Source organism: Diceros bicornis, chromosome 27 (assembly GCF_020826845.1).
Source record: "Diceros bicornis minor isolate mBicDic1 chromosome 27, mDicBic1.mat.cur, whole genome shotgun sequence".
NCBI lineage: Eukaryota > Metazoa > Chordata > Mammalia > Perissodactyla > Rhinocerotidae > Diceros > Diceros bicornis.
The window spans coordinates 42,950,603-43,235,682 of record NC_080766.1 but is presented as its reverse complement, the minus strand read 5'-3'; the positions used below and the strand labels follow the sequence as shown (position 1 = coordinate 43,235,682).

The window sequence follows — 285,080 nt, the reverse complement described above, 5'->3', positions numbered from 1 at the left end:
GCTGGAGCTCTTCCATCTTCTCCAGGTCCAGCCTCTGTCCTCTGCCCTCCCTGGGCCCTGGGTGCTGACCCGTGGGGACCCCTCACCCTATAGCTGCCAGGAACACCTCGGGGGCTCCTCTGGGCTCTCCCTCCTACAGGACTTTTCTCCCATTTCTGGCAACTTGCCCGCCAGGTAGCCCTTCCCAGCAGGCTGGTGAGTGCTCCCCTCCGTGGCCACCGCGGGGCCCTGCACCACCCCGTCCTTTCCTGCCCCTTTACTGAGCTCACCTCAGATAACCTGTCGGAGCACCATCAGTTTCAGCAGGGAGCAGGACTGATGTAAATGCATGGAAGACACTGATACAGGGCCCCGCCCCTCCCCTGAGAGTCACAGACCCTCATTCTCAAGCTCTCCAGGCAGGGATAAGCCCCTCAGGGTGGGTAGGCTCCTTCCCCCAGCCCGCCCCATCCTTCCTCAGCCGCCCTCAGGGGACTCTCCTACCCTCACCTGGAATTCTCCAAGAAAGCCACTTCTCCCAAAGCCTGAGGGCTCTGCCAGCCTGCTCCCAGTCTGGCTGAGCAGGCCCACCCCTCCGAGCAATGCTCAGGTGTGTCCATACCAGATGCTGACCCACGGGGACGCCCTCACCCTCTGGCCCCCAGCCCCTCGCTGTGGGGACCACCTCGGGGGCTCCTGTCGGTGCCCTCTCTTCTGCAGGACTTTTCTCCCAATTCTGGTGACTCCCCAGAGGGGCCCATCCCTGCATCCTCACCAGCTGGGAGAGGAGCTCGCCTGACACCCTCCGTTCTCCACTTGCCCTCAGAACTCAGTGCGGCCAGAAATCAGAGTCCGGTAGTCCAGGTGAGATCAGATGACCATTAGACTAGATACCGGAACACGTCACTGATGCAACTTGTGGCTTGGGGACAACTGCGGACGCGGTGGTCTGTCTCATCACCAGGTGGAGCGCCTGGGAGACCCCAACTGAGATGCCCGGAAACGGCGATAGCTCATGTTTCTATCCTCAAAATAGCAGGGACACAGCTCCGGCATGCAAGGGCTAGAAGAAAAGCCTAGAATTCCAGAGGAAAGGATGAATTCGTCTAGAACCTGGGTGTGGGGTGGCTTTTTATCTGTGACTCAGAATCCAGTTACAATAGAGGAGCAATGAATTCACCTGTAGAAAAGGGGGAAAGAACGAACTTCTGCGTGGCAAAGACCACCAAAGTCAATGGACAAATGACAAACGTGGAAAAAACACTGCAACTTATAGATAAAGGGTTAACACCACTAATGTGTAAAGAACTCTTCAAAAGAGGGAAGAAAAGGATGAAAAGTCCTACAGCAAATGGATAAAGACCTGATCAGACAATCCACAAAAACTATCCAGATGCCCACTGACCTCGCTCAATGAGAGAAGGGCTGATAAGCCACGCTGAGACCTCTTCTGTCCTGTTCCACTGGAAACACCTGGAAGCTCACTGACCATCCTGCGGGATGGGCTGTGGGGACACCGCCTCAGAGGGAGAGGGGGGCTCCCTTTCCAGGCCCCTCCCTCTCAGATTCTGAGAACCAGCTTCGGTCATTGATCAAGTGTCTCTGTTCCTTCTGGTTCCAGTTCTTTCAGGCCTGGGAGGTGACAGTGCTGGTCCCACTAGCCCGGCAGGTACCACACAGTCCCTGTGGCTCACCCACACCTTTGTAACTGAGTCCTCGGGTCATCTCCAGGCCACGCTCATCCAGAAAGGCAAGGGGAAGGGTGGGAGCAGACGAGAAATGCAAAATGGTGCTGCCTCTGTGCAGGGGACCAGGGTGACCCCTCTCAAGGCCACGCATGCACGTGCCATTCGGGCAGGGTTCCCTGCACATTGGTTTGTTAGCCTGGATTATTGTAACCCTGGATCATTTGCCTCCCCCACCTGATCAGGGCCTGGTGTCCACAGTGCCTGGCACTTGGTAGGTAGTGGACAAATGACCGAATAACAGGACGAGGATGGATCCCTCATCTGATTCAGGGCTCTGCTGTAGTAACGTGTTCCCAGCTCACATCTGTAGGCCCTGAGTCCGTGCTTCCCTAGCTCGTCCCACCAGATCTGCCCTCGGAGCTTTCCCCCATGGCGACACCCAGTGGGACACACAGTGGCTCGAGGCCAGGCAGCACACCTCAAAAACCCAGGGCTGCCCAGCCCTGTGGGTGAACTTTGACCAGTTAGAGGAGATGGGAGGGAACAGTCCAGACAGTGGTCCCCACTGCCCCTCCAGAGATGACCCTGTGTGACCCAGCAGCCCAGCGGGTGTCCTGGCCAGCCAGGTCAGCACTTCTCTCCCTCTCCCTGCCTCATTCCCCTCCTCTGTCCTCACCCTGCATCCCTGGATGGCACCCTCCCCACCATAACACTGGAGCTGGCAGCTTGGGACAGGCTCTTCTCCAGTAATCCCAACTGTGAACGCCCTAAGCCAATGTGGTCTCAAGGGTGGGGCTGCACTTGAAGCCAGTCTTCCCTGCCCCCTGGGGAAGCCTGCACCCCAGTCCTCTCCATGGTTGAGGTGGGAGGGCTGCACATGATCCTCCTGCTGGACATTTGGCTCAGAGCCTCCGAGAGGGAAAGGTGACCGGGTCAGGACTAGCCCCACCCTACCCCATCCCCATCACAGGATGTGGTGGGTAGAATAACAGCCCACCCAGGATGCCCACTCCCAGTGCCTGTGAATGTTCCCTTACAGGGCAAAAGGGATTTTGCAGATGTGATTAAGGACCCTGAGATGGGGGATGATCCTGGATCATCTGAGTGGGCCCAGTGTCATCACAGGGTCCTTACACGAGGGAGGCAGGAGGTTCAGTGTCAGAGAGACTGAAGGGGCTACACTGCAGTCTTTGAAGATGGAGGAGGGGCAATGAGCCAAGGATGCAGGTGCCTGTAGAAGCTGGAACAGGCCGGGAACAGACTCTCTCTTGAGTCTCCAGAAGGAACCAGCCCTGTCCACCCATTTTCAGGCTTCTGGCCTCCAGAACTGTAAGACAGGAGATTTCTGTGGCTTCAAGCCACTAAATTTATGGAAATGTGTTACAGCAACTTCAGGAAACTCACCACCAGGATCAGGCCTCCAGGCCAGAGGGGGCCTTGCTGGGAAGCTGATCCCAGGCCAGAATGGGTTTGAGAGGTGGAGTTAGAGGGGCTTCAGACACGAAGAGAGCAGGAAGAGACTGACACTTGCAACTTCGACAGGAAGTACAACAGCTTTACTACTGAAGGAAGATTTCTCTCCCACCTGGCAACAGCCCAGCCAATGAGTAATCCCACAGCTCAGACAATGAGAAGCCGAACCGTTGCCTCCCAGTAGGGCCTTTAGAACAGCCCGCTCTCCCACTTTTCTCTATAAAAGCAGCCCCCTCCTTTGTTCTCTGGATTTGCCTGTGGTTCACCACAGCACACACATCCCGAATTGCAATTCTCTGGGCTATTCTGGAATAAACTCATTTTGAGAGTAAAATAGCTGGTAAATTTGCTCTTAAGTTGACGATAGACTACATGTTGGATTGTAGTGCAGGACAATTGTTGATTTTCTGAGGTGTGACGATATTTATGTAGAATGGGGCTAGCAGACTTTTTTTGTAAAGGGCTATGTGGCAGGGGCCCCCAAGACCACCTCCAGCTTCACTGATTTCCTAGGAGGACTCGCAGCTGTGATTCATTATGAATACAAAGATACAAAGCAAAATCAGCACAGAGAGAAGAGTGAAGTCCAGGGGAAACCAGGAGGAAGCTTCCAGAATCCTCTCCTGGTGAAGGTACACAGGACTTGCTTAATTCCCCAGCAAGGAGCTGTGACAACACGTGTGAGAAGCCATCTACCAGGGAGCTTGTCTAAGATCAGCACCCAGGGTTTTTACTGGGGGCTGCTCCCGTGGGCAGCAAAATTCAAGACTCCTAGAGGGACAGCGGGGTCAGCACAAGCCATAGTGCTTACACCAATGGTTTACACCCAGTGAGGCACTCTTATCACAGTTAGGGTGATGGGAACCCTCCTGAAATCCACGTTCCCAGACACCAGCCAAGGACCAGCCTCGTGAGCAGGACTTTCCAAGGATGCAGTCAGGGCTTATGTTCACTCTTTTCTGCACAGGTAAGATAGTGAATATTCTCAGCTTTGTGGGCCAAACAACTGCTATATAGTGCAGAAGCAGCTTTGGGCAACATGTAAATGAATGGGCGTGGCTGTGTTCCAATAAAACTTTATTTTCAACAACAGATCGTGGGCCGGATTCGGCCCATGGACTACAGTTTACCAACACCTGATGCAGAAGAATGTCCTCACTTTAGGAAATGACCGTGAAGTACATGGTGGGGGAGAGGTGTCATGATGTCAATAAATAGATAAATAATCACACACACGTAGCTCATATGCAAATACGGCAAAATGTTAACAAAGGTGGAATCTAGTAGCAGGAATACAGGGGTTCATTGCCCTATTCTCCCAACTTTTTCTATGTTGGAAAATGTTCATGACAAAAAGTTGGGAAATAGTGTAGAAACTGGTTTTGGAATCAGATTAGTTCTTTCACCGACTACTTAAGTCCCATCCATACGCCAGGCTCCACTCTAGGCAACGCTGATGCTCTGAACAAGACAAGGTCCCGCCTCGCGGAGCTCACGTTTCAGCGTGTGATGCTGGGCAATATAATAACAGATCCACGTGATACAGAGAGGACGGTGCTCCATGTGAAAAAGCCGAGAGCAAGGAAAGACAGCCAAGCTTAAAGAAAATAGTGATTTTCATAGACATAGTGAATTTCTGACACAAAACTTCACCAAAATAACTCAGTGAAATGCACCAACATGTACTTTAAAAATATACTTTACGGTATCTACAGCTGTTAGATGCTGACAGCTAATGAAAGATTGGTAGAATATTCATTGTAACTAAAAAATAAATGTGCTTTGTTCTAAATGCAAAATCATCCATCTTTAGGAAAGTTTTCAAAGTGGGCTCTGCGCTGCAGGCAAGAACTATCAATGGATATGAAAATGAGTGGCAAAAGTATGATAAGAAATATATTTGCATAGTCTCAAAGGTACTTACTTGTTACAATGAGAAAAACAGCAAGATAACAATGGAGAAACCTGGCAGGCACCACTTTACTCAAGATCAAGATCAACAAAACCAGTGATAAGACTCATGGGCATCACGTGCCCTCGATATGATGCACTGAAAGGACACAGCATTGCTTTGGTGGAATTCCTGCCCAAAACACATAACCTCAACCTGATCAGGAGGATACATCAGACAAGCCCAAACTGAGGGTCTTTCCTCAAAATAAGGGATCGACACTCTTTAAGAGCATCAAGGTCATGAAAGACAAAGACTGAGAAACTGTCCCAGATTGGAGCTGCCTAAGGAGACGTGGTCACGGAATGCAAGTGGAGGGAGCCAGGCTCAGAAAGAGGACTTTAGTGGGACAAGGGAGAAACTGAGTCAACTCCGTAGATGTGCTTATTGTATTGCATCTCAATGCTCACTTCCTGCCCTTGATAACTATGCTACGCCCATCCTTATGTACGAGGTTGACATTGGGGAAACTGGGTGAAGAGTCTACAGAGACTCTATTCTATTTTTGGAACCTAAAATGGGGTCAACATCAACAGTTTTAAAAATTAGAAAAGCAAAAAAAGAAATTCTGATGGGAATTTGGGAATGGACGTACTTTTCAACTTTATACATATCACCCTCCACTCCCCGGGACACTCACACCACGAGGGCAGGGGTTTGTCTGTCTCACTCGCCCTGCACCCAGGACAGCGCCTAGGAGTTGACAGTGTGTAGGAACACCACTGAATAGCTCACTATGCACAAATCAGCAATAGAAAGGTGCTCATTTATCCCACAAATAATAACGCCCAGCATCTCTCATTTCATACACTATCACGTGGACCCACTTATCCTGAGGTGTCCTGTTTGCGCTTTGTTTTCCAGAATGTAGAAAAATCTGTGTTCATGGATCCTGTGTGTTTCCCGAAGTCTTGGTCTTTCAATTCTAGACTCAGCTTGATGAAAACAGGTGGGTCCAAGAGTGTGAGTGTGACATCTTAGAGGCATAATTCTGTATCTGAGCCAGGAGGTGTGTGTGTGAGCTGCAGAGGAGGTAACAGTTTCCTGGGGCTCCACAACCTGGGGGCCTTACAACAGGAGACATTCATCATCTCACAGGTCTAGAGGCCGGAAGTCTGAGGTCCAGAGGTCAGCAGGGCCACCCTCCCTCTGAAGGCTCTGGGGGAGGGTCCTTCCTGCCTCCTCCAGCTTCTGGGGCCCCTGGCGTTCCTAGGCTTCTGGCAGCATCGCTCCAGCCTCTGCCTCCATCCTCACGTGGCCTCCTCCACTGTGCAGCTCTGTCTTCACGTGCTGTTCTTCCTGACTCTCTGTGCCCTCGTTTTCTCATAAGGACACCAGTCACTGGACTTAGGGCCCACCCTAACTCACTGTGAACCTCATTTTAACTAATTACCCCTGCAAAGACCCTATTTCCAAATTAGGGTCACATTCTGAGGTTCCAGGTGGACATGACTTTTGGGGGGACACTACTGAACCCACTACAGAGGTGTAAAGAAGATAAACAATAGTCACTACACATAAAGAGTGCCTATTGCATGCCTGGGACTCAGGCACCCCTTTTGTAAACCTCCAACAACCCTGCAAGGGAGGGATGATGTCCAGGGGCGGCCTGCTGGATGGAAGTTTGCACCAGATACTGCGGGTGGGGAGGGCGTTGCTTATACAGGCAGGAGGCACAAAAGTTATGTACTTGCCAAGATGGGCTTCCCTTGGCACGTCCAGCATTCCCAGGAACAGTAGCTCACGTGGAGGGGCTCTGTATTCCTTCGTGATGTCCTTTGAGTGAGCTAAGGAAAGATCTGGGCTGGCCAGGCCCTGCATTGTTACAAATCCCAGCAACTGGGGTCCCGCCCAGAAGGGGGCAGAGGGACCCATGGCTGTTAAAGGGCACCCAGGCTAGTGCCTCTACAATGGTCCTCCTTGCTATGGATGGAGGCTGGCACTGAGGTGGCTTCTAACTTCTGGGATGGACGTTTTTATACATAAATCTTCTGTCCATCCATTAATTTTAAGAAAAGTTCCTGGCATCAACTGCTTTATTTGTGAGTTTTATTTGTGATTTACAAAGTGTGTTAGGAGTCAAATATTTATTTAGTGCTTCCTATGCAACAGGGAACAGGCCCAATGCCACCTGTCGCCTGCTGGGGTCCCCCACAAGGACACAGGTCATCAGGAGACATGGAGAGGACAGCGGGAAGGCCCAGGACAGATGCAACAGGTGCCCCCAGAGAGTGCGCTGCCCCATGTAGGTCCCAGGCTCTCCCTCTGACTCTTCTGACGCTTCCAAGCTCAGAAAATCCTTTGCCGACATTAGTTTACAGCAACGGCCTTGTAAGATTGTACATCTGTCCCCTCCCTTGACTCGCCCCAATTTCTGTGCCTCCCTCCCCTTTCTAGAGGGGGCTCAGGGCTCCCTCTGCTCAGGCTCCTTCACTTCGAGGGGCCCCAGCTCAGAGGTGAAGCCACCGTCCCCTCTGTTGTCTGCTCCATTCCCGGCAGCCAGGCCTGTGAGGATCCTGATGCAGAGGCAGGGCGGTGCTGAGCCCACGTGGGGTACCTACTCTCAGGTTTACTGCCACTAATATTTCACTGGTTACTGGAGACCAATTGGTAAATTTGATAAATGCTTAGCTGTGTAAATGTTTCAGCCTTTTCTTTCTTTCTTTTTTTGTCCTCCAAAAGGTTTCTTGGGCCAGAATTTAATTAGCAACAAATTCCGACGATGACATTTTTGCATGATGAAACACTGCAACAGATCAGAACCGGGAGCCGATGTGTGACTCTCCTGCCCGAGAGTGTGAACAGTGGAGCAAGACAGCTGGATGGGCCTGCTGGGGAAGAAGGGATCACGAGACACAGAAAAAAACAAAACCCTGGCTTCTACTTGCGCTGGGAAAATCACAGATTTCACAAGTGAGATTTCAGAAGTGCTTGAATTTCACATTTGATCCTTCTGAACACACACTTCAAACTGAAGGGATGTTCAAGGCCCTGGAGGAGACCCCAGGACTCCGGGTGGGGAGACAGGATACTCTCCCCCGGCTCCAGGAAAATGAGACACTGTGGCATCAAGGAATGAGAGATAAGTGTCAGCATCTCCCAAGGCCTTCAGATAGAAAAAGCAATACTAATTACAGGTAAGACGTATGTTAGTAAACTAATTATAGACAGTAACAGTAATAACTCTATCAACTCACCCCGGGGACCAGATACTGTCCCAAACATTTTTCACTTATTAACTTGTCTAATGCTTTAAAAAAACCCCTTGAGCTTGGTTATGAGCATTATCCCCTCAGAGAGGGAGAGGTTCAGCGGTTAGTCCTATGCCACACAGGAGGTACAAGGGCTGGATCCCCACTCAAGCCTTTGGCCTCCAGAGCCTGCCCTCCATGGCAGCTTGAAAACATCTGTCGGGACCGGACCTGCAGCAATACAGCAACACCGATTTCATTAGTACCCTGAGAGACTGACTCTCCATGCGGATGATGGTCAGACCACATACAGGTGACGAGAGAGCTCTACCCACAACCCCTGTAACCATCATCCAGAAGCCGAACCACAGGCTCTGCAGCCATCGGCCCAGAAGGGGCAGGACTCGGCCATGACTGACTGCCTCCCTCAATTCTGTCCCTCCCCCTCTGACTCAGGAGAAGCAGAGAAAGCCAGATATGCCCCTGAGGTCAGTCACACAGGACGCCCAGCTTGTGTGAGCCCACAGGCTCCCCAGGCCCCAGCCTCCACCAGGGCACCGCCGAGCCTTCCTTTCTTCCACCCTAAGCGGTCCCCTCCCCTGCTCCTCTGAGTCTCTGCCAAACCCGAGTGATAGCGGTGGACCCCTGCTCCCGCCGCTCTGAATAAACGGCCTCTGCTGCTTCTCATCTGGTGGTTTGTGTACTCCCACAGGTGTCCCCCCTATTTGTAAGGTGTGAGCACCCACAGACCCAGGTCCAGCAGGGAGACAGGGTCAGATACCAGGAGGCATCTCAAGATAGGTCAAACCTTGGGCAGGACAGTGGCGGGTTGAGCCCAAGGAGCTGCAGGAGGAGAAACGGCAACAGGACCACCTTCCTTTCCCTCCTGAGCATTATTTTCTGAGGCTTGGTTTTCTACATGGAGGAGTTTTCCGTTATGTGGTCAGATCTGTCTCTCCTTCATTCATCCAATTATGAATGAATTAATGCAGTCTTTCTACCCCACCACCCAGGGCTCAACTGCACCTGACCTCTCACCCTTCTAGAAGTTTCAGAGCAGGCTGTGCCCAGGGACGTAGGGGAAAGGTACCTCCCCATACACCTGCTCTCAGCCACTCCCCCTGGGGCTCAGTGCAGGGCCCACATGCAGAAGAGGCTGGGCCTGCTCCTGCAGAGTCAGCACCCAGGGACGGGAGAGGCCCGTGTCCACTGAGGTGCAGCCCTGGGGAGTGGTGGGGGCTGGATCTTTCTGAAAGGCCAGTCCTGTCCAGACAGCTCCTGGCACAGGCCCCACCCTGCCCCCAGAAACACAGGGACGCTTCCCTGCCCAGGTGGTTGAATCTATTCTAAATCCTAGACCAAATCCCGCCAGAACCAAGTCCTTTACTGATGTCCTGATCTCACCCCCACCCCAGCCTGAGGCCCTGAGAGCCATCTCCTCCCCACCACTGGACGCCTTTGTGCCTCTTCTGTCCACCACGTCAGCCCTTCACTGTGTCCCGGGTCACACGGTCGTGATGTCCACAGCAGCCCACACAACAGGCCGGTACAAGTGGGGCGCTGGGCCAGGCCTTGCAGATGAAGGGCACAAGGCGGGCAGGGCGTGACCCTGGACTCCGGGACGCGCTGGCAGCGCCCTGCCCCTCCCCCAGCACGGGCTTCCCTCCCTCGCGCTCTCCGCACTTCTCGGGTCCAGCTCCCACTCCTCCCACTCGTCTTCGGGCCCTAAATGTCTCGGCCATTTCAGAGCACACCGCTGTGCATCGCACGCACCGGGCACTGGGTCAGGCTGCGGGGACACGGAGACCAGGGAAGGACAGTGGGGGCTGGGGGGACAGGACCACCCCTAGTCTGTGTCCTGCCCGCAAGAACCAAGTTCCCTAGACATCCTCCCCAAGGCCCAGGCCGAGGCCCACGCCGGGCGGGGCCCGCCCCCCCCTCCCCCCCGGCCCCACCGCGGGCCCACACCCTCACCTCCACCTCCATCCCCCGGGGCTCCCGCAGGGCCGCGCCCACCCCGCGCCCTCGTGCCTCGCCGCCCGGGGAGGACGACACCAAACCCCGGATGGGGCGACCCCACAGCACGAGAGCCTTGGTCCCGAGACGGTGCCCGCGGAGGCGGAGGACACCCAGGCTGCGGCCATGCGCCCGCCCCGCGCCCATCCCCACGGGGACGCCGACCTCGCGCCCACCCAGACCCAGACGAGACACCCCCTCCGCGCCCCGATCGCCGTGGACCCGCCGGCGCGTCAAGTGACGCCGCGCCCGCTCGGGGTGGGAGGGGCCCCGTCCGCACGTATTTTCGCCCCTCCCAGTCCGCAGTGGCTGTCCGCACTCGGTGTCCCAACTCACTCTCTGCTCCAGCACCCGCCGCCCACCGCCAGGATGATGTGCGGCGGGCTCTCGGACCCTGAGCCCGCCACGGCCGAGACCCAGGCCATCGCCGACCAGGTAGGCACGGCCCGCGGGCGAGGCTGCCGCGTGGGGATGGGGGTCAGGGCCCTTCCCGGGTCCTGGGGACCGGCAGGCCCAGGTCGCTGAGATCGCGGCTGGAAGGCAGGCGGTGCGCTGGGTTCATGGACCGCCCGGGGGCTGGGTCCAGGGAGAATGCCCTCCAGCCCTGGGGATGTGCGTGGAGGGGCTCAGCGGTGAAGGACCCTGATGTAAATACCCTCAGGTAGTTCTAGAAAATCCTGTATAGAGAGAGAGCAGAGGATGGAGCAGGTGGGGTAGAAGGGAGACGGTGAGTAACTCTGGGGAGAGTGTGTCCAGGTGTCCTGACTTGAGCTGTGATTCTAGCACTGTCTGTCCAGGTGTGAAATCATCTCCTAATCAAAAGTTTTCAAAGCATAAAGCAAGGACACAGACCAGGCTGGGTGGCAGAGGCAAAGCCTGGTCAGACACTAGGCAGCTGCTGGACTCCCTGCACCTCCGTTTCCTCATCTGTAAACTGGGCATCAGGAAGGCACCCCCACTGAAGGTTCTGGTGAGAGTGGGTGAGGGGGCCTGCCCCACCTGTTCTCATGTGTCAGTGACGTGGAGTCTTTACAAGGAAAACAAGGTGCAGGCCACGGAAGGCTCGAGTCCTGAGTCCAGAAAGGAAAAGTGAAACAAACTTCTCCTGTGACTTTCCTCCCCTACTGCTCCCTACATGCCATGGCTGGCAGTCAGCCCGGGGTTCTGGCTCTGGGTGTGACCACCTGACGGCAGGAAAGGGGGATGAGTCAGCCACATGAGACCTTTGAAAATGAGGAATTTGTGGGGACTCCGAGGGTGAGCCTCCCTGGGCGCTGGTTCCTGCTCTCCCCCCGCAGCCGCTCCAGGGCCCGGCCCTTCCTCACGGTTCCCGGTTTTCCAGGCCCGGACATTCCTCACTGTCCCCTGGACTTTGAGGTGTGTGAGCTCATTCAGGAGAAGAGTGGCCGTCTCAGAGGGCTCCCTGACTTGCTGTTGGTCACTTGAGAGTGTCGTGTCAGTGGCAGTGTGACTGCTACCTGGAGAGACTGGGGCAGCCGTGGGGGAGCCGGCTGCTTGCTGGGCGGCCCTAGGAGGAGAGGGGCCGGGCAGCGTCATGGAGCCTCTGGCTGCAGAGGAGGACAGAGGTAGAAGCTGACCCGGGTCACAGGTCGTCAGAGTCGGGCATTCTGTCCCAGCCTCCTCAAGAAATGCCCACCAGCCGGGTTCTTGAGCCTTCCCTGGCCTTCTGCCCCACCTTGGTCCCTGAGGGCCAGGAACTGGCAGCTTCCTGACTGACCTGGGGCCTTCTGTGCCCCCTTGGTGCAGCCCAGCCCCTCTCTCTGCTGGTCCACAAGGGAGTCAGTGAACTGTGGTCCGCAGGCAGTGGCCTGGGCTGGTGTTCAGGCCTCCGTGTCCCCTGTTCCACCCCCTCCATCTGGGTTTTCTCACCGGTCCTTGCTCTCAGCCGGGGCTTTCCTGCCTCGGCTCCTGAAACAGGCAAAGAGAGAGGCCATTCTTGCCCAGACCCCGGGGCTGGTCCGTGGGTGTCACTCACCCCCTTGGGTTTATAACCGTTTGCAGGGTCAGTTCTTTGCGGACGCAGCACAGTGCCCCGCAGGCAGCAGCACCGTTAAGTATTCAGACCCAGGTGGGCGCTGGCCCCAGGGAGACGCACACACCACACTGAGAACCTTCCAGCCGCGTGCAGAGAGCAGAGGATCCTCAGGATGGGGCCTGCCTTCTCCCCTGCTGAACACCCTCTGGCCTTCACTGCCCAGACCCCAGTCTTCTCCCCATCCTCACCCCCAGGGGGCCCCTCCCTGAAGGCGCTGGAGGCCAGGCTCCTGGGATTCACCTGCAGGTGGTGATGGAGATCCCCCTTGTCTCCCAGCACCTGGCCTGCTTCCTGCAGCTGGTTTAACTAAACCCTGGAACCCTCTAGAACTGTCTGGTCACTCCAGCACCAAGTCAGTGTACACCAGTGCCGACCAGTTCATCCAGAGAGCAGCCAGAGCACTTCCACACTAGATTCCACTTTAAATTAAAAAAAGACACCTGGTCTCTCCTTACTCCATAAAGATGCTCAGTTACTAAAAGGCCAAGACCCTGGAAACAGGATTGAAGCAAAAGAACGGTGACTGTGACACTGAAGATGAGGAGCAGCCTCTGCCCAAAGGCCCTGCATCCCAAAGAAATCACCTACAAATGCAGCAAAGCCCTCAACCTGCTGCATTATCTGTTAAGGAGAAATGAGTCTCCCGGAGTGCCGGCAGTGGGGGACAGTTAAGAGAATTAAGGCACGTCTGTACGATGGAAGATTACATTTAGTTTAAAATTTTAAAAGTGTTTAGTTTTCAACTTTAAAAGAGTAATTTAAAAAGTATATACAGTCTTTCAAATGAACTGTTTGCTTGTCAAATAAAAGAAAAAGAGGGCATTGACTTGTATATAGAGTTGCTATGATGAAAACAGAAAAATACCCCAGGCCTGGAAAAGGAAAGGCAAAGGATACAGTGAAGTGCTATCAGTGAGCTTTGGGAGAATTAAGGAATCACTTCCTGAGCTTCGTCGATAGAGCTGAGAGTTTCCGGATCCCCTCGGTGATGAAGAACAGTCGTGGACAGAAGAGCTGTGAAGAGCTGCGTTAGAATTCAGTTTGTAACATTTATCCTGAGAAATGAGCTCCTGTGTAAGTTACTCTTGCAGGAGGGAAGCCCCCATGATGTTTCCATTCTCTGCCCTTCCCCAGGTGAAGTCCCAGCTGGAAGAGAAGGAAAATAAGAAGTTCCCTCTTTTTAAGGCTGTGGAGTTCAGGAGCCAAGTAGTCGCGGGGATGAACCACTTCATCAAGGTGGGGTGTCAGTCCCCTCAAACAGAGGGGTCTGGCCTGAAGTGGGAGCTCATGCAGACGTGGCTGCCCTGGCCTTGTAGGTCCCAGGGCAGGGGTGCTTAAGGCGGGTCGTGTGGCAGCCCCAGCTTCTGGGGGTTCATGGCCCTCTACAACGAGTGTGTCTGCACGCACGTGTGTGTGTGCACGTGTGTGTGCGTAAGCACACCAGCCTCCATGGAGGAGAGGACCGAGCCTTTCAGAACTAAGAACTAAGGGCTCTGATGGAGTGAGTGTGGGGCGCGGGCTGGGGTGACGAGGGTGTCCACTGCCCTTGGAGGAGGGAGATGGGAGTGTCATCAGCCCTGTCACTGATGACCTGAAGGGACACAGCTTCCTCGCATCCAGGCCTTTCTCTCACAGTCCAGTCCCACAGGGAAACTTGGGTCAGAGGCTGCCCCTGCCCCCCTCACTCGACTCTCTCTTTCCAGGTTCAAGTTGGCGATGATGACTACGTACACATTCGAGTATATGAAAGACTCCCCCACGAAAAGAAGCCCCCGGCCCTGACCAGCTATCAGACCAACAAAGCCAGGCATGACGAGCTGTCGTATTTCTAGCCCCTGATTTTAAATAGGGCCCATCGTCCACATGGGTCTCTGTCCTCTGAGGCTGTGTGTTGGGATCATAAACTAATGTCATCTCTACGCTGTGCCACATGGGGTGGAGGGTGCTCTGCACCTTTCTGTGCCTCTGTTCCTAACTTTCATTGTGTTGACTTTTTTCCTCCCCATCAATGATCCTTCAAAGAGGGCTTATTATCTTTATATAAATTTTTAAAGTTTACAGATTTCCTGTTTTGGGTTGTTTCTTCATCTAAAACCATGATCACAATATAGAAGTGTCAGGAGGTGAGGCTGACATCTGTATAAAGGGCTTTGGCAGCCACATGACTGCTGTCCCACGTGAGCCCCTCCTGGGCCACGAGCTGACCTGAGCTGGCCAGACACACCTTCCACCTGAGGAGCTGAGCCCAGGGTGGTTGCCCAAGGTCACCGCAAGTGGGCGGTAGACCCAGGGTTCCAGCAGCCTGTATTGTGACCACGGCTCTGCAGGTTGTCCATTTGGCTCTGCGTCCTATCTCCAGACACAGTTTCCCCCCATAAGATAAAAGGATTTGAGTAAATCTGATTCTAGAGAATTAGCTTTGATGGATGCAGACACATTCACACACTTTACACTCCGGTAGAGATACGCAGATGTGTGCGGAAGAAGCAGGAACATTGCAGGTCACAAAGGTGTTCCTGCAACATAGTCGTGCGCTTCCCTGGGCGCCGTCTGCCTGGAAGGCTCTCTGAGCTTATCCACCGACCTGCGTGGGCTCAAAACCTGGAGCACTTGGGCAGGAGCATGTCTGCTTTAGTGATGCTTCTGGATTTCAACAGGGTTACTGCCCATTAGTGAAAGTAATGAAAAAGAGTGCCCCGCACGTTGTGCCAGTAAAGGCCAATCCGTGAAAAATCTGTGTGGTTCAGGCTTGTGGTAGAAATGTGTTCCTGAGGGTTAAAGTCCATCTGACATTCCTGAACTCCACTTGCCTCTGCGAGTGGCGTGTAGCATTTTGTGCCAGGTCTGCAGCTGAAGGATCGGGCTCTCCAGATCATGAGGGCATGAAGAGCAGACAAGGGTGGGATGGTGAGCAAACAGAGCTTTGAAAGTGGTGATAAGAAGAGTCTAGAGAATGAACTGTGTGTGTCCTGTTCTCTTTCTGGAAACTATGAGAATAAACACTTCATAACCTGCTCGTAGTCCTGGCAAAGAGTCAGACAATCTTGCATTGAAATGAAGACCCAACATACGTCCCACCTGGGACCTTACAGGAAAGGCAGGTGGGGGAGGTGCCATTTGGGGTGCTAAGAGGGGCCCAGCGGCCCGAGCCCTACAGGCAGGGAGCAGGAATCAGCAGGGGCGGTGGCCAGGGAGCCCCCACGGAGGCAGGTCTCACCACCAGGTCCAGAGTGACCACTTCATGGGCACGGGGTGTGTTCCTGGGGTGATGAGAGACTTTTGAGACCAGAGAGGTGGGGGTCGCACAACATTGTGAATGCACCACATGTCACTGCACTGCGCACTTCCAAGTGGTTGAGTGTGTGTTGTGTGAATTTCACCTCAATAAAACCCAGCATCAGAGAGTAAACCAGAGCCAGGTTTGGGGCCACCTTGGCAGAGATTTTGGGGGACAAACGCTGGGCTGGAGCTCTTCCATCTGCCCCGGGCCCAGCCCTGGATGCTGACCCGTGTGGACGCCCTCGCCTTCTGGCCCCTAGCCCCTCGTTGCTGGGACCACCTCGGGGGCTCCTGTCAGTGCCCTCTCTTCTGCAGGACTCTCCTCCCAGTTCTGATAAACACCAGAGGGTCTCGCTGGGGGCGGTCAGGCAAAGCTCCCGGCATCCTTACCAGCTGGGAAAGGAGCTCACCCTCGGCCCTCCATTCTCTAATTGCCCTCAGAACTTGGTGCCACCAGAAATCAGGGTCCACTGGTCCAGGTGAGATCAGATGTGCGTTAAACGAGATAGAGGAACACGTCACTGATGCAACTCGTGGCCTGGGGACAACTGCCGACATGGTGGTCTGTCTCAGTGCCAGGTGGAGCGCCAGGAGGCCCCAACTGAGCTGCCTGAAAGCGGTGTTACCTCACGTTTCTATCCTAGAAGTAGCAGGGACACAGCTCCAGCATGCAAGGACTAGAAGAAAAGTCTAGAATTCCAGAGGAAATGGTGAATTCCTCTAGAACCTGAGTGTGGGGCAGGCTTTTTATCTGTGACTCAGAATCCAGTTACGATAGAGGAGCCATGAATTCACCTGTAGAAAGGGGGAAAGAAAGAACTTCTGTGTGGCAAAGACCACCATAGTCAACGGACAAATGACAAACTCGGAGAAAATACTACAACTTATAGATAAAGGGTTAACACCGCTAATGTGTAAAGGACTCTTCAAAGAGGGGAGAAAAGGATGAAAAATCCTACAGCAAATGGGCAAAGACCTGAACAGACAATCCCCCAAAACTATCCAGATGCCCACTGACCTCTCTCGATGAGAGAAGGGCTGATAGCCACGCTGAGATCCTCTTCTGTCCTGTTCCACTGGAAAACCTCAGACGCTGCTGACCACTCTGGGGGCTGGGCTGTGGGGACACGGCCTCAGAGGGAGAGGGGGCTCCCTTTCCCAGCCCCTCCCCGCCAGATCCTGAGAACCAGCTTCGGTCATTGATCAAGTGTCACTGCTCCTCCTGGTTCCAATTCCTCCAGGCCTGGGAGGTGACAGCGCTGGTCCCACTAGCCCGGCAGGTACCACGCCATCCCTGTGACTCACCCACAGCTTTGTAACTGAGTCCTCGGGTCATCTCCAGGCCAGGCCAGGTCATTGCTCTGCCAGGAAGACAACGAGAAGGGGTGGGAGCAGATGTGAAATGCAAAATGGTGCCACCCCTGTGCAGGGGACCTGGATGACCTCTCTCGAGACCACACACGCACGTGCCCTTCTAGCCCGCAGTCCCTGAACATTAGTTTGTAACCCTGGATCATTTGCTTCCCCCACCTGACCAGAGCCTGGTGTCCACAGTGCCTGGCACCTGGTAGGAGGGTGACAAATGACTGAATGGCAGGACAAGGATGGATCCCTCATCTGATTCAGGGCTCTGCTGTAGTAACGTATTCCCAGCTCACCTCCATAGGGCCTGAGTCTGCACCTCCCTTGCCCGTCCCTCTCGATCCGCCCCTGGGGCTTTGTACCAACACCCCACCCAGTGGGACCTACAGTGCCCCGAGGCGGGGCAGCACACCTCAAAAGCCCAAGGCTGCCCACCCCCGTGGGTGACCATTAACGAATTAGAGGAGATGGGAGAGAGCAGCTGAGCCAGTGGTCCCCATGTTCCCTCCAGAGATGCCCCTGTGTGACCCAGCAGCCCAGCGGGTGTCCTGGCCAGCCAGGTCAGCACTTCTCTCCCTCTCCCTGCCTCACTCCCCTCCTCTGTCCTCACCCTGCATCCCTGGATGGCACCCTCCCCTCCATAACACTGGAGCTGGAAGCTCGGGCCAGGCTCTTCTCCAGGAATCCCGACTGTGAACGCCCTAAGCCAATGTGGTCTCAGGGGTGGGGCTGCACTTGAGGCCAGTCTTCCCGTCCCCTGGGGAAGCCTGCACCCCAGTCCTCTTGATGGTTGAGGTGGGAGGGCTGTGCATGATCCTCCTGCTGGACACTTGGCTCAGAGCCTCCGAGAGGGAAAGGTGACCGGGTCAGGACTAGCCCCACCCTACCCCATCCCCATCACAGAGTGTGGTGGGTAGAATAACAGCCCCCCAGGATGCCCACTCCCAGTGCTGGGAACCTGTGAATGTTACCTTACAGGGCAAAAGGAACTTTGCAGATGTGATTAAGATGAGGACTCTGAGATGGGGTATGATCCTGGATCATCTGAGTAGGCCCAGTGTCATCACAGGGTCCTTACACGAGGGAGGCAGGAGGTTCAGTGTCAGAGAGACTGAAGGGGCTACACTGCAGGCTTTGAAGGTGGAGGCGGGGCCACGAGCCAAGGATGCAGGTGCCTCTACAAGCTGGAACAGGCAGGGAACAGACTCTCCCTGGAGCCTCCAGAAGGAACCAGCCCTGCCCACCCACTTTTAGCCTTCTGGCCTCCAAAACTGTAAGAGTGTACATTTGTGTGGCTTTAAGTCACTAAATTTGTGGAAATGTGTTAGAGCAGCCTCAGAAAACTCATCCACCAGGATTGGGCCTCCGGGCCACGGGGGCTTTGCTGGGGAGCTAGGCAGCATCGGGTGAGTCAGTTAGAGGTGCTTCAGACACGAAGAGAGCCCATGTCTGCTCCCACCCTTCTCGTTGTCTTTCTGGCAGAGCAATGACCTGGCCTGGCCTGGAGATGACCCGAGGACTCAGTTACAAAGGTGTGGGTGAGCCAGAGGGACAGGGTGGTACCTGCCAGTCTAGTGGGACCAGGGCTCTCACCTCCCAGGCCTGAAGGAATTTGAACCAGGAGGAGCAGTGACACTTGATCAATGAGCAAAGCGGGCAGAATCTGGCAGGGAGGGTCCGGGAAAGGGAGCCCCCTCTCCTTCTGAGGCCGTGTCCCCACAGCCTGTTCCCGGGGGTGGTTAGGAAGTTTCTGGGGTTTCCAGTGGAACAGGACAGAAGAGGTCTCAGCGTGGCTTACCAGTCCTTCTCTCATTGAGAGAGGTTAGTGGACATCTGGATGGTTTTTGTGAATTGTCTGTTCAGGTCTTTGCCCATTTGCTATAGGAGTTTTCACTCTTTTCTCCCCTCTTTTAAGAGTTTAAACATTATCGGTGTTAACTCTTTATCTATAAGTTGCAGTATTTTCTGAGTTTATTTGTCCGTTGACTTTGGTGGTCTTTGCCACACAGAAGTTCTTTGTTTCCCCCTTTTCTACAGGTGAATTCATGGCTCCTCTATTGTAACTGGATTCTGAGTCACAGATAAAAAGCCTCCCCACACCCAGGTTCTAGAGGAATTCACCTTTTCCTCTGGAATTCTAGACTTTTCTTCTAGCCCTTGCATGCTGGAGCTGCGTCCCTGCTATTTCCAGGACAGAAACGTGAGGTAACACCGCTTCCAGGCAGCTCAGTTGGGGCCTCCTATGTGCTCCACCTGGTGATGAGACAGACCACCACGTCGGCAGTTGTCCCCAGGCCAAAAGTTGCATAAGTGACGTGTTCCTCTATCTCGTCTAACGCGCATCTGATCTCACCTGGACCAGTGGACCCTGATTTCTGGCGGCACCAAGTTCTGAGGGCAATTAGAGAACGGAGGGCCGAGGGTGAGCTCCTCTTCAGCTGGTAAGGATGCCGGGCGCTTCTCCCGGCTGCTCCCAGCGGTCCCCTCTCTGTGTGGACAGAACCTGGGCTTAGCACGGAGCGGCGGGCCTGTTCAGCCAGAATGGGGGGCGGAGGGGCTGGCAGAGCCCTTAGGCTTTGGGAGAAATGACATTCTTGGAGAATTGGTGAGGGTAGGAGAGTCCCCTGAGGGCGGCTGAGGATGGATGGGGCGGGCTTGGAAATGGAGCCTACCCACCCTGAGGGGCCTGTCCCTGCCTGGAGAGCTTGAGAATGAGGGTCTGTGACTCTCAGGGGAGGGGCGGGGCCCTGTATCAGTGTCTTCTGTTTACATCAGTCCTGGTCCCTGGGGAAACAGATGGCACTGACAGGGTGATCTGAGAAGTGCTCATTAAAGGGACCACTTACAAGGGGCAGAAACGGCCGGGGTGGTGCAGCACCCCTGGGATGGCCACAGAGGGGAGCATTTACCAGCCTGGCACTAAAAGGGCTACCCGGCGGGCAGCTTACCAGAACCAAGAGAAAAGTCCTGAAGGAGGGAGGGCACCAGCAGGAGCCCCCGAGGTGGTCCCGGCAGCTATAGGGTGAGGTGTCCCCACGGGTCAGTGCCCAGGGCCCAGGAAGAGCAGAGGACAGAGGCTGGACCTGGGGCAGATAAAAGAGCTCCAGTGCAGTGTTGTCCCCCAGACCCCATGCCAAGGTGGCCCCAAACCTGACTCTGGTTTACAGTCCTGATGCCGGGTTTTTATTGAGGTGAAATTCACACAACACACACTCAACCACTTGGAAGTGCGCAGTGCAGTGACATGTGGTGCAATCACAAAATTGTGCAACCCCCACCTTTGTAGTCTCAAAAGTCTCTCATCACCCCAGAAACACACCCCGTGCCCATGAAGCGGTCACTCTGGACCTGGTGGTGAGACCTGCCTCCGTGGGGGCTCCCTGGCCACCGCCCCTGCTGATTCCTGCTCCCTGCCTGTAGGGCTCGGGCCGCTGGGCCCCTCTTAGCACCCCAAATGGCACCTCCCCCACCTGCCTTTCCTGTAAGGTCCCGGGTGGGACGTATGTTGGGTCTTCCTCTCAACGCAAGATTGTCTGACTCTCTGCCAGGACTACGAGCAGGTTATGAAGTGTTTATTCTCATAGTTTCCAGAAAGAGAACAGGACACACAGCTCATTCTCCAGTCTTATGGCCGCTTTCAAAGCTCTGTTTGCTCACCATCCCACCCTTGTCTGCTCTTCATGCCCTCATGACCTGGAGAGCCCGATCCTTCAGCTGCAGACCTGGCACAAAACACCACACGACACACACACGGGCACAGTGGACTTCGGGAATGTCAGACTGACTTGAACCCTCAGGAACACACTTTCTACCCTGAGCCTGAACCACACAGAAATTTCACCGAACTGTCTTTACTCTCACAACGTGTGGGGCACTCTTTTTCATTCCATTCAATACAAATACAAACACAAACACACAGGGCTAACCAACCACTGGGTTGCCTTCAAGAACGGGCAGTAACCCTGTTGAAAACCAGAAGCATCACTAAAGCAGACGTGCTCCTGCCCAGGTGCTCTGGGTTGTGAGCCACGCAGGTCAGTGGACAAGCTGAGAGCCTTCCAGGCTGACGGTGCTCAGGGAAGTGCACGATTACTTTGCAGGAACACCTTGGCAACCTCAATGTGGAGGTCTGGACGCAGGGTGCAGAGTCAAGGCCACAGCGTGGGGGAGCCGTGGTTAGAACACAGGCTCCGGGAATCCTGGGTCTACCACCCTCTTGCTGTGGCCTTGGGGACCCCCCTGGGCTCTGTTCCTCGGGTGGAAGGGGTCTCTGGCCAGCCAGGTCAGCAGGTGGCCCAGGAGGGGCTCCACGTGGGACAGCTGTCACGTGGCCGTGCAAGCCCTTTATAAAGATGTCACGCTCATCTCTTGACACTTCTATATTGTGACTATGGTTTAGATGAAGAAAAAACCCAAGACAGGAAATTTGTCAAAACCATAAAATATGCGTAATGAAACATATTAAGTCTTCTTTGAAAGTAATTTAAGATAATTGATTGGGAGGAAAAAAAATCAACACAATGAAAGTTAGGAACAGAGACACACAGATGTGCGGAGCACCCTCCACCCCATGTGGCACAGCGTAGAGACGACATTCCTTTATGATCCCAACACATGTCCTCAGAGGACAGAGACCCACATGGCCAACGGGCCCTGTTCAGAATCAGGAACTAGAAATACGACAGCTCGTCGTGCCTGGCTTTGTTGGTCTGATAGCTGGTCAAGGCCGGGGGCTTGTTTTCATGCGGGAGACTTTCAAACACTCGAATGTGTACGTAGTCATCATCGCCAACTTGAACCTGGAAAGAGAGTGGAGTGAGGGGGGCAGGGACAGCCTCTGACCCAAGTTCCCCTGCGGGACTGGACTGAGCGAGAAAGGCCCGGATGCATAGAAGCCACATCCCTTCAGGTCATCAGTGACGGGGCTGATGACACGCCCATCTCCCTCCTCCAACGGCAGTGGTCACCCCAGCCCGCACCCTCGGCACTCCACACTCACTCCATCAGAGCCCTTAGTTGTCTGAAAGGTTCGGTCCTCTCCTCCAAGGAGGCTGGCAGGCTCACACACGTGCGCACACCCACACCCACACACAGTTTTAGAGGGCCATGAACCTCTGAAGCTGGGGCTGCCACAGGACCCCCCTTTGGGCACCGACGAGCCCATACCAACCACATCTGCTCGAGCACCCACTTCAGGCTAGACCCCCACGTGGCCAACACCCCACCTTGATGAAGTGGTTCGTCCCCGCGACCACCTGGCGCCTGAACTCCACAGCCTTAAAAAGAGGGAACTTCTTATTCTCCTTCTCTTCCAGCTGGGACTTTACCTGCGGAAGGAGAGAGAATGGAAACATCATGGGGGCTTCCCTCCTGCAAGAGTAACTTACACAGGAGCTCATTTCTCAGGATAAATGTTACAAACTGAATTCTAACAACGCTCTTCACAGCTCTTCTGTCCACGACTGTTCTTCATCACCGAGGGGACCCGGGAAACTCTCAGCTCTATCGACGAAGTTCAGGAAGCGATTCCTTAATTCTCCCCAAGTACAGTGATAGCACTTCACTGTATCCTTTACCTTTCCTTTTCCAGGCCTGGGAGATTTTTCTGTTTTCATCATAGCAATACCATATACAAGATAATGCCCTGTTTTTCTTTTTACTTGACATGCAAATAGTTCATTAGAAAGACTGTATATAATTTTTAAATTACTCTTTTAAAATTGAAAACTAAACACTTTTAAAATTTTAAACTAAATGTAATCTTCCACCTTACAGATGTGCCTTAATTCTCTTAACTGTCCCCTACTGCCAGCACTCCGGGGGACTCATTTCTCCTTAACACATGATGCCACAGATGAAGAGCTTTGTCCCCTTTGTAGATGATTTCTTTAGGGTGCAGGGACCTTGGGCAGAGGCTGCTCCTCATCTTCAGTGTCACACAGTCACCGTTCTTTTGCTTCAATCCTGTTTCCAGGGTCTTGGCCTTTTAGTAACTGAGCATCTTTATGGAGGAAGCAGAGAGCAGGTGTCTTTTTTTTTTTGTGTGTGAGGAAGATCAGCCCTGAGCTAAAATTCATGCCAATCCTCCACTTTTTGCTGAGGAAGACTGGCTCTGAGCTAACATCTATTGCTAATCCTCCTCCTTTTTTTTTCCCCCCCCCAAAGCCCCAGTAGATAGCTGTATGTCATAGCTGCACATCCTTCCAGTTGCTGTACGTGGGACGCGGCCTCAGCATGGCCGGAGAAGCGGTGCATTGGTGCGCTCCCGGGATCCGAACCCGGGCAGCCAGTAGCGGAGCGTGGGCACTTAACCGCTAAGCCACGGGGCCAGCCCAGCAGGTGTCTTTTTTAAATTTAAAGTGGAATCTAGTGTGGAAGTGCTCTGGCTGCTCTCTGGATGAACTGGTTGGCACTGGTGTACACTGACTTGGTGCTGGAGTGACCAGGTGGTTCTAGAGGGTTCCAGGGTTTAGTTAAACCAGCTGCAGGAAGCAGGCCAGGTGCTGGGAGACAAGGGGGATCTCCATCACCACCTGCAGGTGAGTCCCAGGAGCCTGGCCTCCAGCACCTTCAGGGAGGGGGCCCCTGGGGGTGAGGATGGGGAGAAGACTGGGGTCCGGGCAGCGAAGGCCAGAGGGTGTTCAGCAGGAAAGAAGGCAGGCCCCCTCCTGAGGCTCCTCTGCTCTCTGCAAGTGGCTGGAAGGTTCTCAGTGTGGTGCGAGTGTCTCCCTGGGGCCCACCTGGGTCTGAATACTTAACGGTGCTGCTGCCTGCGGGGCACTGTGCTGCGTCCGCAGGGAACTGATCCTGCAGACGGTTACAAGCCCAGGGGAGTGAGTGACACCCACAAACCAACCTGGGGTCTGGGCAGGAATAGCATCTCTCTTTGCCTGTTTCAGGAGCTGAGGCAGTAAAGCCCCGGCTGTGAGCAAGGACTGGTGAGAAAACCCAGATGGAGGGGGTGGAACACGGGACACGGAGGCCTGGACACCAGCCCAGGCCACTGCCTGCGGACCACAGAAGGCCCCAGGACAGTCAGGAAGCTGTCCGTTCCTGGCCCTCAGGGACCAGGGTGGGGCAGAGGACCAGGGAAGGGTCAAGAACCCCCCTGGTGGGCACTTCTCGAGGAGGCTGGGACAGTCTCTGACGACCTGTGACCCAGGTCAGCCTCTACCTCTGTCCTCCTCTGCAGCCAGAGGCTCCATGACGCTGCCCGGCCCCTCTCCTCCTAGGGCCGCCCAGCAAGCAGCCGGCTCCCCCACGGCTGCCCCAGTCTCTCCAGGTAGCAGTCACGCTGCCACTGACACGACACTCTCAAGTGACCAACACCAACTCAGGGAGCCCTCTGAGACGGCCACTCTTCTCCTGAATGAGCTCACACACCTCAAAGTCCAGGGGACAGTGAGCAATGTCTGGGCCTGGAAAACCGGGAACCGTGAGGAAGGGCTGGGCCCTGGAGCGGGTGCCGGGGGAGAGCAGGAACCAGCACCCGTCGAGGCTCACCCGCGGAGTCCCTGCAAATTCCTCATTTTCAAAGGTCTCGTGGGGCTGACTCACCCCCCTTTTCTGCCATCATGTGGTCACACCCAGAGCCAGGACCCGGGCTGACCGCCCGCCATCGGGTGTAGGGGCAGCAGGGGAGGAAAGTCACAGGAGAGAAGGTTGTTTCCCTTTTCCTCTCCAGACTCAGGACTCGAGCCTTCCATGCCTTGCACCTTGTCTTGCCTGTAAAGAGTCCACTTTGGTGACACATGAGGACGAGAGGGTCAGGCCCCCTCACCAGAACCTTCTGCAGGTGCCTTCCTGACACCCAGGTTACAGATGAGGAAACCGAGGCACAGGGAGTCACGCAGCGGCCCAGGGTCTGACCAGGCTCTGCCTCTGCCACCCAGCCTGGTCTGTGTCTTTGCTTTATGGTTTGAAAACTTTTTATTAGGAGACAGTTTCACACCTGGGCAAACAGTGCTAGAATCACAGCTTAGGTGAGGACACCTGACACACTCTCCCCAGATTCACTGACGGTCTATTTTCCACCCCACCTGCTCCATCCTCTGCTCTGTCTTGTACAGAATTTTTCCGAACTAACCTGAGGGTATTTACATCAGGGCCCTTCACCTCTGAGCCCCGCCGAGCGCACCCCCAGGGCTGGAGGGCATTCTCCCGTGACCCAGGCCGGGGGCGGTCCCTGAACCCAGCGCACCGACTGCCTTCCAGCCGCGATCTCAGCGTCCTGGGCCGGTCGGTCCCCAGGACCCGGAAAAGGCCTCGACCCCCATCCCCGAGCGGCAGCCCCGCCCGCGGGCCCGGCCTACCTGGTCAGCGATGGCCTGGGTCCCGGCAGTGGCGGGCTGCGTGGCGGAGGGCGCGCCGCACATCATCCTGGCGGTGGGCGGCGGCGGAGCGGCGGACGGTGGGGTGGAAACCGAGCGCGAAGGGTGAGTGTCCACCGGCAGCGCGAACCGGCAGAGGCGACGAGTGCAGACCGGGACCCTCCCCCCGGAAGGGGCGCGGCGTCACGTGACGAGCAGGCGGGTCCACGGCGACCGGCGCGGAGGGGGTGTCTCGTCGGTGTCGGGGTGGGCGCGAGGTCTGCGTCCCCGTCGGGATGGGCGCGGGGCGGGCGCACGGCCGCAGCCTGGGTGCTTCCCGCCTCCGCGGGCACCGCGGGCACCCCAGGGGCCCAAGGCTCTTGTGCTGCGGGCCCCCCCATCCGGTGTTTGGTGTCGTCCTCCCGGGGGCGCCGAGTCACGAGGGCGCGGGGCAGGCGCGGCCCTGCAGAAACCTCGCGAGGTGGAGCTGGAGGTGAGAGTGTGGACCGCACCGGGAGGGCGAGGTGGGGGGTCGGGGGCCGGGCCTCGCGGGGCATGTGGAGAATACATGGTCCTCGCGGGCAGGACGCAGAATGGAGGTGGTGCTGTTCGCCCAGCCCCCACTGTCCTCCCCTGGTCTCCGTGTCCCCGCAGCCTGACCCAGTGCCCGGTGCGTGCGATGCACAGCGGTGTGCTCTGAAATGGCCGAGACATTTAGGGCCCGAAGACGAGTGGGAGGAGTGGGAGCTGGACCCGAGAAGTGCCGAGGGCGCGGGGGAGGGAAGCCCGCGGCCAGCCCCGGACCCGGAGGAGCTGGGGGAGGGGCAGGGGGCTGCCAGCGCGTCCCGGAGTCCAGGATCAAGCCCTGCCCGCCTTGCGCCCTTCATCTGCAAGGCCTGGCCCAGCGCCCCGCTTCTACTGGCCTGTTGTGTGGGCTGCTGTGGACATCACGAGCGTGTGACCCGGGACACAGTGAAGGGCTGACGTGGTGGACAGAAGACGCACAAAGGGGTCCAGTGGTGGGGAGGAGATGGCTCTCAGGGCCTCAGGCTGGGTTAGGGGTGAGATCAAAGACATCAGTAAAGGACTTGGTTCTGGCGGGATTTGGTCTAGGATTTAGAATAGATTCAACCACCTGGGCAGGGAAGCGTCCCTGTGTTTCTGGGGGCAGGGTGGGGCCTGTGCCAGGAGCTGTCTGGACAGGACTGGCCTTTCAGAAAGATCCAGCCCCCACCACTGCCCAGGGCTGCACCTCACTGGATGCCGGCCTCTCCCGTCCCTGGGTGCTGACTCTGCAGGAGCAGGCCCAGCCTCTTCTGCATGTGGGCCCTGCGCTGAGCCCCAGGGGGAGTGGCTGAGAGCAGGTGTGTGGGGCAGTACCTTTCCTCTACCTGTCGGGGCACAGCCTGGTCTGAAACTTCAGAGGAGGATGAGAGGTCGGGTGTGGTTGAGCCCTGGGGAGTGGGGAAGGAGAGGCTATGTAATTCATGAATGAATGAATGAATGAATGAAGGAGAGACAGATCTGACCACATAGCGGAAAACTCCTCCATGTAGAAAACCAAGCCTCAGAAAATCATGGTCAGGAGGGAAAGGAAGGTGGTCCTGTTGCCTTTTCTCCTCCTGCAGCTCCTGGGGCTCAGCCCCCTGCTGTCCTGCCCAAGGTTTCCACCTGTCTTGAGATGCCTCCTGGTGTCTGACTCTGTCTCCCTGCTGGACCTGGGTCTGGGAGGGCTCACCTTACAAATAGGAGGGGACACCTGTGGGAGTCCAGGAAGGGTTGTTTGAGGTTTACAGAAGGTGTGCATGATGGCCCAAGCACACAGTAGGCACTCTTTACATGTAGTGACTATTATTTATTTATCTTCTTTACACCTCTGTAGTGGGTTCAGTAGTGTCCCCTCAAAAGTCATGTCCACTTGGAACCTCAGAGTGTGACCCTAGGGGTCGGCCCCGTGGCTTAGCGGTTAAGTGCGCGCGCTCTGCTGTTGGCGGCCTGGGTTCCGATCCCGGGCGCGCACCGACGCACCGCTTGTCCTGCCATGCTGAGGCCGCGTCCCACATACAGCAACTAGAAGGATGTGCAGCTATGACATACAACTATCTACTGGGGCTTTGGGGAAAAAATTAATTAAATTAAAAAAAAAAAAAAAGAATGTGACCCTAATTTGGAAATAGGGTCTTTGCAGATGTAATTAGTTAAGATGAGGTTCATAGTGAATTAGGGTGGGCCCTAAGTCCAATGACTGGTGTCCTTATGTGAAAACGAGGGCACAGAGAGGCAGGAAGAACAGCACGTGAAGACAGAGCTTTACAGGGGAGGAGGCCATGTGAGGATGGAGGCAGAGGCTGGAGCGATGCTGCCAGAAGCCTAGGAACACTAGGGGCCCCAGAAGCTGGAGGAGGCAGGAAGGACCCTCCCCGAGAGCCTTCAGAGGGAGCACGGCCCTGCTGACCTCTGGACTTCAGACTTCCGGCCTCTAGACCTGTGAGACGATGAATGTCTCCTGTTGTAAGGCCCCCAGGTTGTGGAGCCCCAGGAAACTGGCACACCTTCTCTGCAGCTCACGCACACACCTCCTGGCTCAGATGCAGAATTATGCCTCAAAGATGTCACACCCACACCCTTGGACCCACCTGTTTTCATCAAGTTGAGTCTAGAGTTGAAAGACCAAGACTTAGGGAAATACACAGGATCCATGGACACAGATGTATCTACATTCTAGAAAACAAAACACAAACAGGACAACCTTAGGTTGAGAAGAGGATCCACGTGATAGTGTATAGAAATGAGAGATGCTGGTCTTTATTATTTGTGGGATAAATGAGCACCCTTCTGTTGCTGATTTGTGCCTAGTGAGCTATTCAGTGGTGTTCCTACACACTGTCACCTCCTAGTTGCTGTCCTGGGTGCAGAGCATGTAAGACAGACAAAACCCTGCCCTCATGGGGTGAGTGCTCCCAGGGAGTGGGGGGTGATGTGTATAAAGTTGGAAAGTACGTCCATTCCCAAATTCCCATCAGAATTTCTTTTTTTGCTTTTCTAACTTTTAAAACTTTTTATATTGACACAATTTTAGGTTCCAAAAATAGTATAGAGTCTCTGTAAACTCTTCACCCAGGTTCCCCAGTGTCAACCTCGTACATAAGGATGGGCGTAGCATAGTTATCAAGGGCAGGAAGTGAGCATTGAGATGCAATACCATGAGCTAATCTACGGAATGGACTCAGTTTCTCCATTGTCCCACTAAAGTCCTCTTCTGGTCCAGGCTCCCTCCACTTTCATTCCCTGACCATGTCTCCTTAAGGCAGCTCCAATCTGGGACAGCCTCTCAGTCTTTGTCTTTCATGGCCTTGATGCTCTTAAAGAGTGTCGATCCCTTATTTTGAGGAATGACCCTCAGTTTGGGCTTGTCTGGTGTTTCCTCGGGATCAGGTTGAGGTTTTGCATTTTGGGCAGGAATTCCACCAAAGTGATGCCGTGTCCTTTCAGTGCATCATATCGAGGGCACGTGATGCCCACTTGTCTAATCTGGTGATGTGGATCCTGAGTAGAGTGTCGTCTGCCAGGTTTCTCCATGGTGAAGCTTTCCCCTTGTAACGAATAAATACATTTGAGACTGCAAATATCATATTTCTCAGCATACTTTTGCCGCTAATTTTCGTATGCATTGATGCTTCTTGCTTCCCATGCACAGCAGACTTCGAATAGTTTCCTAAAGAGGGATAATTTTGATTTAGAACAAGGCACATTTAATTTTTAGTCACAGTGAGTATTCTATAAATCTTTCATTAGCTATCAGCATCTAACAGCTGTGGGTACTATAAAGTATTATTTAAAGTATATTTTGGTGCATTTCATTCAGTTATTTTGGTGAAATTTCATGTCAGAAATTCACTATATGTCTATTAAAAATGCTCTTAGGCCTGGTTGTCTTCTTTCCTTGCTCTCGGCTTTTTCACAACAGGGACACTGTCCTCTCTGTAGCGTGGATCTGTTATTTTATTGCTCAGCATCACCACTCAAACCTGAGCTTATGAGGTGGGACCTTGTCTTTTTTTTTGGTGTGGAAGATTGGCCTGAAGCTACCATCCGTTGCCAATCTTCCTCTGTTTTATTAGGAAGATTAGCCTTGAGCTAACATCTGTGCCCATCTTCCTCTATTTTGAATATGGGACGCCACCACAGCATGCCTTGATGAGCAGCGTGTAGGTCCACACCCGGGATCCGAACCTGCGAACCCCCAGGCCACCAAAGTGGAGCGCACGAACTTAACCACTACACCACTGGGCCGGCCCCGTGGGACCTTGTCTTGTTCAGAGCTTCAGTGTTGCCTAGAGTGGAGCCTGGCGTATAGATGGGACTTAAATAGTTGGTGAAAGAACTAATCTGATTCCAAAACCAGTTTCTACACTATTTCCCAACTTTTTGTCATGAACATTTCCAAACACAGAAAAAGTTGGAAGAATAGGGCAATGAACCCCTGTATTCTTGCCCTCAGATTCAACCATTGTTAACATTTTGCCGTATTTGCTTATGAACCACGTGTGTGTGATTATTTATCTATTTGACATCATGACACTTCTCCCCCACCATGTACTTCACGGTCATTTCCTAAAGTGAGGACGTTCTTCTGCATCAGGTGTTGGTAAACTGTAGTCCATGGGCCGAATCCGGCCAACGATCTGTTGTTGAAAATAAAGTTTTATCGGAACACAGCCACGCCCATTCATTTACATGTTGTCCAAAGCTGCTTTTGCACTATATAGCAGTTGTTTGGCCCACAAAGCTGAGAATATTCACTATCTTACCTGTGCAGAAAAGAGTGAACATAAACCCTGACTGCGTCCTTGGAAAGTCCTGCTCATGAGGTTGGCCCTTGGCTGGTGTCTGGGAACGTGGATTTTGGGAGGGTTCCCATCACCCTGTGATAAGAGTGCCTCACTGGGTGTAAACCACTTGTACAAACACTATGGATGTGCTGACCCTGGCTCTCCCTCTGGGAGTCTGGATTTTGCTGCCCACGTGACCCGGCCCCAATAAAAACCCCAGGTGCTGATCTCACATAAGCTCCCTGGCAGATGGCTTCTCACACGTGTTGTCACAGCTCCTTGCTGGGGAATTAAGCAAGTCCTGTGTACCTTCACCAGGAGAGGATTCTGGAAGCTTCCTCCTGGTTTCCCCTGGACTTCACTCTTCTCTCTGTGCTGATTTTGCTTTGTATCTTTGTATTCATAATGAATCACAGCTGCGAGTCCTCCTAGGAAATCAGTGAAGCTGGAGGTGGTCTTGGGGGCCCCTGCCACATAGCCCTTTACAAAAAAAGTCTGCTAGCCCCATTCTACATAAATATTGTCACACCTCAGAAAATCAACAATTGTCCTGCACTACAATCCAACATGTAGTCTAGTGTACACTTAAGAGTAAAGTCACCAGTTATCTTACTCTCAAAATGAGTTTATTCTATTTGGGACGTGCATGCTGTGGTGAATCACAGGTAAATCCAGGGAACAAAGAAGGGAGCTGCTTTTATAGAGAAAAGGGGGAGACGGCGGCGCTTTTCTAAAGGAAAGTCCATTGGGGGCAAAGTAACAGTTCAAGGCGGCAACGGCTTCTCATTGGCTGAGCTGTGGCGCTTCTCAGTGGCTGGCCTGTTGTGGGGCCGGGGACCGGGGGTGAAATCTTCCTATGGTAGAAAAGTAGTTGTACTTCCTGTCGAAGATGCAAGTGTCAGTCTCTTCCTGCTCTCTTCCTGTCTGAAGCCCCTCTAACTCCACCTCTCAAACCAACTCTGACCCTCCCGACGCTGCCTAGCTCCCCAGCAAGACCCCCTAGCCTGGAGGCCTGATTCTGGTGGTGAATTTCCTGCGGCTGCTCTAACACATTTCCACAAATTTAGTGACATAAAGCCACACAAATGTCCTCTCTTACAGTTTTGGAGGCCAGAAGGCTAAAAGTGGGTGGGCAGGGCTGGTTCCTTCTGGAGGCTCCAGGGAGAGTCTGTTCCCTGCCTGTTCCAGCTTGTAGAGGCACCTGCATCCTTGGCTTGTGGCCCCGCCTCCACCTTCAAAGCCTGCAGTGTAGCCCCTTCAGTCTCTCTGACACTGACCCTCCTGCCTCCCTCGTGTAAGGACCCTGTGATGACACTGGGCCCACCCAGATGATCCAGGATCATCCCCCATCTCAGGGTCCTTATCTTCATCACATCAGCAAAGTCCCTTTTGCCCTGTAAGGTAACATTCACAGGTTCCGGGCACTGGGAGTGGACATCCTGGGGGGCTGTTATTCTACCCACCACATCCTGTGATGGGGATGTGGTGGGGTGGGGTGGGGCTAGTCCTGACCTGGTCACCTTTCCCTCTCAGATGCTCTGAGCCAAATGTCCAGCAGGAGGATCACACACGGCCCTCCCACCTCAACCATCGAGAGGACTCAGGTGCAGGCTTCCCCTGGGTGGTGGGAAGACTGGCCTCAAGTGCAGCCCCACCCTTGAGACCACATTGGCTTAGGGCCTTCACAGTCGGGGTTCCTGAGGAGAGCCTGGCCCGAGCTTCCAGCTCCAGTGTTGTGGAGGGGAGGGTGCCGTCCCAGGGTTGCAGGGTGAGGACAGAGGAGGGGAGTGAGGCAGGGAGAGGGAGAGAAGTGCTGACCTGGCTGGCCAGGACACCCGCTGGGCTGCTGGGTCACACAGGGGCATCTTTGGAGGGGCCACAGTCTCAGCTGTTCCCTCCCATCTCTTCTAATTGGTCAATGGTCACCTACAGGGCTGGGCAGCCCTGGGCTTTTGAGGTGTGCTGCCCCGCCTCGGACCACTGTGGGTCCCGCTGGGTGGACTGTTGGTACAAAGCCCTGGGGGCGGATCCGGAGGGTCTGTCTAGGGAGGTGCAGACTCAGGCCCTACAGAGGTGAGCTGGGAACACGTTACTACAGCAGAGCCCTGAATCAGACGAGGGATCCATCCTCGTCCTGTTATTCGGTCATTTGTCCACTACCTACCAGGTGCCAGGCACTGTGGACACCAGGCTCTGGTCAGGTGGGGGAGGCAAATGATCCAGGGTTACAAACCAATGTGCAGGGACCCCCAGCTGGAAGGGCACGTGCATGTATAGTCTTGAGAGAGGTCACCCAGGTCCCCTGCACAGAGGCAGCACCATTTTGCATTTCACGTCTGCTCCCACCCTTCCCCTTGCCTTTCTGGCAGAGCAATGACCTGGCCTGGCCTGGAGATGACCCGAGGACTCAGTTACAAAGGTGTGGGTGAGCCACAGGGATGGCGTGGTACCTGCCGGGCTAGTGGGACCAGCGCTGTCACCTCCCAGGCCTACAGGAACTGGAACCAGGAGGAGCAGTGACACTTGATCAGTGACCGAAGCTGGTTCTCAGGATCTGGCAGGGAGGGGCTGGGAAAGGGAGCCCCCTCTCCCTCTGATCTCTGGGCGAATCCTGCAGGAAGTCTGAGGGCCCGGAGTCCACTGCCCGAGCATACGGGCCAGCTCCCCAGGGCAGAGCAGAGTGGATGGGACCTGGGCCACAGTGGGCAGGACAGGGCAGGACATTTCCTTTAAGAGGGAGAAGTTTAGGGATCGGCTCCCATCCATTTCCAGCAATAACCACTGCTTGGGTGGCTGGATAACACGGCTTTAGGTAATACACAGATCATTTAAAAAAGGGAGTTCCCAAGGGGAAACGAAATCATCACACTTCAACACAATCGCCATGAAAATATTTATTTGTGGATAATCATAAGTCAATAGGACCAGCACAGACAGACACGCCTCTACATGCCAACAGGGAATTTATGTTATAAACACACCCAGAGGACGCAGGCCTGGGAGACCACAGGGCTGATGAACCCACAGAGACCATTCCTCCCTCACAGCTGGGACTGAGGGGTGACGTGCTTTGTTCTGAGATTGCATCACCCCCCAAGACACCGCCCGAATCTGAGCTCCTTTCCAGGAAGGACAGGTCAGCATCCGCCGGGCCCTGCATCAGCACCTCAGTCCTGGCAGTCCAGGTTTGCCATCCTTGGCTAAAATTCCAACTACAACTCTAAATTAGAACGTATGCGGCCAGACAGGCAAAAGCATTCAAAACACCACCCACATACTTCTCATCCTCGGGGGGCCACACGGGGTAAATGAAGAATTCACTTCCACTTCCCCAAACATTAACACCCACACTTCCCACCGTCAAGACAACAGTCCCAGGTATTTGCAGGAATGCACCAGGGCTGGAGGTCTGCTGCAGGTTGGCGTCCGCCCCCCTCCCTCTTCAGGACACACTGAAAACATGTTCCCGGGCTGGCAATTCCCCTTTTCCATCACCCCAGCACTTGCCCTCCTCGGGCCAGGGTCCTCCGGGAGAAAGTAACTCTAGTGGCTTCAAACCGGCTGACCCAGCTCCGCACTCAGAAGAGCGTGCGGGAGGGTGGCTGGCTCTGCAGAGCAGGCGGGTGAGCAGGCTGGCCCGATTCGTTAGGACCAGTTTCCCTGTCAGGACCAAGGCTCCTGTTTGGGGGCTTCCCAAGGACAAGGGCTCAGGGTGGCGCACTGTCCTCTCTGTTCCAGTCTGCCCAATTCTGCCTGATGAAGGGCTGGCCCTCGTTCTCTGGCTTCAGAGCCAACTTGCAGGACAGCGATGGCCCAGGCCAGGGAGAGTGGCCAGTGAGCTCATGAAGGCATTTCCTACCAGAATGGGCTCCCTGCTGCAGGAGATCAGAAGAACTTGCCCCCTAATAGTGTGGGCGTGGGAGCTTCGTTCACCATGACCACCCCGAAGCTTGCAGGTGCCCCAAATTGATCCACAGCCGGGGGTCAGATGGATGTAGAGCCTCCAGCTCTGAACACAGGGCTCTGCTTGGCTCCGACAGTGGGAAAGCTTTTAAAACATGTTTATTCCACCAGAATTTAAAAAGAAAATTCTAGGAAGAATTTTCCATTAATATAAAGTTTTAAAAATTCTTAAGTCAGACCTAAATTTTCTCATTAAATTCCGTCTTAAACAAAGGAACATATTGTGTTGTTGGTGAGCACAAATCTCTAACGAAAGGCAGGAATGTGGTAAGACATCTTTTAAATCAGTCTCCCCGCACATTAAGAACAGAAAACATTTTCCACAGGAAATCCACAGGAACACATATGTACTATGAAAAGCCCACGATTTTAGGAACTATGAGGCCCAGCTGCATGGCAGCATGCCCAGGCAGAGGCTTCCAGACAGCGGTGATGCTAGGACAAGCCTCTGGAGCTCTGCTGGGAGGCAGGACACACCCAGGGCCCCCAACCCCTGTGCAGTGCAGCACAGACTACAAAGCCTGGTTCTCATCACGGGACAGAGACTTATACACCCGAAGAAATGCCTCCTAGAAGGGCGGCTGGTGTCTGCAATCTACCAGGTGGGGGCTGGCGTCCCCTGCCCACCACTGCCCGCCTTCTGCCCTCGCTGACCCCTGCTGGCAGAAGCTGAGGAAGACCCTCCAGCCCCCTGATTCTGCACCTGTCACAAAGCGACCACAGCACAGACACACACATGCCAGCTCTGCACACAGCTCCGCATGTGTGGGGGCTCAATCACTGTGCTTCGAGGGACGGGCCTCACCAGCGCCTGTGGGCAGAACTGGAGAGAGTAGGAGGGTCTCCTGGAGGAATGAGGTCCATCCAGACCAACTGGGCCCAAGTTCAAGGCTTCCTGGCCTCCTAGAGCTGCCCTCCCCAGGGATTGGGGTCCTTCTAAGTGCCCCCTCCAGGGACACAGGAGCTGGCTCTCCAGGGAAGTCTTAATGCAAAGAGCCACACGGAGTGATGAGAAGGGAAGCCCCCTGCAGCCTGGCAGCGGGAGGTGGCACAGAATGAGAAGGGGTAGGCTCAGCAGCCGTGCCCCTCAGACAGGCAGAGTTGAGTCTGGAGGCCATGTGGCTCCTGCCCAGACTCAGAGAGCCAAGACCATGCTCACAGCGTCCCTGCCTGTACATGATCCACTCTGCTCACTCACAAACTCCACTCCCCTCCTTCGGCCCAGGCAGGTGCTGAGCGGACCCCACCCCACAGGGACATGGACATGAGAGAGACTCACAAGACCAGCTGGGTGGCAGAGGACATGGATTTCTGGCTACTCTGGCACCAGAATACAGTCACGTGGTCACAGGGCACCTCAGATTCACACTGATACGGTCCCTGATGCCCCAGGCAGGTGGCCCCATCAAAGGGGGAAAGACAAGGCGAGGGCGTGTGTGCCATGGAGGCCCAGCGGCCACAATACTCTCACCTCCACTTTTGTACATTTCAACTGAGGAGTGGACATGAGGTTCAAGCAATGAGCTGGACTCAGGGCTGGGGACATCCCTTCATCCCAGGGCCCTGTCCGCCTGGCTCCTCCCTAGAGCAGAAGACTCACCCTGCTTTATCTCCACAGGAGCCTGCGGCTCCAACACACAGCATGACGGTGCAGACAGCGCGCTCTCAGCACTGAACACCTCCTCCACTGACTCACCAGTGCAGTCACGCCAAGCCAGGCTCGGTCCATTGTGACACTGATCAACATTCTACAAATTGGTTCCAACATGTTTAAGAACAAACAACAAACAAGGCTTCCTTTTTACCATCACTGACATGTATTGCAAAAGAACGCAGAAGAACATGACGACCTTCGCAGCTGAGGCAATGATTTAAGACTGGTTAAAAGAAAAGGATCATATGCTGTAATTCATCTTTAAGGTCTATGGGAAAAGGTTTGAGAAACTAGAAAGTACTGAAATCTGTACTCTGGTCATCAGCAGGTGATTCAGGACCGAGACATCTCTCATCTTAAAATAAATATTATTATTTTGCATGTTACTCGACTATGGGAAGGAAGAACAAAGATGAATTCTAATTTGGACCCAACCTGTATCAAGAACCAAGCCAATGACCCTGCTTAATTTCTGGATGGGAAACTCTACACATAGACAACGCAGGGCCTCTGCTGTTGTGACAGTCGAAATACGTTCACCCAGAAATGACCTAAGACAGCACAGGATCTGCACCAGCAGGATGAAAGGGACACTTTGCCCCTACACAGTTTCCCGCAGAAGCTCATGTTATTTCTACATGCATCCCACTCTCTGCAACAGCTCTCAGGACCCCCCATTTTCTATGCTCAGTATGGAGGGCTCAAGCCTCAACTTCTCCTCGTGGTCCGTCCAGCCCTTACAGCCAAAGGAGACAGGAGAATGTCTCGGGTCACGCCAGAGTTCACGATTTTACAGGAAGCTCTACAGGTGGAACAATTCTCATCACTCTATGTGTAATATAGGGAAGTAAAGGAATTAAACCTAGTGTGGGGGCTAAGCCTCTGAAATAAAACTTAAAGAACCAAGAAGAAAATAGTGTTTTCAGAGTGCACTTCCCTTCAAGGTCACTGTATACACAGAATAAGCCCCTACGCCCAGTACCATATTCTCAGGGTGGGTCTTCACCATCTCATAGAAGAGAGATACATTTAGGTTCTTTCCCCAGTCTTATACTTGCTCTTGATATTAAAAGAGAAAAGCTTTTCCCGTTGGTTGGCAGTGTGGCCGTCTCCCCAGCTCTGCTTAGCAGTGACGAGATTTTCCGTGGAAGGTGCCGCAGAGGCCCAGGGCCCTGGGTGACTGTGGCTGTCCCCACACTCCCTGTGTTGGAAAGGCCGCCCCCAACAGGCTGCCGGACACAGCCTTCCTCCTCCTGCTGGTCCAGGGGGCCGTGCCCCAGGGCTCAGAGGAGCCTGGTCCTCGGAACCAGGAAACAGGACAGGGACACCGATGCCTGGGCCTGCTGGCCACCGTGGGGAGCCGGGAACCCCTGACCCATGCACAGGCCCCAGGGAACATGGATGCCTGAGAGTGAGGACATTTAGAACATGAGCAGAGCAGGGAGGAGAGGAAAGTGGAAGGGTGCAGCAAGTCCACAGAGACGGGCATCTCTTCTCTTTAGGGCATTTCCAACAGTGAAGAGTACACTAGCATAGAGGTGAGAGTCCTCTGGAAAACACTGGAACTGCCCCAGAAGAGGGTGCAGGCTCCAAGAGACGGCCTGCCTGTAGGCACAGAGCCGTGGGTGGGGGACAAAGGCCGTCCTTGGAGTGTGTTTTCCCAGGGGCCCACATCCGGGCCCCCCACATCCTGCAGTCTCCCCACTTCTCTCCAGGCTGTGGGCTCCCGGGAGATGCAAACCTCTGCACCCGCCAGAGCGGGGAACGGGGATGGGGGGGTGGGTGCTGAGATCAAGGCAGGCCGCGTCTTCAGGAGGGGCACCCTGGCAATGGACGACTGGACTAGAGTCAGGGCCTAGCTGCGGCCTTCGCTAGAGGCACCTGAGAGCTGCTCCTCTGAAGCTCTGCCCGCTCCTGCTCCCCGCTTTAGAGAGGGGCAGAGAGCTTGCTTGGGCAAGCCTCTCGCTTCCTGGAATCTGGCTGGCACAGAATGCAGAACGGGGTGGGTCACTGGCCACTGGGGTGAAACATGCGGGGGCAGGAGCCCCCTGTACCTGTCTGTACATGAACACTGTGGCACAATCCATTTTTCACCAGCAGCAGGTGGCAAACACACAGTACTTAACCTGTCGTACCACAAGCTAGGTAAGTTCCACAAGGAACCTGACACGGCCATCTCCCCCCAAGCACCAGACCTTCCTTTATCTCTGTTACATCTCCCAGCAGGTCCCTAGAGACACTTGTGAGTCATAAGGTGGTCCCCCTGATACACGTGAGATTTGCAGACCCACTTGAATTTTTGGGGTCCCGGAAAGGTCCCCATCAAAGTGACAGTGCAGGGCCTGTGCGTGTCTGAGCCAGCTAACACTGACCTGTCCATAAGGTGGAACAGAGGACGGAAAATCTGAAATTCCCAGGGATCTAATGGGTGGCAAAGTCAGAAACAAAAATTCTGATGCAGGAACAAAGAAGATAAGGGCAGAAGACAATAAAGATATTTGGCATAATTCCTCCAATGTGGACCGTTAAAACCCGACTTGGTCTCAGAGACGCACAGACACGGGGGCTTCCCCAGGCCCAGCCCACATGGGGCGGGGATCCCACGGACCCCTGAACCAGCCGGGGAGGCCCAAGGAGGACACCCCCGAAACAGTCAACACGGAGCTGGTTTTCTAGGGAGGCCCAGGGGCCTTCGGGGGGAGGGGAGCTGGGTTTCCAAACTAGACATTTCAGTGATCGCTTTGTTATTTTTAAAAAGCATGACTGGCACACTTTCACAATTAAGACCAGTTGATGCTGGACACTCATGAGAGAAAAAAATATCAAGTTTCGATCACAGCTCTAAGGCAGACGTTACATTTTTCACAGGAATGAAATGGAGACACCAACAGGCCGTGCGTCGGGAGGCGGAGGCATGCCGCCTCACAGCACCGTGGCCTGGACCACGATCTCCGGGTTCTCGATGTCCTTTTTGCTCTGGACCATCCTCAGCTCCAGCTGGGCCATGCTGGGCTTCTGTCCTTCCCCAGCCTGGCCTACAGAACAAACAGAGCGTTAACGAAGCGGGCAGAGCAGGCAGAAGCGACGTTCAGTTTCTCTCCTCCTTCCATGGCCTTTGTCCCACGCCCCAGCCGTCAGGATTACCTCCGGAGTTCCCCTCTCAGACGGGGGCTCCGGGCGGCTGCCCACAGCCCCAGGTCCTGACGGCCAAGGCCAGGGAGCCAGCGGGAGCCGGGGACTCCATTCACAGCAGGAGAAAGTGGTCACACCAGAGTCAAGCAGGTGACTCCCTCCCTCCCAGCTCTGACTCAGGCTCCCAAACACAGCGCCAGCCAATGAGACCGGCTCATGGGAAGGCAGAGGTGCACCCCCCACCCCTGCGGGCCCAGCTAGGCAGTACCTTTAGCATATTTGATGGTGCGCTGCAGAACATGGTGCATGGCCGACACAGTCTTCTCACAGGCCACCTGCAGGGGGGAGAGAAACACTGGGCCCCGCTCGACTCGAGGCTTTCTGCTCCCCACTGCTGCCTGCAGCTGCCTGGATGGGATTTTCCATTAACACAAGTACTGTCTCCACCCTCTGAGTTACCAGGGCCCTGACTCCGCCATCACACGCTCCCCAAACCACCATGGGACAGCCCACCGCAAAGACCCCAGAACTGAGCAGATACCTACGCACTAAATTAACTGCCTCCCTCTGGACCACAAACAACTCTGGGGAGGGCCTGCGTCTCATGATCTGTCAATGTTGTCCAGTATGTAGTAGGTGCTTAATAAGTGTTTCTAGAACGAATTCATTATAAAGAAGCTACATGGGAAAGAGCTCCTGCCTCAAAGTTGGCCCAAGTCATCGCTTGCCGGTATCTCAAAGTCGAAGACTCAGGGCTTGGCAGGTGCTGGGGAAGCAAGCGGAACTCCCTCCCAACCCCGCGCCGCCCCCCAACTCCAAGACCCGGGGCTGCGCTGAACCCAGACTCAGCCTTAGGCGGCCCAGCAGCGAGGCCTCCTCCGGTCACCAGCTGGCCAAGATGCCGCTGCCTGGACCAGACGGAGCCCCCGAAGCTGCTAATTAAACACGGCAGGTCTGGCTCACTCTCGGCCCAGGAGGGAGGCAGGAGCGGGGGGACCGGGGAGGAGATGGCACATTTCAGCTTTGTGTCACAGCACTCACCCCTGAGCCCTGCACTTCACAACCACGAGCTGACGCCCAGCCGTAACTGTGCTGGGGAGGGTGCGCGCCTGCCCCAGGGGAAATGGGGCCCTTCCAGGTGCCCAGCAAAGACAGCTTTAGGGGAATCCACTTCCAGATTCCAATCTCCAAATTATTCTTTCCTCAAGTGGACCCAACGGAGACGGAGGCCTGGTTCTTTTCTCTGACCTCTCCCCTCATGACCGCCCTTCCCACGTTCTCAGGGGATGCCTAGAGACAGCTCTCCAGGCAAGTCTGACTTCAGAGCCCGCCCCTCATCCCCCAAGGGGGCCCAGCCTCCAGGCTACCAAGTCACTGTAGCAGCTACATTGCAGGACAAACTTTCACTGTACTGCTCTCCTGGAAGATGCTCCTAGTTACCGAGTTACCGAGGCTGCAACACCACCTCTCAGTCCTCAGCTCCAGCCCTCCAATTCCACCAGGCTCAGGACTCCCCCACGGGCGGGACCTGGCTGACTCCAGCACGTTTTAAACATGCTCTTCCGTTTAAGCCCCCACAGTACCCTGATCACCCCTGCTCACAAATGAGAGAGAGGGTGAGGAGTGGGGCTGGAACTCAACCCAGACGGGGACTCTGGAGCCCGGCCTGACCGCCCTCCCTGTCCTCCGCTCACGGTAAGCCTGGTCGTCCCTCCCCATCTTCGAACCACGGTACCCAGCTCCCCACAGAGGCGCATGGGTGGGGAGGGGTGCGTCCTGCTGACCTTGAGATCATTGGGGTGCTTGTGTGTCCACGCCAGGAGCATGGCGGCGAAGAGGTCCCCAGTGCCCACGAAGACTGCGTCCACCTTGTGCATCTCCATGCGGATGTGCTCCATCACCACGGCACCGTCGGGCTTCCCTGGGGGAGAAGAGCAGGGCTGGCTGAGCCCTGAGCCCCCTGGCAGCAGAGGGCCAGCCTTGTGGCCTGGGAACTGGCCTTTCCGCCTCCTCCCCGTTCCTTCCTCTGCACGCGACAGGGAGGGCTAGCGTTGCCCGCCAGAGGACTCACACAGACAGAACCCAGGGCTCAGGGCCTCCCAGGGCCCCCCGTGCCCTCCAGCGGCTGCCCCTGTCCCAAGGGAGAAGGTGAAAGACTGGAGGGCCAGTAAGGCAGGGCAGGGGTTGGGGGGAGACACTGTGCAGCTCGACAAGAGGCCAGCGGACATGATGTGACGTGACAACGACGGAGCCCGTGGCCCACGGGAGTAACAAGGGCACCTAGAGCTGTAGGGACTATGTGAACTTAATGAAGTGGGGGTCTGTGAGTGTATGTGAGTGTGTGTGTGTGTGTTTGAGTGTTCTTTCACAGACACAGAAGGGTCGTGAGCAGGCCACCCGCAGGACTGGGTGTTAGCCCAGCCCTCCGTGTCATTTTAACGCTGTGCAGAGAACATCAATCCAGCTGGCATTTGCGTGAGTAAACTATCAACACAGTGGAGCATGAAACGCCCTCCCGGTGAGGCTGGCACTGGACCCCCCTTCACCTATGCGGTCGTGGACACCGAGAGCTGTTCCGTGACCACGGGGGAGCCTGTCAGCACCTCCTGCTCCACCGCACCCCGTGTCACAGAAACCTGTCTCAATTCTGTCTTCAGTGTCATCTTTCTCGGGGTGATAGGAGTTCAGGAAACTGACTATCCACTGAGTAAAGCATGACTTTCTTTCTATTTCTTTCTAACCCAAAACATTCTCAGAAGCCTTGAGGGACACGGGGCGGAAAGGCGGAAGGGAGCCGAGCGCCGTGGCGAGAGCGGGCGTGGGACTTACGCATCCTCTGGCTCCCCAGCGCGATCAGGTAGTCGGGGCCCCGAGGGGAGGGCAGGTCGGAGCTGGTGATGACCACCGTGTCGGGGCCCATTGAGTGCAGCATGTCCATGACCTGCCGGAGCATGGGGAGCACGTCAGCCGCCACCCCCGACCCACGAGCCCAAACAACAGGCACGACTGGAACTCGCGCCTCGGACGTGCTCTCACATGGTTTGGCCTAATGGGATGCAGACAGAGGCCGAGAACCTGGGGCACCGCACCCTGGTCCCGGCCTGCCCCGACCAGCGCATGCCCACCATGTGACAGCTTTGCTGGTTAGTGCCGCCATCCCCATCCCCTCCAGCTTCAGGTCCGAGGGTGCGTGCCTGCCGGTCCCCTTCCGTGCCCTCCCTATGCCCACATAGGGACAGGCCCAGGCCCAGGCTGGCTGTCCTTCCTCATCCGGGCTCCAGGGTGACAAAACCACGCACACCACCAAGCAACAACGGCTCCCATCTGTTCTGGCAGCCACTTACTCGCTCATTCATTCATTCAACAAACATCTACAACACACCAGGGTCTGGAGGCTCCCTGCCCTCCGAGGGCACAATGCCTTGTGACAAAATACCCACTGGGGTAAACCAGGGCTCGGGAAAGTGCTGGCTAAGCCAGAGTGGGAGGCCAGGTGTGGAGAGGTGGAGGAGAAAGGCAGGGGGCCTCGTCTCAGGCGGGAGGCAGCCTCACCCCACCTCCACAGGGCCAGCACTCACAGAGCCGCTCAGGACTCCTATTCTCTTGTGGGGTCACTCTGAGAACCTGAGAAGCTCTGTGCTGACCCTGAATCATCCACACACACTAGGAGTTTCTGGTGCCCCAGGGCCCGTGTGGACTCCACGGCACATTCCCCGGGCCTAGGAGAGGCTGGCCCCTGACTCACAGCACGGCGGCCGCTCCCCTCCCCTCGTGAGCCCAGGTCACACAGCAATGAGGAACTGACATGTCTTCCTTGTGCAACTGTCTCAGAGAAATGCTTGTGATCGCGTGGCCGGGTGGCCGCCCTTTGCTCCAAAGCCCAGCGCAGGCTGTGGGAGATGTGCCCCCTGCCGTGCACATACGCATGCACGCACACACATACACTCACGGGGCAGGCCACCCACCTAGCACCCACCTTGCACCGGGCACCACATGCTATGCCAGCTCAGAGCAAGGCTCTCAGAACGGGAGGAGGGTTCCCCTCCCACCCTGCTCTCCTACCCCAGCGTCCCTCCTGCACATCGGGGAAAGAGGCACTGCAGCCCCACGGGCCTGGGTGTGGCCACATCTGGCCACCTCCAGCTCTGACCCGGGGACTTGGCTCCTTGGAGAGTATTTCCTGGACGGTGAGAGAGCTCACACCTCTGATGAGCTCACGGACGGCATGAGGTCCATAGCGGCCCTTGGCACGCCAGACCCAGGTCTGTTGCTTGGGCACACAGCCCAGGGGGTGGTAAACCTCACCTAAGGCTACGGACTGGCAGGAGGCCGACCTTCATGAGTCCTGGGGTTGGGGGGGGTCAAAAAGAACTTTGGGGCCGGCCCCATGGCTTAGCGGTTAAGTGCACGCGCTCCGCTGCTGGCAGCCCGGGTTCGGATCCCCGGAGCCCACTGCTTCTCTGGCCATGCTGGGGCCGCGTCCCACATACAGCAACTGGAAGGATGTGCAGCTATGACATACAACTATCTACTGGGGCTTTGGGGGGAAAATAAATAAATAAAATCTTAAAAAAAAAAAAAAAGAACTTTGAAGAAGAAATCTCTCCTTGGGCTGCAGCTCCTGCCTCACACTTCCAGCCCGCCCCTCCTGATGACTGTCTCTGCAGGTTCCAGACATGCCCAGCAAGCCCCCAAAAGGTGCAAGACAATTCCTTGCAATCAATCTCTTCATACACATACACACATGTGCACGCAGCACACATGCATACCACACACACTGCACACTCTCACACACATGCACACACACCACATATATACACAGACACCCCCCACGTGGGCACGGGCACGGACACACACGCACCCACCCCTCCTACTGGTCCCTGGTGGACCGTGACAGGTACAGAGAGTTTTTGGTTGACCAGGGAGAAACAACTGGATGGTACCAGCGTGCGCTTGGTGCACACTCAGTGTGTTCACTTCTCTGACCGTCCACCAGGGGGCAGAACCTCGGCACGAGCAGCGGGCCTGTCCCACGGGCAGGCGGTGGCGCTCTCATGGGGAGGGCAAGCCCGCTCCCGTGGAGGCAGGCCCCTGCTGCAGACTGAGGCCACCAGGGAGGCAAGCTGCGCCTGGGAGTGCTAGAGGACTCAGACAGCTAGACTCACAGGCGCCGGCACAGAGCGAACGCTCAGTAACTGCTGTGACAGTCACGGGGTGAACTGTGTCCCCCCAAAAGAGACAATGAAGCCCTAGGCGCCGTACCTCAGAAGGGTTCCTACTTCCTTATTTGGAAATCCGGTCTGTGCAGCTCTAACCAAGTTAAGATGAGGTCTTTAGGGTGGGCCCTAACCCAATATGACTAGTGTCCTGATACGAAAAGGAGATCAGGACACACACACACACACACACACACACACACACACACACACACACGCCAGGGAAGACGGAGGCAAGGACTGGAGCGACGCCCACCAGCCCAGGATCGCCAAGGCCTGCCAGCAACCACTGGAAGCTGGGAGAGAGGCACGGAACAGATTCTTCCCCGCAGGTTTCAGACAGAGCACAGCCCCCCAGCACCTTGATTCTAGACTTCCAGCCTCCAGAGCCATGAGAACATGCTTCTGTTGCTCTGAGCCGGGGGTGTGGGGTACCGTTAGGGCCGCCCCCGGAAGCTCACACAGGGACTGCTGTTATAAGCAGAGCAGCCTCCGACAGGCACTAAGCAGCAGGGGACCAAGCAAGTGGCCAAAACAGATTTACATCGCGTCCCCCGGCCCTGCTGGCTGGCTGACTGGAAGCTGGGATGCTGGCCAGTTGGGGTGTCCACCTCCCATCCCCGAGAGCGTGTGGCTGCCCCCTCGCCACAGTGAGCAGCGCTGCCTGTCCCACACCCCCTGGAAGGTCTCCTTACCGCTAACGCCTCCTCCTGGCTGTGGATCTTTCTGCCACTCAGTAACCTGGAAGATAGGTAGGGACAGGTGGGACGTCACTTCTCTGCGTTCCACCTGTGACGTCCCCAAAGCTGCAGCAGCACCGGGAACACCCCTCCATCCCCACAGGGGACTAACCCAGCACCTGCTGGCCATCACCGACCAGGTGGCCACCGTGACGTGTCTGGGGGCGGGTCGAAGGTAAAATTTAGTTTTAAAAGGGGACTCTCACACACCACAGGGGTGTGGTGAAGTTCCCGATTGTGGCTAACGTTTACATGTAACAAGAACAAGGGACAGCAGCCACGTCGGCCCTGGCACTCAGGCGGCAGGCGGCTGCCCGACTCAGGGATGGCCTGCCCCCTACCCCGGTGCCCGATTTCTGCTCCCCCCAAGGTAGGACCTTCGGAGGAGCCCCTGGGTGGCCTGAACGGGGAAGCCCGGAGCGGACGTGGGGACGCTCCCGGCACGACTCTGTCCCTCTCCCCATCGGGAGATCTGAAAGCGTTAGCCGTTTCAAATTACTTACTCGGCCTCAAACTGGTTGGGGGTTATAATGTCCGCCACCGGCACAACCTTTTCTCTGTAAACTGGAAGGAGATCCTCTGGAACGTACTGAGGAAAAGAGGAGACAAGGAGCACAGGCTGACGCACACAGAGGAGGAGGAAACGAAACCCGGGAACGTTCGAGTCCAAGCTCAACCCGGGCACCCCGACTGTGCACACGAGACATGCACACCATAGGGGCAGAGTGTGGGGACCCAAGGGCTCCAGGGGCCTGAGGGCAGGCCAGGGCATGGTCCTTCCAGCCCTAACATCCCAGGCTTCCAGGAAGGCCATGGTGTGACTTTCCACCTTCTCCACTTTATGCCGTCACCCACTCTGTCCCACAGCAGGGACGGCGAGCTGGGCCCGCTGCCTGTCTGTGTACGGCTTGCGGGCTGAGAGCAATTTTTACATTTTTACACAGGTGGGGGAAACAAGTCAAAAGAAGAATAACATTTTGTGACATAGGGAAACTACAGGAAATTCAAATTTCAGTGTCCATACATGAAAGCTTATTAGAAAACAGCCATGTCTGTTCATCTGTAGACGGTCTGTGGCTGCTTTTGGCTACAACAGGGACACACAGCCCGAAAATGTCTACTCTCTCACTCTTTACAGAAAACTTTTTTTTTTTAATAATTTTTATTTATTTTTTTTTTCCCCCAAAGCCCCAGTAGATAGTTGTATGTCATAGTTGCACATCCTTCTAGTTGCTGTATGTGGGACGCGGCCTCAGCATGGCTGGAGAAGCGGTGCGTCGGTGCGCACCCGGGATCTGAACCCGGGCCGCCAGCAGCGGAGCGTGCGCACTTAACCGCTAAGCCACGGGGCCAGCCCAGAAAACCTCTTCTGCCTACGGCTGCTTCTCCTCCTAATGAGGGTTATGTCTTCACCCCCGAGCGCAGGGTCTCCCCAGTCAGGCGTTTAGACAACCAGTGTCCTGTGTTAGGATTAACAGCAATGGGTCCACTCACCACCTTAAATACGCATGAAATTACTAACCATGGAGCCTTCACCATCCCGCTTGTCACCCATCACTGGATCGCACACTGCGGAGACACAAGGGGCATCTTATCAGCAAGAGCTGCAGCAGGTGAGAAAAACCCTTATCGTTTACTTTTATTGTTAAATTTCATGTACGCAACTAAAAGCTTGGGAAAAGCGTGGTCTCCTGTTCTCATTTATCTTGTTACCTGGCATTTTGCATTTTGTTGTCCTGGCCCTGCCCAGGGTGTGCACCCCCACCCTCTCTAGGGTCAGGGGTGGTCCCGTGCACCCCACTGCATTGCCTGGCCGCCCGGCCTTTGCACGCTGACACCGATTACAGCACACTTATAACCTGCTTCTCTCACACAGACGCCAGGTTCACCGTGAAGACGTTTCTAAGCCCCCTGAGCTCTGAAGGCTCACATCCCCAGAGGCCCGGCAGACGCAGAGCTTTACAGGCTGGGAGAGGAGGAACGTGAAGGAGGGGCCCAAAGGAAGGAGGCTGAGCCGCCATTCGCGGGGCCCCAGGTCGACCCCACCCAAGAAGGGGCCAGCCACCTGTGCCTGCGATGTGATCCCAGCACCTACCATACACGAGCCTGGGGTTCTGGTGCTTCAGCTCCCGCACGATGTCCACCACCATGGCCAGGAAGGACTTGTCCCTCATGTAACCTTTGGGAGGGAAATCCAGGCCACCCGTGTAAAACAGAAGGCTCGCGCCAACCGACCGCGGCAAAAGGAGAAAAGAGCGCCATCGAAAGCGTTCTGCCCTGGAGAACGGCGGGTGGTCCTCAGATCCTGGGGCCATGGTTAAGACGGAGTGTCCCCCAACAAGCAGAGTCACTGAGGGGACACCAGGCATTTCCCAAAGAAATGTCAAGTTTTAAACGAAAGGAAGAGGCCACGGTAACAGTGTATGAGGAATGTTCTCCTTCTGTCTTTTCACTTTCAAGAATAAGTGTATTCCCTTTTAACTGTGTATATAAATACAAATGGGTACTTCTTCTTTTTACCATGGGGGTCTGTCAATGTACCCAACGCACCAGGTGGCAGCATGTTGCTCACCTGGGCGTTTTCACCCCCCGACACCCTCCCAACACCCCACCTGTCCCCCACCGTGGGCTCCGGAACCCCAGCATGGTGACTTGGCACGGCCAGGACAGTCATCATGCGAGCAAGCACGGCCTGGCCAGGACCCCAAGGTCACGCTACGGGGTCATGGCGGTCACTAGAGCCCCACCGAGTTCTTGGTGGCATGCGCCACCCTCCTTGAAGGAGGCAGGGACCACAGAAGCGCAGTGTCACGGGTGGTCCGGGCCTTCCCCAGCCCACCCCCTGCTAGAGCGAGGCCCACCAGCTCCAGTGCCTGGCTCCCTCTGGGCCTTACCCGTGAGCACGTAGTCATATTTGTTCACGTCGTTCAGCTTCAGACCATCGTACAGCTCCTGGAGTTCATCTGAGTTCAGCACCTGACCCTTCCAGTGTGCATAGCCTGTGGGGAGAGCCGGACACTCAGGGCACTGACGTATGGGGACACAGACGAGACACAGTTCACCTGATGGCCTGCTGCGGCCCACACAATTGCTCAGTTGCCCTCGACGCCAGTAGACGGTCCTTTCCCCGTGGACTGCTGCAAGGACTAAGTGAGGTCACCCAGGCACGGTGCCTCGGGAGGTCCTCCTGGACCATCAGCCTCAAAGCACCCCCTGAAAGCTCATCTGGCTCTGACACTGTCTGGGGTTGTTGTTAGTGACACTGGGGTCCCACCCTCCCACGGCCAGTTCCCTCTGGAATTCATCCAGTGCAGTGAGGGCAGTCAGCTCTCTAGGCCGGCTAAGGATGCCTGTTGAACCCGTCACGTTGACAGATGGGACGCAGGGAGGGACACATCAGGCCCACACAGCTGTGTAACTTCTCCTCGTCTGTAGCAGGGGTGCCTGGGGTGACCCCCACACGTCACAGTCACTTGCTCTGCCAGCCTTTACTGCGCACGTTTCCCCATCCAGGACGAGTTGCTTCATCACTGCCACCCGGGCACCTGGCAGCTGGGGGCTCGTCCCGTCTCCGCCCTGCACCCCTCTACCCCACACCCTTCTCCCACAAAGGTGAGTTGCAACAGAGCAAGTCTTGGATTAAATCCCGACCAAGAGCCAGACGTGAATTAGAAACAGGCCCAGGAGCAGCTCCTGCTCTCAGCCCCGACAGGTACCCAGGTGAAAAGTTCCTCCAAGCAGGCAGACACGTGAGCATCCCTGGGGGGACCCTCTGGCTGTGCGGGACCCCTGCCCACACAGGCTTAGGGAGAAGGTCAGCAGCTCCCCCGTTCACCCGGGGCAGGGCCGCACCATGGACACCCCGCGTTTCACCAACGAGGGCTTCCCTTAGGCCACGAGGAGGCCCTCTGATGGATGTGTTTCTAAGCATATAAGTCAAAACCTTGGAGGGTTGATTCCTGCAACAGCCAAGTCCAAGTCCCGACCACGGGGTGGTGGACCCCAGCGGACAGACCGCCCCCTCACCCGCTACAAGCTTCCTCCAGGCAAAGCCCACAGAGCGGGCCGTGTGGGCCTAGAGGAGAAGGGCGACGGCTCCCTCTACCGGCCAGCCTGTGCGCATGGAGGGCTGGCTCCCGCCGGAGAGGGGGCCGTCGTGCAGAAGAGTCTGGAACAAACGCCCAAGAACACCTGTCAAAGCGATTCTCCAGGGACTGGAGTGGCCCCTGAGACATCCAGCAGAGGCAAACGCCCACCCTGTATGTTCCATCAGAAGCCACTGGTGTATCCGTCAGACTGAGAAATTGACTGACCCCTGTTAACCGGGTAACCTCAGGGTCAGGAGGGCAGAGGCAGGGGAGTCCACCAAGGGCCAAGATCAGCTCCTCACAGGGGCTGCCCCCTCGGGCTCAGGTGTCAAGAGCTGGCACGCTTCTGGCCATGTCCTAGGCAGGTGTTTGCTCCACAAAGACCTGGGCTACCATAAAGGTCCTGCCAGCCGAGGGTTGGGGGAACAAGGGTCCTTCCTGCCCCTTGGTTGTCCAAACATCCTTCCAGACAGGGTGGGGCTTAACGCGACTGCACACGTAGCATATCTGTATCCTAGGGCAGCCGTAGGAGGCCAGGCGGCTCCAACAATTCTGGAGGCCAGAGTCCAAGATCAAAGTGTGGGCGGGGCTGCTTCCTCTGAGGCCTCTCTCACTGATGTGTAGCTGGCGTCTTCCCCCTCTGTCCTCAGATGGCCTCTGTGTGTGTGTGTCCTAATCTCCTCTCCTAATAAGGACAGCAGTCAGATTGGACCAGGGCCCACCCTAGTAACCTCATTTTACCTTCATCACCATCTCCAAATACAGCCACATTCTGAGGTGCTGGGAGTTTCAACACACAAATCTGGGGGGACACAATTCGGCCCATAACACACAGTGACGAAGGTGAGTCACACAGCCCCCCGGCAGGTCTCAAACACAGGGTGCCACGGCAGAACACGCGGCCCCTCCGTGAGGCCAGCTTCCTGACTAGACGAGGAGGCTTGGCCCGCACCTTCCTGTACCCTCCTGCCCAGTCGCACCTTCTCCATGACTCAGGATGGGTCCAGAGCCCACGAGACCCTTCTGAAACAGGGGAGGGGCACTCGGACCCTCTCTCCAATTCATCAGTTTATAGATGAAAAACAAACTCCGAAGAGGCCGAGTGAGGTCATGACCCCAAGGGACACAGCTCCTCGGGCAGACAGAGTGGGCCCAGCGGGCCCATCCCACCCAGCCCACCGGGAAGGCCCCTCACTGTCGCAAGCCTGTCCCCAGCCCTCAGGCTCCCTGTGTCCACACCAGCCACCCCTCCCCCAGGGGTTTCACCACCAGGCCTGGCAGCTGGTCACCCTCCAAACTCTAAGTGCCAGGCCAGCGGGGCCTGCCCTGCCCACCAATCTCCGGTACCGCCAGTTTCTTCCAGCTGCCCCTGGGGCCAGGGTCCTGGGTCACAGGGAGCTCAAGGAAACCCACACTGGAGGAGCAACGTGATAGGCTGGGTGGGCAGGGGCTGCTTCAAAGCCTGGCGCTGCCCGGAGGGGAGGCCATGGGGAGCCTCCCCACTTTCCAGAGGGCAGAAAATGAATGGAGGGGGTGGCCTTGCCTGCTGGAGAAGGGCCTGTAAGAATGGGGGCCAGGGGAAACTGTGCAGAAAGCTATCCTGAGACAGCTGTCCCCAGAAAGGCCAGCTTGCCAGGCCGCCCCTGCGGGCGCCGGGCAACTTGGATTCCCCTCATTTGCAGGACTGAGAAGAGAGGCTCACTGTCTGCGCAAACAATGCACTTTGTGCTGACACCTGCTCTCCCCCCAGGAGTCTGGAGTTTGGTACGTGCCAGGCAGAGGCTGCCCACAGGGACCAGCCCCCCGTAAAATCCCCAGGCATGGATCTCTGACGAGCTCCCTGGTAGACGACATCTCACACGTGTTGTCACGGCTCCATGTGGGGGAGTTAAGCGTGTCCTGCGTGACTCGGTGGGAGGGGCTCTGGAAGCCTGTGCCTGGTGTCCCCCAACCTCCCCCCACACACCTTCTCCCTGCACTGAGGTAGCTCTGTGGCCCTTCGTTGTCATACAGCACAGCTGTGAGTCCTCCTAGCCAATCAACGGACCTGGGGGTGGTCCTGGGGACAAGTGGCCCAGTGGGGGTCTGCCCCAGGAACACCAGGGCTATCTGCCCCCCTGAAAATGTTCCCCCAACCTCTCAGCTCCCAAAGCCTCCCTACCCCAACCTACCCATCTTTCGTGATTAATCTAGACCCTCCCCATCCACAGCGGGGTCTCCGAGATTGATCGGCAGCATCTGAAATGCATATTCTCAGGCCCTGCCTAGACCTGCTGTGTCAGAATCCCTGGGGGTGGAGCCCCGCACTCAGTTTTAACAAGGCCCCAGGCGATTCTCAGACACACAGAAATTTCAGAAACCCTGATTCAGATCAGGAGTCAGCAAACTATGGCCTCGGGGCCAAATCCGGCCGGCCGCAGGTGTTTTGTACAGTCTCCAACCCAAGAACGAGTTTTTACATTTTCAAACAGTTGGGAAAACAAGAATATTTTATGACTTGTGAAAATGACATGAAATTCCATTTTCAGTGTCCACAAATAAAGTTCAAACTTCACTTGAACACAGCCTCACCCGCTCCTTTACATACTGTCTCTGGATGCTTCGTGCTCCACAGCACACAAGTCGCAAAGCCTCAATTATTTAGTATCTGGCTCTTGACAGGGAAGGCTTGCCAGTCCAGCTCTGGACACCTGTTCCCCCAGGAAGCAGGCTCTCTGGCCTCAATCTTAAGAGTGACTTCTGACTCAAACCACAATGACATCTGATGAATAAATGACAAGCAATAGCATATATACTGGATTATATGAGGACGCCATTTGGTTTAAAATTAATTTCAGCCTGACCTTGTTTTTCCAAAAGGCCTGATGTGGCCTGTTAAGCATGCATTGTACATCTGCTTTAAGCATTTACTATGTCCCAAAGACAAGAATGATGCTCTTAAAGATAGGGATGTAATGTCCCCCCATATCAGCATTTCCTTAAGGATAAGCATCTCTTTCTAGAAACTAAAGATTAATTACCGACCTGCTGTGCTCACCTTGTGACCACTGACCTGCTGTGCCAGCAAAGCAATCTTGTGACTATTGTAAAGGGGACATTTTTATCATACATGATGTAGGCTCTTTGTTCCAAGACAGGATATAACCACTCTGTACACCCCATTTCTTCGGTGCCCTTCCTTCCTTGGGGAAGGAAGACCCTGGGCTATAGTCCTCAAACCTGGCTCATAATAAACTAACCCCAATTTTGATTTATAGATTGATTATGGATTATTTGCATTGACACATCTCACTTTAAATCCACTATGATGGTTAGAATAAAAAAGACAAATAATAACAGGTGCTAGTGAGGATGCAGAGAAACCGGAGCCCTCACACATCAGTGGTGGGAACGTCAGATAACGCGGCCACTTCGGAAAACAGTCTGGCAGTTCTTCAAACAATTACACATCGAGTGACTATCTGATCCAACAATTCTACACCTAGGTAAAAACGGGAGAACACTGAAAACACATCCACAAAAACATTTGCAGACAAATGTTCATAGCAGCATGATTCATAATAGCCATGATCCATAACCCTAAATTTCCATCAGTGAACAAATGGATAAACAAAATGTGGTAGACACATGCAGTAGAATATTATTCAGCCTTAAAAAGGAAGTACTGATACATGTTACAACATGGATGAACCCTGAAGACATTAGGCTGTGCTAAAGAAGCCAGTCACTAATGGCCATATATTGTATGACTCCATTTACATGAAATGTCCAGAATGGGCAATTCCACAGACAGAAAGTAGATTGGTGGTTGCCAGAGGCTGGGAGGAGGAAGAATGAGGAGGGAGCACTAATGGGTACAGTTATTTTGGTATGGTCTCCATTGGAGCAATGAAAGTGTTCTGGAAACATAGTGGTGACGGTTGCACAACTCTGTGAATATACTAAAAACTGCTGAATTGTACACTTAAATGGGTGAATTAATTCTATGGTATGTAAATATATTAATAAAGATGTTAGTTTTAAAAAAAAGGCAGGATCTCTGACCTAGAGGAGGAGGCAAATCTTGGCTAGCAGGACTGCGTACTTGGGACCAGAGCTGATGGAAGTGCCCTCGCGCTGGGCGACCCCGACCCCAGGAGACAAGCAACACGGGTGGAAGTGTTCAGAGCCTCTGAGTAATCTGGCACTGCTAGGTGTCCCAGCGCAGGATCTGCAGGGCGGCTTGTGGAGCAGGGTGTAGAAGTTTGTGGTTGAACTCTCGAGGCCGGTCACACATGGCCTGAGCTGAGCACTCAGCGCACAGTAGGACCACATCATGGAACTAACACAACAGTGAAGCCTCCACCAGACAGCTTGAGAAGCACAGCGTCAGACGAGGACGTTCACGAGTGGGGACAGCCTCTAACCGGACGGTTCACACATGGCCCTGCAGTAAATCTTTCTCCCTGTATAGACAGGCCTTAATAGACGCTCGCTGGAGGCGAGTGCAGTAAAAAAAATTAAGTGCTTCCAGTTCTTTAAAAAAAAAAAACAGGTAAAAATAGCAAGTACTTTTGGGTCCAAAGCCCAGGACAGAACAGACAGGTCATCGTGGGCGTCATATACACACGGTGAGCGATTCAGCTCTGCTCCCGAGAGCGGGGGCCGTGTGGGTGCATGGGGGCAGCTGAGTTCCGTGTCCTAACCACCAGCCCCGATGGCTCCCCAGGTGTCACGTGCCACACTGCCACGGGGGCTGCTATAAGAGAAACACCAGCCTCACGTCTCAGCAGCAGAGTCTGGGCAGGGGTGAGGGGAACAGAAAGGGGCACACAGGCTCAGAGGCACAGTGAGGCCTCACCTGGCTACTCCAGGCTGGGGTGGTGGCACCTGAGCCACAGAGGTGGCCCTGGGGAGGCCTCCCCCTGGAAGCCCCGATTAGGCTGCACAGACAGCCTCATGGGCCCAAGTGCAGGATGCTCGGAGTCGCCCACAGACTGTAGCTGCCTGAGGGGTACCCTCGGCCAGGCAGGCCCTAAATGGCACCTAAGAGGCTGGGCTGGGGGCAGCAGGCTCTTCTCTACCCCGGGGGCTCCCAGGAACCACGGGGTGGGCCCCTCTGGAACGGAAGCCCTCATCCTCCTTTTGGCCCTAACCAGCCCTGCGCCTGCGTGGGCTCCCAGGCACGGGGTGGGCGGGCAGTCTGTCTTCATCCACTCCCCCAGCAGCAGGCCAAAGGCCCCTTTCTGTCCAGGACCCCTCAGGATGGCCAGTCCACCACCAACTGAGAAGGCACCACAGGAGCCCAGAAGACAGCCAATCACTACTGAAGCCCCCAGGAGCCCCGACCCCTCACCCTGGGATCTGGTGCAAAGGGCACAGGAGTTTCTGGGCCAGGTCTTTGCTTTTGTTGAACTAATGCTGGAATAATTATGGAATAATATGATACTCAGCAATAAATTTAATTCCATCATTTAATGCCCACGCCAGTTTGGCTCATTTACTTAAAAAAAAAAAAGGAGGGTGGTTAAAACAGCCAATAAAACGTGGGATTCGGGGAAGTTTGCTGGATCGACTTAAACTTTTTGTTTGTTTCGACTTAAACTTTTTGGGACTTCTCCAAGCTTCAGAGCACCCTGCATACTTGGCAGAGCAAAAGTAGGAAAGGACTTTTAGAACTGTAGCCTTTTCATTCAAGCCCGGCACGTAATTCTTCCCGCTCGATTTATGGCTTACAACACCCCCGCCTTTCCAAGAAAAATCACACGCAAGAGATTACAGAAAATCTTCCCTATGTGGGCTGAGGCCAAGGCACCAGCCCGCATCTCCTGTTGGCGCAACACCAGGCTGTTCCCGGGACATTCTGTGCTCCCCAGGTTCCACCTGGGTTCAGAGTAATTTCAGAAGAGGCGACGTGGCAACGCTTCCAAGAACTGAGCAGCGTCATTCTCCTGCAGCGCATAGTGTGGGGATCAGGGGGCAGGGCAGCCCTGAGCTCGGGAGCTCGCCCCAACAACTCGAGGGCTTTCCAAGGGCAGTGACGCTCACATACCCTGAGCCAGTAATTCCACTTCAAGGCTTCTGTGCACAGAAATCCTTGGGGTCCCCGTGTGCTGAGAGACATACACACAGGCTCCCCCAGGTGCTGGTTTTTATTTTTATTTTTTTGCTGAGGAAGATTCACCCTGAGCTAACATCTGTTGCCAATCTTTCTCTTTTTGTACATGAGCCACCGCCACAGCACGGCCACAGATGAATGGCGTACGTCTGCGCCCAGGAACCAAACCCAGGCTGCTGAAGCGGAACACGCTGAACTTAACCACTAGGCCAGCAGGGCTGGCCTGCACTGGTTTTTAATAGAGAAATCAGGATCCACCCACACGTCCACCAGAAGCACACACACACGTGGGGCCCTCCTCACAGCCCACAGCGTCACCCCGGTAGACAACGGGGGTGTGAGCAGATGCGTCACTCAGAGGATGGCATGGCCCTAGAGCAGGAGCTGGGATCGCTGTCGTTGCTTTACGGAGAAGGAAACTGAGGCACTGAGAGGTTACGCCACATGCCCCTGGTCACCCAGCTCCAATGCGGCCGAGCTGAGGTTCAGAGGCAGCAGGCCACGCTCCAAGACAGGCAGACCCCAGCCCCTCTGGCCTTAAGGGGGTCACCTCCGGCTCCATTTCTCCATCCGTCACATGAGGGCTAGGACCCCTGATTTTTAAAGGGCCACTTCTCACGCCCACACAGCCCCATGATGACGCTGAGGCCAAGGCCTTACCTGTGTGGTTTGAAAACTGGACAGAGTTCACTGCGTCGATCTCAAACCCCAATACCTGCAAGACACACAGAAGGAGAAGGTGTGAGAGAGTCAGGCGGGCTCGCTGACCCACCGCACAGGCCCGACAACGGCCCAGGGGCCAGCCCACAGGAGGGGGCTGACCGAGGCTGGCCGAGTGCAGGCCCCCAGGTGCAGGCTGGACAGTCCCCGAGGTGGGGAACAGGAGGGTCTCCCCGAGTTGGGCTCGGTATTTGCACTCTCGGTGCCGTACGTGTCTGGTGATGGGCTTCATTCACTCCTTTACTTAGGAAATATGTTGAGGAGCGACCAGCCCAAAGGGCGGAGACTTGGAAGCCACTGCCCACCTGCTGGAACTCAATGGAGAAGCACTTTCGGATCCTTCTGGAAATCCCACCAAGTGAAAGTGCTCAAGGAAACCAAAGAGACGTCCATCAGTTCCGACACTGAAGGAGGGTGTGAGGTTTCAAGCCGCCACCCCTATGAGGAGGCAAGGCCAAGGCCTCCCCACTCGGGGACACAGCTGACCACTCCCTCTCCGGCAGCCTGGCCGGCAGCCCTCCATCATCACATGGCAGCCGGGGAAAAGGCAGGCGCCCAGCCTGGGGCCGAACGTCCCCCAAGAACAATCACAAACCTGCGCACTGACAAGGGAGGGACCTCACGACGCTGGGCCAGCCTCCCACCAGCCCTGGCGTGGGGTCACCAGCCTTGTCAGGGGCTCTGGGCACGAGGAGTGGTTCTGAAGGGAGAAGGGGGAGAGTGGGCGCTCTGGCCAAGGGAGCCACAACACGACTTCTAGCCGGTTCATCTACAGCACACGAAGCAGGCGACGGAGAAAAGCTAAAGCTATCGCTGGGCTAAAAGCTGATTCACAAAAAGCAGGAGCTCCCCTTTTAATGAAAGGGGAGAAAGGGTTCTGTCTCAAATGGCCCGGACGGCTCACGAGCCAACGCTGACGGGCGCTCGTGGTGACAGGGTGAGAACCAGAGCCATCCGTCCTCACACTTACCTTGACTCTCCTCATTTTCCACACTCATTCAGTACTGATTCACTCAGGCACAATGACGTACGGGACACTGCAGATCCCTGGGCAGCGATGAACCACATTCTCTGTGGGTCCCCCTGCGCCCCTCGGCTGTCAGAGGGGGTGGGCACCAGGACACTTCCCAGCCCATCTCCCTGCCTCTGTGTACTACCCTCACCCTGGGTCCCTGCCAGGCCCCAGGGGCTTCTTCCACCCGCCTCTTCCAAGCTGGCCCGCGCTGCCACCATCGCAGGTGGACCCAGGACAATGGCCCTGCTGTGTGGTCCCCACTCCCCCGCCTCTCAGAGTGTCCACTGCATCACTCCGCAGAACTGGCCATCTCAGCTGCCTGAGGAAGCTGCCCAGCGCTGCACAAAGGCCGCTGGCGCAGGGTCCTGTACTCCAGAATGAAGCCGCGAACCACCACCCACCACGAGGCGAGGCGAAACCCCCAGGAGCAAATCAATCCCACGTGAGCAGTGTATCAGGGCCTGGCCAGTCCTCCAGACCCGCGGGCGCCAGGCAGTCACCCCTCGAGAGCAAAGGGAGGGGCCTCGGGGCTGTCAGCACAGGAGTGACACCTAGGCCTTCCTTTCGTATCCACACCCCCATATGAACGATGCGACCTGGGGAGGTCGGGGCTCATACGTGGACCCATCCACCATTTGTCCTTCAGACACTCGAGTCCAAACAAGCTCTCGGCCGGCGCTGACTTCGGAGCCACGTGAAACCACGTCATGACGATAGGTGTTTAAATTGGATTCCACGCACACTGAGAGCTGGGCTGTCCTGCTGGCTCCATCAGTGGGAGAAGGTCATCATCTCTCCATTCAGAGGCTCTGGCTTTGCCCACGTCTAGGACGTGGGACTGAACTGAGAGCACTGTCCTCACACAAGGCCGGACCACAAAAACCATGTCATCTGCTAGGATCGGCGTGAACAGAACCAGTCATGCCTGGAAATCCAGGGACACAGGCTCACGGAGTCCTGGGACCTGCCTCCCCGTCTCCGTCTGCTCCATGCCACCCAGGCCACCAGCACAGCCTCTCAGTCTCCCACATTACCCCACCACTTCCCACTACCCTTCCTGAGGGAAGTGCACCCCTCGCCGGCCCCTCCACGCCTGCAACTCCCTCTGGGGCTGCGCTGGGCCCACACTGCCGCCCACCCGGCACCTGCCTACACGAGGCTGCAGAGGGGCCAGCTGGCCAGCCAGGAAGAGTCCTCCACCCTCTCCTCAACTCTCTCAGCTCCATCACACCCCATTCCGCCTCCACGGCCCCCGGGCTTCTCCACCACAGCTGTCCCCAGCCCACTGTACCAGCGCTGCAGTGCATGGCGGGTCAGTCGCTGCTGTCCTCTGTGACAGTCGGGGCCCCAGGAGGGCAGGACCCCACTCTTTAGGACACGCGGGGACAGAGCAGGGCTTAAAGAGCGTTTACTGATCGGACACATAGACCACACATGTTTCCTCGTGTCCGTCTCCCTCGCGCCCTGCTCGAGACCCCAGCCCCGGCCCCAGCTCACCCCAAGGGGCGCTGAGTCTCCCCTCCATTCCCTCCTCACTCCTGGGTCGCAGCCAGGTGTCCCCTGGGAAGTCCACTTCCGCAGCTGAGGCCACCCAAGGGCCAGCACGAGAGACCCCACCCAAACGAGCCACACACAAGCAGTGGGACGCCAGGCCCACCAACAGAAGTGCGAAGACAGAGGCCCTGCCTGGGGTGTGGGGAGTCGGGGACAAGGCCATGAACTCAACTGCTGACAAGGGGAAGGGGACCGACCAGGGGAATGAGGAGAAAGGCCAAGGGGTGTTCAAGTCCTCGAAAACCTACTGCCAGGACTTCTAGTTAAACGTGGCCACTGACCTTCAGACCCTCTCCCTCCCCCAAATCCCAGGAAAATGAGAACAAAGGACCTTTGTATAACACTGATCCACAAGGACAAAGAGAGGGACAAAGACAGGGTAGGTGAGAGATTCCAACAAACTCCGGAGTAGACAAACAGATCCTTCACGGAGCACAGTTACCTAAAACCGCAGTACTACAGAGGGGGACGTGGAGAAGGGTGGGCCTCTTCACCTGCAGAACGTCCCAAAGAGAGGGCGAGAGAGAGACAGCGCGTGAGAGAGACAGAGAGAGTGTGAGAGAGAGAGAAAGTGAGAGAGACAGAGCATGAGAGACAGAGAGAGTGTGAGAGAGACAGAGCGTAAAGACAGAGAGAGTGTGAGAGAGACGGAGTGTGAGAGACAGAGAGAGTGTGAGAGAGACTGTATGAGAGAGAGAGAGTGAGAGAGAGACAGAGAGTGTGAAAGAGAGAGAAAGTGTGAGAGACAGAGAGAGTGTGAGAGACAGAGAGAGTGTGTGTGTGTATATGAGAGAGAGAGAGACAGGGAGGTCGGAAACCAAGGGGAGAGGCTGGCCCCAGAGGCCCCCATCCCTCCGCCATTTTGCTCTGGCTGTCCTTGCCTTCTCCTGTGCACCAACAACTTCCCAAACTCCTTTTCCCTCTTCACCCGAACACCACCAACCAACCTTCAAGTCTCCCTTTAATGTTCAAAAATAGGCCAAACTCTCCGGTGTGGGCAATCAGGAGAGCGGCTGCCCCTGGGAAGGCAGGGGTGGCGCCTGGGAGCGGGCTTCTGGGTGCTGCTCACATTCCCTTCTTCACGTGGGTGGCGGTGACGGGGGTGCATTCGCTTTGTGAACTCACTGAGCTATACATTTATGATTTGTATTTAACAAGTCTTCCTAAACATTTTAAGCCAGTATTACCAGGACTTAAAGTAATAAAACAAAAATCAACCATCTTATTAAACTAAAAAGTTAAAATTGGCACTTTGCAAGTTGACTTTTCAGATCTCACGGCCTCCTAGACAGGGATATAGCAGTACTTCAAATGCTTTAAAATTCTAATCAATTCTGAGGAAACAGATTTGAAGCAATGATGACACAAATCCTGAAAACCCTGCCAAAATATCTTGCTGCATTGCTTCTGGATGTGCAGATAATTAATCCTTTGGAGCTGGCAAATTGGAAGTCGCTATTTTCTGCTTTGAAATGACAGAGAGAGCTAAGCCCCTGGGCTGGCATCTCCATTTCAAATACCGCCAGGGAAATGGGCTTATTAGTCAGTATGACACGTTAGTTTGAGTGCACCTATCAAACCACACGTGTGGGGCCGAGCGAGACTCAGGAAAAGACCACACAGAGGGGCCGAGCTCCAACACGGAGCCCTTGGCCCCCAGAGGAAGGAGGCTCCTGTGGTTAAAATCTAGTCTTCAGCTCAAACTCGCCCTTTGTACTCGGCCCTGTGATGCTGGGGCTTTGACCTGGAAATCACATCCCTGTGAGAGAGAGAGAAACTGGGAGAAGAGGAGGGTCCTGCGTCTTCCAGGTGGCCGTTATCCCAGCATTCTTCCTCTCCCAGGCAGTGACAGGCCTTCCCCTAGCAGCAACTAACTCCACTTTGTGGATTTTCCGTCACAGGCAGAGTGCCTCATCACACCCCCCACAGCCCCCCCTCCCCCCGAACTCCTTAAGTTCTAACGACCACAACCTCTTCTCTCTGATCCCACAGTGTCAGCTGCTGGCTGGTGCCGCCTCCACCAAATCTTCATGTTCCCTTTTCCCTTTTCTGTTCTCCCAATACCTGCTTTAACAACTGTCTCTATTAAATTCTCTGTGAAAATAATTGCTCTGGTTTCTGTTTCTGGACTGGCCCCGGCCTGACACATTCTGTCTTCTCCCACCCCCAGGGGAGGCAGAGAGAGACTGACTCTTGTCCAGGGGTCAGTCCTGTGTCCCGGACACCCGCACAGGGTGAGCAGCTGGGCTCCCCCTATGTTCGCCTCCTGCCCTGTGTGCAGGGCAGATCAAGTTCCTATAACCTTGGCAGCCTTCACATGAATCACATTACATGGGAGCAGACCAGGGGAGCCCACGGACCCTACTGACTATCAAGACCACGCGATATGGGCCAATTTACAGGACAGCACGGCTGGTCTATGTATTCTCGTGGGTGAGAATCACATGGTTTTACAGTAAATGTAAAACATTTCCTCAATGGCCTGTGGGCTCCTGTGGATTCTCAGAATTCTAAGAATGGCCCCAGTGGCCCTCGCTCGCCCTTGCACAACCCCATGTGAGCGCGGCCGGAACCTGTAACTGTGATCTCTCTCCTCTGATTATGTTCTGTGGCAAAGGGGAGATTATCTAGGCGAGGCTAGTCTAATAACACAAACCCTTTAGAAGCAGAGAGTTTTCTCTGGCTGATGGGCAGAAGAAATCCGAGCAATGTGAATGAGAGGATTGGATGCACTGTTGCTGGCTTCAAAGATAGAGGTCACGTGTTGAGCAATGCAGTTGTGCAAGTCAGTTTTATATACAGCCATTATTAAAAACTGAGTCATAAAACTACACACCTAAATTATGTCTAAAGCAAATATAAGAAATATTCTAGCCTCACCACCCCCTAACTAGTTTGCTGTACTTTTCCATTAGCCAGGATCTCGAGCTTTCTGCGCTGGTTGGATCGGCATGGCAGAATTCTGCACAATGGAGGCCACCGTGCATCTCTTCCAACTCACGCCAGCAGCTTACCGTCAGCCGGCTGGAAGTACTGACACCATGGAAATTGGCACACACACTATCAATCAGCCCTCCCCGACCCCCCAGCCAGTTTTGTAACATTTACCAGCACACCACCAACACACAGTAAAAAGATATAAATAAGACTTGTTTTAAGAAAAAAGAGGAAGAACTGACTAGTTCAGCCCAGGGAGAATGAGGGGAGGAAGGCCTTGAAGAGAGAGGGGAGAAACACCACCTCCACCAACTCCTGCTGCCGCAGACAAGCAGGATCCCCCCTCCCAGCACTGCCCTCTGTCAGCCAGCCGACTGAGGCCGTGCCTCCCCTTCTGCCTCCAGCTTCCCCATCCCACCGCCAGCCAGGCGCCAGGTGCTCGGGGAACTCTCTCCAGTGCCCCATCTCTGCTGTGACAGCCTGCGAGCCTGCTTCATGGCCCCTTACTCCCCTTCCTGTGAGTCTTAACTGGCCTCCCTGCCACCATTCTCCTCGTCCCCTCCCCTCACTCCTAGATGTACCCCGCCAAACCCCAAACTTTGAGGGCTTGCCACTGCCCGTGGGAGGAAGCCCAGACCCCCGTTCTGTGATTTCCACGCTGTGGCTGCAGAGCTGCTGGCCACTTTCTGAACCCTAGGAAGCTGTGAAACCTCTGTGAGCTCCTCTCTTCAATCTAAATGTCCTCCTTCCAGCCTCCAAGCCCTGTTCCAACCTCGCCCTCTCAGCCTCTGCTGCTGCACCTGGACTTGGCGGGGTTTTCAGGACTTTGGGGCTCCCCACCACCTGTGGCCCCCCCAGGATGAGCCCACCATCCCATGCACCTCTGAACAAAGAAGGCTGGTGGTGGTCAAAGCCCCGGCCTCAGGCTCTACTAGCAAACCCACTCTCACTTCAGAAAAAGCCAGAAGCCTTGGCCGAGAAGTCCCACAACACAGCAAGCCCCCGCTCCCCACCAACTACAACCCAACCCCGCTCGGGCTGCGAAGGGAAATCTGGCTACACACGACCACAATTGATGCTGAGCAGGCAGGGGTCTCAGATTGAAAGGGGCCACTGAGATTCACAGCCAGCCAAACTCGGAGGCACTTCTGGCGGGGTCCTGACATCAGACACGCTGCCTGTCACCTGGTAGGGCCTGTCAACCTACTGACAGAAGAGCAATGTGGACGTGCACATGGTGTGTGGGGAGAACCCAGTCTCCTGCCAATAGAGGAGGCCACTCAGACTCCTCACTCCCAGGCTGAGCCCAGGCTGGCGGGATGGCTCAGAAACGACTCCAGCTTCCTATCCCTGCCAATGTGCAGGGGAAACACGGCAACAATCAGTGCACAGGTGCACGTGGGTAGAGCGCTTTCAAATGCTCCGTAGTCATCCAAACACACAGAGCAATGACGGCCAGGACGCAATCAACTTCTCCAGTCTAACCCCCCACAGCAGCCGGATGCCGTCAAAACAGGCTCCCATCCTCTGTCCCCATGCAGGCCTCAGGCTGCCTTTCCAGGCAGTGTCCCTCCTCAAGGGCAGCTACATGTGCCAGGGGGGCCTGAAGCCACGCTCTGGTCCCTCGGCCTTGGGCGGGTGACGCATGCTCCCAGCAGCCAGATGCCCGCCTTGATGCTGCATCGCCAGCCCACTTGGCTGACAGTGAGGCAGACACAGTGACACGGTCGTTAACTCGGCAGCTCGGCAATCCGCCCTCATTGGGGAGGCAGAGCGCTCAGAAGAGCAGGAGTGGGGAAGCTCTGGAATATTCCAGGGCAGGTCCCAACCCACCCAGACCACCCTGGTTCCTCTTGGGGGAGAGGTTAGTGTTGGGCAGGGACAAGAGTCACTGTCTTCAAGAATCCCCACTGTGGCTTGTTTTGCAAGACTTTAGCCACTTTCAGAGGAAATTAGAATTAGAAGAGAGGGGACACGAGGGTGTCATGTGACTGTTGTCATCTTCATCAGCCTCAGGGGCCCAGCTCCGTGTCCCTTCTACCAGCCCTATAATTCAGCTCAACCCTCATCCAGCGTCCTCTGATCTCCAATGGGAACTTCTACTGGAAACAGTCCCCAGCCCTGCACGGACAGGCCATACGGCAGACACGTCATATGGCCTGTCTGCCCTTGACCTGCAGCCCCCTCTCCACACAGGGGCGGGGGAGGAGGGGACGGGGTCACAGGCTTGCCCTGACTCTCCCCACCCTCTGCAAATACCGGATCATCCTGCCTGACGCTCTATCTCCTCTGTCGCTGGTCAGGTTAACACATTCCCCTCCGCCACTAAAATGTACTTTAGACTCAAGCCCGGAAAGAAATTGAAAAACAGGGTCAAGGTTCTGCTCTTTTCTCTACTGTACAACGTTTTTCTCTACGTGACACCATAAGCAGTGTGCTTTGGGGACCTGGCCAAAAGCAGTTTGGGAACCACAGCCCCGAAGGCCAGACCCACAGGCGTCCAGCAGGCACAAATCCGTGCCAGGCTCACCGTGCAGCAGCTGTGCTGGCAACACGGGCAGAGCTCCGTCCAGACAGCGCCCTGGACGCCCAGCACCTTCTGATTGCCAAGAGGACTGCTCTTACTCTGCAGACGAGGCTTAAAAAGGCTCAGAAGGCAGGGCCAGGTCCCTGAGCCAGAACTCCAAGATGAGGGGACATGGGGACAGTCCCCACAGATGGCCTCTCCACCACCCCTCCCACACATTTTCCAGTCTGTCTCTGAGTAGCATGAGGGCAGATCTGTGGGGCCCAGGCAGAGCCACCTCTCCCGCCATTTCTAAGTTTCCTTCCTACACTCAGCCGTGTGAACAGACGTACCTCTAGAGTCTCCAGCTGTACGATGCCAATCAAAACTCCGAATATACCCCTCACCAAGCACAGCTCTGGGAGTTCGGGGACGCCTCCCCTCCGAACTCCAGCTGGAATTGCCAAGTATGAGACTCTAAGGCCATTTCCCCAGCGCATCCTGTGCGCGCTAAGGCTGGGGCAAGCCCAGTCGGCGGGCCATCCCCACCTGTCCCCCTGCTCCTCCCTGCTCCAGCGGTGCTCAGACGTGGGGGTGGGGGGGCAAAATGCCCACACGGGACTCTGTGTAGCATCCTGCAGTGCCAACAGATTGATTCGACAAGAGCCAAGCAGCCTGGGCCAAAGGAAGCACACGCAGACCAACAAGGAATCCAGACTCAGGAAGCGCTAAGCGGTTAAGGGCAGAAAGCGTCCTGGGAACTAAGAAGCTTCTGGAAATTGCTCTTGTGATGGGCTGAACTGTGTCCCACCCAAATGCCTATGCTCAAGTCCCAACCCCCAGCACCCTGGAATGTGACTGTATTTGGAGACGGGGTCTTTAAAGAGAGGAAGAGGTTAAATGAGGTCACTAGGGTGGGCTGTAACCCAATCTGAATGGTGTCCTTATGAGAAGAGGAGATCAGGACACAGACACACACAGAGGGACGGCCATGTGAGGACACAGGGAGAAGACGCCGTCTACAAGGAGAGAGGCCTCAGGAGGAACCAACTCTGCTGACACTGTGATTGTGGACTCCCAGCCTCCAGACCGTGAGACAATCAACTGCTGTTGTTTAAGCCGCCTGGTCTGTGGTGCTCTGTCACAGCCGCCGGAACATAACAACACAGCCCTGTTTGAGGTCCAGCTGCGGGGGAGCACATTTTGAACACCACCATCCCTGGCTTTCCCCCTCTCCTCTGCTCACTCCATCCCCCAAAACTACATCTTATTACTGTAATTAGGAGGAGGAGGTAATTGGGGCAAAGGATGCAGGGAAGGAAGGGAGGACCCAACCCACATCCACTCCTGACAGGGGTCCTGGCCTCCACGAGATGCCCCGGCACACGTGGGTACCACCCACCCCACCCTCCTGCCTGGTCCTTCTGCACAGTGGGAGGTGAGTAAGGCACCCCTGGGCACTGCAGGCCCACCTCATTCAGCAGTCGGCATCCCCAAGACCCTGCTGTACTCCCCATCTCCCCCGGTCCTAAAACAACCTATTAAACAGGCCTCACATCTATCTACAGAAGAGGCAACTGAGCACCAGAGGGCTCCATGTAGAAGGTGGCCTCTTCAAGGTCACAACCCTAAAGAAGAGGCCCTGCCTTCCATGACACTCGCCCGCCATGCTCCTCCTGGACCTCACAAACCTCACAAACCTCGAGGGGAGGAAGTGCAGGGATAAATTAAATCAGAGAGCGGTGTCACCCCTGCCCCAGGGATGACAGGAGGGAGGAGATGACACAACGCTCCCCCCACCAGCCTCTGTCCCTCAAGCCCACAGGTAAGGATGCAGGGCACTGGGGAGGCCCCAGGTAAGAACAGCAGCTCTGTCCTTAAGAGGCACTTACTTCCCCAGGTGGGCAGTCTGGAGGAGCCCCCTCCCTCAAGTGAGTGTGGAAGTTGAGGGTATGTGCCTGGAAGTTCAGGAACTGGGGACACTGCTGCAGCACCGGGGTGAGCTGAGGAAGGGAACAGTTTGCCCAGCGGAAAGAGAAAGAAGGGCATGGCAGCAGGGGCACGGGGAGGAGGACGGGGCAGAGGGCACAGGGAAGCCAGCGGGGGCCCACACACCTCTGCCAAGGGCGGTTCCCAGGGCGCCCTGGCCAACGCTGGGCTGGGGATGCCCCTGTTGCTGGGCAGCGAGCTGAAGCTGTTCTCGGAGCCCTGCCCGGCTCCACCCTCCCAGGCTACCCAGCTTTGGGGTCCTGCACCCTTCCCCCCAAGCACAGTCCCAGTGGCTCTGCCCAACAACCCACCTAACCTGCCTCCCCTCCCCAAGGAGCTGGGGGGGGCAGTCCGTCCAGAGCAGTGGCCAAGAGCGGGGGCTGTGGGACAATCCCAGGCCTGCACCCTGACCACTCCAGGGGGTCTGCCCCCCACTGGCCAGAATGAGAGGGGACAGGACTGTGCGCGAAGCACCAGACACTTCTCAACAGGTGCTCTCAGATGAGCGGCGGCCGCCCCACTTCAGACGGAACCCTGGTACCTTTCCACCTTCAAGCCTTTGCTCCACTATTTCCTCCTCAGCGCCAGGCCCCCCAGCCTCAGGTTAGCCCTTAAACTCTACTGGGAGGCATTTCCAACCCTTCCTACGGTCCTTCCAGCCAGTCTGCAGCCCGCAGGCAGGGCCCAGCACAGGACAGAGCATGCACAGCAGGGGCCCCAGGACCTGGCAGACCTGCTCCTCGATCGGGCATCGGGCCCAGGACAACAGGCCAAAGGTGAACGGTACAGGAGAGCCACCACCTTGCCCAAAGCGTCCAGCGCTCCTGCTGGGCCAACAAGGCAATGAAGTGCCGGTTACCCCGGTGTTGCCTCTGGCCCAGAATGCCACTCCACCGCACCCAGGCCTCCTCTTGCCCCTCCAAGGGCCGCCTAGCCATAACCACGGGGCTGCAATAGGAATCAGTGGGTGCCTGCCAGTGAGCCGCAGTGGGATGATGTGAGCCCCCCACCAGCACAGGCGGGGATGGTCAGTAGGGAAAGGTTAACACATTTAGAAGGTGGCTTCTAAAGCCAAACCCTGCACGGGCATGCACTGGTCTCCGGGCTTTTCTTCCTCAGGGGCCACACCTGCAGACAGGCCTTCTCTGCCCTATCCCCCGGCCCGGCGACCATCTCCCAGAATGGTCAGCCGCAGCGGGAGTGGTGAGACCCACCCTCGTCGGCCCGGGGGCCTCACTACCCATGAGCTTACTCCTCCTCCTCCTCCCTCCCAGCATCCTGGCCCACTGTGGGCAGAGACAAAACCCGGGGCGCCCAGCAGGTGAGCACTGCAGGCACCTGCCTATCGCCCCTCCTCCTCCGCTCCGGGGGCAGGGTCCCGGCTCGCGTGACTCCCCGGCCGCTGCGCCGCATTTTCTCGCCTCCAGGCAGCCCCCGCCCGCAGCTGGCCGGACCGGCGGGAAGGGGCGGAGGCTGGCGAGTGCGCACAGCTCGTGCGCCGGGGCTCCATCGTAACTAATCGCCCCCGACCCCCGCCCCATCCCACCCGCAGGGGCCGCCCCCGCGCCCCCAGCCCCCGCAAAGCGCCCGCCTCCCGGGCCCGCATCGGGCACCCTGGGCTCCAGACGGGGACCTGCGGCTACCTCGGTGGCCCGGCCAAGGTCACGCGGCCCGCCTGCGGCCACCCCGCCGCGGGCCCGCACGGCCGGGCGCGGGGACAGTGGCCGGGTTACGGAAGGCCGACCGGGCCGGGGCGGAGCGTACCTGCAGCGGGAACGTGGCCGCCCGGTTGCCCACGTAGCCGCGGACGACGTGGCTCTGGATGGAGAGCACCCGGCACTCCTCCATGCCGGGCCTGCCGCGGCGGCGCGGGGCCGGGCGGGCGTCAGCGTCTCCGCGCTCGCGGGGACTCCGGCTCCGCTCCGCTCCAGCCGCCCCGCTCCGGCCCCGCTCGGCGCAGGCGCTCGGCTCGGACGCCAGGCCGCCTCCCTCTGACCTCAGCGCGGCTGGGAACTCGCGGGTCCCGCGCTGCGCGGGGGGCGGGCCGGGGGCGGGCCTGGGCGGGACACCGCGCGGGCCCGCCCACCCCGCCCCTCCCGGGGGACGGAGAAAATCGAAACCGCGCTCCCCTGGGCCCCCGCGACCACGTCACTCTGTGCTCCCGGCACATGGGCGGGGGCAGCCAGCCTCCAACAGCTGGATTTGCACTTTTAATTTTTCCCACTAAGGGCACTGTTGCGTCGTTCATTCATTCATTGTCATTGATCCATTCATTCATTCCACGAGGTCTGCGCGCCCTGGCCCTGCGCCTCCCCTCCGACTTCCGGGCCCCACGCGCCCGGGCGCAGCGCGACCGTGAGCCGGTCCGACTGGGACAGCCGCGGAGGAAACGCGCCGGCGCGGCGCCGCGGGAGTGGGCGCGGGCCGGGGTGACCGCGGAGGCGCGGCGGGGCTGGAAGTGACCGGGACCGCCCTTCCCACCCCCCCGTGGCGCCTGCAGTGCCCGTTCCCCCTCCAGGAGCGGCAGGGCCCCCGAGCGCCCTGCAGGGTCCGGATCCCGCGTCCGATCCACACTCGCCCCTCTGGCCATCGCGCGGACCGGCGCAGGGACGCAAGAGCCCCGCTCACGCCGGCAGGACCAAAGAAGACCCAGGCCGGGCCTGCCCACCGGGGGGACGAGGAGCTGATGGCTGGGAGGCCACGAGGGGACCCGCCCTCCCCCAACGGGCGTGGGCGGCGGACATCTCCGCGGCACCATGAAACCCTTGGGGACCCCAGCCCCCCAACCCCAGCCACATGGCCGGCCCTCCCTTCTCAGGGTGCCTTGGGCTGCACCACGTGGCCGGTGCCCACTCCACCACATCCGCCCTGTGCCCACATTCAGCACCTGCCTGCGAGGACGAATCCAATGCCCCACAGTCACGACTCCCTCCCTTCCCTCCCACCCCCCCCACCCCCACACCCAGGCTTCCCCTGGCTACCCCTGGGGTTTCAGACCTCCAGAGATGGTGATTTGGGTCCCTTCTGGTGACCCGAGACAGCGTGTTTAAACCCCTCTAGCCTGATGAGAAGGTGGATGCAGTGACAGGCAGGTGCTGGGATAGTGAGGAAGGAGGGCTGGTCCTTAGCTGTCCAGACTTGAAAGAGGAAGAACATCCTAATGAATAATGATTAATTGTTGGTTAATCACAGCTAACATTTATTGAGTGCTTACTATGTGCTGAGCACCTTTCCTGAGTTAACATGTTTAATCTTCACCACCACTCTATACCGCCCGGGGTTCATCCCATTTTACAGATGAGGAAACTGAGCAGGAGAAACCAGAGGTTACAGAGTGAGTGACAAGCCTTGCTGGGTAAGAGCCCGGGAATCTGCAGGCGCCCGCAGCTCTGTTCACTGCCGTCACTGCCCTTTTCTCGTTCCTGCTCTGTGAGGTCAACCGCCCGTGGCTCTTAGGAGGGCCTGCTGAATCCATCTTCCTCTGCAGCTGACCTCACCCCCTCCTCACCTGATCTGTCACCTGCTGTCCCTCCCTCTCCCCGGGCAAACCTCATAAGCTGCCCCCCCATTCTCAGTCCCACCCCCTCAGACCTTTGGCCCCAGTGAATCCAAAGCACCAGGAGGGAAAGCGGCTCTGGACCCTCCTCCTTGACAGAGGGTCAAGGTAGCTAGAGGTCAAAACCCTGGGAATTATGTTTTGGTGAATTCACTTTCCTTGGGCTTTTGAAAGAGCTAGGTTCCTCATTCCCAATGGCCCATGGTTCCCAAACTGGTCACCTGGGGCCCTTGGTAAACTAGCCAAGACCCAGCCCTGTCCTGCCTCCCTGAGGCTGGCCCCCTGTGCACTCTTTCAGCTCTCTAGGCGCTTCTGAGACCACTCAAGTGTGAGGCACTGTTGAGGCAGATGAGTTAATCTGGTGTTTTTATGAGCACTGTCAGTTGTCACTAGTTATCAGCCTACAAACAAACCTCTTTCCTTGATGACTCAGATAGTGATGACCTTCCAGAAACTCCCAGTCTATTGAAGACACTCCCCGTCCAGGCCAGCCAAGTGATGGGTGGGCTGCCTCACCTCTGCATCGGGGTAGGGGGCAGAGCCCCTGGAGACCCCTCCCACCCAGTCCCATGTGCCCCTAGGCCTGCGGAGCAGCCTTTCCTGGGAGATGGCACTGTCCCTAATGTGCAGTGCATGCCCTGCAGCGGGCGCCCTCAGCTGGTTAGGAAGAGGCAACAACTGAAGGATCCCTTGGGGAGAGGGTGGCTGGAGAGGCAAGTGGGTGGGGTCCAGGAGGGGGTTCGGAGAAAGTCTTTCACCAAGAGAGAACACAGGCAACTGAGAAAATTCTCTGTGCTCTGAGCTCATCTTCCACAAGAACGCGTGGGTTACCGCTCTCTGAGCTGCTGGTGGTAACGCGGTGTGTCTGTGAGGACATCAGGTCTTGGAAAACGGCCGTGATTTGGGTGACCTTATGTCAGTGATCAGTAATTTTTTTTAAAAAGCTTTCCATTTGGACACAGTGATGTATAGGACTGTGTGTGCGCTCCACTGCAGCGGCCCCGGGTTCGGCGGTTCGGATCCCAGGCACACACCGATGCACCGCTTGGCAAGCCATGCTGTGGCAGCATCCCATATAAAGTGGAGGAAGATGGGCACGGATGTTAGCCCAGGGCCAGTCTTCCTCAGCAAAAAAAGAGGAGGATTGGCAGATGTTAGCACAGGGCTAATCTCCTCACAAAATATATATATATATATATATATATATATATATATATATAGGGCTGGCCCGGTGGCTTAGCAGTTAGGGCTGGCCCGGTGGCTTAGCAGTTAAGTGCACGCGCTCCGCTGCTGGCAGCCCGGGATCGGATCCCGGGCGCGCACCAACGTACCGCTTCTCCGGCCATGCTGAGGCCGCATCCCACAGACAGCAACTAGAAGGATGTGCAACTATGACATGCAACTATCTGCTGGGGCTTTGGGGGGGGAAAATAAATAAATAAATAAAATTATAAGCTACTATATATATATATATAAACGCTGGCAGCATTTGAAATGCTCTCATCAGGAGACCACGCCCAGAGAGAGTTTGGACAACAGCTTCTGAGCTCCAGAGGTTCACACACGAGGGGTGTTAGAGGTCCTTTTTCTCTAATGAAATGAGTGGTGTGCAGGACTTGTGGTTGGTCAGAAATTTGGACGGGCACCTCTGCCCTGCCATGCTGGAGAGCCCGGCAGCCTAACACCTTCAGAGCAGCACCCCGGGTCCAAAAGCCCACTTGGGCCTGTGTACCCACACTTCACGGGGGTGCCTCAACCTGGCCTGGGAAAAGCCTGGCTGATCCTGCCCTCAGAGCAGTGTCACCTTTGACTCAGGGTGAACCTGGCATAGAAGCTGCCTCTTATGAGTTGAATCGGGTTCCCCAAAATTAATATGTTGGAGTCCTAAGCCCCAGTAGTTCAGAATGTGATCTTATTTGGAGATAGGGCCTTCCAGATGTAATCAAGTTAAAGTGAGGTCATTAGGATGGGCCCTAATCCAACATGACTGGTGTCCTTATAAAGAGGGGAAGACCGCTATCTATGAGCCAAGGTCAGAGGCCTAGAACAGATGCCCCCTCCTCAGAAGGAACCAGCTCTGCCAACACCTTGATTTTGGGCTTCTGCCTCCAGAACTGAGAGAGAATAAACTCCTGTTGGTTAAGCCGCCCTGTCTGTCACTCTATTATGGCTGCCCCAGCTGACTGATACACCGCCTGTCCGAATGCCTAACGGGACAGCAGGCATGGTCATTTTGGGGTCTGCTTGCTGACGCGCTGCATGCGTGTCAGAGTTCTGGTTTCACTCTCCTGCACCACTTGATAGGTATCAAGCTTGCTACTAATGGTCCAAGGCCCCTCGCATTGACCCCAAAGAACCTGACAACTGTGACAGGACAAGCTGGCTCAGCTCAGCTCACCACGTCGTGTGCCCAGATTTTCCGAGGCCTTCCCAGTTTCAAATATTGTGTCCCGTTAGCAGATCGTGAACACTGATTTTAGGCCCAGAAAAAGCAATCACCGTCCCAGGCTTCTCCTGGCCAGAGTGCTGTCTCTGACCTTGACAATGAAGGACATGGGGCTGTGACTTAGCCACTGTTATGGACTGAATGCTTCTGTCCCCTCAAAATTCACATGTTGAAGCCCTAACCCTCAAAGTCATGGCATTTGGAGGTGGGGCCTTTGGGAGGTGATCAAGGTTAAATGAGGTCATAAGAGTGGGGCCCTGATCTGATAGGATGAGTGTCTGTATGAGAAGAAACATCAGAGAGCTCGCTCTCTCTCTGTGTGTGCAAGCACTGAGGGAAGGCCCTGTGAGCACACAGCGAGAAGCCAGCCGTCTACATGCCAGGAAGAGACTTCTCACCAGGAACTGAATCAATGGCACCTTGATCTTGGACTTCCAGCTTCCAGAACTGTGAGAAAATGTTTGTTGTTTAAACCGCCCAGCCTGTGGTATTTTGTTATGGCAGCCACAGCAGACTAAGACAATCCCTAAAAACATCCTTTGCCTTATGGATCATGCATTTCTTTGATGCCCTGCCACGATTTTCAGACCACACGTCCTCGTAGATTAGAACACATTCCACAAGGCCACTCCCTGACCTGCTGGGTGGGTTTTATTTTATTTGGCTGAGAAGTGGGAGCTGAATGTTTTAAAACATAGATTTGGTTATTATTCTGGGATGATGAGGTCAACAGATCGGAGACAACTGCCAGTGAAAACACAGTATGTCACGCACAGTTCCCAAGAGGTGGGGGCACGCCACGCCACGCAGGGCCACGTGGGGAAGCAGTAGCGTGGGTCAGGAAGCAGAGGGAGCGAGGGGAAAGCACGGGCAGGAGCCTTTACTGTGGTTTCCATGAGAAAGGCAAGGCTATGTAGGTAAGCAGGCTGAATATTGACTAGTCTGAACAATTTTGCGGGGTGCAGGGGCCGTCTCCAGTTGCCCGGTCCCCGGCCCTGGGGTGACTGTGGCAGAGGGATAGTGCCTCCTGCAGTGTAGGAGCTGATTGAGGAGTGATTTGGAGTGTGGGCTCTGGATTGGTTAGTTTGCATGTGGAAAGCATGTTTGGTATGTCTAAGAAGAGGCGAGCCTGAGCCTTGGGAGAGGCCCAGTTGCCAGAGCATCAAGAATACAGAAAATAAGAAAATGTAGTTAATACACCCAGTGAGCTCTGCACTCTGGAGCCACACTGCCCAGGTTGGATTCCAGCTCCTCCGATGGCTGGGTCACCTTGGAGTAACCAGTTAGGTCAACTCTTAGACTCAGTTTCCCCATTTCCTCAAATGCAGAAGTAATAATAATATCTACATCAAAGTGATGTTGAGAGGGTCCAGCAGATTGCCCCACGTGGAGACTGAGAACTGGGCCTGCCTGAGTGAGTGCTCAGTAAGTTTTCCTTGTCATTATTTATCTAGGATTCTGCTGGCACTGGTGGAACAGAAGCTGGTAGAAAATTTCACTTTCTTTCATGTAACTGATGGACTCCAAGCCGCCATTTTTATGTGATGTAGGATCTAGTTTGAAATCCTTCCATGCTTAAGTGGCTCCATCCTTTCAGGAATAGGCTTTTGGACATTTCTCAGTTCCAGAACGTCTTCCTTAAGAGGCGACAACTGAACCTGAAGCTGGATTACAGGTTGTTTTTGTTTTTATTAGACTAGATTATCTTTTTTGCTTTCCCCTTGGGAATAGACAAGAATTTTTTTCTTTTGTTTCCTGCTGGGAAGATTCGTCCTGAGCTAACATCTGTTGCTAATCATCCTCTTTTTTTTTTTCCTCCCCAAAGCCCCAGTACATAGTTATATATTCTAGCCGTTAAGTCCTTCTAGTTCTTCTGTGTGAGCTGCCGCCACAGCATGGCTGCTGACAGACAAGTGGTGTGGTTCCGTGCCCGGGAACTGAACCCTGGCCGCCAAAGCAGTGAGAGCTCCAGACTTTAACCACTAGGCCATCAGGGTTGGCTCAGGAATAGCCAAGATGTTTTGAACCTTGAAAGCAGTTTGGGCCAGTGTCTTCAGGAACACTAGAGAATCCCTGGATTCTTTCCTGACCTGTCTGGGTGAGGTTTGACTTTTTAATTCTCAAACATTCTCGTCTCGTTGAAGCTTACCCTGCAGTCTTCGGGTCAGTGAGCTGACCCGTATGACAATGTTTCGGGATCCCCGTGATCCACGGGCTCCACCTGAAACAGCTCCATGCCATCTGGAGGGTTTTCTCCCCGGAGTTCATACAAATGTGTAATCAGTTTCCGCTTAAGCACATGGGGGTTCCCACCAAAGAAATAACCTCAGCCCCACCCTCTGATCCTAAGCAGCCTTTATTGGAAGTGTCTTCTCTTTCTGTTGATACTTTACTTCACAAAAGATTCAAAATCTGGGCCAACAGCCAAGAATTTTAGACCCTCTAAGAGCCTGTTAGGGCAAATTACTCACCGAGAATTCTCTTGTTTCCTGTGAATTCATCTTCTATGGGAGCGTTTAGATTTTCCTCCCAACTAACCGGAAGCCAAGTTTTCTCACCTAGATGGTTTGGGATTACTTTTGCTGCAACTTCTGCTTTTCTTACCCTCCACTGTATCCCACAGAGATTCTTAAAGGCCATTCCCCGTTTCTCTAGTTGTAAGAGAAACTCATGTTGTAGAAAACTTGGAAAGATTGCAAACATTACAAAGAAAAAAACCAAAACCCCTCGTAGTCCCATTGTTTTGAGGGTGTACAGCTGTCTGCTCTTCTTTCTATGCACATCTGTCTACTTTTACACGATACACGGTAAGAGCTCAAGAAACATATTGATGTTAGATTTTTTTTTGAAAATTGGGATTGTGATGTACTGTGTATATACATAATATTATATTTTTATACGTTCCACATGTCCTCCAATATTTCTCAGTGGTCTTTCATGGCTGCATCATTTCCATCATAAGAAGTCATAAGAATTTCTTTCTTTTTTTTAGTGAGGAAGATCGGCCCTGAGCTACCATCTGGCAATCCTCCTCTTTTTTTGCTGAGGAAGACTGGCCCTGGGCTAACATCCGTGCCCATCTTCCTCCACTTTATATGGGACGCCGCCATAGCATGGCTTGCCAAGCAGTGCGTCAGTGCGCACCTGGGGTCCGAACCCAGGCCGCCAGCAGCAGAGCGCACGCACTTAACCACTTGTGCCACCCGGCTGGCCCCCATAAGAATTTCTTTAACTAATCCTCTCTCATTCGGATAGTCAGGTTGTCTCCAGTTTTTCACTGTTATAAATATTTCGTTGGACTTACTTGTAAGTACATCTTTGTGTGCATTGCTGAGTACTTTCTTAGTATAAATTCCTTGAAGTGGAGTGATAGGTAAAAGGGTAGTGTACAGCTCTAGATTCTTGCCAATATATGTTGCCAAATTATTTTCCAGGAAAGTGTATAATTGACACTCCTGTCAGCAGCTGAAGATAATTTTAGCGCAGCCTCATCAGGACTAGGTATCTGTATTTTTAAAGAATCCTTGGAAATTGGCAAATAAAAAACACACGAGACATTTTTAGATGTGAACTTGTGTAACTTCTCCCCAGAGTTTTATAGAAGTTATATTTGCAAAGAAAAGGGATGAATCTAATTATAGAAGTTGGCGTTTTAGAGGTCTTCCGTTTGCTTCTAAAACCACGCCAAATAGCCCGTCCTCAGCCCACTGCTGACCTGGATCTGCTCACGCAGCATTCAAGACGAGGAGAACCGCGGGCTCACACACTGCCAGCACCTGTGGTCCTTACTAAGGACTGCGCATGTCCAAGGTGCGCCCTCAGCTCACCAGCGCCTCATCTGGAAAACAGGGGTAACAACAGCGTCCCTCACAGTTCTTGCGGGAATCTCATGAGATGATACGCGTGGAGCACACAATGAATGCTGGCGTGATAAAATCAGCTTTTCCAACCAGAATGCAACTCCATTAGTGCCAGGACTAGGGCTCTCCTTCACCCCAGCATCTACACTGTGCTAGCTGATGGTAGTCAATAAATGTTGGATGGAGCGATGGATAGAGGGAGGGTAGGGGTGGGTGTGTGGATGGATAAATTAATCAACTGGATAAAAAAAAAAGGCAATTTCTCAAAAAATTAAACATAGAATTACCATGTGACCTGGCAATTCCACTTCTGGGTGTACACCCCAAAGAATTGAAAGCAGGGGCTCAAGCAGATGTTTGTACCCCATGTTCCATAACAGCATTACTCACAATAGACAAATGGTGGAAACAACCCACATATCCATCAAAGCATGATTGGATAGGCAAAATGTAGTGTATGCATAACAAGGAATATTATTCAGCCCTAAAAAGGAAGGAAATCCTGACACGCTACCACATGGAGTCACCTTCAGGACATCATGCTTAGTGAAATAAGCCAGGCACAAAAGGACAAACATTGTATGATTCCACTTATGTGAGGTACTCAGATTAGTCAAAATCATAGACACAGAAAGTGGACTGGTGGGTGCCGGGGCCTGGGGGAGGGGGCTGAGGAGTTAATGTTTAATGGGGGCAGGGTTTCGGTTTTATAAGATAAAAAGAGTTCTGGAGATGGATGATGATGATGGTTGCACAACATTATGAATGTATTTAATACCACTGAACTGTACCTAAAAATGGTTAAAATGGTAAATTTATGTTTTGTGTATTTTACTGCAATAAAAAAAAAGCAAGCAAGCTTGATGTGATATCAAATGAATGAAAGAAAATCCCCTACACTCCAGGAGCTTACATTTCAGATTTAAGCAAAATAAACACAAGAGACCAGCCGAGGGTGGTAAAACATAACATTCAGTTAGAACAAAACACAGAACTCGAGGTGTGGCTGGTGTTCTGGTTCATTCCAGATGCTGGTGGAGTGCTGTGCTGGCAGAATCAGAGGAGACGGGGCCTACGCGAGGGGGGCTAGAGTAGGGATGGAAAGGCAGAGCCTTCCTGCTTGTGAGGGGCCTGGACACCTCACCCAAACAGGAGTGTCTGAGCTCACTGTCCCTGAAGGTCCCCAGTGGCTGGGGTGGCAGACCCGTGCAAAGTTGTGTCTGATCCTCTTGGGCAGCCAGTCCCCAGAGAGGTCTCCTTAGCTGTGAGGTCTCACCGGGGAAGTAACCGATGCCTGCCCCTTTTGCTCCCCTGGGATGTGGATGGAGCAGGTGGGAGAGACTCAGGATGCTGTCACTGGTGCTGTGTCCATCAAGCCTGCACCCAGAGCCCTCCTCCCCTCTGTTTCTTCCCCATCCTCTTCCAAGCAATGCCCTCCTTTCTCGAATGCTCCAGTCTGGCCCTCCACCTGCCTTTTTGCTTTCTTCCTCCGACATGTCCTGCCTTCTCCTGCTGTCTGGCCCTGTGGGACACTGGACACAGGGCACCTGTGGGACAGGAGGCAAGGATGGCATCCTGGGCAGGGCGTCCTCACCGGCAGGTGGGCTCCTCGACGGTAGATGTAATTAAACACAAATGAGAAGCACTGAGAGGGGCCAGCCTGGTGGCACAAGCAGTTAAGCGTGCACACTCCACTGCAGTGGCCTGGGGTTCGCCGGTTCGGATCCCGTGCAGACACCGACGCACCGCTTCGCAAGCCATGCTGTGGCTTATAAAGTGGAGGAAGATGGGCATGAATGTTAGCACAGGGCCAGTCTTCCTCAGCAAAAAAAAAAAAAAAAAGAGGAGGATTGGCAGATGTTAGCTCAGGGCTGGTCTTCCTCAAAAAAAAAAGAAAAAAAAAGAAGCACTGAGAGGTGCCTCCGTGACTGACATACCTGTGACCAGGACTCTCGGGGTCTGCTGGACGCTGCCTGGGGTGAGCTGGGAGCTTGGCTGCAGCAGGGAGAGGGAGTGTGGCAGCAGGGAGAGGGAGTGTGGCAGCAGGGAGAGGGAGCGAGGGTGCCTCCTTGCCTTCAGTGAGGGTCAGGCTGGGAAGGCACTGGGCCAATGAGGACCTGGACTTCACGACAGACTGAGAACAGGCAGGAGGCAGAGGGTTTTTCTTCCCCAAAGAACACTGATGCCAGTCACCAAAGGTCACCTATTGTAGGATTCCATTTGTGTGAAATGTCCAAAATAGGCAAATCCATAGAGACAGAAAGCAGATTGGCGGTTGCCAATGGCTGGGGTTGGGGCGATGATGGCTAACATGGACGTGATTTTTGGGGGGTATACCGAAAATGTTCTAAAATTAGATTATTGTTATGGATGCACAATTCTGTGAATATACTAAAAACCATTGAAATGTACATTTTAAATGGGTGAACTCTGTGGTATGTGAATTATATTTCGATAAACCTGTTTTTAAAATTAAAAAAAAAAAAGGAAAGCAAAACAAAACAAAGAAAAAAGAAAACTGAATTCTTCAAAGAAAAATCCAGACTTAGAAAAGAGATGCACAGGGGAGGTGATTCTTTTAAACGTACGTATTCTTTCTCTCCCTTTTTGTATGCAGAATAACGCAAGTTGAGATTTCCAATTTCAGCTCTGACATGCACAGAGCTTGGGAGTCATCGCTCTTGTCCTCACAACAAGAAAAATGATGAACAAACTGAAAATCAGGGACTTTTCTTAGATCTGTCAGAGAAGTGACGTCATGTGACAGACCGCCAACCCCTAATCTGGAGAGATAGGACTACAGAGTCACAGCCAAGATCTGCTTACCTGGGGCGGAAGCTTCCAGAACCAGTGACCAGAGGAACGGTTATACTGTTCCCGTATACCTATAATTGACGAATTGCTGGAGGCTGAATGTGGACTAACTGGAGAGTTAAAAACTCTTAGGGGGGAGGGCACACTTGGTGATTTTACCTCAGGTAGCCCTTCCAGGATCTACCTGTACAAATTAGAGAAACCACCCCTGTGTGGGGGGCAGGAGAAAGGGAAAAGTAACCATTTTGAAACATACCCAGAGCAGCCTCCCTGACAAGCCTGCCCTGGACGTAAGTTACTTTACCATAGCCTGTCTGACCCGTGGGAGTGTAGCCCCTCTAGCTTCCCGTCTCAAGCGAGGGGAGAAAAAAAGACTAAGAAATGCTTCTAAGGGTCACAGCCCAGGGAACGTCTTTAACATTTCTTACAAGGCAGGTCTACTGGCAACAAACGCCCGCAGGCTTTGTTTGTCAGAGAAAGCCTGTATTTCTCCTTCACTTTTGAAGGAAAATTGCACTGGATGTGGAATTCTAGTTGGTGGCTTTTTCTTTCAATACTTTTAATATTTCACTCCACTCTCTTCTTGCTTGCATGGTTTCTGAGGAGACAGCAGATGTAATGCCTATCCCTGTTCCTCTAGAGAGGAGGTGGTCTTATCTTCTGGCTTCTTCCAAGATTTTCTCTTTGTCTTGGTTTTCTACAGTTTGCATATGATATGCCTGGGTGTAGATTTTTTTGTATTTATCCTACTTGCTTTTTTCTTAGCTCCCTGGATGTGTGGTTTGGTGTCTGTCATTAATTTTTGAAGATTATTGGCTATTATTACTTCAAATATCTTCTCTGTTCCTTTCTCTCATTCTTCTCCTTCTGGTCTCCCCATCATGTGTCTGTCGCACCTTTTGTGATTGTCTCATAGTTCTTGCCTCTTCTGTTCAATTTTTCTTCTTTCTTTTTTCTCTGCATTTCAGCTGGGAGGTTTCTATTGACATAACTTCAGGCTCATTGAGTCTTTCCTTAGTCGTGTCCAGTCTACGGATGTCTCCAGGTCAGCCTCTGTGCGGCCCTCTCTGGCAGCCTTCTCTCATTTGGATGTCTAAGTAAGGAAGAGCTGCCTTTTATCTATCTGAATGTCCATGTGTTATGTCCCACATTTATAAGAGAAAATCTTGAACTCTTATAAAACACTGATAAAGAACTATGTCCAAAATATACATAGATTCTTAAAACTCAATAATAAGAACACAAACACCCCAATTAAAAAAATGGGCAAAAGATCTGAACCTCACCAAGTAAGACATACAGGTAACAAATAAGCATGTGAAAAGTTCTCAACATCAGATGTCAGCGGAAAAATGCAAATTAAAACAATGAGATACCACTACACATCTATTAGAATGGCTAACGTCCCAAACACTGACAGCACCAAATGCTGGTGAGGATGTGGAACAATAGGAACTCGCATTCATCGCTGGTGGGAATGAAAATGGTGTACTCCTTCAGAAGACAGTTTGGCGTTTCTTACAAAACTAAACACACTCTTACCATGTGATTCAGGAATCACTTTCCTTGGTTTTCACCCAATGAGTTGAAAACATGTCCACACAAAAACCTGCACATGGATGTTTATAGCAGCTCTACTTACACTTGCCGAAAATGGCAGCAACAAAGACGTCCTTCAATAAATGAATTGATAAACAAACTGTGGTACATCTATACAATGGAATATTATTCAGCAATTGAATAAAAGCTATTAAAACATGAAAAGACATGGAGGAAACTTAAATGCATATTGCTAAGTGAAAAAAGCCAATCTGAATAGGCTACATACTGTATGATTCTAACTATGTAACATTCTGGACAGGGTAAAACTACAGAAATAGTTGAAAAAAAATCAGTGGTTCCTTGGGTAAGAGGGGAGGGAGGAAGGGATGAACAGGGGAGCAAAGAGGATATTCAGGGCTGTGAAACTACTCTATATGAGACTGTAATGGTGGATACACATCATTATGCGTTTGTCAAAATTCATAGAATGTACAACACTCAGAATAATAATAGGGGAGACTGTGTGTGTAAGAGAGGTTTATGGGAACTCTCTGTATGATCTGCTCAACTTGAAACTGTTATAAAAAATAAGATCTATGAATTTAAAAAAATAAAACAAATCTATCAATAAAATCATATGTAAATCTATGACCCATTGCTAACATTTCTATGTAAATCTAGAATTTTTATTTTTGTTTAAGAGCAAAGGAATCATATCACTCATGCTATTTTATAACCTGCCATTTCCAGTAACATATGATGGAGCACATCTTGCCATGTCAATGAAAATTATTCTCCATCGCCATTTTTCATGACTGCATTTTACTCCAATATTTGGATATTTAGTTTTTTTCTTCTGCAAATCCTAGTCTCGGTTAATGGATATTTGGGTTGTTGCTACTTTTTCACAACAGTGAAGTCTCATTTAGCCTGCATGAATTCAACTATAAGTGTTCCGCCAAAAAGAAAAAAAAGGAGCAAAACTAGCGAGTGGGCGTGCCCATCACTGGCCCGGGGCGGGGGGCTCAGGGTCCCTCTGTGAAGGGAGCTGACTCGCTCCTCCCCTTGGCTCGTCTCACTTTCTGTGCTTGTCGCAGCAGGAGCGCTGACAAGCTGAGCCAGCCTCTAAGGTTTAAAGACATATTTTTTGAACAACCTGGCCTGTGAACACAAGTCAGATATTTCTTCTGGCGCTGGACCAGAGAGACAGTGCTCTGTTCCGACATTAGAGGAAACACTATCTCTGGATTCGACAGAATGCCTTCAAGGAGCTCCAGAGAGCAACTGTGGTTCCTCCCACGTCTCGCCTACCCAGGTGTAGACTTAACTCCTGCGATATGAACAGCTCTGGGAGCACATACTTGCACAGTCTTTACATGCACTCATAATTATCTCCTAATGTCCGATTTCTAACAGTGCAATTTTTGGGTTAAATGGCATGAGCATGTCTGAGAATTTGGATGCATATTGCCCAAGTGCACTGGTATAAATTTGCGCCAAGGAGATGCCCACCAGCTGTGTGCAAGAACTATGTAGAAAAAGCATCTGAAACTAACGATTCAATGATGGATTTGACAGGAGATTGGACACAGGATGAATAGACTGGAAGACAGATTAATGGGAAATCTCAAACCAAAGCACGCTGAGAAAATAGGATTTTTAAAAATCATAGCAAGAGCTTAAAGGACACGTGGAGGGCCAGCCCCGTGGCTTAGCGGTTAAGTGCACGCGCTCCGCTGCTGGAAGCCCGGGTTCGGATCCCGGGCACTCACCAACGCACTGCTTCTCCGGCCACGCTGAGGCCACGTCCCACATACAGCAACTAGAAGGATGTGCAGCAATGACATACAACTATCTACTGGGGCTTTGGGGGGAAAAAATAAATAAATAAAATTAAAGGACAGGTGGAACATAGTGGGAAGGCCTAGTGTGTGTGTAGTTAGAGTCCCAGGTGGAAAGGGGACAGAATGGGTTGAAACAATGTTTGAAGAGACAGTAGCTGAGAATCTTCCAAGGACATCAATCCACCAGTTGTAGAAATGCACCGATCCCCAAGCAGGACAAATACAGAGAGAACTGTCGCTAGGTACATCCTAGAAAAACTGCTGAAATCCTCTCCCAGACACACCATCCCAACACAAGGGTCCTCAGTGACTTCCTGGAGACATGGTGCTCGGCTGGGCGACCCCAGCTCGGGGTGCTTTGGGGCTGTGCCCACTTTTGATTGGCCAAGCATTAGGGCACTCTAGTGACTTGTGTTTGGGGGGAGAGAGGCTTCCCACCTGTACAGGATGGTCCCACACAAATAGAACTCTCCTGGCACACTTTCAAGTGGGTGAAATTCTGTTAACAATGACCCCACCCTAGAACCTAAGAGTGTTTTACATCCAAACACTGCTATGCACTGAATTGTGTAGCCCCAAATCCATATGTTGAAGCCCTAACCCCCAGTGTGCTGTATTTGGACCAAGTAAGTATAAGGTTAAAAGAGGTTGTAAGGGTGGGGCCCTGATCCCATGGGATTAGTGTCTTTATAAGTGGAGATACCAGAGTGGCTCTCTCTCCCTCCACTGCATGAGGACACAGCAAGAAGGTGGCCACCTATAAACCAGGAAGAGAGCACTCACCAAGAACCCAACCGTGCTGGCACCCAGATCTTGGATTCCAGCCTCCAGAACTGTGAGAGATAAATGGCTGTGGTTTAAGCCACTCAGTTCGTGGCATTTTGTTATGGTAGTGTAAGTGATCATAAGTGAGGCCATCTTGTTACGCTAAGTGGCCCCAGCCCCTCCTCTGTGTGACTATTCACTGCTCTGCACGTGTTCCAAAAAAATTGACATGCTCTCCTGATTTATGGCCTCCACTTACGTATGTACTTCCCTATAGCTTGATAAATTAAAACCTTGTTCTATGAGTTTCTCTCCAGGAACAGGCTGACCACAGGAGGGAAACATACCTACAAGGTATCCATCACAGCTAACAGAAGAACAGAACAAGGTGATGCCTGGAGCCCATCATGCCTGGAGACCAACATCCCTGCACCCCCTCCTCACTGCCCATTTTCCCTATATCACTACCTCAAGATTCTGTAATCCTTGAAGATGTTTTTTTGAGACATTAGTCGGCTGTCTTCCTGATTATGCCAGCTAATCAAATTAAAACTTCCTTTCTCAATCCCTAACTCGTTGTGATTAATTGGCTCAGATCACAGCAAGCAGAGCAAGCCCATTGCTTGGTAACAGTAGCCCAAGCTGACTGATACAAGCACAAAGGAATTTTTTTTTTGCATGGTTTTACTATAATTTTCCAGGAGTGCATATGCCATGCAAATTGACAGAAGATTATAGGTTGTTTTGTTCTGACCTTTACCTAGAGCTGTTCACCATTTCATAAAATCCTATTTCCAACGCAATGCCTGATGGGGTCTGAGCGTCCATTCTATATCTGCGTTGCTGGCTTTTATAATTGTTTCTCGGGATGACTCTGCATGTCAGCCGAAGCACAGCTCCTCGCCCAGGCGTTTACATGTTGGAATCAGCTGATCTAATTATGAATGTATTTCTCCTTTATATTATAGTCGGGGCCTTATATTGATAAATTTTACATGTGAATGTAGCAGGTTGTTGTATCCATTCCATTTCAGGAAGGAGGTGTTCTGTTTTTGTTATTAAGGGGGCCTGGGTCTGACAGGAGGAAATATTTTATTCAGGAATAACATCCTACCCATCAGACATAGGCATTGAAGATTTGGCTCCTAAGAAGCTCACCTCCCAAATTCGACTCCATCCCAAATGCAGTCCAATCTGGCTTGATGCGTTTCAGCAAACTTTGTTAAGAGAGAGCGTAGACTGACAGTTTTATGCCCGCAGCCTGGGTTCAAAACCAGCCCCACCACTTACTAACTTAAAAGACCTTTCTCTGCGTTGGTTTCTTCATTTGTAAAAGTGGGGTGTCTTAGTTTTCTAGGGATGCCATAACAAAGTACCACAAACTGGGGGGCTTAAACAACAGAGATTTGATCTCTCTCAATCTGGAGGCCAGAAGATGAGAGTGCCAGCAGGGCTGGTTCCTTCTGAGGCTCTGAGGGAGAGTTTGCCCCAGCCCTCTCCTGGCTTCTGGTGGTTGCTGGCCATCTTTGGGGCTCCTTGTCTTATAGATGCATCACTCTAATCTCTGCCTTCATCTTCACATGGCATTTTCCCCGTGTGCATTGTCTGTGTCCATATTTCCCCTTTTTGTAAGAACACCAGTCATATTGAATTAGGGCCCACCCTAATGGACCTCATCTTAATTTGATCATCTGCAAAGACTCTCTTTCCAAATAAGGTCACATCCACAGGTACTGGGGCTTAGGGCTGCAGCATATTTCGGGGACACAATTCAATGCGTACCATGGGGTTAATAATATGGGGGATTAAATGGGATGCATACCCACGTTAATTTCATAGACTCCCCGGGCACACAGAGGTCAACACCAATGCACCTATACAAATGCAGTTCATGATGTCCATGCTCAGCTATGAGGCGCCCGTTGAGTGCATGACATATTCCACAAACTCCCTGAGGGCCTCCCATGTGGTTCTGGGGATTCAGAGCTGGCTGGGAAGGGCGGGAGGGGTTTTCCAAAGGATCCACACAAACAAGGTGGGTAAACAGCAGGGCGTGTTTGGGAAACAGATGAGTTGAGTGGTTACAATAGGGTAGGTGAGGTTGCTCTTGAGGTGGAGAGGCCAGCGGTTCCAAAGACAAGGAAGGGGAACTTTGTCCAGCACCTTAGAAAGAATTGTCACATAAACACACACCCGATCCCATATGCCATTCTTTCTTTGCATGTTTTTTTCCGGCAGATTTCAGCACGTAATCACGCGTCCATCATTTAAGATAAAGTTGCCACCTCAACTGTGTTAAAAATAAATAGCATGGCCAGAATTGCTTGTGGGGAGGAAAAAGCAGTGTCTCCTTTCACTAGCAGAAAGTCAATTATTGGGGAAAAATATGTTTCAGAACCTGCTGCCTTTTCAAAGAGTCATTACGGTCAACGTGAATTATTTGCCAGGACATTGTGAGCCGTGGTGACAATCGATGGTGCTCGATAGAAGGTGCGTATGAAATAGGACTCACATCCGGGAACTGCCAGCTGAGTATATTTTCAACCTGTATTCTTAAAAACCTAGGTGCAGAAATAATTACAGGATTTACAGATTGACGGACTAGAGCCTTAGTCACCAGGCAGTGACTAACGCCGGGAAGAATTGCAGCCATTTTTAGACGGGTTCAGAAAGCCAGTGAGTCCTGGGAACAGAAGGCGTGTTCAGAGCCCCCGATCCACACGGGGGCGGAATGGCAGTCCAGAGGCAGGCGCCCCGAGCTCACTGCATTCGCTTCTACTGGCTGAATTCGGGAACTCAGCATGATCTGCTTCCTAAAAGGGAAATGGATCATCACAACCCACTGAGGAGGGGGTACGGCTGGCCTTCTTGGGGGCAGTTCTGGAATAAACGAGAGTCTCACGCCCCCTCTGGCCCCCACTCTTGCTGTCCCCCAGGCCCGGCCAGTCCTCGGGAGCCAACCACCCGCTGGGCAGCAGTCTCCCCATGGCCCCTGGAGATACTCCTCTTCCGGGAATGTTCCCAGAGGAAGGTCAGAGGGTGCAGCCATGTGATAACCCCCAAGATCCTGGCCCTTGAAGGGGCCCCTACTGGACGCCCTCACCGGTCCCTTGCCCTCAGCCCCACAGAGAGCAGCCTCCGGTCTCTTCCTGCAGGCATGGGAGCTGGATCCCAGGCTGCTTTTAAGTGGAGTGAGGACCAGGCCTGCTGCGGGCTCCCAGCTTCTCTTAAGGAAGGAAGGAAAGGAGGGCCCAGGAGATGGTGGCAGAGAGAGGCGGTCACCCCCAGGGAGTCGCCTGTTTCCCTTCCCCCTTCTCCTGGACCTCCTTGCCCTCCTTCCGTTAGGCCAGTCTTCCAGCCTCTGCCTTCATCCTGCCCGTCGTCTGCTGCTGCTGGGTCACCATGAACCTCTCTGGCCAGCCTGAAGCTCTTCAGTGGTCCCCGAAGTGTCCCCCAGGACAAGTCCAAGCCCCTTGCATGACCTGGCCCCACCTCTGCGCCACTGGCAATGAGGTGCCCCCCACTTGTCCTCTAGGCGAACTTCCTGGCATCTTGGGTGAGAGCCACCATGGCCAATATTGCAGCCTTGAGCCATGCATGGTCACAGAGTCCCGGGACAGGGCTGGTCCCAAGTGACACGTGCCGTCAGCGTAAAATACACTCCGGTCTTGCAGAGTCACCACGAAGGAAACGCTGCAAAATATCCCCTTAATAATTTTTCAGATTGATTACATGTTGAAATGATAATATTTTGGGTATATTGGGGTAAATACAAGGTATTATTAAAATTGATTTCATCTCTTTTTCCTTTTTTGAAGTGGCTACTGGACAATTGCAAGTGACAGCTGTGACTCGCATCTGTGGTCCGGTTTGCATTTCTGCTGGACAGCGCTGGTTACTCCCCTTACTTCTCGTGCTGCCTCTGGTCCCCAGCCCTGGCAGCCACTGTTGCCTTTCATCCCGTACGCTGGTGCCCGGCACTTCTCGGGCGAGCGTGTCCCAGGGGAGAGCCCCGAGGGTCCCTCTCTGCGGTGAGTGAGTGTGGGGGCGTCGGGAGGCCTGGGCTTCTCTTGATCTGGCCGAAGCTGTTGCACATGGCTCAGGGTGGGAGCTGGGCCTTCTCTCACCTTCCTGAATCCCCCAGTAGGGTCACCGAAGAATGTTCAGACCCCAGTGCTCAGACCTAGTTGTGGCAGGCTTTGCAGGCTCAGAACACAGATTGAAGCCCAGTCGCTTTTCTGCATTCAGTGCTGTGTTTTTAAACAAAACTTTGACCTGGCTTCTGTTTCATTTACGGAAAAGTGATATTTGGTTGGGGTGTTGGTAAAATAATAAAGTTTATTCCCGGGTTCTGTCCGCTCGCTGTGTAATCAGCCACGTGTCCGCTCCTGATGCGCTGACCCTGGAATGTTTCAACCTCTGAGGTCCTAGGTAGATATACAGCTGAGACACGTTAGGAGAAGACGCACGATCTCTGGGGAGATGATGCCCTGTCAGTGTTGGCCGTGTCCCCCTGGCCCTGGCTCAGTGCCTGGCCAGGGGAGAGCTGGCCTCCTCGGGTTATTTCCCTGGAGACACAGGACTGGGCTCGCCTGTGTGCTGGGCCTGGGCCGCCCCCAGATCCAGGTCTTAGGGAGAACCAGCCTGCGTTCTAGGGAGTTCAGTCCTGACGCTGGGTTGGGGGGAATCATCCTGGAGTTGAAGATAAAGGCCCCCCTGCACCAGCTTCCTGACAAAGCCAGAAAGCGGAGGCTGGAGCTGTCATGGCAACCAGCCCGGGGCTCTGAGACACCACCTGGCTCAGCATGGCCAGGGGTGTCAGATGGGCAGGGCTTCCCACGCTGGGGTCCCCGAGATGCAGTGGAAAGGTCACGACCCCTGTCAGACCATCCAGGGAGATCACAGCCCACCGGGGGCTGCAGGATCAGGAAAGACACACTCTTCAAAGATGCAATGTCCGGAGAAAAAAATAAGAGAAACTCGGACACAGTAAGCAATGCAACACGTGATCTTGGTTATTTCTTGGTTAGAAGAAAGCGTGTTTGGGGACGACTGGGGGAAATGTGAACATGAACTTGTGTGAGGGGACGTCAGAGATCTAAGTTGGCTTGGCGTGACTATAGTGATGTGGTTAGACAACTTTGGCAACGCAGGCTGGAGCGTTAGGGGATAAATGTCATGTTGTCCATAGTTCACTCTGAGAGGGTTCGGTGAAAAGGACATCTAACCCAAGCCCACAGCAGAGGTCGACATCAACTCACTCCAGGTGTCGGGTCTATTTGTTCTGCTCTCAAGGCTGGAAGGGAGGCTGAGCTGAGGGCCCTAGAAGGGAAGGTCTCCAGCTTGGACCTTGAGGATGCAGAGCTGAGGAAACCCCTTTGCTTTTATGGTTTTTCAACTGGGATTCGGTTTAGTTCAGCAAATATTTGCTGAGGGCCGTTCTGTGTTGAGGGCCCGGTGCTAAATGCCGCAGTCTGTGGACCAGTGCTTCTCCCGCCTGTGTGTGCTGGAGAAATGCAGGTGCCGATTCCGTGGGTCTGGGGGCGAGAGACTCTGTGTTCCTAATCAGCTCCGGGTGGTGCCCTGCTGCTGGCGGGGTCCACGCTGTGGGGAGCAAATCCCCAGCCCCGTGGAGCCAGGGCTTGGTGGGGTGGGAAGACAGGTTGGAACCTGGGCTCCACAGACTGGCAGAGCTGGGATCAGAGCCCCACTGCTTGGCATGTACCAGCTGTGAGGTCTGGGCAAGCACCCGACCCCTCCAAGCCTCATTTCCTTGTCTGTGAGCGGGGACTCATCACAGAATTTACCTTCCAGGAAGCTGGGAGGACTAGACGCAGGGACATCTGTGAAGCACACAGCCTGGCAGAAGAGCAGGCTCCCCTGGGAGAAGCTCCTACACCTCCCAGAATCACAGAGACCCCTCTGTCCAAGCTTTAGAAGGTGCATCCCCCATAGCACCTACACCAGCCCTTCCCGGACTCTGGCCCCTCCCCACACTCCCTCCGTAGCTGTGGACGTAGTGAAGAGGAGCATTACCCTTCAGCTGCTGAGTCTCCGTGGAACAGCTCTTCCAGCGCAGGGAGACGGGGCCAATGGGAACTGCCCTCCAAAGCTGTCCTCTGCAAGGCAGATCTGTGGGCGCGTGGACGTGGCCCCTGGCTCAAATGTCACAGCCTCCCCTTATTCTTACCAAGCTTCTGTAGATTTTATTGAACAAATGCTTCTTAATTTCTTGTAAGCCCTTTCACCAATCTCCAGAGACCCTGCATGGCCGTCTTTGCTGATTCTGACCAGCACATCAGACGTCTCTCCTGGGGAGAGGTTTCCCTGACTCCTCCTCACTGCCACTCTCCCTGCTGTTCTCTGAATTCACTAAACATGTACCTGCCTCAGGGCCTTTGTACGTGCTGTTTCTGCTCCTTGCAACACTTTCTCCAGATACCCACATGCTCACTTTTCAATCTCTTTCGGTCTCTGTTCAAATGTTACCTCCTTGTGAACAGCCCTTGCCAGCATGGTCAGGTAAATTTAAAAAAACATATAAAAATTAAAAAATGGATTCAATTTACTATTCTTTCCACCACTTAAAAAACCAGCAACCGCTTCCAGATTGTCTTTACACTTCTTTGTGCTTTAAGTTCAGTGGAAACGTAGAAGGATAACACATTTGTAAAGTATACAAACCTGTACAGAATTGGCCAGACCTACGGGTGGGGGCCTACTCTTCACGAGAGCCCCAGAGCCTGATGGCTTTGTCTTCTCCCACCCGGTGCCCTGCCCCAGCTGACGTGGCAGCCTCACCTGTGTGTCTCCCCGCTCGGACGGCTCCACCAGGCACGGGGCTCGTCCGTGCTGACTGCTGTCTCTGCAGCACGCGGCAGAGGACAGGGCCCGGCAGGCAGGGGCGCTCAGCAAGCGTCTGCTGAATGAACGAGTGGTGTAGAGGATACACTCGAAGTATCTGGAGGGAAAAATAGCCTTTCTGCGACCTGTCTTCTAAAGAGGTGTCTCCTGTTGCAGGCAACGCCTTCTGCCGAGCACCACGTGAGGCCAGAGCTACTGCGATGAGGGCTGGGAGGAGCTGATCAGCTGTGCACACAGAGATGAGGACGTGGGAGGACGCTTGTGGAGACGGGAGCACGGGAGCCAGCTGATGGCCGAAGGCTCAGCTGCAGGCCTGGAAATGGTGAGAAATCCCTAGTGACAGATCACTCTGAAAAATGATGTGTTTCAGGCGTGATCTTAGGTTTGTGGTGGGCGAGTGATGGAACCGCTCCCCTAACCCCCAAACCTTCAGGAACAGGTTTGCTCCCCTTCACCTGCAGTATCTGGGGGGGGCGGGGTCTGGGATGAGACCCCATGCCCCACATTTGGGGTGAAGGAATAGAGAACAAGAACTGGGCAGAGGAAGACAATCAGGCGTGGGTGTCCAGGAGAACATGACCCTCCTGGGATTTTGCATGCCCCTGGGGGAGCATTCTGAACTTCTGCAAGGTGTAGACTGGGAACCTGGACCACATTTATAATAGCTGGAGACTGAAACCTAAATGCCCACTGTTAGTGGACAGGGTGAATGAAGGACGTTCACCCGCCGAGATACCACGTGTCCTACTGCTGAGACCTGGGGTAAGGTCAGAACGTATGAATGGTGGGGGGCCTTACTGGTATTTTAGTCACTATTTTAGGGTTAAATGACCCTCTGTGCACTTGTCTGGACTTCCAACCACCACTGAGGAGAAACTCTGTTCAGGTAACACGTGTGTATTAAGGTAAAGAGCATAAGGCCTGTATTCTCTGTGCCCGACAACCAAGCCCGTGCTGACACCCAGCAGGACAGCAGGCGGTCTGCCCGGCCCGACGGTGCCCTCTACACGCTAGGGGCGGCCATTTCTCTGGGAGGGAGCTGGGCAGTCTCCACCCAGGACACAGGCGCCTCTCCGCTCATCTTCACAGGCTGAGGCCGGGGAGCGAACGCTGCAGGCCTGGCAGCGAGCATTTCTGCGAGCAGTCACGGGCTGCTCCCACCATCCAGAGGAGACTCCCGAAACGACCCCCTTGGCTGGCTCTGGGCAGTGGATGCACCAGAGAAGACAGGTGCCTGAAGAGCCTTGTTCTCAATTACAAGTGACGCCAACATCTCCCACCCCTGCTGCGCTGTAACAGTTCCCAAAGAGGCGTATTTCTACGCACACAGATGGTTGATACCAACACAACTCTGAGGGCTAAGACAGGTTATTTTATTGGCCTTGGCACTGACCAGTATTGACGAACCCTGCAGACACTGATACAAAGCGACTGTGAACAAACAGCCCTTGCCGGCGGTCAGGTGAATGCAGAGAAAACACACACGCAAATCAAAAGACGGATTCAATTTTTATATTCTTTCCAACACTAACAACCACTTTCAGATTTTCTTTATAGTCGTCTCTGTGCTTTCAGTTCAGTAAAAGTTAGAAAGAATAATACATTTGTAAAGTGTGATAGCAAATTGTACAAAACTGACCAGACCTGTGGGGTAGGCAGGTAGATGACCGTTTTACAAAATACTGTAAGATCATCGGCATTAATTTAAATTATTTCCTTTTTTGGTCTTCCAAGTCCTCTTGGCAGTTTTACCTAGGAAAATAACATGCATCAAATAGAAAATTGGTATTCTAAATACATTTTCTTTATGTGACACATTCTTGTTGTGTGTATATGCCATGAGAAATTTAAAAAATTGTTTTTCTTTTGTTGCCAAAATTTAGGCATTAAAAATAAGTCACAGTAAACCTATTGAACTTACCCACAAAATGGAGTAAGTTAGGACAGACTGAATCCAAGACACATTGTCTCTCCTGGACCCGAGGCCACAGGCATGACGTCACAGGAGGTGCATTTAGGACAGCCCACTGTGCCGAGGAATGGACAGAGGATGTACTGCTCTGCACTCATTTGGGGAACAAATGTGCCATTTTGCCCTTGAATGTCGTGCTAAGACATCTTAACATCATTGGATTATATGGCCCAGTTGGCTATACGACGCATCTGTAAAGCTAAAATAAAAATTGTTAGAAAAATAATTTGACCAAGGAAATGAAACTTTTTTTTTTTTAAACAAAAATTAAAAAATATTGTACTCTAATCTTTCCACACTATCAGTTTTGGTCTTGGATGTGACTTAAAGTACTATGTCAAATGCACACACTAAACCATGCAAGCACCACCACGAGGTTATCGTGCATGTAAGACTTCTCATGACAACGACTACTGAACAGCACAATCTTAACGGTTTCTTTTTTCATGGCCTACTGATGACAAAACTGTCTTACAGAGCGACAGAACAAAGTCCACACTTCCTTCTCACCAGGGCCTCCACCAGCAAGTCGGCCCACCTGACACCCCAGTCAGTCAATCACAGTATCTGCAGATGAAGCCCCACTCCAATTACGTGCTCAAGGAAACCAGTCAAGGCAAGGCAGCCCTACAATCCCAGGGGGCCTCCCTGTCATCTGAAGCTGAGGCCGGGACCACCGAGGGGACCCTGGGGTCCTCTGCTGGGGAGCAGCGAAGTGGGCTTGCCTGGGTTTTGCTGAGAAATTGGACTGAAAGGGGAGGCAGCGTTCACTCCCGGAAGGCCCGGGGTCCCCTGAGCAGAGTGCAGGCCGGGGATGCACTGAGCACCCGTGAGCCAAAACTACGTACCCTCAAATTACATACCCCTTCTTTAGGTCTGTAATCTGCTGTTGTATAAACTCCAGAAAGAGCCAGGGGCCCCACTGGCTTTCCTGAGGTGACCACTTGACTCGATTTCTGAATCTGCATCTTCTCCATCACTCAGGCTCAAGGGACAGACGCAGCTTCCCAAAACAAGATCATCGTCCAGCAAGTACTGCTCTAAGCTGCACTGCTGTTTCTCCAACTAAAGTCTCAGCGCCTTCCACCCCCAGTTTGTAATTAATTGAAATTAGAACTTTATAAAAATCTGTAAGTGCAAGCTTCAATATTTCAGATAAAAGATAGCTATGAACAAATAAATATGCACAAATAATACTTAAAGACTGCTTATTCTGCCTTCCAGCAGGAACTCGGGTTGCCAGACACTGTTGCCACGCTTCTGAAGACACAAGTTTTAATCTAAATTGGGAAAGCTGCTTTTGGAGACACCAGCCATTTAGGTGGCTGGCTCAAACATCTATCTGTAAAGAGCGTCCAGAGCACAATGACCTGGAAGGAGTGTGCTTGGTGCTCGGGGCCAGAGTCCTGGGTGAGAGCCAAGGAGGGCGCTGGCTCTCCCCAGTGAGGACACTTTGGGCTGGCCTGAGAGGTAGGAAAACGGGGAAGGAAACAAGGCAAAGGCAAGGGAGATGCCCACATGGCAGAGGCCCTTCTCCCAGCCCCCATCCGCAGGTTCACCCCCAGCTGCGTACACGTAGAAAAACTACCATATTGCTGATTTGGTTACAGGAAACATCCCTATCACAAATGCCAAACACCCACAGAACATGGGAATGAAGCCCCACATGCTTTTTTTTTCTTTTTTTTTTGTGAGGAAGATCAGCTCTGAGCTAACATCCATGCCAATCCTCCTCTTTTTGCTGAGGAAGACTGGCCCTGGGCTAACATCCGTGCCCATCTTCCTCTACTTTATATGGGACGCCACCACAGCATGGGCTGGCAAGCGGCGTGTCGGTGCACGCCTGGGATCCGAACCCGGACCGCCAGCAGCGGAGTGCACACATTTAACCGCTAAGCCATGGGGCCGGCCCCCCCACATGCTTTTTAAAAGAAAAAGATAGACCCTTGGACTGAAAACAACCAGAAAACCAGCCTAGCATGGCACACACATTAAGGAGTACCAAGTTCTGGGTACTGAATGGGTGGCGAGGAGCCAACTCCCAGCTCTGACTGTGCTGCCGGCATCAGTGATCCAGAGTGATGGGCAGTGTGCTCTCAGCTCATACAGGTCTCAGGTCCCACCAGGGGGAATCAAATGTGAAATCTGGAGAGCTCAGGCACAAACACTGTTTGTAGCAAAAGCTTCAACCAAGATGCCCACAGCCCCCAACGGAAGGACAGAGCAGCAGCAGTGTTGCAGCTCATACTCAGAATCTTGTACATACAATTTATGGGAATTTATAAAACAATAAAAAAGGCCCCACCTTTTTAAAGTTATAATTTATAGAATATTCTGTACAAAAGCAGTCTTTAAAAGGATTCTGTCACTACCCTAGAAGAAGTCCATAGCTGTCGGCCTTCTCTTTGGCGTGGCAGTCAGCAGCTTCCTGGTCCCCAGTGGGGCGCTGGCGGGCGAGCTCGTGGGGGTCTTCAGCACTCCGTGGAGGGGCCTCTGCTCAGGGTTGAAGGCCACTCGGGAGGGGCCTGTGGGACTGACCAGGATACTCTTGTCTGTCTTCTTGAACTCTGCCCCAAATGAAAGGAAGGACACCTTAACAGGGACGATTTCTCTGTCCTGCCCACCCGCCCAGATGGTGTCACAGCTCATGCTCCTGGCAGGCTCCAAGGGAACCACGACGCCCACTCCCAGGAAGGCCTGTAGAGAGCGGGCCTTGAGGGTCTTCTGAGGAAATGGAAGTCACTGGGGAGGCTACTGCACACAAATCAATTTCCTCTTCCAAGGAAAATGCCCCGAGGGCCACCTGGACAGGCTCTGAGGGAGTGCCAGGTGGGTCAGGTCCTGAAAGGAGGAACCTTGGGAGCCGGGGGGTGTTTGTGGAACACGGAGAATCAGTGAACCCCGAGTCTGGGTCTGGGATGAATCCGAGGTATAAAGATGAGGAGCTTTTCCTTCCAGACAGATTTGTTCCTCCCACTGTCTCTAGCTCTAACGAAGAGGCCTCAGGAGGGAGTTGCATGAGCTTCTCAGGTCCTCCCCAGACCATCTCTCCTCTCCCTGCATGCGTCTGCACATGTGTGCCCACACCCACACACGTTTACTTGTGGTCCCCAAAAAGAGTCAGGTCTTAAACTCATTATATACTTAAGAGTTTGGTTTCCTTTGGAAAAACAAAACAAATGGATCGCACCAATATTAAAAGCAGTAAGGCGAGAGAATGTCCCTCTCCTCTTGGGGGTGGTTCTGAATTTTAGCAGAAGCAGCTGCAGCTGACAGACCATTAGATCTCAGGCCGAGTTGGCTTCAAGTCTTCTAGGAAGGCAGGCTTGGGAAGATGGCTTTGCACACTGTCTTCTACCAGGCAACCTCCTTTCAGAGGTCCCCAGAAAGTCACCCCCTGACTTCTGACTCAGGAATGGGTCAAGGCCCTCCTTCCCCAGAGGGCGGACCCCGACGGCCTTTGTGGAATGAAAGCAAACCCCGCACTCACCTGCAGTCATGTTTCTGTTCAACCCGAAGGTTACCTTCTTGGAGCTGGAGGGCATCTTGTTTAGCTGCAGAAGGAGAACAGTAACACAAGGAGTAAAACAACAGTGCCTGAGGTGCTTTGTCTCCCCGTCTGACTGAGATGTCCTTGAGAACCCACAGGTGCCCACTAGCCCACGGGGGAGCCCATGGCGCAAAGGCCCCAGTGCCGCAGCATCTGCCTCCCTGGCCTCAGTCCGGCCCGCCTGCACACTCCTGGGCCCGCAGCCTCTGTGCAGTGCCTTCACGGCGGGCAGTGTGCAGCCTTATCGCTGGCCACGTGCTTGTGTCCCGGGGAAGAAAGCAGAGTGAAATTATCATGTTTGAAACCTCCTAAGTAATAAGAAAAAGCTTACCACTGAAAAATCATGAGGAACTCTCACTCATTTTGTCCCAGAATTCTGAAGTTTTAACTTGTAAATGAAATTGATTAGACCACACCTGTAATGGAATCTAACTTCAATGGGCGATGGGTACGCATTTCCCAACTTTTTGTGCACGAGGACTCCAAATTGATTTGGATATTCTAACAATTCATCAAAATTAACGTTGTTTCCTATTTGAAAATTCCTACAAGTGGACCCATTCTGCATTACGAAGCACTTTCTCAAACTCCTCCCTGCAATCCCACATTTCTGTGTGAATCTCACAATTCTGCCTCATATCGTTTTTGCTTTAACACTGTAAACATTTTATGAGAGGAATTTGGCTTCTATGAGCCCTGAGTCATTTAGCCAACATCTCTAAGATATCTTATGTATAAACATTAACACAGACAGTGGTCATCCTGCTGGTTCAAGGCTATATAAATGGCACTGACTTCTCTCTCAAAACGTCCACCTGCTTGTGGGTCTCCGCAGCAGGCCTCTGCCCCACACAGCTCCACCCGGACATCTACCTCCTGGAGGCAAACCCAGATTTGCCTCCTCATCTGCCTTGGTCTGCAACATGCTCCACCTTCTATGGGCATTTGGCAGACCCAAGCCTTTCCTTCATGAACCCCCACCCCCGGCCGGCCTCCCAGGAACAGTGATCGCCCACACCCCACCGCCACCATGACCACCCTGATGCCCCTGTGTCTTTAGCAGGGCCCCTCCTTCTCCATTTGATTTATAAACCCAGGGCTCTTCAGGGCTTCCTTCCTTCCCCCTCCCACTACCCTTTCCTCAAAGAGATCTCACCAATTCCCATGAATGTGCATCATGAACTGCAGCTGAAATTCCCCCTCACTAATCCCTTGGGGGCAGGCCCTGACCGTGATGATCCCTAGGTCAGTCCTTGACTACCCAGAAACAAGCACACGCTATCAGGGCTGAGACTACAGCCCCAGAGCCAACTCAGGCCCCTGGGACCCCAGCACAGCCTGAACAGCAGACCTGGTCTCCCTGAACAGGAACCTGGACGCTGTGGACAGAAGCAGAGGCCAAGCAGCCTGCAGAGAGCACAGCCGGGGTCAGGGGGCAGCAGTGGGGCCCTTTCTGTGCCCTTTAGGCAGGAATGCGCTGCGCTGCCATGGGGACGGGGAGTAGAGGGAGGGCCCAGTGTGGCTGGAGTGTGAGTACCTGCACGGCAGGGTTCGGAGAGGAGGCGGCAGTGCCGCTCTTAGCTTTCCTGAAGAACAGGGGCTTTGGTAAGAAGGGGGTGTCAAACTTCACAAAGTTGTTCTCTGTCCTCAGCTGCTGCTTCTTTGAAGGGCTGAAAGCTCCAGGTGAGCCCTATGTGAGCAAGGGGCAAGAGAAGAGGGAAAGGTCACACCCAGAGCCACCTGTGCCACACCCACAGGAAGCTAAAGTAGGATGGGGGTGCAGACAAAATCAGGTGGGGGTGCCCACAGGACGCAGAGCGTCTCAGGCGAGCCCATTTACCAGCTCAGACACCCCACACCCCCGTTTCCTGTCCCAGGTTTGCAAACACCTCGTTTACTTAGTAGAGTGCAGACTTCATGCACAAACCACCACTTCTCTACCGTGGCACCACGCCAGCAGGGCCCGAGGTTTCCTACCTCTTCAGCCACAACAACCCTTTTTTAGTCATCTTCAAACTCGGGCCCCATGTTTTGAAGATTTCTGCCTTTCAAAGACCATCTATTAAATAATAATGCATTTTCTCACTTCTGATCAAAGACATCACTGACCATCACAAGTTTGCTGTGAAAGAGTGAGTGTGATGTCCTGGTTAGGTTCTGTGGTCCATCACAGGCAGGTAAAGAATGTTCACCGGGTGTTTCATGACTGACGACCACCCACAGCAAAGACCCTGCTCTAGTTCTGGACCCCAGGGACCTGGGAAACTCCATGCCGCCGATGTCACACTGGTGGTTTTGGCAAGTTCTTGGTGTTCCCTTAGCAGGACCCATGGTGCCACGGTGAGGGGCAGACCCAGGAGCCCTCTCTCTGTGCCTTCCCCCACTGGCAGAGACCTATGAGGCACATTGCCCCTTCTGGGAGGAAAAACCTCCCTCGACCCTGTGACTTATTTAGTAACTGTTCTCTTCCTCTCCAAGAGGTTGCAAGGGGCCTGAGAATTGAGACACGAAGATTTCTCTGATATTCCTGGTGAAGAGCGAGCATCATAGGAACAGTGAGTGAGGGCAGAGGCTGCAGAGCCAAGGGTAGGTTCTACAGGTGACACAGCTGGTCAGAGAAGGTCTGGGATTGAGCAGACTTCCCGAATTCCAGCTGAGTGTTCTGCTTTCCGAGCTGACACTTTATACTGACCACTGTTAGACCTGCCACCAGCATTTAACCAAGTCTACACAAGTTCCCCTAAACAAAGGCCTCAACGTCATAACCACTGCAAAGCAGTACGTGCCAACACAAGTACTGGACGGGTCAGCACACTTGTTCTGGAAAGGGCCAGGAGTATTTTCGGCATCTTGGGCCATAAGGTCTCTGTCACAACCACTCAACTCTGCCAATGAGGAGTGAAAGCAGCCATGGATAGTGGCTAGTATGTACAGGAGTGGGCGTGGCCCTGTGCCAATGAAACTACGTTTGCCAACCACTGGGATAGACACAGGGTGTGAAAAGCAGATCCAGAGCCTGTTTCCTCATTTATATCTGGCTCTAGGGATCCAAACGGAAAGGAAGTCTTTTCATTAAAAGCAAGACAAGAAAATTCTGGGCTTCCTCTTTTGCCAAAGGGGCCCAGCATTGGCCATGAGTTGGAGAAAAATGAGACCAGCATTTGAGGGAGACACACACCTGCCTGTTCACACTGCAGGGCACCAGTGCCTGCCTTGCCACGAGGACAATTCTTCCAGCTTGATGCAGGCCCTGCTGGGGGTGGCAGTGGGGATGGAGGTGGGGAGGAGGAGGTCGTCAGTGACTGTCTTGGCCACCGAGACGAGTCATTTATCTACTCATTGGTAAAGGGTGTTATAAACCATGACTGCTCTTTAGTCCAGAGGTCGGACCCGTCCCCTTGCCCCCATAAATTGGGGCCCGAGGAGGCAGGGAGCCCCTGATACTTCTGCATGGGAACCTCAGCCACCCCTGCCTTGGGCCCAGCTGCCTTACCAGAGCCCGGATGAGCTTGACTTCAGATTCCAACACTCCACTGTGTCCCACCAAGCTGGACATCTCTTTCATTTTCTTCCTCTTTTTCAAGATGGCGGTTTTCTGACTGGATGGGTCACAAGTGTGAAGGCTGCTAGGCTCCCCCTTCTTCTTCTTCAGTCTCCTGCCCTGGGGCAGGGCTGCTGGACAAGCCCCTCCATCCGCTGGGCCCACTGGAGGGCCCTCCTTCTGGGGCGGGGGCCAGGCCATCGCAGGCGGGCCACTGCCATTGACTGGGAGAGCGCCAAGCTTCCGCTTCTTCTTCAGGACTGGGGAGGCTCGGGGGACAGGTCCCTGAGCACGACCACTGCAGGGGCCACTTTGAGACACATCCTCCAGAGGTGACACCGCTGACTCTGAGCTGTCTCTCTGAACCCCTGGACTCCTCTTCCTCGGCCGTTTCCTCCTACTGTGCGTCAGGGGGTGCTCTGAGCCGCCCTGCTCCAGGGGACTGGGCACAGCTGCTGCCCCCAGCTCAACCACACTGGCTTTCTGGGCTCTTCTCGGACCTGCCTCTGGCGCACTGTCCCCATTCTGTTCTGGGGACGTGGCTTCACCCTCTGACCCTAAATGTGCAGGCTGGAGGTGGTTCTTCTTCTTCTTTTTCCTTTTTTTCTTCTTAACACTGCCTTCACCCTTCTCTTCCTCAGCAGGAAAGAATCTGTTTCCTAGGAAGACACATAAACCAATCAACAAGCACCCCAACGCCAAGGTGACAGGAAGGTCTTGCTGGGGATTCTTGGGCAGCACAAGGGGCAGACTGAACTTCCCCACACTTTCCACCAGAAAGGCCTTGGTCCTCCTTGATGCGCTTTAACTCCACTAGTTTTCTCATCCAGTCCCATTTCTTCCCTTTCTCAGCTGTGATAAGAAACCTTCCTAATGCTTATTTTGATATAAACAGAACTAAAATAATATTCAGATTCCTATTAATTTTCAAGGCAAAAGGCAAAAAGATCCAGGGTGGTAACAAAACAAATGCTCCAAAGAGCAGAGCCTGCCTAGCATCCTCCACCTCCCCCAGATGGCACTGGGGGTCAACCAACACTTTAGTTTACGTATGATTTCCCTCATTAAGTAGTAGATAATAACAACAATAAACAAACACATAGAAACAGAGATTGGATTGGTGGTTACCAGAGGGGAAGGGGGGAGGGGGGAGGGCGAAAGGATTAATTCGGCACATGTGTGTGGTGATGGGTTGTAATTAGTATTTGGGTGGTGAACATGATGTAATCTATGCAGAAATAGAAGTATAATGATGTACACCTGAAATTTATACAATGTTATAAACGAATGTTACTACAATAAACAACAAAAAAAGACAATGTAAAAAAAAAACAAAACACTTTAGTTTAGGGAGGTGGAATGTGGTTCCACAAAAAAACAACAAAACTCTCAGAAAGGACCTTTACTCTTCAGCCACTGAAAGCTCAAGATTTTGCTCTGTAATGATTTATGGAGACACTGGCTCAGTTTCCCACGACTACAATGATGCCTACTGCTCCCTGAGGGCTGCCTGTGCCCCTTCCTTCCAACCCTTGCTGACTTCAGGCTTGTGGCTCACCTTTCTCTTTCTCCATGCTGGTTTTCTCTAAAAGCGTACTTCCTTTTTTCTTATGCCTTCCTTGACTGAGGGTCTGGTGATCTTCATCAGCGGAAATGTCCTCGGCAAAACTGAGTTGAGGTATACTGCCTGCTGGACACCAAAGCCACATCTGCTCAGCTTTCTGAGACCCTTACAACTCTGCCCCAGGGGCCTAAGAGCCATGCCCCCGGCCTCCTGCCTCCAGCAGGTAGACTTTTAACCCCGATTTCTGTTCTCATTCATCACTGTTCCTCACGACTACTCCAACCCAAACCCCAAAGCTACTGACACAGGAATTGCAGACTTAAAAATCTTTGTGGATTTCTTGACTTTGGTGAGGTAAGGGATCACAAACCCTGAGTGACACCCTCTACAGCTCAACCCCGGGGGCTCAGCCACGCTGTCTCCACCTTCCAACTAGTCTGTGGTGCTTTCCCCATTCCGAGCACCTGGGGCGTATGAGGAGCAGGGGCAGGAGAACCAGTGCGTTGCTCAAACGTACCCAAGCTGACACACAGTAGCTTTTCCCCAGGGGACACCTGACCAGAACAGCAAACGAAAGGGACTCTGAGAGATCAAACTTTTCTTCTTCATAAAGGATCCAGACCAGCAGAAATTCATCTTGTTAAGACAACAATAAACACTGTCCCCCCCTCGCCCCCTGCAAGGGTCCACCCTTTGCCCTGACACTGACAGGGAGCCTCCCGTCGGGCTCCGCTTTGGTCGCTGGGATGGGAAAGTGGGGGTGCTGGAAAAGGCCCCACACTAGGGTTCTTTCAAGGGCTTCTGCTCAGCTCAGCAGCCAGCAGTGTAACTGACGACCTTTCACAGGTAAAGGCTACTATTTTTTATGATTTCAATCCTGGTTTTCAATATTTGGCGTAAACGCTCTTGGTGGGATCCACACTCATGTCAGATCATCATCAATTCTAATCCTCTGAGTTTCCTCACCTTCAGAGAGACCTTGAAATCTGAAAAAGAAAACAACAACAAAAGTTCATAAAGAAACTCCTTCTTTCTGTCTTCTATAAACACACGCACTAAACTCAAATGTAAGTGATATTTGTTAATTCACTTTCTTTTTCCCCTAGAAGGCGAGGCTAAAGAGGTGGTGGGATGCAAAGGCCAGAAACGAAGGACAACACTGCCCTCAGTTATCAGCAGCATCATCAAGGACATGGTGATCTCAAGATTCTGTCTTGGCTCATCCAAATAAAACCGAAGAAATTAAACTTTTCTTCTTCTTTCTTGGTTTCTTCAGGCTGAAACAGCTTAGATCTCTGCTTCTATGCAGTCCTCCTCTTTGTTTATCAAGTAGAGAAATGCCAAGCAGTGTTTTGCTCTCCACAGTTTTGGTGCATTAGAACAAGGAAGTGTGGAGTGCCGTGTGCTGTGGGGGGGCACGTGGACTCCAGGAGCACTGGGGGAGTGGCAGTTCTGAGTCCAACTCTGCCAGCTGGCAGCTGCGACCTTGGGCAAGCCAGTTACCCCATGCTCCAGTTAACCCATCTGTAAAATGGGGATATTACAGAAGCCATCTTATAGGGCTTCTCTCAGCATGAAATAATTTATGTAAAGTGCTCAGAACAGTGTCTGCTCATGGAGAGTGTGATCAAACTTAGTTGTCATTTGTCATCCATCAGTAAGCCACGGGCTCTGCAGCGAATGACTGGTACAGACATAGTGATGCGGATGACTACACTTCCAGCATAACAATACTGGGAGTGAGGGAGGGGCAGATAACTAAACTCCTGCCTATCTCAACAGCACGTCACAGATAACGGAGTCATAGATAACTTGGAAGAAGTATATTTACATTGCAATTTCTTGATCTCTTAATTTTAGATATCACTGATAGACTTCTTTTACAGCACTAGGGAACAGCTATTCTTCAAATGCAGCCGTTCTCATCTCTTTTAGCTGTTGATGAGAAGGGCTGAATTGATGAAAGAGATGAGAATGGTTGCATTTGAAGGACGGAACTTGAGGGGCAAGGGGCGGCTGTTTTCATGAAACCTTGCAGTTTATACCACATTGCTATGAATAAAAACATGGCAGGATCAAAAAAAGAAGAAACAAGGTAAGCATAGTGACAGTTCGTCTACACCACGAGACAAGACAGGGCTGGATTGAGCACGAATGATGAAAATCAAGTGAAGCCCTCTCACCCAGTTGCTTACTTTTTGATTAGTCTGGAGAGACGTTTCCTGTTGAAGGGAGGGATGTTTTTCCTGTTGGTTATTTCCAGGAGTCGGTCAGCAACAGCCTTATAGTCAAACTGTGTGAGAAGAAACACTAAACATAAACCCACAGCCAAACACCACTGCCAGACCTGGGAATTCCCATCTACTATAACAGACTCCCCGTAGCGTGCATCTGGGAGCACTCAGCAACGGACTGTCTCAACAAGCACGTACTAGGACGTGGTAACCAAAAGCTTAAGCAACGTCTTCCAAAAATTCGTTCTATTTCTTCTTGGGAAAAGCGGGGTGTAATTCTTCCTTTAAAAAAAATTGTGGTAAAATACACCACATGAAATTGACCCGGGCGTGTTTCTTTGTAAATCTAATCTACATGTCAATTTGCACTTGGTAACATAGTAAACTTACTTTATTTGAAAAGCACCATTGAGCTGGCTTTGTTGTAGGGAACAGATCTTAGCAATTCAAGCCAAAGTGAAGACTGACACCTGTCAAAATCCCTTCGTATTTAAATTTGTCTCCAGTAAGCTCATTAGGAGGAAGGTGACATTAGTGACTGAAGGGATTAAAAAGGACTTTATACATTAGGCCTTAGGGTTTAATTAGCTCTGACCCTAATTCCCAATCAGCCCGACCACTCCACAGTAAATCTGTATTCCATAAAAAGCAACAACTGCTACCAACCTGGAGAAGCGGCCCAGCATCCTCCAAGCTTCCGCCCCCGCCTCTTTCACTGTCATCACCGACTCCATCTTTTCTGGAGTGATACCTGCCCAGGGCTATCAAAACACATCCAGAGACAAAATTCTTCAAATACACAGCAATGACTACTTCCACAGGAGCCATTATCTAATTAGGTGTCTCTTAGTAAAAAAGAAAATTTCTTTACAGAGAAAAACTCTTGCAAATACATTTATAATTTCCCAAAGATGTTTTGGTTTTTCAGCCCATGGACGTAAGAAAAGCCTGGGCGAAACCACACATTTTGCATTTTAATTACATCACAGACACAACCTCCGCTGCATTCAGTGTTCTCGAGTGCACACGGTCTTCCCGTCCAGACTGCGGCGGCAGTGGACGGGAGCTTTTGGGGTAGGGGCTCAGGCAAGTAGGAGGAGAGTGGACTCAGGAGTCTGGCCCTTGTTTCAGGGCAGCTGAGCCGTGGTAAAAATGTATGCAGCAGTACACTAACTTTACATGGGGTCGCCTCAGGAAATACAAGTCAATACTTACACAACTTTTAGCATTTAAAGAATAATTCAAAGAGCGTTAAATCCCATGAAGAAGCAGATAAAAATTACTAATGAAATCTCACAACTTTTCAAACTTATACCATTTTTGGAATCCTGTAAGCTCATTAGTGGTGTGGCCTCACGGCACAGCCCAGAGAAGACAAAACAGGGTCTGACACTGTGCTGGTGCTTGTGATAAGCATTTGACAAATAAACTAGGAGGGAATTTTTGGAAGTGCTCATGAAAGAGAGTGAGAATTCTCTAGCTTACACAGAAACATGGTGAGGACAGAAACATGGCAGGCAGGAGGGATCCAGAGACAGTTCTCATGACTACACAAAATTTGATCAAGGTCATTTAGTTAACTCTGTTAGCCATATCAAATTCACAACTAAAATGTTTCTTCTTTTCTTTTTAAAAATTTTTGTTTTCTAACTAAAAAATAATATATGATCATTGTAGAAAATTTAGAAAAACAGACAAAAGTACAAAGAAAACAGTAATCACCCATAATTTTGCCCCCTAGGGCTATTAACATTTTGGTGTATATCCTTCCAGGTTTTTAAAGGTGCATATAAATGTTTGAAACTAATCAGGCTCCTTCACAGTTTTATGTCCTGCTTTAGAAGAATTTTTAAATTAAATGTCTTCTGATCAGTAGTTTTTGAAAACTTTGCTTTTAATAGCTATGTAACATTTTAAAAGCATGGGTATACCCTGACCATTTACTCAGTGCTGCGCCCTGAGATGCAGTAAACCACTGTGAGAGTTCTGATGGGCCTGCAGCTTGAAATGCACGCTCTACACGCAATTGCACGGGTATATAAGGGTGACGGTAAGAATGACGGCAGTCCACAGTGGGTGTTTAAACCCCCAAAGAGAAAGAACCCCGAAAGGACTCGGAGGTCAGAAAGGAGAGCTGGAGAAACAAGTGTGCATTCGCAATGTAACTGCAAACGATGTCTCCCATCGAGAACCTTCTTACAGATCCGAGTCCACATTAGGATGTTTCAATACATCAAAACACTCAAACCAACAAAAACAAACAAAACCCAAAGCAACAGCAACGACAATGATAAACCCTTGGAGAAAGTCCTGGGAGCTACGGAAGCGGGTGCAAGGCAGTGCACTGACGCAGAGGACCCTGGACGGCACGGTGCTTTAACACTCCTGTGCTTCCCTGACTCGGGGGAGTCTGAGGCAGAGCTGTCTTGGATGAATTCTAGGTTGCAGTCAGTGAGATTCCAACAATGTATTAAAAAGTGTTTGTAGATGAGGACTTTACCTAAAAAAAAGACTATTCAAGGAACTCCTCTTACCTGTCTTCCTCTTACTGTTTGTTTTTCTCCATGTCATCTCATTTTCAGATACGTCGCCCTCAGAGAGGTCACTGTCACTCACTTTAGTTTTCTGTTCCTCTGCTGTCTCTTCAGGTACAAAAGGAGACTGATCTACAATGACTTCAAAAACACCCCTAGCTATAGTCTGTACCAGTGTATGGCTGAGGGTGGAAGCACAGCAGAGAGAGCGTGATTAAAACAAACAGCCGGGACTCCGTCACTTACAGGTGTGTGGGGATGAGGAGGAGAGAATCACTGCACATCCAGTTTCAGCCCGCCTGGTCCCTGCTGCGACCATCACCTGGCCAGCAAGCATTTGTACCCTAACTACACTCCCGTGCTAATCACCTGCGGCTGTCAGGAGCCAGCTCAGTGCTATGTGATGGGAGCAGGGGGACCAACAGCAGACGGAACTTCGGGTGTGGGAGGGCACAATCCCTGAACTGACTGGGGTCAAATCACAAAGCTGAAGGAGCCCAATTATCACTCAAAGCTCCAAACGTCTTGCTAATGGGGATTAAGAATCGGCTGCTCTCAGCTTTGGATCACCGTCCTGGGCACCCTGCATCATGCTTCACGACCCCCCCAGGATGAAGTACCAATTGAAGCAGTAAAAACAAACGTGAATCACTTACTCCTTAGTCTTGGCAGCAATTTTGCAGAATGGATCAATAAACTTGAGATTCTGATCTGCCAAAAGCTGTAATTTAGGAATAAAACAGGAAAAAAAATGAGGAAAAAGAAGAGATTGTTCTCTTTCTGATGCGTCCTTGAAAAAAGGACCCATTTGCATTTTCCACATAGGTTGAGTCAGACTGAGCAACACTTGTCTCACAATGCCCCGAATGCACTCTGCATGGATCACCCAGACGCCTGGAGCCAGGCTCAAGGTCACGGCCATCCTCCAGCTGCTCGGGTGTCTCAGTGCAGAGACGAAAGAAAACTATCCAATCCAACCAGCGCTGTTCTACTTTCCCAGCGCACACAGTCCCTCCTTTACGGAGGAGTTCTATATGGATACTCTCTTTTCACTAAAAAAACACCACGTTCACCATAGAAAATTTGTGAAAGAAAAAAGTAAAAATTACTCATACTCCCAAATTTGGATAATCACTTGCATGTAAAAAATGTGTTTCCTTTCCAGCGTTTTGTCTATTCATATATGACTTTAAAAAAGACAAAGCTGCCTTTGTCTACTGCCTTTTCTTCCTACTGCTTTTTAAAAACCCATATGATGAGCATTTCCCCATGTTATCGATTTCTTTATTGGACTGTGTAGGTTGCTTTCAAGTCCGTTTTATAAGTAAGACTGCCATGTACACCTTCAGTGCAGAATCTCAGTATACATGTCCCCTTCTGCTTAGGACACATTCCTAGATGGGGAAGGACCGCCAAAAGACAGTTTGAACCAATTCATGCTGCTGTCGTCACTGGTAACAAGAAGTGCCAACAAACAGCATTTCATTCCAGCTTACAGGAACATCTGAAGAAGAGCCAAAGCCCTATGCAGGTTAGCTGTGGTCTCGTTACGCTGCTGGCAGGATGCCTGACTACTTCTTACCTCTTTCCCTCCCACTTTGGACAGTTCATCCAGATAAATATCGATGAAGTGGAATTTCACTCCATTAGGAGACTGACTCTCAGGATGCAGGATTTCCTTCATGAAGACATCTAGAAAAAGCTTGATTCGGCTGAAGAAAACAACACATAGGGTTCTATTAACTACAGCAGGCCAACATTTCTCTCTTTTCCAAGAGAAAACAGTGACATTCAGTCTTGTGCTACACTGCATAATAAGTAACACAAGGCAGAAGAAGTTTTACAAAGAAAAAAAGCAATCACTGAAATCAGCATAAATTGCTAACTGTGATGTGCGCTCAGCTCTTTTACAACCCTCTCCTGGATTTTAAGTTCTTTACGTGTAAGGATGTTTTGCTCTTCATAGTACTAAACAGAGTGGAAGGCACAGATCAGGTAATTCATAGTTGCTGATTAATTGAAAGGTTTGAAGAAACACAATTATCTTAAAAGCGTTAAGGCCACTGAATGCTACCTCAAATAGTTACCAACCTTTCTTCCCAGCCATTTCGCTTCAGAACTTCAAAGGACTGCCTCAGGACCAGACGGATCAGCTAAAGACAGACAACTTTCATTAACAAAAGGGCAAGAAAGAAATCTTGATCAGCTTAGCAGAATGAGGACACCAATGAAACTGGTGTAGTGTGGATCCCAAGAGTGAAAAAATATCTGCGATTGTCGTACTTAACTTCTAGATCAAAAAATGTTAACTGAAGATCCCCAAACTCATCCCCAATAGCTGAAAGAGACAAAACAGACGCCTTCGAGTCCCTATTCAAATGCTGTCTGACGAGCATGCTGCCTCTCCTCATGCCAAGCCTGGAACTTCTCCACAAATAAACCTTCTCATTGTTTGTAAGCTACGGAACCTTCTTTTTTCTTCACACGAGCTTCTGAAGAAAACTGGGATGAAGGCGCCCTGATCTTACCATGTAGTACTTGTCCAGGTGCAGCGTGTCTATCCCCTTCCACTCTCGATTCACGGTTTGCCAGAAGGTCTGAATGAAGAGATATTCTGCAGGGAACAAAAGGCTTTGAATGCTTGGTTTTCGGGTTAACATACAGCAAGAACGCAAAGAAGAGAAACAGACTAGAATTGTTTATTATTTACTTCTCTCAAGAATTCTTGGGCAGCTAGAAAATTTGGTCAATAATTAAATATGCTCAATAATTTATTTTACATTTAAGTAAAAGCATATTATAATAACAGGAAGGCTAGTAATATCTTAGTGTTCAACTAGAATGTTCTCTGGAGCATTTTTCTTTTTCCACTGCAAAGCCACGTTTCTATTAAAATCAAAAGATTTTCTGAGCCACGTCTACCAGCCATTTCCACCCCTTTCCCTAACAATCAATCCAAAGCCATTCAGTTTGATAACACTTGGATGATCCATGTAGAAACTCAGCTTTTTGTTTTGTGTTTAGTGTCAGCTTGGTAAGCTATAATAAAACATTTTATTTTTCTCTTCTGAGCCACGAAACTATCACTTTCATCCAAAAATAATTTGTTCGTTGAATTTTTTTTGCTTTACTTCTTTTTGCACAATTCTTTCTTGATATATGAAAATCCTCACTATTTCCATGTGTAGAATTTTGTTCATTACAAGTCAGCCGGGATACTGCTAAAATTCAGAGACCACTGAGGTTATTGGGGCCATTAGGATGGTTTTGTTCTAAGGAGTGCTACGCAGAACAAACATTGTGCTTTTTCTTCCTTGGTAAGTAATCAAAGCCTGAATGTCTCAAAAATAATTAATTTCTCCCTTTTTTTATTCTTTTAGTTAAAGAGGGGTTACTTTATAGTTTATTACCAGTGATGACCTTAAATGGCTCTAGTCTTGAGGAGGCATCCAGAGGTTTCTGCAAACACTGGCCTATGCATGAACAGCCTCTAAGAGTGTTCAAGTAACTTCAGAATTTGGAGATTCTGGAGGATTGTTATTTCTTAAAACATTTTTTTGAAATTTTTGAGATGTCAAATGTGATATTCCACAAGACACCTTTTTAACCCTCTTACAGAGTCAGTACCTAAGTTTATCATAGTTTTTTCCACAGGAACGGTTTGTTGCCTGAAATCTATACACCAGTAGCCCCAGGTTCATGTTGAACTAGCCTACTGGAAAACTGAAATTTTAAAGGAAGGAGAAGAAACAATACTGAGTAGATTTCCCAGGCAAGTTACCAAAGTCGATGAACAAGAAGTTTTGAAAGTCATGAAAATATTGGGACTTACGAGCCTCTGAGTTGTTAACAACATGGATGAGTTGGGAAATAGTGTTCGCTAGCTCCTCCTGCAAAGGTGGGGTTAGGAAAAACATCGGGGTTATTACGTGGTAACACTGAGATGACAGCATCACGGCCTGCACCTCTGCCCATCTGCTCGGGGCTCTGTATCTCGTTTTCAATGTCACTTCCACTAAGATTTTGTACATCAACATTTGAATTTTATCAAACGTGAAATTCCCAATTTCAATGGACTACTGTGCCAACTTTATATGCCTCTGAGAATTGTTTAAGCTGCATGTTTAAAAAAGTAAGTCTGGTTATCAGTTCAAAGGACCTACAGAAGAAATAAATTAGCTGTCAATTTCTGGCCTTAAAAATATATAACTTAAATTGAGATTCTATTCTAATCCTCCAAATAAGGGAAACAGATGCCAGCAGGGAGAAATTGCTGGCGGTTAGACATAGGACCCTCATTCCACGAGGCTCAGTGCGTGGAACCAGAACATCCTCTCCTTGGCTTGCTGAGACAGGCTGCAACAGCAGGGCACTGGGAAGCAGAGGTTAGCGGCCCCTTCTACGCTCTGACCTGGGCAAAAGTGCCATCCAAAGACCTCGCCCTGCTAAGATGCAGCAAACTCATTTGTGGGGAGAATTTGGTGGTCTGGGTCAATGAAGAAACCTGCCTTGGGGAGTGCCAACAAAAGAATTCTGTTTGTGAGCTACCTAAGAAAAGAACCATCCTTGTGGGCACCACTACACTTCGCTGGGCCTCCAGTTTTCCTTACCCATTTTAGACGAACTCCCAGACTTGACAATGATGTTCCTGTTCATCTGTTTTCTTCCTCCACTAAAGCTGTTGGTTGTTACTTTTAAATGTAATTTAAAAATATTTTGCCTTGCTATCCTACTCAAAATATGGTTAGTGGAATAAAAGCAATAAATCAAGCAAGTTATTATATGGCTTGGGGCAAGTGGCAAAGTTGCACATTCAAACCCAGACAAGTAAAATCTACCCATGACGTCTTATACGTCAGAGGGTTTCAAACGGCATTTCAAGGCTCGCCCCTCTCCTTCTACAAAGGCAGACCTGCTTTTACACATCAGAACAAAGCTCTTTAAACAGTGAAATCATTTTTCTTAAATAGCTTTGGTGGTGAGGCCCAGTATGCTCAGCAGACAGGGGTCCAGATGCAGCACATACATCTGTGCTGAGTCCCCACCGACTTTAAGGGTGGGGACATCAGATGTGGAGCTGCTGCCTGCTCTATGAAGACCCTGACCCCAGAAAGGTGGCTGCCAGTCTCAGGCACTCACTTAACTATGGCAGAGGTGGGCCAGGAGCCTGGGTGGCTCACAGGATCTTAGACTAGTGCCACGACATTTTTGACTACAAATAATAAAAGAAGATGAAACAGAAACTTTAAAATAAGTAATGTAAATTCTACCACGAAACCTATGAAATAAATCTTTAATTTATGTGTAGTTGAAAAGATAACTAACCTCAATGCTTGGACACTGCATCCCTTTCCATATGGACGAGAAGTGAGAAAGTAAATCCTTGAAGCCATGATTTTCAGTTTGTTAGGGACATTAGGGGACTGACAGCATAAAATGAGCAAGTCTCTTTTATCCATCTGGGCCAAAAATCCAGTAGTATGACAAAGGGAACTGTGTGTTACCTGCAGAAGGGGTTCGTCCTGCACCCACATGCAATAGAAGAGCCCTTTCCATATTTTTAGAAGTTCTTCTTGAGTGAAACCTCCTAGAGGACAAAACAGCACAAAAATCTTAGTTCTCATCTTTCCTTTCTTAAAGTTTAGCACTGCCACATAAGCAGTGAAAGTAATACCACGTGCATTTTCATTCTTTCATCTCCAAATGTCTTTTTTTATTTGAAGCACACATTTTCTTGTTGTTACAAAAGAGACACATATAAATTACGCAGTTTTATCAGCTATGGGGCAGGGTGGTAGTGGTGGCACGTCCCTGTTATCTGAGTAATGTAAAAAAGCAAATGTCATTACAACAAAAAATTAACTAACCAAGTGGTCATTTATACAACGAGTTCCTCCTTAGTGTCCCTCTCTACTTAAAACTAGCATTTCACCCTGCACACCAACACTTTCATTGGTCTTGCAAAGTAAAATGTCAAATCCTACAAAAGATGCAGGATTTGCTCAAGTCCCATACAACTGGCCCAAGAGAAACTGACAAGGCGTTGGGATATCTTTGCAAAGATGACCCTTTCAAGGACCCTGCTATTAGGTCACACTGGGCTATATCCTGATCTCCCTCCCTCCGTCCCTCCTGGTTAGGGTTTTCATTTACTGGGCAATTTTAGTCTTATTTTAAGTGGCATCACCTTGGTTACCCTTGTTCTGACTCATTATTCAAGCCCTCTACTTCTTTCTGTACTATCTACGACCAAGCCACAAGTCACATACAGCCTTCTATCACCTGGGTTGACCAGGCGCCCTGGAATAATTGCTGAGTGACATAAGGAATCACAAAATCAGGTAAGTATATACTCTCAGAGTTTCTAAGCCTATGGAGAACAAACAGAATCCTCAAGTCTTGATGCAGGTTACAAATGGTCCTTATTAATATCTCACTAAGAGGCACTAGGAAAAATCTTCAGGAGCAGCAAAGTAGGATAAACTAGGTGAATGTAAACAAGTATACATTTGGAATCAATGTGGTCTCAATACTCCAGAAGATCATTAGAAAGTGATACACAGGTCCTTTTTGATGGACTGAGGTTTATTTAGTGGATTCAGAGTGAGCTTTATACCTTTACACGTATTGATTTCCAAGTTACTAAAGATCCTTCTTATATCAACTATTACATTGTCTTTTGATTCTTTTTGATAGCTTCTCACTTAAATCCAAATATATAAGAAACTATAGTAAAATTAGTTTATGAAAGTGCATTTCCTTTAGGGGTTGGGCAAATGACATGCCAACTGGTTTTCCTCCCCTCTCGTTATGAATAAACCACACCTGGGGATCATCCTATTGAGAACACAACTATGGTGTGAGTAATAAATTCCACCAGAGCTGAGCCAACTGCAGTCATAATCGTAGTAACTTTCTTTGCCCCAGTGACCTGTGCTTATACTCAGCCATGTTAACACTATATATATACCTAACGAATTGGCACATCTGGGTAAGGATCATCAATGGCTGCTAAAACATTAGATGAAAAAATACCGAGCAACTTGAAAATGGATACATCAGACCAACAACACCCAAACCCACTGATCCATCTTAACTCAAAAAGACAGACAACTACTCCTTAGGTGCCGGATGTGACATAATAGGAACAACACAGCACCACCTGCTAAATATTCGTATGAAAACAAAAAGCTAACCTATATCACATCCAATCTAACTATTAATACTTGTTTGCAGGAAATACAGGGGACAGAAGAACACGTCAAATGAGACCATGGGATGCAGTAAGCAAAACCCCGAATGACCCACTTCCTCCAACAAATAAACTGCAAGGAAAAAAAAAAGATGGATAAGAACAGTTAGAAATTAAGTCTTAGCAGACGTATCAACCAGATGTGATGGGTCGGTTTTGCAACCGACTTGTCATTAAAACTGACTTGTCATTAAAAAAATTTATGGGAAGACAGGAAAAACTCAACAGATTGGATATTTCATATTAAGGAATTTTTTTTTTAAAAAGTGTGATAATGGTACTGTAGGGCCGGCCCCGTGGCTTAGCAGTTAAGTGCGCGCGCTCTGCTGCTGGTGGCCCGGGTTCGGAACCCGGGCGCGCACCAATGCACCGCTTCTCTGGCCATGCTGAGGCTGTGTCCCACATACAGCAACTAGAAGCATGTACAACTATGACATACAACTATCTACTGGGGCTTTGGGGGAAAAAAAAAATAATGGTACTGTAGTTATGCTAAAGAGTCCTTATCTTTTAGAGATAAGGACCAACGTTATCTGGAGATGAAATGAGATGTCTGGGATCTGCTTCCAAAGAATTTAGTGGGAAGGAGCAAGTGGGCAGATTAGACAAACTAGCCAGGTACGTACATGCAGAAGCAGAGTAATGAGTACATTTTTTATATATTTGAAATATTCCTTAATAAAAAGAAGAAAAAAAAAACTGCATGAGATTACCAAAGTGTTATCATGCACTGTTTTCTTTCCTCTTTTTGTTGTTTAGAAAACTCTTCACAAGGAAACTAGAAAAGCATGAACACGATGAACTTAAAAGCAAATGCGATTTAAATGACACTGGTCCTGCATGAGGGTCTGCACTGGGCATTCTTTGTTTTTGCCAAGCAGCTAGTATAAGGTTACCCCCTCCAGGGCTGTCTACCTTCAAGGCAGGGCCTGTGGAGGGAGGCAGTGGTCTAGGTGGGGCTCACCCCGCATGGAGGAGAGGCCACAAGCTGGGTTGAGGCCCAATCAGCACAAATTCCCTTGGCCACAGGGCTGGTGCAAGAAGGAGCAACAAGCTCGCTGCAGACAGAGATCCTCCTGCTCAGGCCTTAGGAAAGTCTCTAGTCCCAGTACACCTGAAGAAAAGACACAGCCAGACACCTTGCAACATGCGGGGGAGTCTGTCTGAGAATGGAACCAATCTGGGGTAGCAGAGTTTGCTATGGAGAAAAACAGGGTCCTGGTGTCATTGGTTGAGCTCCTGCATGAAGCTGTGCTTCGGTTTTTCCCCTTAAAACTAGTGTGGCTTGGATGTTCTTTCAAGTTGCAACTGAAAGAGTCCTAACCAATGAAAATACATTTTTTTTTTTTTTTTTTTGTGAGGAGATCAGCCCTGAGCTAACATCCGCCAATCCTCCTCCTTTTTTGCTGAGGAAGACGGCCCTGGGCTAACATCGGTGCCCATCTTCCTCCACTTTATATGGGACACCGCCACAGCATGGCTTACCAAGCAGTGCGTCGGTGCGCGCCCGGGATCCGAACCAGCGAACCCCGGGCCGCCGCAGCGGAGCGCGTGCACTTAACCGCTTGCGCCACCGGGCCGGCCCCTGAAAATACATTTTTATTGCAAAAAATTCATATACTACATCAAAAGTCATACAATCAAGTGTCTTGTTCACTGCCTCCTGATTCCCAGTCCCCTCCCCAGAAGGACCACTGTTATCTGCCTGATGTGCATCTTTCCAATGCATTTACATAACACTTAAATGTAATACAGAAATGCATAGTTGTGTGTGTAACCTGTATTCTGTATGTCTGTATCTGGCCTTTTTCACTTAAAAATAGCAGGGTGTGTGGCCAGCCCGGTGGCGTAGTGGTTAAGTTCGTGTGCTGCGTGGACTTAATTTTTGGTGGCCCAGGGTTCACAGGTTCGGATCCCAGGCGCGGACCGATGCACCGCTTGTCAAGCCATGCTGTGGCAGTGTCCCATATAAAGTTGAGGAAGATGGGCATGGATGTTAGCCCAGGGCCAACCTTCCTTAGCAAAAAGGGGAGGATTGGCATTGGATGTTAGCTCAGGGCTAATCTTCCTCACCAAAAAAAAAAAAAAAAAAAGCATGGTGTATATTTATCTCTAGATGGTTCTTCTAAGTGTACCAGTATGTCAAGCCAACTCTATGTGATAATTTGATATACTCAAATATCTCTGGATAATCCACAGCTGTAATAGGCAGAGGTACAATATAATGCGCTACACAAGCTTTTGTAATGGAAAACAATAGATTTCGACAAAGCAACAGGGTGACAGTAGGTCCCAGACAGTGGGCAGGAAAGGGAGCTGGACGTGAAAACACATTCTGACTGCTTCACTCTATGCGAGGCACAAGCAGAGTGGGAGCAAACCCTTTGTTAGGCCCCAGCCTGCTACTCACTTGCTGTGCAGTATTAGAAAACAGCAGCTACCCCTTTGACCCTCAGTTTCCTATAATATATGTAAGGTTTATGGTTAGGATCAAAATTAAGACATGTATGAGGGCCGGCCCGTGGCTTGGCGGTTAAGTGCGCGTGCTCCGCTGCTGGTGGCCCGGGGTTCGGATCCCCGGGGCGCACCGAGGCACTGCTTCTCCCGCCATGCTGAGGCTGAGTCCCACATACAGCAACTAGAAGGATGTGCAGCTATGACATACAACTATCTACTGGGGCTTTGGGGGGAAAAATAAATAAGTAAAATCTTTAAAAAAAAAAAAAAAGATGTATGAGAGGCACTTGTAAGACCAAAGCCATTTAGTTGGTGGCTATTATTATGACTGTCTCATGTTCTCTACCCATAGGCTACTGAAGCTCGTTTCCCTTTTAAAACATCTGTTTTCAATATATGCATAAAAATCACCTGTTTTCACCCAGGAATAGCTGGTTAAAACAAGGTACCAATTTTTGAAGGATTTAAAACAAAACAGAGAAACTCTCACAATTTAATTTCTTTCAAAACTGAAGGTGAAGTACGTATCTGAAGCAGTTTCATTGCACAACTGCTTCTTGATCTGTCTTTCCTTCTTGGGGTTGAGTTTCTTAAACTTAATACAACTAAGTTTCTGACGACAATACAGGTTTAGTTATTTCAAAACGAACGAGGTGAGCATGCAAGTCAGACGTGGATACAGTAAACACCCATAAGCCGTGAGACAAGAAAACCCAACAGCTACTTTCATCACGAAAGGAGCACAGCAGCCATTGTAGGTGGGGGTGAAGGAGCACGCGCCAACTCACACCAGTGTCAAAACACACACAGCTCTTAGCTCTAACTACTGGGTCGAGAGACCTCTAATCCTATTGTAAGAAAAACACTTATTTCCCCTATTACTGGCACTGAATCTAAGACACCACCAACTGTAAGATGTACTATTTCACGTGCCCCCAAAAGAAAGCAAGAATGCAAATGAAACTGTCACAGGTTGACTTTAACGTATATCCCAATTCTAGTAGATGTTAAATGTTTAAAGTTGCAGAATTGCTCAAACAGGCAGGGATTTTTCTCTGTGTTTTCACTGCCAAAGACATGAATGCATGAATAAACAGGGACCAATGAGCCCTAATGAGTAAAACCATGCACAGTGACCGTTCTATGACCGTGGAGGCCCCACACGAGCAGTTAAAGCGCCAGAGCAACACTGAGCTGCTTTAAGCACTACGAAGATCTCCAATTTGTTTTCAAAATCACAAAGCTACCTACGATGGACGGCTACATGTATCAGTAAGTAAAATTTCAGATTGCCTTTACTATGCCTAGACAAGATGCAAAAAAATTTCAGCCTACCAATGAGATTCAAATGTCAGGCCAAGTTATTTCCAAACTCGTGTTTCTAATTTGACAGAGCACAGCTGTGGCAGAGACCTTGTTCATCTGTCCCACCATCACCGTCTATAACACTCACTTTGCAGATCCTTTTTTGAAGGCCCACTATATTCTGTGCAATGTGGATCTAGTGGTGAACAAGAGTTACAAGACAAGTAACTCTAGGTGTGATGGGCGCTAACCAGGCAGGACTCTGGGGCATTGGTGTAAGCACACTGGCCTCACGCTCCCGCGTCGCCTCAACATACATTTCATATCCTGGGCTTGCTCTGCAAAGGGGTTTGAGCAACAGGCCTGTCTGGCTGTCTCAGCTCCATATGTACTGCATCTGGTCTTTCTTCTGCTCTTGTATACAGTCAGGCCCTCGTATGCCTGGATATGCTCCCACTTTCAGCTAAGAAAACAGACGGAAGCTTACAGTGTTTTGGGGGAAGAATGACACATTAACACATAATTAAGAATCAATGTAGCTAAGTGCTACAATAGAGACATACTGTATCTTTCAGAATCCTAGAGGAGTGGGGGTGAGATGATAGGGAAGGCATTTTGGAGGAAGTGATACTGAACTGAATGCTGGGAGTGGATCAAGGGTGGGAATCTTTTTGGAGTGAAGAGAAGCAAAGGCAGAGAGGTGAGAAATGGTGTACTGTACACCAGGAACCAAGAGTGGCTTCCTGTTGATGGAGCGAGAAGCAGTCACATAGGCGCTGAGGTGGAAAGAGAAAAGGAAGACAGATCATGATCTGCAGGCCTGGGATTCCAGGAAGGTGGTGTTTTAGGAAGAAGACTCTTGGCTTGCTTGTGGAGGACAAGTTCAAGGGGGGACAAATGGAGGTAAGGAGATCAGTGGGGAAGCGGGAAAGTGCAGGAGTCTAGATGAGATAAAGAGAGCCTTTGGTCAGGACAGAGTAATTCAGGAGACAAAAGAGGTAGGACCAAGGGATGCTGGACGTGGAGCAGGGGGAGAGGATGAGGGAGAGCAGAGTCCAGGACAATACTGTGTCCAGCTAGAGTCTGAGGGGATGGTGGGAACTAGCAACCAACATAAGAGAGCACAGGTGGCAGGGCAGCAGCAGAAGAGAATAGGTTTTGGGGTGAAGAAAATGAGTCACTTTTGGGCATTCTGCATCTGAGGTGCCTGTGGGACATCCAGGTGGAGATGTCAGGTTAGTAGGGAATAGCTGAGCTGAAAGTAGCAAAGGTCTGGGCTAGAAATTTAGGTTTAGGAACTTTCAGCATATATGTGATACCTGAAACCATCAAAGTAAACTAAATCTCTCAAGGAGATTCCTAATAGAACTGAAGTCAAGAATTCTGGTCTTCATTCCTCTTTCTAGCAGACTTCGCATAAAATTGCATTTTCTTTTTCCTGGGTAGTCTTTCGTGATTTCGCTTCATAAGTAAAACAAGGAGATATCTATTTTTTCAAGTATACTCTAAATGTATTCCTGTTAGCAGTAAGTGAATCAAACTTTTTCCTAGCGCAACATAAAACCTCTATCCACAGTGCAGTTCATACCTCATGTGCTCACCCAAGGGTTTACAGAATGTATTTTGGATCAGGTAAATGAAATCCTTCAAGGCACCCCACTGAACTAAAAACGCAAACTACAAAGCTCGGTGTGACCTGGCCACTGCCTACTTTTCCGACTCCATGTCAAAGTACCATCGCCCTCCCTGACTCACTGGTCTTCCAGCCATTCCTAGGGCATGCTCCGCTCTTCCCTCCTGCCTCTGTTCAGATCTGCTGACCACCACCCCGGAGAGGCTCTCCTGGAACTGCCTATGCAGCGGAGCTCCCTCCTGCCCTGACTTCCATTTCCGCCCCTGCACTCATACGAGCTCGGTTTTAGTTATCTACGCCCCCTAGCTTTACTAGCAGAAGTTCCTCGAGGGTAGGGATTCTGTCTGCTCTCCTGGAACCCCAGCATCTAAAGGCGTCGGTCACACGAAGGCGCGAATCAATGAAGAGCACACCAGAAAAAAATCGGGCTGAGTCTAGCGATTCAAGGCGCAGGCTCCGAGCCAGGCAGACTGGGTCTATTCTCGGCTTCTCCCCTCGCTGTGACTTTCAGCAGGCTACCTGACCCCTGCGGCCGCAGCCCCTCGACCGTAAGACCGGACTAGACCCAGCAGGCAGCGGTGCCCACGGTGCGGACACACCGGGGCGAATGGCAGGCGTGCGAGCCGGTGCCCGACCCTCTCCCTGCTCCCCCGGCCCCGGCCCGGCCGCCATGTGGCGCGGCTAACCGCCGGGCGCCCACCTGTCTCCCTCTGCGTCTTCACGCTGAGGTACTGGCGCAGCTTCTTCACCGCCCGGTCCCTGATGCCCTTCTCGTGGGACGCCAGCCGCTGAGCGAACTGGATCTCGGCCGGCTGCATGGCGGGGGCCATCGCGTGCGCTGGAGCATCCCCGGCCGCAGCCCGCCGCGCCTCCACCTCCCGCTGCCGCCGCCGAACCCCAGCCGCCGTGCCGTCCGGGCCGCGACTGCGCAGAAAGCGGCGCGGGCGGCGGCGCGCGCGCTGATGGCGTCATGGAGGCCCCGGCTCGCAGCGCGACCTGGGAGCCGGCGGAGCGGCCCGGCGTGGGTTCGCGTGGTGCCGTCGCCCTTCCGCGGGCTTTAGGTCGTCAAAGCTCGGGGCCGTTGACGGCGAGCTAAGCCAGCGTTGAGTCTTGGCCAGGAAGAGACGGATGGCCAATTTTAAGTGGTCTAGAATCTTTAAGCTCTCTCCACAAAAACCCCATCCGATAGGCAGCTGTCCTACGAAATACACGGGTTTTTAGTTGCATTGGAGTCCTTGGCCCGCCTCGGTCGGGTGGAGACTGGGAAGAAGGGCCGTCCTTGGGATTTTTGGCGTGATATTGAGGGCAGCTCCATCGATGGGCCGCCCTGGGCCTCTACTGCCGGCAGAGGCAGCACCCTCCAGCATCTGGGTCCCGGGGCAGGTGCAGGGAAGGTCCCGGTACGGGGGCAGAGGCAGGTACGGGGGCAGGTCCCGGTGCAGGGTCAGGATATGGCAGGTGCAGGGCAGGGCCGGTGCGGGGGCAGGATATGGCAGGTGCAGGGCAGGTCCGGTGCTGGGGCAGGTCCTGGTGCAGCGTCAGGTGATGGCAGGTGCAGGGCAGGTCCCGGTGCATGGTCAGGATATGGCAGGTGCAGGGCAGGTCCTGATGCGGGGGCAGGTCTTAGGGCAGGGGCAAGGACAAGGACGAGTTCCTGGACAGGGGCAGGGCGGGGATCTGCAGCGTGTGCTTGCGAGTCTGCCCTCAGGCCTGGAGAGCACGCACTCCGGGAGCTCGGGCAGTGTCGGCTTCCTGCGGGTTTCCGAGACGGATGGTCTTAGTTGTGCGGTAACTGGGTACGCCTGAACCCACAGGCTGCATGCACCATGTTTCGCGAACTCAGCGGGCGTATTGGGGCAAGAGAATGGACCCGGTGACGTCTCCAAGTTCAGGTGGTCATCTCAGTTACTTAGCCAGCCGACTGGACTAAAGCTCCCTGGGGGGGCGGACTCCCCAAGGAGCTGTCGTCGGAAAGCTTCGACCTTTGCTAATGGGGCTCAGAGACAAGCGGGTGAGAGTGGTCACCAGCCGCGTGGGTGGTGGTTCCCTTGACCGCATCGCCCCTTAGTCTAGCATCCCTAGACACACAAGAAAGGCCAATTCGATTTATCTCATTTGACACTTAATCCTGGGTCTCACTGTCCTGCTTTGCAGTTAACAAGTTTAAAGCCCCGGCTGAGCCAGAAGAGCGATGCGGGATCTCGCCGAGCCCACCCCCAGTCCCCGAGACTGAGAGCGCTGCGCAAACTCTATGAAGTTTGAGCCTCGTGGCTCTCTGTACTCGACCCCTCGGCGTGGACGCATTCCCGCGCTTTCTTGCGTGTGAGGTCAGAGGGCGCGTTGCCGCGCAGGCGCAGGGAGCCGAGGCCGTGGCGGCCATGGGCGAGGCCGGGGAGACTGTGGAGGCCTGCCGGGTCAGTCAGGGGGCCCGGCGCCGCAGCTGCTGCGGTTGTCTACCCCGCGCCTCAGTGGACGCTCGGGAAGGGCCTGGGCCTCGTGGGTGGACAGCGTGGCCTGGACGGGGGTGGGGGCGGCGCGGCGGGCCGGTGGGCACCGAGCGGGAGGCGACGGCGCCGGAGCCAGCGCGCCCCGTAGGGCCCCTCGCTGTGCTGGGGCTCGGGTGTGCTCCGGGAGAATGCGGCTTCACGGGTGACCAGTGTCCCCTGAGTGCTCGTAGTGGCGTCACTGCAGTGACTTAGGAGGAGCTCGGACCCCAGAGGCAGATCCGTGTTCCCATCCTGCTTCGGCCCCCTGCTAATGGCGTTTCTTTGAGAAGGCCACCCATCCTCCCCAGGCCTTGGTTTCCAACCTGGACAACCTCGGAGGGCTGAGGTGAACACCACGAAATGAGATGACCAGCAAAGGGCTGGGCGCCCAGTGGGAACCCAGGAAACGTCCTTCCCTCCTGATTAGCCTGGCGCTGGAACGTTCAGGAAGATGCTGGCATTCTCTTTGGTTTTCAGGATTAGAGCTTCTCTCATGTGCCTGTGAGAAAAGGGAACTGGTTCCCATCTTGAAGGCTGGGGCTCGGCTCTCAAGATATGACGTGTATAGCAGAGGGCACTTTAGGTGAAGACGTGCTTTTGAAACAATTATGAACTCAAGAGGCCCTGAAGAAAAGGAAGCAAGCTGGCCTGGGCTGCGGGTTCTAGTGATCTGAAGGAAATGTAATCTTAAAATCTGCTTGCTTTTTTAGCACGTGGGAACTAAGGAAGAATTCGTTAAAGTCAGAAAGAAGGATCTGGAACGGCTGACCACTGAGGTGATGCAAATCCAGGACTTCTTACCCAGGATACTGAATGGGGAGGTACTGGAAAGCTTCCAGAAATTAAAGATTATGGAAAAAAGTGAGTTTTATTTCATTTTTAGCAGTCATTGATGGTGACAGACATCTGTTTCAGCAGATTTACCTTATGTAAATTGCTATAAAGTAATTGTAAGTAAATTCTAAGTACTGTTATAATCCTTGTAATTATTTTTGGGAGAGTCAGATAAGGCATAAGAAAGGGAGGGACCCTCAAATGGATAACTTTTTTGGACAGGTGTAAGTTTGTGTTGGAGGAAGAGTTGCCAGCTTTTAGGAATATCTGTTACCAGTTTCTCTTTCTCTCCACCTTTTTTCCTTGGCAGAAGAATTTTATTCAGTCATGCACTGAATAACGGCCTTTTGGTCAATGACGAACCACATGGACGACAGTGGTCCCATAAGATTAGTACCATGGAGCCTAGGTGTGTGGTAGGCTATACCGTCTAGGTTTGTGTAAGTGCACTCTCTAACGGTCACACAATGACGAAATCGCCTGAAGGTGTTTTTCTCAGAACGTACTCCTGTCGTTAAGCAACATGTAACGGTACTTTTATAATTGAAAAGCTCTACTCCAAAAACGTATAAGTTAAGGATCTGGGCATGGGGAAACTTGCGTGGAGTTGAATGTGTCTGTAGAGGTAGTTAGATGTGTTTCCTTGTCTCTAGGTTGATGGACGGGTCAGCTTCTAGCACTGATTCAAGTTCAGGCTTGCTGGTTCTTGTCCATTAAGATTTTGAGATTTGAGCTGAGCCGTTATGTCAGATGTCAGTCTGGGAGCCTGTTGAAGTTCTGGGAGATGTTCAGGGATTGATGGAGCACTTGCCAGTTAAATCAGCCTTTGGTGGTTAAGGCTGATTCACCACACTGCATTTAACTATTCGCCATTAACTACCGCGGGACCTCTAGAACAGGTGCATCTGGGGGGCTCAGGTCGGGTCTCTAGCACTAGTCCAGACAAAAAGGTGTCTGGAATCAGCAGTAAGATTTCTGCTTTGTGTAGATGTGTCTGGTCAAGGGGGCAGCCATACACAGTTAGAAGGGAGAGTGCTTGTGGTTATCATAGCTCCCTGCCCTGTTCATTCTCTCTTTGGAATCCTCAGATGCTCTGTCCTCTGGTGTGCTCTGGGAGGTGGATTCCTGCAGACCGTGCCTCTGGCTTCCTTGCTGGCTGCCAGTACTCACCAATGGAAGGCCTCAGTGGGCGGAGAGAGAGGTTGGGATGTTTCCTCCTGCTCCCTCCACAGCGGTGTCTCCCACCAAGGGGCCTCCTCCACAGTCCCAGCTCTCACTGGGCTCTAGTAATGCTGTGTTCTCCCTTTGTAACTTCAGCTGGAGGGCTGTTGCCAGTGCCTGGGTGCCTCACCATACCTTGTTGGGTCTCTTGTCCCTGCTCTCCCCTCTGTAAGTAGTCCTTCCCATGAAGTCTCAACATCTGGAGACTCGATGTTCGATATGCTCCATGTCATATTTGGAGACTGGAACCTTGCTGGGTATGCTCCATGTCACTGGTTACCATAGTTCCAGGTCATTGTCTTAACCTCCCTAGTTTGGATCCCGTGCTCATCCAGCAACCTTCTGAGAGCAATTGGTCATCCGCATTCGTTTATCTTCAGGGAGGGAAAGTGCTGACCAGTAGCAGAGTCAGCCTGCAAGGTGCTTATATTTCTCACTGCAAATTAATAAACTGGCATTCTGAAAAATTCATCAGGGTCTCATAAGTTGGTTAGCACAAGTCAGTCTTTGGAGCTCAATCGTCTGCCAAAATCAACTTATGAAGCTTCCAAAAGAGGGCCACAAATGAATCTATGGTGACTTGATCAACGTTAGACCGTAGGAGATCTTGCCTCGCCGTCCCTGGCCTTCCTCAGGCCGTGGAGTCCCCTCTTTTCCCACTGGTCTCTGGCCACTTCTCAGTCAGCTTTGCTGATTCTTCCTTCTCTGCAGCAGCCTTTCAGCCAGCGGTGTTGATTGAGGCTCATGCCCAGGCCTCCTCTCCTCACTCCACGGCCTCTCTGTGGGCAGTCTGTGCACACACATAGCTTCAGTTACCATCTTGATGCCAGCGGCTCCTAGATTTATCTCTAGCCCAGACCTCTCCTCCAGGCTTGGGGCCCTGTATCTAACTCGTAGTTGGCATTTCTTCTCGCTGTTTCACAGTCTTTTCAAAATCTAAATGTTTGTCCTAGCCTAATCAACCTACAGCCATCAGGAAGGACGAGGTCAAGTTTACTGGCTCGTTGCAATGAGGAGATCACACATGAGAACGACTGTGGGCATCTTGCCAACAAAGGACAGGACGGAGTTGCTGTAGGATTTGGTGCAGGGTGCAGTTGAAGTAAAGTGCAGACGAAGCCATGTTTTGATGGGCTCCAAGCAAAGTTGGCCTTTGTGTGCAGGAGTCACCATCTCACTGCAGTGGACCCAGGTCCTGTTTCCTTGAAAACTACAAAATTTAGATAGATGTGGAACATCACGTCTAGAAATCCCTGATAGGGAGCTCTGCAGCTAGCAGGGAATTGAGGCTGCTGCTCTTTGTCACAGTGACTTCAATCCTGCAGGCAGAGTGGGGTATAATTCCTGGTATAATTCCAAACAGCAAAATGTCTGATAGTGTGGGAATTTACAGAATAAGCTTTCTCTGAATAAGAAATCAGCATTCCCTGAAAGGAAGGGGTCATTATGACACTTTACAGTTGCAGTGTGTCCTTGGGAGAAATACTGTTTCCTGTTAACTTGGCTTTATATGTGTCTGTTATCTCAGCCTAACAAATTGCAGAATAGCTTTTCACTTTCTCAGAGCAAGCGAATCTGTACTTTTTCATGACTGATTGATGATATCCATCCCTCCACCTCAGCCCAAACTCGGCTGCCTCAGTCTCCCCCAGACACCACCATCCAGACTTGAGACCTAGGATCCTCCTTGTTGCCCACCTCTCTCCTCACTGTTCACTTCCTGCCGCCCCTCACCCCCCATCTGTCTGCCGGTAAATCCAGTACATTTCCCCTCGTGGATCCAGCCTTAACTCATCAGCCTGCCTCCTTTGCCACTGCACCACCTGAGTCCCGGCCCCTGTCATTTTGCTTGAATCTCTGCCTCCTGGCAGCATCCACTCATTGCCACTCTCCAGTACATTCTGTACCCTGTAGACTGAGTAATTTTGAACAATTCAGTCTTTATGTCATTCCCCTGCTTAAGTCTTCAATGGCTTGCTTCTCCTTGCTCTTAGGATGAAGACTGGGAAACAACAAACTAAACCCCACTGTCACCCAAAAACCTAAACAAAACTGTACCGTGGCTTGAAAGGCTTTATGTTATTGGACTTAGCCTCACTTTCTTATATGACTGCCTGGACAAGATCTGTCTTCCTGTTAGGTGTTGTCATAGCATCCTGTGCTTTTTCTTCAGACAAAATGGTTTTACTCCCATCTTACGGTATAAGTTGGTGGGAGGGCAGGGCCCCTGTTGATGTTCTCTGTGCCTGGCTGAATATTTGGTCCTGAGGGACCACACACCCTCCTGTCTCTGCATGCTCTTATTTCTAAATTGCAGCAGTATCTCATGAAGCAACGTGTGCTACAGGAAGCTGAGTATTAAGAGAAAGGAGGGATCAGAGTGGACTGGGGTGGTTACAGGAGGCTTCACTGTGAACTTGAGCTGGTCCCGGAAGACTTCTGCTTCCCTGAGGCCTGGCCTAAAAGATGGCCTCCTAAGACATCTTTCACTTAATTTTGGCTTTTGAATTCTTACCACTTGGGTGACATGAAAAACAAAAATTCCCTTTTTCTGTTTTTAAAGGCTGGGTCTGATGGCCCTCACTGGGCCTTCCCAGGGGCTGTCTTCCCAGACGGATCACGTGAGCCATGGCTCTGAGAACGGATCCTCTAGAGGCAATCCGAGGATCACACGGTAGCAGCTACAGCTGTTTGACACGTCGATTCGCCTGCTCTTCCCCTGGCCTTGTGGTCCAGGAAGGTTCTTGGCTTTGGACAGTATCAGAGCTGCATTTGCTCCTACCTTAAGCAATGACAAAGGGCAGCATGAAGGTAGGAATGAATGCAGGCAGACAGGAGGTGGCAAGGCAGGCAGGTGGAGGGAAGCTGTACACCTCACTTGAGGGGAAGTTTCTTTTGGAGTGTAAGTATGGATATTTGGATGGCGTGGCTGGGCTCGGGCTATAAAAGCCAGCCAGAGGACTTAGGTTGATGTGATAAGTATCAAGGAGTGAATGGGAATTACTTCTGACTCTGCCATAGTAATTCCCTTTGGGAAACTGATCAGGTAACTGGTGGAGTTTGAAATAATACCGGCGAGGGTCTTGCCTGAGAATCTTTAGGGAATAGACGAGCATTGAGGAGAAAGGCATGAATTATTAGAAGGAAAAGGGGAAGATGTTTTAGGCTAGGGCGATGGCATGTATGAAAGTCGCAAATGGGAGTGAGTAGGGTTGATTTCAGGTTAATAAGCTAGTTTTTCTGATTGATACGTGGAGCAAAGATTGGAATTTTGAGATCAATAAATGTGAGTTTACAGAAGACAAAAGAATCATGGATTGTAGGTTTTAATTTGAGATGAGAGGCAGTTGGAAGTTACCACATGGAAATGACATCAAAATAGTGATTAAAATTACATTTTCAGGGGAATGATTTTTGTATCTGAGTGTAGGACAGGTTCCAGGAATTGGGTGGAAGATGAAGGAGAATTAACAACAGAGGAAAGTCTTGGACTCTGTTAGAGTATGGGCCCGTGGCTACGTGGATGGAGTGGAAGGGAGTTGTGAAGAAATGATTAGTCTTGGTCAGGAGGTGATGGCAGAGCTCAGCAGTGGAAATACGGAGATGTGGGAGTCATCTGTGTACTGCTTCTAATGAACATCTCAGGTGTGTCCCTCTCTGTGACATGGGAACAGTAATGCTTCCCTCACAAGAGGTGGCGAGATTTAAAATGAGATCCTCTTTGGAAAGTGCTTGGCACAGTGCGCAGCTCAGGGGCGCCCTCAGCAAAGGGGGACCTCCTGGGGTGGAGGGGCCACTGACCACTTGGTGTAGTGAAAAAGCAAGCCCTTCTTGACCCGGCAGCTTCCATTCTGACTCGAACACTGTCGCTCTGTGGATTTGGAAAAGGCATAGGGAGGTTTGGAATAAGACTGGCCTGGGTGTGAACTGGCCAGTTCTGTCCTTTCTTATCTGTGTAAAATAGGGGTGCCCACAGTGTTCTCAGGCTTACGTAAGATGACCATGGCAAAGCAGAGACGCGGAAGTACTCAGTGTAAGTTAGCTCACCCCCTTTCTCTCATCCCTTCTTGTGCATGTTCATCCAACAGAGAGAGAGTTATTACTACATCAGTGCGTGTCAAAAGTTTGTTTTAAACAGGGAAAGTCCTGGTTTATTTTAAATAAAATTTTATATAGTATATGGTTGTTCAATATGTAAAATAGATGAAAGTTGTATTTTCTGCATATTTATTTTATTTTATTTATTTATTTATTTTTTTGTGAGGAAGATCAGCCCTGAGCTAACGTCCGTGCTAATCCTTGTCTTTTTTTTTTTTTTTTTTGCTGAGGAAGACCGGCTCTGAGCTAACATCTATTGCCAATCCTCCTCCTTTTTTTTTTTCCCCAAAGCCCCAGTAGATAGTTGTATGTCATAGTTGCACATCCTTCTAGTTGCTGTATATGGGATGCGGCCTCAGCATGGCCGGAGAAGCGGTGCGTCGGTGCGCACCTGGGATCCGAACCCAGGCCACCAGTAGCAGAGCGCGTGCACTTAACTGCTAAGCCACGGGGCCGGCCCTGCATATTTAGCATATTTATTTTAAAAATTCAGTTTTAGAGCATTTACTTATCATTGGGTACAATGAAGGTGTTTTGATGAAAACAAAAATTTAATATTAGAGATTTTGGAAGACAGTTGCAGTACCATGCTCAGTGTCCAATTTCTGTTTTTAGTGTTGGTTGTTACGTAGCCAGAAAAAGACACAAATCACAGAGATAAGGTGTTGCAAATGGTAGTTTTAAGCAGCTCACTTTGTGACATCAGGATGCTTTTCAATTAAACTGATCTTGAAGCTTGAAATCAGAGTGGTCAGATCTTTTTGTTTCACAATTAAATCACAAGGTCTAATAATTCTTTGCCTGTCTTAATTGACAAGTGTTCATTTTGGAGAGAGATGATGAAAAAGCCACTCAGCCTGTTTAAATCTTCATTGTCTTATAGAAAACACTTTTCAAATGCATTATGTTGCATTTGAGATGTTAAATGATATAATTTAAAAACAACTTTACACCTCAGTGGCAGTCCATCAGATATTCACTCAAAGTCTCAGAGGAGTTGAAACTGTTTAATTTTACACTTTAACACCAAACATAAATTGCATTCTCATTTCTGACATTTTAAAATCTGAAACGTTAGTTTTAAGCTTTTAAAACTTATTTGCTTAAATATATTAAAATGTTAATACTGTGAACCAGCCTTGTTTGTTCATTGGTTATCAGCAGTGCAGCCATGATAGTGCATACAAACTAGTGCAGCCATGACATACTGGAGAGAGATTTGACCAATTTTCTTTAGCAGTGAAAAAAAAGTTATTTTGTGTAATTTAAAAGCTGTACAGGGGCTGGCCCCGTGGCATACCAGTTAAGTGTGTGCGCTCCGCTGCTGGTGGCCCGGGTTCGGATCCTGAGCACGCACCGATGCACTGCTTGTCAGGCCATGCTGTGGCGGCGTCCCATATAAAGTGGAGGATGATGGGCACAGATGTTAGCCCAGGGCCAGTCTTCCTCAGCAAAAAGAGGAGGATTGGCATGGATGTTAGCTCAGGGCTGATCTTCCTCACAAAAAAAAAACCCAAAAAAAACTGTACAACGTCACCTTGCCTCTGTCAACATAGTCCAGCAGAACTTTCTGTGATGGTGAAGGTGTTGTATAATCCATGTTGTCCATGTCTATTTTAAAAATAGCCCCTAGCCCTATGTGGCCAACTGATCCAGCACCATGTATTGAGAAGACAATCTTCCCCTTCCGTACTACAGTGTTTTTGTCATAAGTGGCTGTATGTGTTGGCTCTGATTCTGAATTCTTTATTAGTTTTATTATTTATTTTTAAATTATTTATTGTTTAGTATTAGTATTTATTAGTTTTTGTATTGATTTTCCACTTGATTGTTGTTTATTCTATCTCCCTGATGAAATTCTCTTGTTGCCTATTTTCTGGAACGTATTAACCACAGTTATTTTAAAGTCTGAGTCTGGTAAATCCAATATCTGGGTCATCTGTTGGTCTGCTTGTATTGTCTATTTTTCCTCTTGGTAGTCCTGGTAATTTTTTATTGATTAGTGGATTTTTTAAATGAAAACTTGCAGAGGCTCTGGATGATGATATTTTTCTCCAGTTTTTTTTTTGTTTGTTTTATGCTGGCTTCTGCCAGTCAGAATAGAGTTAGAGTAGATCACCTTCATCCAGTCAGGGATCGAACTGATTCACAGCCGGTTTCAGTCTTGGTGCCAGCTGGCTTATTTGTGGTTCATTCTTTCTGTTAGAGTTTTGGCCCTTCAAGGGAGTCCAACTGAGAGCTTGGTTTGTTTCCCAGAGTCCTTCCGTCTTGGTGGGCTCTGACCTTCAGTTTTGATCTCTCCAACGCTGTGAGATTGATGATAGCTCTGCTTGGCATCCTGGCCTCTCTCCACTCACTGTGTGCTTGCTTCTGCAGCCTCGTGGTGCTGCTTGCACGTTGCTGAGTGCCTGGAGGGGAGACATGGCTCTGACGTCAGCTTATTTTTCTGTGCTTCCATCTTCACCCGGATCATCACCCACCCTAAGTCTTGGCTATCTGATAGCTCTGTGCTTGATCTTTATTTCCCCGGCTCGATGAGACTGTGGAGCACTCTGCCTAGCTTTGCTCCCTCTTTGCTATGCTGCCTTCGAATATGCAGATGCCTCAGGGAAGAGTGGGTAGAGAGCTGGGCACGCACATCAGTGCACCCCCTTCTCTAGGCCTTGGCCCTCAAGGCGGGGTGGGACTCCATAGCTCAGATACCTTTAAATGAATTTTTGTTGTTAGTTTAAATTCTGCTTTTCTAGTTATTCTTGGTGGGAAGGTTGATCTGCTACATCACCATCATAGTTGGAAATGAAAGTCCTGCCATATATGTTGTTGTGATTTTTTTAAAAAATTATTTTATTGACGTCATAATAGTTTATAATATTGTGGAATTTCAATTGTACATTATTATTTGACAGTTGTGATTTTTAAATTGTTAAAAATATATTGTAATATTATACAGAAAAGACAGGCTATGGAGATGTTCCAAATTAAAGGAGGCTAAAGATACATGACAACTGAGTGCAATACCTGGCCCCAGACTGGATGCTGTACCTTGAAGGAGGAAAATGCTATAAAGGGCAATTTTGGGTCATTTGACAAAATTGGAATGTTAGTGGTAGATTAAAGGTATTAATATTAATTTTTCTGAAATTGACAATTGTATGTAGTGGGTGTCTAAGACATTATCCCTATTCTTGTGAAATATTCACTGAAGTATTTAGGAGTAAAGGGCCATGATATATGTAACTTACCCTCAACTGGCTCAGAATATTGTGTGTGTGTTTGTGTATGGTACATACGATGAGCAAATGTGGTGAAATGTTAACAGTAGGTAAGTCTGGGTAAAGGGTATTCTTTGTATTCTTTTTATTCATTGAGTGTTTTGTAAATTTGAAATTATTTCCAAATAAAAAGTTTAAAAAACATTGTAAAATGGAAATGCTAATTAAATGTTTACAGAACCATAAGCATCCCTGAGGCACTCTTGGGTTCTTAGCAGTGGAGTTTGAAAACCACTGCACTACATAATTTCTAAAGTATTTGTGGGGGGTGTTTTGAGATTAATTTCCCAAGAGTTTGATAGAAGAGAGGGGGACCTCTGTTTCAGCTCAGAGAATGATTATTTCTGGCTCACACAGATATGAACTAGAGAGATAATCATGAAGAGTGGGACAAAAGAGTAAGCACTAAGAAGAGATTATTTAATTTGACCAAAAGTTTATTGTGGCCCAAATGAGATAAGATCAGAGTGTATCATGTCCATGTCCTGGCAGGAAACAAAAGGGGCAGACAAAGAGTATGCTGAAGGGATGATGGCACAGGTGTGGGCAGGGATCAGGGAACGCATGAGGATAGCGGAGCCCTGGGCACTAGCAGAGTGGGGCGCCATGGGCTCCCCGAGGGCTCCTGGACATGCAAGAAGGTGGGTGCTCGACAGGACCGTGGCCTCAACTGGAGGTACTTCTGACTTGAAGCCCGATGGGGATGATGCAGCGGGGAAGTAGATGTCCGAGCTTGTCTCCGCGTGTCCTTGCTTCCTGTGGAGGCTGCCGCTGTCTGTCTCCAACAGGAAGCCATAAGCACAGGAGGCTGGCTGCCGTAGATGTTGACTTCAACCTCTTGGGGGCACAGAGCAGGGTGGAGAGTGGATCTGAAGGGCATGTGGAGACTGTCCAGAGTACGAGGGACTGGGCAAGAAGTGAATAGACTTCCAGGGCTGTGGACAGAGGAGGGGCCGGCAGTGGGTGGAGATGTATGTTGTTTGAGTGTATCGCTCCTGACCACCCGGTCGTTGACATTGTATTTGTATGCCAATAAATGAGAAGCAAAATGCCCTGACTCTTTGGTTTGGGAAATACTTTAACAGAATTCATTTGAGTTCAGCAAGATTGATCTCTTGCTGAGAGATGGTTTTTTGTGATAGTATTTACCTTCAGGTCTTTCAGTGAAGTTAGTCAATAAATCAATCAGTTAGGTATTTATTATATGTCTGATATTTGTCAAACAGTGCTAGGTAGTGTGGGGGTTCCATAAAAAGGATCGGTTCCAGTCCTTTCCTTGATGATTTATAGGAAGACTGAGGAGCTCCAATATGCAGATGACAAAAGTTAGTGATACAAGGTAGTGCCAAGTACATTGGCAGTGCCAGTAGAGGACACATTCCTGTTAGTAACACATTTTCTTCATCTTATCAAAGATTACTCCAATGGCCTTTATGTTAGAAAAAGTGGTTTTGGAAGCAGATTTTTGGCAGTGCAGGAAAAAAAAATGCTATTTCCGTGTTCTGCTTCCAACTCTCCTCCTCCACCCCTTTGGTTTGTTTTAAAAATTTGACAGCTAATTAAAGTGTTGTTTGGCTTGCTTAGATTGGGCACTAGGATTTCAAATGCCTTTAAGCTCTTTAACTGAGGTTTTTTTTTGTTTGTTTTGTTTTATGAATCCTAGAGTATTCTTATTTTTTCACTTTTTCAACTTATGATTTTTGACAGGCTGATTAAGTTAAAATGAGGTCTTCAGTGTGGGCCCTAATCCAGTGTGACTGATGTCCTTGTAAAAGGGGGAGATTTGGACGCAGACAGACACAGAGGGAAGATAATGTGAAGAGACACAGAGAGAAGGCCAAGTGAAGGCAGAGGCAGGTTGGAATTATGCTGCCGCAAACCAGAGAGTGTCTGGGGCTACCGCAAGGTAGAAGAGGCAGGGAAGGATCCTTCCTTCCCAGGTTGCAGAGGGAGCACGGCCCTGCCAACACCTTGACATCGGACTTGTAGCCTCCAGAACTGTGAGAGAATACATTTCTGTTGTTCTAAGCCACCCAGCTTGTGGTACTTGATGGCAGATCTGAGAAACTAATACACCCTCTAAATCTCAGCTCAAAGTAAAGATGGAATCCATCAATAGCTAATTCTAAATTCTTTTCTAAACCTATTAGAGGGGCCAGCCTGGTGACACAAGCGGTTAAGTGCACGCACTCCGCTGCGGCAGCGCGGAGTTTGCCGGTTCAGATCTCAGGCACGCACCAACGCACCGCTTGTTAAGCCACGCTGTGGTGGCGTCCCATATAAAGTAGAGGAAGATGGGCACGGATGTTAGCCCAGGGCCAGTCTTCCTCAGCAAAAAAAGAGGAGGATTGGCATTGGATGTTAGCTCAGGGGTGGTCTTCCTCACAAAGAAAAAATAAATAAAAATAAATAAACCTATTACAGAGTGATAAAGTAAAAGATTATGGCTATTAAAAAGCCTTTATTTTGGATTTAAGACTCTTTCTTTAGATATTTTGATAAAAAAATTTTCATATTAATTTGAAAGAACTGATAATTTATTATATTATAAACATGCCAGATGGTAAAGGTTGGAGAAATTGATCCCTTTTATATAATTTAAATTTCTTTGGTTAATATTTTAGAAACCCAGCTTTTCATTTATAGCTGTCTATATCCTGCCTGCACATAGTTCTCTGTACCCTTCCTGTGAATGAGTTGAGCATTAAGAGATATAGTCATTCTCATGTTATTAAAACTATCAAAAAAGATTGTAAATTTCAGGAGATATCTAGATATTGAAATGCCCGTGATTTAGATTGTTTCTACATATTGATAGTCCCTCTAGGCCACCGTTTCATTCAGTTAACAGTGCAGTGGAGATTTTTCCTTCGTTGTGATGCTCACGATTAGCAGCTGAAATACAGTCCAGGCTGGGTGGCAGCCCCTTCCCTGTTCTAATTCTGAGGCTGGGTAAGATAATGTCTTGACTATGTATAATGTGTCCTTCACTGTCCATGTTCTTTCTGTCCCTGGTTTTTAAAAAAATTACAAAAGTAATATATTCTCATTCTGGAAGAAGGAGACATATAATCAGAGTAGCTGTGTTTTTCTCTGTTCGAGGATTGGCAGAAGGAATGTATAAAGAAGTGATATTCATTTATGTGACAATATGAGGTGCTTACCACGTGCCGTGTACTGTTCTGGGCATTTGGGACGTATCAGAAACAAAACATGAGAATCCTGCGCTCGTGGTGGTTTAGGTGGCAGGCATGCTCTGGGCCAGGTTGAAATGCGAGGTGGGAGTGTTGTGAGACGGCAGCGGCGGCAGTGTTCCCGGCTGGCCACAAGGCGGTGGCCTCCTCCAGCAGAAAGGCACTGCCTCCTCCTGGAGCCTGGAGTGGGTGGGTGTGGCAGCCCTGATGCTGACCTTGACTTCTTCAGGGTAGCCTGTGGTAGAGGGGGGCTTTTTAACCCTTCCCTTTGTGATGTTAACTTAGAGTAAGGTCAGATACAGCTATATAAAGAGAGAGATGATGAAATTACCATAATGGAAGAGTCTTTTGGGTGGTCAAGGTTAATGCCTACATATTTTTACACATAATAAGGCTTGTAAAGATGTAATTTCCTATCTTCTTTGCTGTGTTTGAGTAATATACAGTTTAATAATAGGAGAAAAGTTTAAAAGTTAACTGCAAAGAAAAAATTTTACATCACTGATAATTTCATCTTAGTTCCTTTTTTTGTTTTGTTTCTTTTTGTCTGTGACTATATGCAGTTCATATTTCATGCATAATTATAAATAATGTATTAAATAATATATATGTTTTCATTTAGCATTGTTACAAAAGGCAAGTATGTAGTTTTCAAAGCATAGCATTTGATTACTCTTTGATTCCTTACATGGCCAGGATTAGTGAGACAAAATAATTTCAGTGAAAGTCATGTTGTGGTATAATACATTGTAAAAGAGTGGAAAAGAAAACCTAGGCTTAAAGGAGAAGAAATAGTCCCCTGTTACTTCACCCTAGTTTCTAAGAAACACATTTTAAGAGAACCTTTGCTAGCCAGTGTCATAGTCTCTAACTGAATATTTAGCTTTAAGTTCTAATCTTCCTTCTAGGGCAAAGGGTCTCCAGAAAAATTTGGAGACTCCCTCTATTCCTCCAGAGCTTTTTGGGATGCTCCTGTTGTTCTTGGCAGCCCCCCCGTTTCTTGTTTGGGCTTCCCCTCGCCTTCTCAGACCCGTGGGTTATAAAGCTGCACCCCTTCTCTTTTGTCTTCACTTCATTGGAGGAAGTGTCTGTAAGCCTTTTCTCCTCTAGGGTGGAGTAATGTTCCGTTTTCCAGGCGTCTGCTCCTTGAGGCTCTCTCACCGCAGGCTGCCTTCCACCACCCCCCATTTTTCCTCTCTTTCACATTCCTGTGGCTGGGTTCCCTCATCTGCTGTCACTGGTTGTGTGTTGATTTTGTTTTGTTAGTAATGAGAGACCAGGCTGTTACCCTGAAGCACTCATTCTCAAAGTCTGTTCCCAGACCCGCAGTATCAGCTTCACCTGGAAACTTGTTAGAAATGCAGATTCTCAGGCACACCTCAGGCCTACTGAATCAGAATCCCCGAGGATGGGGCCCAGCAGCCTGTGTTTGAACAAGTCCTCCAGGGGGTTCTGATGTACACTAAAGTTTGAGAATTATTGTCCTTAAGCACTGCTGCTTTAATCAGAGAAATTACACCATTAGCTCTAAGCCACATGTCCCCCCTCAAATGTTGATATATTTTAGCTTACAATTTCTTAGCCCTTGAAATCAAGGCACTTAAAATTTTAAATTGTGTATTTCTTTGCTTTTTGAGTGTCGGTATTTGTGCAGCATATTTTTCATTTAAAGTTGATAATACTTTTGATTTCAGATTTATTAACGAGGAGGTCTTTTGAGATTTTTTTTTTGCCGTTTGAATCATCATATAAACAGATATGGTGGAGAAGAAGTATTCCGTAGTTCCCACCTTTCCCTATGGCCTTTTCTTGTCTCCATCCCTCCTCCATTGACTACTACTGCAGCTGTTCCTATTGAGTCAGTCTGCCAGTTGGTGAGGCTAGCTCCGTGAATCAGCCCCGGCTGGCACCGTCTCCTCGCTGAGCTGCCTTCTGCTTTTTATGGAGCAGATACAAGTCTGTGCCATGAGACAGTTGAGCTTCTCAGCCCTGCCTTCAGTCCTTTAAATAACATACTTTCTTAAAGCCTTCAGTACAAGTCTGGCAGTAAAATGAGGTCTTAAAAACAGAAAACAGAAAACAACAAAAAACGTGCTTTCTGCTATGGTCTGAAAATTGATAAAAACTCAAAAAGCAGGACTTTTAGAATATTGGTTATTCAGGGACTGGTTGTGTGAAGAATCCTATCTAAGAAATCAGTACAGGTTTTCCTAAGAGAAGATTAGGCAACATGGATGCTTAGGAGACATTAGTGATTTGAAATATTGAGTGTTTTTACGTCTCTTTTCTTCTAGAACTGGAAAGGAAACAGCAAGAATTAGAGCAACTGAGAATGGACTGTGAGCACTTCAAAGCCCGCCTGGAGACGGTGCAAGCCGACAGCGTGAGAGAGAAGAAGGTACGGTGCTCATAGACTGCTGCTGTAACGCCAGCCTCGTGGCGGTGTCCACCAAGTGGTGTTAACTCATGGTCTTTCTAGCCCTCAAGCCTCAAGAGATTGTATTTTTAAACGTGCGTGTTCTGAATGGGTTGGAAATAGTTGAACATTTGGATTTTATAACCATTTAATGTGGAGATTATTTACTTGGTGCCTTTTAATAGTCATTTACTGTTAATTTTTATGTTTAAAAGGCCATTCCAAAATATTAAAATTCATAATATAATAAGGATCTTGAAAAAACAATCGTGCGCACAATGAGGTAGATATATTAAACAGAAACATTAGGGGCATTTTTATTTTTGAATAGTAGAACAGAAAGAGTGCGAGCAGTAGCAGCTTGTGTGTGTTGTTGACTGTGTGCTGGCAGGTTGTCAGCAGCTGCCCGTGCAGCTCACGCGCTTCTGCCAGCACAGCTGGGGCAGCAGGTACAGTTAACTTACAGGAATGGTAGGTTCTGGTCCAAGGCCCTGCTGCCTGTGTGCTAAGCTGTGTTTCATACTACCTCCTCATGTGAAGGAATTCCGAATGTTGCTGCAATAGGGGTTTTCCAAAACTGGTGGATATTGTATAGACTTTCCTACTGAGCAAGTAGAAAAGGTTAGGGAAAGAGTTTTAGTCTCAAAACTTGAGTTAGGATGAGCGTCACATACTGAAAGTTGAAATTTTAGCTTTGTCATATTCTCTTTAGATCTTTATAAACTCAGATGGCAGTGTAGTTAATTTTTCTGGGTCTAAACATTTCCTGGTCTGTAAGAAGTTGACCAAGAGGCAAGAAGGAATTTGATAAATGTTAACAATACAGTCCATTGGGTCAATACTTCCTTAAATTGCTTAGACATGCTTGTTAAGGTTAAAGCTTAAATAGGGCAGAATCTTAGATTTCTTGTTTTTGTTTTATTTAATTGATAAGCATAGGAAAAATGCATGTTTTGCTGGGATTTTAGATGTAATGCTTAAAAGTAAGTCATTCTGGTAAAGTGCCAGTGTAGACAATGAAATGGCCGTGGTAAAGTAGTGTCAGATTACCAGTGTGTTATTGCCCTGACACTTGGACTTTTTTGTTAAAATGTGAGAATATTTTATTTTTTTTAAATGTGGGAATATTTTAGATTAAACTGTTTCCCATTTCCAGCTAAGTTTCCTGTTTAATAGTCTTGCCAATTTAACACAGATGGGAGCCCCTGCAAGTTTGCTGTAACAAAGCCCTGTCTCTTCTCGCTGTAGAGAACTGGAAGCTGCCTTTTCGGTAACCTTTTCTGTGGTCTCTTTCCAGGTCTGTACAGATCATGAGGCTGGACTCTGTAAGCTTATTTTAGAGTTGAGGAACCAGGAAAGAATCCAGGGACTAGATCCTAAATTAGAGTCTTGCTAGTAAGTACCTCAGTGTGGGTAAAAGTCATGAGGAAAAGGCAGCAGTTACTGACTCCAGTATGTAAGAAAAGATCAGAAAACAAAGTATGGACTCAAAATCGTAAAGAAGTGTGCTGGATGAGCAGCAGCCCCTACACCCCCTGGAGAATTGCTGCTGGAACAAGGAAAGCTTGGTTCATGACCTCAGTCGAGATGTGTCCTCAGCAATGATTGACTCAGATCAATGGAGGAGGCCCAGTGGGCCTTGATGTGATCTAAGGGGCTGGCCAGGAGAGGCCGGCAATAGCAACCTTTGAACTCGAGAGAAGAAAGAGCCCAGCTTTTGTGGTGTAGGTGAAACTGTTGGAGGGATCTGAATTACTTTTTGAAGGGCTATGCTGTTACTGTAAGGTTACATGAGGCTTTCCACAACGTATCTGCTGGCTGAGCTTTTGTAGTGCCTGCCCTGGCATTCCCATGTCACAGATAATGTGCGGAGTTCCCCTGTCTTCTCTTTGAGGAGCAAGCATTTCAGTTGCTTACCTGTGGTTTCATCCTCTCTCTGTGTTGTTTTCTTTCTTTCTTTGTTTTTTTTTTGGTGAGGAAGATTGGCCCTGAGCTAACATCTGTGCCCATCTTCCTCTATTTTGTATGTAGGATGCTGCCACAGCATGGCTTGATGAGTGGTGTGTAGTCCACACCCAAGATCCGAACGGGCAAATCCCAGGCCACCAAAGTGGAGCACGCAAATTTTATCACTATGCCACTCTGCCGGCCCCTGTGTTGTTTTTTTAATGCATGCCACTTTCATTATCAGTAAACTAACTTACATATGGACTGCCAGTTTTTTTGTTATCTATATTTGTAATTTGTCAGGAAAGAGTTACTACTTTTGTGATAATAAAAGGGAAGTTTTTGCAAAATGTATATTATTTCAGAAACTTTTTAAAGAGAAATTAACTGATAGTATAGTTCAGTTAAAATCAGAAATGAACTACAGAAAGATTTTGAAGAAATCTTGTTTTATGCTTGATAACTCTGTTATGTATGAGTATTCACTTTAAATAAGTAAATATATCAAAGTTTGATTATTGTTTCTTTTTTAAAAGCGGCTTTATTGAGATATGTTTTGTATATCACAAAATTCATGTGTTGTAAGAGTATAGTTTGATAGTTTTTAGTGAACTTATGCACTTGTACAACTATCGCCCCAATCCGGTTGGTTTTTTGGTTAAATTTTTTTTTAAATAATTATAGATTCAGAGGAAGTTGCAGAAAGTCCAGGGAAGTCCCCTATACCCTTTACCCTGTTTCCCCCAGGGGTAGCATCCTGTGTAACTATAGTACCAGGTAAGAGGCAGGGAATTGACATTGGTCCAATCCACAGAGCACACTCAGGTTTCACCAGTTTCACCTATATTCATCTGTGTGTGTGTGCATAGGTCTGTGCAAGTTTGTCACGTGTGTGGATTCACGTAACCACCACCACCACCACACTCCAGATACAGAACTGTCCCTTGCTGCAGAGGTCTCCTTATGCTACCCCATTACAGCCATACCCACCCTGTCTCTCTGCCTTTGCCTGCCTCCTGGCAACCACTAACGTATTGCCACACACTAATCTCTGTGATTTTGTTATTTCAAGAATGTCATAAAAATGGAATAATTCAATATATAACCTTTTTTGTGTTCTGTTGGGGGGTCTTCTGGTGAGGACCCGAAAACCTGCTAGACAAATTCTAAAAGAGGTGTAGAGCTTAGTATATAACCTTTTGATATTGGCTTTTTCACTCAGATCCATCCAAGTCGTTGCACCTGTCAATAGTTTGTTCCTTTGTATTCCTGTGTAGTATTCCACTGTGTGGAACTATCACAGTTTGTTTAACTGTTCCCCTGTTGAGGGACATTTGGGTTGTTTTCAGTTCTCTGCTGTTATGAAGAAAGGTCTTATGAACATCCGTGTATAGGTTTTTGTGGGAATGTATGTTTTCATTTCTCTGGGATAAATGCCTAAGAGTGCAGTTAACTGGGTCAGGTGGTAAGTGCATGTTTAGTTTTGTGAGAAATTGCCAGGTTATTTTCCAGAGTGGCTGCACCATTTTACATTCCCACCAGCAGTATGTGAGTGATTTACTTCTTCCACATCCTAACTAGCATTTGGTGTTACTACTATTTTTTATTTTAGCCATTTTGATAGATGTGTTGTGGTTTTAGTTTGCATTTCCCTAATGGCTAATGGTGTTGAACATCTTTGCATGTTCTTGTTTTCTGTCTGTATATCCTCTTCTGTAAAATATCTGTTTGTGTCTTTTGCCCATTTTCTAATTGGATTCTTTCTTTTTTTTTACTGTTGAATTTAAAGAGTTCTAGATATATTCTAGATAAAAGTCCTTTATTGGATATGTGGTTTACACATATTTTCTTCCAGCCTGTAGTTTGTCTTTTCATCTTTTTCACAGAGCAAAAGTTTTAAATTGGGATGAAGTCTAATTTGTTGATATTTCCTTTCATGGATCATACTTTCAGTGTTATCTCTAAGAACTTTTCCCCTAGCCCTAGGTCCCAAAGATTTTCTCCTGTTTTTTGTTTTTTCTAACAGTTTTTATATTTTATATTTAAGTTCATGATCCATTTTGAGTTAATTTTTGTATAAAGTGTGAACTTAGATTGAAGTTGATTTTTTCTTTTTTTGCCTATGGTTGTCCAGTTGCTCCAGCGCCATCGGTTGAAAAGACTGTCTTTCCTCCACTGGATTGCTGTTGCATCGTGGTCAATAATCAGTTGGGTGCATTTGCCTAGGTCTGTTCTGGGTTCTCCACTCTAGTGCATTGATCCTTCTTCCACCAGCACTTCACTGTCCTGATTACTGTGGCTGTGCAGTAAGCCTTGACGTTGAATAAAGAGATTCTTCCCGTTTAATTCTTCCTTTTCAAAATTGTCTGAGCACATCCTTTACTTTTCTGTATAAATTTTTTAATAAGGTCATCTATGTCTACTGGGATTTTTGCTGGGATTTGTATGGGAATTGTGTTATATCTGCAGATCAATTTGGGGAGCATTGATTTCTTTCCTATGTTGAGTCTTTCAATCCATAAATAAAGTATGTCTTTTCATTTATTTAGGTTGTCTTTAATTTCTTTCATCAGCAGTTGGTAATTTTCAGCATACGGATCCTAGATATGTTTTGTTAGATTTTACCCAAGTATTTTGTTTTCTTTGGAGCAGTTGTAAATGGTGTTGTATTTTTAATTTTGGTTTTCACTTTTTTGTTGTTAATATTTAGAAGTGCAATTGCTTTTTGTGTGTTGATCTTATATCTTGTGACCTGGCTGAACTCACTTATGAGTTCTAGGAATTTTTTGTAGATTCTTTGAGATTTTTTTATGTAGACAATCATGTCATCTGCAAACAGGGACAGTTCTGTTTCTTCCTTTTGCTCTGTGTACCTTTTCTTTCTTTCCCTTGCCTTATTGCGCTGTCTGGAACATCCAGCACTATGGAGGAATAAGAGTGATGAGAGTGGACATTATTACCTCGTTCCGGATCTTGAGGGAAAGCCATCAGTCTTTCACCATTCAGCATGATTTTTAAAAAAATAGACTTTGTTTTTTAGAGAAGTTTTTATTTATTTATTTATTTTCCCCCAAAGCACGAGTAGATAGTTGTATGTCATAGTTGCACATCCTTCTAGTTGCTGTGTGTGGGACGCGGCCTCAGCATGGCCGGAGAAGCGGTGTGTTGGTGCGAGCCCGGGATCTGAACCCTGGCCGCCAGCAGCAGAGCGCACGCACTTAACCACTAAGCCACGGGACCAGCCCTAGAGAAGTTTTAGGTTCACAGAAAAATCGAGTGGAAAGTACAGTGATTTCCCATATACTCCTTGCTCCCACTCGTGCGTAGCCTCCCTTATTATAAACGTAAATGTGATTTTAGCTGTAGGTTTTTGTAGATGTTTTTTATCGAGTTGAGGAAGTTCCCCCTTTTCTTAGTTTGCTGAGAATGTTTATTGTGGGTAAGTGCTGGATTTTGTCCAGTTTTTAGAACATTTCCATTACATGTCAGCTTATAGTTAGTCCTTACTCTCCTGCCCAGCCTAGGCAACCGTTGATCTTCTTTCTGTCTCTATAGTTTTGCCTTTTCTGAATATTTTGTAGAAACAGAATTATACAATGTGTAGTCTTTTGTGCCTGGTGTAATGCTTTGGAAGTTCATTCATGTTAGCATACATCAATTGTTTGTTCTTTTCTATTGCTGAGTAATATTCCATTGGATGGATATACCACTTTATCCATTCACCAGTTGATGGACTTTTAGGTTATTTCCAGTTTGTGACTATTAAGAATAATGCTGCTGTGAACATTCATGTACAAGTCTTTGTGTGGACATATATTTTAATTTTTCTTGGTGAGATACCTAGGAGTGAAATTGCTGGGTCTTGTGAGGATATGGTTAACTTTCTGAGAAACTGCCAAACTGTTTACCAAAGTGAATGTACCATTCTGCATTCCACTCAGCAATGTGTGCAGGTCCTACTTTTCCCATATTCTTATGAACACTTGGTATTGTTGGTTCTTTGGATTATAGCCATTTTAGTGGGTGTGTAATGGTATCTCATTGGGGTTTTAATTTGCATTTTACTTATGACTATGTTGAACATCTTTTCATGTGCTTATTATTCATTTGTGTATTTTTTTTGTTAAATTCTGAATTCATATCTTTTGCTTATTTTATTTTATTCTTTTGCTGAGGAAGATTAGCCCTGAGCTAACATCCGTGCCATGCTTCCTCCACTTTATATGTGGGTAGCTACCACAGCGTGGCTGGCAGTGGTGGAGGTCCGTTCCCGGGATCTGAACCCGTGAACCTGGGTTGCCGAAGCAGAGCGCTCCGAACTCAACCACTGCGCCACAGGGCTGGCCTCTTTTGCTTATTTTTAATTGAATTTTTGTTTCATTTTTGAGTTGTAAGAGTTCTTCATATATTCTGCATACAAGTCCTTTTTTAGATATTTGACTTAGAAATATTTTCTTTTAGTCCATGACTTGTCCTTTCACTTCCTTAATGGTGTCTTTTGAAGAGTAAAAGTTTTAAATTTTGATTAAGTTTAATTATTTTTTCAATAGTTCATCATTTTGTTGTGATATCTAAGAAATATTTGCCTAACCCAAGGTCACAGAGGTTTTCTTCTAGAAATATTACATTTAGGCCTGTGATTCATTTTTAGTTAATTTTTTTGGCATATGATTATCTAGTTGTTTCAGCATCATTTGTTGAAAAGACTGTACTTTTTCCATTGAATTGCCTTGGCACCTTTGTTAAAAGCGATTGCCATAAATATCAGTATTTCACTGATCTATATGTATATCCTTATGCCAGATACTACACTGGCTTGATTTCTTAGCTTTATAGTAAGTTTTTGTTTTTTGTTTTTGAAATTAGGTAATGTCAGTCCTCTCACATTGTTTTTCTTTCTCAAACTTTTTTTTGCATTTCCATATGAATTTTAGAATCAGATGATCAATTTGTACAGAAAAGCCTGCTGAAGTTTTGGTAGGGATTGCATTCAATCTCTTGATCACTTTGGGGAGAATTACCATCTTACCAAAATTGAGTCTTCCAATCTGTGAACATAGTATATCTTTCCATTTGTTTAGATCTTCTTTACTTTTTCTCAGTACTGCTTTGTAGTTTTTACTGTACTGGTCTTGAACTCCTTTTCTTAAATTTCTTCCTAAGTATTTTCTTATTTTGATGTTATTGTGAATGGAATTATTTTCTTTGAGTTTCTGTTGGTATTATTATACTGTCTGTGCAGCCCTGTGTCGGAGCATATCTGCTTACAACCACCCTACGTGACCATAGTGAAGACAGCCCTGTCTGGTCGTTCTCAGCAGTTCTTGTGTGATCTTGCAGAAGAACCACCATAACCAGACTAATTGGAATGCAGACGGCTGCAATTGTGAGAAACGCTAGAATTCTGAAAGGAAATGTTGTGATACAGCTTTTGCATATGTCACCCCCACTTGAGTGGTTCAGCTACAGACAGCTGAAGAACGAATCTAGGAATCCAGACTGCTGTTATGATGAAGTCAGGTATTAAAAACACAGGGTTTATAAATCACATAAAGCAGTGTTAGCTTGTGTCATAGGCTCACTGACCATTTTTCTCCTAAAGTAAGTGTGAATATATGTATGAATGTATGTGTATGAAGCTTTGTATCGCAAATGCATCGTCCCCAGGTAGACATAAATGGCCACCCTGGGCCAAGTTATGAAGTCAACGAAGTTTGATTTGTGGCCCACTGCTCCCTTTCCTCCCCTCGGCGAACAGCCCCTCTATTCCAATTGTCCTGCACTCACCTCGCTAAAAGAAAAACCTGAAACGTCTAATATACTTAACTTTGTGGGCTCTTGAGTGAACTATACTTTGGTATAAATGAACCCAACTCAGTTTTTATATTTTTGAGTTTTATTAAGTAAGGAAATGCTCTCATCTTTTAAGGGAATTTCGGGTAATAAAGAATAGTGAAACTGGTGGTGGTGGTTGTGGGGGGCAGAAGCTCAACATCACCCAAGACCCACCTGAAGGTGAACCTTTAGGAGTGCTTGTGGTCAGAGGGGACATTGGGAGGACAGTTCACTCGTTAAGAGCCCTGGCTGAGACTTGCCCCCTACGTTTCGTCAGAAGCCCGCTGGTGGGCAGAGAGTGAGAAATCTTTCCTGGCCTCCCTCTGCTTGTTACACTGGTGCTTAGCTTGCTGTGCCAGGGCACGCCTGGGAGGCCCTTCCTTCACACTCCTCTCCTGCCTCTGCTTACATCTTTCCTGCCTGGTCTTAGCTGTGTCATATGGCATTTTTACAATGGAGTGAGCCGTTGGAGGCAGCGGCTCCTTTATTAGAAATGTTGCTCTATGTGTGGACAGCTGTTAGGTTGCTACTCTGTTCAGGTGTCCCAGTCGGTGCTGGTCCTGGGTGTAGTCACTTCACACCTGAGATGCCTCATGTTTTCATTTTACTTAAAGATGACGAATTCAGGCCTTTGGTGGCATTTATAAACTCTAATGCAGTAGTAGGGTCTTTCCTAATAGTGTTATTTTTACCCATGAAGTTTTTTTAAAAATATGGATTATGGCTCTGTAGCGACTAGTTTTCATTTGCCAACTACTGTCTATAATTCTGCGTGCATTTCTTTAAAAATAGCTTTGAGGGGGCCTGCCCGGTGGCATAGCAGTTAAGTTGGCGTACTCTGCTTCGGTGGCCTGGGGTTCGAAGGTTTGCATCCCGGACGCAGACCAGTGCATCACTTGTCAAACCATGCTGTGGTGGCATCCCATATAAAAGTAGAGGAAGATGGACATGGATGTTAGCCCAGGGCCAATCTTCCTCAGCAAAAAGAGGAAGGTTGGCATCAGATGTTAGCTCAGGGCTGATCTTCCACACACACACACACACACACACACACACACACACGCAAAATAGCTTTGAAAGAGGAAACACAATAGAGATATTTCAAGGTCGAATGCTATTCGTTTTTCTGATTTTAGTTTGTTTTGATTGCAGGAGAAACTGACTCTTCGACAGCAGCTGAATGAAGCGAAGCAGCAGCTCCTGCAGCAGGCAGAGTATTGTACAGAGATGGGAGCGGCAGCCTGTACCCTGTTATGGGGTGTCTCCAGTAGCGAGGAGGTCGTCAAAGCCATTCTGGGAGGGGTGAGCGTGACCAGCGGGCTGTCTGGATATTGTTGATTACTGCTTATGCAACTGAGAGAATCCAGCGTGGCTATTAGGGCACTTACAGACTAAATCCATTTGTTTTGTTCGTTCATCCAGTGGTTTTGGAATACCAACTGGGTAGATATTGTAACCTGGTACTCTGGGAGTATGTGAAGTGAATGAAATAAGATCCCTTCTCTCCCTGCATCTGTATGGTATTTGTGGACATGGTATCACTTCAGTATTATTACTTGACATTTATATATGTTTAACAAAATTTAAAGTGCTTTTACATGTGTTATTCCATGGGTAATGTAATATTTAATTTATTGAATGTTATATGTTATTTAATATATGTGTACATTAATAGTGCACGCACATACACACACCAAGGAACTGCGCAGAGGAAGAGAGATCTGAAATGGGCCTTGATTAACTTCGATAGGTAGCAGTGGCAGCAAATGAGGAAGGTGTCTCCAGTGGAGGGAAACAGCATAATCAAAGGCAGAGAGCGAGAAGTCTGAGGTTGGTTTTAGGGACAGTGTGTAGGTCAGTTGACACAGTGTGAAGAGTTAGGTGGGAAAGTCGGGGAAATAAGGCGTAAAAGGTAGGGTGGAATGTGATTTTGTACGACCTTAAATGCCAGGTTGATGATGGGTTCCTGAAGGATTTTTAAGTAAAAGAGTGCTAGGATAAGAGAAGAATTTTGGGGAGATTAACCTGACAGTGAGGATAGATAGAAGGTGGGTTTGTGGATATGGAGACTAGACAGGAAGAGTCATTGGAAGGCCATCCCAGTGGCTCAGGCTGGAGTGAGCTCGGCACACCCTGCTATAGTAGGGGGATGGGAAGGGAGGAGAGCCGTGGTGGTTGGGGCAGGTGTCGTGATGTTGGACTTGACAGCTGAGAGGATGAGAGGAACCAAGGAGGATGATGGTTTGACTCTGGGAGAACGCCGTGGTGGTGAATGGGAATCAAGGTTGAGAGGGGGATGTTCAGCAGAAGGCCAGTAATAAATTACTCATCACTTATAGAAATAAAAATTGTGTGACTTTAGGTGGAGAGACTAAATGTATTTTAAAATTTATTGAGCTTATTGAGGTATAATTTACATACCAGAAAATTCACCTGTTTGTAAGTGTATAATTTAGTGGTTTTTAGCTAATTTTCAGAGTCTATAATTATCACCACAATCTAGTCTTAGAACATTTATATCATCCGCATGAAGTTCCCTTGTGCCATTTGTAAATGCATTGTTTTTTAAATTATTCCCTAGAACCCTAGCACCCCTGAGGAAGTGCTTCGAAGGTTCTGCAAACTTGGAAATACTTTTTGCCACGTAATGAAGATTTAAACTGCCAGACGATGCTGTTCACTGTCTTTATCTCTTTTCCATGTTGAGATTTCAGTTAAGATTTTATTTGAAAAGCAGTTCTGCCCAAGGTTTGAAAACCTCTGGTTTCATGCCTAGAACAAACAGAGAACATATTTTTCTAGTGTATTTCTAGTATATTTTTGGGTGAATTCATCCCAATACTTCCATCAGTGTGTAAATTTGAGCTGTTTCCCATATATATTTTTTTATTTTACTCTTTCCATCAGTCTTCAGGGTAATTTTTATACATGCCCCAAACTTCTTTTTTCTGAACTTCTTAATGGGAACTTTTAATGATGGAACAGAGTTTTAGATATTGCTTCTGTGATTAAAATCAGTCTTTCTTCTGTGTCCTGCACTTTTAAAATGTTTTCATACTATTATCTATGAAAGGGTGTGATTTTCATTTTCAAACTTTCAGGATAAAGCTTTGAAGTTTTTCAACATCACTGGTCAAACAATGGAGAGTTTTGTGAAGTCACTGGATGGGGATGTCAAGGAGCTGGATTCTAATGAAAATCAGTTTGTTTTTGCTTTGGCTGGAATCGTAACGAGTAAGTAATTCTTTTCAAACGTAGTGACTGTTGGAAGTGTGTTCTGGAGCAGTGATTACAGTCGAGGTGTGTGTGCATAAATCTGTCAGGAACTTTTTCAAATGTCATGTGGTTCTTACTCTGGAGCATCTGATTCAGTAGATCTGGGATAGGTACCAGGTGTGTGTGTTGGGGAACACCACCCCAGGTGATTCTGATAACTATCGGTGAGTAAGAACGATGGATCTTAGGAAACAGGATGAGTTGCGTGTTCTCTTCATTCTGTACGTCAGCAGAAGTCAAAACAAAACTGTAGGTTTAGCTACTTGTTTGGAGTCGTCATCATTTTACTAATGTCTAGCTGAAGTAAAAGCCTGAAGCTGAGCTTAAGCTAAGCCCTTGCTGTTGTTTTAGTACAACGGTTAAAGAATTCCAGAAACCTAAATTGTCTCTTCAGTAAGTTTCTCCCAAAGATTATCGATATAGTTATGATAGAATTCTATGGCAAAACTACTGTAGAAGATAAAGCCAAATGATTAAATAATAACTAGTATCTTAGTGTAGTAGGAGGTGGTCTGTGCTAGTGAGTGTTAAGGCCGTTTGTTCTGAAGTCAGTGAAATAGTTCAGTATATTGCTGTGACTCTTATTTTGTTATGTTGCTTTTTCATCTCTGCTGTATCCATGCTACTTTTAGGGTAATTCTCTGCTATTAAAGAGAGAGGAAATTTTATTTTTCCTCATTGTGTTATCCTTCATCTACTGAAATCCTAATGAAATAGATCCTGTGTAGACAATTTCTTCATAATCCCTTAAAAATTGGTGATACTTCTTCTGGGGTAGATGTTGAGATTCAGATGGTCTCTAGGGAAATCTTGATGTAGCCCAGCACTTTAATCGACCATGGGACAGCGTTATATACTTCCATCATAGCACCTTCAGTGGGAGGAGGCTTGCATTGCTCTACCTTTTAAAAGTGTTTTAAGGTCTTCTTTTAACAGAAGGCATTTGCAGATTTGATGATTAGATTTTCTGCTATTTGGAAATGACCCCAAAGGTCTATGACGTATGTGATTTGTCATTCTGCGGAGTTGTGAATTTGAACTGCTTGAATTGCCGGCTGGTGTGCAGCGGTGAGGCAGTTGGCCAACGGGTGAACCAGCCTGTTGCCCAGCATACACGCTCAACTTGGCTTTGTTTTTCCCTGTTTGGAGTGGCTCACGTAGGAACTCTGACGAAGAGTGGGAAAGTGGGCACTTAGGTTTTTACTTATACGTTGATGAATTTTACTGGGAAGATTACATGCTATGGCGGTGTTTTATTCAAGTGCTGTTTTGCAGAGGTCTTGGGGTCTTATGCATCTCAAATACCACGACACTATACTCTGAGGAGTAGGCAGTATAGCAGAGACCTTGGGTTAGCTGTTAAATAGATCTTCTGCCTTCTTCTTTTTTTTTTTTTTTGTGAGGAAGATCAACCCTGAGCTAACATCCATGCCAATCCTCCTCCTTTTGAAGAGGAAGACCAGCCCTGATCCAACATCCACCGCCAGTCCTTCCCCCATTTTCTCCCCAAAGCCCCAGCAGATAGCTGCACGTCATAGCTGCACATCCCACCAGCTGCTGCATGTGGGACGTGGCCTCAGCATGGCCGGAGAAGCGGCGCATCGGTGCGCGCCTGGGATCCGAACCCGGGCCGCCAGTAGCGGTGCGCGCGCACTCAACCGCCAAGCCACGGGGCTGGCCCTCTTCTGCCTTCTAAAGCAAGGATTCTTATTTTAAATTTACGTACAGTAAACTCATCCATTACAGTTTTTTCTCCTCACCTTTTTACAGTTCTGCAAGTTTTGACAAATCTATGTAGTCATGTAACCACTAGGATTAGGAACAGTTCCATTACCTCCCCCATCTCCCCCACATCTTCCCCACCCCTTTCTTTTGTAGTCAACCCCTCAGCCCATCGTCAGCCCCAGGCAACTGCTGATCTGGCCCTTTGTTAAAACTTTTAGCTGAATTTTTCTTGCTGGTGTATATGGCATCCAGCGTCTGCTCCAGGTAAGCAAGTGCTTGCCTCACATCTCTCCTTGGAACACCTGCCTTTTCTTATTTTTTGTAATAGTTGGTTGATCCCTGGCCTCAGCTTTGTGGTGTGTTCAAGATAAGCTGTGATTTTGTGAATTATCTCCCCCACCTTTTAAAGAATGGAGGGTGTAGCTCTTTCCAGTTTACTGTATCCTAAGCAAAAACTGGAAGTCAAGGATTTGTTTAAACGTTGAAATTGTTAAATTTCTTCTTCACCCATACTCACTGTTCTTAACAATAGGTTAGTATAGTGCAGAGGGTCTGGATTTTTTAGGCTCAGCTAGTCCATTCCCCAGGATGTAAATTCTCTGGACTTCATTTTCCTTACCTGCAAAGTGGAATAGTAATACCTACTCTAATTACCTTACACATTGTTGTGAATATTCTCCTGAACTGTGGTAGGTGATAGCACATTGTAATCCAAGGTGCTGTTCAACATGGGGGATATGATTGTTTTCAATGACTTTCATGAGAGGACAAATCTAGAACGTAGAGAAGGGGACAGATTGTATCACAGTCCTGTGAAGATTAACCTGCTTAGCTTGCAAGTGGAGAACTTAGTTTTCTAACCACTGTTTCTGCTTTTTGATTATTTGAAAGTCATAATTGTACTCCTTGCCTCTTAATTCTGAGTTTATTCATTCAAACAATATTAGATAATGATTACAGAATCAAAATTACTTTTTGATTATTGATCATTTATGGGCAGGACTGGATCAGCTTATCTTTCATGGATGTAATAGAGCCACAGAGTTGATGGCAAAGCACCCTTGTGTTGGTGACTGTCACTTCTCCTGCCCCCTAATTCTTCTGCTTCCCGTTCCCCTCTTCCACACACTACCACTAACACAGGGAAGCAGTGTGGTGTGTGGGAAAGAAGATGGGGTGGGAATCGAGGCCCAGTGTCCAGCTCTGCTTCTGCCACTGACCATCCCTGTGTTCTTGTGTCTGTGACCCTCAGTTTCATCTTCTGAGAAAAGAGTCTTAGACCCCAGATGATGATTAAGGTCTGCCTTGGCCCTAAACTTGTGTGGCTCTGCATGTGGAAGAATAAGGTGCGAGTTCTGTACCTTGACCTATAGGTGGTCTTGTGTCCAGGTCTACAGTGAAGAGTCAGTGGACAGGCATTTGGGTGGTTTCCACGTTTTGGCTATTACCGATAATGCTGCTATAAACATGTGTGTACAAGTTTCTGTGTGAACGTCTGTGTTTGGTTCTCTTGGGCATATAGCTAGGAGTGGAATGGCTGGGTCATGTGGTGTTTAACTTTTTGAGGAACTGCCAGGCTGTTTTCCACAGCGGCTGCACCACTTTACCTTCTGGTGGCTACTTTTTCCTGTGTCTTCAGAGCAGTCCCTCTTTCTGTATGTGTGTGTGTGTGTGTGTGTGTGTGTGTATGTGTGTCTTTGTTGTTGTTGGAGGTGGTTGGTTCTTTGAGCTCTAGGAGAGGTCATTAGAGACTGTCTAGATCCTCATCACTGTCATTGCACCTCCTCAAAGGCAAGGTTGGCTTGTAGAGAGCTGATTTTCAGTTTTAGCACACAGCAAGATTTATGATAATCTGGGATATTACAGGTAATTGTTGAGAGATATTTTGAGATCACTGAAGGCTTCTTTGGTTTCTTTGTTCCATGGGCATGTTTGATTTAGTCCAGTCTTATGAAAGTCTTGCTAATTCAGAAAAATTTGGTATTTATTATCTACAGTATCCACTTAATCACAGAAATTCTTTTAATTGTGTTTCAGTGGTTGGTCTTGGATAATTTTGGATACTTTGTAATCTTTCCGTAGATAATGCGCTTCCTTCACTTGACAGAGTATGGCCTAGATGATGAACTGTTGTTCTGTGGAATTGGAATGTTTCCTTAGAAGCTCATGTCCATTTTTAGCTAGCTCAGTGAGGAGAAAACATAGCCTTAGAGTTTTCCAGATTAATGGAACATAAGAGGAAGTTGTGTACCTATTGGGTCAGAGGGACCCCACAAGGGCTCCATGTATCCTTAAGATCTGGGATTAAGACCTGAGAGAAGTGGGATGGAACTTCAGTGAATCCCAGACATAACTTTCTGGGTGAATTGTTGATTTTACTAGGTGAAGGCAAGTAAATTGACCAGCTTTATAGAATGGGCCACTAAAGAAACCTGAGCATTAATCTGTTCCTACAAAGAATTTGGTTTCAGGTGGGACAAAGAGAGGATGGTATTTGGGTTAGGCACTACAGCAAAACGGGTATAATTATTTTGTTATTTTTCACAGATCTTGGACAAATCCATATCCTCTACCATTAGGCTTTTTTAAAACAGGTAACATTAGGTGATTGCAGGGACTGGTACGAGGAATTACTAGTCCCTTCTCTATTTGGCTAGTTGCAGTTGGCCCACGGCCTCTTGTGGCTTCGCCTCTAGGGGTATTGAGGAGGTTTAGGTGAAGACGTGGATGCATCATCTGGACTCTTGGCTTGTGCTCCAGTTGTTGGGCTCTGTCCATGGAATCTTTCCCCACAGGGATTCTGGGACCATAGTTAGTTCTTTGGTTTTTTCTTGAATCATACATAGTGTGGGCAAACTAATGTTAAGATTGGCTACAATGTGTGTAGTGGAGAATTTTCTGGGACTTCTAAATTTATTTATTTATTTATTTAGTGTGTTTGTGTGTGTGTGAGGAGGGTCAGCCCTGAGCTAACATCCACGCCAATCCTCCTCTTTTTTGCTGAGGAAGACAGGCCCTGAGCTAACATCTGTGCCCATCTTCCTCCACTTTATATGGGACCCCACCACAGCATGGCCTGACAAGCAGTGTGTCATTGTGCACCCAGGATCCGAACCCTCGGCTGCCAGCAGCGGAATGCGCGCACTTAACCACTACGCCATGGGGCCGGCCCCCTGGGACTTCTAAAAATCATCCTTCTGTAGTACGTTTTATTTTTCAGTTCTGTTTGCAAAATAAATCTCTCTCCATTAAACTTTGCAGGGGTTGTGTCCAGAGAAGGAAGGAGTGTCTTTCTGATAACGGTGCCAGAGTAACCATTACAAGTTGGGAGAAACGAAAGATGCTGGGGGTCTTCCTTTCCTGAGAGTGCAATAAAGTGTTAAGGGAGAAATTCTGAACAAATTGAAAGAACAGGAACTATGCTTGTAGGTGAGCCATAGGAAAGATGGGGACTTCCGCTTGGAGCTGTTTTTTCATGGTGGATCAACAGGTGATTGCATTTTGCTGGAGGTAAAACTATGTCACCATATGCCTTGCCGTTGATTTTTCTATGACTAGGCTTCCTAACAGTGGGGTGTGCTCACTCCACAGTGGAAACTTATCTAATCTGGCAAAGGCAGGTTTTGCAGGTGAAGGCGTGAGCAGATTGTAAGAGAGATGGGCCATCTCCCAGGAGTTACTTTCACACTGTTGACTAGCAGCAGCAAACAGAGGACAGTAGGCTTGTCTCTCTCAGCTAGCCCTCTGGTTACAGGGTGCTTTTCTGTAATCTGACTTCTTGCCACAGAAACCGGATTGCCCAAAGTAGGAGAGAAACTGAATTCTAGGAGCCACTGCCCAGTGGGACTGGGCATTCCCTTCAACTCTGAGGGGGTTTCCATGAGTACAGAGGCAGAGTTCCCAGACTGAGATTATCCATGCCCCTTGGCCCTCTCCCCCACCTGTGACCACTGAATAATTGACTTGATAAGAAACTACAACAGCAAATGCGAACAAACAAAGACTAAACAATAACACAGGGCCACAGTATTAATATCAGAGGAAACTTGCTTATGTTCCTTTCAAAAATTATGGTGCGTGCTTGTACTGCAGATAAGAGGTTTATAGAAAACAAGTCCAGGATGAGCAGTAGAGACTAAGTAACCCATTGAAGGTGAAAATTGTATCCCAATTGTTATTATTAATTTACTCTTTAACAGCTTTATTGCAATATAATAATATGCCATACACTTTGCCAATTTAAAGTATATAATTCAGTGGCTTTAGTATATTCATATAACTGTGCATCCACCTCCACAATCAGTTTTAAAACATTTTCATCACCCCATATGGGTTTCTTTTGAATCCTGCCGTTCCCCCCAGCTCTAGGCAACCACTGATCTACTTTCTATGTCTCTAGATTTACCTATTCTGGCATTTCATATAATATAATATGTGGTCCTTTGTGACTGGCTCCTTTCACTTAGCATGGTGTTTTAAAGATTTGTCCATGTCATAGCATGTGTCAGTACTTCATTCTTCTTTATGGCTGAATAATATTTCTTTGTATGGCTATACCACATTTCTCCATTTATCAGTCAATGGATGAACATTTAGGTTGGTTCTGCTTTTTGGTGATTATTAATAATGATGCTGTGAACATTTGTGTACAAGTTTTTGTGTGGACATAGGTTTTCCAGTTTTTTTTGTTTTTTTTTGGTAAGGAAGATTGTCCTCGAGCTAACATCTGTGCTAATCTTCCTCTCTTTTGTATGTGGGACACTGCCACACTATGGCTTGATGAGTGGTGTATAGGTCCACGCCTGGGATCTGAACCCACAAACTCTGGGCCACTGAAGTGGAGCCAGCAAACTTAACCACTATGCCACCGGGCCAGCCCTGTGGGCATAGATTTTCATTTCTCTTGAATATATAGGTAGGAGTGGAATTGCTGGGTCATATGGTATGGCTTTAATCATTTGAGGAAGTGTCAGAGAGTGGCTGCACCGTTTTACATTCCCACCAGCAATGCATGCGAGTTTCAGTTTCTCCCCATACTTGCCAGCACATTTTTTATTATCTTTTTGATGATAGCCATCCTAGTGGGTGTGAAGTGGTATCTCATTGTGGTTTTGATTTATGTAACGCTGATATCTAATGATGTTGAGCATCTTTTCATGTACTTATTGGCCATTTGTATATCTTCTTTGGAGAAATGTCTATTGAAGTCCTTTGCCCATTTTTAAATTGAGTTGTCTTTTTATTATTGAGTTGTAAGACTTCTTTGTATATTCTAGATACCAATCCCTTATCAGATACATGATTTGCAAAAAATTTTCTCTCATTTTGTGAGTTGTCTTTTCACTTTCTTGATAGTGTCCTTTGAAGCACAAAAGTTTTAAATTTTGATGATATCCGGTATATTTTTTTCTTTAGTTGCATGTGTTTTTGGTGTCATATCTAAGAAAACATTGTCTAATCCAAAACATAGGATTTACTCCTATGTTTTCTTCTGAGAGTTTTATAGTTTTAGCTCTTACATTTGGGTCTTTGATCCGTTTTGAGTTGATTTTTATATGTTGCGTGAGGTAGGGGTCCAAATTTATTTCTTTGTATGTGAATATCCAGTTGTCCCAACACCATTTATTGAAAAGATTATTCTTTTATCCTTTCTCCATTCAGTTGTCTTGATACCCTTCTCAAAAATCATTTGATCATAAATGTAAGAGTTTATTTCTGGACTGTAAACTCTACCACTGATCTATATGTCTGTCATTATGTTGGTACCCTATTATTATTTCTAAAGCTGAAAAAAGACAAAATTATTACAACCTAAAGCAAAAATATCAGACATAATACATCTCAACTCTTTATATTTTTATCAGCATACATAATTGACACCAGATTTATTTCTTAAATTATATAATTACTATGGTAACTTCTAAATACCTATAAATAATTTTAAAGAAAAATAAACCTAGAAAAAATAAGTGTATTTTAACAGAAAATTAAACCAGCAATCCTTTGTAGTCCTAGAGTTGACTCATAAGCATCCCAGACAGATTGAAAAATACTGGAGCTATCTGTGTAGGAATTTATTCACATTTATCTTACTTCATGGTGTGCTCTTTAGTTATCGATATTCAGTGAAATGCAGGATTGGCATTTGCTAGTATACTGGATACATGATATGGGACTTCATTTACCAGTAAATTTGTTGTGTTTTGTTAGATGTTGTTGCCTGCCATGATACAATGTATTTTTTGCTCTAATTTTTTCTTCATTGCTGTTCCTGTTATCTATTGCTGTGTAACACACCACCCCAAAACTTCAAGTCTTTAAACAACAGCATTCATTTATTTGCTTATGAATCTGCGATTTGCTCAGGGCTTGACAGGGGTGATTTGCTGCTGCTCTGCAACATCTGGGGCCTCAGCTGGGGTGATTCAAATTGCTGAGGGATAGAACTGCTGGTGGCTAGTGGGGTGTCTTTCTCTTTCTCTTCTCATGTAGTCTCAGGGCTTCTCCACCGTGTGCCCTGTCTGTGGTCTCTGCATCACGGCAGCCTCAGGATAGGCAGATTTCTTTCTTAAAAACTCAGGGCTTCTAGAGCAAATGGCAAGAGACCAAGGTAGAAGCTGTCAGGCTCCTCCCTACCTCGCCTTGAAAGTCAGGCGGCATCAGTTCTGCATTCTACTGGTTACACGTGAGTCATCGGGCAGGGACAGCCCAAGGGTCTGCGTACCAGAGGCATGGTTGGTTGGGAAGTCATTTCTGGAAACTAGCTACCAAGGTACGTAGCTGGAACGTATGTTTTCCTGCAGGGTTCCAACATCTGGTCTACAGTGGTTACGTGAAGAATGTTTTCCCCTGAAAAACTACCTTAAAATGACTTTCTTATGAGTTTATGATGCCAAATGCTTAAAGCTTCCTTTTCCCCCCAGATATTTCTTTAGTAATACTAGAGTGTGTCATATGCTAGAAAATATAGTCGTCAGGTTCAAATTCATTGAACAAAGAAAGTAAGTTTGTGTCAGGGAAGGGTCCTGTCTTCAGTAAAGTTATAGTTGTCGTGAAATTATATACCAAATAACACAGCACTAACTTATGGGGCAAAAATTGCTGGAAAGACAAGCAAAAATGGGAAAAAATCTGTTAGGTTTAGGAGACTTTAATATACCTCCCTTGATCCTTAGCCCAGATAAACAAAAATAAATAGGAATGTCCAAGATCTGATTCCATAAAGTTGATCTGGTAGCGTAGATGAAATTTTATATTCTGCTGTCAGATTACAGTTAATCAAAGGCAGAACAAGAAAGTGATAAAATTCATCCTCCACTCTTGGTAATTATCAGCAAACTAAAAATAAAAGAAAATTTCCTTAAACTGGTAAAAGATATCTACCAGAATCATCCATCAGACATCACACTTAACTGTGAATTACTAGAAGCATTTCTGTTAAGTCAGGAGCAGGACAAGGGTGCTGTTGCCTTTCTCTTCCGCTTTGGCTTGCTCATTTGCGTTAGGAATTTTAGTCACTTTGAATCATGCTTTATTGTTAGATCTAGCTAAAGAAAAATCTTACCAACAAGTACATAAATATGCTTGGATCATTGATGTGTCCTTCAGGTATTTGGGAATGTTGATAGAGACACTGTTAGCTACGGCAGTGTCCATTGGGAGCCAGGCTGGTCTTCATGCTGGTTCTGTGGGGCCTCGGGCATGAAGAAATGTGATACTTGCTGACCCATAAAAGGATGTAAAATTCAGAAAAAAAATTATTTTCAGAATCAGTTTTCATACTCTCCTTTGATCTCATGATTTCAGTTTGGTATCATGGTTCAAAGTCATTAGGATTTCACTCCCAGGATTGAAAGTGGATTTTAGTATCCTTGATCCCAGATAAAGTAATCAGTCCCCACCTTCTGTTTGGACCCTGACTGCCCACAGCTATTTAATCCAGTATTCCAGAGCATGGTGTCCACTTGCTGTCCCGTGGTCAGGCTGCAGACATATTTAGATCCCAGTGCTCTGTTCCACTACCGTGGCGTTTGCTAATCACAGAGGACACTGCTCACTGTCTTAGTAACTGTTGTGGTTCTCAGTTACTCTCTCGGGGCTGTCAGCTCTGTGGATAACACCGTTTTTTAGTGCCTCGTTGGCTGTTCTGTGTTTTCATTAGGTCTGTTAGGAGAAGAACAGCAATAACTACTCCAGGTTGGGCAAACTTTTCTAGGGTCTGAAGTAACAGTGATTTTGACGCTTGTTTTATCTTTCTGTTGCAGATGTTGCTGCCATAGCATGTGGTCGTGAGTTCTTGGTTAACTCAAGTCGGGTGCTCTTGGACACCATACTGCAGCTTCTGGGAGACTTGAAGCCGGGCCAGTGTACCAAACTCAAAGTGTACGGTGGATAATATTAAAACATTCATGTTTATTTACATATTAATTAGAATTTGCTGATTGGGCCTCTTTTTCAAGTAAACACAGTTACTTTGGCAATAGTTCTAAAAAATAGAGGAAACGAATTGCCTGGAGAATTAAGGGACACACTCTATTTAATAGTATTTTAGAAACATAGCATAAACAAAAGGAATGTTCTCACCTTAGAGCAATCAGTGAGTCCCAAATGCTATCATGTGATGCTTCAGGGTTATATTAATTACCTCAAAATGAACTTAAATAGGTATATGTTATGGCAGTACCCCACTTCCAGGTACCAAAATCTGTATTCATTTTCTATCGTTGTGTAACATTACCACAAACTGAGTGGCTGAAACAATACGTACTTGGCAGTTCTGTAGTTCTATAGGTCAGAAGTCTGAGTGGGCTTGACTGGGTTTTCTGACTAGGCTCTCACAGGGGCAGAATCAAGGCATTGTCCAGGCTGGGCTGTTTTCTAGAGGCTCTGGCCAAGAATCTGTTCCAAGTGTTCAGGTTGCTGGCAGAGTCCACTTCCTTGCATTTGTAGGACTGAGGTGCCTGTTTCCTTGGTGGCTGTCAGGTGGGGGCCACTTCCACATTCAAGGCCTGACTGAATTCCTTTTCACGTGACCCCACCCCATCTTCAAGCCACAACAGCTCACTGAATCCTTCTTGCACTCGGAACCTCTCAGACTTCCTCCTCTGCTACCAGCCGGTGAAACTGCTTTTGATGGGCTCATGTGTTTAGATTAGGCATAACTGGATCAACTCCCTTTTGATTAATTCAGAGTCAGCTGATCAGTAACCTTCATTATATCTGCAGAGTCTCTCTGCCATATAACTTAACGTGACCAGGGTGTCATATGTACAGTCCCAGGGATTAAGGCAGGAAATCTGGGGCTGTTCTAGGACTGCGTGTCACACCATTCATTTTGAGTGTTTGCTTTTACTTCTTGGAGCATTTTTTATAAAAGCTTCTTTCACGTCTTTCTCAGATACTTCCAACATCTGTGTCCTCTTGGCCTTGGTGTCTCTTGGTTGTCTTTTCCCATGTGAGTTGGGATTTTTCTTTTTTCTTTGTATGCTGAGTAATTTTGGATTGTGTGGTGGACATTTGAATATTATGTTTTGAGACCCTGGGTCTTGTTTAAATCCTGTAGAAAAGGTTGATGTTTTTGTTTTAGCAGACTGTCAGCCTGGTTGGGTTCAGGTCGCAAGTTCTGATTTGCCTCTTCTGTATCGTGGTTTCAATGTCAGTTCCATTTTCAAAAGCCTTTGCAGTGCTATTGGGTCTGCCCCTCAGGTGTGCCACCCGTGGCCAGTCTGAGACCTGCATGATAGTTGATATTTTAGTTCTCCGAGTCTTGGATGTGCTGTTTATGATCAGATCCACATGTGCATAGCTTGGGGTGAGGATAGGAGTTTATAACAACCTTCTGGGGTCACTCTCCAGAAGCTCTGAACTCTCCACAATGTCCCTGGTACTTGTTAGTTCCCCAGGGCTCCCCTTTTCAGTCCTTTCCCTGGAATGCTGGGGTTTTGTGTGCCCTGCTGTGTCATCTGTTTCTGCAGCTATGCCCACATCCAGAACTAAGCAGCAGGAGTGTACAGGATCACAGCTCCTTCCAGTGGGGAGGAAGATTTCTTTAGAGCTAGAGTTCCTGGGGGCTCCCACTGCTAGTGTGGTCATTGCCAGGAGATCTCTTTCCTACTCCTTGAGCCTGAGCTAGAAGTCTTCTCCTAGTGCTCTCTCTGTGTGGGTCGGTGCCACTTCTGGGTTTGGGCGATGAGTGGTCAACTCACTGCTGGTTTGGTGGTTCTTACATTTCTGTTTTTTTTCCCAATCTGCCAGTTACTGTTTACTTTTCAAGGGCTTCACATAGCTACTTCTTGTATTCTGTTCAGAATTTTTAGCTGCCTTCGGTGGAAGCAAGAGGGTGGGGTGTATTTACTCCATCTTATCTGGAACCAGACTCTCCAGTCCATTTTAGTATTTTGTGCTCACAAATATATGTACCTGAGCAATACATATAATACAATATAATGTATAACTTACATAGTTTTGTGTATATTTTTACAAGTTGTCTATGGATCTAGTTAATTCCTTTTAAATATCTTACATCAAAGAAAATGTAACATATGGATTATCTTCTCCCTGACTAATGGACATTTAGGTTATTTTCAGGTTTTACTCTACAAACACAGTGCTGCAGTGAACGTCTTTGGCAAATATCTCCTTGCTAACCTGTGTACGAGTTCCTCTAGGAGTTTTCCCAGAAGTGGAATATTTGAGAAGTAGGACATGCATGTTTTCGGTGTTATAAAATAGTGCCAGATTGGTCACCAGTGTACTCTTCCACCCACACTGTATCTATGTTCTGCGTTTTCTACACACTCGTCAGCATTTCATTATTTATTACATTCTTATAAAGAATATTTGTATTATCTGTCTGTATCTGTCTGTCTGCCTGTCTGTCTTTAGATTTAGATTACCAGTGAGATTGAGATTCTTTTCACACGTGCGTATTATTTTTTTCTGTGAGTTACCTGTTTGTGTCTCTTGCTCATTTTCTTTTGGGTTATATTTTTCTTAATGATTTGTTGTCATTCTTTATGTTCCCTGGATACTAAACCATTGTCTCTTTTGTTTCTGTGGTCTGTACAAGGTCAACGTTCATGGGGCCAGCTAACCTCCTCTTCCGATTTCCAAGGTGAGGCGTTGTGTGAAGGCTGGGTCTTTTCTAGCCTCTCTGGTTCCAGTACATGGAGCTCTGGGCCTTTGCATCCTAATGAGCTCTTGTCCGTTGCAGTGGGAGATGGGGAGAATTCCTTTCAGAGGCATTTACTTCTTTCTTGGCAGTCTTCATCGACCACTGAGCAAAGCCCTTGTACAGACTGTTAGCCTCATCCCCCACTTGGGATCTCAGCATGCAGCGGCCTGAAGCGGGCCTTCTCCCTCTCTGATCTTTAGCTGCCTTCTAACGTGCACAACATTGGTTCACTTTATTCTTCGCTGCTCACTCCCAACCTTGTACTGTAAGTAAGCTTCCTTTTCTTTTTGGCCTCTCCACGCCTTGACTGTAACTTGCCTCTTTCCTGGAGATTTTGCTTTTCTTGCCACCTCCACAATGAAGGGCTGCTCATTTTAAGCAACTTGGGTGCCTCAGACCCAGAGATGGGGATTTTTTTTTTAAAGACTTAATTTTTTTAGAGCAGTTTTAGTTTTGCAACAAAATTGAGAGGAAAATACAGAGATTTCCCATAATATCCCCTGCCCCCACACACCCATAGCCTTCCCATTATCAGCATCACTCACCAGAATGGTACATTTTTTACCAAGGGTGAGCCTACACTGACACATCACAGTCACTTAAAGTCCATAGTTTGTATTAGGGTTCACTCTTGGTGTTGTATGTTCTATGGATTTGGACAAATGTCTTATGACATATATCCATCCTTATATCATATAGAGTATTTTCACTGCCCTGAAGCTCCTCTGTGTTCTACCTGTTCATCTCTTCCCTGCCCCTACCCCTGGCAACCACTGATCTTTTTATTGTCTCCATAGTTTTACCTTTTCCAGAATGTCGTATAGTTGGAAGCCGCCTCAGATTGGCTTCTTTCACATAATATGCATTTAAGGTTCTTCCGTATCTTTTCATGGCTTGATAGATTATCTCTTTTTAGCATTGAGGAATGTTCCATTGTCTGGATGTACCACAGTTTATTTCTCCATTTACTGACATGTTGATTGCTTCCAAATTTGGGCAATTATGAATAAGGCTGCTATAAACATTGTGTGCAGGTTTTCATGTGGACATAAGTTTTCAGCTCCTTTGGGTAAATACCAAAGTGTACGATTACTGGATCGTATGGTGAGACCATGTTTAGCTTTGTAAGAAACCGCCAAACTATCTTCAAAGGGCCTGCACCACTTTGCATTCCCAGCAGCAGTGAATGAGAGCACCTGTTGCTCCACATCCTTGTCAGCCTTTGGTGTTGTCAGTGTTCTGGATTTTGGTCATTCTAATAGGTCTGTAGTGGTATCTCATTGTTGTTTTAATTTGCATTTCCCTGATGACACATGATGTGGAGCATCTTTTCATGTGCTTATTTTCCATCTGTATATGTTCTCTGGTGAGATGTCTGTTAAGGTCTTTGGCCCCCTATTTTTTACTTGTTTTTTTTTTTGTTGTTGTGTTGTTATTGTTGAGTTTTAAGAGTTCTTTGTATATTTTGGATAATAGTCCTTTATCAGATATTTCATTTGCAAATATTTTCTCCTGGTCTGTGGCTTCTCACTCGCTTGAAATTGTCTTTCACAGAGCAAAACTTTTTAATTTTAATGAAGTCCAGCTTATCGATTATTTTTTTCATGGATCATCTCTTTGGTGTTGTATCTAAAAAGTCATCACCATATCCAAGGTTACACTTAGGTTTTCTCCTATGTTATCTGCTAGGAGTTTTATGTGTAAGTTTTGCATTTTACTTTTATGTCTGTGATCCATTTTGAGTTAATTTTTGTGAAGGGTGTAAAGTCTGTCTAGATTCATTCTTTGCATGTGGATGTCCAGTTGTTCCAGTACCATTTTTGGAAGAGACTGTCTTTGCTGCATTGTATTGTCTTTGCTCCTATGTCAGAGGTCAGTTAACTGTATTTATGTGGGTATATCTCTGGGCTCTCTACTTGATTCCACTCATCTATGTGTCTGTTCTATCACCAATACCACACTGTCTTGATACTGTAGCTTTATAGGAAGTCTTGAAGTCAGGTAGCATCGATCCTCCACCTTTGTTCTTCTCCTTCAATATTGTGTTGGGAATTTTGGGTCTTTTGCTTCTCCGTATAAATTTTAGAATCAGTTTGTCAATATCCATAAAATAACTTGCTGGGATTTTGATTAGGATTGCGTTGAATCTATAGGTCAAGTTGGGAAGAGATGACATCTTAACAATATTGAGTTTTCCTACCCATGAACATGGAATAGCTCTCCACTTATTTAGTTCTTTGATTTTGTTCATCTGAGTTTTGTAGTTTTCCTCATACAGATATTGTATATATTTTGTTAGATTAATACCGAAGTGTTTCACTTTTAGTGAGTGCTAATGGTATTGTGTTTTAATTTCAATTGACTTTTGTGTATTAACCTTGTGTCCTGCAACCTTGCTATAATCTTATTAGTTCCAGGAGGTTTTTTTTTTGGTTGATTGTTTCAGATTTTCTACATAGATGATTATGTCATCTGTGAACAGACAGTTTTATATCTTCCTTTCCAATCTGTACGTGTTTTATTTCCTTTTCTTGTCTTATTGCATTAGGCAAGGACTTCCAGTATGATGTTGAAAGTGAGTGATGAGAGGGGACATCCTTGCCTTCCCTTCTTAATGGGAAAGCTTCAAGTTTCTCACCATTATGTATGATGTTAGCTGTAGGTTTTTTGTAGTCTTTATCAAGTTGAGAAAGTTCCCCTCTGTTTCTAGTTTACTGAGTGTTTTTATCATGAATGGATGTTGGATTTTGTCAAATGCTTTTTCTGCATCTATTGATATGATTATGTGATTTTTCTTTTATACTCTGTTGATGTGATGGATGACATTAATTCATTTTTGAATTTTCAATCAGCCTTGCATACCTGGGATAAATTCCACTTGGTCATGGTGTATAATTCTATTTATACTTCTTTGGATTCAATTTGCTGATATTTTGTTGAGGATTTTTGCACCTATGTTCATGAGAGATATTGATCTGTAGTTTTCTTTTCTTGTAATGTCTTTGGTTTTGGTATTAGGGTAATACAATGAGTTAGGAAGTATTCCATCTGCTTCTATCCTCTGAAAGAGATTGTAGAGAATTGGTATAATTTCTTCCTTAAATGTTAGTAGGATTTCCCAGTGAACCCATCTGAGCCTGATGCTTTCTGTTTTGGAAGATTTTTAATTACTGATTCAATTTCTTTCCTAGATAAAGGCCTATACAGATTGTCTGTTTCTTCTTGTGTGAGTTTTGACAGAAATTATCTTTCAAGGAATTGGTACATTTCATCTAGGTTATCAAATTTGTGGGCATAGAGTTGTTCATAGTATTTGGTTATTATCCTTACAATTTTCATGGGATCTGTAGTGATGTCCCTTCTTTCATTTCTGATATTAGTAGTTTGTGTCCTCTGTCTTTTTTATTTAGTTAGCCTGGATAGAGCCTTGTTGATTTTATTGATCTTTTCAAAGAACCAGCTTTGCTTTTGTTGATTTTTCTCTATTGATTTCCTGTTTTCAATTTCATTTATTTCTGTTCTGTTATTCTTTTCTTCTGCTTACTTTGGATTTAATTTGCTCTTCTTTTTCTAGTTTTCTGAGGTGGAGACTTAAATTATTGATTTTAGATCTTTGTTCCTTTCTAATATATGCATCTAATGCTGTAAGTCTCCTTCTAAGCACTGCTTTTGCTGTATCTCACAAATTTTGATAAGCTGTGTTTTCATTTTCATTTAGTTCAAAATATTTTTAAATTTCTCTTGAGAGTTCTTTGACCCATGTGTTATTTAGAAGTATGTTGTTTAATCTTCGCTATTTTGGATTTTTCCGTGTTCTTTTTGTTATTGATTTCTAGTTTAATTCCATTGTGGCGTAAGAGCAGATATTGTAGGATCTGTGTTCTTTTAAATTTGTTAGGGTGTGTTCTTGTCCCAGAATGTGGTTTATCTTGGTGAATGTTCCAGGTGAGCTTGAGAAGAATGTGTATTCTGCTGTTATTGGTTGAAGTAGTCTATAGATGTCAGTTATATCCAGTTGATTGATGGTATTTTTCAGTTTAGTTATGTCCTGAACTGATTTTCTTTTTTTTTTTTTGGTTCAGATTTTCTTTCTTTTTTTAAAATTTTTTTGTTTATTGCAGTAACATTGGTTATATATTTATACAATATATTTATACAATATAGTTATTGTATAAATTTCAGGTGTACATCATTATACTTCTCTTTCTGCATAGATTACATCATGTTCACCACCCAAATACTAATTACAACCCATCACCACACACATGTGCCGAATTATCCCTTTCGCCCTCCTCCCTCCCCCCTTCCCCTCTGGTAACCACCAATCCAATCTCTGTCTCTATGTGTTTGTTTATTGTTGTTGTTATCTACTACTTAATGAAGGAAATCATACGGTATTTGACCTTCTCCCTCTGACTTATTTCACTTTGCATAATACCCTCAGTGTCCATCCATGTTGTCACAAATGCCTGGATTTCATCGTTTCTTATGGCTGAGTAGTATTCCATTGTGTACATATACCACATCTTCTTTATCCATTCGTCCCTTGATGGGCATTTAGGTTGCTTCCACATCTTGGCTATTGTGAATAACGCTGCAATGAACACAGGGATGTATGTATCTTTATGCATTGGTGTTTTCAAGTTCTTTGGATAAATACCCAGCAGTGGAATAGCTGGATCATATGGTAGTTCTATCCTTGATTTTTTGAGGAATCTCCATACGGTGTTCCATAGTGGCTGCACCAGTTTGCACTCCCACCAGCAGTGTATGAGAGTTCCCTTCTCTCCACATCCTCTCCAACACATGTTGTTTCCTGTCTTGTTAATTATAGCCATTCTGACGGGCATGAGGTGATACCTCATTGTAGTTTTGATTTGCATTTCCCTGATAGTTAATGATTTTGAACATCTTTTCATGTGCCTGTTGGCCATCTGTATATCTTCTTTGGAGAAATGTCTGTTCAGGTCTTTTGCCTATTTTTTAATTGGGTTGTTAGTTTTTTTTTTGAGATACATCAGTTCTTTGTATATTTTGGAGAGTAAGCCCTTATCAGATGTATCGTTTGCAAATATCTTCTCCCAATTGTTAGGTTGTCTTTTCGTTTTGTTGATGGTTTCCTTTGCTGTGCAGAAGCTTTTTAGTTTGATGTAGTCCCATTTGTTTATTTTTTCTATTGTTTCTCTTGCCCGGTCAGGCATGGTGCTTGAAAATAGGTTGCTAAGACCGATGTTGAAGAGCATACTGCCTATGTTTTCTTCTAGAAGTTTCATAGTTTCAGGTCTTACATTCAAGTCTTTAATCCATTTTGAGTTAATTTTTGTGTATGGTGTAAGGTAAGGGTCTACTTTCATATTTTTGCATGTGGCTGTCCAGTTTTCCCAACACCATTTGTTGAAGAGACTTTCTTTTCTCCATTGTGTGTTCTTGGCTCCTTTGTCAAAGATTAGCTGTCCATAGATGTGTGGGTTTATTTCTGGGCTTTCGATTCTATTCCATTGATCTATGTGTCTGTTTTTGTGCCAGTACCATGCTGTTTTGGTTACTATAGCTTTGTAGTATATTTTGAAATCAGGGCGTGTGATACCTCCAGCTTTGTTCTTTTTTATCAGGATTCCTTTACTTATTCGGGGTCTTTTGTTGTTCCAAATAAACTTTAGAATTCTTTGTTCTATTTCTGTGAAAAATGTTGTTGGAACTTTGATAGGGATTGCATTGAATCTATAGATGGCTTTAGGAAGTATGGACATCTTAACTATGTTAATTCTTCCAATCCAAGAGCACAGAATATCTTTCCATTTCTTTGTGTCTTCTTCAATTTCTTTCAGCAATGTTTTACAGTTTTCCGTGTACAGCTCTTTCACCTCTTTCGTTAAGTTTATTCCTAGGTATTTTATTCTTTTTGTTGCAATTGTAAATGGGATGGTATTCTTAATTTCTCTTTCTGCTTCTTCGTTGTTAGTGTATAGAAATGCAACTGATTTTTGTATGTTGGTTTTGTATCCTGCAACTTTACCATGTTCATTTATGACTTCTAAAAGTTTTCTGGTGGATTCTTTAGGGTTTTCTATATATAAAATCATGTCATCTGCAAATAGTGAGAGTTTCACTTTTTCCTTTCCAATTTGGATCCCTTTTATTTCTTTCTCTTGCCTGATTGCTCTGGCTAGGACTTCCAGTACTATGTTAAATAGGAGTGGTGACAGTGGGCATCCTCGTCTGGTTCCTGTTCTTAGAGGGATAGCTTTCAGTTTTTCACCAATGAGGATGATATTAGCTGTGGGTTTCTCGTATATGGTCTTTATTATGTTGAGGTACTTTCCTTCTATCCCCATTTTATTCAGAGTTTTTATTGTAAATGGATGCTGTATCTTGTCAAATGCTTTCTCTGCATCTATTGAGATGATCATGTGATTTTTATTCTTCATTTTATTAATGTGGTGTATCACGTTGATTGATTTGCGAATGTTAAACCATCCCTGCATACCTGGAATAAATCCCACTTGATCATGGTGTATAATCTTTTTAACGTATTGTTGTATGCAATTTGCTAGTATTTTGTTGAGGATTTTTGCACCGATGTTCATCAGTGATATTGGCCTGTAGTTTCTTTTTTTCTGTTGTCCTTGTCTGGTTTTGGTATCAGGGTAATGTTGGCTTCATAGAATGAGTTAGGGAGCTTCCCCCTCTCCTCAATTTTTTGGAAGAGTTTGAGAAGGATAGGTATTAAGTCTTCTTTCAATGTTTGGTAGAATTCACCAGGGAAGCCATCTGGTCCTGGACTTTTATTTTTGGGGAGGGGAGGTTTTTGATTACTGTTTCCATCTCCTTACTGGTGATTGGTCTATTCAAATTCTCTGCTTCTTCTTGATCCAGTTTTGGAGGGTTGTATGATTCTAAGAATTTATCCATTTCTTCCAGATTGTCGAATTGGTTGGCATATAACTTTTCACTGTATTCTCTTATAATCTTTTGTATTTCTGAGGCATCTGTTGTAATTTCTCCTCTTTCATTTCTGATTTTACTTATTTGTGCCTTCTCTCTTTTTTTCTTGGTGAGTCTAGCTAAAGGTTTGTCAATTTTGTTTATCTTTTCAAAGAACCAGCTCTTGGTTTTATTGATTTTTTTCTGTTGTTTTTTTGGTCTCTATTTCATTTATTTCTGCTCTGATTTTTATTATTTCCTTTCTTCTACTGATTTTGAACTTGGTTTGTTCTTCTTTTTCCAGTTCCTTTAGGTGCATTGTTAGATTGTTTATTTGAAATTTTTCTTGTTTGTTGAGATAGGCCTGTATTGCTATAAACTTCCCTCTTAGAACCGCTTTTGCTGTATCCCATAAATTCTGGCATGTCGTATTTTCATTTTTGTTTGTCTCCAGGTATTTTTTGATTTCTTCTTTAATTTCTTCATTGACCCAGTCGTTGTTCAGTAGCATTTTGTTTAATCTCCACGTATTTGTGGCTTTTCTGATTTTCTTCCTACAGTTGATTTCTGGTTTCATACCGTTGTGGTCAGAAAAGATGCTTGGTATTATTTCAATCTTCTTAAATTTATGGAGACTTGTTTTGTGGCCTAATATGTGATCAATCCTGGAGAATGTTCCATGTGCATTTGAAAAGAACGTGTAATCTTCGGTTTTTGGATGGAATGCTCTGTATATATCTACTAGGTCCATCTGTTCTAGTGTATCATTTAAGGCCAGTGTTTCCTTATTGGTCTTCTGTTTGAATGATCTATCCATTGGTGTAAGTGGAGTGTTAAAGTCCCCTACTATTATTGTGTTACTGTCTATTTCTGTTTTTATGTCTGTTAATAATTGCTTTATATATTTAGGTGCGTCTATATTGGGTGCGTAGATATTTACAAGTGTTATATCCTCTTGTTGGATTGTTCCCTTGATCATTATGTAATGCCCTTCTTTGTCTCTTTTTACAGTTTTTGTTTTAAAGTCTATTTTGTCTGATATGAGTACTGCTACCCCAGCTTTCTTTTCATTGCCATTTGCATGGAGTATCTTTTTCCATCCCTTCACTTTCAGTTTGTGAGTGTCTTTGGGTCTGAAGTGTGTCTCTTGTATGCAGCATATATATGGGTCTTGTTTTTTTATCCAGTCAGCCACCCTATGCCTTTTAATTGGAGCATTTAGTCCATTGATGTTTAAAGTAGCTGTTGATAAGTATGTACTTACTGCCATTTTTTAACTTTTTTTTTCTCAGTGTTTTAGTAGTCCTTCTCTGTTCCTTCCTTCTTCTATACAGAATTGATGGTCTCTTTAGTTTGACCTCTGTATGAAAGCTCTACTCTTTAACTCCCCTCCTCCCTCCTTTTATCTTTTTGATATCATATCTAACCTCTTTTTTGTACATTTGTATCCATTTCCCTCTTATCATGGAAATAGATAATTTTTCCTATTTGTGGTCTTCTCTTTTCCCCTTAAATCAGTCCCTTTAACATTTTTTGCAGCACTGGTTTCTTGGTGACAAACTCCTTTAATTTTTGCTTGTCTGGGAAATTTTTGATCTCTCCTTCCATTTTGAATGATAACCTTGCTGGGTAGAGTATTCTTGGCTGTAAGTTTTTTCCTTTTAGCACTTTAAATATATCATGCCACTCTCTTCTAGCCTGTAAGGTTTCTGCTGAGAAGTCAGCTGATAGCCTTATGGGGTTTCCTTTGTATGTAACTTGACTTTCTCTTGCGGCTTTTAGGATTCTCTCTTTATCTTTAATTCTGGACATTTTGATTATGATGTGTCTTGGTGTGGGCCTCTTTGGGTTTATCTTATTTGGGGCTCTCTGTGCTTCCTGTACCTGGATGTCTGTTTCCTTCCTTAGGTTAGGGAAGTTTTCATCTATTATTTCTTGAAATAGATTCTCTGCCCCTTTGTCTCTCTCTTCTCCTTCCGGGACACCTATAACACAGATGTTAGTGCGCTTGATGTTGTCCCAGAGGTCCCTTAGACTGTCCTCACTCTTTTTAATTCTTTTTTCTTTTATCTGTTAAGCTTGGGCAATTTCTTCTAGTCTTTCGTCCAGCTCACAGATCCGTTCTTCTGTATCCTCTACTCTGCTTTGGAGTCCCTGTAGTGAATTTTCATTTCCAGTATTGTATTCTTCATTTCTGATTGGTTCTTTTTTATATCTTCCATTTCTTTGTAGACATTCTCACTGAGTTCATCTATTCTTCTCCCCACATCAGTGAGCATCCTTAACTCTCTTTGTTTGAACTCTGTCAGGTAGATGCTCATTTCTGTTTCACTTAGTTCTTTTTCTGGGGTTTTGTCCTGTTCCCTTACTTAGAATGTATTCCTTTGCCTCCTCATTTTGCCTCTTTCCCTGTGCTTGTGACTATGTATTAGGTAGGTCAGCTTTGTCTTCTGCTCTTAGATAGGTGACCTTATGTAAGTGATGGCTTAGGAGGCCTGCCGTGTGCTTCCCTCAGTTCTCAATTTTCCAGGGGTGACCCCTATGTGGGCTATGTGTGTCCTTCTGTTGTGGCCTGTTTGCTCTCCCTGTAGGTGCCCAGGGAGGCCGAGTTATGCTCCTGGCCAGCTGTTGTAATGCTCAGCTGCTTGTAGTTGTTGTAGGCCCTTCAGTCTCTTTATCAGGTGTGGGGAGCCCCAGCACAGTTGGCTGCAAGTTCTAATCCCACATTTGTGTTGCAGTATTTCTTTTAAGTGAGTAGGCCCCCAGCGTGGCAGGTTGTTAGGCTCAGGGGCTTACAATTGCTATAAGACTCCAGCCTTTAGCTCTCTTGTCAGCTCTCTGAGGATTGCAGCTGGCTGGGGCTGGCCTCAGGCACCGGGACATCCAATTGTTTCAGGCTTTGGAAGGTGGGGCAAACCCCCTATGTGGGTCTTTGAGAAGCACAAGTCTTCTGCAGCTGACAAGCCCTTCTGCCCTCAGGTCCACACACACAGTCAACACAGTCCTGCCCCGTGTGCGCGCCCTGACCTCCCGAAGCGGACCCAGTCTCTCCACGGCGGGAGCCCCACACACTCCACCACCGCCCTACACTCTCCACCCGCTCCTTGTGCACGCCCTGCCCCACTGAAGTCAGTTCAGTTGCCAGGCTGCAGAGAATCCAGTGACCAATCTATGCAGGCCCACAGGTTGCCTGAGGGCTTGTTGTTGGGTGGGGCCAGTCTCTAGGGTGGGCTGCCTGCCCTGGCTGAGCTGGATTAAATCGGTGCTCTAGTGGGTGGGGCAGACCCTGGGCTGGCAGGCCCCAGGGAGAACTCCAATGGCGTCTGTGTCAGCACGCCCACACCAGGCCACAACAATGGCCGCCGCCATTGTCCCAGTCCCTGGAGAGGTCTCACCTCTCACCGAGATGCACACAGGGCCTGTTAGGTGAGTCTCTTGTCACCAAAGCACTGTGCACCTTTCTTTCTGGTGATTTTAGGATGCTTTCTGAAACGGGTGAGTTTGCGCATGGGCCCTTTAAGAGCCAGTTTTAGTTTCTTTGTGAACCGAGTTTTCTGGGGGTACTCCCCAGTGTTTTAGTAGCAGGCACAGTCAGATATTCTGCCACTGATCTCGATTGTGCTGGGTCCACAAAATGCCCACAGCGGGGCCACTCCCCAGCTCAGGGCCCCACGCCTCCAGGGAGGGCTGCCTACCTGTGAGCTGCTCCCGGCGGCCGTGAAGCTGGCGGCTTGTGAAGGCGGCATTTTTCCTCTCCAGAAGGGAGTTTCTGCCTCTTCTACCTCAGTTAGGATTGTCCGTTGTTGCAGAAGTTCCTCTTATCCAGTTTTCAGTTCTGTCTCAGGGGTAATTTTTCCACGAGTAGTTGTAAATTGGGTGTGTCCACGGGAGGAGGTGAGTTCAGAGTCTGTCTACGCTGCCATCTTGACTTCTCCCTCCTGAACTGATTTTCTGTCTGCTGGATCTGTCCGTTTCTGAGACAGGTGTGTCAGAGTCTCCAGCGAATCTACTATGATAGTGGATTCATCTGTTTCTCAGTCCTATCGTTTTTGCCTCACATAGTTTGATGCTCTGTTGTTAGGCACATGCATGTTAAGAATTATGTCTTCTTGGAGAATTGACCCCTTTATCATTATGTAGTGCCCTTCTTTATCCCTGATACCTTTTCTTGCTTTGAGATTTGCTCTGTCTGAAATTAATATAGCTACTCCTGCTTCACTTTGATTTGTATTAGCGTGGTGTATTTCTCCATCCCTTTACTTTTTTTTTTTTTTTAAAGATTTTATTTATTTATTTTCCCCCCAAAGCCCCAGTAGATAGTTGTACGTCATAGTTGCACATCCTTCTAGTTGCTGTATGTGGGACGCGGCCTCAGCATGGCCGGAGAAGCAGTGCGTCGGTGCGCGCCCGGGATCGGAACCCAGGCTGCCAGTAGCAGAGCGCGCACACTTAACCGCTAAGCCACGGGGCCGGCCCTCCATCCCTTTACTTTTAATCTATATGTGTCTTTATATTTAAAGTGGGTATCTTGTACACAATACATAGTTGGGTCTTGTTTTTTGATCCACTCTGATAATTGGTCTTTTAATTGGTGCATTTAGACCATTGACGTTCAAAGTGATTATTGATATAGTTGGGTTAATGTCTACCATATTTATTACTGTTTTCTGTTTGTTGCCTTTGCTTTTTATTCCTATTTTTATCTTCCATTCTTTTTCTGCCTTTCGTGATTTTAACTGAGCATTTTATGTGATTTCATTTTCTCTCCTTTCTTAGCATGTTGGTTGTGCTTCTCTTTTTACTTTTTTTTTTTTTTTTGTGAGGAGGATCAGCCCTGAGCTAACATCCATGCCAGTCCTCCTCTATTTTTTTTTTTAAGGCTGAGGAAGACTAGCCCTGAGCTAACATCCGTGCCCATCTTCCTCCACTTTACGTGGGACGCCACTACAGCATGGCCTGACAGGCGATGTGTTGGTGCGCATCTGGGATCCGAACCCGGGCCACCAGCAGCGGAGCGCGCGTGCACGTAACCGCTGTGCCACGGCGCCGGCCCCACTTTTTACTTTTTTTAGTAGTTGCCTGCAGTTTTCAGTATACACTTAGAGCCAATCCAAGTCCACTTTTAAATCATACTGTACCACTTTATGGGTAGTGTGAGTACCTTATGATAACAAAATAATCCTAATTACTTCCTCCTGTTTCTTGTGTCATTGCTGTCATTCATTTCACTTATACATAAGCATATATATACATACACACACACACAAGATATATACATAAACATGCATAAGCAAATACATTGCTGCTATTATTATTTTGAATGAACTGTTATCTATTAGGTTGATTAAGAATAAGAAAAATAGGGACCAGCCTGGTGGCACAGCAGTTAAGTGCACATGCTCCGCTTCGGCAGCCTGGTGTTTGCAGGTTCAGATCCTGGCCGTGCACCGACAGACTGCTTGTCAAGCCATGCTGTGGTGGCGTCCCATATAAAGTAGAGGAAGATGGGCAGGGATGTTAGCTCAGGGCCAATCTTCCTCAGCAAAAAAAAAAAAAAAAGAATAAGAAAAAAGTTTTTATTTTACCTTCACTTATTACTCCTTCAATGCTCTTCCTTTCTTTAAGTAGACTGAAGTTTCTGACCTATGTTATTTTCCTTCTCTCTAAAAAACTTCTTTGAACATTTCTTACAAAGCAAGTCTACTGGCAACAAATTCCAATTTTTGTTTGTCTGAGAAAGTCTTATTTCACCTTTACTTTTTAAGGATAATTTCACTGGGTACAGAATTGTAGGTTGGTGGATTTTTTTTCTCTCAACATTTTAAATATTTTACTCTACTCTCTTCTTGCTTGCATGGTTTCTAAGAAGTTGGATATAATTCTTATCTTTGTTGCTCTGTAGGTAAGGTGTTTTTTTCTCTGGCTTCTTTTAGGATGTTTTTCTTTATCTTTGCTTTTCTGCAGTTTGAAAATGATATGCTCAGGTGTAGTTTATTTTTGTGTTTACGCTGCTTGGTGATCTCTGAGCTTCCTGGATCTGTGGTTTGGTGTCTGACATTAGTTTGGGGAATTCTCAGTCATTACTGTTTCAAATATTTCTTCTGTTCCTTTCTCTCTCTCCTCTCCTGGTATTCCCATTGCATGTATGTTACACCTTTTTGTAGTTGTCCCACAGTCCTTGGATATCCTGTTCTGTTTTTTTCAGTCTTTGTTTTCTTTGCTTTTCAGTTTTGGAGGTTTCTATTGATATATCTTCTAGTTCAGAGATTCTTTTCTTGGCTGTGTCTAGTCTGCTAGTAAGCCCATCAAAGGTGGTCTTCATTTTTCTTACAGGGTTTTTTATCTCTAGCGTTTTTTTTTTTGGTTCTTTCTTAGGATTTCTCTCTCTCTGTGTACATTATCCATCTGTTCTTGCATGCTGTCTACTTGATCTATTAGAGGCCATAGCATATTAGTCATAGTTCTAAATTTCTGGTCTGATAATTCCAGCATCTGCCATGTCTGTTTCTGGTGCTTGGTCTGTCCCTTCAAATGAGTTTTTGCCTTTTGGTACGATATGCCTTGTAATGTTTTCTTGATAGCCAGCATGATGTACTGGGTGAAAGCAGCTGCTGTAACTAGGCCTGTGACAACATTTTGGTCAACAGTGGACCACATGTACGATGGTGGTCCATGAGATTGGCACTGTAGAGTCTAGGTGTGTTGTAGGCTATACCACCTAGGTTTGTGTAAGTGCACTCTATGATGTTTGCACAACTGCAGAATCGCCTAACCACACGTATCTCAGAATATATTCCTGTCATTAAGCGACACACGGCTGTGGTCCTCATTTGACTCGGTCTCCATCTTCTAGTACGCCTGTGCCTATGGACTGTGCATTTCACAAGTGTTCCTCAGTCTTTTTCTCCCACCTTAGGTGGCGCAGGATGGCTGGCGTGGGCTGCTGTTGGATATTTCCCTTCTCCCTTGTGGATGGCTAGAGCTGACTAGAGTTGGGTATTTCCTTTCCCTGGGTCACTCAGGCTCTGGTTGACTGGTTTCCCTGAGGGCAGGCCTTCAGGTGTATTTCAGAGTGGTTCCTTTCCTCTCCCCTTGCTGTGGAAACCTGCTTGAGCTCCTGGAGGTAAACCTCACAACATTGTAGGGCCTCCCTGTCACTGGGTCTCCTTGGAGTTTTTAACTGTCACTGTTGTCTACACGGAGCCTCTGCCAGTTCATCAGTTGCAGTTCAGGTTTTCCTGCCCCAACACTGGTTCCTGCGGTGGTTTCCGCTTGTGAGTCTCTGCTCTGGGAAGCTGTTACTCCCTGTATTCACCTGTCTGTCTCTCCAGCCTTGAGGGCAGCAGTTTGCCTTTTGTCCTGCCTTCTCTTATGAATCCAAGAAGAGTTGTTGGTTTTTCAGTCTGTTGAGACTATTATTTGTTAGTACAGAGTGGTGACTTCCAAGCTCCTCACACGCAGACTGGAAACCAGACGTCCTCATTCTCATCTTTTAAATCGATTAAAAAAAATCCATTTCTCTTCCACTTCGTGCACAAACTTTTCCTTCTTCAAAATTCAAGCTACCACGGGCCAGCCCTGATGGCTTAGTGGTTAAAGTTTGGCACGCTCTGCTTTGGTGGCCCAGCCCAGCCCAGGTTCGGCTCCCAGGCACGGAACCACACCACTTGTCTGTCAGCAGCTATGCTGTGGCAGCAGCTCACATAGAAGAACTAGAAAGACTTACAACTAGAATATACAACTATGTACTGGGGCTTTGGGGAGGAAAAAAAAAAGAGAGAAGGATTGGCAACAGATGTTAGCTCAGGGTGAATCTTTCCCAGCAAAAAAAAAAAAAACATTTCCTTAAAAAAAAAAAATTTAAAGCAGCCTGCTATCTCAACACTCACCCTTCCTCACTTCCCCTTGTTCACTAAGTCTTGCTCTGGTGGCTTCCCACTCCCCCATTTCCTGCTGTCGAGAACTACTTGAACATCCTTGTGGATGATTCATTCAGCAGTCTAGTAACGTCAAGGGCACTTGCCTTTCTCAGTTCCAGAGATGTTGGGCGCTCTTCACTGTAAATAATCCACTCTTGCGGCCACATCCTGGACTTTGTCATCGTACAGATTGTTCACCCTCTGAAATGGTAAACTCTGTTGTAGGACTCAGACACATATTCTCTGTTCCTGCTCCTTTCCCTGTCATTCCCTTAAACTTGCTGAGAGCTCCTGCTCTTCGCTACTTCTCGTTCCTTCTGATCACTCCATCTACTCTGCATGGCTTTCCTTTCCTTCTAGCTCGCCTGGGTCCCGTCATGGAGTACCACAGGGTTTCTGTTTGTTCTTCTGTCAGCAGCTGCAGGTCCCTCGCCACTGCTTCCTGATGCTGCAGCCTTGGACCAGCCATCCACCTCCTCCTTTACTGCAACCAGGGCTGCTCAGTGATGCTTGAGAAGAAGGTTTCCACATGCACAGAGTCATGCTGTTTTACCTTCTCCTGGTCTTGAGCACCGCTGGGAACCCTTCTCTGTGTCCTGATCAGTCCCCACTTTGATGTCCACAGTGGCTAGGCCAGACTGTAGACTCTCTGTGACTCTGACCACTTTGCTGTTCTTCGGTCTTCTGCAGGTAGCTGTACTTCCTGCTCCCCAGAGGGGATTGAGGGCGTGGGTGTGAGCTTACTCATCTTGGCTGCCTCACTTATTAATACCCCCTCACCCTCACACTCTTTTCTCATGTGTCAAAGGGACATGTGGCCTTTTGGGGTTTTTTGGGTGAGTAGTCCGCCCAGCTCTGGTTATGATTAGCTGTCCTTTTGATTAGCTGCCCTCTGAAATTTTGCTCAGTTAGTTGTCATCTCTTGCTTTAGCATTTTCAAGTTCTCCCGCTCTACTGGCTCCTGTTCAGCCCTTTTTCTTCTAGTTGTGCTCTGACAATCTTCAGCAGGGCCCTGGGGTCCACATCAGACTGTTTGCCAGCTCTGCTAGAGTTTGAGTGGCCTTGGGTTTACCATGAGATGACACGTTTTTCTAGAATGAAAGGCTGGCTCATGGTACCCTGTTCCTTTTGCTTTACTTTGAAGTCCCCATGGGCCCTGTTGGTCAGTGGCCTTATAACAGCCGTGGTTCTACTGTGGGGCCCCAGGGCCATCTCTTTGGTGGCAAGCACCCACAGAGTGACAAGTGGCACATTGTTGTGACTTGGCCTCTGTGAGTTCTTTCAGTGTTATGTCCTCTCAGGGCGTATAGTTTCTCACTAGCCCTAGTTTATTTGCCTTTTTTGGGAAGACACTTTTTTAACTCTTCGAATCTAGAAACTTTCAATACCTGGTGGCTAGACATACCAGATGATCCCGGGGGTCTCTGGAGGTGCTCTGTGCTCCAGCAGGATGACTAGATTGCTGTTTGCTGTAGTGATCTATCTTTTAAGCCTTGGTATCCATACCTCCAAGAGGATCACCTTACTACTACGCCAACCAGGACTGTCTTCTCTCTTGGTAACTTTTACGTGCACGTCAGCCTCTCAGGTGCCTGCATGCAACCCAGGCTGGCCCTAGAGCAGGCTACCTCAGCCAAGGCTGGGGAATTCAGTGCTGCAAGCTGGTGTCAAGCCCCTGGCGGGGGGTCTTGTCCAGCTCTTCTCCATGCAGTAGTCATTCAGCAGTCGGGGTGTGCAGTATCAGGAGCTTCTCCTGTCATCGCCAGCATCAGTGCTTTTCCTTCCACCTGCAGCCACGGGTCACCCGGGCTTGTGCATGCAGCCTCTGGCACAGGCGGGGTTTGCCGTGTCTGGGATTGCACCCTGACCTTGGGCCTGCAGAGGGCCACTGAGCGTCATGCTGGCACTGAGCCTGGTGCCGTGGACCCTGAGGCTTTCCTGGCGGTGTCTTGTCTTTCCCCGCTGCTTTCACGTGACACCAGTGTTGCTGTTCTCCTTGACACTCAATGAGAGCTGGACAAACAAAATTTTTGTTTCACGTTGGAGATGTGGATTTCAGGAATTAGGATGAGTTCCAGCCTTGTTAAGTACCCCCTATTTCTTTTGTACTTAATTTTCTCATTAACTTTTTCTCATTCTCATCCTTCATTATGATTTTACCGATCCTTATTGAACAGGCCATGAGAGGCCTTTTAACATCTTATTCTAGCTGCTTCTTAGGGTCAGTGTTGGGGCAGACCTGCTGGAGATGTCATTGAATGGGTTGGCTGAAGGCCCAGAGTTTAAGGTGGCTCCTCAGCTGGAGAGAGGAGACCACTGGCAGGCTGAGCTACTGGAGGGTGGCAGGGAGGGGTTTCCACATTCCTGAGCAATCTCTTGGTTCTCAGCTTACTGCTCTGCCAGGTTTGGGGTTGGGCTGCAGGCTCTGAAGGGAATGTGTTTACTGTGTACCAACCACAGGTTACTGACACAGCACATTTCACTGTGCAGGGGCCAGGGAGTATACGGCATGTACGGTCAGGAAGGGCCAGGAAGGAGGAGAGCAGCTCTGCAGAGCTGTTTCTTGTCGAGGTACATGGGGTGGAGGATTATAGAAATGCCTCTGGAGTTTGGAATGTACTTTGTCCGCCTCCTTGAGGTTACTCTTGGTTTATCCCCCACTTGACGACTTCCACTTGTCATCAACAGAAGTCCTGCTCATGAAATTTCCCAGGTTCTCTGGGCAGAACCAATCTGTGAGCTCTGCAGGAAAACCAGTGCATACTTTGTGACCAATGTGGCATTATGACATTTCTGAGGAGATGCAGCTCTTAGTGACTGTGGTTGTGTGTGCAGATCTGAGCCTCCTTGAGTGATGACTCATCATCATCAGGGCGGTGGGCTGGCTTCTCTTGCAGAATCCCAGCTTCCCAAGAAGAGAGAACTTGTCTGGGAAAGTCAGAGCTCAGACTGTGTTTTGTGACAATGATTCTAGAAGCATTTCCACAAAATGTCTTAATGGCAGTGTTTTAGAACTCAGCTCAGGGCACTAAGCTTGGCAGAGAGCTCTAAAAGCACACACGCAGCGTGCACAGTGGTGCTTTGCTTGTCTCTCTCCCTCTTTCTGTGAACTTCCAGGTGGTACAGACTGCATCTTCAGCTCTGTATCCCAAGGCCTGGTATACAGAAGGTGCTTGGTAAATGTGGCTAAACGAGCACATGAGATGCAGGTATTCACTTTCTGGGTTATGGTCATACTTTGTTGTTAGAAGTCATACAAAGTGTTACTGTGCATTGAGTGGCCTGACATCTTCTTCACATAAGGAACAGCTTAGTGCCAATTGAAAGGAAATCTTCGAACAGGATTGAGTTTCTAAATTGTTTCCAATCAAAACTTTAGTAATCCTAGGTAGTAGGGAAGTTATCATTAAGGACATTATAATATATTTCTAGGATGTTCATTAACAGTTAAATATTTTGAAGAGGGAGGTACATTTTGAAGACAAATCTTAGATAGTGTTCAAAATCCTGAATTTAGAGTTATCAGCTTTTCCAGATATTAACAAGGGTCAACCAAGCTTCTAAAATGTTTCTCTCTAACATTTGGGGTCTGGAAATGAATATATATTATTTTCCAGGCAGTAGAGCTCTTAGCTCCAAAACACTTATCATCCACTGAATTGGTCTAGTACTGAGTTGTAAATTGGTATTTTGTGCTATGAATATAACCTCAGGTTGTCTGAAGGGCATTGTTGGAGTTTCTCTCTAGGTTGATCATTCTATGTATGTTAAAAAAAAAAAAAAACCCAAAATCTATATTCAGCTTTTTGAATAAGAAGAAGGCAAAGAACCTAATACACATATAGGCAAAGAGATAATCAGGCAGTTCACAAAAGATACACACTGACAAGATTCATAAATATGGAAAAGATTCTCGACCTTAATTGTAATGCAGATTATAACCGTAATGAGATACATTTTCATTCCATCTCATTGGAAAAGCCAGAGTCGGACAGTTTTGAGCTTTGGAGAGGATGTGAGGCTGAGTAGAGCTTTCACCTGTCCACTCTGCTAGGAGGAGGGAGGTGGAAGCAGTTGGGCAGCATCTGTTGAGGTCCAACATACACATGCCTGGGACAGGTACTCTGCTTCTGTGTACGTACTCCAGAGGGAGGTTTATGTGTAAACACCAGGATGCTTGTGCAGAAACATCATGGCAGCCGTGTTTGTGATGGCATGCCCCAAGAAGCTTCCTGAACCTCTGTCAGCTGGAGAATAGATAGACGGTGGTCAGTTAGCGTGTTGGGACCCATCAGTGCAAAGACGTTAGAATACGCAAATCAACACAGACATCTCACCGTGGTGTGGGGGATTACGTACAGCATGCTGCCGCTGATACAAACATGAAGAACAAAATCGTCAGGTTCTGTACATGTTGTACAAGTACATAGAAATGCATGGCTGTTTCACATATCAGGTGTAGACAGTGGTTCCCCTCGCCCTGAAGTACGGGTTCAGACAGAGTTCACACAGGGTTTGACTGTGGTGATAAGGTTTTCTTTCTTAACCAGGGAGGTGGGTGTTGTATTGTTCTTTATATCTTTTTGTGCGACTTCAATGTTACTTAGTAGATAAAAGTTAATCTATAGATATTTGGTTAGGATTACATAGGGCATACACCACAGACTTTTAGGTTCTAACTTGATTGGGGAGGGGATGCAGACTCTAAAACAAGCGTGTTAAGTAGTTAATTGCTACAATCCTTTTTAAAAATTGGTAGGCCTCTAACTGCACGTTTCTGTCTCTCATTTGGTCTGAAATGTCTGACTGTATTGCTCTGCCGGTCACTTCTCTCTCAAATAACATAAGCTGTCTTTTGTAAGCATTTTATTCCTCATTGTTTCTTAGAATTACTTGATGGTGCTAATTTGGCTACTTTAGATTTTTGTCAGTTTTGGATGACTGATTTGTAGTTTTTGTTTCTGGCCGTCACAATCATGCGTTTTTGTTTATTTTTATTGCTGGTTTGTTTGGAACACTGGGTGTGTTTATTCTTTGTTACTTCTAGGTTACAGTTGTCATTTCTTTTACGATGAAGGATAAGGCAGTTCAGTTGCGTCACCTTTACTTCCAGTGAGTCAGCCTTGCACGTCAGACCGGTCAGGAGGGCTTTCCGACTTCTCACCCGGAGAACCTGTCCCGCCTCAGGCCTGGTATACCTAGCTGGAGAGAACTGCCTTTTTATTGAAGGAGAGTTACTTGTGTTGTTTTTGTAGCATTTCAAGTTCGCCAATACCTTTATTTTAGCCTTACTTTCAGTCCTTTTATTATCCATGTCAGACATATCTCAAATTCTCAAGACTGCAGAGACTGGGAAGTTGCTCTTTTGGACCCCATTAATCCATTTACAGCAAATCTTCTGCTTAGGTTCGTGGTAGGAAGCCAAATTTGCCTACCCTTTTTTGTCACTGGAAGAAAAAGTCTGACTCCTAGTGCTACGGTCATTTGAGAAATGATATTTACTTTTACTATCTCCCTAAGTCCTAGAAGAGTGAACTGAATTGGGCAGTGTCTTTGACTTGAGAGTTGGAAACTTGATACATTATTTACAAATTACTTTTGGTTGGAATAGAAAACGTTTGCATAAGAAACAGAGTCGTTCTGAGTTTATTGTTTGCTAGGTCCTTGTGTGACCTTGGAGAAGTTGCTGGTCTTCTGTGACAGTGATGTGAGGTCTCAGGTGGCACCGTGGTCATTGCAATTACATTTGTTCCATCTTAGCTTCTTGAGGATGGCTGATTTTGACCAAATATGAAATTTTAAAGATATTTGTCAATTTGTGAGTCGTTTTTGACACCTTAAAGTTAAACAGCAGTCAGTGAAGGATTTCACCTGGACATGTTTTCTGCCCTGTATATGCACACATATTACAGTTATCACCTGGATGTTAACTTTGCCTTTTAAGATCCAGAGACGATTGGCTTATCTTATTTTCATGATTCTTATTTTCTAAAGCAGGGTTGGCAAACTTTTGCTGTAAGGGGCCACATAGAAAATATTTTAGGCTCTGTAGGCCATATAATCTCTATTGCAGTGACTCAACTCTGCTGTTGTAGCATGAAAACAGCATAGACAGTACATTTAATTTTAAGGAATCCCAGCTATCTGTTGGTGATCTGAAGTAGGAACTTTTCTCTTCTTGGAATACTGGATTAGAGACCTCAGAAAGTTAAGGTGCTGAATTTTTCTCGTGAATACGACATTTGACTAGCCCTTAATAACTCATTAAATAGGTTACTAGTGAATAGAGTTTGGATATGTGTAAAAATTGTCAGAAAAGTTCAAAGGATTTGCAATTTTGGCTCATTTTGTGGCCCATGAGGAGGCTGAGGATGGTAATTTGAAAGCTGGGCATCACTGCTCTCCAGGGTGCTAGCCTGTTGTTGTCTTCTTGGACTTGGTAGCTTGTCTTGACTTTGAAAATGCCCATAAAATGCCAGGAAAGACTTTGTCCCTGCATGCTTTGCCCTCCTGAGGCTCTCAGTCCCTGGGAGTTGATTCACTTTGCATATTTAAACTGAGTGCTTACTGTGTCCCAAGTACTGTACCAGCATGTGTGGTCATAAAGACGTTCAGTAAGCTGTGGAGCTTGCTTTTGACAAATTAAGTTTCGTGAGGAAACCAGCTGTTTTAAGAGAATACTGTAATATACATTTTTCATGGCATGCATGTATGCATGTAGCACCATAATTTATTTAATTAGTCTCTTGTTGATGGACTGAGTCGCTATTACTGATTTTCCTTTTGCTTCAGGCACTAATATATCTTGGTATGACACTGTTACTGATCCCATCTTTATTTAACATTTTGATATATTGCTTATAATGGAATTTTTACAGTAGTTTTGATTTTTTAAAAATTTGCATGATAATATATTTTAAAAATCTTGGTTGCTGAGTGTTTTGGCATCTCTTAAATTTGTGGCCAAAGCAACTGCCTTACTCTCCTCTGCCCAGCTGGCCCTGCTAGTTAGATATTCGATCATGTACTGGACGTTGCAGAAGGTGTGTTGTGGACTCTGGACTCTTATCTTTTCCTGCAGAGAATTAATGTTTGTCCTAGCAGATAGTTAGCTTTACCTGGCTCCTAAACCCTGGCTCCCCAGAGGTGGTCAGCAGCCATAATCTGTGCCCGTTCCTCAGTTTTCCAGCTCTCTCCACTGGGCTCTTAGTGTCTGCCTTGTAGTGGCGCAGTTCAGAGGCAGCCACAGCCCGGGCGATTCTGCATGCACGTTTTAGTGCTTCCCTCGTTCTGGCACCCGCCTTTCTGGGCTTCCTCCTTCCTAGCTTTGCTCTCTTCACTACAATTTCTTTAGCTCTGTTTCCTGTTTAGCGTTTCTCCTTTCCCAGGGGTCATTTACCCTTGAGTTGTATAGTTCGATTATTATAGTTTTCATTTTTGTAAGCTCTCCTAGGTTCTCTTTTGAATTCCCTAGTCATTTATAATACTCATGTTTTTAATTTCTTTTTGAATTATTTATACCTATTAAAATACTCATTTTCTACTCTGCAATTGATACTTCTAGTATCTGACTCTGATACTTCTAGTATCTGGCTCTCATTGGTTCTTTGTGCTGTTACTTATAAGGTCTTGTTTTTCATGTGTTTTGTGATTTTTATTATGAACTCATATTCATTAGTACTGTATTTGTGGGAATTCTTTGAAAATCAGGTTGAGGGTCCTTTCTTTTAAGAAAATGTTAGTTTACTTTGACCAGGCAGCTGGAGGAGCTCCTATCCCAGGTCTGCTTTGTGTTAAAAGCATTGGCTCGTGGATTTTCAGGCCATACAAAAAGGATGGATTTAGGCCAAGCTTGAAAGTTCACTCTTTCCTGGCTTTCTGCAGGGGTCTGTGATCTGAATCCTTGTCTTGTGTTGGTCTGAGGCTTCTCCTTCTGTCCCTCTGCATGAAGCCACTAATACCAAAGCTCTTTGCTTCTGGAATCTGTCATCTTGAGCGCTTACCTCCCTGAATTTGTGCTCTCACTAAGTTCCTGATCAGAGATGTTGTCCCTTCATTTCTTGCAAGCTCATCCATTCTTTCAGGGGTTTGCAAAATATTTGTGTAGCCTTTTTTATTGCTTTGCAACGTGAAGTTTTGGGATCTCTGTATTCTGCAGTATTGTCAGAAACCAGTCCTCTAGTTTTCCAGTTTTCATTAGACTCTTTGTTACCAGTTGTGGTCAGTTCACACGACAGTGAAATCCTGTTTAACTCTGGATACTGTTTTGTTGGTTTTTAGGGATGGTTGGGGCGCTCTTGATCCCTCATGCTGTGGATTAAACAGGCTTGTATGGCCTGACCTCACTACCCACACGCAATGGATAACGTTCATTGAATGAAAAGATAGGATTAAATTTTAAACAGCTGAATTGAACTTTTAGAATATAATATGCTTATGAATTGAGAGTTGCCTGTATATAAATGCAGGATTGGTAATAAAAAAGATGACTCAATAAATATGGTTTTGAGGTTTCCTGTGGGACCTTCTCCACATTCGTGTCTCTTGGTTATGTGAGCCTATGAATGGTGCTATTATGTGGCACTGTTGCTAAAGTTTCCCATTTTCCTGTAGCCTCACAGAGACAAATATTATTTCACATACCTTCTGCTTATTATACCTGTCATCCAGATTGTAGAATTGGACACCTGAAATGTAAGGAAACCCCTAAAGATGTTAAAATCCTATTAACCAAGAAATTTATTTAGGGTGAAGTATAGTGTGGAGGAGCCAACATTTCAGCACCATTTTCTTTTACATTTCAGGTTAATGCTGATGTCCCTGTACAACGTGAGCATCAATGTGAAAGGCTTGAAGTATATCAGTGAGAGCCCAGGATTCATCCCTTTGCTGTGGTGGCTTTTGAGTGGTAAAGAGAGGGTTTACCTATCTATCTCCTCCGCTGGCTCATGTGCCTGTTCCTCTGTGGCTGAGGGAAGTTGTGAAGTATCAGAAATTAGGATTGATTGTCCCAAGGTGTTACCATTTCTTTGAAAAATGGGTTTAAAATTATGGAAAACTCAGTGGTATGCTAAGTTATTTGTAGTTCTGTTTCTGAAGTATTGCTTTCAATTTAGTTATGATTCTGTGATACAAAGAAAAATTATCTTATAAAATAACTGGTAAATGACAATAACCTATCTCTTTCTTTGAGAACAATACAGTACTATATGTGTTGTCTGCAGCTCTGAATATCAGGTAAAGAAGTCCCATTGTTAAGGAATGTGGGGAAAAAGAAATCTGAGAGGTTGCAGCTCTGAGGTTTTATATATGTATATTATGTGTATGTGTTATTTAAATTTACTTTAAAAGAAGCAGCTATCGTATTTACTGTTCCTCTTCTCCCTTACCACCAATTTAACCTAAAATTTTGTCCCAATCTGTTCATCATAATTTATAACACTATGTATTTAGTAGGTATGTATTTCGCTTGTGTGCAAAAAAATTGACTTTCCTTATTTTTTCATAATTCAAGTCAATTTCTGTTTTTGAGCTTCAGTTCTGCTGGGTGGTAAATGCTTATTTTTTTTTAACAGTTTTTTTGAGGTATAATTGACATGCAATAAACTGCACACATTTAAGACAAACAATTGATAAGTTTTTTTTTTGTGAGGAAGATCAGCCCTGAGCTAACATCCATGCCAGTCCTCTTCTTTTTGCTGAGGAAGACCGGCCCTGAGCTAACATCTATTGCCCATCCTCCTCCTTTTTTTTTCCCTTTTTCTCCCCAAAGCCCCAGTAGATAGTTGTATGTCATAGTCGCACATCCTTCTAGTTGCTGTATGTGGGACACCACCTCAGCATTGCCGGACAAGTGGTGTGCCAGTGCATGCCCGGGATCCGAACCCGGGCCACCAGTAGCTGAACGCCTGCACTTAACTGCTAAGCCACGGGGCCAGCCCCGGATAAGTTTTGACATAAATATACACCACATAAAATCATCACCACAATCAAGATAATGAACATACCCATCACCCCCAAAGGTACTTCTTTTTTTTTTTTTTTTTTTTGATGAGGAAGATGAGCCCTGAGCTAATATCCATTGCCAATCCTCCTCTTTTTGCTGAGGAAGATTGGCCTTGGGCTAACATCCATGCCCATCTTCCTCTACTTTATATGTGGAACGCCTGCAACAGCATGCCTTGATAAGCTGTATGTAGGTCTGGGCCCGGGATCTGAACCTGTGAACCCTGGGTCACTGAAGCGGAGCGCACAAACTTAACCACTATGCCACTGGGCCGGCCCACCCCTAAAGGTACTTTGTGCTCCTTGGTGATCCCTCCCTCCCATCACTCTGTTCCCCTCTTTCCAGGAAACCACTTACCTCCTTTCTGCACTATAGATTAGTTTTCATTTTCTACAAGTTTATGTAAATGGAATCATACGTTTTGTATTGTTTTTTTTTGTTTGTTTTTTTGGTGAGAAAGATCAGCCCTGAGCTAACATCCATGCTAATCCTCCCCTTTTTTTGCTGAGAAAGACTGGCCCTGCGCTAACGTCCGTGTCCATCTTCTTCCACTTTATATGGACTGCCGCCACAGCGTGGCCTGACAAGCAGCGCATCGCTGCGACCCCAGGATCCGAACCTGGGCCGCCAGCAGCAGAGTGCGAGCACTTAACTGCTACACCACAGAGTCGGCTCCGTTTTGTATTCTTTTTGGTCTAGCTTCTTTCCCTCAGCATAATTATTTTGAGATTAATTCATATTGTGTGTGTTAAGAGTTGATTTCTTTTTATTGCTAAATAGTATTCTATTATATTGATATACTATGATTGCTTTATTTATTCAGCTATTGATGGGCATTTGGATTGTCTCCATGTTTTGGCTATTATAAATAAAACTCCTATGAATATTCTTGTATGTCTTTGCATGGACATATGCTTTCATTTCTCTTGGGTAAATACCTAGGAGTAGAATGTCTGGATTGTATGTTAGTTTTTATGAAACTACCAGACTGTTTTCCAAAGTGGTTAACCATTTTGCACTCCCCGCAGCAGAGTGTTAGTGTTTCAGTTGCTGCATATCCTCGTCAGTACTCATTATGGTCATTCTGTTTAATTTTAGACATTCCAGTAGGAGTGTAGTGGTACCTCACTGTGGTCTTAATTTGCATTTTGTTATGACTAATGACGTTGACTGTCTTTTCGTGTGCTTATTTGCCATCAGCATATCTCCTCTGATTAAGTGTCTATTCATATCTTTTGCCCATTTTTAAAAAATTGGGTTATTTCAATTGAGTATTGAGAGTTCTTTGTATATTCTGCATACAAATCCTTTGTCAGATATGTAGTTTGCAAATATTTTCCCTTAGTCTATTACTGGTCTTCATTCTGTTAAGAGCATCATTAAAGAACAGAAGTTCTTAATTTTGATGAAGTTTATAGTTCTTTTTCTTTTATGAATCATGCTTTTGGTGTAGAAATCTTTGCCTAACTCAAGGTCAGAAATATTTTTTAATGTGTTTTCTTCTAATAGTTTTATAGTTTTGCATTTTACATTTAGGTCTATGATCCATTTTGAGTTAATGTTTATATAATGGCGAGAAGTATGAATTGAAGTTCTTTTTTTTCGGCATGAGGCTACCTGCTTGATCTAGCACCATTTGTTTTGAAGACTCTCCTTTCTCCACTGAAATGCCTTTGCACCTTTGTTGAAAATCAGATGACAATATATGTGAGCGTATAGTTTTGGACTCTGTTCTGTTCCATGGATCCAGTTTTGTATCATTATGCCAATACCATAAAGTCGGGTAGTGTAAATCCTCTAACATTATGCCAATACCCATAAAGTCAGGTAGTGTAAATCCTCTTATTTTTCAAAGTTGTTTTGGCTATTTCTGAGTCATTTGCATTTCCATATGAGTTTGAGAATCAGCTTGTCACTTTCTACCAAAACATATCCTGTTGGGATTTTTATTGGGATTGTGTTGAATTGATAGTTCATTTTGGGGAGAATCGACATTTTAGCAATATTGAGTCTTCCAATCCATGAACACAGTATAAAATGTCCGTTTATTTGGATATTGTTGGGAGACGGGCTCTCTCGTGTTTCTTTATGTCTTCAGAGCAGAGAGCTGACCTCCTTTGTTCCCGGCTCCCTTTTCAAGGGTTCTTGTATAGTGAACACCCTTGGAAGATGGAGATACGTCTCTCTCCAGAGCGAAGGTTGGGTTTGTTTATACCCATGCAGTAAGGGTAATGCTTCCTTTTAGGGCAAAGGTCAGGCAGGCTTACTACCCATTATGAAAGATTTGGGTTCCCTGAGCTTGGGATTCCTTTTCTGTAATGCCCCCCATGGCATGTGCACGGCCCTGTGGAATTGGGTCTTGTTGAGCTGGCACAAGTGCTGATGCTCTGGATATGGCTGTTGCTGTGGAGTAATCAAGTTCTTTGTCTTGGACTCAGAAGTCTCACGTCTTCTGCCAGCATCCATGAAACTATAGCATGCTAACTTGTTAGCTTGCAAGTAGGATAAAACCCCAGACCTTCCACAGTTTTAAGGGCAGGCCGATGGGGGCTGTGTTTGTATTGCATGATAACCCCTCCCATCAGGGTTGGATACTTGACCAAACAGCTTTTTTTTCCCTGAAAAGGTGAACTAAGGGACCCATAGAATCAGAGGTGGGTCCTGGACTTGACCTATAAGGTAACTATCCAGGCTGGTTGTCATGGGCCATGTGCAAGCAGATGATGCCAGTTGGAGGGGGCCGGGGGTGGGGAGAGGGAGAGAATAATTAAATAAGAATACCTAATACTTTTTGAATGCCAGTCACTGTTTTAAGTGCTTTACATATAATCACAGATTTATTTGTCTAAATACCTTTATAAGGTAAATATTACAATTTCTGTTTTATAGATGTGGAAACTGAGGCACATAGAGGTGAAGTAATTTTCTCAAGGTTATACAGCTGCTAGGCGGAAACCCTGACAGCTGGGCTTCAGCTCCCATTTCTTAGGCACTCTACTGGGCTGCTCTTCTGCAGGAAAGTGCCTCGGGGATGGAAGCCTTGGTTCTGCGTTACTTCTCGTCTAGGTCTGCTTGGCTCAGCTCCTGAGATAGATGTCCTGAAACTAGATGGTCCTCTCTGTATGAGCTAGCTTGCAGCCAGTGATCCTTCAGCACCTTTTGCCAGTTGTTCACTTTCTCATAAAAAGAAGGCCTCAGGCTAAATGTTCTCTAGGGCCCTTTCTAGCTCTGGTACTCCAGACGTTTTCCAGGGCTGAGTGAAAATCTTTATGAGTTTCATTTTATTTTATGCAGCTCTCTAGGTAGCAAGCAACCCAAGAGTGTCAGTTCCTGACACTCACCAGAGATGGTGCTCTTTGACCAGGGTGGATTGTTTCTGCTTAACCTTCGGGTCATATACAATAGTGGGTGGTGGTGAAGTTGCTTTAATGCCACTTTTTACCACTGGGGCATCAGGCTTTCTTGTCCATAAAGACAATTACTGGTTCTTTTGACACGATGAGGACAGTCCAAACCCTAATAAATCTTTTGCAGGGTCATCTTACTGGATATCTTTAGAGTTATTTGTTACCACAGTCAAACAAAAACAAGGACTATCAAGCCCAGGATGTTTGACTCCTGAAATTATGTGTCAAGTTACTTTAACTTATAAAGAAAAATTTGTTGCAGAATTTGGTGTGTATTTTAGTAAGGTGAATACATATTTTATTCTAGAATAGAAAAATAGTTCCCTGAAAAATAATATGTGGTACTTGGTGGTGGTGGTGTGATTGTTTTCAAAGTTCTAGACTCTGAAACAGTTCATAACTGCTTAAGACTAGGAGAGAATTTGAAAACTGGCTTATTCTGCCTCTTTGCTTTTAGGTAGATCTGCTTTATGAAAATACCCTAGACAAAAAGAATCTTCTCTAATGTTGAAGAGATCTAGGAAAAAAGATTTCATTACTTCTCTCAATAATTGGTTCCTGCTTTTATCAGTTTTCCCGTTAGGAAATTTGATATATTTTAAAGAACATAGACTTTGGACTCATTAGACCCACATCGAAATTGCACCTTTTCTGCTTGAGAACTTACCTAACCTTTTAGGTTCCCTCTTTTCTGATCTGCAAAATGGGGATTTCTACCTCAAGGATCTTCATGTGTATTAAAATGCAATAGTGCCCAGGCTAACACCTAATATAGTAGGTGTTAAATAGGTGTTAAGTTTCCCTTTTTATTTCTAATATAATTCATGCCACAATGAAAGCTCATTTCCTTTTATTTCATTTGACCTAAAGGTGGCAAGTTGCTTTCAGGTTTCCGGACTTCTCTGATCCAGAGTACGGGATCAGTTGCTATTAGTCATCCCTGACTGAATAATCTCATTTCCTTTAACCTTTGCTGGATTTCATTTTCCTTCCCTTTATTGAACTGTATGTCTGGCTTTTTCCCAGGCTTTCTCCACATTCTTCACATTCCTTGTAAGCAGCAGAACTGGCATAGAGCTCTAGCAAATAGCTGGTGAGGACAGAGTGTATTGGGATGATGAGCACATGTTATGTAACTGTTAATGCAAACTAGTATTATGATTACTTTTTTAACTTTTAACGTAGCGCTGCCTTCCCTATCCACGTGTACAATGTTGAATAGGCGTAGAGGCATTTTCCTCCCACTTTATATTTATTTGGTTTGCCTAAGTAATATGAAACATTGATAGTTCTACTAAATTTGTATATTCAGCCCAGACCACTCTCCCAAACTCCAGACTCATATATCCAACTATCTACTTGACATCTCCCTATGGATATCTAATAGACATTCAGACGTCTCCATATGGGCACCTAATAGACATTCAAGCTCAATGTGTTCAGACTAAATTCCTAACTTTCTCCCACACTAAACTCCCCCCGCGGCCTTCCCAGTTTCAGTTGATGACAACTCCATTTTTCCAATTTCTCAGGCCTTTAAAAACCTTGGAGTGATTTTTGCCCCTTTTTTCTCTCACACCCACATCCAATCTGTTAGGAAATCCTAATGGCTCTACTTTCAAAATATATACAGAATCTTACCACCATCTACCATTAGCACCTGGTTTTGAGCCTCCATCAGTTTTCATTTAAAGAACTTCAGTGGCCTCCTACAGATCTTCCTACAGTCCATCCTTGAAGGCTGTGAATTGGGAGCCAAGGCTACGATGGAATAGATCCTGGACCAACTCTCCTTAACTGACAACAGTCAAGATGCTGGGTGAGATGTAAAAAAACGTTTTTAAAAATGCTCCTCTGAGCTAGAAAAAAAGTAATTATACCCAGAGCACAAAAGCCAAGTGAAAGTGGAAGGCCAGAGACCTGAGCTAACTCCTGCTTTGAGGACGTTTGTCAAAATGACCTTCAGTTTCCATGGGCTTACAGGGTGTGGGGGCGGGAAACGAAGCCAGGTCCCACTCTAAATGAGTTGCCTAGTAGGGGACTCCCAAAGTATTTGCCAACGTTGTAAGGGTAAACAAGGTGCTGGAGGGTTTACTGTTGAGTGGGGGCCAGTCCCTAGGGTGGGCTGCCTGCCCTGGCTGAGCTGGATTAAATCAGTGCTCTAGTGGGTGGAGCAGACCCCTGTGCTAACAGGCCAGGGGAAGAACTCCAATGATGTCTGCCAGCGTCTGTGTTGGCACGCTTGTACTAGGTCACAATAATGGCTGCCACCAATGTCTCAGTCCCTGGGGAGGTGGTCCCAGCCTGGGGAGGTCTCACGTCTTACTGAGACTCACCCAGAGCCTATCAAGTGAGTGTCTTTTCACCAAAGAACAGTGCCCCTTCCTTTCTGATGATTTTAGGTTGCTTTCCGAAACAGGTGAATTTGTGTGTGGGCCCTTTAAGAGCAGGCTCTTTTTCCCCTTACGTCCGATAGCTTTTCTGGGGGTGTTCCCCGTTGTTAATAGCCAGCAAAACCAGATATTATTACACTTGTCTCAGTTGTGCTGAGTTCAAAAGCTGCTTATTGTGCTAACACTCCCCCGGATCACATCCCCCACTCCTCCAGGGAAGGCTTCGTACTTTAAGGTTGCTCTGGCTGGCTGTGAAGCGTCGCAGCTAGAAGGTGGCTTTTTTCTCTCCAGGAAAGAATTTCTGCCTCTTCCACCTCAGTTAGCACAGTCCCTTGTTGTGGGGCAGGACTTTGTTGACAGGGTTTGTGGCCCTGCGAGCAGTGGATTTTGTCAGCTGCAGAAGACTTGTGCTTCTCAAACAGCCACATAGCTGTTCAGCCCCACCTTCCAAAGCCTGGAACAGTTGGGTGCTCCCATGCCTGGGGCTGGCCTCTCTCAGCTGTTATCCTGAGAGAACTGACAACAGCCTTGCAGGCTGGAGGCCTACAGCATTTATAAGCCCCTGAGCCTAGCAACCAGCCACGCTGGGGGCCTACTCACTTAACAGAAAAACTACAACGGGAATGCGCTGTTAGACCTTGCAGCCAGCTGTGCTGGGGCTTCCCACGCCCAATATACTGGATCCATAGAAGCCGCATGCAGCTGAGCATTACAGCCAGCCAGCCAGGGGGACAGTCTAGCCTCTGTGGGCACCTGCAGCAACAGCAACCCTGTCACAACAGAAGACACATGTAGCCCACACAGGGGACACTCCAGGAACATTTGGAACTGGTGACGAGAGGGAAGCACACTGCTGGGCCTCATAAGGCATCTTCTTTATAAGGCCACATCTCCAAGATTGGGAGACATAGCTGACCTACCTAATACATAGATGTAAGCCCAGAGAAGGAGGCAAAATGAGGAGACAAAGAAATACGTTCCAAGTAAGGGAACAAGACGAAACCTCAGAACAACTAAATAAAACAGAGATAAACAATCTACCTGACAAAGAGTACAAACTAATAGTCGTAAGCATGCTCACTGATCTTGGGAGAAGAATGGATGAACTCAGAACTTCAACAAAGAATTGGAAAATATAAAAAAGAACCAATCAGAAATGAAGAATACAATATTAGAAATGAAAAATTCACTAGAGGGACTCAGTAGCAGAGTAGATGATAGAGAAGAATGGATCAGTGAGCTAGATGAAAGACTAGAGGAAATCACCCAGGCTGAACAGATGAAAGAAAAAAGAATTAAAAAGAACAAGGATGGTCTAAGGGACCTCTAGGACAACATCAAGCACAGTAACATCCATATTATAGGTGTCCCAGAAGGAGAAGAGAGAGACAAAGGGGCAGAGAATCTATCTGAAGAAATAATAGCTGAAAACTTTCCTACCTAAGGAAGGAAACAGACATTGAGGTACAGGAAGCACAGAGAGCACCAAACAAGATAAACCCAAAGAGGCCCATACCAAGACACATTATAATTAAAACGTTAAGAATTAAAGAGAGAATCCTAAAAGCTGCAAGAGAAAGGCAGCAAGTTACACACAAAGGAAACCCCATAAGGCTATCAGCTGACTTCTCAGCAGAAACCTTACAGGCTAGAAGGGAGTGGTACGATATGTTTAAAGTGCTGAAAGGAAAACACCTACGGCCAAGAATACTCTACCTGGCAATGTTATCATTCAGAATGGAAGGAGAGAGAAAGACTTCCCCAGACAAGCAAAAACTAAAGGAGTTATTACCAAGAAACCAGCCTTACAAGAAATGCTAATGGGACTTATTTAAGTGGGAAAGAGAAGAACATGAATATGAGTGATAAAATTATCAAAAAAAAAGCAATAAAATCACTGGTAAAGGCAAATATACAGTAAAAGTAGCAGATCAACCACCTATGAAGCTAATATGAAGGTCAGAAAACAAAAGTACTAACCTATTTCCATGATAAGAGGGTAGCAGATACACATGCACAAAAAAGAGGTTAGATATGATATCAAAAACAAAATGTGGGAGGAGGGGAGTAAAAGAGTAGAGCTTTTAGCAAGAGGTCAAACTAAAGAGACCATCAACTTAATATAGATTGCTATATATCTAGATTATTATATATGAACCTCATGGTAATCACAAACCAGAAACCTGTAATAAATACATAAAAAATTAAGAGAAAGGAACCCGAACATAATACTAATGCAAGCCGTCAAACCACAAGGGAAGACAGCAAGAGAAGAAGAAAGGAATAGAGAACTACTGAAACACCCACAAGAAAAGTAACAAAATGGCAATAAGTACATTCTTATCAATAGCTACTTTAAATGTCACTGGACTAAATGCTCCAATCAAAAGGCACAGGGTGGCTGAATGGATTAAAAAAACAAGACCCGTATATATGCTGCATACAAGAGACACACTTTAGACCTAAAGACACTCACACACTGAAAGTGAAGAGATGGAAAAAGATACTCTATGCAAATGGCAATGAAAAGAAGGCTAGGGTAGCAATAATTATATCAGACAAAATAGACTTTAAAACAGAAACTGGAACAAGACAAAGAAGGGCACTACATAATGATAAAGGAAACAATCCAACAAGAGGGTATAACACTTGTAAATATCTGCGTATCCAACGTAAGAGCACCTAAATATATAAAGCGATTATTAACAGACATAAAAGAAGAAATAGACAGCAATACAATAATAGTAGGTGACTTTAACACTCCACTTATGTCAGTGGATAGATCATCCAAACAGAAGAATAGGAAACATTAGCCTTAAATGACACATTAGACCAGATGGACTTAGTAGATACATACAGAACATTCCATCCAAAAACTGCAGAATACACATTCTTTTCAAATGCACATGGAACATTCTCCAGGATAGATCACATATTAGGCTACAAAACAAGTCTCAATAAATTTAAGAAGATTGAAGTAATACCAGGCATCTTTTATGACCGCAACAGTATGAAACTAGAAATCAGTTATAGGAAGAAAATGGGAAAAGCCACAAATATTTGGAGATTAAACAAAATGGTACTGAACAATGATTGGATCCATAAAGAAGTCAAAGGACAAATCAAAAAATACCTGGAGACAAATGAAAATGAAAATACAACATGCCAAAATTTGTGGGATACAGCAAAAGCAGTTCTAAGAGGGAAGTTTATAGCAATACAGGCCTACCTCAACAAACAAGAAAAATCTCATACAATATGACAGTGCACCTAAAGGAACTGGAAAAAGAAGAACAAACAAAGCCCCAAATCAGTAGAAGGAAGGAATAAAAATCAGAGCAGAAAGAAATGAAATAGAGACTAAAAAACCTAGAAAAAAATCAATGAAACTAAGAGCTGGTTCTTTGAAAAGATAAACAAAATTGACAAACCTTTAGCTAGACTCACCAAGAAAAAAAGAGAGAAGGCTCAAATACATAAAATCAGAAATGAAAGAGGAGAAATTACAATGGACATCTCAGAAATACAAAAGATTATAAGAGAATACTATGAAAAGCCATATGCTAACAAATTGGATAATCTAGAAGAAATGGATAAATTCTTAGAATCATAAAACCTTCCAAAACTGAATCAAGAAGAAATAGAGAATTTGAATAGACTAGTCACCAGTAAGGAGATCAAAACAGTAATTAGAAACCTCACAGAAAATAAAAAGTCCAGGACCAGATGGCTTCCCTGGTGAATTTTATCAAACATTCAAAGAAGACTTAATACCTATCCTTCTGAAACTCTTCCAGAAAATTGAAGAGGAGAGGAAGCTTCCTAACTCATTATATGAGGCCAACGTTACCCTGATACCAAAACCAGACAAAGACAACACAAAAAAAGAAAATTATAGCCGTTATCACTGATGAACATCGATGCAAAAATCCTCAACAAAATACCAGCAAATCGAATACAACAATACATTAAAAAGATCATACACCGTGATCAAATGGGATTCATTCCAGGGATGCAGGGATGGTTCAACATCCGCAAATCAATCAACATGATATACCACGTTAACAAAATAAAGAATACAAATCACATGATCATCTAAATAGATGCAGAGAAAGTATCCATTTATGGTGAAAACTGAATGAAATGGGTATACAAGGACAGTACCTCAACATAATAAAGGCCATATATGACAAACCCACAGCTAACATCATTCTCAATGGAGAAAAACTGAAAGATATCCCTCTAAGAACAGGAGCCATACAAGGGTGCCCCCTTTTACCACTCTTATTTAACATAGTATTGGAAGTCCTAGCCAGAGCAGTCAGGCAAGAAAAAGAAATAAAAGGGATCCAAATTGGACAGGAAGAAGTGAAACTGTCAATATTTGGAGATGACATGATTTTATATATAGAAAATCGTGAAGAATCCACCAAAAAACTTTTAGAAATAATAAATGAATACAGTAAAGTTGCAGGATACAAAATCATACAAAAATCAGTTGCGTTTCTGTACACTATCAGTGAGCAGCAGAAAGAGAAATTAAGAATACCATCCCATTTACAATCACAACAAAACGAGTGAAATACCTAGGAATAAACTTAACCAAAGAGGTGAAAGATCTGTACACTGAAAACTATAAAACATTGTTGAAAGAAATTGAAGAAGACACAAAGAAATGGAAAGATATTCCATGCTCTTGGATTGGAAGAATTAACATAGTTAAAATGTCCATACTTCCTAAAGCAATCTACAGATTGAGTGCAATCCCTATCAAAGTTCCATCAACACTTTTCACAGAGATAGAATAAAGAATCCTAAAATTTATATGGAACAAAAAAAGACCCCGAATAGCCAAAGGAATCCTGAGAAAAAAGAATGAAGTTGGATGTATCACACTCCCTGATTTCAAAATATGCTACAAAGCTATAGTAATCAAAACAGCATGGTACTGGCACAAAAACAGACACACAGATCAATGGGACAGAATCGAGAGCCTGGAAATAAACCCACACATCTATGGACAGCTACTTTTCGACGAGGGAGCCAAGAACATACAATGGAGAAAGGAAAGTCTCTTCAGTAAATGGTGCTGGGAAAACTGGACAGCCACATGCAAAAGAATGAAAGGAGACATTATTTTATGCTATACACAAAAATTAACTCAAAATGTATTGAAGAATGTAAGACCTGAAACCATGAAACTTCTAGAAGACAACATAGGCAGTATGCTCTTCGACATTAGTCTTAGCAGCATATTTTCAAGTACCATATCTGACTGTGCAAGGGAAACAATAGAAAAAATAAACAAATGGGACTACATCTAAAGCTTCTGCACAACAAAGGAATCTATCAATAAAACGAAAAGACAACCTAACAATTGGGAGAAGACATTTGCAAACCATGTATCTGACAAGGGGTTAATATCCAAAATATATAAAGAGCTCATACATCTCAAGAACAAAAAAACTAACAGCACAATTAAAAAATGGGCAAAAGAGGGGCCGGCCCGGTGGTGCAAGTGGTTAAGTGCGCGCGCTCCGCTGCGGCGGCCCGGGGTTCGCTGGTTCGGATCCCGGGCGCGCACCGACGCACTGCTTGGTAAGCCATGCTGTGGCGGCGTCCCATATAAAGTGGAGGAAGATGGGCACGGATGTTAGCCCAGGGCCGTCTTCCTCAGCAAAAAAAGAGGAGGATTGGCTGATGTTAGCTCAGGGCTGATCTCCTCACAAAAAAAAAAAAAAAAAAAAAAAAAAATGGGCAAAAGATCTGAACAGACATTTCTCTGAAGAAGATATACAGATAGCCAACAGGCACATGAAAAGATATTCAACATCATTAACTATCAGAGAAATGCAAATCAAAACTACAGTGGGATATCACCTCATGCCTGTCAGAATGGCTATAATTAACAAGACAGGAAACAACAAGTGTTGGAGAGGATGTGGAGAGAAGGGAACTCTCATACACTGCTGGTGAGAGTGCAAACTGGTGCAGCCACTATGGAGAACAGTATGGAGATTCCTCAGAAAATTAATAGAACTACCATACTATCCAGGTATCCCACTACTGGGTATGGAAAACAGTATGGAGATCCCTCAAAAAATTGAGTAGAACTGCCCTACAATCCAGCTATCCCGCTACTGGGTATTTATCCAAAAAAGGTGAAAACACGAATGCATAAAGATACATGCACCCCTGTGTTCATTGCAGCATTATTCACAATAGCCAAGACTTGGAAGCAACCTAGATGCCCATCGAGGGACAAGTGGATAAAGAAGATGTGGTATATATACACAGTGGAATACTGCTCAGCCATAAAAAAGGATGAAATCTTGCCATTTGTGACAACATTGATGGACCTTGAGGGTATTATGCTAAACGAAATAAGTCAGAGGGAGAAAGTCAAATACCATATGATCTTACTCATAAATAGACGATAAAAACAACAGCAAACAAACAGAGACAGAGATTGGATTGGTGGTTACCAGAGGGAAAATGGGGAGGGAGGAGCGTGAAAGGGGTGATTAGGCACATGTGTTTGGTGATGGATTGTAATTAGTATTTGCATGGTGAACATGATGTAATCTATACAGAAATTGAAATATGTATGCTCGAAATTTATATAATGTTATGAACCAATGTAATCGCAATAAAAAAAGAAAAGAAAAAGTACCTGAAGAAGTGACATCTGAAAACTTCCTAGCTTTAATGAAAAACAGTCTATACATCCATACATCCAAGAAGCATAGTGCATTCCAAGTAGGCTAAGCACAGGGAGATCTACATTGAGATGTATCATAGTCAAACTGTTAAAACTTAAGACAAAGAGAACATGTTAAAGTCAGCAAGAGAAAAACATGTACACAATACACAAACAATGAGATTAACAGCTCACCACACATCAGAAACAATGGTCATAAAGCAGAGTATAATGTTTTCAAAGTTCTGAAAGAAAAGACTGTCTACCAAGAATCCTTGTCCAGCTAAACTGTTCTTCAAAAATGAAGGCAAAATACATTCCTGGCTAAACACAGACTGAGAGATTTTATTGCCATCAGACCTTCTTTACAAGAAAGGAAGTTCTTAAAGCTGGAAGACAGTGACCCCGGAGCATAACTCAATCTAGAGATCTGGGTAGATGTACCTTGCCATGTGCCGTGTGTGATACATGGGCAGGGCTGGCGTTTTAGAGGCATGCTCTGTGGAAACTGTTTTTGAAAGGCCTCTAGGAAGAATGAAAGATCTTATCCCACTTCTGGGTATTTATCCAAAAGAACTGAAAACAGGACCTTGGAGATATTTGCATACCCGTGTTCACTGCAGCATTATTCACAGTAGTCAAGATAAGGAAGCAACCTAAATGTCCACTGATGGATGAATGGATAAAGGAATTATGGTACATACATACAATGGAATATTTTTCAGCTTTAGAAAAGAAGGAGGGGCCGGCCCTGTGGCTTAGCAGTTAAGTGCGCACGCTCCGCTACTGGCGGCCTGGGTTCGGATCCCGGGCACACACCAACACACGGCTTGTCCGGCCATACTGAGGCCGCATCCCACATACAGCAACTAGAAGGATGTGCAACTATGACGTACAACTATCTACTGGGGCTTTGGGGGGGGAATAAAAAGGAGGAAGGTTGGCAATAGATGTTAGCTCAGAGCCGGTCTTCCTCAGCAAAAAGAGGAGGATTGGCATGGATGTTAGCTCAGGGCTGATCTTCCTCAAAAAAGAAAAGAAGGAAATTCTGACACCTGCTACAACATGGATGAGCCTTGAGGATATTATGCTGAGTGAAATGAGCCAGTCACAAAAGGACAAATACTGTATGATTCACTTATACGAGGCCTAAAGTAATCAAACTCAGAAACAGAAAGTAGACGGGGGTGGTTGCCAGGAGCTGGGGGGAGGGGGAACGGGAAGTTGTTCAGTGGATACAAAGTTTCAGTCATCAAAGATGAAAAAAGTTCTAGAGATCTGTTGTACAACAGTGCATATAGTTAATAATACTGTACACTTCAAAATTGTTGAGGGTAAATTTATATATATATATATATTTTTTTTACCACAATTAAAAAAAAAAGAATGAAAAATCTCGTGTGGCTCTGTCCTCCCTTGACACCTTGTACCTAGATCACCAACAGCTTCTTAGCTGACTGCTCTCCCCACTCTCTACTCTCACTCCGTATCTACTCATATTCTCCAAGTGTCCCTTTTGGCCCCACTGTCCCTCTGCTTATGGACATCGAGCTCTCCAGAAGTCTCAGTCTGAGTGCTCTTCTCTGACTCTCAGCACCCACCCTCAGGCTTCCCTTTCCTTCTTTCTCACCATGCTCCCTGCTCACTCCCAAACGAATGCAGAGAGTGAGCTTGGCTTTGAACACTGACAGCCCTGTAGTTGCATCTGAATTCTGCTCTTTAACAGCTGTAGGACTTATAACAAGATTCTGTCCCTCTCTCAAGCTCTGTTCCCTCATCTGTTCAGTGGGGATTATGGAAGTCATTGTGTCAGGTGCCTTGCATGGGCCGGGGGTATAGGAGCCACTGGATTAATGGGTGTTCCCTCTCCTGGTCTTCTCCTCCTCAGATGCTCTGCACAGCTTCTCATATCTTTGCCCCCTCCCACCCCAACAACTTTGAATACTCCCTCATTCTGTCTGTTTCCTCTTCCTGCCTGTCTTGAAGGCTCAGCTTAGGCCGTACCTCTTAGCAGCTTTCTGCTGCTGCTCTAGCCCTCATTGAGTTCTCTCTCCTTTGGTTTCCCATTTTACTTAGAGACAATTTAATTTAATATTTTCTTGTTATCCTCTCTCATAAATGCCAGTTATCTCCAACTAGACTGTACATTCTTTTTGGTAGGAACCAGATCTTAGATTTCTTTGAAATTTCTGCTATCAAAAGCCTGCCTCTCCCAGTGCCCCTCAGCAGCGATCTTGGTTCCACCCCCTGTAGCGCAGCCTAGCATGCTTAGGAGAGAGTGTCTGCTTCCCTCAGGCCAGGGTTACCCTGCCTGCAGCGTTCCTCTGGCTTTCCACGGAGTCTCCTGCCTCAGTTGTGTATTTGCTTTCCAGTTCTTCATGAGCTGGGCCTCTGAGCGTCTTCTGAATCCATTCCACCTTTTCCTAAGCCTCTGGGTCTTTTTGCTCCAGCCTACAAGCGGTTAGTGGATACCTAGCTCTGGCCCAACATCGCCTGAAGCTTCCTCCTGTTCTGCACACTTCCCAGGTTGAACCCTCAGGTTGATCACCCAGCCTAGGCTGGGATGGAGTCCCCAGGTTAATCTTTGATGGCATGATGGGACTCTGGGCTGGAAAGTTAGCCCTTGACTTAGTTTCTCTAGGGTTATTGTCCTGGTCAGCTTGGTATGCTCCTGCCCTCTTCCCCTGGAGCAGGCCTTCTACGCTGACTATCAGTCAGTATGAGACTGGGCAGTGCCACAGTGATGATCTTGGTGATTGGCACGTGATCTGAGCTGGACCAAAGTCTTCCTCTAGGAATTTTCTGGCTGGAGCTGATGAACTAATGGTGGAATTTGACAGGCAGATGCTAAAATTTATGTGGAAAGGAGCCAATGAAAGCAAAGGCATTCTTGAAGAAAAGGAAGGTAGGAGGAAATGTCTGTACTGGCTATCATGACTTATCAATCTTGACAAGAGACAGTGTGGTATTACAAAATGACAGACCAGTGGAGTGGAGTGGAGAGCCTGGAAACAGTGGAATGCTGTTAAGAGACAAAGGCTGCTCTGGAGAGCCGTGGGGAGAGGACAGTGCTTTCAATAAATGGTTCTGGGTCAGTGGATATCATATGGGAAAAAAATTAAACTTGATGCTTACCATACACCATACACCCAGATCAGAGAGACTGTACAACTAAATATGAAAGGCAAAAAGAGAAGGCTTCTAGGAGATAACAGGAAAATATGTTCATGACCTTGAGGTAGGCAAATACTTCCTGAACAGGAGACATAAAGCACTCAGACTACATTCAAATGGGAACTTCTGAGTCATCAAAAGACACCGTTAATGAGAATGTAAACTGGTGTAGCCTCTATGGAAAACAGTGTGGAGATTCCTCAAAAAATTAAAATCAGAAATACCTTATGATCCAGCTATCCCACTTCTGGGTATTTATCCAAAGAACATGAAATCAACAACCCAAAGAGGCTTATGCACCCCTATGTTCATTGCAGCATTATTCACTATAGCCAAGAAGTGGAAGCAACCCAAGTGCCCATCAACAGATGATTGGATAAAGAAGATGTGGTTTATCTACACAATGGAATACTACTCAGCCATAAAAAAAAGACAAAATCGTCCCATTTGCAACAATGTGGATGGACCTGGAGGGTATTATGTTAAGTGAAATAAGCTAGACAGAGAAAGGCAAACACTGTATGACTTCACTCATATGTAGAATATAAACTAACACATGGACAGAGAGAACAGTTTGGTGGTTACCAGGGGGAAGGGGGTTGGGGGGTTGGCACAAGGGGTGAAGGAGCACATTTATGTGGTGACTGACAAATAATAATGTACAACTGGAATCTCACAGTGTTATAAACTATTATGACATCAATAAAAAATAAAATTAAAAAAAAAAGACATGATTAAGAGAAATAAAGCAGAACACGGAGTGGTAAAATATATCTGCAACTTTTATAAAACCAACAAAGATGCTGTATCCAGAATGAAAAAATTGATAAGATGACGGACAACTTAACAGAAAAACAGTTGGGAGATGAGAATAAGACCTGACAAAAGAGGATATCCAAAAAGCCAAGTAAACACAGGAGAAGGTGTCCAACCTCAAGACTCAACAGAGAAATGCATATTACAGCCACAGCGAGACAGCACTCCTCCCCATCAGACTGGCTAAGGTGAAGGAGCCGGCAGTAGCAGGTGTTCATGAGAATGAAAAGCAATCAAAGTGCTCCCATGCTGTTGGTAAATTTTACTGTTGGTACAACCACTTTGGAAAACAGCCCAGCATAAGCTACTAGAGTTGAAGACATGTACTTCTGTAGATCTAAAACTTCCTTTTCTAAAAGGTACACTCAACAGGAAAATGTGGGCAGTTTCCAAGAGATAGGCACGAGGATTTGTGGAGCAGCATTATTTGTAAAAGCCAAAAACCAGAAACAATCCAAATGTGCAATCCAAATAATAAAGGGATAAATTCTTATAATGGAGTACTATACAGCAGTAGTTCTCAAGTCGGGGTGGGGCATTTTGCCCTCCAGGGGACATTTTGAATGTCTGGAGACATTTTTGGTTGTCACAACTGGGAGATGCTACTGGCATCTAGTGAATGGAGGCCAGGGGTGCTGCTCAATATCCTATGATGCACTTGATGGCCCCCACAACAAAGAATTATCCTGCGCAAAGGTCAGCAGTGCTGAGAAGCCATGCAGTACAGCAGTGGGCGTGTCTACAGCAGCATGCAACAGCATGAGGAACCTCACAGACAAAATGTGAATGAAACAGTCAGCAGAAGAGCATGGTTCCATTTATATAACGTTCAACAATGGGAGAAAGGAGGAAGCAAGAAGTGATTAGGAGGGAACAAAGGGTTTCCAGGGTGCTGGCAGCTTCCCATTTCTCAACTTGAGTGGTGTTAACAAGTCTTTCTTTGTGATAATTCTCTCAGCTTCACATTCACATTGTGTACTTTTTTCTAAATATGTTGCACTTATTAAACTTACTGTGATAACAGAAAGAAAGAAAGAGGAAGAAAGGGGAGAAGGCAGGAATGGGGAGAGAGAAAGAAAAATAATGATTTGCTAAAGCCATTCCAGAGAAGTCCTTCCCACATCTCCAGACCAACCTCATTCCTGCTGTCCCCCAGACCCGAAAGCCTGGCATCTGGGTCAGTCCTCTTGGCCTGCCCACTCCAACCCATACTGACATCTCTCCTCCTTGGACCCCTTGCTCTGTTGGGAGCCCCACTGTCTGGCTCAGGTGGCATTAGCAGTGACCTCACAGGGCTGGTGAGGGGATTATGTGAGTTAAATGCATATAGCGTGCTCAGGATAAGGCCCAGCACAGAGCGAGCACTCAGAATGTTAGTTATCATCGTCATGACATCCGGTACTTTGTACTGTCTCACTCTCGTTCATGTAAGTCTTGCCTTCTGTGATGGGCCATTTCATGTGTCAACTTGACTGGGCTAAGAGGTGCTCAGAGCTGGTAAAACATTATTTCTGGTTGTGTTTGTGAGGGTTTCTCTGGAAGAGATCAGCATTTGAATCTATAGACTGAGTGAAGAAGATCGCCCTCACCAGTGTGGATGGGCGTCATCCAATCTGTTGAGGCCTGAATAGAACAAAAAGGCCAAGGAAGGTTGAATTTGCTCTCTCTGCGTGAGCTGGGACATCCATTTTCTCCTGCCCTCAGACATCTGAGCTTCCAGAAGTTCTTGGGCTTTCGGACTTGGACTGAATTATAGCACTAGCTCTCCTGGTTCTCCAGCTTGCAGGCAACAGCTCGTGGGACTTCTCGGCCTCCACAGCCACATGAGCCAATTCCTATAATGAATCTCCTCTTATATCTGTCTACATATACATATCCTGTTGGTTCTGTTTCTCTGAAGAACCCTGACTAATACACCTTCCTTGCAGATTTTAAGTTCTTTAATACGGGATACAGGCAGTAACTCTCATAGACCCAGATCCAGTGCTGTGCACACTCCTGGACGCTCCCGTCTTTGCAGACTGGCAGGTACTGTGCCTGAGTGCACATCACTGCGTGGCGTGCAAAGCTTGCTGGATCTGCAGAGAGGCACCTGCATCGTGGTGCATCCCACTGTCTACAAAATGCGTCTGGCTTCCCAGGCAGGCAGGAGAGCCTCTGTTGCTGTCCTGCAGCCAGAACCTCTGCTCCTGGGGTGTGTGGGCCTAGGCTGGCTGACTCTTAGACTCAGGTCCAACCTTGGACAAACTCTGAAAATAAATAACGCCAAAGCTGCCTTCGAAATAAGCTACACATCACTGCAGCACTCACGCAGCCAAGAAATGAAATATCTACTTGGTTTTCCTTTGTTGCCTACAGGTCTTTTTTCTTGAGGTTAAAGAAATAGGTGCCTTGAACATTAAACCTTAGTGTACAAATATCTCTAAAGCCACCAGAATGTCCTCAATTAAAATCTAAGAAATAGAAATTCAAATCATGCCTTGTGCACTATTTGTTCCAAGTGGCAAGCAAGCATTTTAGAAAATCTCTTATTTTTGTCATGTTTTTTGTGAATCTTTTTAGCCATTCGCTGCTTTGTTTCCTCAGGTGGCAATTGTTCTTGCCCTACTATGACATCCAGCTAGGGCCTCCACCACTTCTGCCCAGAGGCTAGGGGAACCTCAGAGTCAGCCCTGCAATGCAAACGCGGGCATCTCTGAGAATGAAGGACCTTCATGCTCGAAAAATGTGTCCAAATCTCACCCACTCCTAAAAGTCAAGTCAGAAGACGTTTACATAGCAAAAAGACATTAGCCCCTCTTTATAAAGCAAACCACCGTGATTTAGCTTTACACCATGAGCCATGTGAGTGCATTTCAGAGTGACTCGGTCTACGCTACATAAAAGCGTGCACTCGTCCCTCGTTCAGAGGTGTGGGTGCACACGGTGCTGGTCTCGGAGGCGTGGGTGCACACGGTGCTGGTCTCGGATTTGTTCAGACTACCACCATGGGATCAGGTAAGACCCTCCACCGCCATGGGGACAGGTAAAGCCCCAGCTCAGCAGCACGGTCTGAAGAGGAGATGTTAAGCCCCAGCAGTGTAATTTGTGAGACAAAAGAAATACAACCCTAGTCTCTACTCTCTTACCTAGTTAGGGATTTAAAAAAAAAAAGTTCCAGGCGATTAACAAGCAATAAATCAGAAAGTACAAACATGAGTCCGTTTGTAATATTCACCCTGGGACACTGAAGAAGGAACGATCTGACTTGGGGATGGGGTATCTGGAAGGGCTCCCTAGAGAGTGGTTTCAAGTTGGATGTTGAAGGTCTGGGAACATAATGTATCAACCGTTTAGATGATTATGAGATGGATTAGTGAAACTTTATATAGTAGGCTACTTCATATTTCTCATTTTTTCTTTCCAAAACCCAAAGAGACGTTATTACTTCAGCCTTTCCGAATTAAAAGTGCCCCATAATGGATGTGCACATCTTGACTTCTTCCATCAGCTCATCTGTTTCTGAATTACACTCTAGCAACAGATTCCTTACTTCCCTCTTTCCAAAATCACTTCTCAACTTTTCCAACACAATGCTTTACACAATAGATCACACACAGAGGGAAATGGAAAAGGTGTTACTTAGCCCAACTAGGAATTTGCATCTTTTGTAAAATACACTTGTGTAGCAGATGGGTCAGCTCTGATATATATGCCGAACCTGAATCACAACCAAATTAGTCCCACTTCAACACATGTCAAAATACGTTAAAATAAGCAGATGTGAGTAACTGTAACAGAAATACCACTGGCAAACACAGAATTCTCAGAATGGTGTATCGTCTATTAAATGGAGACATAATTTTTTACATTTCAAATTAAATGTTGGTTTAATTGATAAATTCGGCATAGCCTAGGAGAAAACATACAAGCTCGGGCACAAGGTGTGTAATCAGAGGGCTGGAATATAAACACCAAATATGGTACTTCCTAACTGACTGGCGTTGTCAAGTAGGGTATTCACATTCCTCTGAGCCTCAGTTTCCTCATCAGTAAATGAGAACTCCCATCTCAAAGAGTTTTACAGAGCATATCAGATAATGCATGTAACCATGTGCTGGGTGCAGTAAGTACTCAATAAATGTAGCTATTAGAACTCTTATTAACTGTTGTGCTTTCCTTCTGCCATGAGGATTATCACATACCTGTGGCCTGACAGAATTTAGGCATCTTATCTGAGAGATCTTTCCAAGAATTACCTTTTGGTTTAGTTTTCCAGAAATTTCAGTTTATGGGTAGTAAATTTTAAATGTGAGAATTTGTGCCAGCAAACATGTTTTTGTTTACTGTGATTATACAGTGTGGGGAGGAACAGAGGTAGGAAGGTGAAGAGGTGGTGAGCGCACACAGCCTGCCCCCAAATGCTTTTTGAAGAGGATGGCCACAACCCCAAGGGAAGATATGAAGCTACCAGATTTCCTCATATTGTCATTGTCTTCATTGGATTTCCACCCTCACGCAAAGAGGAAAAACGATTGAAAGAAAAACAAAAAAGCAAAAAGCACCAGTGACCCATGGGACAATATCAAGCATGTCATTGGAGTCTTAGAAGGAGAGAAGGGAGAAGGCACTAAAAAAATTTGAAGAAATAATGGCCCAAAATATCCAAATTTGAGGTAAACTATAAGCCTACGGATCCAAGAAGAGAAAACTACACCAAGGCACATCATGATCAAATGGCAGAAAACCAGTGACAAAGAGAAACTCTTAAAGGCAACAGGAGGAAAAAACACGTTAGACAGAGAGGAACAAAGTTAAAAATGGCAGCAGACTCCTTATTGGAAACCATGTGGGCCAGAGGACCCCATAGCAGCACTGTGAGACTGACGGCAGAAAAACCCTGCCAGAAATACCTTCCAGAAATAATGGTGACGGAACACTTTGTCAGGCAAGCAGAAGCTGAGAGAATTCTATACCAGCAGACCTGTCCCTCAAGAAATATTAAAACGTCTTCAGGCAGAAGGAACATGATATCGGGCTCTACACAAAGGAATGGAGAGCTCCAGAAATGTCAAATATGTGGATATTTTTCTTCATGTCTTTTCAATCTCTTTAAAAGGTACCTATTTAAAATGAAAATAATAAAAATGCATTTTGAGGTTTTCAACATACATAGGACAACAATTGCAAAAGGATGGAGGGGAAGAGGAAGAGTGCTGTTGTAAGCTTCTTATACCACACACAAGTAGTGTGGTGTATTTTGAAGATGGACTGTGATAAGTTAAACATGTATATTTTATTCCCTAGAGTAACCACTTAAAGAAAAATTAAGAAAACAAAGAGATATAGCCAATGAGCCAATAATGGAGATAAAATGGAATCACAAAATAATACTAAGTTAATCCAAAAGAAGGCAGACATGGAAGGGAAAAAAAGAACAAGGAACAGATAGGACAAGTAGAAAACAAATAGCAAGATGACAGATTTAAACCCATACAAGTTACTAATCACATTAAATATAAATGATCTAAATACTATAATTAAAAAGTAGAGATTGTTAAAAATGCAAGGCCCAACTGTATGCTATTTACAAGAAAGCCACATTAAATATAGACGTGTAGGTTAAAAGGATGGAAATGTATTTTAAAATATTTTTATATGTAAATATATATATTTTATATGTATTTTTATATATGTATGTAATACTAATTAAAGGAAAGCTGCAGTGGCTATACTGACCTCAGGCAAAGTAGAGAGGAAAGATTATTACCAGGGGTAAGGAAGGACATTTTGTAATGATAAAGGAGTAAAATCATTGAGAGAGCATGACAGTCTTAAATGTGTATGTGCTTAATAATAGGGCTTCAAAACACATGGAGTGAAAACTGACAGAACTAAAAGGAAAAATAAACAAATCAGAATGATGGTCAAAGATTTCGACATCCCTCTCTTGATAAGTGACAGGACAAGTAGATAGAAAATCAGTAAGGATAGAGAAGACTAAACAACATCACCAACCAACTTGGAAGTACCAACACTTGTAGAACACACCACCCAAGAACGGTAGAATACACGTTCTTTCCAAGTGCACCTGGAGCGTTTACAAGGTAGACCACATTTTGGGCTGTAAAACAGGTCTCAATAAATTTAAAAGGATTGAAATCATACATGATATGTTTCCTGACCACAGTGGAATTAAATTAGAAATTGATACCAAAAAGATATCTGGAAAATCTCCAAATATTTGGAAATTAAATGTCAGTTTAAATTAGAACATGTGCTATACAGCATATTGAAGAGTAAGGTGGTGTCACAAAGTCAAATAAATGAATGGTATCACCATTCTCCAAGAGTTAAAAACACTATATACTACATGATGTTATAAACTGTATTTCATGCATAATTATTCATATATATTCAAAACGTAAAGATGCATAAGCATTCTTTCTTTCTTTCTTTCTTTTTTTCCCCAAAGCCCCAGTAGACAGTTGCATGTTATAGCTGCACATCCTTCCAGCTGCTGCATGTGGGACACGGCCTCAGCGTGGCCGGAGAAGCGGTGCGTTGGTGCGCGCTCGGGACCCGAACCCCGGGCCGCCAGCAGCGGAGCGCACGCACCCAACCGCGAAGCCACGGGGCTGGCCCCTTAAGCATTCTCTTCATTGCAAATTAACCAGGGATCCTCATGAGGTCACCAGATACAACTGCAGACCCTGGAAGACTCGCGAAGTCTCTGCAGCAGCCTCTCGCACGACATCGTGCTCTGTGAAGGCTCCTGGCCTTACGGCACCTCACAGAACTCCTCTCCTTAATGGCTGCCTCTCCCTTGGGCTTGCTCTCTCCTCCCCCATCTTCCGCCATTCACGCCTCACAGTAGGGCTCCCTCCAGTCTTTCCATCCCTAGTCTTCACACAGACGCTGTCCCCACAGCTCTACTGATGCTGCTTTTCCCAAGGAACCCAGGGACACGAGGTCTAATAGCCTTCCTCAGTCCCCAGCCTCTTGGTCTTGCTTTCTCTCCTCTCTCAGACTCTTGAATGACGCCCTGGCCTAGCTCACCCCCTTTACTCCAGCAGCTCTGAGTCTGTCACCAACTCTGCTTTCTCTTGCTGCAGCCTAACTGAGAGGACATGTTAAGGCTTAGCCTTCCCCACCTCAGTTCTGTACACCAGCAGTGTGCCTGGTAATTGCTGGGTGCTCACTGATGTTTAGGGAATAAATGAATGAGTCCATGAATGAGTGAACATAAGAGTGACGTGGTCCCTCAGAAGTCAACTGCCACATCCCTGCATGGGTGAGCAAAGCAGGGTGTGATCTTGGCTCCCCCACTTGCTAGCACTGTGACTCCAGAAAAACCACTTTCTGAAAGCCACTTTCCAGGTGGGGTGATCAAGGGTGATCAAGGCCCACTCGGCGTGTGGCTGTGAGGGCGAGTCCCATGTGCGGTGGGCCTGGGGCTCCTGAACACGCGAGTGCTCCGTAAACTGGCTGTGCAGAGTGCAGTCCAGGGGACACAGGTTCCCCCAAGAACTTGTAAATAATGCTGCTTTCTCAGAGTGAAATGAGGAAAACCCAGATACTTAGAATGTACAAATTAGGAACCTAACTGAAAATATGTGAGTAGAGAGTTGTGGACCTTGTTGCATTCTCCCGAGACCAGACCAGAGTGCCTTCCTTCACCTGATGGAACACTGATGTGCCTCAAACTCCTAGTCTTGGCTGAGTGTTGAGCAGGGGACGAGACTCGATGTCTGCCCTCGCAGTGCACAGACAGTGTGATTGTAATGGTGCGCACGCCAGTGGGACAGACCCTGTGAATGGAGGGGCTGTCCAGGCTTGAGTGTGGCATGAGGTCGCAGAGAGACGGTGCAGGGGAGGGTGCTGAGGACTGTGCAGGATGTGGGCCCATCACTGGAGGTGAGTGCATGGTGAGGGACAGGGGTGACTCCCCAGGCTTCTGGGCTCATCTCCTTCTACACACATCCTTCCCTCTGCTCTGATTCCCATGCTTTCGAGGCAACCACATGATGGGGAGTTTGGCTTGCTAGGGAGTCAGAAACTAGGAAGAAGGTGCCCTGGATGGGGACGAGAGCATCCCAGTCACCAGCAGTGACCACCCCGAGGTCAAGTACTCCATCAGCCCATTGCTCCATAAACCTCAGTTTCTGTAGGTGAGCATGACCCGAGGCAGCCTTTCCTTATCCATATCATTCCGGGGCCCTAAAAGAGGGAGGAGGCCCAGACCATGGGCCCAGCAGGTCTCTTAGCAGACTGCCACCACCAGGCCTTCCCCTGGGAAACAGCACAGTCACTTCACCACACCCTTTCAACCCGTGAGTGTATTTAGCACTTAAATTTGACAAAAACCAATCCTCAGTTCTCTTATCGGTCGGATGCCACCCAGTGGCTGACTCCTCTGAAGATGCTGAGCAAATCTACACGTTGAGTGTTTACCATGGAGTAACAGTTCTTAACACCCCCTTTTTTTTTTTTTTTGAGGAAGATTGGCTTGGAGCTAACATCTGTTGCCAATCTTCCTTTTTTTTTTCTTTTTTCTCCCCAAAGCCCCCAGTACATAGTTGTATATCCTAGTTGTAGGTCCTTCTAGTTCTTCTGTGTGGGACGCCACCTCAGCATGGCTCCATGAGTGGTGAGTAGGTCCACGCCCAGGATCCGAACTGGTGAACCCTGGGCCACTGAAGTGGAATGTGCGAACTTAACTGCTACACCACTGGGCCGACCCCTCTTAACACCTTTTTTTGAGTTAAAAAAACCCTCAAAAATTCTGATAAAAGCTATGGACCAATCTTCCCCTACCCCAACATACACATATTCCTACCCCTCCTTGAAGATCCCAGAGTTGAAAGGCTCTGCCTCTAGGAGGATACCAGCAGTCTGCTGGACAGATCTTGGTTTTCCCTGCTGGGAGATGCTTCCCTCTCCTCGCCTCAGACTGCTGCAGCACGGCCAAATGAGAGCTGCTTCACCTTCTCTCCTGCCCAGGGGGTGGCTAGGGAGGGCCGGCAAGACTAGCCAGCAGATACACAGGGCTCTCGGCATCTGCTCTGCTTCCTTCTGCTCCCGGGCCTCAGGAGCCAGGGGCTGCACAGGGGCGATCGAAGTGCGGAAGGGCTTTGAGGCCCTTTCTCCCCTTCCTCACTTCCAATGGAGTTCACCATTGCAGGGTCACCAAGGCCCGTGTGGCGAGAATGGTTGCTGGTGGGGAGAGTAGGGTGAGGTTTTGTCTGTGTAGTTTGGAAATGGCTATTTATGGAATGCCAACTGTGTGCCAAGCATTTTGATAGACACTTTCGTGTGACTCCTCATTTAGTCTTTACAATAACGATGTAGATGATTATTTATTTATTTATTTATTGTGAGGAAGGTCGGCCCTGAGCTAACATCTGCCAATCCTCCTTTTTTTTTTTTTTTTCTGCTGAGGAAGACGGGCCCGGGGCTAGCATCCATGCCCATCTTCCTCTACTTTATATGGGATGCTGCCATAGCATGGCTTGACAAGTGGCGCGTTGGTGCGCACCCAGGATCCAAACTGGCGAACCCTGGGCCGCCACCACGGAGCACGCACACTTAACTGCTTGCACCACCGGGCCGGCTCCTAGATGATTATTTATTTATTTTTGTGAGGAGGATCAGCCCTGAGCTAACATCCGTGCCAATCCTCCTTTTTTTTTTTTTTTTTTTGCTGAGGAAGATTGGTCCTGAGCTAACGTCCATGCTGATCTTCCTCCACTTTATGTGGGACGCCGCCACAGCATGGCCTGACAAGTGCTGCGTCGGTGCATGCCCGGGATCCGAACCCGGGCTGCCAGCAGCAGAGCAGGCGCACTTAACTGCTACACCACAGGGCCGGCCCCGATGTAGATGATTTAAATCTTCAGTTTATAGATGAGAAAACAAAGGCCCAGCAAGCCTTTGTTTAGCTAACTTTGTTCAGATGGCAGTGGTGAGTGACTGCAAATTGTGTGTCTCACCTCTGTATGATGCTGCTGTGCACTGGCTTGGAGATCGAGTCTTAGCTCACCTCGTGTTTTAGTTTATGCATTTAATGTATGTACTTTTAAAAAACAATGGCAATTACCAGATAAGTAAGTGTGAGCATGTGTGGATGTGTATGTGAACATGTGAGTGTGTGTCTGAGTTGTGCTTTAAGGACCCAGTTAGCTGTCAGGAAATCTGAGTTGGGTGTTTTCTTTGTGTCATTGTGAGTGTCTGTGTTGGAGAGATGTGGCGTTGGAAGTCAGTGCCTGTGACGAGCTGTCACAGGGCGTGTGGAGTTGGGGATGTCTCAGTGCCATGTAGTGCTGTTTCGTTCTGTCCTTCCCCTTCCTGGTGGGGGTGGACGTGGGGTAGATGGAACCACCTATCACCATCTGGGGAACTAGTGTCCCTTGGGACCCATAGAGCTAGCTGGATGATGATGATATGTGTGTGTGTATGGAGACTGGGTTGGGGGGTGGTGAGCAAGGAGGGAGTTCTTAGACCTTCCTTCCCGTCAGAGGGAGGGTTGTGCATGTCAAGGGCTTCTTACTAGGGAAGCCCTAGTAAGAAGGGTTCCTGGGTTGGGAACGGCACACACCAGCTTTAGGGCAAAACATTTCAGTTCTGCTTGTGCTCAAAGAAATGCAGTTTAAAAATTCCTAATCATCTTATTGAAATACGAATACATCCTAACCTTCCAGTCTGGATTTTTCCCCAAATCTGTGCCGATGGTAGTAGGGAAGAGTGTTGCCTGCCACTGATGGCGATGTGTCTTTGGTCGGCAGTAAATCCTCCATCCCGGCATCGGGGCGTAGTGTGGGCACACTGAGTTGAGTTGGCACACTTTGTGGAGCCAGTTGCTTCTCAGCTGCTCAGCGTGGATAATGCGGTTCTTTAAGCCTAGCTGCAGGCACAGCTCCTTCCAGATGCTGCTGCTGCCGCCGCCGCCAGATGTGACTGAGTGAGCTGTGTGCTTATTAGAGACGTTTGTCTGTGACTGACACCAGTGACTTGAGAGCTCAGAGTTGTGGAGGACGTCACTCTGGGAAGCTCTTTGGTTACTTGGTTAAAATTGTGTTCCTGGTTTATGACTGTCGGTGGCTCTGTTAGCACAGCTTCTCTCCCCCACACTCCCCCTCTCCCTCCCCAGTGATCTGAACATTGCAAACATTCACCAAGAAATCTGCCGACTGTCTGGGCGGAACCATGGAATGATGCTGTGATTCTGTGTCCATCCAAGCTCTTAGTAGGACTTTGTGAGAAGAAAATGGCCCCAAAATGTCAAGAGGGAACTAAATTGATAAAAATGTAGAAAAAACCCAAGCAGAATATTATTTCATTTGTTTTGATATGCCTGAGCTTTAATAATGAAATACTGCTTTTTTTAAATGTGTGATGCCATGTATATGATTTTCAAGAACACGCAAAACTAATCTACAGTGATAGAAATCAGGACATCAGTTGCTTATGGGTCGGAATTGACTGGAAAGGAGGAGGCACGAGGGAACTTCATGGTGACGAAAATGTTCTGTATCTTGTTAGGGTTCTGTTTTCTGTGGGTGTATACATGTCAGAACTTTTGAATTGTACATATAGATTTGTGTAGTTTACTCTGAGTAAATTTTTTAACCTCATTTTGACAAGAGCATCCAAGAAAAATATTTTTATTCGTGTAATTTTACATTAAATATAATCACTAATCCATATCTACTGGTGTCAACCTTTTCCCAGTTCCAGTGAAGGGTAGAAGCTTTACTTCCCTTTATATGTCCCCATTTGTTGTAAAATTTTCTTAAATATTCCCTCTGCATACTTTGAGAACCACATGAGACACTGGAATAATTTTTGCTTCAACCAACAGACATAATTTAGAGAACTCAAGAAGAGAAGCGGAGTCTGTTGTGTGTACCCTTATTTTTATTCTTTCCTCCTTGATGTTCCAAGATTCTTTCTTTTATCATTTGCTTTCTGTTTAGAGAAATTCCTTTAGCTGTTCTCTCTTCTGTTTCTTCTTTTACAGAAAAGTTGCAAAAAATTGTACACAGAGTACCCCTCACCCAGCTTCCCCTAATGTTAACATCTTGCATAACCATAGAATAGTTTTTGAGACAGGAAATTAACATCAGTACACATTGTGACCTAATCTTCAGCCCTAATTCAAGTTTTGCCGGTTTTCCCACTAATGTCCTTTTTCTAAAAACAGCTTTGAGATGTAATTCATGTACCATAAGATTCAACCATTTACCTTGTATAATTCATTAGATTTTATAATTCATATAGTTTTTAGTATATTCACAGAGTTATGCAACCATCACCACCATCTAATTTTAGAATATTTTTATCACTACCAATAGAAACCCCCATACCCATTAGCAGTCACTTGCGTTCTCTTTTCCACTCAGCCCTTGGCAACCACTAACCTGCTTTCTCTCTCTATGGATTTACCTATTCTGGACAATTGATAAAATTGGAATTTTTATTTTATTTTAGCCTTTTTTGTCTGACTTCTTTCCTTTAGCATGTTTTCAAGGATCATCCATGTTGTAACATGTGTCAGTACGTCATTCCTTCTCCTTGCCAAATAAATATTCCATTGTGTAGATGTACCACATTTTGTTTATCCATTTATCACTTGATGGACTTTTGGGCTGTGTTATTAATTGTCAAATTAACACTTACTAAGTGGAGCACAGGTTGCTGGATGGTGAGCTGCGGTTCAGTAATAGTCCACAAGAAGAATTGAACTAGAGAAGTTTATTACTCTCAGGTTCTGGAGGAAGTACAGAGCATGCTTCGAGGGACCATGCAGGGAGGTCAAGGCAGAGGGCAGACAGAGAGAGGCAGGACCTGGGGCACATGCCTTTATGAAGGTCCGTGGGTAGAGTGCTTTGGGGTTCCTGGGCTAAGTCTGGATTGGTCAGTTCAAACCAAAAGAGTGAGTTTTGGTAAGCCCCGCAGGGATCTTATCTAAGGGGCACATAAGGGGTTTTGGTAAGCCCCGCAGGGATCTTATCTAAGGGGCACATAAGGGGAAGGCTCTGAGAGGCAGGGGAGACTGTTGATCACAAGGGCTATTGGAGAGATTATATCAGGAACTTATATTTGCTTGGGACTCTGTGGCTTTTATCTAGGGCATGTGCCTGTGTGAGGGACTAGTGTTAGTTTAAGGTTGGTGCAGGCCATTTGGCTAAACAAAATGAATGTTGAGGCAGCAATATGGAATAGCTGAGCTAAACTCTCAATAGGCTGTTATTGAATAATGCTGCTTTGAACATTTCTGTACAAGTTTTTGTGTTAGTCTAGTCGTTCTTTTAGAGTAGGTCTGCTGACAACAGATTCTCTTAATTTTTCGTCTGACAATGTCTTGAACTCTGCTTCATTTCTGAAGGACATTTTCCCTGGGTGTAGGATTCTGGGTAGACAATTGTTTTCTTTCAACATGTGGAAAATGTTGTGTCACTTCCTTCTGGCCTCCATGGTTTCCAATGAGAAATCCAGTATTGTTGAATTATTTTTCTCCCATAAGTGAGGTATCATTGCTCTCTTGCTGCTTTTAAGATTTTTTCTTTGTATTTAGTTTTCAGAAGTTTGGTTGTGATGTGTCTTGGTGTAGATTTCTTGAGGTCTTTCCCACTTGGCATTTGCTCAGCTTTTTGGATCTGTAGGTTTGTGTCTTGCCAAATAGGGTAAAATCTCAGCCATTATTTCTCAGAGTATTTTCTAGCCCTGCCAACTTTCCTTCCAGAACTGCAATGACATGAATGTTAGATGTTTTTTTACAGTTCCACTGGACCCAGAGGTTCTGTTCATTTTCTTTTTCAGTCTGTTTACTCTCTCTCATTCAGATAGGGTAATTTTATATTGTCCTATCTTCCAGTTCACTGATTCTTCCCTCTGTTCCCCTCTGTTCTTCTCCATCAAGTTTTTCATTTCAGTTATTGTATTTTTCAGTTCTAACATTCCATTTTTTTGTTCTTTATATCTTCTATTTCTTTGCTGAGACTTGCAGTTTTTTCGTTTCCAACATGTTATGGTTGCTCATTCAAGAACTTTTGTTGTGGCTGCTTAAAAAACCTTGTCAGATAATCCTAACATCTGTGTCATCTCTGTGTTGGAACAGGTAAATGCCTTTTCTCATTCAAGTTGCTACACCCATTTCTAAACCCAAAATTGAGCCATCTATCAGAATGTTCTCAGTCTCAAGTAATAAGTGTTTCCATGATTGTTTTAAAAGATAAATTGTGTAGTTATCACTCAGAATTTGCTAATCTGTGGCCCAAACGGACCTGAGTTCTATGTTAATCTCCTGCCTGTACAGTTTGGGTGCATAAGCCATTTACCTTTCCCTTAGTCTTTATTCTCTTCAAATGCTGTCACCCAGCTGACCATGTTTCCTTCTGATGCTGTCATCATGGCGTTATTCCTGGTGGCTGTATCCTTAACTACATTTGTCTCATTTATGACTTCCAGTGGCTTGTTTTATTTTACTCTTTTTTGAGGGCCACGCAGCTGACTCTTCAGCTAGCCTGGTTATTTTGTTGGTTCTGAAATGTCCTTATAATTTATATTACATCAACCTTAGCCACACAAAATACAATCTTTCAATTCATTCAACAAATATTTATTGTATTCAGGGTGAAATGGTAAGCAAGACAGACAAGGTCCTTGCTTTCCTGAAGCTTTTGAAGACGGGTACCTGAGCGTTACTCTAACTATTCAATAAGAACATGATTACCTTTTGATCTTGTTCCCAACACAGTCATAGATGAAAAGAAGTTAATCTTGTCAATTTGCTGTTTTCTTGTTTAACCTAAGGGATGATTCAAGGGTCACAGGGATTTATGAGCTTATTTTACAGAAAAAAAAGAATGCCTTCAGGGAAGTTACGATCACCAGATAACCAGCCCCCAGAAGTCAGATTGCCCAAGGGCTTATCTGGAGTGAAAGAAATGAAGATTACTCCTTTGTTTCTCTGAAACTCCTCCTGCCAAGCCCCTTAGCTCTATAAAACACCCTGCTTTCTTCTCTTGTTAAGGCAGATTTAAGAAAACCTATCCTCCTGCCTTCTCCTTTTGGACAATTAGAATAAACCTTTCTCCATCTCCAAGCACTGATGTCTCAGTGATTGACTTAATGCACATCAGACACACGAATTTGGGATTTAGGTTTGGTATCATTTTCAGTCTAATGAGGGAGGAGCGAGGATAACTTCATAGAATAAATGGTATTCGGAGAATTAAAACAGGGCAGTGGGTGACAGTGAGTGGGTAGTAACTTTACGTTAGGTGGTAAGGGAAGGGCTCTCAGGAGATGATGTGTAAGCTGAAATTTGCTTCTTTTTTGGCGTTTCCACCTCTCTGTTTACATTACCCTTCTGTTCTTGCATGTGGCACACTTTTTTCCATTGGAGCCTGTTATGGGCTGAATTATTGAAAATTCAGTGTTGAAGCCTTAACCCTGAGTGTCTCAGAATGTGACTGTATTTGGAAATAGGGCCTTTAAAGAGGTAATTAAGTTAAAATGAGGCCATTAGGGTGGCTCCTAATCCAGTCTGACAGGTGTCCTCACACGAAGAGATTAGGACACGCAGAGAGATACCAGGGATGTGTGAGCACAGAGAAAAGACCATCTGCACGGCAAGGAGAGAGGCCTCGGGAACCAACCCTGCTGACACCTTGATCTTGAACCTCCAGCCTCCAGAACTGCAGGAAAATAAATGCCGGTTGTGTAAGCCACCCAGTCTGTGGTATTTTGTTATGGCAGCCCCAGCTGACTGAGATAGAGCCCTTAGCATGTTAATCTTAGTTATTTTAAATTTCCTGTCTGATAATTCCAACATCTCTGTCGTTTCTGAGTCTGATTCTGATGCTTGAGTGCTCTCTTCAGACTGCATTTCTTTCCTTATAGCATGCCTTTTAATTTTCGGTTGAAGCTGGATGTTATGTTTTGGGTAATAGGAACTGAGATAAATAGGGCTTCAGTGTGAGTGTTTTGTTAATCTGGGCAGGGGTGGGCAGTGTTTAATGGAGGTTTGTTACTCTGTTGGCCTTGCCGTTTGTCCCTTGTTGCCTCTGGGTTTCCCTGAGAACCGCCCCTTAGATGGAGTCTGTGTCTTGTAGTCTCCCAGCTATAATGATCTGTTGTTTATAGTTCCTGCTGTGTGTCGTGTGTATTGTGATCCCTGTTGGTATGATTTAAGGTGTGTGAGAGGAGAGGAAGTATTCTATGATCTTTTGATTAAGTCTTAGTCTTTTAGTGGCCCGTGTCCCTGGGCTGTGACCCTCACAAGTGTTTCTTAGCCCCTCCCCTCCTCTGGTGACTCAGGAATGGAAGAAGGGCCAGAGTGGGAGAAATGCCCTTCTCCTTAGGTGGGATAGGCTTTGGTAAACTTTTCTGCTGGAGAAAACAGCACCCTGGGTGTATTTCATACAGCACCTTTGTTATGGGAAGCACCCTGGGTGTATTTCATAACAGTCACTCTTCCTGTCCCCTGCCAGAGCTGTGTGAGAACCTGATGGGGCTCCTGGCAGTCAAACTCTAATGTGGGGACCCGCCTAAGACTGCAACCCTTGGGAGTTTCTCACTCTCATGGTAGTCCACATCCAGCTTTCAACAGTTTGTCAAAATGATCATTTATGTGTTTCTATTAGTTTATGGCTCTAGTGGCTTCTATTTGAGGGAAGCTGATCCTGGCTATGACTCTCTGGGGGTGCCTCTTTCTCTAGAATTCAGGGTGGCCATTACCCTGCAACCTCAGTTCAAGGATAGATCCAAGAAAAGTCTTTGATTTTCAGTTTGTTCTGCTTTTCGTGTTATAAGAATGGGACTGACAATTTCCAAGCTCTTTCCATGTTGGAGTTGAGACTGCTAAGCTGATATTTGAAAGGACCAAGGCATGTGATGATTAGGGGAAGAGAATTCTGGGCAGAGTAGACATATAGGACAAAAGGACTAAAGCATATTTGGGAAGCTGAGAGCAGGCCAGTGTTACTGGTGCACGGTGAGGAGGGGCGAGTGATGTGAGGGGAGCCTGGGAAAGCAGGCTGGGCGAGATCAGGTGGGGCTTGGTAAGCCAGGTTGAGGACCCGGCATTTTATCCTGGATGCAGTGAGGATCTGTTGGAGAGCAGAGAGGTGACATATTCTGATTTCCGTTTACAGGGTTTCATTCTGGCTGCTGTGTGGCAGATGGATATGGATGGGAAGAAGAGAGAATGGAAGTGTTAAATAAGAAAACCACTGAGAAGGTGATTATAGTAGTCTAGGTGAGACAAGATAGCTTAGCTTGGGTGGTAGTTACTGATTCAGGGTTTGTTAGAGGCAGAGTTGACAGGACTGTTGATGGATGTGAGAGGGGAGAAGAGAAGAATCAGTGACAACACCCATATTTTTGGGTTGAGCACTGGGTGAATGGTGATGCTGTTTATTGAGACAAGTAAGGCAGGGCAGGGGCAGGTGAGGGTGAGCATGGGAGATCCAGAGTTCTGCTTTGGCCTTGTTGAACTGAGAGGGCAGCAGATTCCCAAGGGCAGAGGTCCAAGTAAGTTTTTGTGGACATGAAGTCTGGAATTCCCAGGAGAGGCTAGGGCTGGAGAAGTGGGTTTGAGTGTCACCATCTCGTAGGTGGAGTTTGAAGCCGTGGGAGGGGGTGAGGAGTCACATAGGGAAAGTAAGTGGAGAAGGAAGCCCAGGACAGAGGCCTTGGGGATTCCAACATCTAGAGGCCAGGTATAAGGAAAAGGAACAGGTGAAGGAGTGCTTTGGAGGCCAAGAAAAGGAAGTGTGTCAAAGAGGAGAGAGTGGTAAGCCATGGCCAGAGAGGTCAAGTGAGATGTGAGTTGAGCAGTGACAACATGGAGATCATTGGTGACCTTGAGAGCAGTCTCAGGGAAGGGAGGGGGTGGCAGCATGAATGAGGGGTGAAGGAAGCTACGTGAGGTGAGGCAGTGGTGGCAGCAACGCTAGTCACATCCTTCAGGCAGCGTTTCTGGAAAGGGAAGCAAAAACTGGGCAGTAACTGGAGGCCAATTTGGAGTCAAGGAGTATAATTTCCTTGTCTTCTTCCCTGTTCTTTGAAGTTTGTAAGCACGGGGCTCCTGGAGCTGCTGGACAAATCTGTGTTCCTGGGTGCCCAGGGAGCGTGGTACACAGCCTAAGACGTGGCCGATGTGGCCTGGGCTGCGGTCCAGAATCCACAGATGTGGGTGCTCCGAGGTGATTGGCGGGCTGTAGGAGGAGTAGGAGTGCACATGCAGCGTGTGCCCTGAGAATTTCACCACGATCGGCAAGTACCCGACAGGAAAACCTTTGATTACATTTGAAATCCATTGGCGTTATCAAAAATTTTATCAGCTGATGAAAAGGAAGATCTGTTAGATTCTTTAAATATAATTTCAACTCTTATACATTTTGGATGGTTGAACAATGATCAACAGTTTGTACAATGGTTTATTACCTACATATGTGAACAGACATCATCATTTTGGTTATCAAGAATTTGAAGAATTTGAAGAATTATTACCAGTTCTCAATGAGGAATTGTGTGAAGTCATTTGAAACATAATATCTAATATGAAGAATTATGTTCACAGAAATCAGTTTCTCATTAAATTGGATAATATTTTGTTTGAAAAAAACACAGTCAAAGAAGGTATACACATGGCAAGAAAGCACATGAAAAGATGTCTTTTTAAATATTTTACCCATTTTTATTGGGTTGTTTGGTTTGTTGTTATTGAGTTTTCAGAGATCTGTTTATATTCTGGATTCGGGGTTTTGTATCAGATGTTTTGTAAATATTTTCTCCCAGTCTAGTAGCTTGTCTTTTCATTTGCTAACTGTATCTTTTGAAGAGCAGATGTTTTTAATTTTGATAGAGTTTATTAATTTTTTTCTTGTATGGATTGTGCTTTTGGTTTTATATCTAAGAAATCTTTACCTAACTCAAGGTTACAAAGGTTTTCTCGTTTTCTTCGAGAAGCTTTATAGTTTTGGGTTTTACGTTTAGATCTATTATTAATTTTCATGTAATTTTTTGTGTGTGTATGTGTGAGGAAGATTAGCCCTGAGCTCACATCTGTTGCCAATCCTCCTCTTTTTGCTGCGGAAGACTGGCCCTGGGCTAACATCTGTGCCCATCTTCCTTTAATTTGTATGGGACGCCACCATAGCATGGCTTGACAAGCGGTGCATCGGTCTGCATCCGGGATCCGAACCTGTGAACCCCAGGCCACTGAAGCAGAGTGTGTGAACTTAACCACTGTGCCACCGGGCCAGCCCAATTTTCCTGTAATTTTTGTACATGAGGCAACATATGGGTTGAAGTTCTTTGCTTTGCATATGGTTGTTCAGTTTTTTCAGCACTGTTTGTTGAAAAGGCTATTCTTTCTTGATTGAATTGCATTTATACTTTTGGATTCTCTAATTCTGTTTCATTTATCTCTGTGTCTGTCCCTTCCCTTCACTAATACCGCATGGTCTTGATAACTGTAAGTCTTGAAATCTAGTACTCTTAGTCCTCCAGTGTTTTTCTTTTTGTAAATTATTTTGGAAATTCCTTTTTGAAATAAATTTGAGAATCAGTTCGTTGATTTCTACAAAAAATCCTACTGGGATTTTCATTTGGATTGCACTGAATATATGGATCAGTTTGGGGAGATTTGCCATCGTAACAATATTGGGTCTTCCCATCCGTAAACATATTATATCTCTCCATTTATTTAAGTTGTCTTTTATTTCTTATGTCAGTGTTTCGTGGCTTTCAGCATACAAATCTTGCACACATCTTGTTAAGATTTGTACTTAAGTGTTTCATATTTTTGGTGTTATTATAAATGATAGCCTTATTAAAAAATTTCATTTCCAATTTATCATTAATAATATATGGATACAATTGATCTTTGTATGTTGACCTTATATCCTGTGACCTTGATAAACTCAATTAGTTCTAGTAGCTGTTTTGTAGGTTCTTTGGGATTTTTTGTGTAGACAGTCATATCATCTGCAAATAGGGACAGTTTAATTTCTTCCTTTCCAATCTATAAACCTTTCATTTCTTTTTCTTGCCTTGCTGCATAGGCTAGGATCGCCAGTGTGATTTTGAATAGGAGTGGTGAAAATGGACACCTTGCTTTGTACCTGATCTTAGGGGAGAGGCATTCAGTCTTCTTCCATTCAGAATGATGTCAGCTATATGTTTTTTGTAGATGCCTTTTATCAAGTTCAAGATATTCCTTTCTATTTCTAGTTTGCTGAGAGTTTTTATTATGAATGGGTATTCAATTTTGTCAAAGGCTTTTTCTGCATCTATTGAGATGATCATTTGGGTTTTTCTTCTTTAGTCTATTGTCATGGTAAGCAACATTGATTGATTTACAAATGTTGACCCAACCCTGCATTCCTATAATAAATATCTATTGTTTATGAAGTATTATCCTTTTTATATATTACTGGATTCAAGTTGCTAATAATTTGTGTTGGATTTTTGTGTCTATATTCATGAGGGATATTGGCCTTTTCTTGTAATATCTTGCCTAGTTTTGCTATCAGGGTAATCCTGGACTCATAAAAAAAGTTGAGACTTGTTCCTTTCTTTTCTGTTTTTTTGTAAGACTTGTGTAGAATTACTGTTATTTCTTCTTTAAATATTTGATAGGATTTGCCATTGAAGCCTTCCTGGCCTGGAGTTTTTTAATTGTAGAACATTTTAAACTATGAACGCAGTTTCTTTAATATGTATAGGACTGTTTAGGATATCTGTTTTGTTTTTTTTTTTAGTGAATTTTGGTGGATTATATCTTCCAAGGAATTTGGTCCATTCCATTCAAGTTGTAAAATTTATAGGCACAAAGTTGTTCATAATATTCTCTAATTAGTCCTTTAATATCTGTAGGATCTATAGTGATGTCTTTTCTTTCATTCCTGATGTTTGTAATTTGTGTCTGTCTTCTCTCTTTTTCTTTTCCTTGTTTAGTCCAGCTAGAGTTTTATCAATTTTGTAGATTTTTTAAAAGGGTCAGCTTTTGATTTTATTGGTTTCTTCCTCAATTGTTTTTTGTTTGTTCTTATTTTTATTGATTTCTGCTCTTTATTATTATTTTCCTTTTGCATGTTTTGGGTTTGATTTGCTCTATTTCTTATTTTTGGTAAGATGAACACTAAGATAACTAATTTGAGACCTTTGTTCTTTTCCAGTGTGAGCATTTAATGCTGTAATTTACCCTTATAAGCACTGATTTAACTGCATCCACAAATTTTGATAATATGTTTTCATTTTCATTTCATTTAGAATATTTCCTAGTTTGCCGTATGACTCCCTTTTTGGTCCATAGATTGTTTAGAAGTATGTTGTTTTATATCCAAATATTTGAGGATTTTTCTGATATTTTTCTGTTATTTACTTTGTATTTTTGCTATTTTCTATTATTTATTGTGTATTTCTGTTATTTCTAATTTAATCCCTTATGATCACAGAACATACTTTGAATTCTGTTAAATGTCAGTTAGGTCAAATTGGTCGATAGTGTTGTTCAGGGATTCTGTATCCTTTCTGATTTTCTTTCTTACTTTTTTAAAATCAGCAATGGAAATAAGAGTGTTCAAGTTTCCAACTCTTAATTGTGAATTTATTTGCCCTTGGAGTTCTGTCATATTTTGCTTTGTGTCTTTTGAAGCTCTATTGTTAGGTACATACATAATTAAGATTATTATGTCTTTTTGGTGCATTGACCTCTTTATAATTATGCAATGTCCCTCCTTATCCTTGGTAATATTTCTTGTTCTGAAGTCTACTTTGTCTGATAATAATATAGGCTCTGCAGTCTTCTTTTAATTAGTGTTTGCATGGCATATTTTTTATATTCTTACTTTTAACCTCTGTCTTTATATTTATCTTGGGTGTCTTGTAGACAATGTATAGTTGAGTCTTGCTGTTTGATGCATTCTCGGTCTTTTAATCAGTGTATTTGTACTGTTTTCATTTAATATATATAGAAAGAAATACAGTAATATTTCTAGTTGTTTCTTTTTTCCTCTTTTTTGTCTGCTGTTGAATTGAATATTTTAATAATATATTTTATCTGCACTTTTGGCTTATCATTTACACTTTAAAAACTTTTAGTATTTGCTCTAGGGTGTGTAATACAATCTTTAATTGTATTTAAATATTTTTAATTAAAAAATTAAAATTAGGGGCTGGCCCGATGGCGCAAGCGGTTAAGCGTGCGTGCTCCGCTGTAGCAGCCCGGGGTTCGCCGGTTCGGATCCCAGGTGTGTACCAATGCACCGCTTGGCAAGCCATGCTGTGGTGGTGTCCCACATAAAGTGGAGGAAGATGGGCACAGATGTTAGCCCAGGGCCAGTCTTGCTCAGCAAAAAGAGGAGGATTGGCAGATGTTAGCTCAGGGCCAATCTTCCTCAAAGAAAAAAAAAATTAAAATGTTAAATAATAAATAAAAAATTAAAAATTTTTAATATTATACTGCTTCAGGTGTACTGTAAGAATCCTAAAACAGTGTTTTCCCATCTATTAATCATACTTACTTCAAATTCCTTTTCTAATTGTTCCTGTGTCTGGGTCATCTCTGAGTCTGGCTCTGTTGATTACTGTATCGCTTCACTGTGGGCCTTTTGTTTTCCTTGCTGTGTCGTTGTGATTTCTGATTGAATGTTGGACATTGTGTGTGGGGCAGTGGAGCAGTGTTCAGCACACTTTTCCTGTTATGGGCCAGATAGTAAGTACTTTGAAGTTAGAGGACCACATCATGGTTTCTGTTGCATATTATTTTTCTGTTTTTTTTTTTTTCTTTTTAAAAAGCCCTTTAAAGTGTAAAAACCACTCTTAATTCACAGCCTGCACAGAATCAGGGCATGGGTTGCACTTGGCCTCTGTGCTGTAGTGTACCAACCTCTGCAGTAGAAAATGAGGAAAATAGTGTTTACTCTGGGAAATGGCCACACCTCTTGTTCTGTTGGGCTGCTGGTGGGGGCGGTGAGCTGGGTTTGGGTTTGTTGTTGCTGTGGTTACGTTGGTGTACCACTGGCTTCAAGTCTCTCCCCTTTCCTTGCACTGAGGGTGGGGGCTGAGCTGCCGGAGTGTCGTCCTCAGTCTCCTGCTCCACTCTCGGCTGTTTGCCTTCCCTTATGTCTGTGCCACAGAGGGGTCTCCTTCTGTCCTTTGATCCGCCTGCAGCTGTAGACTGCTCTTCTGGCTCCTGGGTGTTTGCTGGGCTGCTGGTGGAGGACGGAGGGGAGTTCTCTGTTGTTTTGGTTCAGCTCCTGTCTTCCTGTGTCTGGGTGGTGATCCTGTCCCCGTCCCTGTGGCGGCCACACTCTGCCCTGTGTCTTTGGCAGGTCTTGTGCTGGAGAAAGTTTCCTTCCCCTCCCCTAAAGTAGGAGGAGGAAGGAAACTCCTCCTCCCGTCGTCCCTGCTTCCCCGGGGTAGGCTCTGTGCGGCCTTGATGTTGTGGCAGTTCCCACTGAGGGTTTGTTCAGTCCACTCTTTCAACCTGCTTACTTCCTAAAAGGTTTCTTAAGTGTAGTGCTAAGAAAGAGGTACTGATTTTGAGTCTGGTTCCAATGACAATATCCAATTAAGAAGTGAATTAATGACATGTTAAAGGCTCCCAGGAGGGAGAAATGGTAAGGAGAGTTGGGTCCATCCTGGTTAAGGGTTATAACTGTGTTGGGCTTTCATTTCAGTCTAGCTGTTTTTTAGTGGTTGCTACAATATATGCAGGGCTACCAGGTTCTGTAACTCCAGGGAGCATTCACATGGAAAAAAATGGAATACAGTATGAATATTGCAGCCTGTGACTTTGTAGGACTCAGTTACCCTGAGTAGATGCCATGTCTGTGTGTGATCTCTGAGGGATTTGCTGCAGTCGGGGTGAAAATGAATTAAAACAATCTGATAAGTGGACAGAATTATAGCAAACAACATGAAAAGCCCTTATATTTTTAGTTCAGTATTTTAAAATAATACAATTATGAGTAATTTTTAAAGACAGGATGTTACTAAATAGGTGACGATTGAGTTTTGTCATGCTGCTCTTTCAAGCTAGGCTTTTACATCAAGAAGTGATACTGTTTCTGGGTCAGTTCATAGTTTCCTAAACTGTCCAATCTGTCATTCAGAAAGGCCAAGAAGCCCTGTGGGGTAGATTCTGCCCCAAGATTCCTGTAGAAGGTTTTATTCTAACCAGAAGCGTTACCTCTTCCCCCCTAGATCCAGACGCAGAGGTGTGTCTTCATGTATTGCGACTTGTGCAGTCTGTGGTTTTGGAACCAGAAGTCTTCTCCAAGTCGGCCTCTGAGTTCCGCAGCTCCCTGCCCCTGCAGCGCATCCTGGCCATGTCCAAGAGCCGCAACCCCCACCTGCAGACTGTGGCCCAGGAGCTCCTGGAAGACCTCCGTGCTCTGGAGGGTGATGTGTAAGGGGGACTTCTGTGTCCCTTCCCCTTCCCCAGGTCCCCACTTTGTATTCAGAAACCATCAGCGTGTGCTATGTGTTATAGATGGCAAAATGTGATTGACTAGAGATGGACGTGAATTGATATATACCTGCCTCACTTCCTCCTGGAAGTGAGAGTACTTGTGGGCGGTTGGTTAATCTTGCCATAGGGGAGCCTGAGAAAGAATCCTTCCTTCCAGAAAGGCCCATGTCAGCTCTCCCTGGAAGAGGGCCTTCTTAGAGCGTCTCCTGCTGCTCGGGAGACTTTCCGAGATCTGTAGGTTCCCCCATAAAAATGGGTGATTAAATAACCACCTACTCTGTTGGTCAGCATTTTCCTGAGATACATTTCTTTGAAAAGTAATTCATTCTCTCTCTAGTAATTATAATTAACCCCCCAAAATGCAGGTTTACCTTTAAACCTTTTGGTGAACCTGTTATTTCAGACAACACTGGACATTTTAGTTCTATATTTTTGTGCCTCTTTTATTTTTGAATAAAGGAAGTCAGAAGAGTCATTGATGTGCAACAACTATTGTTTTCTGAAATATTAAAACTTGATACTAGGAAGTTGGATATTACAGTGCATGCACTTGATTGGTAGAAAAAACTCTCCTTACATTGTTCAGGGCCCTTTGACTATAAACTCAGAAGTGCAATTTTTCATATAACAAATAACATGAAAGGAACCTCATAGATTGGAGCACATGCATGGTTGAAGTTCTTTACAGGATGTACACAGTGTGTGTCCCGGGCGTCCCCTCACCACGTGTATCCTTGTCATCTGCATCCAGGCCACTGGCAGAGAACAAAGGAGGAGACACTTCATTTCTTACAGACAGCACGACGTGTGAGGGTGGAAGTTCCGTCTCCGTCACTCCTTAAAGTCTCATGAGGGAACACGTTCGCTCCTTTCTTCTGGTGCTGCTTCCCCCGGTGTGACACTGCCGGCCCTTGGGCTCCGGGTGTCCTCTGGAGTGAGAACAAATGCAGGCGTCCCCTGACAGGGGCGGCCTCATACACGCTTACAAACTGTTTCTGCTGTGTTTGACATTTCACAGTAACTTCATTTTTCTTTTAAGTAGATTTTTATAGGCAATGTGCAGTTTGTGGCTGAGGCTGAATGAAGGAGCTTAGGGGAAGGCACAGTTACTTGAATTTCACAAGCCAACATATTGTAGCACACTAGTCATCAGAGCAGAGAAATGTTGTAAAAGACAGTTTAAAATTCATGGAGGCAGAACTTGGTCCATCTGTGCTGTGTGGTTCCGTAGGTCCTGATTATTGGTGAATAAAATTGAGGATGTTGTGTTTTTGTACTTTTTCTAGCATGGATCATTTTCCTTTCGGTTATTTGTTCGATAAGGTAACGAGAAATAAACTAGTGTAATTAGTTTATGCTGCCTTTAGAAATGCCATTTTTTCTTGCCAAAGATGGGATTAGTGGTGTATAGAGAAAAATGAAACTGGGCCAAACCTGTGACTGTTGCATAGTTTACCTAATTAGTAGATGGATGTGATTAAAAAGGACAAGTTTTTTCCTCCTAATTTTGAAGTGCTAAGGATAGCAAGAGTTCTTATGAAAACTCCTTCAGGAAGAAACAGATGACAAATGCGTGTTCTGAATGTCTATCACGGGAAAAGTGCTGAAGGCCAATTTTAAGGAGTGTCTAGCTTTCCAATATTTCTGCTCTTTACATGAAGGTCAAGGGGAAAACATGGGCTCTTTCGTTTGTCTGCATCGAGAGATCTAAAGAAAACTCAGTTTAAAAGCGTGCATGAGAGCATGTACTTGGCAGTGTTTGAGGTTTCTTGTGAGTTTTAAAATCAGAAACACAAGCAGTGAAGTGGTACATATTTTTTTAATTCAATTTTTAAAGAATTTCTCCTTTATTTATGAAGTTAAGGAACTCTTTTTCTCTGTAGTGCTGTCGGTTTATATGTAAAGGCATGAAACCTGCCAGGCCAGATCTAAGCTGTTTCCCATGAAGTCCCGAAGAAGCGGATCATTGTTAAGATGCAGGTCAATGCAGAGTCTTCGTGGATGGCTTTGGGTTACCTGTGTCTGCTCATGGCATGAACTGGGATAAGCCCGATGTTACAAGGAGTTCTTTGCATCCCAGCTATTTACATAGCCCCATGTCTTTCACTTATTCCAGAAGATTTTAAAATTAATTCGAGTACCGAGCATAGCCTCGCAAGTCTGGGACTTCAAGAAAATCAGCCCAAGGCTGGAAGTCAGACCATGGGCAAGGAGGGATTTTAATAAAAGTTGTGAATGTGGCCATTACATGGATGCTACCAAACCTGGCATTAGCTGTATTGCCACGACATGAATACGAAAGGAAAAGGTTGATAAATACTTTTGTAGACTTACTAATTTTCTGAGAAGTCCTGAAGTTGAAGTTGGCTCTCTTTTCTTCCACGATGTGGATGTTTAGACTGCCTCCTAAGGACTGGTCTAACCCATGTACGGTCTCCAGCGTAGACCCTGATGTAGTGCAGGACACAGTATAGGCTACAGCGTTCTGTAGACGGTGGGCAGGCTCAGAAGGTAGAGTGCATGAGCCCATTAAAAGGTCTTTGCTGAGGGAGACTGGCTCTGGGCTAACATCCGTGCCCATCTGCCTCCACTTTATATGGGATGCCGCCACAGCACGGCCCGACAAGCGGTGCGTTGGTGCGCGCCTGGAATCCAAACCAGCGAACCCTGGGCCGCCGCAGCAGAGTGTGCACACCTAACCGCTTGCGCCACCAGGCCGGCCCCCACAGGGACTCATCTTTAAGGACCACGGCTGCCTCTCTGCTCTGAGAGTGTGCACACTTAAGTTTGTCTCCAAATGTAGAATAAGATGTGGAATAAGGAGTCTTTTGAATGTGTTAGTGCGTGTTATAAAGTGACGACTCTTACTGTGTTTTTTTTTGTTATTTGTAATTCTTCAAGTTTTTTTTAATTGTGGTAAAATTTACCCCATAAACATAAATGGTAAACATAAAATTTACCATTTTCACCATTTTTAAGTGTAGCATTCAGTGGCATTACATACATTCACCATGTTGTGTAACCATAACCACTATCTATTTCCAGAACTTTTTATCATACCAAACAGAAACTCCATAGCCATTAAACAATAACTCACTATTCCCTAACTGCCCTCCTACTAGTTCCTGATATCCTCTGTTCTACTTCTGTCTCTATGAATTTGACTATTCTATGTATGTCATATAAATGGAATAAAAATATTTGTGCTTTTGCGTCTGGCTTATTTCACTCAGTATAATATCCTCAAGGATCACCCATGTTGTAGCATGTGTCAGAACTTCGTTCCTTTTTGTGGCTGTATAATATTCCATCGTATGTATGTGCCACATTGTGTCTATCCATTCATCTGTTGATGGACACTTGGGTTGCTTCCATGCTTTGCCTATTGTGAATAGTGATGTTTGAGTCCCTGCTTTCAAGTCTTTGGGGTGTATGCATAAATGTGGAATTCCTGTACCATATGCTGATTCTGTGTTTAACTATTGGAGAAACTGCCAACTGTCTTCCACAACACCGCACCAAGCATTTTACATTCCCACCAGCAGCGGTGCACGAGGGTTCTAGTTTCTCCACATCCTTGTCAACACTTGTTATTGTCTGTTTTTTTCTTGATTAAGCTATCCTAATGGGTGTGAAGTGGTATTTCATTGTGGTTTTGATGTGCGTATCCCAAATGACAGTGATGTTGAGCATCTTTTCAAGTACTTATTGGCCATTTGTGTATCTTCTTTGGAGAAATGTGTAGTCAAGTCCTTTGCTCATTTTTGAATTGGGTTGTTTCCTTTTTCGTGTTGAGTTCCAGGAGTTCTTTTTATATTCCTGATATTAATCCCTTATCAGATATATGGTTTGCAAGTATTTACTCCCATTCTGTGGGTTGTCTTTTCATTCTGTTGATAGTGTTCTTTGCTGTACAAGAGTTTTTAATTTTGATGTAGTCCAACTTAATCTATTTTTTCTTTTGTTGCCTGTGCTTCTGGTATATATCCAAGAAATCATTGCCAAATTCATGGTCATGAAGATTTTCCCCCATGTTTTCTTCTAAGAGTCTTATAGTTTTATCTCTTCAGTTTAGGTCTTTGATCCATTTCGAGTTAATTTTTGTATATGGTGTTAGGTAAAGGTCCAACCTTGTTCTTTTGCATGTGGATGTCCAGTTTTCCCAGCACCGTTTGTTGAATTTTGTAATTGTCATTTGGAAATATTATTATAAGTCTGCGTTTCAAGACACAAAGATTATGCTAATCATATTTTTAAAATAGTTGGTTTGTTTCATGAATAGCCTTTATTGTAAAGTTTTAAGTTGTTCCCAAAATGGAGCTCCCTCGGCTGCTGCTTTGCTACCATGAATGTGTATTTAATGTTCTTAGAACATACTTAACACAAAATGACTGTCAAAAAACTGACTCTGGGTCATATCGTTTGTTATGTTTTTAATTGAAGGCATATTTGCAGCTCAACTTTTCAGAATAAATGGTTTTATGCAAACTATTACTCTTGAATGTCTGGGAGAAGAGTCTAGGCAGCAGGAGGAGCAGGTGCAAAGGCCCCAGGGCACTTGTTTGGGGGGGTGTTTGAAGACAGCAGGGAGTGCGTGGGCCGCGGGGAAGACTTCATGGCTCGCTCTGTGTGGAGGCACATCGTGGGAGAGCTAGGGGCAGGAGCAATATCTGATTTGCATTTTATTATTATTTTTGTGTGTGTGAGGAAGATCAGCCCTGAGCTAACATCCATGCCAATATTCCTCTTTTCGCTGAGGATGGCCCTGGGCTAACATCCATACCCATCTTCCTCCACTTTATATGGGACGGTGCCACAGCATGGCTTGATAAGCGGTGTGTCGGTGCACACCCGGGATCCGAACCTGGGCTGCCAGCAGCGGAGCGTGTGCACTTAACTGCTACACCACGGGGCTGGCCCCTGATTTGCATTTTATTTTTATTTATTTTTATTTTTTGTAAGGAAGACCAGCCCTGAGCTAACATCGATTGCCAATCCTTCTCTTTTTTTTTTTCTCTTCCTCCCCAAAGCCCCAGTAAATAGTTGTACGTCATAGTTGCACATCCTTCTAGTTGCTGTATGTGGGACGCTGTGTCAGCATGGCTGGACAAGCGGTGCATCGGTGCGCACCCGGGATCCGAACCCGGGCCGCCAGCAGCAGAGCTCGCGCACTTAACCGCTAAAGCCACGGGGCTGGCCCTGCGTTTTAAAGTGTAAAAAATTGATTCCATTTTTAAGATCATTAGTTGGCCACGCCCTCTTTCTTTAGCTGAGTGGTCCTCTGCCAGCCCCCACCATTGAAGCAGCAGGAGTCCGGGATACCAAGACCAGTGACTGAGGACTTGGTGTCCACATGCGCTTCCCCAGGGTAAAGCCTTGGCTCTTTCTGGACGTCCCAGGCCAGCTTCTCTACCTCCCAGCGAGCAGCCCTCGGACTCGCCACACCCAGGTCTGAGGTCTAGTGTTCTCGTGGGGCCCAGTGCCTGCCTGACTGCTGTGCATGTGTGCTGTTGCACAGGGCCCGAGTGATGCGGCCGTGACACGTCCCTGCTAGGGTGGAGGAGAGCGCCTGCTCAGTGCCAGCCTGGGCGGTCTGTGCCCTGTTCTCGGTCGCTCGCACCGTCAGCCGTCTTTCAATTGTCCCCATGTCTGCTCTCTCCTTGGTTGCAGACCCTTAGAACAGTGGCTCTCAGCTGTGGCCGAGTCCTGGAGCCCTTTGACAGTCCGATAAACTTTTCTACACAAAAATGCACGTAAGTGTATATGTGCCGTTTCCTCTACGATTTCTGGGAGCTTGTGGGGCCCCCCCATCAATAGCTGGTAAGGACCCCTTGCCCTGAATGTGAGAGTCACATTTGTTGAGTTCATGTGGCCTGGTGCAGTGCCAGGCATGGAAAGCATTTAATAGTCATGATTTCTGTGAAACCGTGAGGCCTCCCACATTAACGTCAGCCCTGTAGCTGGACATGAAGCATTTGGTTTCCTGGTAGCACTCAGGGCCTGTGTCCAATTTGCCCCAGGTCAGTCTTCACAGCCGCTTTCCGCGGGTGAGGAGACGAGCCCTGAGATGTTAAGCTGCTGGCCTGAGTGGCAGAGCTGTGATTCAAGCCCGTGTCCCTCTATAGTAGCCCCTAATCATGATGGGATGTCACCTCTGCCTCCCTAGGTGTGTGTCCACATGTTCTCCAGACCAGGGTCTGGTCCGGCTCTTGGGCTTTCACAGTTGTGATGACTAGTGATTTAAATCCCTCTGGCACCTTCCTTGGCCCACATGCTCTGGGTGCCACCGGCAGGCCCATGGGGTCATAGAGAGGGGGAAGGGAGGGGAGGACAGGGCCAGACTTCTGCCTAGCCCTCCAGTGGTGTTTGGACAGCACGTGTTGATACATGACAGCCTCCTGTGGCTGCCTGATCACGTGATAACATTCAGAAAGATGAGAGACATAGATTAATCATCAATATTACAGACGTTGGTTTTTAATAGGTTCTGTTCTGTATCTGTAGGTCAGTTTACAAAATTAATATTTACTCCTGTCTCGGGGCTGATTGGTCACGGGCTCACTGCACCTTGTCTTACCTTTGCCTGCAGCAATGGAAGATTTCTCTCGTTCAGTCTTGCTTTGTGACCACGTAGCGCTGAGACAGATGATTCAGGAGCTGACGCATTCTCCCACCTGCTCTAGGCTGGAAAGCCAGCTCCAGGCGCAGCTGGGATCGGAGATGACCCGCCTTCTGCTCCTCTGCTCCTCTGCTCCGGGGCAGGGCCGTGGGGGAGAGGCGACACCCTGCACGCATGGTTGGTCTTTTTTCTTTTCTTTCTGTTCTTTAACTAAATGCTAATAGAGGAGAAATAAAGAACAGCTGAACCTTGGAAGATATCACTTCAGGGCAGAGTGGAGCAAGTCCCTCATGTTGGCAGGAAATTCACAAAAAGCACATTTTTCTGGAACCTGAAGCTCACCTCTTAAGCATCAAAGCTGTTTTTTGAGGTGAACTCTTTTCACGGCAATCTTTATAAAACACATTGCATACTTGCTGCCTTCATACGTTGTACTTGGCACATTTAATTCTTCTTGATGAATCAGCGTCTCCCCTCTCACCCCCCGAGCCGGGGAAGTAAGTTTCCCAGAATCTTAGTGCTGCACTTTGTCATTTGAACACTCTTCCTCCCGTTATGAAAGTAGAAGGCTGTTCCTCACACTGGGGTGAATTTCTAGGCTCCGTGTACCTCTTGGTTACAGGAAGTGGGGGCAGGGGCACATATGGCCCAGATCCCTATTGGTCAGAGGTGGCTTAGGTTTGGTTCTGACCAGGCACAGGGAGTGGTAGGGCGTTTCTGCCCCAGTTGAGCTGCAATCCTGCCATGACGGCAGCCTGGGGCATGTGCCTTGCCTGTGGAGTGTGGCCGGGTGGGACCCTGACCTCGGTGTTCTCTCGTTAGGTCCCCGGGTCTGCAAGAAGGTGCCCTTGAGAATCGGGGAGCAGGGCGGAGCCCCTGCCTTGCAGTGGCTGTGCTGGAAGGTTTACCTTTGGGTGAAGAGGCACCAGTGCCCAGGTGGCTCCTAGAGCCCCGCGCCCCCACTGGCTGGGCCCAGCATCCCCTTGCTCCTCTCCCGTCTCACTTCTCACCCATCTTGACTCCACTGGAGACCTGCCTCCCTGGGAGTGGAGGCGGAAAGACCTTTCCCGGCAGTGGCCTGCCCTTTGGAGACCTCAGTGGCCGAGGCCCTGGACTCCCGGGGAGCTCACACTCTGGATTTTATCGTCAGTTGCACACGTGCCAATGGATGGCCGTGTCCTGGATGAAGCCACAACTGCTGCTTTCCTGTAGCGTCCGCTTTTGCCCTGCTCCTCCATCCCTCTCTCCCCACATAGACACCAGCATACGGGCTCCCCACAACCCCTGCCCCCACCCCCAAACACTTTCTGGCTGAATCAGGTGTGGATGTAGTTCAAGTCTTTGTAATGGTGTCCCTGGTGGGTCAGTGAGTGGATACAGCCACAGATCTTGTCTGTGTGTGTCTGTTCCTGTATATGTGTGCGTGTGTGTGCATCTGCCCATGTGTACACACATGAGCCTGTGTGTGTGTGTCCATGTGTGGGGTCTGTCATCCCTTTGATACTAAGCCTGCATCTTGGCTCTGGTCCAGCCAGGTTACCTGTTATGCCTGTTCTCCAAGCCCATGAAATCCTTGCAGGAATTTAGCCGCAAATAAGAAAACCCAAGCCTCTGTGTAGAGATTTATTTCCAGAATGGAAGGGAAGCGCATAAAAGAATAAAAATCCAGAAGCAGCAGCGTCCTGGGAGATTGTCCTCCAGTGAACGGCCTCAGCCATGTTCTCAAGCAAACAGCACCGCGGAGGGGTCTGGGTCACTGAGCACTTGGCGCGGGGCTGGCCTGGGGCTGCCCTTCGTTCCCTGTGTCTTGACTGAATGGGCCAGTCACAGAGGGGTTGTTTTCTATCTGATGTTACAGTCAAGCAGTTCGTGGGTGGAGCTAAGGAAATTCGTAGTCAGGTTTTCCAGGGCAGACATGGCCCTCTGCCCAGAAGGACTAGGGTTCAGAATGGACATTTCTCCTCCTGTCACTCTCTCTCTGTGTCCGCATGTTGGACGGGGCCTGGAGTCGGTGTGCTCACGGAAGGGCCCGTGGCTGCAGGACTCCCGATAGGCCCAGACAGTGCATTCACCCTGAAGACCTTTACATCCCACCTTTCTGGGCATGTGTATCTGTTTAACTGTTTTTGGCTGTGGACCAGGTATACCTGTGCTCAGACAGTTGGTCAGGCCTAAGGAGGCTGTGACAGGTGACAGAGGCTGTCTCCTAGCCCTGCAGGACAAACGTGAAACTCCCTGCTCCTCTGAGGCCAGCTTAGTCAGGTTTGCATTTCCCCTTAAAAATCAGCAACCAGGCGACTGGGAAGCTGGGCTGAACGCCGTCCTGCGGCAGAAGCCCCTCTGCTGCTAGCTCTACTCCTCACTGTCCTATGACCTAAAGCCCCTTTCTTAGTCTTGTTTCCTCTGCTTTGCTGGAAAAAAATCCCATTCCTGGAAGTTTCCCGGAGAAAAGCCCTATCTTAGGGTCGAAGGAGCTAAGTCACAAGGGAAACGAACAGAGCAGGTGCCCAGCCGGAGGCCCAGGCTCTGGATGGTGATCCCTGTCTTAGAGGCCCAGAGGCCTGCTGACCAGCGTCCAGCCCTCGCCCGTCCAGATCGGGCACTGCCTCGTGCCTGTTGACGTCATCAGCACGAGAGACTCAAAGCAAGGAACAAAACTGCCTGTACTCTCTGGGGCTCTTGATGCTGTCGTCTCGTAGGAAACCCTGATGGAGTGCTGGGCAGGTGAAAAGCCTTCCTGTTTGTCCCGCAATTAGTCACAGCCACTCTGGGCCAGGACACGCGTCTGAGCCGACGTGAATCCCCGGGCCCAGAGACGACAGGCCCGCTGCAGCCGCTGGGCTTGCACAATCGGCTCTTAAGGCGGCAGGACGGCTTCTCTTTGCCCTGTAACTTGCAACCCCTGCCCTACTCAGCACATGCTTCCTCTTTTCCAAGTCCTTCTGGAACATCTTGGTCTGGGCTATGCTTTGCCCTGCTGGGAGAGGCAGCCTTCGTCACAGAAGGAAGCTCTGTTCCTGTGCTGGGAGGGCTTGGCCTCCTTCCGGGGGCTGCTGCTTGGGCTGGAGGGGGAGAGCTCCCGGCGTTCCCTCCCAGAACAAATGGCGCCTGGTGGCATGCCCGGGCTCCTTGCTGGGTAAAGGGGCCATGTCTGTGCTTTGGGGTTCCCAGGGCATAAAGAATGTACACACCAAGAAAAGCAGGCCAGACAAAGTTCAGCTTGTATCTGTTCTTTACAAATCTGCATGTAATCTCAGGGGTTGGAGATCAATTAAATTATCTGTTGTAACAGTCTCTGAACAAGATGCTGCACGAAATAGCCGGCATTTCTCGCGGCTCCCAGACCAGCTGCTGGCTGGCCAGGCTGGCCACCACACAGCTCCCGGCAGGTGGCTCAGCCTACTCAGGGTGAGAACCAGCAAGCTCTTGCCATGCTGGTGAATGCCCTGAAGCCCCATCTGGAGCAAACCCATGAAAAGCGGGGAGAGTGGGGTTCTGGGTTGGTACTGCATCCCAGAAGAGGAGAGCACGTTCCCACAGTGGCTCTGCCTTCCATGGGCCCTCCTCCTCCGATGATTTGACAGGTTTCCACTCTTAGAAAATCACTCAGCTGTCGGAGCATGTAACAGAAAGGGGCAGGACCACGCAGAAGAGCCCACTGCAGGCTAAAGTGTGTGTGTGTATCGTCCAAGCTTGGTGCAGGAACTCACACTTGGAGGACGCAATGTGAGGGAGTGAGGCACGGCAGTGTGTACGCAGATGAGTGAACCAGTGTCTTAGTGACACGCCTCTGCATCCCCTCCTCCTCTGTAGGATTCCCCAAAATGCTGGGCGTCACTGCATGTGACAAATTGACATCAGGCCTCTGCTCTGGGCCTAGGCTAGACCCTGTAGACTTGGATCTGAAAGTCAGGGTCAGATCTGTAAATTGATCATTGAAGCTCCCAGACAGACGTTCTCCAAGAGCTCGATGTGTGCACCCCGTGCCTGCTGCCTCGTGTGGACAGTCTCCTTGGAACCCCCCAAACCTCTGGGAAAATTGTAAGTTTGTCAGTTATTCTTGTACAGGTGAGGAAGTTTTGAGAGGCGAATGCTTTGTCCAGGGTGACATGTCTAGGAAGAGTGGGCTGGGGCTTGAATCGGGCAGTTGGATGATAGATCCTTGCCATAATAGAAGGAATTGGGGTTTGGAAGGAGCACAGAGGAGGTGATGCCTGAGCTGGACTCTGAGGGATGCACAGGACTCTGCCGAGGAGTCGGAGAATGGAGTCAGGTGGAAATAGCGGATTTTGGGCAGAGGGAGAGGATCTGGACCCAGGGTGTTTCTTGGAGGGGGAGCGGAAGTGCGGGTTTCCCCGAGGCCTAGACAGGTCGGCCAGTGCCTGACGTGGCCTTGCGGTGTAAGTATCTCGTCTCCCTGACCAGGCTGCCGTCTTTGGGTTCCAGTGTCTGAACCAAGTAAGACCACGTCCAGTAAATGTTGCTGAATTCAAGAGAAGGCCACTTACCCCGTGGACAGAAAGTTCTGCAGGGAGGACGTCCCGAGGGGAGTCGAGGAAATGAGATGACGTGCACGCTGGGCGCAGGGTGTGGTCTTCTGCTGGAGTCTGATTTCCCCTCTCGCCTTTTAGGATGTCTGAGACACATTTATAATGATGGCCAGCAACGGCTCTGGTGAGGCTTAATTTGGGGATAATTATCAGGCCAAAGTGGATCGCCGAGCCGTGGGATGACCCACTGCAGAAGAATGACTGCATTGTTTCCAGGGGGTCAGGCCAGAAAGGGAGGTCACCTTCCACAGAGTTCTCTCTCCAGAAATTGAAGGCTGCCCGGGACCGACTCCCCAGCCCCATGCTTCTCCTGTGGCAGCCTCTGACTGCTTCCGTGGTGGGCACACTATGACAGGGTTTGCGTGGCAGAGGTGACAAGAGCGGGCCCACAGTGGCATTCTCTCTTGGCAAAAATCTCCTTGGCACAAACGCTTTTTCTGTTGATAACGGCTGGGTGAGAAGGGACCCGAGGTGTGGCCCTGGCCCTGTGTGGGAGGCTGGTGAAACTAGACACAGGCGGTGGGCCCTCAGGCCTTTCAGGGCCAGTGGGCAGAGAGGGCTGGTGCAAAGGTCAGTGTTCTGGCAGGAGAGGGCCACTATCTGAGTGTGGACGCCAAGGGCAGGCCTGATGCCTGGCAGCAGACTGTTCCAGCGTCACACTGCCCTTGACTAGCCCGTCCATGAGCTCTGCCCTTCCTGGAGATTGGCCCCCTACCCCCTCTCCTGGAGATAAATGTCACCAAGGCCTGCTCTTCCTAGAAAGCTGGTTACTAGAATTTTCCTGCAGGCTAGATCCCTTCTTAGGAAACAGGAGGCCTGTGTGTGTGCATAAACATTGACTTAGTCCTGGCATCTGGTTTCACATCTGGGATTACAGACCCATACTGAGTTGGCAAGGAAGGGCTATGGCAACATTTCAGGGCCTGCATCCCGACCCCTCCTCCTCATGTTCCCTTGTTCAGACCTGCCCGGCCCTGCAGATGAGGGAAGGGCCTCTGAGTTGGAGGAGGCTGAGGGAGGCCGCCCAGGGGGCCCGAGTTGAGGTCATGGCCCCAGACAGACTGGCGAGTGGATCTCGGGAGGAGCATGGTGGAGAACTGAGCCCTGAACAGGCCAGAGGGCCCTGTTCCCCGGAGTCTCTGGTTCTGGGGGAGGTATCTGGTGCCGGGTGGGGGTGTGTGCGTATGTGGGTGTATGTGCATGTGTGTGAACTGGAACCCCACAGGGAGGTAAAGCTCCCGCTCGATAGAGCCCCTCTCTCGGGATCCCTCTCCGAATGCAGCCTGCCTGCCCTGCTGCGTTCTCTTTGTGGCTTCAGCCTTCCGGCACTGGCGGAAGGAAAAGCCCCCACGCTGGCAGACTTAGAGGAGAAGGGCGGCTGCCCTCCATTCTCAGGAATCTTGGAAAAGATCTCGGTTAGTATGTACAGACCGGAGCAGGGGATTCATAAACAAGATGGAGAGCTCCAACACAGAGAAAAGGACGGACACGGTCTGGAAGTCTATCAATCAGAACATATGTTTATCAAAACCGCCTTAAAGAAATGGAAAAGACAGCCACACACTGGCAGCGTCCCAAATACAAAATAGAGGAAGACTGGTACAGATGTTAGCTCAGGGCGAATCTTCCTCACCAAAATAAATAAAGAACTGCAAACCAGCGAGAAAAAGATCCACAGCCCGATGGAAAATGGGCACCCTTCGTGAGCGGGCATCTCACAGTCATTTGTCTAGTAAACGTGGGAAGAGAGGGTCAGTCTCACGTACGTGCAGGGAGACCGTTGTACCAGGTCGGCAGACGCTAGGAAGCTGACCATTCCGAGTGTGGGGGCCGTTGGCCTCTCTCTCATCCAGGGCTGGGGCAGCAGCGGTCCACATAGTCCAAATGTGGCCACGCCCCCAACCCCGAGGCTCCTTAGGAACGCCAGGTCCAGTGAGAACGAGCCCCGGAGACCACGCAGTGGGATCCTTTCCAGCGCAGCGCAGAAACGAGCAAAACTCCCCTAGATAATGCACATGTGATAAGACTTGGAAGAAGAAAGAGGGAAGGAAGAGCACGGTTCAGGGAGAGGGTGCCTGGCGGCGTGGGGAGTGGAGGGCCATCGCTGAGCTGCGAGCATTCCAGTCCCTGCGTGCGGAGGGTCACGGTACCCGTTCTGTCATCCAAACTTAATGAGCGAAATAGGAGGATGCCTCACAGGGACAAACAGCCAATGTGTGCCATGACGTGAGGATCTGTGCCCCTGGTTCTGTGAGAAAGGGAAAGTGAAGGGGAGAGGGAGGGCGGTCCACCTGCAGACCGCACCTTCTGCAAGGTCTCCGTCCTCCTTGGTGACTCTCTCCCTTTCCTGCAGTCACGGGGCACAAGGGAGACAGCCCTGCTTAATGCCAGTAGCCACAGCCTCCATTTCTCACCCAAGAGCTCTTTGGGCACTGTAAAGTCCTCCGTTGCCTCTGCCCTCCACCCATGGGGGTTCGTGATGCCAGTGGGCACCCAGCTCTGGCCTGAGCCTGCCCATCAGCCAGGGGCGGGGGTCTGGGCTCACCCCAGGGCATGCAGGCCACGAGGGAGCTTTAGCATTCACTCCAGTCCCAGCCCAAAGGCTGCTCTCTCAGGTACCCCTTGCCCAGTCAAACCTGGGCGTGGACCTCAGCTTCTGTGACAAGAGGGTGCAGAGGTGCAGCCAGCAGTGAGTTACAGGGCCACTCAGTTTCTGCAAGCTCTTGGCTGTTCTCTCTGGAAGGTTCTGGGACGGAGGAGAGGATGCTGGGTGGAGCTGGGGCCTTGGCAGCGTCCGGGAGGGGAGGGGAGACTCATCCCTGTATGTGGTTGGGGAAACTGAGGCGTGGTGGGGCTGGGACATGCCCAGGGTCATGGTTAGTCGTGAGCTCTCCCCGCAGCCCAGGCTGTTGGGAAGGCCCACTACTTGTCTGTGCTCCCTGCCAGTTCTGGGAACACAGGAAATGGGGGACGCTCCCTGGGCTTCCTGAGGAAGTTTCTTCAGGAAACATGCTTGCCTGGGGAGGCCAGATCCAATGCCGGAATGAGCCTGGGGGAGCCTGGGATGTGGCCTTGCGCAGCAGAGGAGGGGAGCGGGGACAGGCAGGGCAGAGAGGAGCCCGCAGCCTCCACCGTCCTGGGAGCCCCAGCCCGGGGGCAGCTTCTGTCAACAGGCCAGGCCAGGATGAAGCTTCCTGGAACTGGCCCAGGGAGGGGGCTCCCGCCAGGGCCTGGCACTGTGGCCAAGCTATGGGCGTGTGCCTTCAGCCTGAGTCTGTCCCCCAGGAGAGATGCTTCAGCCTTCTTAGAAGACACTGGCGCACGATGGTTTACTGGCCTGTTGATTTCAGAAGGAAGGATCAGATTCAGGCTCGGCCACCTCTGATCCGTAGATCAGTCCTCCCTCAGGAAGAGCTGGGTGGGGTCAGAAGGGGACTCTTGGCCTGGCCCCTCCCCCAGCCAGGACCCTCGGGCAGGACAGGCAACCCCAGCGGGCCTCAGTTGCCCTTTGTGAGATGAGGCTGACTGCGTCCTGAGTCTCTGGATCTCGGGGCCCCAGGGCAGCAAGGCTGTGGGTGGGGAAAGAGCCCGCACCCTCAAGGCTCCTGCCCAGGAGGCTGCCCTGTCTCCGGTGGGGCTGGGTGGGGGCATTGAGACCACCTGGGGCTGAGCAGGGAGGGCAGCTTAGAGATATTTACCCTGAGCTTGGTCCTTGCTGTGGCACCCATTGTCCCCCAGTGGACACTGCCCTTTGGTCACTGTCTGGGGGACCCCAGGGCAGGGCGAGGGGTGTCTGGCAGTTGCAGGTTTCCCCTTGTCGGAGGCCTAGAAGGAGAAAACCAGACCCAGGTGAAGGTTGTGGGGAGCTGAGGACACAGCGCAGATTACACAGGAAGGGAGGCAGGTGAGGGGACCCCAGGAGCACAGACCTGCCCCACCCGGCTCTGCTGACCCCCCTTGGTGGTGGTGTCTACCGGGGAGCACCCAGGAATCTGGCTTTCCAGAGGAGCCTCTCGCTGCCTCGGCTCTTCTCCCTTCCCCTCTCTGGTCCTTTCACTGCTCCGCCCTGCAGTGGACACTGCGGCTGGCAGAGCTCCGCAGAATGGGAGGGGGATGGAGATAACGAGGGAGTCACTACATAAGATACTAGCACTAGGTGAAACTGAGGACGGCGAGGACAGTCATCGAGGTGGGGCACCAGCCAGACCAGGCGGGCACAGCAATCGAAAAGGCTGGAGGCAGGAGGGAACCAGGAGTGTGGGGACAGCAGAGAGGCCAACAGGGCTGGAGGGGACCTGGCATGGTGCAGGCTCGGAGCTCCCTACCGCCGGCATCTCTGAGCAAGCAGGTGATCAGTAACAGGGAAGGGCAGTGGCCTCCCCAGGCACGCGATTGGTGGTGGTGACACAGGAGTGTGATCAGTGGCGGGTGAAGGTGGCTGCTCTCTGGTTGGGAAACCTGTCTAGTAACATGCAAACCCGCCTTCCTCCCTCCCTGGCTCCCAGGAACGGGAGGGTAGGGGGCCAGGGTGATCTGCCGTTGGCCATCCATAGGCACAAGTTATAAATGGCCAGGAGTGGCTGTTGCCAGGGACCACAGTCACTGCTCCTGGGGCAGCCCTGGTTGGCGCCGAGAAGCCCCCACGGCCCCCGCTTGCCCTCATGGGAATGAGGAGACTGGACAGACCTTGGCCTTTTAAGGACATTTCTGGGCCAGCATTTCCATTACCGGCCGGTCGCACCAGCTGAAATGTGAGCTCCCGGAGACTGGCTCTCAGTGCGGCAGGAAGCTCTTCCTGGCTGGGCAGACAGCCGGCAGGCACCCCCATGTGCCACCTCAGTTTGGATGGGGGAGGAGACACACAGGACGGAGCCCCAGGAGCTGCTCCACCAGCCAGGGGCTTGGTGGGGGTTAGGGGGTGGGGCTCCTGTGGGTCACAGTGGTGAAAACACCTGGGGAGCAGCCTGTGTTTCTGGCAGGGGTGGGGGTATCTCTCTGCAGCCCCTCCTTAGGTTCAGGACTTCCCAGCTCTCTCCCTCACCTGGATTTGGGCTCCTTTCAAAGCCAGCAGCACTCATCCCTGCAGGAGGCCCTAAGGCGGGAGGGAGGGTCCCTATGCCAGGACCACCCAGGGTCTTGCGTCCCCTGTTCAGGTTTGTGTGGGTGGGGCTGGGTGGAGAGAGATGAGGTGAGGTCTCAGGCGGCCCCGGAAAAGCAGGCTTTCCACATTCTAAGGCTCCCCCACGTTACCCTAAGCCGGGTCCCACCAGGGCCATGGCAGAGGGGCCACACCTGGGCTCTGGTACCCTGGGGCACCAGGGGACACTCTCAGGGCCAGCTGTTGAGTCACCTGGGCAGGCAGGTGTGTCCTGGGAGAGGTTCCTCAGACACCTTGTGCGTCAGGTAATGCAAGCTCTCAACCCTGGAGCTGGCAGCTTGGGGCCCCTGCTTCCCCAGGCTTGTTACTGTGCCACGGCGGCCCCTGCACCACAGTGACTGTTGTCCTCGTGGGTCTGCTTCCCTGGCCTGGCAGCCCCCTGAGGACAGGCCTGGGTCTCGGGTCTCGTTGCCCAGCCCACAGCGGGTCCTCAGCAAGTGCGTATTGAATGAGGAGCTTGCTGCTTGCTGCGTCTGTGCTCTGTGGTCCTCCACAGTTAGCCTGGAGGAGTGGACGCCGCACCCGTGCCTGTCCTCAAGTCTGCCTTGGCCAGGCGCCAGGAAGGTAAGCTGCATTCATGCCATAACGTTCTTACAACCCAGGACCCTCCCCTGCATTTCAGAGCCAGGGAAGCGGAGTCGGAGCTCGTGGGGCACGTCATGTCTCCGGGCCGGCAGGGACATAACGTGGGTCTGGCTCCCTCCATCCTGGTGCTGTTGGGTTTCTGCAGGTTTGTTTTCCAAAGTGGGGAGGATGGTTTTCCACTCCGGAAGCTCCTTGATATCCCCATGGAAGCACTGTACGGCTGAGCTGGGAGATCCACATGGGCAGGGTGGGGTACAGGGCTTCAGAGGCCCCAGAAGGTCACTGGAGTGCAGGGCGAGACTCCCCACCACCAGGCAAGTGTCCACAGGAAAGAACAGAGGCATGCCCCTCCTTCCCTGGCCTTCCTCAGCCCACATTCCTGCCACCCCCACTTTCTGCCCACAGCCAATGCTGAGGGGGAATGGCCTGTCTGCAAAGACCCGGGTGCACCACATCTGGCCGTCTCTGCCACACGAAGTGTGCCATTGATTTGAAAACCACTCCAGTGAAGACACAGCTAACCGTTTCCTGAAGACAGGGCTGCTGGTCACTAGCCAAGGTCCCCAAGGGGTCACTGAGTCCTTAAGCATCCAGTAAGTCCCGAATGAGGCCTGTCTCCCCCAGTGGAGGAGCTGCCATGATGGGGGCTGCTTCTCCCCTCACCTGCCTGGCCCCAACGCAGAGGATGTGATTCCGTGGCTCCGGTCTTGTCAGTGGGGCCCTGTCTTTAGCGTCACTCTCCTGGGGTTTAGCCAGATTGTTGTAAAATGGCCATTTGGGGGAAGGCGTGACTGTGAAATGGGATTGGAGCGCTGCATGCAATAGACGGTGTTCTGGGGATGCTAAGGGCACATGGAAAAGTCTGGAAGCTTCTGCCAGTGAGGCGTTTAAACCAATCTGCCATCTTCTACGGGCCAGTGTGAGGGTCTGGAGACCCAGTGTGGGGTCTAGGTGGACTGGCCCGGGGCCGGGGGCCGCCTGAGGGTCACTGCCCATCAGCACCCAGTCGCTCTGACCCCTCCGATGTGTCCCACACAGGCTTTGGGGTCAGGAGTCGCTGTCTGGTTGTGTTCATCCTTGAGCAGAAGTCCACCTCTCATCCCATGAGCTTCGAGATGAAAAGGAGCCAGGCAGCGTGCTGACCCCTCCTGCAGCTCCCGTCCCTTTGAAGATCCAAACAGGTCCCAGCCCCTGGGCTGGCCATCGGGACTTTGGAACCAGAAGAAAAGCCCCACCCTCAAAGTTTCCCTACTGTTTGAAAGGATCTTGGTGCCAGGGTCCCACCCTTGGAAGGTTCCGGAATCAGCTTGTCCCTCTTCTGCTCCAGAAGTACCTAAGGGGGAGGTGGGGAATTTGAGTGAGCAGGGTGGGTGGTTTGTTTGCCCCGGGAAGCTCTGATGATCTAGCACCATGGGACCCAGAATATTCCAGAACAGTGAATGGAGGTACATGGCCTCTGGGCAGCAGGAGAGCCGCCCCACTGAGCCCTCCTCTGAACTCCCACCAGAACCAGGTTTGGGCCCCAAGGGAAAAATCAGCCAGACGCCCAGTGGAGAGAAGCTGGGAGTCTGGGACTCGTATCCCACCCACGGGTTGGGGTGAGGGGGCAATGGGGACACTGAGTGTCCTGCCCTGGCCACCTGTACAGAGCCCTCCTGTGCACACACGATGTGTGCACAGGCCACTCCAGGGTCCCAGCAGTGCCCGGAGAGGGGATTCGTGACTCTCCACTTCGGCCGTGTGGGTCCTACTTTTCTCATTTGCACATGAAGGTGATGGAGGCAAAGCTGAAGTGAGCTCGTGGTTTCGGGGCTCCCACACGGGGCATGGCCCCTGGTACAATTTAACTGCTCTCGTGGCCTCAGCTGGGCCCACAGGCACACAGACACACCCGGTGGCCTCCTACCCTTCTGCCCACCTGGCCTCCCACAGGGCTTCCTTCCTTCCGAGGGCCTGGTCTGCTGTACTCCATCCCCACATTCATGGATGTCTCGTGTGGAATGTGTGGGGGACCATCTTCTGACAGCTTTCACTCATGTTGGTGTCATCTGAGCCCAGCTGCCCCAGGCTGCAAAGCTGTGTGTCTGCGGGTCACTCACGGGTGGGCCAACTGCCCAGGTCCAGGGAAGCCCTGCCTCCCTCCCCCCACCCTGGCATGACCGGTGGTCCTCCCATGCCCCGGTCTGGATTCGCTCAGCCCCCCACCCCCAGCTTCTAGGGGCCTTTGTGAATCTCACCTGAATCCTCATTCTGTGCAGTGTGTGCCCTCCTTCTCAGGCCCTTCTCCTCTGAGGGTAAAGGCAGTTGTTCCTCTCTTCTCCCACCCCTGGGAGTGGCACCCGGTGCCACCACCCTGGCTTCCCAGTTCTGAGCCTGCAGGGGACCATGGGCCCAGGTGGTGGGTGTCCTGGGTGTGGCCACATCCTCGTCTAGGCTGTGCCCTCGCCTTGCCAAGCACCAAGTGGCAGTTTAAGAGAAGAGATGGAGGCATGGCGCCTGGCACTCCCAAGGTCACAGGGCCATCAGGGGGCTTTCCAGTGTGTTCCCGTCCCCGCCGTCCGGCACAGCCAGAGACTGGACCTTCCGCTGGGAGGGACGTGGCGGGTGGGGAATGGGGCAGCCCTGCCCACATCCCCACCATTGGCCCCCACCTCCCATCCAAATCCCACCAGCCCCTGCCCACCCTTTCCTGGCGCTGCAGGAATGGGTCTTAGAGGAGACGAATTTTCGGTGAACGTCCAGGTGAGGGCTTGAATTCTACACATTCCAGCCCCACTGGAATGTGTATGGAACCTGCAGGCCATTCCATACACGTGTGCCCTGCACACGTGCTCCGTGCACGTGCTCCGTGCACAAGCACATGCATGCACTGTGCATACGCACAGTGTGCACACAGTTGGGCTGTGCCCATGCATAGACTCGCCTGCGTAGACGTGTGTATGCATGACTGTGTTTACAAACGCTGAGGTCCCCCCCCCGGGGGGGATTATGGCAGAGGGGATGGGAGGGGCTGGGTCCCTGGCGGCACGGCAGCCTTCTTCCAGGCTTATTACAAAGTCAGCCCTGTGTTTGCAGCCAGAGGCGCTCCTAACAGGGCAGCAGGGGTCTGCAGGCCTCTGCTAGACGGGTCCCCTCCCTGCAGCCGCCTGCCCCTGGCTGCAGCTCTCTGCACACGCCGCTCGTGCCCCGTCCTTCAGGCCGCCTCCCCCATCCTGGGCTCCCCGCACCCGCTCTTTCCTCCCAATGTGCTCCTCCTTCCCTGCCTCTTTTCTTATTTTCATTTATTTTGAGAAGTTTGAAAAGTCAGAGCAGTACAGCAAAGGAAATAGAAATTCCCCATATTTCCCCCACCAGGCACACACAGCCGTCCACGTTCTGACGCGTTTGCTAACCCTCTTTCTTGTCTGCTTGTCCTTGTATTTAAACCAAACATTCCTTCACCCTCCCTAAAAAAAGCTGAAGATCACACCAAAATCCGTCCTGCCCACCTCCTGTGCTCTCTTCTTCCTCCCTGCGGCTCTGCGGCTCGTCTCTGCGTCTCAGCCTCCCTCACGACTGCTGTGTAAATGTTGGATTAGCAGCACATAGGTGCAGCAGGATGCATGTCCGCGGTGGCGTGGTGCACATGTGGCACCCTCTTTTGTTCCCTGATTCACCACTTACTGTCTCAACCTACAGTGGGTTTACGACATTGGGGCCTGCAGTATCGCTATCAGGATCTAGTTCATCCTTTTTACTTGCTGCCAATGTCCTATTACTTGCATTCGCTGCATGTTGCTGGAGCCGTCCCCTGCTGACGGACATTGAAGCTGAAAGCAAGCCCCTGTGGCCCTCCTCCCGGTGTATACCCAGTGCTGGAATTGCCAGCTGTCAGGCGTGCTTGTTTTCAGTTTTATAGATGCAGCCACATGGCCCTCCAAGCGCTGGCCCAGATTGTACCCCTGGTCAAGGAGGGGGGAAGGATGCTCCGGCCCCCACTCGAGGAGGTAACCTCGAGGACTGTTGTTCCTTCCTTGGGCAGGGCAGGGCTGGCCTGGCTCTGTGTCCCTTTGCATGCACGCCACATGGCCGCTGTGGGTGCTGTGGGTGCCAGGGCGCTGTGGGCTGGGGGATACAGATGTCCAAGGCCGTGACGCCAGGCGAGGCACCCGAGGTGGGGGCACAGGAGCAGCCTGAGTGCTCCCAGCCTGTCCCCCTCCCGCACAGAACCCACCCTGCTCGTCCTGCAGCCCCATGGGGCTCACTGCTCGCACTACTCATCCCCACCCAGGCCCAGGACCGCCCCAGCTGTCCCGGGTCCCCACTGCTAATGGTGGGAGACGTGGGGAAGGGCCCTCCCCCTCTGGGCCACAGCCTCTCCTTTGTCCTCGATGGCTGTGGCAGGGCTGGCAGGACCCTGGTTGCAGGTGCACAGCAAGCAAAACCCCTAAGGTGTTGGGCGAAGGTGGTGGGACCTTCCTGTTGCAGCAGGAGCCACTTCAGTGGAAAAGCACGGCCCCGACCCTGACCCCAACCGTCACCGCATACGGGGTTCAGGGGGCCTGCTGTCCACAGTGCGGCCACTGCTGGTGAAACCCAGGGGTGGAGTGGGGTCCTGGGCAGGGCTGGGACCATGGGCCTGATATTTAGAAGATGCACGTGGCATGTGGTGTGTGAGTGGTGTGTGTGTGTTATGCAGTGTGTGTGGTGTGGCATGTGTAGTGTATGTGTGTGTGTGATGTATGTGGTGCATGGTGTGTGTGGTGTATAGAGTGTGTGTAGTGTGTGTATTGTACATGGTGTTGTGTGTAGAGTGTATGTGGTGTGTATGGTACATGGTGTGTGTGGTGTGTAGAGTGTATGTGGTGTGTATGGTGCATGGTGTGTGTGGTGTGTAGAGTGTATGTGGTGTGTATGGTGCGTGGTGTGTGTGGTGTGCAGAGAGTACATGGTATGTATGGTGCGTGGTGTGTGTGGTGTGTGGCGTGTAGTGTGTGTGTGTGTGCGCGCGGGTGTAGCAGGGCGGGAAGGGGAGAGGCTGGAGCTCTGTGGAGGCATGGCCGGCAGAGTGTGGGTTGGTGTTACCAAACGGATTTCTGCACAGTTGATTCCTGACGCATCGCAGCCCACCTTCCCGACATCCCTCAGCTGGCCCCAGCCTGAGAGGTACCGAGGAGAGCCAGTTAGGGGAAAAGTAATCAATTTGGGGTAAAATTACACTACATTCCTTGAAAATTGAGAAGGGCAAGGAGGCAAGCTTTGGAAGCCTCCTTCCCCTCGTCATGACAAATCCTCGGTGGCAGCGCAGACCCCAGGAGGTCTGGGTCTCCTGGGGCCCCAGACAGGCGGAGGTTCCAGATTGCGGGGAGGGGAGGAGGCCCAGGCTCCGGAAGGAAGGCGGCCGGCTTGCCCAGTGCCCCAGCACATTCCTGCGGTTCAGTGGGTGGGGCGGGAGGGCCACCGTCTGGTGAGGAGGCTGGGCCACCTGTCCCGAGGGCTCGCCATGCGTCAGTGCTGGCTGGTGGCATCTGTCTGCCCTCTCCCACAATACTGGCCTTGTTTCACCCTCCCTGAGCCTGGCGGTGTCCAGAGCTGCCCTCGGGGCTCTGCGGGCGACGTGAGGACGGAGCAAGCCCTGGCCACCCAGCAGAGCACCTCGTATTTACACGGCAGCCTCCCCTGGACTCGCAGCCGGCCCTTCCTGGCCCTCGGCCAGCGGCTGGCCGTTTGTCCCAAGTCCCTTTCTGGGTCCTTTTTGAGGAAGGGCCTTCTGTCCTGCCCACTCCTCCAGCTGGAGCTAAAAGTATGAGGGTCATCCAGGGGCCCCACTCTCCCCTCTCAGAGGGCCTTGTCTTCCAGCCCAGAAGTTACCGAATTTTTTGATCATGCCCTCTATCAGTAGAGAATGTTGGCACACCCCAGTAATCTGTGTTTTTTATTTAAATTATGTATATATTGTATTCTGATTAACTAGTGTCTCAAGGCACACCATACACTGACAGTCAAGTTCATTATTATGACAGCAGATGGAAATCCTCCACATAAAAGCATTGATTCCAGTAACCTCGAAGGAGACTTCCCAGTAATGGCTCTCAGATTCTAGTCTGAGTCTGAGTGACAATGGGACGTAGGCCCCTCCTGGGAGGTCCGGGATCGGCCCTGCCCAGGAGCATAGAGGCGTGGGAACTGGGGCTCCAGCTGGCTCTCCTCTGGGCCCTTGTCCTGGCCCCAGGAGCCAGGGTTGTCGGGAGAGGGAGCCAGGGCTGTTCCTGGGGACCCTTGGGAGGGCCACACTGCCTTTCCATCCCATGTTGCAGAAAGCTCCACCTCTGTTCCAGGCTGCCCTTGTCCCAGGAGCCTTTTCACACTTCTAAGACTCCCAGGGGCTGGTGTGGGGCTGGGGGGCGTCCCAGCAGCTCACAGGGGACTCTGGGACTTGGGAAGTGTCTCCCTCAGGCTCAGCATCTCCAGGGCCAGAGAGGCCCTGCTGAGGTGACTGAGGCCACAGCTCCATGCCAGCGAGCCATTTGACAGTGGGCACCAGAGCAGGGGTGAGCAGCAGGTGGACACTGCTGCAGCGTGAGTGGGCGTTCCCGGCCTCATGGAGGATGGCCTTGCAGGCCGGCCCCCAGAGTTGTGACTGTCCCCTTTGCCCTGCACTTACTGTGGCACCCAGCGGGTCTTCTTCACCCACCACAGCCTGCTCTGGATTCCAGGGTTGACCCTGACTCCTCAGGCCACTTGGCCTTTTGTTCCCCCTTTTGTGTCTTTGTTTTTATTGTGGTAAAATACAAATAACGTGAAATTTATCATCTTAACCTTTTTTATTGGTGAGGAAGATTGGCCCTGTGTTAACATCTGTTGCCAATCTTCCTCTTTTTTGCTTGAGAAAGATTGTCCCTGAGCTAACATCTGTGCCCATCTTCCTCTATTTTGTATGTAGGATGCCGCCACAGCATGGCTTGATGAGCGGTGTATAGGTCTGTGCCCAGGATCCAAACCCGTGAACCCCGGGGCCGTGGAACTTAACCACTTCACCACCGGGCCAGCCCCAACATCTTAACCATTTTTAAGTGTACAGTTCAGTGGCATTAAGTACATTCACATTGTTGTGCAATCATCACCATTGTCCATCTCCAGAATTTTTCCATCTTCCTGAAACTGAAACTCTGTCCTCTTTAAAGACTATCTCCCCATTCCCCTCCCTTAGACCCTGGCACCCATCATTCTGCTTTCTGTTTCTGTGAATTTTACTACTCTAGGGACCTCATACAAGTGGAATCACACAGTATTTGTCGTTTTGTGACTGGCTTATTTCACTCAGCATAATGTCCTCAAGGTTCATCCATGTTGTAGCAGGTGTCAGAGTTTCCTTTCTTTTTAAGGCTGAATAACATTCCGTTGTATGTTACTACAGACTGAATATCTGTGTCACCCCCCCAAATTCTATGTTGAAATCCTAACCCCAGTGTGATGGTATTTGGAGGTGGGGCCTTTGGGGGTGATTAGGTCATGAGGGTAGAGCCCCCATGATGGGATTAGTGCCCTTATAAAAGGGACCCCAGAGAACTCCCTTGCTCCTTCCCCCACTTGGGGACACAGTGAGAAGAGGCCATCTATGATCCAGGAAGAGGACTCTCCTCAGACACCGAATCTGCTGGCATCTTGATCTTGGACTTCCAGCCTCCAGAACTGTGAGAAATAAATTCCTTTTGTTTATGAACCACCCAGTCTATGGTATTTTTGTTACGGCAGCCTGAACTGACTAGACATACGTATATACTACATTTTGTTTATCCATTCATTCATGGAAGCATCTGGAATAATGTTTGACCAAATATCTGGGCTCTATGCCCTGGCCAATTGAACACAGAATTAACCATCAGTAGTTTTCAGTGTACAAGAGTTTTGCCTCCTTGATTAAGTTTATTCCTAAATATTTTATTTAATTTTTGATGCTCTTGTACATGGAATTGTTTTCTTAATTTTCTTTTCACATTGGTCATTGTTAGTGTACAGAAACACAACTGATTTCTGTGTGTTTATTTTGTATCCTGTAACTTTGTTGAATTCATTCATTAGTTCCAACAGCTGTTTGTTTTTTTTTGCATGTGTGGAATCTTTAGGCTTTTCTATAGGTAAGAGCATGTCCTCTGTGAACAGAGATAATCCGACTTCTTTTCCGATCTGGATGCTTTCATTTCTCTTTCTTGCCTGATTGCTCTGGCTGGAGCGTCCAGCACTATGCTGAGTAGAAGTGGTGAGGGTGCGCATCCTTGTCTTCTTCCTGGTCTTAGAGGAAAAGCTCTCAGTCTTTCACCGAAGAGTACGATGTTTGCTGTGGCCTCCACCTCTTAACTGTCAGTGTTCTCTTGGCAACATTGCTGCTGCTTAACCTGGAAGGATGGCTCAGTTCACTGGACTTGGGCAAGGAGGCCGAACAGCTCACGGTCTTCCTCCATCTGTTTCATTACACATTGAGGTCCTCCTGACGGAGACCAGAGGCTCCAGCCAGCGGCCCGGTCGGCATCTAAGGCCGAGGGCCTCACCCTCTGGGCAGCTGGAACAGGCTAGTCTGCCCTGTGCCCCAGCTCCTGGGAGCAGCGCCTGAAATGGGCCAGGTGGGCGTGGTGCCGCGTCCTCCTGCGTTACCTGTCTTCCAGGTGCTTTCCTCCCAGACAGGTCTCTGCAACCGCCCGGAGCCACAGTTCCTTCCACTGGGAGCACCACCAGCTACGGCCATGTCTCCAGGCGGGGCCGGACGATGCTGCCCGCCCACAGCAGGGCCCTGGTGGATGGGCTACCCCTGCCTCGACTACGGCCGCCTCGTGCACCTGCCTCGTGGTCATGAGCGCATAAGCTGGGCTTCGCTCTGACACCCCCTCAGTCCGATTAGCCAGAAAATGGCCCAGTATGACTCCGTTCTGTGCTGCACAGCCGAAGTTATAATTTAAATGAAAATTGTACGATTACAAGTCAGAAAGATTGGTTTAGGGTGGACAGAGCACAGACGGGAGGCTTTCCCGCTGGCCTCCCAGGCCTCCCTGCTGTCTCTGCTGCAGCCTGAGAAGCACCCTCGGGTGGGACACCCCAAGCAGGCAGGGCTCCAGGCCAGTGTCGGGGCGGAGGGGCCATGGCACACAGACCCGCTGCGGGCAGAGGAGCTGCCCGCCTCAGCCATGGCCCCAGCAGGATGGGGAAGGAGGAGCCTCAGGGCCACGCTGGGGTGGGGAGACAGCAAGGTTGGGGTGCAGGGTTGAGGGGTTATTGTCCAGAAGCACTGTGGGGACTCTGGCCGGGAGCACTGCTGCTTCAGTATTTAGTCATCCATTATTCAACCAGCATTTGTGGAGTTGGGGAGCCTGGAGGTCAGGATCCTGTCCTGGGAAGCCTATCTGGCGAGAACCCAAGGGGCCAGGCTGAGCTCCTGCAATGGTCAGAATTAGGGCGGCGCCCAAGTGCTGGCCCTTCTTTGTGAGCATTTCTGAGGTGCCAGCCCTCTCATAGGTCCCCTGTCACCCTCTGACCATCCTGTGAGGTCAGCATTATGTCAGGGATGGCGGCATTGGGAGGGGAGATGGAGGTGGGAGCCCCCAAGGTCTGGCCCTGGGGTCCCGTCTTCCTAGGGCAGGCACTGGCTTCCTGACCCTCATAGTGAGAAGGGCCCTCGTTCCAGAAGCCCTGCCGGACGAGGAGGAGCTCAGGCTGGCCCTGCCCAGGGGGTTGGCAGCCTGACCTGGCGGCCGCTCAGAAACCCCAAGTCAGCGCTGAGCATCTGTCATCGGGGGGGTGGGGGCACGGCTGAGTCCCCACCTGTTTACCATGCCCGCTCACCACAGCCACTTGGTTGGAGCCCGGACTGCGGGTGGGGCTGGGGCAGCCTCAGCATCCAAAGTTGCCCCCCAGAGTCTGTGCCAGCCAGGACTGTCCTGACACAACGTGCGCCAGGGCCTGGGGCTCTCGCTGGGGTGGGAATGGCGGGTAATGGCTGCGGGGGGGCTGCCTTGTGTGTGTGAGTTCACGTGTGTGCATATGTGTGAGGGTGTTCACACACGTGTCCATGTGTGTGGATGTGAGCATTCACATGTGTGAGGGGTGGGCTTGCGTTCACACGTGTGCACACGTGTGTGGGACAGGCTGGCACGTGGGGCTTTTTCTAGGGGTGTGGAGGGCCCTGGCACCCCCGAATAGCACCACTCTAGGCAGGCCCCCAATCCAGGAGACAGGTGGGGGTTGGAGTTGTAGCCATAATATCCACATAAATGGTGTTTTCAAAGATGTTTCTGGATTTCAGTAGGCGAATCCCAACCAAAGAGGCAAGCGGCAGCTGTGGGGTGTTCTAAAAGGTCGGTGCTGTTGGCAGGCTCTCAGGACAAGGTTCCTACATGTCCTGCAGAGAAAACGCTAGTCTCGGACCAAATCCCGGGGCTGCCCTGCCCTGCCGCCGGATCTGGGTCAGCCTGCCTGGGAGGGCCCCTCTTTTGAGCAACGTCTGCCTCCTCCTTGTTCAGTTCATCCTGGGAAGGAGGCCTGGGAGAGAGCCCAGGACGGAAATGCTGATTTTAGCCAAGGTCTTAACACAAGAAGTTGTCAACCAGGAGCACATCCACATTCTTGACCTTCCCCTGTCGTTAATGCCCCGTCGTTGGGGTCCCCGAGAGGTGCCCATGGACCACGAAGGCAGCTGTCACCGGGAGGAGGGCGTGGAGGGCATGCAAAGTGAACAGAGGCTGGCAGGACGTGTGGCTGTGGGCTGTGCCCCTGAGCAGGCCGGTGGGTCGGAGCCTTCTGTGTTAGCGGGGACGGTAACTGCCCTCATCGCCTGGCCCGCTGGGAAAATTAAATGTGAACTTTCGGTGCCCAGGGGCTCCACCAAGGTGAAGTTGTTCACCGGGGCCAGTTTCTCCCCGGCCATGGGAGCGTGAGAAGTGCTCTGGCAGAGCCGTGGTCGCCATCCACACGGGCGTGCGCACCCAGGATCCCGACACGCTTCTGCTCTTTGTTCCCCAAACCAACCGAGCAGGTGGCAGCGAGGCCTGTCCTTCCTCTTCCCTCTCCCAGGCCCTGTCGTGGGCCGTGCCCTCCATCCCCATCCTGCCATCTAAGAAGGTGATCTCTGCCCTGAGAAATGCCCCATGTCCCCCCTCCCTCCATGGGCACCTGGCTGGGTGACTCAGGCCTCAGTGTCCACAGCTGGGATCACTGCACGAATGCGTCCGCCGTCCACATGCTCTGAAGTGAGAGGGAACATGGAGTCCTTTTCCCACAGGGAGGTCCTGTTCTTTTTGGAATTCTGTACTGTGTGTGTGTGAGTGAGAGAGAGAGAGAAGCAAAGACAGAGACAGAAAGAGAGAGAGAGGAGCCTGGAGAGAGGGACGGCCAGGAACATCCTCTCTGCTGAGATCAGCCTCTGTGGCCTGGCCTGGGACCTCTGGGGCTCCGGTTGGGTCACCTTCAGCCGCCCCTCCTGGAGGAGAGAGGAAATGCTTGGTGGTCCTGGAGGGAGTGGGTGCTCTCCCTCACTCTGACCAGGACAGCCTTGGGGTCCTGTGGCCCTGGGCCTGCTCTTAGGCAGGACCTGGCAGGAAGCTCCCAGGGCTCCAGCCCACACAGGGCAGGGACTGGGGCCTCTTGACAAGTGCAAGGTGCTTCCTCGACTCACCTCTCTACGCTGTGGGCACCAGGTGTGGGGGTTTTCCTCTACCGAGCATTTCTCCAGTTCTCTGCAGATGCCGGCTGGGTGTCCTACAGGTCAATTCAGTTCTGACACTAACTATGCAGAGTCAGCGCAGACCCCACGGGTGAAGGGCTCAGCCCCACGAGACTGCCCCACTTCAGATGCCAGACACAAGCAACGGGTCCTCTGGTCACCCACACTTCTGTCCGACTTGGCTACAGATCAGAAGTTCCTGTGACCCCCTCCTCGGGTATGATAATTTGGTAGAATGGCTCACAGAACTCAGGAGAGCACTTTGCCTACTATTATTGATTTATTATAAAAGGATAGAACTCAGGAACAGCCAGGTGAAGAGATGCACAGAGCAGGAGGTGGGGAAGGGGCTCTGAGCGTCGTGTTCTCTGCGCACACCACCCTCCCAGGACCTCTATGGGTCCACCAGCCTGGAAGCTCTCTGAGCCTCGTCCTTTTGGGTTTTTATGGAGGTTCTATTACTTAGGCATGATTGAGTAAATCATTGACCATTGGTGATTAACTCAATCTCCAGCCCCTCTCTCCTCCCTGGAGGTTGGGGTTGGGGGAGATGAGAGTTCCAGCCGTCTAAAGACAAGGTTGGTTCCCCTGGTGACCAGCCCCCATCCAGTGGGTATCTAGGGGCATTTGGAAAGTCACCACATTGACATAAGCTCAGGTATAGTTGGAAGGGGCTCATTATAAATAACAAAAGATACTCCTGCCGCCTTTATGGCTCTCATCACTTAGGAAATTCCAAGGGATTTAAGAGCTCTGTGCCAGCAACAGGAGGAAGACCAATTATATATTTCTTACATTTCTTATATTAATCACAATATCACATTGATACTGGCTCAACACAAGGTTGACATAAGAGAAGCCATATTGTAGAAAAGAAGCCATATTGTAACTTTGAATGACCTATGACTAACTAACCCGGCTGGATATGCACCCTCCAGGAGATATGCAGGCTCTGTAGATTTTATGGCCCTTCCCAGCTGCCATAAGTTGATAACTTTGTTCTTTTGAGTTCCTTAGGAATGTGATGTGATGACCCCCGGGCAGAGAGTCTATGCTGATAGCCATCACCAATGACAACTGAAAGATCAGGGTAGAGGGCGTTTCTCCAGTCTCTGATACACATCCAGTAAAACAAAGGATTATCAGGAACTAAGACCAGATGTCTGCCCCACCTGGAGACCAGATGCCTCCCCCACCTGGAGACCAGCCCCCTGTGTAACTGGCCTGTAGTCTTTGTTCTGGAAGATGGTTTTTTCAGGCATTAGTTGTCCATCTTCCCTCTTGCTAGCAAGCTGTAATAAAATCCTTTCTCTCCTACCTCTTTACTATTGGCATATCTTGTGGTGGGCAGATGATGCCCCTTGGGCAGTGACAACGTGATCTTTTGGAATTTTTCCTTAGGGCCACAAAAAGTCAGCCACACTCTTGGCAATTAGGATCACATTTGATGGAATCCACAAAGGCGTAGCGGCAGGCTAAATGTTTAACAGCTGCTCTTGGGTGGGTGGGGTGGTGGTGGGGTCCCTGATCTGCAGTGTTTGTTCTCCACTTTCCTTGGTGTCAAGACCACAACAGGAAGCTCTGAAGGCAGAGGTGGGAAGAGATGCGCACTCCTGCACCCCTGGAGGTGCTCGCCCTGGTGCAGGGAGGCCTGCGGAGGAGGCTAGCTGGTGCTTCATTTTTCGTTTCTGCTTGTAAGACCTGAAAGTTGGGCTGCAGTGCTGAGAATAAATAAAAAATGAAGCATAGAGGCCAGCCCAGTGGCACAGGTGGTTAGGTGAGCATGCTCCGCTGCGGCGGCCTGGGGTTCGCCGGTTCGGATCCGGGGTGCGCACCGATGCACCGCTTGTCAAGCCATGCTGTGGCACCATCCCATATAAAGTGGAGGAAGATGGGCATGGATGTTAGCCCAGGGCCAGTCTTCCTCAGCAAAAAAGAGGAGGATTGGCATTGAATGTTAGCTCAGGGCTGATCTCCTCACAAAAAAAAAAAAAAAAATGAAGCATTGAGCAGCCTGACCTGGAGGTGATTTCAAGCGTACAGTTTTTAATGTTTTTTTTTTAAATTTTATTTATTTATTTTTTCCCCCAAAGCCCCAGTAGATAGTTGTACATCATAGTTGCACATCCTTCTAGTTGCTGTATGTGGGACGTGGCCTCAGCATGGCCGGAGAAGTGGTGCATCGGTGCGCGCCCGGGATCCAAACCCGGGCCGCCAGCAGCGGAGCGCACACACTTAACCGCTAAGCCACGGGGCCGGCCCTCAAGCATACAGTTTTAACCTGGTCAGCCAAGCTGCTGCACACACAGACTCCTCCCCCAGGGTCCCCTGGGGCCCCTGCGCTGCAGATTGCATCATGTCAACAGGTGGCAGATGCCACCCACCTCCCCAACATAGCCTATGGCATAGAAGCCGCCCCCGGCCCATCACCTGGTGATGGAGCACAGCGGGCAGCCACACCCTGGGCCCCTGGAGCTGCCTGCACTCTGAGGGGGGTCTGCTCTTGGCCATCTCCCCTGGTGACAGGTGCCGACCACTCGTGGAGAAGCAACTCCATCTGTTTGGGTTGGAGATCTCCAAAGGGAGCAGCAGAACTGGAGACCCAGGAGGGCATTTCGCAGGAGTCTCCAGACCATCCCACCTCATCCCTCCTTGGGGGAGCCAAGCTGGCCTTCCAGGAAGGGGCACACCCTGTTCCCTGTGGCCCTGGCTGGAGAACAACCACAACCAACACCACACTGCTGATTCCACCCAGAGGAAGATCCAGCATGATGCTCGGGGGTCCCCAGAGCCTCTCCTGAAGGCCCTCTGGCCGTGCTCTGGTGGCCCTGCCTCCTCTTTGAGCCAGAGACACATTTGCCATGGGAGGGCCAGCCTGAGGTGGTAAGGGTCCGGGCACGGGGCTGGTGACTGGTATGATCGCCCCAGAAGCTCCCCCTGGGCGTGGCCTCCACTGGAGGGGGCACTGCCCCCGCAGGCTCAGACAGACCTGGGTGCCAGTTTTCTCTTCTATAAAATGGGGATGAGAGTGGTTCAGGAGCAAATGAGATGAAGCCACGAAGGGTAGCTGTTGTTAATATGAAAGTCATTTGATTTAGGGAATTGTCTCAAGGAAGTGCCTGTTAAAATGCAAATACTGGTTTTAAATTCACCCTGCACCGCCCCCCCCGACTCCGCCCCTACTAGCTGGCTCATCAGAAGGCCTGGGTCCGGGCCTGGGGTCAGATGTGGAGAGCAGAGGTGGACAGGCACAGGGAAGGCCTGGGTCCGAAGCTTTGGGGGAGACGGGTCTGAATGGACCCTCAGAGGCAACTCTGCCATTCAGGGCTCCTCGAAGCCGCCACCTGTTGCCTTCTCACCATCCAGCCTGCCCTTGCCCCTCGGAGCTGCCCCGAGGCCTTCCCAGGCCCCCCGCCCCCTCATCCTTCCTGGAACTGGACCCTCCTCAGTCCTCCTCTCCAGTCATCCTCAGACTGGACATGACCGTTAGTCATCCACCAGGTCAGCCACGATCGCCAGGTCAGGCGTCCGTCCCCTCGCCTTCGGCGCCTGAGATGCCTGGCTGCCTCCTGCCCTCACCTCCTCCTACCCAGTTCAGGAGTAGGAGGGACCATCATTTCAGTCATTGCTCTGCTGACCACAGCTTCGTCCCTCTCCCTCCACTGGGCTTCCTGGGAAACCTCACTCTTGAATTCCTGCGCTGACAGCCCCCCAGGCCTGGCCTCAGTCCGAGTTGCCCCCACGATTCCCAGTGGGCACTGGGTCCTCTCCCCCTCATCCATTCATGATCCCATCCCACTGTGCTGCCATCTCCCGCCTCCTCCCTCCCCCTCTCGCCCACGCCTGGTGGAGGAAGCAGGGGCTGTGTGTGGAGGGTGAGCTCATTGCTCAGCCCCGCACCAGCCAGCCCTCGGGCTCTGGCCCTCAGTCGGCTTCGCTTCCTGGCCCAGGTGACCTGTCCATGCGTCCATCTTTGCTCACCCTCCATTCCTCTTTGAGTCCCATCCGCTGGTCCCCCAGGGACCTACCCCCTCTCCAGCCGTCTACACTGCAGCCTCCGTGTGTCCGCTCTCCGTTTGCTTCTCCCCTTTGGGCAGGAGGGGCTCCCATGGCTCCAAGGAAGTGTGTGGGGGCCAGTCCTCAGCTGGGCAGAGCGAGCTGCCCCCTCCCCTGCTCTGAGGATGCCCACTTGGCCCCTCACTGGCCACCCCTCCTCACACATCCCTGCCGGACTGTCCCCAGGTGTCAGCACCCCAGGGCTGGTCCCCTGGCCTCCTTCTGTCTACACTGGCCCACCAGGACCTCTTGCTTCCCAGACATTCCACTTAAGGGTAAATACTTGATTCTGTCCGTTTATTTCTCAGTTTTAGAATAACGAGTTGGTTCCCTAGCATCCGTCCAAAGTGGAAGAGTTAATTAATTAACTAAAAGATAAATAGACAGGGTGACAGTTGATGGCCCCGGCTGTGAAGCAGAAAAGTAAAGCAGAATGAGGGGAACGTGCAGGGCCCATGAGATGCTAAAGGGACTGAGAACAGGAAACCTCCCCAAGGAGGAGGTGTCAGCGGGAGGGGAACGAGGACAGGCAACCTCCACAAGGAAGGCACGTCAGAGTGGGACTGGATCAAGCAAGGACGTGAACCTTGTGGGAATCTGGAGGAAACGCCTCGCAGAAAAGAGAACGTCATGTGAAAAGGTCCTGAGGCAGGAGTGAATCCAGTGTGCTCCAGGACCGGCAATAAAGGAAGTGTGGCTGGAGAGAGGAGAGGAAGGAGTCGGCAGCCCCAGGCACTTCTGTAGAACTCAGATCCTTGTAGGCCAGAGTGAATTCAATTAGAAAACACCCTGAGAATGTGCTATGGGTGTGTTACAAAGCCACCAGAAGGCTCTGAGCAGGCCCTGATCTGCTTTACATTATCAAAAGATAACTCTGAGCTTATAGGTGAGCCAGGGGAGGAGGCCAGAATGACCCGTGGGGTGATGGATTAGATCAGAGACAGGAGTGTGAACTCGTGTTTGACTTACAAAGATACGGATGGTGACACAGAAATATTTATAGATATGTGTATATACATGGTCAGAATACACACACATCTTTTCTCCGCCGGCTAAGAGGGTCTAGAAGCAACAACACCAAGTAGCCCTGACCACACCCAGTACCAGATCCTCCAGTGAGGGGAACCAGGCTCCCAGAGAAATGGGCAATTCTGGGCTGAGGGCAGGAAACAGAGACAAGCCTGGGGCATCTGTGGTACCAGAAAGCAGGAAAGTGCTACAACCCCCACGTTGATCAATGCATCAATATGGGCTCACTAGTCGTCACAAATGCACCGTGGTAATGAAAGTGTTAATAACGGGAAACTGGGTGCAGGTACATGGGAACTCTGCGTGCTGTCTTCACGGTTTTCCTGTAAATCTAAAATCGTTCTAAAAAGTTTATTAAAAACTAAAGGTAGCTCTGACGCTCTGGGTGCCGGGTGGAAGCAGGGGGAGGTGCATGATGGGATGCACGCAGGGTTTGGGGGTCTTCACAGAAAGGGGAGAGCTGAGGAGAGGAGGCCGGAGAGGAACAGGCTTAGAGGGGAAAGGAGAAATCAAGAGCGAGCTGGGCCTGTGAGGGGTGGGATGCCCCTTGACTTCTGAGTAGGGGACCGGCATGATGGACTGCAGAGCCGGGGGGTCTCGGGGGGTCTCGGGTGGTTGTTGGTGGGCAGGCCAATCAACAGATGGGTTGTTCATCCCATAGTCACCATTGGTCGAGAAGGTAGTATTCTCCTCCTTTGGGGTCACGTAGGACTTCGGCAACCCCAGGAAAGTACCAACCTAACATTGCTTAAACTCCGTGGGGACTTCAAAACAGTCAGAGCTGCAAGGTAGGAGGGTTTAAAAACAGAAAGAAAGAAAAAACGAAAATGAACACCGATGTTTTAGAACCTGTTTTAGTGCAACTGTAGCCGTAATTTGGGGGATAATTATACTTGTGTATGTTTTGTCTGCCACGCAAGAAGTTTAAAGCATTTGGAGGAATCATTTATGCTACAGCAGTAACTGCAGTTTCAATGGTTTGAGGGGATTTACTGCAGCTTGTAATCAAGCCTTCAATGGCTAAGAAAACTGCGTTTCAAAGTTCCCTGTATTCTTATACTAAGTTTGATAAGTAAACATTAAGAAGATGAAAGGATGCTCTTTAGAATTCCTACTTTACGTGTCTCCATGGTGCTTTCGGGACTGGTCATCATCCTGTCGATCTTTCTGTGTCCAGGGTCGTCTGCCCACTGGGTGGGTGCACCAGATGGGGGCTCGTCTTGCTCTCTGTTGAAGAAAGGGATGGTGGTGGGAGCGGTGGGCTGGGCAGGCAGCAGCCAGGACTTGAGGAGGGGGTGGGATGGGGACAGACTTTGTCCTTGGAGCTCCCACCGCCCAGGGAAGTGGGCAGGAGAGAGGCGGGAGTGCACTTCGCGGCTGTGGGCGTCTCAGGGAGCAAGCAGGATGCTGCCTGGCCAGGCGGACGCCCCTCCCGCAGAGGTGCCCCTGGGGTCACAGCCCATCGGGGGGGTTCAGAACCTGCAGGGCAGAGATGCCAGCTACCCGTGCCAGCGTCACGCCGCCTCCCTGCACAAACAGAACCCTGGGGGCTCGGAGACGGAATGTTCCCACCACGGCCGGGAACACCACGTGCGGTTCCTCACTCCACTGCCTTTTTTGTTGTTTGTTTGTTTAAGTTCTTCTTGTTTGAGTTACAGAAATGAAATTGAGAAAGGAGCGTGCTGTGGCTGTGCGGCCACGTCCTAGGTGACTGCGGGGAGCGGTAACCCGGGCAGCGACATTCAGGCATCGGGGAGTGAGTGTGGCCGAGGGCTCGCCGCGCAGGGCCAGGACCACCAGCCGCCCTCTGCCACCCCAGCAAGCGGGCGGGTGCCCACCAGCTGCCCCATCATCTGAATTTCTCTTGGTGTATCATGGACCTTTTTTTGAAAAACAACTTTATTGAGGTAGAATTGATATACCATAAAATTCACCTAAGTGTATAATTGGTAATTTTTAGTAAATTTACCAAGTCGTGCAGCCATCACCATAATCCCCTTCTGGAACATTCCCATCACCCCAAAAAGATCCGTCATACCCCTTTACTGTTAGCCTCTGTTCCCACCCCAACCCCTGGCAGCTACAAATCTGCTTTCTGTCTCTACGGATTCACCTGTTCTGGAAATGTCGTATAAGCGGGACCACACAACACGTGGTCTTTAGTGTCTAGCTTCTTTCACTCAGCATGGTGGTCCTGATGTCCACCCACGTTGTGGCGTGGTCAGCCCTTCACTCCTTTTCCTGGTTGAGCCATATTCCGTTGTATGGATGGACCACCCCTTGTGCATCCTCTCGTCTGTTGACGGACGTGTGGGTCGTTTCTACTTTCTGTCCGTCAGGAATCAAGTTGTGAAAATTTATGAGCATCTGTGTGCAGGTCTTCAGGTGGACGAGCGTTTTCATTCCTCCTGAGTCTATGATTGTTATTAAATCATATTTTTGGAGTAGATTAGACACGCCCAGGAGACAGAAGGAACAGGAGGAAGAGGGAGAGGTGAATCTCCTCCCCGGTGAACCCCCGAGACCGTCGTTGTCCCTGATTCCTGGGCTTCCTCCTGAGGGGTTTCCACACCTGTCACTGTATTTTATATAAAAGAGACGTGTCTTAGTTTGGGGTCCCCAAGAAGCGACGCTGGAGCCAGGGACTCGGATGCAGGTGGATAACTTGGGGGGGATCCCAGGAGGGGGTGAGAGGGAGGGTGAGGTAGGGGTTCCCACTGAGCATCTGGGCTGGGTCCTGCTGGGCACTTCCCAGGATCGGCCCTCCGAGGACGAAGGATGGGAGGTTGGATCATTTATCTGAGGACTCTGAGGCTGGCCTGGGAGTGCCACCTCCCCTGTGCGCGGTGGAGGTGCACATGGACTGGGCATATGTGTAGTGCACCCTGGAGTACGGCCCCCTGCCTGTCGTGACTTCACGAACTCCCCCGTCTGTCCAGGAATGTCCCCCATTCTTTCAGGTGGCACACAACGTCCCTTGTCCCCACATGCTCGAGTTGACTCACCAGCCTCCCCCGTTGACAGACATTGAGGTGGTTTTGGTTTTTTCTCTCACAACGCTGCAGTGATTTACTTTGAAATGCATCAAAAGTAAGATGGATCGATGGAGGACCAATGCGTGATTGCAAGGACAGAAGCTGTGAGCGGTACGGTCCTCTAGTACTCGCTGCACAAGCGTTCAAACTTTGCTGTATGTTTGAAAGTAAATGTGGGGAAACACAGTTAATGGTGGGGGTCAAGACCCTCTGCCCGGGGATCCTGGCAATGACGTCTCCAGGCGAGGGCCCTCTCTGGGCTGGTTTTGAGAGACGCTGCTGGGGCGTCCTCCACGGAGACGTCCCGAATCACACTCGGGCCTGCAGTGAGGACCAGAAATCGTGGCCTCTCTGCCTGTAATAGCCCCAAGACTGGGGCGTGGTGACGCCTCCAGATGGTGGGGTGTGGGGTCCATCCGCTGGGATTCCTGTGGACAGATGAGGCTCTTGGATCGGGAAAAGGCCCCACAGGGGAGGTGGCGGCGTGCAGGACTAGCCTGCAGAGGAAGCACGGAGAAGTGGCAGATGCTGACTGACAAGGAGGAGACCCTCCCGCAGTGTAGACCAGCAGGTGCCTCAGGGTCACAGATCCCAGTGCAAAGTGCAGTCGTTATGTCGGAGCTCAGGGCTGTGAGGCGGCCCCTCCCAGAGGCCCTCAGCCCCTCACTCTGGGCCCCGCCTGTATTCCTGCTGGACCATGAGATCCTGGAATGTAGGGCCGAGCGCTCGTGTCCACTCTAATGGGACCACAGAGACCCCTTGCCGCATGCCGGCGCTGCTCATCCGCGTACAGGAGCTCGCTTCTGCTGCTAGTGAACCTGCGGGGTCCAGTGAGGATGTTGCCGCCCCGGGAGGCTGGCAGGACAGGGGAGCTGCCAGTCCTGCCCGCCACGCTCTCCCCTCACGTGGGCTGAGTGGATGGCCATGCGACTCCCTTAGTCTCTCCCAGCTCTAGGAAGTGTGTAGCATTTGTGACAGCCCCTGGTCTGGCCTGGGGTAGGCCTACTCTGCAAGGTGGGGGAGGGTTTCCAGGCTGAGCAGGCCAGGAGCAGGGCAAAGAGAGAGCAGGCGGAAGATGGGAACGGTGCTGGGACTTGGGATACGCCTGGGGCGGGCTTTGCATCACCTGTTGTAATGGTAGTCTTGGCAGGAGAGGGGCGGGTGGAGCTGGGCACCCCGAGGATGGGCAGAAGGACAGTTGGTGGAGGGCAGGAGCCCCTGCAGGTGTGTGTGAGGTGGGGGAGGTGGAGCCAGCCACATGGAGACCGCATGTCGCACAGGCAGTTGGCGTTTTTCAGAGTCCGCTGTCCTCTGTGGCACCATTGCTGCTGGCCGCCAGGGCTGAGCGTTCATGAACTGCACCAGCTGCCATGTGGGAGGGCCAAGTCGGACTTTTGAACTGAGCTTTTCTCCCAGGATCTGAATCCCTTCCTGTCTCCACGTATGGGAGGGGCCTGGGTGCACAAGGACAGCTGGGCAGAGCCAGGAGGGCAGCATCAGCTTTGGGGATCCACATCAAGAGGGGCCGGGAGAGCACACTGGAGTGTGGAGCCAGACACTGGAAAATTATAGGCCAACGACACTTGTGTAGATGCAACTACGCTGCATCACTCTAGGACTGCCTCATTAAGACGGCGGTGAAACCGAGCAACAGCAACGCAGCCAAACCACGGCGATGCAGCTTACAGGTTTCACCAGCAGGCACTGAACGCTCCAGCAACTTGGCAGCACCAAGGTCCCAATGACTGGCTCAGGGGCATGCGCATAGTAGGAGCACATGCACAGTAGGAGCACACACACAGCAGGAAAAATCATATACCTGTGGGGGATCGGAATTGGCCAGCCCAAAATGTGTCTCTCTGCCTTGGCTTGATTATTTTTAAGAACAAAAGACTTTGAAAGAAACTTTGGCCTTCCCCCAACTGCCTGAAAGAATTAAAGATAAAAGCCCAGTCCCCAGGAGAGGCCATCACCATAGATGACTCTGGGTACGTAGACTGTGAGGGTCCTTGCTAAGCCCATTCTTATCAAAGTTCTGTCTTCCAAACACTTGCTTTTCCCTCTCCAAGTGAATTGTCTTCCTCCCCTTTGAAGTCCCAAACCACTGCCCCCAGCATCCTCCTTTGTCTTTACCTCAAGATGCTATTTAAGATGACAACCTCTGCCATCTTGTCGAGTTACCCAGTTTTCCTGGGTCTCTCCCATGTATACATGTTAGAAAGCTTTATTTGATTTTCTCCTGCTATTCCGTCTCATGTCGTTTTAATTCATGGCCCAGCCAGAAGGACCCAGAGTGGGTAGAGGATTTGTCTTCCTCCCCTACATACCCAAGCAAAAGCATAGTAGGGCACATGCACAGGAGGAGCAGGCATGCACATGGTAGGAACATGCACGCAGTAGGAGAATGTGCACAGTAGGAACAAACATAGACCCGGCAGGGGCAAATGCACAGTAGGAGTGTAACCGTGGGCCCATTTAGGGCCAGTTCGAATGGACCCCATCTCTTATCAACAAAGCGATTAAGGACTGTCTTTCAGAAAAACTGCAAAGTCACACAGCCAGGGCATGCGCAAAAGAAGGAATTGTGACCTGAAATGACCTCAGAACCAAAGAGCCTCCTTCCACGGAACCCAAGGACTGGGACGTGACCGGAACTTGAAAGCCGGACTAGTATCAGAAGCGAGGGGTCCCTCATTCAGGAAGATCCGGTGTTAAAATTCCTCCCCCACCTCATGCGAAATATTTAGAACCTCATCATAAATGTTTAGAACCTCATCATAAATGTTTAGAACCTCATAATAAATGTTTAGAACCTCATCATAAATGTTTAGAACCCCATCATAAATGTTTAGAACCTCATCATAAATGTTTAAAACCTTACTGTAAATACCTGAAGCCCGCCAATCAAAACCTGTCCCACCAGCGTTTCCACGTGTCAACCTGTTCTCCCTAACCTCTTAAATTTTGTCCCAAATCCTGAATCTGGGAGACAGATCTGAGGGCACATGCCCCTTGTCTCCCTGGAGATCGATCTTGCGAATAAAAGCTGATTTCTCTCCTCAAAGGCTGGTGCCATAATTAATTGGCTTGTTTATGTGCGTTGGGCAGAGAACCCCAATTGTGTGCGGTAACAGGAGCATGCACATACACAGTAGAGGCATGTGCACAGTAGGAGCTCACACACAGTAGGGGCATGTGTACAATACAGACATGTGCACAGTAGGAGCTCACACACAATAGGAGCATGCACACAGTAGGAGCTCACTTGATGCCCAGCATCGTGCAGCGGCGACTCCTGAGAACGAGTCTACCACTGAGCTGACTTTGTCCCCCAGCACCGTGTGTCTCCAGTGGGCAGCTGTGGCAGGAAGTCTGGACTCGCCTGTGGCAGGAGTGAGCATCGGCAGGCGTACCCAGCCCTGGGGAAAGAAAGGGACTGCTAGACGGGGCAGCCAGAAGGACGTGGTGCCTGGGGAGGGACAGGCCTGCTGGTGCGTCCCTTGTGTCTCTGCACAGCTGGGGAGAAGGCAGGAGGGAGAGAGCTGCTCCGGGGGCTTCCAGGAAGGAGAGACCCTCTCCGCTTGCCCCTTTCCCAGGGCTGGACAGGGAGCTTCTGCAGAGGTCATTTCCTCCTGAAACACGGGGCCCCGATGCAGTGAGGGTTAAAGGGGTGTCTGCATCCTCAGGAGACCCCAGTCATGTGCATAAAGGGAGGCTGAGGCCTTGGGCTGAGGGCTGGGGGGTGAGGCAGGTGGTGACTAACTGATAATGTCCCCAAAAGTTTCTCTTTCTGGCTACCATTTTTGCCAATATGCATTGGTCCAGCTTGACTGGCTGTCTTTTCTTCTGAATGTGCCCTGGACCCTGGCTAAGGTATGTGGCCAGGATTTTCAGCCTCTGCTCCTGCCTCTGCTGGCAAAGAGCTGCAGCCAACCACCCAGCCTGGGTTTAAAGTCCTTGTCTGCAGTCCTGGGTAGATGGATCGGTCAGAGAGCTGATTTTCCGCACACTGGTCAGTCAAGGTCGTTTTGTTAACTGGCTTTCAGAGAATTGATTTCCTGTATCTCCATCCAGATTATTTCCCAGGACGCCCCAAAGCGCTCGAGTGGGTCTGAGGATGCCGGAGAGAAGTGATGTCGGTGGAGGGTCCCATCAGCGACCCTGTGGGGCTTCCTGGGCTCGGTTGGGGACGGAGCGTTCCCTAAACCAGGGGACAAGGGGTCATGCGCATGTCCCTCTGCTTGGAAGCCAGGAGGATGGTAGGGACCCAGCCAGTTCGCTGCCCAGCCCCGGGGCTCGCAGGCTCTCTGCCCGGGGGGCCCACGGGGACTTGCACAGTGTGCCTCCTTTCATCTCCGTTTCTCTCCGCCTGCAGCCACCCCATCCTCTCTCTCCTGCCCCTCCCCCACACACCTGCAACCACCCCATCCTCTCTCTCCTGCCCCTCCCCCACACACCTGCAGCCACCCCATCCTCTCTCTCCTGCCCCTCCCCCACACACCTGCAGCCACCCCATCCTCTCTCTCCTGCCCCTCCCCCACACACCTGCTTTTAAGCAGCCATGGCTGTCCTTACCCCTTGACGGGCTGAGTCTCTTCTCCGGGGACGTTTGCACGTGTGTCCTGCCTCCGATGTCTGTGAAGGGGCTGCACCGCCAGTTGAAGGCTCCAAAATTGATCCTGTAGGCCCTTCCTCCTTGCTGAATGCCCAACTGGGAGAGGTTTGCTTCTACCAAAAAAAAAAAAATAAATAAATAACGAAAGAAATCAGGCCCCAGTGAAACAGGTATGGACATTGGGCCGAGACGGCCCTAGGAGCTCACTCCCCACCCCTCTGCCCATTGCAGGTGATGGTGGACGGCCAGGGCCTCAATAGAACCGTTAGCACCTCTGCAGACGGGAAACAGGATCCTCTCAGAGGACCTTGAGCAGGCCTGGAGCCAGGGCCCGCGGGCTCTGGGTGACGCTTCGTGGGTCTGTGTTCAGACCTCTGAGGCCACCGGACCACCGGGACCCTGGCCCACAGCTAAAGGCAAGGGTGGGCTGGATACACACTGCTGCTGGCTCCAGCCTCGCATGAAGCCGTGGGAGGCAGAGCAGAGACAAGCACCGGGCCCAGGAGAAGGCCCGTGATGGTGCCAGAATCGCTGTGGGTTAGCACCCCAAACGCTGGTAGGAGCCCTGGGACTGGACAGCAGGGCTGGCTGGAGGCAGCTGCACACCCCCTAGACAGGAGGGAGAGACAAAAAAACCAAAAGCAGAATCCCCAATAACAAGACAAAAAATGACTCAAAATAAGTCTGCAAACCCAAATCTAAAAACACAAGAAGATGTTGTATGTGGAGAAACAGTCATGGTTGCACAGCTCTGAGAGTGAATCAAATGTCACTGAATTGTACATTTTATTTATTTTTTACTATTTTTTTTTTACATTTTATTTATTTATTTATTTATTTTTTGGTGAGGAAGATCAGCTCTGGGCTAACATCCATGCCAATCCTCCTCTTTTTGCTAAGGAAGACTGGCCCTGGGCTAACATCCGTGCCCATCTTCCTCCACTTTATATGGGACGTGGCCTCAGCATGGCCTGACAAGCAGTGCATGGGTGCTCACCCGGGATCCGAACCCGGGCCGCCAGCAGCAGAGCACACGCACTTAACCGCTACGCCACGGGGCCGGCCCTGAATTGTACATTTTAAATGGTTAATTTTATGTTCTATGGATTCATTTCAATTTAAAAAAAAAAGAAAAAAAGAAAGAGCCAACAAAATCCATACTCAGGACATGAATTCATTCCAGGTGGAGTTAAGTTCATGGAAGTGTCTAATAAAAACTCTTAAGTAATCTGTCTATGATGCTGAAAGAAATAAATGAAGGAATTACATCCATTCAAATAAATTATGAAATCAAATCGGCAGATACAGGATGAGAACAGCTGGGTATGAAAACGGCAAATCTTGGAAATGAAAAATATATTCACTAAGACAAAAACTCAAAAACCAAAAAGATGGGGTAAGATTGAGTACGTGTTGAAAAGAGGATTACTGAAGTAGAAGATAGAGCTAAGGAATTTGCCCAGAATGCAAAACAGAGAGAAAAGAGATAAAGGTTTAAGCATGTGCACGTGCACACACACACACACAGGAGCAGGTGGGGAGAGTAGAGTGTAGACAACATGTCTACAAGGAACCCCAAAATAAGAGACTGGAGAGAGGGGCAGAGAAGCAAGATGTGAAGGGACAATGGCGAAGAAGCTTCCAGAATTTAAGCACACAACGTTTGGATTGAAAATGCACTCCACACATAGAGCAGCAGAGAGCGAGGAATGCACACAGAATTTGTCAAGAGTCTTAGATGCAGCTAGAAGAATCCATCCTCGCTGGTTTGGCATAAAGGGGCTAGTTAAGGGGTATAGACAGCGCTTAGAATCACGGGGAGGGCCCGAGAGACAGAATCTGCTGAGTCCCAGGCTCCCACCGCAGACTGGGCTGCTGAGAGTAGGATCTGGGTTCTAGACACAGCTAGAGAGCATCGAGGATGAAGAGGAACTCTTGGAAGCCACCAGACGGAAGAGGGGAATTAGTCTCAGCAGGAGCAGAGGCGGGAGAAAGCAGCCTCGATGCTGGAAGCCGGCTGTCATTCCCACATGGAGCCTGGGAGGGAGGGTGCGACAGGAAGTTTCCAGGCTTACAGGGGTGACAGCTGAGAGACCTCAGAACTGGCAATGGAGAAAAGTGAGCGACGGTGTGGGGTAGAGAACCAGGGCAAGGCAGCCAATTAAATTCCTCACTGCCTATAAAAGGGTCGGGCTGTGCGGTTTAAGAAAGTAAAACGAAATTTCTAGGCAACAACGTGAAGATGTTGATGATGTAGGAGATGTGGGGCGGCCGCGCCCCCACCTGCCTCCCGCCCTACTCCTTCGGCCTCGGCCTCAGCCTCCTCCTGCACTCGACTGGGGTCTCTCGAGGGCAGATGCCTGTTGACCCTTTGTCCCACGTCTGCACTCCGGGAGGCTGTAGTAGAGCCGAGGAGACATTGGATAGGACGCTCCCTGAGCACTGCCTGCAGAGCCCTCGGCTCCGTCAGTTCAGGGTCATGTCTGCTGTGAGGAATGGCCTCCAGGCTCCGACTCGGCGTGGACACCGGGAGGCTGGCAGGGCGGCAGGTCATGTGGCTTCGGGGGCAGGTGTGACCTGGTAGGGCCAGGAAGGCTGGGCTGCCGTGGGTGCCGCTGGCTCTCACTTGTCCTCCGGGCCTTGGGTCCCCGGTGTGTGGGTGGTGGAGTGGCATGTGGCTGCGTTCCCCTGGGGCAGGGTGGGGAGGCCAGGGAAGCCCAGTGACAGTGATGTGTGTGATGGGTGCAGCGTGGGGCTCCTCCAGAAACCCCGCCTCTGTTCCTCCAGCGTGGAGTGGCAGCGCCCGGCAGCCCCAGGCAGCCAGCCAGGCTGGGGGCCCATCCCGGGAACCTGTGGTGCCGAGTAGCCCAGACCCGAGGGCAGGGGGAGCTGCCTCCGCGAGAATGCAGGGCGGCCCCCCGCAGGCCGGGGCCTGTCCGTGGTGCAGGGCGAGCACAGACCGTCCTGGGTGTGGGCCCCTCCAGCGCGAGGCCGGGCTTCTCTCCTTGGAAGCTGCGTCACCCTCCTCTCGTCCAGGCTGGGACAGTGGCAGGCCTGACCATGCAGATGTTAATTGACCTCTGAGGTCACACAGCTGGCCCTGCATGTTCTCCTGTGGGCTGTCCCCCAGTGTCTGCTTCTGGCCCTCCTCCCCCGCTCAGGGCCCTGGGCCCCGCAGGTGACGGGCCGGCCAGAGCTCACATAGGAGGCTGGTGGCTGACCCCGGCCTGGAGCCAGCTCCCCTGTCCTACCTGGTGGCCGAGGGCAGGGGAGGGACCTGTGGGGCCTGTGGAGGTTGAGAGTGACTCACACCTGGAGTGGGGCCTTGGGCTCAGCCAGGGCTCTGGGCCTGGAGGGCTAACCCTGTGACTGATATCCCTCTGGTTGGAGGGACAGGCTCTGACCGCCGACCCCGGGTCAATAGGATTCCTCACTTAGGCAACAGGAGTGACAGCAGAACCACCATGGGTCACTGGCCATGTGCTCAGCTCCGCCTGGTTGCAGGGCATCACCAGGTATGAGTGGTGACTGTGACGGCCTTGAGCAGTGGACGGGGACTGTCTCCCCACTCAAGGTCACTGGCCTGCCCTGTCTGGAGGACTCAACCCACCATCCATCCCCGCCCAGTCCGAGAGCCTCTCTGACCCCTCACCAGGACGCCATGGTCACCTCCCTGATACCCGGAAGCCTTGTCCTCTCTCTCGCCCACCTCGTCCCTCTGCCCACCTTCACGGGCTCCCCTGTGGACTCTCCACCCTGGATGGTGGCACACACCTGAATACGCGCGTGCACACCCTTTCCCTTTCTGCAGGGGGCCGGGGCCTCCCCCTTTCCTCACCAGCTCAGCCCCCGCCCGCTCCCGGGCAGCACCATGTCAGGAGAGTTGGTCGGGCCGTGTTTAAGCCTGTTCCCTGCTAACTCCTCCAGAGGCACATAGTGGCCCCCAGAGGGAGACGCTGGTGGTGTTGGAGCCCCCGGGTGAGGGGGGACCCTGGTTTTGCCCTTTGTATGGCGTGGTCTTGGGCAAACGCCTGTACCTCTGGAATCCAGTGTCCCATCGAGACGTGGGGCCGGTGGCGCCTGCCCGCCTCACAGGGCTGTGATGGGCGGTGACAGCCGTGTGCACAGATTTCCCAGGCTGGAGGCCACGGGGAGCGTCTGGGTAACTCCAGAGCCAGCTGCGATGGCACTGTGCTCCCACCTGGCCCTCCTGCCCTCGGCCCTGTCGCCCATTCCCGCCATCCCGACACTCGCCCGTCTCTTAGTTGCCCCTCCTCCGTGAGCCCCCTGGAGATAAGAGGTGACTCTCCCCTGCTCCCGTCTGGTGCACACGAGCCTCTTCCATCGGTGTGGATACTGGGCTGTGTCCCCGCAGGCCTGTCCGCCTGTGCCCTCTGCCATCTCTGGTCTGGGGCTGAAGCTGACCCCTCGCTGCCATTCATGAAGGCTCCTCCTTTGTGAAAGATACCGATTCCTGAGGGAAAGTTCCAGAAGATTCTCTGCAGTATCTACAACCTGGCTGCCCCGGGGATGGGGCCTGATTTAAGGATGTCGCTGCCCAGATGGCCTTCCCCTCCCCTCTGGCTCTGGACAGAGGACCCACAAGCTCGCTAGGCCCCGTGTGGCCCCATCCATGCCTCGCTGCTCCCTCGGTGGCACTGGGGGGCCTCATCTCCCTGGGGGCTGCCAGACTGCTTCTCCCCCAGCTCAGTACCCACCCCCAATACAGCCGCTGCCTGCAGGACAAGGCCTCCTGGGAACAGCACAGGGGAGCTCCGAGCGGTAGGCTGGTGGGGGAGGTGTTCACCTTGTTGCTAGAAGGTTCCAGGTGGCATAGAGAGCATTTGCTTCCATCAGTCCTTCCAGAAATGAGGGGGCTGGGCGGAGGAGGAGAGCGTTCCTGTTCTTGAACATACCACGTGGGTGTGGCCCATCCTCAGGAGAACCAGCGTGTCTCATGGATACGCATGGAGCCCATGCACGCTTCCTGAGCAGCCGTGAAGTTCTGTGGCACTCTGGCCCCAGAGCTCTGGCTGGTGTCTCCTGCTGCCCTCCCGAGGGCCAAGTGATGTCCTTAGATGCCGAGAAGAGGGGGTACGATGAGGCTGATGCCCTGGGAATCCTTGGTGTGGGACCCAAGGAAGGGGGGGCTGCAGAAATAATAATAATAATAAATAATAATAATAATAACAATACAACCACAACATACTGTGTTGTCTTGTGTGGATAAGCCTGCCCACTCCCTCTGAGGGCAGGGACCCCGTCCTTCTGCGCGTGCCCCTGGGCTTTGGGCTGGTAACACCCTCTCCTCCTTCTGTCCCTCCAGCCCGGGGCAGAAGTGGTCCATTGCCAGCGTTGCTGGGAGCCTGCCCGGGTCCCTGGGTGCTCAGCGCCCAGTACATGCTGAGAGTGGCCTGAAGCCTCTCCAGCCACAGGAGCCAGACGTGCAGGGAGGTTAGCGTCCCGGGAGCCCCTGGCAATGACCAACAGCAGTTGGAGGGTAAGCAGCCCAGCTTCCCCTCCTCCAGGCGGGGCAGCCCTGCGTGGTGTCTACAGTCTCCCCGAGGCACCCATGGGTGGGCCCTGTCCCCCAGTGGTATATGGGCTCCTGCCCTCCCCCACTTCCCTCCTGGTGTGTTGAGAATCACCTCCCACATAAACTGTCCCAGAATCCTGTCTCAGCATCTCCTTCTGGGGGACCCACCCGAGCAAGACTACGCTCTTGCCTCACCATCCCCTGAGTGGCCTCTCGGTGGTCTCCTCACCCCCGTCTCTCTTTCTGGGCCCCTGAAGCATCGTTGTCCAGGGCACAGATGGGCCTCTCTTTTGGCCAAGCCATTGCTTGCTCTCTGATCCTGGGATTGTGCTCGAGGCGGGGCAGGGGGGAGGAAGCAGAGCTGGAAAGGGGGTGCGTTGGGAGGTGCGAGCAGTCTGGGCGCTCACTGCATTGACCCCTCCGAGTGCTGGGGACTTGGGCCAGCGCCTTAGAGAGCTGGTGCAGCCCCCAGGCCTGGACGCAGGCTTCCGCTTCGCCAGTTTCCCTGGGACAACGGAGCCTGCTGGTTACATAAAGCGCTCCTTACATAACTGTCGTGCAGATACACGAAAAGCCCGGGGCAGGTCAAAACAACCGAAGAAGGGCGGGGAGCTCCATGCACAAACACCGGGAAAACCGTGAGTAATGGGTGGAAAGCCCCGGCCCGGCAGGAAAGGAACTCCGGGCGAGGCAGCCCTGGAGAGAAAGTGGTTGGACAGGCAGACACAGAGGCCAACTGCAGCTCCCAGTGCAGCGGGCCCTCGGCTGGAGCCTGCAGAACACCCGCATCAGTCCCCGGCTCGTCTCTCTCGCCCAGCAGCCCCGGCCTCCATGCTGCTCTCCTCATGGGGGCGGGGGGGTCTTGCTGCAGGCCTGCTTCCTGCCATCGTAACTGGTCAGGGGGGGGTCCCCTCATCTGCGCTGGCCCCTCCCTCCATGCCTGGATTTAGGGCCCCCTCCGGGGACCCAGATGATATCATCCTGAGACGCTTAACTTGGTCACATGTGCAAAGACCCCTTTTCCAAATAAGGTCACATTCACAGGTTTCCGGAATCAAGATGTGGACATACTTTTGGGAACCACCATTCATCCCACTCCAGTTGGCATGGGAAGGTGCCCCCTCGACCTCCTGGCTCTATTGTGAGCAAGGGGTGGCTCCTGGAGGTGTCCAGGCTTGTTGGAACAAGCGTGGTTAGGACAGAGCTGGCAGCCCTGCGCTGGCCTCCTGGAGTAGAGCTGCCATCCTTGCAACCCGATCCCAAACACACACCCACGCCACCCCTACGATCTCCTTCCTGAGCCGGCTCACCCAGTTAGATCGTTTCCACCCCATTCTCCTTCCACACTGCCACCCGAAGGCCACTTCAACTGCTTATCTCAGGGGCGTCTCAGTAGCATTTCCCTCCCTGGGGTGCAGAGCCTCACCCAGACCCTCACCTTGTCTTCCATCTTCTCTGGACAGAAGCTGAGCCCACCTCCCCTGGCCCTGGTGGCTGGGGTAGGAATGCAGGGGTACCCAGGGCCGCTCTGAATCTCAGAGGCAGTGAGGATGGGGCGGAACAGGAGGAGGAGTATATGGGAAGTGGGAGGGGGCCCAGGAGGCCCTTGGAGACCCTAGGGCCTTAATCCAGACTGTTCCGTTCCCACCCCCAGCATCAGCCTCTCCCAGCATCCCCAGGCCCCCTTCTGGCATCCCACCACCCATTCCCACGCAGGCCCCTGACACCAGAGCCTTCCGGCCCTTCTCTTACGCTCACTGCTTGCAGGGACCCCAGAGAGCACGGCCCAGCCCCACTTTTAACGGAAGAAACCAAGGCTGGAGGAGGGTGTTCTGTTTTATTCTTCATTCCTCTGTTGGGGACTGCCTGGCCTTTGCTCCCCGCAACTTCACCTGAACTGTGCTCCCCGGACCACAGGCCCTCTCCTCTGTGGCTGTCCCCGCAAGGCAGATGCTTAAAAATAGCTCTGTCTCCTACACCACAGGCCTCTCTTTTGGGAAGCCGGGCTCCACCTTCCGGCTTCCTGGGACGCAGCCCCCAGACACGCGGAGGTTGGGCTTGTCCACCCCGGCCCAGCTGTCCGAGCTGGCCGCACCCTGCCCTCAGCTGCTGCGTGTCCCTGTAAGGCCACTTCCCCTCCTGCCCCCTCTCTGGGGACCCGCTGGGGTGTGCAGCCCATGCTCCACTGGCCTCACGCTGTCTCTTTTTAGAGCAGTATTTTTTCCCCGGGTGGTGTCCCCAGGTCATCCAGCCCGCTCACCAAGAGGCCCTGCAGGGTGTGCACAGACCAGCCAAGGGGCAGGGACCCCCCGCCCACCGACAGGAGCCTCTCAGCTCCCTCTTCCTTCTGTGGCCAGAAGGGAGTCTGGATGTTTATCCCCAGCAGGTGGCCAGACAAGGAATGTTCTCAGGGGACCCCAAAATGACTCAGAATGGAAAGTAGGGGCGCTCACAGGGGCTCTGGGGCCAGCTGAGCATCTGGGCCACCTGTGATTTCTAGCTCTGTGGGTGGGAACCTGCTTCTGTCTCCCCACAGTGGAGGGATGCAGGACCCTGAGATGCTGCTCCCCCACCAGGGGAAGGAGAGGGAACCTGCCTGGGTGATGGGGGCACCCCAAAGGGCCGTGCGGCCAGCAGACCCACTGGCCTCTAAACAGCACCTCCACCAGCCTTCCGGGGTCCTGCAAGTCCACCGTGATCCCAGTCCAGGGACGGAGGCTCGGATGTCATGCGTGGTCCCTGATTGAAGTTTAGGGTTGAAGCTGCTCACCGTTCATCTCCTGGTTCTCTGGTCCCTGTTCCAGAACCTATGCCTTAAACCTGTTCCTCTCTTCCTTACGTCACGCTCCTCTTGATAACGTGAATGCTGATTCTAATAAGCACATGCTATCATTTTAAACTTTAGATTGGTGTGTTGAGACCATTCACGTGTCATCGATACGACATTTTGCTCTTCACTCTGTCTGTCCCCTCTGGTTTGGTTCCCTGTTCCTTTTTCCTGCTTTCTTATGTCAATATTTTGTCACAGTCCGTTTTAACTTATCTATTGGCTTCTTGGCTAGATCTCTTTGTGCTTCTTTTTTGGTGGTTGCTTTTCAGTTATGATGTACTAACCCTAACCGCCCACGGTCTACCTAGTGTTCATATTTTGCCGCTTCCAGTAAAACGTGGAAGCCGTAGAACCACATAGACCCCTTTCACTCCTCCCTTTTCTAGAGATACTGTCCTGCTGTCTTCTGCCTCCGTGTTTTTAAGAATTTTTACTTGTTTGTTTTGAAAATTTTTGTATTTGTTTATTTTGATTTCTTTTTATTATTTATTTATTTATTTTTTTTGTGAGGAAGATCAGCCCTGAGCTAACATCCATGCCAATCCTCCCTTTTTTTTGCTGAGGAAGACCGGCCCTGAGCTAACATCTATTGCCAGTCCTCCTCCTTTTTTTTCCCTTTTTCTCCCCAAAGCCCCAGTAGATAGCTGTATGTCATAGTTGCACATCCTTCTAGTTGCTGTATGTGGGACGTGGCCTCAGCATGGCTGGAGAAGCGGTGCGTCCGTGCGCGCCCGGGATCCGAACCCGGGCTGCCAGTAGCGGAGCGTGTGCACTCAAACTCTAAGCCATGGGGCCGGCCCCTATTTTGATTTCTTTTTAATTTATAGACTTTCTTAGAGTAGATTTAAGTTTACAGAAAAATTGAGCAGAAAGTACAGAGAGGTCCCATACACTCCTTCTCTCTCCCCTGCTCAGTTTCCCCTGGTATTAGCATCTTGCATTAGTGTGATACACTTGTTACCATTGTGATCAATATTGCTACGTTGTTATTAACAAAAGCCCATAGTCTACATTGGGGCTCACTGTCTGTTGTAAGTGGGTTTTGACAAATGTATCATGACAGGTATCCACCATTACAGTATCATATAGAGTAGTTTCACGCCTGAGAAATCCTCTGTGTTCCGCCGATTCATCATCCCCTCCAACCCCTAGCAACTGTTTTTCTCTCTCTACAGTTTTGCCTTTTCCAGAATGTCGTATGGTTGAAATCATACAGTATGTAGCCTTTTCAGACTGACTTCTTTTACTTAGCGATATGCATTTACGTTTCCTCCATATCTTTTTGTGTCCTCCATGATTTTGAAGAGAAATCAATGGTCATTTGAATTGCTGATCCCCTATGTATAATGTGTCATTTTTCTCTAGCTGCTCTCAAGATATTTTTGTTATCCTTGTTTTTTAGTAGATTGTTTGTGATGTGTCTGGGCATGGTTTTCTTTGAGTTTAGCCTGTTTGGGATTTGCCGAGCTTGTTGAAACTGTAAATTTGTGTCTTTCCCCTAATTTGGGACGTTTTCTGCCATTATTACTTCAAATATTTTTCTGCACCATTTTTTTCCTCCTCTGCCTTGGGACTCTAACTCCTCAAATGTTAGACCTTTTGATATTGTCCCACAGGTTGCTAAGGCTCTGTTCATTTTCTTTTTCCATCTTATTTTTCTCTCTGTTGTTTAGATTGGAAATTATCTACTGATCTATCTTAAGTTCCCTGATTGCTGTCATTGCTGTTCTGCTATTAAGCCCATCCAATGATTTTTTTAAAATTTCAGGTATTTTATCTTTCTGTTCTAAAATTTTGGTTTAGTTCTTTTTTGTACTTTCTATTTCTCTACTGAGCATTTCTATCTTTCCATTCATTTCAAGTATATGTCCCTTTACCACATAGAGCATAATTATGACAGGTGCTTTAAAGTCTTTATCAGATAATTCCAGTATCTAGGTCATCTTGGAGGGCATCTATTGATTGTCTTTCTCTTGAGAATTTTTGTGGTTCTTTGCGTGTCAAGTAATTTTGGATTGTATCCTGGATATTTTGAATATTTCGTTGTGTGGCCTCTGGGTCTTTGTTAAAATCCTCTGGAAAATGTTGATTATTTTTTTTTTTTAACAGCGAGCAGTCCGTCCAGTTAGGTCACACCACAATTCTGTCTCACCTTCTGTGGGTTGTGGTCTCCACCTCGGTTCAGCTTTCAAGGTCTTTGCTGTGCTGCTGAGGGTCAGTCCCAAAGCGGAGTCCAGCAGTGAGCCCAGGACTTGAGCAGATTCATACACAGAACCAGGAATCCTCTTCCCCAGCCCTTTCCTCTCCGGGATTTCTCCCACAGTCTTCAATCCACGTGGACCCTCTTTTCCGCTTCCTCTGTCCAGAAGGATGGAGTTCCTTCTGAGTTGAGCTGCCTGTGCCTCTGCTGTGGTGCGGCATTGAGATGCAGGCCTTGCTCCTTCTTCCCCAGAACCAGAAGCCCACCCTGAAATATGCAAAGTCATTTTAGCTGGTGCAGCTGGTATAATATTTTCAGGCCAATACATTCAGGTGTGCAGAAACTGTAATTGTGTTCTCCAGAAAATCAATTTAACCTGTATTTGAAACCCTCCGTTTCTACTAATCACAAGAAATATAATCTTAGTCAAATCTGGGAAAACTAAGTCATTCATATCTTAAATCATTACATTTAGGATTTTCCCTTCTCCCGTCTCACTGATGAAGAGCAATAGAAAGGATGGTCACTGGGTGACTCTGGTGAGTTTCTGGGCTGTCTAGAAATAGCTGTTAGAGTGGGCTGCCGTGGCTCGACTCCCAACAACCGGCTCTGGAGGCAACTCCGTGGGCAGGGCTCCAGCTTCAAGGAGTTTGACTCCAGCCACAAAGCTGCCCTGTGACCACAGGAGCCAGTGTTGCTCTCTCTGTGGGGTCTCTCTGCCCCTCCCAAAGTGCCACAGAGTATGGAGAGCCATGGGGTGGCCAGGTGCGGCTCCCAGAGGACAACCACATGCATCCACCTGTGCCCTGGCCCTGTACACTGCTCATGGGCTGGGGACTCGGGGCCTGCAGGCATCTTGCTGCTGACCCCTCCCTGTGGGTTCCATCCCACACTGTGGGATGATGGTAGGGTTTGGCCAAGCCCATGATTTGCCCTGAATCTGGGGGGCAGTGCCATGGCAGTACCTGGTGACCATCCTTGTGACCCGCCTGTCCTAGATTTGTGTATGTTTTAATATAAATCCCTTAGTGGTTAAGTAATTACTTAACCACCCTCCATTCCTGCCCAAGTCTTCCGAGACAATGGAGGTCCAGGAAGATGGATCACATCTACACGGCTTCACACGCTGCCTGGCCCATTGCCACAAACCCCTGGGGGCCTACACCAGATTAAGGAGGCTGATATCAAGGAATTTCTGGGAAATATTTATAATGCCGTGGGCTTGAATAACACCTCCCGTTTAATGAGGTCCTTTTACTCCACACATCGGGGTACAAGATGGGCCCAGCGCTCTCTTCCCATCATTTAGGAGGAGACATGAGTATTGGATGGTGCAACTTCTTATGGTAGAGCCAGCTAGGGACTAATTCCCACTGCGGGGCCCATTCTGCTGGCCAGTGACCCCGGAGCTTGTTGGAATCATGACTCCCTTTGAGAATCTGATGCAAGACAGTGACTGTGTCCCCCAGAAAATGCACATCCTCACACCTCTTGTACATAGAGTCGTGGGGTTCATAGAGTTCTGAACCCAGGCTGTCAGTCAGGGTTCTCCAGAGAAACAGCCAATAGGAGATGTATAGAAAGAGATTTTCCTATAAGGTATTGGCTCACATGATTACGGAGGCTGAGAAGTCCCGCGATCTGCCATCTGCAAGCTGGAGACCCAGGAAAGTGGTATGTAGTTTGAAGGCCTGGGAGCTGATGGTGCAGATTCCGTTTTGAGTCTGAAGGCCTGGAAACCAGGAGCACCGAGGACAGGAGAAGATCGATGTCCCGGCTCATGCGGTCAGGCGGGGAGCAAATTCATCCTTCGGCCGCCTTTTTGTTCAATTCAGGCCTGCAAGGGATTGGCTGAGGCCCACCCACACTGGAGAGGGCCAACAGCTTTACTCAGTCCACCAGTTCAAATGGCTAATCTCTTCCAGAAACGCCCTCCCAAACACACCCAGAAATATGTTTAACCAGCTATCTGGGCATCCTGTGACCCAGTCAAGTTGACACATAATATTTGCTGTCACACAAGCCCATGTTGATGGCCCCCAGCTGCCCCCAAGGTGTTCCACCTACCACTGTTGGGGTGTACCCGCCTGTCTGTTGCCCAGCCGGGGCACCTCTGGGTGGCTGCCTGGTGCCAGCGTTGGCTCTGAAAGGAGCAGCACTGATGACCTTGTGACCTGGGCCTGTAAACGTCTTGCTCCAGCCAGCTGATCTCTTGGGAGTGTCGACAATGTTCTTGTCATTGTGGATACTCAACAGATGTTGGGGGTGGTGATGGGCATTCAGAAGCTGAGCTCCAGACAGCAGTAAGAAGCAGACCGTGGGGTTTAACTTGGAAACATATAACCCGCAGAGCTGTCTAAATACCATTCTTCAGCGGGAGGAGGGACTATAGACAGCAGAATGCTGATAGAGCTACAGGAAAGACCAGGCAGCAAATCTGACCTGCATTTGCAGGGAGCTGGGGAGGAGAGGCCAGTTGAGTCTTCGGAGGAGGGAGGTTCAGGGTGTGGCCGTGGCCTGGGGGCTGTCACCAGAGGACGGTCCTGCTGCTCCAGAAGGGTAGTGTGGGTCTGGCTGAGCCACACGGGGTCCTCCCCTGACCTGAGGTCATGCTCTCAGGATGGGTGGTGGGGACGTGGCGTCCGTGGGAAACCTCCGCGGCTGTGGGGCCTTGATGGAGGCGCAGACTCAAGCTTTCCTCTTGGCAGAGGGAAGCTCAGAGGAACACCAACTGCCGGCACAATGGGAGGAAAGCCTGTTTCCTCTACTTTTCTTAGGGGAAAAATTAAAGTTCTGAACAAACCATGGCAGGGAGCTCTCAGTCTTGTGTCCTGGAATCCACAAGCGACCAGTGTCGTCAGGAGGTCATGGAAAGGGACATGCACTACCCGGATCTCTGACTGCCCACCCAGCCTCAGTTTCCTCATCTGTAAGTCGAAGGGGTTGGAAGAGACCGGAGCGTGGACCTGATGTGGCTGGGGCCCCTGTACCTCCTGATGTCCCTGGCTTCCAGTGTTTTAAACACTTTAAAAATGAATTGCCTACGTTTAAAAAGAGGAACAGTCACCTAAAAGTCCAACTTCCTGCAAGTCAGTCTGTGCCGGACTCACAACCCTCGCGGCTCCGGTTTGGATGGGACGTCTGTCCTCCCCTTCACCGCTGGCCCCACCACTGCACCGCCCCTTCTTGCGACAGTCCCGCCCGGCCCCTGCAGGTGCTGACTTCTCACACCTTGTCGGTGTCTCCAGAGGCCCCGTGAAGCCCCACCGCTCTGTATGAATAGTGACCTGTGATCCCAGACAGGGGACTGAGCAACCCTGAGCTGAAACGGGGCCTGAAAAACCAGCCGCGCCACATGTCCCCGATGAGCACAGCCACCATGTGGTCAGGGTCGTGGTGTCCACCCCAGCTGGGACCTAGGCACCGAGGGGTCAATGCCGCTGTGTGCCCAGGGCGTTCCCAGAGCAAGTGCACGAGCGCGGTGGGCCTCTCCTTCAGGGTCCAGCTGCCTTCACACACTGTCCACTTGCTGCCGGGCTGGCCACCCAGCAGGTCCTCAGGTGGCCTGAAGGGGGCAGGTCCCCAAACAGCCTCCTCTGATCCAGCTGCCTGAGTCTGGACAGGTGGTCTGACCCTGGCAGGTGTGGGAACCACTGAACACTCTGGGATGCCTCTTCGCCTGTTGCCTTGGAGTTCTGGCCTCACATCCCCAGGGCAGCAAGGGGGCCCCGCCTTCCAATTTTGTTGCCCTCCTGAGCTCCAAGCCTGCCTGGCCCCGAGCACCAGGGTAGGGCTGCCTGTCACAGAGGCCACCGCATTAGTGGAAGGGAGGAGCTGAGAACTCACTGTGCACCCAGGTCAGGTGGATCTGTGCAAACGCAATTCCCAGGGAGGACGGCTCTGTGCTCTTGCCATGCCCTGTGTGCGTGGGTCACCCTGACCAAAGTTTGTTTTGCCCTGGCCCCAGAAGGCCGAGTGTGTGACTGCTCACGTGCTGTTGAGTGGAAATGCTCCAGACACATGCGCTAGGCTGTGAACAAGCCTGGGTGTAGTTTGCACACACTCACACACACATGAACTCATACACACCCAGAGCCATGCATATACATGTACTCACACATAGGACACATGCACACACGTGAGCACACACACCACACGCATATCAGCTCACACACATATGCGCACACCCTCCACTCTGTGTGGAGATAAGTGAACAAGTTAGCTTGAAGTGCAAATCCGAAGCTGCTTCTGTTGTGTCCCAGCTTCTGATGGTCTCGGCTGCAGACACAGCGGGCCTCGCTATGTCAGGAATGAGCAATGGTTGTGAATAAGTCCGTGCACGAATAAATAAAGCCACACCTCAGTAAACTGAGGTCTGCTTGGGATGGAAGTCCTCAGGAAGGCATTTCCATGAAGGATAACACCAATCATCACTCCTGGAGTGAAGGGCCTTGGAGACGGGTGAATGCACTTCTTGTGTCTCCGAGGAAAGGCAATCTGTACATTTGCGCCTTGCAAACCGAACTCACGCACTGGTGGTGAACGTCCAGCTCCTCAGCCTCCTTTCCATTCAGGCGGGTGCAAACCTGCCTACTAAATGGCGCCCGGGCTCAGTCAGGGTTTGGGTGCGGCATCAGGAGAGCCTGCTGGACACCATACTGCTGGGCAGCTCGGGTTGGGGTTGACTGCTGTTGAGAGCTTGTATCTCACGAGTTCGAGGTTGGTAGGCGGTGTGTCAGGGCACCTGGGCAGGTGGGGAGGGCCGAGGTGGAGGGGAGGCCGTGAGAAGTTGTTGTGGTCACTCTGCATCAAGAGGATGTCAAGACTGATCATACACACACACACTCTCACACACAGACACACACACACAGACACAGAGGGAATGGAAAGGTTTATTACTCACGTCATGAGGCTTTCTGGGGAGAGCAGGGCAGGTCCCCAGCTGCCGTGGAAAGTCTCGAGAGGGCGAAGGGGACTGGCTGGGGTTTGACTGCGGCTGGGGTGGGGCCGTGGTCAGGGGTCTCATGTGGGCAGGGGCTTCCATGGTTGGGACCTCCTGCCGCACCAAGGGAGGGGGCACCTGGGCTTTCTTATCGCCCAGAAGTGGGGAAAAGGGGATGAGGGAGAGGCGGGGCCGATGGCTGTCAGTGCCGGGACGTGGAACGTGGAGTCGGACCCTTCATCACAGAAGAGGAAGCCGGAACAGGGTGGGAGAAGTCAGGGCAGCTGGGAGGCGCTGGGTGGCTGACCCCTTGCTCTTTGGCAGGGTGTGAAGTGTCCTGGTGGTGGCCTGAGACTCACAGGGGCCCTGGGTCTAGCGTAGGGCGGGGGCTCTACCTCTGCAGGTGCGGGGTCTCCCTTCCGGCCCCACATTTACCTTCTGGCTGCTGCTTCCTACTGCCTTCAGATCTCCCCTCCGGGTGAAGCCAGCTTGCACTCCCCAGCAAAGAGGATCCCTGGTCCCCTGCAGGCGACCCCAAGGACAGAGCTGCCGGTGTGCCTTTGAGAGGCCTGGAATCCAGGAGAAGAAGCACTGCTGGGACAAACAGGGCACACAGGTGTGTCCTTCCTGTGTGGCCCTCCACAGCTCCCCACTGCTCTTGGGGTGTGCCCCAGCCCCGTCATGCAGGGACAGCTGTGGTTTTGCCTGTCCGGCTCTGCCCCTCCTCTGGGGGCCCTGCTCCTCCCCAACTCCAGCCGCTTGTCTTTAGAGGGCTGACTCTCACGTCCCTCCCTGTGTGTTTATTTTGTTAAGAACTATTTCACTAACCTTGTAGTAAACACTCGTAGAGGGATCCCAACTGACTCAACTCAGGTCGCCGGAGCAGAGGCCCGTGGTGGGTCTTCCACCACACGCTCCGTCCTCCATTTCCAGTTTGCACCCTTTCTCCACGGCCTCATCTCTCTGCCAGGCCTGGACCCCGAGGGTCGTGGGCTCCTGCCTGTTCCTCCCCGCTGCCCCTCGGAGCTGCCGGGCCAAGACCACCTGTGCCAGGGAACTCTTGGGCCTGAGGGGGGCTGTCTCTGCTGCCGTGCCCTGGGGAGGGGTCCACGCACCCGGGGGGCAGCCTCGCCTCAGTTGGTCGATGGTCCACTGGGAAACAGCTGTGTTGTTTTTGGCCGAGGGACTGGCATCATTGGCACCCCTGCGATTTTCAATTGCTTAACACATTGGACCCCCGAGTGGTCAGGGTCCCAGATCTCGTTCTCCTTGGGTTGTTCAGCAGGGCAGTCGAGGCACATTGGTAAGGACGTGCTGGGTCGGATGAGAAGCAGAGACTGACACCAGGCCACCAGACCACCAGGCATAGCTCTCTCCTTCTGCCCGTATGTCACCTCCCCTCATGTGGCACGTGCTCACGCACACACCACATGTGCACATGTGCACACCCATGGACACACACCACATGTACACTTGTGCATGCACCTCACATACACACGTACACACACCTCACAAATACACATGTGCACACACCTGCATACACGCACCGCAGACGCACATTCCGGCCCTATCTCATGCTGTCCCCACCGTGCCTTTCTGGATTCTGTCCCCCTTCTCCTTACGATGTGTCTCTGTTGGGAAAGGAGGGAGGTGCGGACACGCAGGAGGGAAGGCCAGTGGAAAAATGGTCAGAGCAGTGGACGCTGGGTCCCGGGCTCCAGCGGGAGTGAGCCTGAGAGACAGGAGCCGGACGCCAGAAGGAGGGCAGTCCCTGATGATGCCCAGTCTGGGGGCAGGGGGCGTGGCAGGGTGAGGTCAGTGGGGAGGGTCCTACAGGTGGACGCTGGCTTCTCTGGGAGCCAAGGTGGAGAAGGCGAGAATGACAGTGGCAGGGGCCGGGGCCTTAGGGGTAGGGCGGGTCCCCGGGATCCGTAGGGGCTGTCACGGGGAAGGGGTATCGTCTGCAAGGGCGTGCTTCAGCGTGAGGGTTTTAGGGAGGATGGAGGGACCGTGGCCTGGTGTGACAATGGGAGCCAGGAGGAAAGCCCCCTGCCGCCAGTCCTGGTGGAGGGGAATGAGGGGGACAAGACCCCACGGCCGGGAGGGTGCTGGGGAAGCAAGTTCTCAGAGTGGGGCAGGGGATGAGTTACAGTGGGAGGCGGGGGGACGCTGAGGATGAAGGGGGCTCTGTGGGCTTCTGCTGTGGCCCATCTGTCTCAGAAGGAGCGGGAAGTTCAGGGGGGTGGTATGGGTGGGAGGTGGGAGGATTGGGAGTGCAGAGCTGCGTGGGGTGAGGGGGTGGATGCCCTTGGAGCTGAAGGCCTCTGTGAGCACTGAAGATGGGAACAGGGGTGCGGGCATACGGGGTTGGGTCTGCGGGTCTCAGGGCAGACGAGACAGGGTGTGAGTGTGTGATGTGTGTCGTGTGTGATGTGTGTGCGTGTGCGATGTGTGTGAGTGTGAGCAGACCCCAGGGCAGGTGCGCAGAGCTCTCCACTCCCTCGGATGGAGGTGCAGAGATCAGCCGACGGCTCTGCCAATCCCCAGAGCCAAGTTCAGGCGAAGGGGATTTCCCAAGGGCTGGAAGCCTGGAGTTTGGCCTTGAAAGCAGTATTTTGAGAATTAGGAGGGAGGGCGCTGGAACTCTCAGAAATTTTTTTTAATGCAAGGGATTTAACTAAGATAAAAAAGCGCTAGTAACTTCAAAGAGCCATCCTGAGTTCAGGATATGGTCAGCGTGTGTTTCTGGCCTTGACCAGAGCTCCGGAATGTTCTGGACCCCTGAAGTATCAGCTGGGCCTTCTGTTTTCCTCCTGAGCCAGGGAGTAGGACTGGCAGGTGTGAGGAGGTTTTCAGTAGGGATTGAAACGAAAGGGGTGTGTCCCTCACCCTGAGCTAGCTGACACTCCCTACAGGACCCTCCCCCCTTCAGAGATGCTGGAGGCATCCCTGAAACTTCTCAGAAGGACAAGCTCCCTCCTGGCGGGTTGCTCTGGTTCCACCATCTGAGCAGGGCGGGGAGTCGTGTCTCTGCGTTTCTTTAACTAGTTTCCCTCTGCTCTTGCTGGGATGAGTTAAATTAAACAAAATCCCGACCCTAGAACTTGATGGAGATGCGATGCTGGGTGGTGCCAGGCAGAGGTCGGAGGGCACCATCAATCGGCCCACGATTAATAAAAACTCCGCTGCGTTCGTTTTCCACCTCAGCTGTCTGCTCCCGGAGCCGTGCGCCAAAGGCCCCAGAGAATGAAATGATTTACGGAGGATGAGGCCGAGCTCGGGTTAACCAACGCGTCGGCATTCCCGGAGCGTTTGCACATTTCCAAAGACTGATCATGCGTGGACTTTGTGACTTGTGCTCTGAAATGACATCAAAGAATGTGTGTCCTTTGGGTGAAATTCATAATTCCTGGCATTCCTAAAAACTTTGTAGTTTTTAGTCTGGGAAAAGTGACTGCTGGGCCCCTCCCT

The 285,080-nt window shown here is 49.1% G+C and overlaps 5 protein-coding genes and 1 non-coding gene across 18 annotated transcripts; 2 read left to right on the top strand and 4 right to left on the bottom strand.

Annotated features, from left to right (window-relative positions):
* The first annotated feature begins 10,397 nt into the window (after positions 1-10,397).
* LOC131392918 (cystatin-B-like) lies at positions 10,398-14,414 on the top strand. The gene is made up of 3 exons (XM_058523202.1): positions 10,398-10,733; positions 13,489-13,590; positions 14,058-14,414. The coding sequence occupies exons 1-3, from the start codon at positions 10,425-10,427 to the stop codon at positions 14,184-14,186; spliced, it is 540 nt and encodes a 179-aa protein (XP_058379185.1). The 5' UTR covers positions 10,398-10,424; the 3' UTR covers positions 14,187-14,414.
* Positions 14,415-21,420: 7,006 nt separating this feature from the next.
* LOC131392916 (cystatin-B) lies at positions 21,421-25,462 on the bottom strand. Its single transcript, XM_058523201.1, has 3 exons — positions 25,308-25,462; positions 22,221-22,322; positions 21,421-21,794 (listed from the first exon to the last, which is right to left on the bottom strand). Exons 1-3 carry the CDS (start codon positions 25,371-25,373, stop codon positions 21,666-21,668), a joined length of 297 nt encoding a protein of 98 aa, XP_058379184.1. The 5' UTR covers positions 25,374-25,462; the 3' UTR covers positions 21,421-21,665.
* Positions 25,463-33,017: 7,555 nt separating this feature from the next.
* On the bottom strand, positions 33,018-68,918 carry PDXK (pyridoxal kinase). Of its 2 annotated transcripts, none has more exons than XM_058523199.1 (11): positions 68,745-68,918; positions 55,687-55,741; positions 47,736-47,840; positions 46,937-47,020; positions 46,364-46,410; positions 45,345-45,430; positions 44,797-44,842; positions 41,715-41,826; positions 40,670-40,806; positions 39,154-39,220; positions 33,018-38,788 (listed from the first exon to the last, which is right to left on the bottom strand). In XM_058523199.1, the coding sequence occupies exons 1-11, from the start codon at positions 68,901-68,903 to the stop codon at positions 38,676-38,678; spliced, it is 1,011 nt and encodes a 336-aa protein (XP_058379182.1). In that variant the 5' UTR covers positions 68,904-68,918; the 3' UTR covers positions 33,018-38,675. The 2 variants fall into 2 exon arrangements, with proteins under 2 accessions (XP_058379182.1, XP_058379183.1); XM_058523200.1 differs by lacking the exon at positions 68,745-68,918 and adding an exon at positions 67,512-67,658.
* A 21,870-nt stretch (positions 68,919-90,788) lies between these two features.
* On the bottom strand, positions 90,789-118,342 carry RRP1B (ribosomal RNA processing 1B). 7 transcript variants are annotated; one of them, XR_009215807.1, is made up of 18 exons: positions 118,181-118,342; positions 110,338-110,420; positions 108,666-108,723; positions 107,362-107,447; positions 106,925-106,986; positions 106,416-106,545; positions 105,490-105,554; positions 104,834-105,015; positions 102,966-103,060; positions 102,261-102,358; positions 101,032-101,051; positions 100,060-100,191; positions 98,454-99,160; positions 98,139-98,213; positions 96,498-96,650; positions 94,901-94,964; positions 91,360-93,977; positions 90,789-91,190 (listed from the first exon to the last, which is right to left on the bottom strand). XR_009215807.1 is itself a non-coding variant. In XM_058523186.1 (17 exons), exons 1-17 carry the CDS (start codon positions 118,308-118,310, stop codon positions 93,784-93,786), a joined length of 2,334 nt encoding a protein of 777 aa, XP_058379169.1. In that variant the 5' UTR covers positions 118,311-118,342; the 3' UTR covers positions 90,789-93,783. The 7 variants fall into 7 exon arrangements, 6 of the variants coding, with proteins under 6 accessions (XP_058379169.1, XP_058379171.1, XP_058379170.1 ...); XM_058523186.1 differs by having other exon boundaries at positions 90,789-93,977; XM_058523188.1 differs by having other exon boundaries at positions 90,789-93,977; positions 98,139-98,210.
* Positions 118,343-118,507: 165 nt separating this feature from the next.
* HSF2BP (heat shock transcription factor 2 binding protein) lies at positions 118,508-229,250 on the top strand. 6 transcript variants are annotated; one of them, XM_058523193.1, is made up of 11 exons: positions 118,508-118,898; positions 119,295-119,372; positions 119,635-119,894; positions 120,677-120,827; positions 134,880-134,983; positions 143,936-144,085; positions 145,885-146,017; positions 156,049-156,166; positions 182,605-182,708; positions 224,498-224,702; positions 225,517-229,250. In XM_058523193.1, exons 3-11 carry the CDS (start codon positions 119,859-119,861, stop codon positions 225,605-225,607), a joined length of 1,092 nt encoding a protein of 363 aa, XP_058379176.1. In that variant the 5' UTR covers positions 118,508-118,898; positions 119,295-119,372; positions 119,635-119,858; the 3' UTR covers positions 225,608-229,250. The 6 variants fall into 6 exon arrangements, with proteins under 6 accessions (XP_058379176.1, XP_058379178.1, XP_058379179.1 ...); XM_058523195.1 differs by lacking the exons at positions 118,508-118,898; positions 119,295-119,372 and adding an exon at positions 119,134-119,276; XM_058523198.1 differs by lacking the exons at positions 118,508-118,898; positions 119,295-119,372 and adding an exon at positions 119,432-119,491 and having other exon boundaries at positions 119,635-119,807.
* Positions 138,073-138,134, bottom strand: LOC131393050 (U7 small nuclear RNA). The gene has a single exon (XR_009215839.1). It is a non-coding gene; the product is annotated as a U7 small nuclear RNA (small nuclear RNA).
* Positions 229,251-285,080: the final 55,830 nt, after the last annotated feature.

Bases quoted from the DNA above. Each gene is read 5' to 3' on its own strand.
- LOC131392918 (XM_058523202.1), top strand. From the start codon at position 10,425: ATGCGCCCGCCCCGCGCCCATCCCCACGGGGACGCCGACCTCGCGCCC. The intron at 10,734-13,488 runs GTAGGCACGGCC...GCCCTTCCCCAG, and splicing joins CCCAGGCCATCGCCGACCAG to GTGAAGTCCCAGCTGGAAGA. The intron at 13,591-14,057 runs GTGGGGTGTCAG...CTCTCTTTCCAG, and splicing joins GGATGAACCACTTCATCAAG to GTTCAAGTTGGCGATGATGA.
- LOC131392916 (XM_058523201.1), bottom strand. From the start codon at position 25,373: ATGATGTGCGGCGCGCCCTCCGCCACGCAGCCCGCCACTGCCGGGACC. The intron at 22,323-25,307 runs GTAGGCCGGGCC...CTCCTTCCGCAG, and splicing joins CCCAGGCCATCGCTGACCAG to GTAAAGTCCCAGCTGGAAGA. The intron at 21,795-22,220 runs GTGGGGTGTTGG...CTCTCTTTCCAG, and splicing joins GGACGAACCACTTCATCAAG to GTTCAAGTTGGCGATGATGA.
- PDXK (XM_058523199.1), bottom strand. From the start codon at position 68,903: ATGTTCTTCCTCTTTCAAGTCTGGACAGCTAAGGACCAGCCCTCCTTC. The intron at 46,411-46,936 runs GTAGGTGCTGGG...GTGTCTCCGCAG, and splicing joins GAACCCCAGGCTCGTGTATG to TGTGCGATCCAGTGATGGGT. The intron at 38,789-39,153 runs GTACTGCCTAGC...TTTGTTCTGTAG, and splicing joins CACCATCAAATATGCTAAAG to GCCAGGCTGGGGAAGGACAG.
- RRP1B (XM_058523186.1), bottom strand. From the start codon at position 118,310: ATGGCCCCCGCCATGCAGCCGGCCGAGATCCAGTTCGCTCAGCGGCTG. The intron at 105,016-105,489 runs GTAAGTGATTCA...TTCCACCCTCAG, and splicing joins ATTGCTGCCAAGACTAAGGA to CCATACACTGGTACAGACTA. The intron at 101,052-102,260 runs GTAAGCAACTGG...TTTCTTTTTCAG, and splicing joins CTCTCCAGACTAATCAAAAA to ATTTCAAGGTCTCTCTGAAG.
- HSF2BP (XM_058523193.1), top strand. From the start codon at position 119,859: ATGGGCGAGGCCGGGGAGACTGTGGAGGCCTGCCGG. The intron at 144,086-145,884 runs GTGAGCGTGACC...TCAAACTTTCAG, and splicing joins TCAAAGCCATTCTGGGAGGG to GATAAAGCTTTGAAGTTTTT. The intron at 146,018-156,048 runs GTAAGTAATTCT...TTTCTGTTGCAG, and splicing joins TTTGGCTGGAATCGTAACGA to ATGTTGCTGCCATAGCATGT.